The sequence below is a fragment of the Typopeltis vanoorti genome, chromosome 2, assembly GCF_054136105.1.
Source record: "Typopeltis vanoorti isolate ZY-2024b chromosome 2, IOZ_Tvanoo_1.0, whole genome shotgun sequence".
Taxonomy (NCBI): Eukaryota; Metazoa; Arthropoda; class Arachnida; order Uropygi; family Thelyphonidae; genus Typopeltis; species Typopeltis vanoorti.
Window position 1 is genome coordinate 13336522 of NC_143550.1, and position 288358 is coordinate 13624879.

General features: G+C 35.3%; 4 protein-coding genes and 1 pseudogene across 4 annotated transcripts; 3 read left to right on the forward strand and 2 right to left on the reverse strand.

Annotated features, from left to right (window-relative positions):
- Positions 1-211: 211 nt before the first annotated feature.
- On the forward strand, positions 212-27021 carry LOC150108830 (uncharacterized). The gene is made up of 2 exons (XM_090403608.1): positions 212-335; positions 25860-27021. Exons 1-2 carry the CDS (start codon positions 287-289, stop codon positions 26363-26365), a joined length of 555 nt encoding a protein of 184 aa, XP_090259734.1. The 5' UTR covers positions 212-286; the 3' UTR covers positions 26366-27021.
- Positions 27022-41128: 14107 nt separating this feature from the next.
- spag (RNA polymerase II-associated protein spaghetti) lies at positions 41129-159736 on the reverse strand. Its single transcript, XM_090403619.1, has 10 exons — positions 159493-159736; positions 144702-144866; positions 137263-137391; positions 120143-120270; positions 105557-105749; positions 97419-97571; positions 88052-88375; positions 64991-65088; positions 53332-53426; positions 41129-41265 (listed from the first exon to the last, which is right to left on the reverse strand). The coding sequence occupies exons 1-10, from the start codon at positions 159640-159642 to the stop codon at positions 41174-41176; spliced, it is 1527 nt and encodes a 508-aa protein (XP_090259745.1). The 5' UTR covers positions 159643-159736; the 3' UTR covers positions 41129-41173.
- An 8117-nt stretch (positions 159737-167853) lies between these two features.
- Positions 167854-168495, reverse strand: LOC150108832 (general transcription factor II-I repeat domain-containing protein 2 pseudogene; annotated as a pseudogene).
- Positions 168496-189817: 21322 nt separating this feature from the next.
- LOC150108833 (uncharacterized) lies at positions 189818-195053 on the forward strand. Its single transcript, XM_090403632.1, has 4 exons — positions 189818-189875; positions 190429-190546; positions 192559-192656; positions 194864-195053. Exons 1-4 carry the CDS (start codon positions 189825-189827, stop codon positions 194903-194905), a joined length of 309 nt encoding a protein of 102 aa, XP_090259758.1. The 5' UTR covers positions 189818-189824; the 3' UTR covers positions 194906-195053.
- Positions 195054-219270: 24217 nt separating this feature from the next.
- LOC150108834 (ninjurin-2-like) lies at positions 219271-241777 on the forward strand. Its single transcript, XM_090403644.1, has 3 exons — positions 219271-219696; positions 237099-237296; positions 240909-241777. The coding sequence occupies exons 1-3, from the start codon at positions 219583-219585 to the stop codon at positions 241068-241070; spliced, it is 474 nt and encodes a 157-aa protein (XP_090259770.1). The 5' UTR covers positions 219271-219582; the 3' UTR covers positions 241071-241777.
- The last annotated feature ends 46581 nt before the right edge of the window (positions 241778-288358 follow it).

Consider the following 288358-nt stretch of genomic DNA (forward strand, 5'->3'; position numbering starts at 1 on the left):
GATTCTGCAATGTAATAGGTCGGCTGCTGTAAGGAATATCTAAGATCAACGCTGAGACGAATAGATATTTCTTGACCTTGTAGTTTTCGGTTACATAATGCGTGGTAATAGCGAATCGCGTCGCTATATCTGCATTATTGCGTACTACCTATCTAAGAGAGAGAGATTACGATGAACTTTGGAAATGACGTCATCTATTCTCTCTTGCTATAATTCCTGTGAACTAATAACGTTGAGTCCCATTACGTCGATATTGCTGACGGCTGAGAGATTGACGGTAACAATCATGGCGGTTTCTTTTAGTAATCCTCAACCGGAGAGGTTGTTCTATGAAGGTAAGCCACGTTATGCCTCTTCTTGCTATTTGACTCAGCTCAGCACCACCAAATATTTTCGGTGGCTAAAATAGCGCTGGGAATATCCATTCAAATAACTTACTACTGAATTAGAATTTTAAAAAATCGAGTTGTTTAGCAAAAAATGTTTTCTTATAAAAATTATTTTATGGGAAACTGTAAAAGCCATTTTATATTTTAGGAAAATATTTCCTGGAAACCGTAATGAAAACACATACGGGTTTATTAGCTTTTGTGAAAAAGTGAATCAAAAATCTACATAATCTGCTATCTCATAACATACAAAAATATTAAACAATTTGGTAATTCTCTGGCCGATTCATTAGATTCACTGTTAGATTCGTTATAAGTAGTGGTGAGCTATAAGGGGCTCGCGGGGGCTCGCGCGAGCCCTTTGTTAAATTTTTCTCAAATTTGCGAGCCCCTTGTTCCTGTTTACTTTTTTATTTTTTCGAGAAAAAAAATTTTTTTTCAAACATATTAAGCGACAAACTCATACGGTAACCTAAGAAAAATTAATCTATTCGGCAGTGTATAGTTTATTTGGAATTATTGTTTCAACTTCTCTATAACGAATGTGCCCAAGTTTGAAAATAAAATAAGCGCATGCGCTATCTTTACCTTTCTGGTAGCCAATTAAATGTTTTATAAAATATTATAAAGATTTCATTCTTATTATATTTTGATAATTAAAAAATGTTTTTCTTATGTAAGATAAATTAACACAGCTGATTGTGTGCGAATATTTCATGTTTAGATCATGAAATATTTGTTTAATAATGATAGCACACCTTTCACACTTTTTGATTGGAATTTGTACACAAGCTGTATTAATAAAAGTTTTGGTGTGAAATACGGCTTTTTTTTTTTTTTTTGCTCGACGATGCGAGCCCTTTGTTAAAATTTCCATAGCTCATCACTGGTTATAAGGGATGTCACTTTTGCATTCTAAATTCAATGTATTTCCTTAAAATTTCGTTTAAGTAGTGAACCACTTTATTCAATACTACTTGCGACAATGCCAGACCAATTTATTTAAGAGAGTAATTTATTACCGATCATAAAATTATTAAACCACACAAAATTATAAATATACTGTATTTATAAAGTTATCTCATGAATTAATATCCTTATTAAAATTACAAGCATTGAATTTTGTGATGAAATTATCAAAAAATTTAATTTTACTTCCAGTTGATCGCTTTTGTGCTGAAATTGCAGGTATAAGTTAGTTTGTGCAACTTTATTCGCGATAGCGTAATACAGGATGCTTGGAACAAGTGCCGCCCAATTTTTAGTACATGTTTTAATTGTGACATATCAGTTGTGCGCGTTGAGATGAGGGGAATTCCCTATTAAGCGATAATGGTAAGAGATTCAACTCCAAAATACCTACGACAACGCCCGCGTAAGATTTTCCACGACGATATTGCTTACTCACTGTAATTTATGGAGTGGTAATTTAAGTCGATTAACGCAATAGTTCAAGAATCATAATAATACCAGAAACAAATTTTCTTTTCCTAACATTGTCCACAACAGTTAGATAGAATGATGGCCGATGAAAACTACTAGATTTTTTTTTTTTTTTTTGTAAAGTCCACGAAGGTCGTATTGCAAACCTGTCCTACATTAGCACTGTGAATGGGCTAAGTGTTAGATGATCAGGAAATCCTGCCTCTAATGAACAAACGTGGAAAATTTTCAAGCCACCTCAAACCTCGGGTAATCAGGGTGCGGAGTCACACCATGCGATGAGATACATCCTTTACCTAATAACATTCCTAAACAACCACGTCGTAGTGAAATTCGAGCCATATGTTGAAGAATCAGGTGCTATCCACTCGACCAGCTATTCTTGCAAAAAATGATTTAATCTAGACATTAATCCATAAAAATAACCTAATAACTGACTTTAAAAAGAATATACAAACACTATGAAACTCACAAAACCGAAATATGTATGTATAAAGATATACGACTTGCCTCTGATCTCTCTCATTGCTGAGGAAGTCTTCTCCTCTTCTAATGCGGGAGGCGGTCAACTTCTATGGTGGTGATCCAGTCCATTTGAGAAGGCATAAATTGTATGGATGAACAAATGAAGGACACCACAACCATCAAAACTCAAGGCTGGATTCGAACCTACACCCTCATTTTTGGTTCGAGAGAGAGGATACGCTTACCACTCACAATCCGGTCTAGCCTATACACCTCGAATCAAAAAATTAGAATAATCAAAGAAAATATGTTTGAATGATTTACAATTCTAATTTATTGCATAGAAAATAATTATTACCAGTTATGAATTAGCATAATCTAAATCTACGTATTTTGTACATTATATAGGGCAAAATTATTCCTTTGCATAAGGGAGGTTCTAAGACTACAGTAGCAAATTATAGACCAATCAGTATCTCAGGCATGGTGGTAAAAGTGCTAGAAAAATTGGTAAAAAAGAGAATTCAAGAATGGGTAGATAAAAATATGATGCTGTATGAGGATCAACATGGTTTTGTGAAGGGGGTCATGCCTTAGTAATTTACTAACTTTTTATAATAGAATAAAAGCTGAGTTGAATAAAGGAAATGGCTGCACGATGATTTTGATGAATTTTGCAAAGGCATTTGACAGAATATCACACGGAACACTGTTGCACAAATTATAACATATGGGGATGGATATAGCTCTGGTTAAGTGGATAAGAGGATGTCTGCTGGGCAGATTTCAAAAAGTGGTATATGGAGGGGCAGAATCGAAGCGAAAACAGGTGACTAGTGGTGTGCCACAAGGTTCAGTGCTGGGACTGTTGCTGTTTAATTTGTACATAAATGATATAGGAAATAACCTGAAAGGAAATATTCACTTGTTTGCTGATGATGAGAAACTAGGTACAGTAATAGATAATCAAGGGGATGTGAAGAACTTAAGGGATGGTTTAAATAGGTTGTCAATATGGACAAAAGATAATGGATGTCCGTTTAATGTCGAGAAATGTCAAGTTATGCATTTTGGGATAAATAGATTACAAGCTGTATAATCCATTGATGACACTGTACTCCAGGAAATAGATGAAGCTAGAGATTTAGAGTGGTGGTAGACAGAGAGCTAAAGTTCAGAGGACATATTGCTAAGGTTACTAAATTAGCCCACAAGATTACTTGGCTAGTGAAGAACACATTAACAAGTAGAGATAAGGAAGTTATAATTCCTCTTTATTGAATCCTTGCTACGCCAACATCTGGATTACTGTGCTCAAGTCTGGCCCCCTGGGTTTTTGGGGGATGAGGAAACGGTGGAGAGGATTCAGAGGCGAGTTACCAAGATGGTGGCTATGGAATGTTTCCTATGAATAGATTAAAGGTTTGTGGAACGCAGAAGTTGGTTGATAGGAGGAAAAGAGGGGTTATGATAGAAACATTTAAGTTGCTTAAAGAATTTTATAGGACAGATGCAGGAGAAATATTTCAGCACTTGGCTAAAGGGACCAGAACAAAGGGTCATCCATGGAAGTTGAATACAGGTGTGGGCAGTAGGAGTGTAAGGACTAGATTTTTTGCTTGGAGAGTGATGAATGAGTGGAATGGATTGTCAGAGTCAGTTGTAAGTGCTTTGTCTGATAATGGGTTAAGGAGAGGTATGATAGATTGTGTGGGTAGAATGAGTCTCCCGCGATGAGTCTTCGGACTCTATGGAGGTGTCCGTATAATAATACTAATATATAACCACGTAAACACATAAAAATGTAATATAAATTAAAAGAAAACTGTTATTTGAAAACATTCACAAAATTAGAATAACTTTTAAGGTAGTTCAAAATATTAGAATAATGCGAAAATAAATGCACAAACATTACATTTAAAAGAAAACAACGTGATAATTAGTACCTTATTGCTTCCTCCTTAGCCATTCGTAAACGTTTGGGCATATTATTTCCTAGTGGTTCACAGTCGTGTTTCATCAAAACATGCCCATGTGGTCTGCAGACTAGAAACAAGCTCATTTTTGTCTCTTGGGGCAACTTCTTGATGATGTTTCTTCATAATTCCCTACAAATTCTGAATGGAATTTAAATCTTGTAAGTTTGCCAGCCAAGGAATTATACTGATTTGCCTTTCTTTGAGCCATCTAGTAGTGGTCTTGGAAGTGTGACAAGAAATTGAATCTTCCTGAAAAAGGAAATTACCATCACATAAATCATCCAATGCTGGTAACATAAAGTGCTGAAGAATTTCTTAATACACAAATCACAGCCTACCTGGACGGTCTGCGGTCATGCACGCCTATACCATGACAGAAGTTGCAAATTTCACCGAACATTTCATGCATTTTGTATCAAATGCTTCTTGCTTAAGACGCCAAACACGTATCCCTTGATGACCATGGGATACCCATTAAATAATTTCATCGCTAAAAAGTACATTTTTTTTCCAGTCCTCTTGACTTCACAACAGGCTTCTTATACCATTGCACTCTAGCTTCTTTTTGCTTGGAAGTCATAAGCAGCTTCGTCTTAAGCACAAGTAATTTAAATCCAAATTTGCGAAGTCGTCTCAACATCGTAGATTTAGACACACACATTCATACCTAGTTCTTTTTATTTCCTGTGAAAATACCTTACCCTTCGGAAGCGGTTTTTCTTCACGATATTCTTCAATCTCTTCTCATTCTCTTGATGTAGTTATTACCTTTCGACCACTAATGCAGCGATTATTTTGAAAACGTCGGTTATTGGAATGCTGTCAGTTCCTTAGCTATAAACTATTGAGTTTGGCCTTCTTTACGAAACTTCTTAGCTTCCGATATGTCACTCGTTCGACCCATGTTTAGCAAATGATCAATTGAAATCCACGCGCAAACGATTCCTCACACACGAGTCAGTCCCGCAGCTACTGAAACATATGCTATTTCTATGTTCTTCTCAAAACCAATCGGAAAAATTTGGAATATTCTAATATTTTGAACCACGTTAAAAATTATTCTAAATTTGTTACATTTTTATGTGTTTACATGGTTATATAATCTATAAAGTACGTAGATTTAGATGATGCTAATTCGTATTTGGTAATAATTATTTTATATGCAATAAATTTGAATTGCAAATCATACAACATATACTAAAAATTTTAATAACTTCCAGTGGTTCTTATTTCTCTGTCAAGAATACTTGTCTGTAATGATTGCAAGAAATAAGTTTATATCTAACAAAATGCTACATTGAACTTACAGTGACCTTGACCAACTTATAATGGCAGATATAAATGATTTCATAGACTAACCCACGAGCGGTTGAGAAGACGAAATAAGAACCAATGACCGAATATCAGGAATGACGTTTTCAGTAAAGATATACCTTATAATCAATAATTCATTCTAGACCATAAAGAAAATATTTCTAATTTTCGTGCTTGTTGAAATAATCACGAGGTTACCTTTCTAGAGTGTTATCTCATCTCATCCCTCCCTTAACGTAGCGGGCTGAATAGCTTGTCGTAGTCAAGTAACTTGGCATCTTTAAAACTGACATAATTCATGCCATGATATGACGCGTAATCCTATTCTGCAAATATAAAAACTGAGTCAGATGGAGCGACGGATCCCGCTACACCCTCTACTGAGCAGATGAACTGGTGTTGGTGAGGCAGATGCCAGGCGAACTTCTCTTAACAGCGTGCGTAACCCCAAATATTGGGAAGTGGTGGTGGTGTGACTGTATGGTCTTATTTTTTCTCCTTTGGCCTCGGATCTCTGTTTGTGATGCTACAAACACTGAACTCCCCAACATATCTGAACATTCTGGACAATGCAATGCTTCCTACTTTATGACGTTTCTACAGTACTGACGTTCTCTTTCAGCAAGACAATGCACCGAGCCGTGAGGCTGTTGCTGTAAGTGCGTGATTTGTGGACATGAATGTCACCACACTTGACTGGCCTCCAGTCCAGTATGGTGACTTGAGATCAGAACCCTGGTCTCAACCTTATGTGAACATCTGTGGGATGAACTGGTGCTTCGGGTGAGGTCAAGGGACGTCCTTCCCACAACAGTCCAGCACCTCATTATATACCTACAGGAAGAATGGTCCAAAACTCCCAATGATCTCTATAGTGTGCTTCTGGAAAGTATACCCAGTAGGATTGCTGCAGTCATCGCAGCGAAAGGAAGGTCCTACATATTATTTCTCGTAAGGTGGGCGCCTTGGCTGTTTGTTCCTCACATTATAGTGTCTCTTGACTTCTTTCTAAGCAGTGTACTTTAATGCAAGTCTAAGTCTAAGTTGGTTTTGTATTTGGTTTCAGTTTCTTATAAATTTAAATATTCTTTTTTTAACAATTCTGTTAACATGTTTATTCCATTCTAATTTTTTCTTTTTTGATCGTTCGTTTATGGGTTTTAATTGACATTCTTGATGAATGATTTCATATTTTATTCTCCCAAATGTAGTTTTATTAACTATTTTCTGAGTATTTTGATTTCACATGCAGTATTCATCTGTTTTATTTTTGATGTTTCAATTCTTTTTTCATATTAACAGGGATACTGATTTAGAAATTCTTACTTTTTTCTTTAGATCTTTATTTTCCCGTACAGTTAAATTTAAACGCCTCCTTATGATATTTTATTAGCCCTTCGTGGATTGTTCTTTGACTTCATTCTGTATTACATTTTCACTGTTCACAGTTATTTTTGAGAATTTGAATTTCACGACTTCTTCAACCGTGTTTCCCTTTATTTCAATTTGCATCTTATTGGTTCTTTTGCAATTTTCAGTATTTTTGAATTCTCAGTGATATTTTCATGTTAAATCGGCTGCATATAGGAATTGAAATACTTGCTTTCGGGGTGATTTTTCAAATTTAATGCAAACAAATTCAAATTTCTTTATTGATAATATTCATAATATTATAATTTATTATTATGAATATAATAATAGATTATATTGTTAACAAAATTATTGTAATAATTCTGTTATTTTCGCATTATGTTAAATAAAAGTTCCGATGAGAGGGCTGTCAAAGAGTTTGTGGAGAAATTGGATAAAATTATTACGGAGGAAAATAATTTGCAACAGCAAATATTTAATATGGATGAGACCTCCTTGTTTCGAAAAAAAAATATTCGCCTGGTCCGATCTCTTTCCGTATAGAGATTTCCTGTTTATTTGTGTTTTTTTTTTTCTGTATACAATCATCCCTCGACTTACGTCCGTTCGAAAATACGTCCGTGATCCCATAATGGAATAAATAACATTTTCGACTATACTTTCGAACAAGGCGCAAGCGAGCGTAAAGGAAAAAGGTTTCTATTTAGCAACAATGCATCATGCAAAAATGCAGTGGCAACAGCGCATTCAGCGACAAACTCCCTCCGCAGTCGGTACCCGGCTTCAACAGTTCCTCTGTTGATTTTGTGTTTGAAAAACAGGTTATTTATTTATGTATTTATCGTTAAATATTTCGCGATATTTTGTGCAACATGGCCCCTACACGAAGAATCACAGAAAAAGAGGCGAGCAATTATTCTTGAAACGAAGTGGCAAGTTCAACGATATTGAGGAAGCAACGACAAGGTCCTATCGGTGATTGGACTATGACCATAACCGCTAAGGCAATAAGTCTCTTCAACATGTTGAAGGAGACAGCAGGACCCGATTACGACTACGAATTCGATGCTTCTTCCGGTTGGTTCATGAGATTCAAGCAACGTTTTGCACTGCATAATGTGAAAAAGTATAGTGAATCTGTAAGTTTCAATGAGGAGGCTGCCAAGGAGTTTGTGGAGAAATTTGATAAAATTATTACGGAGGAAAATTATTTGCCACAGCAAATATTTAATATGGATGAGACTTCCTTGTTTGGAAAAAAAATACCCGAGCGGACAATTCATCCACAAAAAGCTACAATCTATGCCTGGATTCAAAGCTGTTTACGACCGTGTTACGATTCAGTTAGGGGGTAATGTGGCTGGATATAAACTGAAACCATTTCTGATAAGGTAAAAATGAAAATCCACGAGCCAATTCTAGATAATGCTCCAGGTCTTCCGTCTTATATGGGTGATCTTCACCCCAAGATGATGGTCATGTTTCTCCCTCTAAACACTACTTCATTGATCCAACCGATGGATCAGGGAGTTCTTCTAGTATTTAAAGCTTATTATCTACGAAGAACTTTTTCACAAACCATTTCTGCTACTGAAGAAAATGACCAGACTCTCATGCAATTCTGGTATGCATTCAATATTTATCATGCTATTAAAAATATTGCTGCGGTTTGGGATGAAGTGACCTCTCAATGTATATGAGTGGCATATGGAAAAACACAAACCTTTCATTAAAAAGATTTGTGTACGATTTTGGGAGTTTAAAAAAAATGAAGACCTTTGTAAATTGAGTTAAGAAATAGTGGACCTAGCAAACAATCTGAATCTCGAAGTGAATGATGACGAGATAGTTGATCTCACAGAAAGTGCCCCTGAAGAGTTGACCAACGAACAATTGGTCGAACTGGAGGAACATCGTGTTGTAAAAAAGGAAGAACGAGCAAAGGAAAAGGAAAAAAAGAAACAGAAAAGGTACTTAAACAATTCACAGTGAAGGGCCTTGCAGAAATATTCTCTGCAGTTAGCGATGTTCTCAAAATGGCTGAAGACATGGACTCCAGTGTTGAAAGCTACTTATTAGTGTAAAGGAACGTACATGAAGCGTTTCCTTGCTGTAAACAAATTAGAGGAATAAGCAAAGCACATTGGACATTTTCATCAAAAAAACAACGTTTACACCAGAAGTTATCGCAACTTCTATTATCTTATTATCGCAACTACTCCTCAGCGACGTCCAGTCATGCTCGCAGCACGGTCCTTACACACTCCGACGCATTTGCTCCAGTCTAAGCCCTGCGCTTGAAAATACCCGTTATCTTCGTTATACCTCACTAAGCAAAGTACGATAGCATGGTTACTCACGTCAGTTGATTCATCAAGTTGAATCGCGAAACATCTCGATTTCTTTATCCCCTCTACAACTTGCTTTTCAATATCGGTGGCCATATCAATAATTCTCCTCTGAATGGTGATGTACGAAAGCGATATAGCCTCCAGTTTTTTAGAGGCTTGAAGACCCAAAATTTCTCATACAACATCTAAGATGCAAGGCTTTACTAACTCATCACTAATAGTAAACGGTTTTTTCGTTTTAGCTATTCGAAGAGCAACTAAATAGGACGCTCAAAGCAGCAACTTGTCATCATCATTTTCATTTCACTTTTCTGACTTTTCATCTGGTCACGTAATCTTTGAAAAAAGTCCAGTGGCTTATCAATAAAATCTCTATGCTTCGAATCCAAATGACGAGCAAGTTTGGAAGTTTTCATAGCGTTATTTGACAGATTTCGGAACATACTACACACAAAGGCCGTGGCAATAGTTCACTGCCAGGGGCTACAATGAAACCAAGCTTTAAATAGTCCCTGTCGAAACGCCTAACAAAGTTTCCTTTTGTTTTTTTTCATTTGTATGGCACATTCCGAAGTATCGACATATTTATTTTTCTTTGTTTCTTCTAAACTTGAAGCACTACTTTTCTCCTGATTATTGTCCTTGCCTCTACTAAAGAACGTTAAAAGGTTTTGATGTTTGACTTTTTTATCTCCATTTTGTAGGGTTTCAAATTTTACGAAAGAATTAACTTGTTTTCCGAAATACCACAACACAATATTAGAAAACAATACGGTTGAGCGCGATAAAATAAGAATTTTTGCGACGTGTCGTCGACAGGCGAGCTGACACAATACTGGCATTCGACGGCCGCGCATTTCGCCTATACTTCGGGCGCTACATTGTCGCGTGCAGCGTCCCGCTCGCCCTGCAGCAATGTAGCGCCCGAATCATGTAGTCACTACATGATTGGGGGGGGGGGGGCAGCAAATTTCCTTGGACCGGCACCAGTCCGCGAGATGGCAGGACGTTGAAAGACTTGAAGCCGAGCAGTCGCAGGCGAGGGCAGCACTTTGGCTTAATATGTCACAAAGTGTTATCTCGACACTTCGGATGCAGTTTAGGAAACAGGAACCATTTCATGAAGAGCTGATCAAGGCTGCCCGAAGACTGGGTCAACAGAACAGGCTTTTCTGGCTGTTCTGAAACAAAGATGGAACCCTATGATGCCCTGTCTCCAAGCATTTATTGAGGTTGATGTAGCTACATGTGAAGCATTTCCAATTGGACATTAAGAACGCTCAATGTTATATCCCATTTACCGCTAACCACCGCTGAGCTCGTCAAAATTTGAAAATTTGTACCGCCAACGTGATTCGGAGCCCTGAAATGCCTTTTTTTCCTTTATATTGCTGATCTCTGAAGTCCCATTTTAGTCTATAAAGAGATTCTAGATTGTTTGATCTAAAGAGACTGAGAAATGCGTTACATCCCTTCAACATCAGAAAAACGGACCCTTACGATGGAAGCAGTGTTTCTTATGTGGTGCGGAATTACGATCAATGGCCACGTCCTTCGTCCTTCTTCGACCTTCTTTTGATATGGATGCCATAACTGCTGAGAGGTAATTGGAAGGAGATTATTCAACCTACATCACTACCAAGTCCCTATGTGCGACTTGGTAGTGATGTGGTTAGTCCAGATTTTCTTTTCATACCTGACAATGTCACTGCCCATAAAGCTCAAGTGGTGGAGTATCTTGAAACTGAAGATATCCGACGGCTGCAGTGGCCAGCCCGATCACCCACTCAAATCCGATCGAGAATGTGTGGGATAGCCTTATGCATCGTATTTCATAACGACAGTATGAAATACGATGAAAATTACACTTGGTCACTTGTGTAATTCAAGTCTGCTCTGGTGAAAGAATGGCTTTTGTTGCCAAGGATTCTTATAGACATCTCTCTGACAACTAACTAGGCTTGATATTAGGCTGATTTAGTCGTTAGCGAATCATACGCCATACTGATGTCATGTGACCTTTTTTTTTTTTAAGCATATGTTGTCGACTTCTGTAATGTCATCTTTTGTAGTAATTCTTATTTATATTAAGTAATTCTTATCTTATGTTCTTATGTTCGAGTAATTCTTATCCTGTGTTAAGTCTCTTATACATTTCCGACATTTCTGTCTCCACATTTCATTGCTATTCTGCTGGACACTACTACCAAACATTGTCCTACTTTATCGCAAACTTCACGAGTTATATCACATTTTAAGTAATTTGTTAATTTTGTCAGACAGTGTAGAATCAGCTCTAGAACAGAGTGGGGAAAATGTATAGAAAAAGTTCCTAGTGTTAGTGGCTAGAATCGAACTTATAACAGACTTCTGTAGATCTAGAAGTCTGTTATAAGTTCGATTATAATTATCTATGTTTATAATTATCTAAGTTCGATTATAATTATCTGACTTTTGTAATTATCTATGTAATTACATAGATAATTACAAAAGTCAGATTAAGGAAACACTATGAAATAATGAGCTAGAAAGAAAAAAAAAGAATAGAAAATGCAGTGCCCATCTGTATGCTAATAATTAGTTTGGTAAATTGGAATGAGAAGGATAAATGTTGAAATTAAGCCAGAGCGCTGGAGAAATGTAGTCATAATGTGGAAAGCAATACATCTGTTACAGGAAGAATTATTAAACGATTATTTAATGAAAATTTGATGATATAATGGGGAGGGTGATTGTGTTCTGAACTAGCGGGGTGGTTAGCAAATGGACTAGAAGTAAATAAGGGACATATATGAGTTAGTTAAGCTTGATCTAATAAGGTGGGGGAATGAGAGGAATTTTTAAGAGGGACTGGATGATATCATGGATAATTTTAGAGAATATATAAAGCAGTTCACAGTCACAAGAATTGGGTGCTTAATGAGAATCTTGCTATTCGGAAAAGGTAAAATAACATCACTGCACAAGAGGAGGATGACAAAAGAGAGGCATCAAATAACTTGTTTGAATTCTTAAGTGGTTTTGCATGAATTTTGCAAGAGAATGGCTTGGGACTAGGACATAGAATTAAAATGAGTGGAGTTCTGTAACAGGGCAGCATTAATCTCTTAAGGAAAACCACATCTTAACAATTTACTAATATTTAGCAGGTAACAAATGCATACGACAGGATATAATGCATAATCACTCATATTTTTAACCAATTCGAAAACAATATTCGAAAGTAAACAGATATTAACCTGCATGTGGGATTTAATAGATTGTCACGTGAAAAGCTGATATATAAGTTGAAAAGGATAAGTGATGGATATTGGATTGCTCGGTTGGATTGGATAGTGGCTGTGTGACAGTTTATCAGGAAGTTCTATATTGGGAAACAGTGGAGTGCCTCAGTTTTTTTTTTTTTTTGAGGGGGGGGGGGGACTACAAGTCAACTTTTCATTTCACTTGATGAACTGTGAATGGTTGGAGGAGTATATTCACCTGCTTGCGTAATGCTTTATTATGGTTCGAATGTCTTGAGCCTTCAAAAGAATTTAAATTAATTGATACTGTATGCAGATAGAGATATTGGATTTAAATGGAATTTTACTATTTGATAGGCTTGAAATAGGCTTGAAACTGAATGCTCTGTATTTCAATGATGAAACTCTATTGAAGGAAATGAGATTTGCGAATAACAGTGAGCAAGAAGATGAGCTGAAATTTTGAAGTTATGCGAGAATTGTGAAAAGAACAGAACGGAGTGCAGCACTGCTAAAGAGAATGTAAGGTGAGGAAAAGTAGGACAAAATAATTGCACTATGTAATCGGGCCACATCTGGATTATTGCGTGCAGCGTTGGATATCTAACAAGACAGCACGGATTTCTTGAGAAAATATTTAAACAATTTATTAACATATTAGCAGATAACAAATGTGTAAAGTAACAGGAGAGCATGAATAATCCGTAATATTTTAGCCTATTCGAAAACATTTGATATGGAATAGATACCAACCTGCCTGTGGCATTTAAAATAACTTTAGCTACCTTCTCTGGAAAGTGTTCAGAGAAGATGGCTAAAGCAACATCAAGAATTTGAAATGGTGGCAACGGAAAGAGACATGTGCATGGAATTTGCAAACGTTGTAAAAAAAACCCTTAACGTCCTCCATGAAAGGTAGAATTACTAGTTTTCATTTGAAAACCTTTAAGTGTTGTCCCTCACGTGAATCCAACGTGAGTTCATTCCAGTCATAGGGTATGTTTCCAAAGAAATAAATGGATAGTAGGAAGTTGGGACGGGAATTATAGATCACTACAGATCACTATAGATCACTGTCTCTGGAAAATGATAGAAGAATGGAAAAGAGTAAGAATAGCTTTTTCTGCTTGAAGGGTAGTAGATGGTAAACATTGACACACACACACACACACACACACTAGCGTGTGAACAAAGAGAGAGAGAGAGAGAGAGAGAGAGTAATAAGCGCACGACACAGACAGAAATATGAATAAGTTATATTTTTATACACATAATGAGTGAGATTTAGTGAATTAATGCGATCCCACATCATTACTAAAAAGAAGAGGAGGAGGAGAAAGGTGCCTGTAGTGCTGTACCGCTAGACCTTACGCTTCTGTAGCCAGACCGCTCGAAGAAAGACTATTATCAGTTCGATTCCAACAGCTGACTAGAATAAGGTCTTTTTACTATTAACATATTGAAGCTAAGCATGTTACTTAAAAGTAAGCGCAATGAAAACAGCATCTGAAGAGAATAATATCTATAATTGGAATTTATTCAAAATCATGATGACAAAAATTTTATGGGACAAAAAAAAGTAGGACCGAATTAAGTGCCGAATGCATGTATTTATCACCGTCATTTTGACTTTTTTTTGTGTGTGTTGAGAGCTGATAATATATTCCTAGATCCATTATCAATATATATAATAATCAATAATTTTAATTAAAAAAAAAGTTAAAAAGTAAATCCTAACTAAAAAATTCCTGCTTTATCCATCGCCTCTTGTCTATAAAACAATACATTCCAGCTTTGCTTGGAAATAAGCTGTCCTTCAGAATAAAACGAACACGTGGAACGAAAACAGAATCTCAGCGTTTCGGATAACTCAACATTCGAAAAAAAAAAAAAGATAGAGCATGTGTTACATGGGTGTTGCATGTTTAGCAAAAACTGTAAAGGAGTATGCTCTTCCAGTGAGTGCTTCTTCTAACCTGTATATTTTCTAAATTCAAAAGGGTGCAGATGATCTATCAGTGATCTTATCACGCAGAAGTTCAGTTTCTAATAAATATCCCGCATAGACAGATACTTTCCTGATTATTGTTTATCCAATAATCAGGGAAGTTTTCAAAACTGTAGCTTTCGACATGTTGGGCGATTGTCCGGAACATTGTTTAGTGTACGAGTATATTTTGTATGGTGCTGGTCACAATAACGCTCTTTTCACAAAGTAAAGATAAACGTTCGTTCGAAGAGAAGGGTATCGGAACGTTGCAGTGGCCAGTAAGTCCGATCTGAACCCGACAGAACATACGTGGGGTATGGAATACAGAATTAGGGCACAAAAAATAGCAACAATGCTAAGATTTTAAGTGAATGGAACAGGGTACCATTAACTTTAGAAATTAGAAGAAAATTTTCTTAGAGGAACTGAAGAAGCAATTATTGCTACAAAAGATGGAATAACGCTTTGTTAATATGAATTTTCGATACTTCCGATTATCAACTTTCCATTTCTTTCCAGTCTTTAACTCATAAGTAGAATTGAGATTAAAGAAGGCTATAAAATGTTTAGTTTGTCCTAGATAGCTCAGCTGACAATAATAATAATAATAATTTTTTTATAGCAGAGATATACTTTTAATGTGTATAAATTTCAATACAAAGTATCTTGAGTAACACACTGCATTTACGACTGTTAAGTCATCTAGCACCTTCAAAGAGAATTGGACTGGTTTGCCAGAATCGATAGGGCTTTCTTCATCTTTGCAAAATTTGTATTGTAGTTGTAAACATTCCTTTTTATTGACGGCATAATAATAATAATAATAATAATAATAATAATAATAATAATAATAATAATAATAATAACAATAATAATAATCCATGGAATGGATTATTATTATTATTTACAGGCCCTCAGAGCCCACGATTTGCCGAGATGAGCTTTCTTACCATGCTTTTAGAATGAAATAGTTAGTGGTATGAATAAATGTATATTTTCTGTGTGTAAATTGCGTGTGTGTGTTCTCCTGGCTGGTTTTCATAGTTGGAAGCGAAAAACCAGTTACCGAAAGGAGAAGGGGGAATTCTTCTACCCCGTATAAGACCGACTATCTCACCTTCGGCTTAGAGATCGTTATAACATTGCTCGCGCAATGGAGACTTGCACGATGAATAATTAGTATCTGCAATTTACAAAATTCTGTGATTTTATATATTGTCATAATCTTTTGATACCAGCTCAGAACATTCTTACTTATACGCAATTTTTAGCTGTTTACCACTATATACTATTATGCAACTGAGATGTAATATTTCAGTCATCCAGGAATATAAGTAAGTGCAAAAGGAAAAACAAATGTAATAAACAAAGAATCTTATGCTATAATCGACTTTCAAGATGTTCTAATGTTTTAGGAGTAAATATTTAGATTATTAACAAAAGCAGATATTTTTTCCTTCGGAGAGAATAAAAAAAAATATTAAGAAAGAAAAACAAAAGCAACTTCAGCTCAGGAGACTAAAGTTATTCGTGGATCGTAAAGAACAAGGAACCATTATAAGTACTTTCAGCTGTACTATAATGCATTATAAGTACTCTCATATGACATGAGTACCCATGTCATATGAGAGTGGCACGGTTTCTCCCAGAAATTTGGGTTCTGATTCCGCAATCCGACCGTAGAGAGCACAGTTAAGAGTTAGTTAATTCGTTGATTGTTATTAAATGTTCAGGTTAGATTTTTACAGGTTTTTTAAACAGATAATTAGCATTTTATAACTAATATAAGCAATTTTTACCTTAACTTTTGAATAAAAAAGTTCTCGTTTAAATGTTGAAGTTTCTTACTCCTTAACCAAGTCTTTATGCATAAAATTATGAAATATTGATTACATTATATTGATTATATTACGTACAAATGAATCTCTCGTTTAGACATGCAAATTGTCCACGTGTCATATTTTCGTTGACTCAGTGATGTCCACAATATTGTTTATCGTAGGTATGAACGAATCTTAGACTTTGCACTTAAGGATGATGACATTATTCGTGGAAAAAACTGTTATACAACCTACTTTTCATGCTACGCAATTCACAGTACGTGCAATTTGTCACATCATCTAATTACGAAAGATGATCACATGATTTGGTATATCCGTGTGGGGGCACCCGACTTCAATTGTTCGTTATCGTTATTATTATGAATTGAACTTTTGCAATTTCTCAGTAAAAGGCGCAATATCGATAATACTGTTTGCCTCGGATTACCATTTTTGACAAACACTTAATAAAACCCAGTTTCGAAACCTCTGATAATGCACCGAATCAAAGAACGTAACCTTTATTTCATCCGTTGAATAAATTCTTCAGTTTCAAGGCTATTCGTCAAATCTCCGTAACTTTTCCTACCTTTCCTTTCCACTCTCCCCTCAACGGGTGCTTATTAAATCTCGACTACCTTTTCCTGAAGTGTCACTCACATAAACGGATATCATTACAACACTGAATACGGTTAATGTTAATGGAATGAATTATAATTATAGTCGAGTAATTCTAAATTATTTCGACTACGCCGGTGTCTCTGGATGGCCAAGTATATTTAAACTTTTGAGTAAGAGCAGAATCTACTGTGGCATTTTGACATAAAGGAAATAAGAATGGGAGTAAGACACGTATGTAAACGTAAATAATTTAACATATTAGTATCAACTCTAACAGTATCGAGTTATTACATCACGGCAAAGACCCAAACTGATCTCAATGTTAAAATTTGCTGGGTTAAGTATTCCTATCACGAATAAACGAATTTTTGTCACTTGCTGTTCACGGTTCTCAGTGATCTTTGGTATGCTGGCTTCTTTTGAAATTATGTAATTAGCGTCCAAGAGACTTAGTCACTCGTATAGTTACAGTTCAACTATCTAAGCTGACTGAGAAACTACCCTCGAAGAAGCTAAATTTAGGTTGTTAACCACGTCTTATTTCCAGTACTTAACAAAACTACATTCATTCATTAGACATTTCCTTGCCCTTTACATGTATGTAAAAACATAACACTTCCGTATTATCATAAGTACTATGCAAAAGGTTATCATTATACTAGTTATCAATCAGTTCGTACTATTGCAGCATAATGAGAGTATTCGCGATTCAGGAGCAGCGAACCTTATAAGTAGGAAACATAATGGCAAAAAGAAATTAAAGAAACAGTCGGGACGACCGCGTAAAATAATGGAAAGGAAATCTTTCTGCTGAAAAGTGCAAGAATGTTACGCGGAAACCAACACATTCTCGGTTGTCATGAGAAACTCGGCTTACAGTTCAATCACCACAACGAACTGTGCTTGAGTTCGACTATGATGGTTAATGGCATCGAGTTCGCTGTGCTTAACAACAGAAAGAAGGAAACAGTGTAAGGAGGAAAGAATTACGATTCACTCTCTTCAAAAGGAAGTTGTTCATTAGAACTGAACTGAACGTTATGCAATCATAAAGAGAATGTTATTTACCAGTTGCTTCACCAACCAACAGTTGTAAACTTTTCGTTCGTATGAATGACATAAAAAATAAGAATGCAAAAGTTAGACGAACCAGCACAAAAATCTGAAAGATCTGTTCTCAATCTATAATTTTCAGAAGAATTAGGTGGATTGAAGCTGAGACCACACTTCCAACTTCACCATGAAAAGTAACTACCATTTCGCTAGTCAGCTTAGTCTAGCTAGCAAAATGTAATCTGTAATGCTGGCTCAAGTGAGGTCAATGGTCTGCTGAGAGTTTCACAAACTGAAGAAGAAGAACTATGTAACAGAAGTTCATAGTTCTTACTTCTGTTATGATAAATGTACTTTTTAAACCACCAATGGGTTTAAAATAAGTGGTTTTTTCATAACTAATAAAAATCTCCAGGTTCTATAAAGTACTGATCAATATTACTTTACTTTTATCTGTCAGCTGACACTTTTAAGTGATACTGGAACACGTTCAAAGAATGAAAATAGAAAGATTACCAAAACAAGCTTTAAAGTACGAGCCGTTAGGGAAAAGAAAACCAGGACGTCCTCTTAAACGATTCAACGAGGACTTCTAAGGCCAGAACAGGCCACGCTAGGCCTAAATCTTTCATGTGCATGATGATGATGATGACTATTACTTTACTATCAGTTCCGCCAGGAACTGAATGAAGGGAATGTGCTAGTAGTAAAAATGCAGTTATAAGTTCGATTGTAGTCGCCAACTTGAAGAATTTTTCTTAAGTCTTCAACCAGTTCTATGGAGTTCTTTGATGTTTGATACAATCAAGTATGTTGTTTTTTTTTTTGACATAAATTTGGGTTTTTAATTTCTAACTCAAAAAATCGAACAGTAAAGCTTATATTGTTTCGACTTCTGTTCTGTTTTTAGTTCAGTCCTCTGATTTAGTTTTGGTCTGGGATTCGGTGCTGCTTTATTTTCCCCTCAACAATCTCCAAATCAAAGATTTTGTTTTCCTTACTTCATTCACTTTACTCATAGCAAACTGTACATGTTAACAACATACAATGCAGCAGTGGGATTAAGGCATGATACTAACTGAAATCAGCACGTAGAGGCCTAATAATATCAAGTTCTTGAATGTTTATATTGTATATGAATGAATCACTTGCATTCCTTTAATATCGCAAAAAAAAGCTGGTAAAAAAAGCAAAACTCGAAGCAAAACAAAATGAAAATCAACCAGCATCAAACATGTGCAGGCGAATGGCGAGAATATAACTCAGTTATTATTATTATTATGGCTATTTTTAAAATTATTATATTATTTTAAAAAAAACCCGGGTTTTCTAATTTATCAACCCCCCCCCCCTCCACGTTTTCCGAACCGCCCGCAGAAGTATGGAGAAAGAAGACATCCTAACTTCCTAACAAGGCATGTGCAAAATTTCTTCCTCTATTAATCTGCATATATTTATCTTTAAAATGCACTTATAATACCCTAAGAATTCTTGAGAAAAGAGCCAATGTATTTAAAATAACGGACACTCCTAAACGAAGACAGGCAAAAAAATAGCCGTAATAACAATAGTTTTTAAGAGGAGTAACATGGGAATTTCCCAGAAATAATACCTATAACTCAGTTATTTCCGACAAATTCTTCTTTTTTATTTCGTCACTGCTGAATCCAAAAAAGCATGTAATGCATTCATTTTAAATTTAGATTTTAGTAAATCTCGGTGTTTGCATTTTCGAAAGGTTAAACAGAAAACCGAGTCAGAAGAAAAGTTTATGATAAAGAGTGTTTGCATTTGGGAAATAAAAAGAGGAAAATAATAGCTTTTTTATTCCGTATTATTTTATTCATAACAAGCCCAATGTACTTAGTAAACTAAATGAAAGAGACTGTGGTATGTGATGGACGGGCGACTGAAAAAAGACAAGTTTGGTAAGTGCATATGTGTAGTACTGAGTTAGTATCTATTGAAGGTTTGAATAGATTATATATATTCAAATTTTGCATCAGAACACTTTGTGGGGTTTAAAATTATCGCACGGGAAAACTTGATATTAAGTTCATATGCATTCATTCTTTTTTTTTCCTCCAACATATATTTTAAGAAGAGATTTCAACTGAGTTAACACGTTCATTGCCAATCACGCGATATCGCGCGATGCGAGTTCTCACCAAACGGCCGATCACGCGTTATCGCGTTGACGTCGCTAACTAAATAAAAAAATTAAAAAAAATTGGCCACCACACGAAATTCAAATTTTCAGCTTGGCAATGAAAGTGTTAAGAAACTTTCAAGTTATCAATGCGACAATACCATCCATAACTTGACGGTATTATCCATAAAAAAAAGAGTTTTCATTTGATTTTTGACTTGAGAGAAGGGGAATTTACAGAATTTAAAATCACTCATCTTTTCATGCATCACTCATGCATTTTTTCACTACCTAATTTCGTTCATCCGGTGCTACATGCATGATATTCTAAGCGTAGATAATAAACAGAAAGAGAGAGTAAGCATCCTTGCTTAACTTCCTTCTCTGATGCCTTCTCTGCTGTTTAATCAGTGGGAAAATAACCCACATGCTTGTATGAGAAGGCTTGTATGGACAAACAGAACTTTCTGTTTGGCAATTGACCGAAGCATTTAACGAAGACTGTTCCAGCCCATATCTCACCCAACTATGCGGGGAATTGAAGAGGATCAGAATTGGCAGTAGCGTGAATTTACGTAAAATAAAAGTTTCTAATTCAGTGGCAGCAGAGGTTCTACACATGCTGCCACTGAATTAGAACGAAGAGGTTCTACACATGCTGCCACGTGTAGAACCTCTTCGTTGATCTTAACTAGGGAGTTCCTATTTACACCGTGGTGTAGGTCACAGGAATATGCGTGACTCTTCACCATGACAAAGTAGCTGAAAAGGCATTATCATCTTTTTGACTTGAGAGGAGAATTTACAGAATTTAAAATCACTCATCTTTTCATGCATCACTCATCAAACCACTATGTCTTAGTTTTATTAACTATGAAAAAGCCTTTGATTCATTTAAAACATATGCCATACTTAAAGCATTACGAAACCAATAAGTGGAGGAGCCATACATCAGAACCATCAAATCAGCATACACCAATGCCAATGAATTACAGACTCATATCCATGAGCTCCAAATTGCTAGCATAACAGCAGGCCTAAAGATAAACCTAAAGAAGACCCAAGTTATGTTCAATAGCTATGTCCAACCAGAAATAATAAAAATCAATAATGAGGAAATTAAACAAGTAGATCATTACATATACTTAGGACAACAGATATCAATGGAACAAAATATCATGGACGAAATTAAAAGGCGCACGATGCTTGGGTGGAAAGCGTGTGGAAAATTACATTCAATATTCAAAAGTCAACTACCATTATGCCTGAAGAGAAAAGTTTTTAACCGGTATATTCTAACTATACTGACATATGGCTGTTTAACATGGACACTGAATGCAAAGGAAATTCAGAAATTAAGAACAACACAATTTAGTATGGAAAGAAATATGCTTGGTATCACAAGATTGGATCACAAAAGGAATACATGGATAAGAAAGCACACCAAAGTCTCTGACATCATAGGAAGAGTGAAACATCTGAAGTGGCAATGGGCTGGGCATATTGCTAGAAGACAAGATCAACGATGGACAAACGAAGTACTGGATTGGATTCCATGAGAGGAAACACGACCACGACGCCAACCTAAATCACGATGGATTGATGATATCATCAGATTTGCAGGGGTGACATGGAAAAGGAGAGCCATGGACAGAGAGTTTTGGAGTAATCTTGGAAAGGCATTCATCCAGCAGTGGATTGACAATGGCTGATGATGCTGATGAATGTACGCTTTGGTGGAGTACTCGATAAAGAACGCCACAAAAAATAAAATAAAAGTCTAAACTCTGCAATTTTCGATTACCAGTTTGGTTTCATCTGAAACAGGATGGTTTCAGATGAAAAGAGTATCAACGATACTGCAGTTGTGTGATAAGTTACTGGTTTTGTTGGGATTATTATTGGATATAATACCTAATTTTCTGAAGTCCGAGTACTTTGTCACCTTCTTGTGAGACCGAATAACTCATTCTCATTGCAAAAAAAAAAAAAAAAAAAAATGTCGCATCTCTCTCCAAGTGTGTTCCAAGAAAACATACCAATGACATTACATTACATACGTTTCCATGATATGCTACTTTCATAGACTTGTTTTGCTTTCACCTTATTCTGGGTTGTTCATAAGTATCCTAATATAATAGGGATATAGATTCATCGGAGCCCGAGACCTTTTTTCGCTCTATCTTCAAATGATTAGTTTCCGTGTTTCTAATCTAGGCACTTTCTGCCTTATTCTCAGAGAACTGACCAAAATGAAAGAATTATGTGCAGTACCAGCCAAAACAAATAAGGGCGTGACACATTGCAAGTCGATATGCACATTTGACCAAAGTTATCAGCGATTAGTAAAGTACTGACACGCCATCGTTAACATCCGATAAGAGTAACTGTCAGTGTAACTATTTTAATTCCGGTTTCCTCATTCAAACTCTGTTAAATTGCAGTTTTTAACTTAATGTATCAAAATCGCACCGCAATCAGGTTGTTCTGGCTGGAGCGTGTGTGATGTTTAAATAACTGAATTCAAGAAATCGCAAATTTTTTCCTGAATATGACATTGCTCGGCAACTGCTCACCCACTTTTGAAATCGGCAACTGAAAATCGGTATCAAATCAGTGAACTTGATTATTTAACTTTTTAGTGCACTTTGTCAGGTGGCATTGTGCAACATGCACAAATTTCAGGACAGATTATCAGCCTTTTATCTGAAGGAAATAAGAAACAGGGAGTAACAAGTGAAGATAACGTCTATGCTATTATTGTAAAAGGAATTTGGCTTGCTTCATATTTACTGAATAACATGGGTCTGTAGAAGTAAATTTATATCTCGAATGATAAGTTACACAATGTAATACAACTAGATCTTAATTAGAAGTACTCGTAATCGGTCGCTTAGCAAAATACTGAATTCAAGCATCGTCGAACATCGATAGGGAAATGAGAATTAGTTACTGATCTTTCTTGCTGGTACGATTACGCGCATCTAACAGAATCTTTCTTTCTTAATAGCAAAAACTGGTAGCACCGACTTTGTGAATTCTTGTCCTTTCCGTTTTTGCATATTAACGCTTTAAACGAATTCTTCGTTTCATCTATAAAGATGCTTATATTTAATGAAAGGTTATAAATTGTGCACTTATAGTTCCTAAATATAGTTGTTGTTTTTAAAACGCCATCGTTAAATTTCCGATGGCAGACTATTTTCCTCACCCGGTATGGATTATTCTGTTTATTGGAAGCCGAAAATGGCTCAAAGTTTGGTCTCTAGAACAAGGAAATCGGATTGCGCTAACCTTAGCCTGATCTTCACACTTAATGTGGCAGGCATATAGCTTTTAATGAGTGGGATTCATATTTTAAAAATTACACTTCTGGCATCAGTCTGGTCTTTTATGCTCATCAGATAGGATTTTTTAACAGTTTAGCCTGAACAAACAAATTACAGGTAAAAGACTCCTTCCCTGTCAAAGAAAATAGTCATCACGCTCTGGATGAACATCCAGAAATTGGACGAACATTCAGTATGAATGTTCGTCCAATTGAAACATCCAGAAACACCGAAATTGTCTGGCTTCTTCCTTTGGATGGATTGATGATAAACTTTTCTGGATGATCGTTTTTACAACATTTCAGAAGTCTCTGAAGTAATTTCCAAGTTTACAACAAAGCTTGATATACATTCTTTGCACTTTTATTTATATCGCTCGTTTCGAATACGCAACGCTACATTAAAATATGTGGCGAAAGAATTTGGTAGAATCTTTTCTCTAGGATATACCAAAGCAGGTGATAGAACACCAAGTCAAGTCTGTGAAGAAAATTTTCAAGTATTTCAACATCCCCACTCAAACACACGAATGTCAAAAACTCTTTAGTTTCCTTAATTTCAGTATGCTGTTAATCCATCTTTGGCGACAATTAAGGTACCGCTCTCCTGGTTAAACATTCAATTAAATATTGATAAACGTACAAATTCCTTTTCTTCATCCAAATGACACTTCCTGTGGTGACGTTGGATGCTTTATACATAAAATCAGGACATTCTGCCTTCACACTTCCATATTCTCTAACCCTCTCGATACTTCACAGGATGGTATGGTATGGTGCATTATCATGCCGATACTGGAATTAGTTTTCAGAGAATCAACACAAGATAGGCAATCTTTAAAATGTTGATATATATCGTTTCTATCCATTTCCAGACACTCTGAGAGAGGTCATTGTCCTAACCAGAAGAAGCATTTTCACACCTCAAAGACCATCATTGCCACAGATGAGACAGAGTATCATATTTTCTTGACATCACCATACTCAGACCGCCACATTCAAATGAGCATATTGTGATTCTTGATTCCATACCACAGTTTCCTAACATTATATTTGCAACATGCAGGTCAAATCGGATCACAGTTTGGGAGTGTTGCTTCATCAGTCCAAAAGTGAAAGGACCACTACTCACTCTCAAGTGAGCAGCAGTCCTTTCATAGAAAGCAAAGCTATGGAGTTCGATAAGTAATGTTTTGGCACGCCCCTTCAATTGTGAACGCTCGTGGACTCCTGTTTGAGAGAATCCACTGATGAACTACTGGAGGAGTATACAACCATTTCATCCGTCAGTTTATATTACTTTCCTGTTTCTTGTTTCATCAACATGTTTCTCTTTTGATAACTTCAGCCATACTTCACTTAGATGCCTTACTTATACTGCAATCGCAGGAACAGACAGATAACTAATACAGTAGCCTCTTCTAACACCTCGTTGGAAAATTGGAATTAAGCTATTCCCCGTTTCTGTTTTTCCAAATTACATGTATTTTTTATCTATATCAATTATCTTTATATTTTGCTCTTGTGTGACGCCGCTAGAACACTGATCGATCAAAAAATTGTCGGCATTTCTGCATAATTTTTGCAGCATGTATGCCAAGAAATCATTCAATGACCCCAGACAATGAGATAAAGTCTGAACACTTCGTGAGTATTTCACTTTCTTCAAAATGTTTTCAGTGTCTTTCGATTATAACATGTTCAACCGATTCGCTTTAGATTGTTAGGCTTAGACAAATAAAAATATATTAACAATGGATGAAAATGAGAATGTAAAATTAAGGATAAAACAGAAAATTACTATTATAACCAGGATTCTCTTGTACTGAGGCGGACTGTCTCGGCGAGCTACTGGGAATTTTCCGATTGGCCTAAATATCTGCTATGTTTTTTTATTATTATTATTATTCGTCAGCGCTATTTAAAGAAATAAAATAATAGGTTCGTTGGCCGTTCTCATGTATTTTGCAGGATTATTTTGCTCGCTAGTCCGCTACTACTCTTGTGATTCAACCTCTCCTGAACAAATGCATTATTCAGCTGATATTTTCGCTGTCAGCTGCTGAAAATATCAGTTTATTTTTTTCTAGATGGGATTAGAACCAACCAAATTGCATCATCAATACCGACTGAGCTACGGGGCTACTCTATCAACCGTTGCAAAGTCATTATTAATTCTTCAAAATATATACCGTTAGTAAAAAGTTGTATTTTTTACTGAAAATATTAGCGATCAGATGCAGATATGCAGTGTTTAGTATTGTTATTAAGCTGCAGATTTTACTATAATATAGAGAATTTTTCACAGATATTCAAACCACTAACATATTTTTGCTTTCAGAAACTGCTCGAGTGGACAGTACTAGCAGCAACAGTAACAGTTCTGATGACTTCCCAGACGATGATAGCGGGAAGCAGCAGCTGTCGTCTTATGGTCGCCCTGCCATTAATTATAGTGGTGTTATATGCATGGCAGCTCCATCCAACAGCTCCCATACAATTCGATACTCACCAGGGGTTGCTGTGTGTACAGAACCGTTGATGATGGCATCGTGTGTGCCGCCATTACCATCTTATAACACTGTGGATTCCGTCAAAAAGAAAAAGCCACAAGCAGTTCCTGATCACCATAAAGATCAAGCTTACTGGGAAAAGAGAAAAAGAAACAACGAGTCGGCAAAAAAGTCACGGGAAATGAGAAGACAGAAAGAGCAGCAGACAACTCAACGTGTAGTGTTTCTGGAACATGAGAACTTGAAACTAAAAGCCGAAGTAGAAGTTTTGAAAAACGAATTAGAAAAGCTAAGGCAAATATTGTGCCAACGCCCAGTTAATACGAGTCACTGACATCTATGAGTATTTATTGATGAAAGAAAGAGGGTAACGGAAAGAAAAAGAACTATAAAAACATTTCAAATTCTTCTCTGAAATGGGATGACGAAAGGTACAATAAAATGCCTTTGGTGGAACTTCTCATTAGCATTATGAACTAAAAATGTTTGCAGTTTCTTTTTTTCTTTTTTCAGATGAAACACACTACTTCTCGATAACTTCCTTTGAATTTACGAGAAAGCAATTGAGTGCTAAAAAAAAAAAAAGATGACGTTGTTAATGTATAGTTTCGCCATACCTCCTTCATATGAAGGGAAACGTATCGGGTTCATCTTTACTGAAGAATTAATATAATTTTATCCAGTGCCATTGTGACTGATGAAGTCATATATATATATATATATGCTCTGCTTGCGGCAGAGCATATATGTCCAGTCAATATCGGTCCTTCGATTGTTAATGAAATCAGACCCGTTAACCTTAGGGACTGAATTTATTTTCGAATTGTGTTAATTTATTTTTTCTACAGATTTATTATTAAAGAGAAGTCCTTCTTGACCTTCAAAATATGTTCTCTTCATATTAGTACTGTATTATTTGATATATTTTTCTGTTTTATACAGCACTATTAAACTCAAGAAATTATTTTCTTGCTTGTTCAGAGCAGCGTTTTTCAGTGCTTTACTGTGGATTTCAACCAGCGCTGCGTCGTAAGTCAGTAATACCAACCAAATTACTCGGGTGCCTAGTTTCTCTAGGTATCAGGTTTATTTATTCATTTAAGCTATTTTTTGCATAGAATGTGAGAACAGGAAGTATAATATAAAATACAAAATATAATAAATGTTACTAATAAAATTATATTGCAAATTATATACACTATTTTAGTAGTATTTTATTTACAGTGATATATATCAAACGCTTCAGCCACTCTATTCTGACACTTTCATCGTCCAGAATGTGGGTTTAGTTAACATTCAGTCTCAATATAGTTGACAGTTTGGAGTAAAGAACCACAGAAATACTGGAGGCTCGAAGCCCATATATATAAATAAAATAAACCATTTGCATCTGCTAGCATAATCCAAGGTTCTATTTGGTTTATGCCATATACATAATCTCCTCTGTATATATATGTATATATATATAATTGATGATGGCATCGTGTGTGCCGCCACTACCATCTTATAACACTGTGGATTCCGTCAAAAAGAAAAAGCCACAAGCTTACTGGGAAAAGAGAAAAAGAAACAACGAATCGGCAAAAAAGTCACGGAAAATGAGAAGACAGAAAGAGCAGCAGACAATTCAACGTGTAGTGTTTCTGAAACATGAGAACTTGAAACTAAAAGCCGAAGTAGAAGTTTTGTTATATATTTTGTTATATATATACTGTATATAAATATTACTAATCTTAAAAACCACATTCTTGAGGTGTGTTGTATAAAAATATTCGATCCATGTGTCGTGCAGATTACACTGATTTTTATGACCATTAAAACTGACCCAAATTATCACATTTGTCCCCCTTCAGAATTGAAATAGAAACAATCGACTTCTGTTTTGATATACGCTCTATTTTTTTTTTTTTTTTTTTTTCAAATTGCTACTTTCAACTTTTCAAGATCAGCAATATTTGCTTATTATTATTATTATTATTATTATACACATAGTGGCCACTGAATGCAGATATACGTAAAGGTCACTTAAGAAAATACTTGGTCATGTGTGTCTCCAAGTGCTGTAGGCAACTATTTAAGAATGCTACTGGTCAGTAATCGTTAAGTGTTGATCACAATAGAAAAAAAAAAAAAGGATCCTTTGTAGTTCGATAAAGGATTTATCGTGGGTGCCCGTCTGGCTGGACCAGCGATTTTGTAAACAGCAGAGCTGACTGGTTTCTGAAAAGGTGGGATATCCCGGGTGTTTAATCAGTGAAATAATAACCTACTTTGATTATCTAAGTAAGGCATATCTCCGTGGTCCTAAAACAGTCTGTTAGGAACGAGATCACCCTCGTCTGAGAAGGATCGTAAGGACAAGCGAACTTCCTGTGTGAAGCAATTGACCAAAGCATTTAATGAAGGCTGTTCCCGACCCATATCTCACCGAACTATGCGCAGGGAAATGAAGAGGATCGGTATTGGCTAAAGGAGATCAACAAGGTATTAAATAAAATTTTCTAATTCAGTGGGTGGTATTTGTATTATCCTGTTTCTCTCAGCCATATCATCAGTATAATTACCGTATTTATGGTTTAGAACAGGCTTACGGCAGAGCATATATGTAAAGCTTAAACAGTAAATGTGCCAACAGTGAATAATGCGGGAGTCCATTATTGTTTTATGACTACTATGAATATCATTCATAGATATATCATTTCTTGGAAGGAATTATACTTGAATATATCATCCTTAATTCCTCCATAGGTCCAATGGACTTATGGAGAATAATTCCCTGGCGTATTCTTTTTCAAGAAAAAATATGTGAATTAAATTAGAAACTAAGAGGCATTCCTTAGTTGGATGGGATACAGAACAAGTATTCCATCAGGATGGAAATATTGGCAGTATCCATACAATAGCAACAGCACAGTCCCATTCTCGCGTGATACAGGATGTTCCAAAGTTCAGTATATGTTTTGATAAAATAGGGTAAATTTCAAATAAATTGTCTCAATGGCATTTGCTTGAAATAATGGCGCGCGCGTGTGTGTAAAATCTAAAATAAATGAAACATTTCTTAGAAATAAACAACGTAATAAAATAATGCTTCGTAAAAATTCATAAAACATGGTGACGCTCGGTGACTGATAAAATCTGACTGGGTGTACAGAGCTCAGACAAATTATGAAAGTGGATAAAATAATTTCTCTCAATGACAAAGCTTTTATTCCAATACTGCTAGTAGAATAAAAGTTGTTCTGATGATCTACTGTAATCATGTAGGGTACAGGTAGATAGTGGAAGCTTGAGAAACAAGCTGAACTACCTGCAGCCTCGTTTTCCCTTAATTCCGATGCGGCTTGGACTCCGACAAAAGTATATATCGAAGTGAAGCTTCCATAACTGGGATATGTTGGATTCAAGAGGGAGAACTGGTTGTTTCGGAAATTCTAGTCTTCTTATCGCCTATAAAGAACTCTATGTATTGGTATTCTCGTACATTGTGCACTTTTGGTAGCGATGCAATTTGATGTATTTTAAAGCAAGGGATCTGAGCAGGTAACATAATATCTGAACCGTCTGTATAGCGATACAAAATCGGATTATTCAATTCTTTGCGCTTCAAAGAGCTGCTAATGGACACCAGGAGGGTGGAATATGTCAGTAACCTGGAGAAAGAAAAATAACATGGTGGTATGTATTAATACCACGGTGGAAGTGCATTTAATAGTGTATGGACTATGTTGTTTATCCCAATATTTACAGCATGTAAGAGAGCTTTCATTCGCAAACCAAAGCGTTTTATGGTAGCTTCTCGGGTAGTGTACAGATTCTCCCATTGTGGACGAAAAATAATTGGCAATGTGGAGTGGTCTGATAGGATTTTATTTTCGTTGCATGGGCATCTCTAATACATGCCTCTGCTAAAGTAGATAATCAGCAGTAAATTGATATTGTTGATGTCGAAACAACAAAGAATCTCCCTCTTTTGATTAAAAAAAAAAATGAGAGATTCTTTCTGAAATCAAAACTGTGTAGGTCTTTCAATATTCCATATCCTTTCTTTCTTTCTTTTTTTTTTTTTTTCCATAAGAAAACGGATACCAGAGGCTTGGGTTTTGGAAGTCACCTTGGTGACGTTATAAATGCACTAGCTGCTGTTTTAAGAACTGCAGAACAGCGTCTGCACTTCAAGAAGTGGGGAGCCGACAAATGTTCACTCGCTAATGATGTATGTGAGAGGAAAAACTCAATTTGCTGTCAAATATGAATCCCAAGAACTTGACTGCTGGAGCAACTGCAATTAGTTTATTCTGGCTCAACGATAAAGACCATGCTACAACTCAAAGTGCACACAAAATGTCTTCTGCTGTGAAAATCTGAACCCATTTGCTAGAGCCAATTTTGAGAGATGTTCAATGGCTTGTTGCTAGAAGATAACTTCATCCCCCTTCTGTATTCCTCATATTACATGATGAATGACAGAATATGATAGTCATCCACAGAGAGTATTACTTACGGTTGGATAAAGTTGTTATCGAGTTGACTTTGTTAGAAAAAGAGTGACACATAAAACTAAACCTTGAGGTTCCCTCCTCTTGGTTATACAGTACTGCGAGAGTGCTTTTCACTCGAACTTGGGACATTCGGTTAGATAACTCCTTGATAAAAAGAGATATCCTTCTAAGACCAAAACTGTTTAGGTTTTTCAGTATTACAAATCTCCAAACAGTGTCGCATGCTTTTTTCCATATCAAAGAAACGATACCAGATGATCGCATTTTAACAAGGCATCTCTAATACATGCCTCCTGAAGTATATAATCAGTAGTAAATTGATATTTTCGGAAACCGGACTGTGCTCTGGAAAAAACGTTGCTTATCTCCTGAAACCATAAAAGACGAGAGTTAACGATTTTTACCACTTATTTATGATGATACAACGGCCGTGAGGCCCTTTCTACAGGAAAGTGCGGCACCATCTCAATCCCCCCTAATTTTGTCTTGGCTCGGGATCGGCATAGCTGATGAATCAGGCTTATGGCTGCGTCTTAAGTACTCCTGACTATAATCCGTGTGTGTTCACGGGGCCAGTTTGCCTGTTCTGGGGGACGAAAAACCCGAGTTTCCGGGTGAAACCTCCCCTACATCCGTATGAAAAGTGAGGAACCTTTATCTGGTCTCTGATAAAGGTTCCTCATTTCACTAACGGGAATCCAACCCAAGTCTTTCTGATCAAAGGCTTCGTCTATACCGACTGAGCTACGGTGGTTCATATTCATACCAGAATCTTTCACAAGCATCTGGTCAGCGCAAGCAGACGATTATTTGTAGATTTTGGATCCTTCCTTGGCTTAGGAAATGTAATAATAATTGCCTTTATTTATATCAGGAAATATAACATAACAGAGAAATTCTGCTGTAAAGGAGAAACAGTTAATGCATGGACGATGGCGACATATTTTTTTTGTTCCCAATGAATATTACGAGAAAAAGAGATTAAATCTCGAATAAGAGAAGTGACCCTTCCCATGAAGCTGAGATTGGTAGAAACATCCACATTTACAAGTATGTACTGCCAATGGCTGTGAGAGATTGTAGCAAATGAAAAACTATATATAAAAGGTAACTGCAAGGAGAATCTAATGTAGAAAATTCGAAGGAAACTAAAGCTTTTGGAACATATCTGCTGAATGGATAACAATAGAAAGATCAAAACTTGGATACTTGGTACAATGGACGGTATAAAACAGAAGAGACCAGCCAAAGTGAGAATGAGTAGTTTATGAAGTGGTGTGGAAAGCATGCAGGATTTAGATCCCCTGACAATGGACAAAGAATGGTGAAACAAGCATCAATGGACATTAGACCCATGGGGACTGATGACGAATGAACATTATCTGGCTCATCAGCAGTTGGATAGCACTTAAGCAAAAAGCAGCTTTCATTTCTTCTTTAGTGAACGGTGTTATCTTTGGTGACGTTCAAAGAAAACTGGGTTTGTTTTTCTGCTCGACTTTTTTTTTTTTTTTTTTTTTAATAAGGAACTTTTAATAACATGAAGATGGTACTGATGTTACAGCAAAAATCCCCCCGAATGTCGGCAATCGCTGTTGGATAAGCAACTGTGCATCTATTGTGCTCAAGGATAGAGTGGTATATCTATTCATTTTCCAAATTTTGCCCCCAACTTCTTTTTTGTTAGTTGTTCAAGGACAGAGTTGTGGAGTATTGTATATCTATTAATTTCCCTAATTCTCCCTCTTCCCCGACTTCTTTCTTTTGTGTTAGTTGTACTTGTCATTGAGGTCAATGTGACAACATTGACCTCCAGGAGATCACGTTATTGAAGAGATGGAAAAACTCCTTTTAGTGTGGATAAACGAGAAGCGATTACGTGGTGACGTTATTACTGAGAGAATTATTTGTGAGAAAGCCAAATATCTGCATAGTGAACTTAAGAAACGCACACCTGAGACCAGTACTGAAAATGGGGAGTTTGAAGGAAGTAGAGGCCAGTTCGATAAATTCAAAAAACAAACTGGGATCCATAGTGTTGTCATGCACAGAGAGGCTGCGAGTGCCGATGTAGAAGCGGACAAATTTGTAAAAACCTTTAAGGAGTACGTGGATAGTGAGGGATTTGTATTTCAACAGGTTTTTAATTGCGATGAAAGAGGTCTTTTTAAAAAAATAAAAAAAAAATTCCCAAAAAGGATCTATATCACAAAAGAAGAAAAGACAGCACCAAGATATAAACCTATAAAAGATAGCATTACTTTGCTGTTTTGTGGTAATGCTAGTGGAGTCTGTAAGATAAAGCCTTTGCTCGTTTACCATTCTGAAAATCCACGTGTTTTTAAAAAGAACGTCATAAAGAGAAAATTCGGTGTTATGTGGAGGGCCAACACGAAAGCTTGGGTTACCAGAGAATTTTTCACTGACTGGATTTATCAAAAATTTGCTCCCACTGTAAAAGCTTATCTTACTGAAAAAATCCACCATTAAAAGCTCTTATAGTGATGGACAATGCTCCTGCTCATCCCCCAAATTTAGAGGATTTAGTTGGTGAATTCAGTTTCATCAAGATAAAGTTTTTGCTGCCCAATACCACTTTTATCATACTACCCATGGACCAGCAAGTGATTTCAAACTTCAAAAAACTGCATATTAAGGCTATGTTTCAAAAGTGCTTTGAAATAACCAATGCCACAGAACTGACTCTTAAAGAATTTTGGAAAAAGCATTACAACATTCTTCATTGCTTAAGGATCGTCAATAAGGCATCGAAAGAAGTTTCTATTAAAACAATGATTTCTGCTTGGAAAAAACTCTGGCCAGATTGTATTTCAATCAGTGAAGAAGAGTCTATTGTAAATGAAATGGTGTCTTTGGATAAAGCTATGGGATTAGAGGTGAGTGATGAGGATGTATAGTTAATAGATGATCATAAAACCGAACTCAGCACAGAAGAATTTCAACATCTTCACGATCAACAACAAAAAGAAGTGGAAAAATAAATTTTTATGGAAGAGAAGGATGCCAAAGGATGCATTTCCAATGCTGACCTTCAAGAATTGTTCTCTGTTTGGGTTAGAACACAAGCCATTATGGAAAAGTGGCACCCTAATAAGACAGTAGTGACCAGGAATATCAACTTATTCGATGGCAGTGTAATGGGTTATTTTAAAAATATCAAAGAAAATCGTCAGCGCCAAACAACATTAGATAGATTCTTCTCTGCAGAAAAAAGAGAATGTGAATCAGCATTCTCAACTCCAGCTAAGCAGCAGAAAGAAGACACTTAATAACGGGAGCATTATTTTTGTCTTTGTGATTTTTATATTAAAAAAATATTCTTCACTGTTATTTTTATAATAATTAAAATTATAAAATAAATATAAGATTATTTTGTTTAATTTTTTCTAAGTTATTAACATTAAAAAATCTAAAATAGATTAAAAAAAAAAAATTACTGACATTTTTTGGATATGGGAACGGATTATTTCACTTTCCATTATTTCTTATGTAAAATCTTGATTCGGACTTCGAACGAATCATAGTTCGAACGGGTTTCTGGAACGAATTAAATACGAACTACAAGGCACCACTGTACAGTGAAAAAGGTAAGACTGCTAAGCTAAGTGTAAAAGTAACTAAAGTTCATCATGGGAAGACTTTGATAACTATTATAGAAGATAAATATTATGGAGGTAGTGTTCCGGAAGGTATTGAAAATCTTAGAAATAGAGGTAAAATTATAATAAATGGAATCAGATTAAAGATGACATATCAGGATCAAAAACTATGAAAGATGCAACTAAATGCAACAAGAACTGACAGAAAAATGATAGAAAATATTCAACAATGCAATTAAAGGCACATATCAATAATAGAGGTAGGAAAAGATATCTGACCAGAAATGCTTAAACATGGAGGTATAAAAATTTTACAGTGGCTGCAATGCATAATTTAGACAGCCTGGCCAAGTCAAATTCCAGATGACTGGAGTAAAGTGCTCACAGTTCCCATTTATGAAAAGGGAAATTAGGCACAATAATAAAACTGAATGGGAGAATTACAGAGGAATATCTCTACTAAATGTTCCAGGTAAGATTTATGCAAGCATAAATTGAGAAGAGGATAACAAAAAATTATGGAAGTGAAACAGTTGGGCAAGAACAAGCTGTGTTCAAGACAAATAGAAGTTGTCGAAATCAGATTTTCACTTTACAATGAAAGCTGAGAAACTGAGAATATAACAAGGATCTGCATTTAAGTTTTGTAGATTTAGAAAAAGTATATTAATTTTGCAAATCAAGTCCTCAGCTAATCTTCATCTAAAAATTAGGTATCTGCAGTACAGCATGGTTATAATTAATGCCTATGCTTTATGAAAGATCTGGCCTAAGTGTTTAAAAAAAAAAAAAAAGAGTGCTTCTAGTGCCTTTTTCAGTTAATTCAGTGTTACTGAGATAGATGGAATCAAGCCTGAAAAATGTCAGCTATTTTTCCTTATGACAGGTACCCTCTCACCAAATGCTAACACTGATGAGGAAATTCAGTGTTATTTGAAATGCAAGTATAGCTTTCAATGGGTCCAATGCCTGATCCATCATTATTTACCATTTCTCCCCATCCGTTACAAGATGACTCAAATCTTTCACATCAACCACATTCACCTTGGCCACCCTTCTGTTTATACTGTCCATTGTACCAAGCATCAAGGTTTGGATCTTTCTACTGTTATCCACTCTGCAGATATGTCCAAAAAGCTTTAGTTTCCTTCAAATTATTTTCTATATTAGATTCTCTTTGCAGTTTACTGTGCTACATAGTTCTTCATTTTACTTTTTGCACCCAATTCATAGAATCTTTGTATAACATGTTCTTTTGAAAGCTAATATTGGTCTCACAGTCTTTGACCATGACTATTACCCATGTCTAATAGTCATAGAGAGCACTTCTGAATATGCATGTTTCCAGCAATTTCAGCTTTATACAAAAGCTTAATGATTTACTTTTCCATATCTGGTCCATTGCCTGTAGGTACTTTCACTTTTGTTATCCAAGATCTTATCTCTTTTTTACAGTCTAAATTGTGTTATATTGTTCCCTGAGGTATGTGAAGTTCCTAACCATTTCCAGCTCTTGTCCATTAAAGTTTATTTGCTCTTTCATCCTCTTCTCTCAAAATATATATGTTTTTGTTTTTTTTTATATTTAATATCATTCCATATCTGTTTCCTTTTTCACGTAACTTCAGCAGTTCTTTCTAGGTCCCCTTCATCTTCTTCAGTAATGACTATGTCATCTGTAAACAGTCAATTATTTTTGTATCCTGAGATGAAACTTCCCTTATATTATCCTTTATACATCCATTGTATAAAGGATAATATAAGGAAATACTTGGGAATACTGAGTCTCATTCCCCTTGTTGTCCAGAACTAATTTCCTATTTGTTCACAATTTCTCACAGCACCCTCACAGAGGCTGTTGTGAGAAAATGTAGAAAAATGTGAGAAAATGGTTACAAAATGTAAAGCACATACCAGAGGGCAGCTGTAAAAATACCACCAATGCTACTTTCAAATAATCCTTAAAATTCACTGAAAAGAGATGGTAATATAAGCCTAGCAGCAAGTATTGGTTCAATAATTATCCACAATTCACAAGGGTAATCCACAATTCACAAGGGTAACATCTGGGAACATAAACTCTTGACTTCTGATGATTGTGTAAAATGGAGAAGGCAGTAACATGGTCTTGTTATTTTGAAACTGTGTAACACACAACAGAGACAGAGAATAGAAAAGAAAAGAGTGTAAGATTATGTGGGCAAATGATTCTTGACCATATATTATAATACATGAAAAACACATCATTATGAAGTCACGGGTATCATCTATCAGCCATTGCCAGACTCACTAGTAGATTGATTTTGGAAGATAGCTACATCTTGTTTATGAGTGGTAATGATAATACAAACAGCATCAAGTATCAAAATTTGCTCCCATGAATCAAAACTGAAATATCTATATTAAAATAAGTATATTAAAGCAGACAACAAAAATTCAAACTTCTCACATTCAAATAAAATATTGATCTACAGATAGGTAATGATTCTAGTAACAAATTCAACTATCTTAGGTAATAATTCTAGGCCTACATGTTCTCTGGTCAATAATAAACTGGCTTATGCAGAAATTTGATAATGACTTATTCAGAATATAATTTTTAATCTTGATTTCAGGTCTAGTGTTAAGTGTAACTATCTTATAAACTTGTATACTTTTTTTATATACTTATTATTTTTCATTAAATTTAATACAGCTTAGTAATTCACTACAAATTGAACACTTTTCTAACACAGTAATTATAGCTAATTATTTTGTGCATGAAATAAGTTCTTAAAGTGAAGAACTTTGCCTTGATGCAATATGCTTTCGAGGCAACTCCCTAAAGCCAAAAGTCAGAAGTGCTAAGGTCTGGTGAATGTAATGGCTATTTCATGAAAAATGACCAACTGATTATTCTATCCTCTATTCTATTCCTTCACAATAATTGTTGAACTTTACATCCTATATGGGGAGATGCTCAATCTTGTAGTAACACTGTTGTGTTCAAGAGCCCTCTTTGCTGCAATTGTGGGATGAGGAAACTGATCAACGTGTCCCGATAATGTGCAGCCGTTACCAGACAGGTCACAGGACTACCGTGTTACTCGAATATAACTCACCCTTGCATATACCTTGCACCCCATTTTACTTTACAGAAAAAAAAAAAATTAAAAAGTTTTGCACACAAAAAAAGTTCAAACCTTTAAGAAATAGAGAGAGAATGTTTTTATGATAGTTTCAGATATTTTGGAATTCAGTTGAAGAGAATAAGTATTTCAACTCAACAATCGTTGGCTTGCCTTTGTCGTTGAGTCATGCGATCTTTTGTTAATACTGCACCAATTATATACATACAGATGGAAGCAACCAGTAGAGCAAATGTGGGAGTGAAGGCACTGACTTCTTCTCAATCTTGGATTAAGTGGAGTGGATTAAGATTAAGAGGCCATCATTAGAACTGTTGTGCAACAGGATTTTGAGAGCTTGGGACATGATTTTGCCAAAAATAATTAATTGCAGAAGCACCGTCTCAAAAAGATTCAAATATATCATGTGAAGATTCTCGTAGACAGGATTATACGTTGGTTATGCATTTCTAAATAACTTAGGGAATTGAAACAACGTAGATCCGAATATAAATTAAATTATACTTTAATAGATATTTCCGATATTTCGGCAATGTCACATTGCCATTTTCTAAAGGAACTTACAAAAAGGCAGGTGCACACAGGCACTAACAATACAGTAACTGAGAATGAAGATATGAAGCTATCGTTCTCACTAGAAGTCCTGATGGTGCCCTCTGGCGGGCTAAGTAGGCGTTCTTGGCCGTTGGTCTGAAGGTCTGCTGATGTATGCCTCCCAAATTTGGGGCAGTGTGTCCTTTCCATAGCTTGTGTCCTTTCCATAGCAAAACCACCCAAAACCAATATATCCAACAAGGAATTTAAAGCCCTACAGGAATTGAGAAATAATAAAGAATTAGTTATCACCAAAGTGGATAAAGGAAATGCAACTGTAGTACTTAACCAAAAGGACTACAAAGGTAAGCTGAATGCTCTTCTATTAGATCGGGCTACTTATCTCCCTATCAATTACAATCCCACCAACTCACAAATTAGAAAACTTCACAGGCTCCTTAAGAAAGTCACTTCTTGGCCTGTAGAAGTTACCAACAGATTAAAACCATTTAACTCTATACCCCCCCCCCGTATTTAAGGACTCCCAAAAATACATAAAGAAAATGTGCCATTACGTCCCATAGTGGATGGCATTGATTCCCCCACATACAAATTAGCTAAACATTTGGCCAAAGAGCTCACACACTATACTGGCAACACACCATCACACATAAAAAACTCAGCCCACTTTAAAGCCAGCATAGAAAACCTTACACTCCAACATACTGACATAATGGTCAGCTTCGACGTCTCCTCCTTATTCACAAATGTCCCACTCAAGGAAACTTTAGAGCTAATCCAAGCTAAATTTTCCCCCGATATCTCAACCCTATTTCAGTTCACAATGAACTCAAGCTATTTCGTTTGGCAGGGAAAATTCTACAAACAAATAGAGGGGACAGCCATGGGCTCACCACTCTCCCCACCCTTGGCAAATTTCTTTATGGAGACCTTTGAGGAAAAAGCCTTAGCCTCTGCCCCACAAAAACCAACCATATGGCTTCGCTACGTTGATGATGTGTTCGCTATTTGGCCACATGGCTCTGAAACACTCCTCTCCTTCCTTACACACTTAAACAACCAACATGCCAGAATCAAGTTCACCCTGGAAAAAGAAGAAAACAACTGCCTCCCTTTCCTAGACACACTAGTCACCCGCCAGCCTGATGGAACTTTGGTTTTCTCAGTTTACAGAAAACCCACCCATACAGGCAGATACATCCACCAACAATCCCACCACCCCCCATCACAACAATATGGAGTGGTAAAAACACTATACAACAGGGCTAAACAAATCTGTTCTAACGACATAGCCCTTAACACTGAACTAAATCACATCCTCAACACTTTCTCAGCCAATGGCTACCCCCCCCCCCAAAAAAAAATCCAAAAAATATTAAAACCTACAAACCACAGCCCCCCTCCTCCTCCCCCTCCACAAAAAAGATTACTCTAAATCCATCACCATTCCCTACATCCGAGGCACCTCAGAAAAAATCACCAAAATACTAAAACAACATGACCTCACCGCCTTACAGAAAATTGGCATCCCTTATCCGCTCTACCAAAGAGCGACCACTTCCCCTAGACCTACCTGGTGTATACCAGGTCCCTTGCAGTTGTAAACTGTCGTACTTTGGCCAAACAGGCAGGACAGCGAATATCAGAATTTCTGAACACAAGGACTACATCCGGTTTTACAAGTATAGCCATTCTGGTCTTGCAGATCATGCTCTGGATACTCGCCACAGAATACGGTGGAAGAAAGCAACAATAATACACCGGAGCAAATATAAATTCGAAATATTATTTATGGAATCAGCCTCTGCCCTAAGAAACTCTCCAAACCTCAACAAATTTGGTTGTATGCGACTGCCCCAAATTTGGGAGTCATACATCAGCAGACCTTCAGCCCAACGGCCAAGAACGCCTACTTAGCCCGCCAGAGGGCACCATCAGGACTTCTAGGAGAACGATATCTTCATTCTCAGTTACTGTATTGTTAGTGCCTGTGTGCACCTGCCTTTTTGTAAGTTCCTTTAGAAAATGGCAATGTGACATTGCCGAAATATCGGAAATATCTATCAAAGTATAATTTAATTTATATTCGGATCTACGTTGTTTCAATTCCCTAAGTTATTTAGAAATATCATGTGAAGGTGAGCAGCTGATCATGTAAATAACGAGAATTAAAATTTAAATACATTAATTTTATAATGTGAGCAATTATAAATTATAATGAATACTGAGAATTTAACTATAAACGTCAATTTAGTTTTTACCTGAAAAGCTAGTTTCCAAAAATCCTTGCATATATATCACGGTATGATTTTTTAACTTTAATGTTGAAGAAAAAAGTGCAAGTTATATTTGAGTAAATACGGTAGTTCAAAGAATTTCTTCAAACTAAAAAATGTCCGAATAACGAACTTAGCCATAAATCATATCCATACTGTGATCTTTAGCGAATATAAAGAAATTGTTGAAATACCCAGAGATTTTCTGTAGCACAGATGTGGTACTTTTGAGTATTTACTGTTCCACAAGCATGTAAATATGTTTCATCATGCCATAGGATCCATAGAATATGCCAAGGCCAATCCTCGTGCACCCCATTTGTACCATAAATGTCAATGTAAATGTTTCTCAGATGCTGGCATCTCCCATTTGTAATCAATATCTTCCTGGCTGTGGCTGACTTTATACGCGTAGTTTTGCAACACTTTATGCAAAATTATCCACGTTGCTGTGTACGGCATGAACCAACAGCATTCTCATTTGATTTCTCAACAACTGCAGTTGCAACATCTTCAGTCATTTGCAGAATTTCAGATTTACACCCTCATCCTGGTAGGACTGTTAAACTGTCTGTTTATTCAAATCAATAAGCCATGTGTTGCACTGCATTTGGTGACATTGAGCATTTTCGTAAAGTCTTAAGGCATCAATACTTGCAAAGTGCTTCTGCAGCATTTTTCCCCATTCCTATAAGCACGTCATAAGCAAGGCACATTTAGGCTAGTGAGACCTACTATGCAAGTCAAATGACTGTAGAATCAATCTAGCTTCTTTCTTTATATCACTTTACAGTTCATGTGGTATACAAACTCATTATCTTTTCTTGCTCACAGCACCATATTTCCCCTATTGGTCTTCTTTTTTCTTTTTCTTTTTGTCAAAATTCTCTTCCCATGATATGGTTAGGGTACCCACCAAGTTTGAGGGTATTTCATCCACTGGTTCTCTCTACAGATTGCCCTGAATAAGGGTACTTTCATTAGAATGTTTTTGTGAAGTGAATCCTCTTTGATCACAACAAACTACTAACTTTTATTTACAGAATATACAAGTTGCACAATCAGACAGTTATACCATATTTTTTTGCTAACTGTGAAAGCCCTTCCATGTGGAGTTTAGAATCTTTTATTGCTTTTATAAGAAGCTGTATCTCTGAAATAAAGAGATAAAAAATAAATGAAAATTAATATAAAATAACTATTATAATTATCAATTAAAATTTAAAATTATTTAAAAAAATGGCCAAATTTCATGCTTGAAAAACACTAAACTGAGTTTCAACAGTACTATAGTTAGAAATCATTGTTTTATGTAAATCCATCCATGGAACACTATTAATGTATACTATAATTTAGTATTAATACCACAGGTGAACACACACACAGTTCTAGAGAGCAAATATGGACTATTTTAAGTCACTTCAGGCTTCAACATGCATGATAGTAGTCTCATATTGGACAACAGAATTCACCTTTCACTTACTTAGATTATTTTACACACACACACACACACACACACACACACATATAATCTATTCAAGTACACAATTACCAAATTATTGGTCTTTTACCTCCAATAAGTTATTCTCAGTTCGCAGACAATTCGTCGCGGAGGAAAATCATTGCAGGAACTATTCATTGTGGAAAAAATTCGCTGAAAACGTTATTCACCAGAAAATTGAAATGATATTGCATTGATACCGATATATGAAAAGTAAATGCAGTGCAAGATAAATTTCACAAAATATAGTTTTATTATGTATTATTTGTTTATTAGTATTATTATATGTATTATTTGTTTATTAGTATTATTATATGTATTATTTGTTAATTAGCTTTTCATAATATTTTTATTCTTATACAATGAAAGTAATATTTTTATTGATCAGTGAGTTTCCTAATTTCTGTTTCGTTGTAATTTTTATTCATTTTGACCTGGTTCAGAAATCCTGCTCAACTTCCATGACCAAACATGAAAACCACTTCAGGCCTACAATAAGCAGTGCTGTTGTCTCACATCAGACGATGAAATTCATCTCTTAGCTAAAATCAATTACAAACATCCATTTGTAAGTTCAGATAAAAAAATATATCACACCTGGATGGGTATTGGATAGGTAAATGCGCAGAACAGAAGAATAGTGAATGGTTAGAAGAATATTTCTTAAATATTGTGCCCTTTCTCCTTCACTGTTCTTAAATATTTTATTCTCCCTAATAACTATTAACAGTTAGAATAATTAATAAGAATAATAGGAATATGTAAAAAGTTAATTATAAATATTAGCTGGATATAACTATTATCCCTAAATATTCTTAAATATAATGCTCTTTCTCCCTAACCACCTTATCCCAGTTTTGTAAAAATTAATATTCCATCTACAGAGCCTGTAGTCAGAAAGAATATTAATAACTTTATATGGAATAAAAAATTTCAGAAAGCTAAATATAATCAAAATATTAAATAATATATTTCTTTTTAAATATTTCTTTTTTTTTTTTTCATATGCATCCATGAAGAATTTTTATGCGATTCATTTTCCCCACGATGAATAGTCTCTGAGATGAATCGTCGGCAATCAATTTTCCCAAAATGAATTGTCCAGATTATATTCTCATATGTGTATATATATATCAGGAAATTGATGATGATATATTTCAATAGTAATAAAGTTTCCCTTTCAGCCATAAGCAGTTTATTAAACTAATGTCTCTCTCTCACACACACACACACACAGAGACAACTATACAGCAAATGTGCAAAAATTAATTAATCTAACTGCTCAATATTCTGACAATGCTTGAGAGATACAGTGGATACAATCCTAAGTAGATTTTGGTCCAGGTAATAAATATGCATTGTGTTTTTTTAACTCAACTACAAACTATATAGCCTTGCTGACCATTATATTTCACTTAATTTAAAGTTTATAATATCATATCTACGAAACTAGAGAAAATATCTTCTCTGTATTTTTCTTTTCTTTTTCTAAAAAGTTTTAGAGAACCAAAGTCCCCTTTATAATTTCCAACAGCAAGTTACCACCTGCATAATTTGAATGTATAACATGAAAGTCAAATTGACTGCAACTGAAAAAAAATCAGATTCAGCGGCTAGAAAAAGCTCCTATTATTAGGAACTTTGTTATTGCTTTTTGCTGTTGTTAGAGTGGTAAGTTCAGGAATTGTATGACATGACGATTAATAAAGCTCAGTAAATTATAGGGTTGAAAATAATTAAAATGTCTTGCATAAAAAGGTTACAGAAACAGTGAAGTTTCTTTTTTAAAGCACATGAAATATGTTTTAAGAAATAAAGAAATAAATTGACATAGGCTGTAGGATAGGTATTAATAAATATGGATGTAAAAATTTAAATAAATAAAAATAACTTATATCAAATGAAGGCAAAGATATACCACGTGAACACACACACACAAGCTAACCCATACATGGTGTGGCAAATTGTGAGTTGTGCATTAGTGTAGCCACGTTGTCAATTACTCATTTATTCAATACTGTTTTTTTTTTAAGTACTGACTTAATCATTCATAAGGGTCATCCTAAAGGGGTGCCCAAGGGTCAAAGCTGTACAACTGAGAGGAGACCTCCACATAGCCTTTAAAGGAATGTGGAGAACAGACCACAGCTTCTGCCCTAATGTCCAATCCTCACCTTCTCACGGTGTACCCTGTTAAGTATCTACCTGGACACTGAATGAACGAGGATGGGCTAGCCATTTGGGATATAGCTGACCAAATTGTATTCTTATTGGCTTAAACCACAATATACAATGATGGTACAACATGACAGAATTTTATGTCGACCAGGGCATCGACCAGTTAAACAGGGTCCCTGTTGTTTTTGCCAGGGGAACCAGGGCAAACAGCGAAAAGTCAGCTACTGGAACAAATCCTAAAACACACCACAACTCAATATCACCAGAGTTCGAGATTGGTACTATCAACATAAGAAGCCTGAATGGCAAAGAAATGGAGCTAGCTGAGGAATTGGATAAGTACCAGATCGACATAATAGGGTTGACTGAAACAAAAAAGACAAAAACTGGTGAGATCTTTCTGAGCAATAAATACAAAATGTTATATTCAGGCAATGACAATCAAGGAAAACAAGGAGTAGCCATAGTATTCAACACTGGATACGAGGCTAATCTTGAATGGCAGGCAATTTCAAGTAGAGTGATGTGGGCAAATATCAGAATGGGGAACTGGACAATAGGACTGATTTGTACTTATGGTCCCACAGGAGTCCTACTAAGGTAGAAGCAGAGGAATCTTTTGAGGCTTTGGAGAAAGCAACTAACACAATGAAAAATTGGTCCTAGTTGGGGATCTAAATAGTGGAGTAGGAAACGATTGTCAGATATACAAAATATTTTGGGAAAATTTGGAGAAAAGCTAATAATAATGGCAAATACCTGTTGGATTTCTGCTCAGGACATGGACTGGTTATTACTAACACAATGTTCCAACATAAGAATGTACACAAATTCACATGGAGAGAAGAGGCGAGAAATAAAAAAAGTCTCATTGACTATGGAAGTTTTTTTCACTTGGTTATGCTACTAATTATATAGTGGGTTTTATCCCTTAAGTGTAAGCAAACAGAGTTTGTGCGTGAAGTACTTTCTGAACTGGGGCAATTCGTGGTAAAGGTGGTATAAGTTCTCATCTTGCCTTAGTATCTCCTATAATGCAAAGCACATCTCCTTGTGGACATGTATAATGCTATGAGCTAATGTAAGGACTACCCAGACTGATTTCAACCATTATTGAGGTCTCATCATTGGGAGCCAGGTGGTGATACTAAGGTGGAAGTGATGGAGAAATTATATTTATCTATACAAGTTGCCAAAGGTGTCACACCCTATTATTAAAATACTCTGAATTAGTTTATGGAAGTTTTTGTATCCAAGTTCGGCTGGATACAAACTGTTATACAGTACAGTATACTAATCTGGAGAGGAACATATCACACCACACTGACACCATTAATCTCCTTACAAAATAAATTAATACATAATTTAATCAACATTAAATATAGAAACACTACAGTGAATGCTAAATATACCATATTAAATATCTTTCCACTTAGATAACTACATATTTACAGAATGCTACTTTTCCTAAAGATGGATAACCAGTACATGTATTAGAAAAGATACTTACTTCTGCAGAAAAGCAAGCTTAAAATATTGTATCACTAAAGCGCAAAAAGAAATAATACACAAACACTATATCTATTTAGCTCCAAAAATCTTCAATGGCTTACCCTCTTAATACGAAAGGAAAACAACATGAACACATACAGAAATCTGATTAGACAGTACCTAAATTTTTATAAGAATATTAAAAACTTGTTTAGAATAATTGTATAAAACGTAATTAACCAATTTATACCAAGAGAAATTAACCAATAAAAATATTCAAGTAATTACTGAACTGCATTGTTCTTATTCCATGTGTATATATGTGTAATATAAATATATTATTCTCTGTATATATTGTCAATATCTTTGTGTACTATTTTCATTTTTTGAATTACTGAATTGCACTGTTCTTATTCCACGTGTACATATGAGTAATATATATGTATATATAATATATATAATGTAATATATATATACATAATGTTTATGTATACACACACATATTATCCTCTAAATATTTTGTTCAATATTTTTGTGTACTATTTATGCTGTGCAATTGTTACACTTCTTGTAATCCAGATGAGCTCATGCTCTTCAGTTATGCATTGGATGTCATTGTTTTACAATTTTACCATTTTGAAAAAAAAAAATAATTAATGAATGAGATGTAACTTAATGATATGCAGAGATAATGTAATGTACTGATAAGTAATGATAACTCAAGTGAAGCGGCGCCACTTTTAAGTTTGACCTTTCATCATCATCATCTTTCTAAGACACTTTTTACTATATCAATCCACCTATATCTTGGTCTTCCTCTGGGTCTTTTAACTGCCAACCTGGCAGAGAACACTTGTTTTGCTAACCTTTCCTCTCCCATTCCGCTTAAGTGACCATACCAACTGAGATTAGCTCTGCTGACACATTCCTGGATACTAACAACATCAAGTTCTTTCCTGATATCCTTGTTTTTAATCCTGATATCCTTGATATTGCCATTGATACCATCTGTTCATGCTCCTAATTTTTCTCAGGACTCTCATATGTGTGACCAAAGACTAAAGACAAATATTTTATTTCTAACCCACCTCTCATATTCATAAGTTAAAACTGGCTTGAACACTGTCTTGTATACAGCTAATTTAGTGTTTTGACTAATCTCTCTTTTATTCCATGTCAATTTATTTACTTGACTTATTTTGACTAATTTATTAATTTTATCATATTAATTAATATTTGTTAATTTTTCCATTGCCAAAACACCTTTGTGGGCAGGTGCATTGTCCAGATGAATGATGATTTTTTTTTCTTCTGCAAACCAGGCCTTTTCTCATGAATTTTTTTGTCTAGTCTGGTTAAAAGATCAGAATAATATTCCATGGTTATTGTTTTACCCTTTTCAAGATAATTAATAAACAAAATGCCTTTAGCAGAAAGGTCATGGCATCGGTGTTTTACCAATGCCATGACCTTTCCTGCTGATGGAACTGACTTTGTCTTCTTTGGTGCTAAAACCAGCTTCTGTCCACTCTTTTGACAGCTGTTTGGATTCTGGTGTGAATCCAAACAGCTGTCAATGGTGAATCCAAGTCTCATCCACAGTAAGAAATCAATGCACAAAATCAGTTTTATTCTTGTTAAAATGCTCCAAGCAGTGTTCAGAGATTATCATGTAAGTGTGTTTTTGATCTGATGTGAGCAAGCATGGCACCCATCTTGTGCAAAGCTCTTTCATTTGCAATTGTTCATGCAAAATATATCCTACACGTTCTTTCAAAATGCCTATACTCACAGCAATTTCACACATTTTGACTCACTGGCCATCTAATACCATATCGTGCACTGATCAATGATTTCTGGTGTTGTTATACTTTTTTGGACATCCTTCACATGGATCATCTTCAAGGCTGGTATGGCCACGTTTAAACTCGGCAGCCCATTTCTTAATTGTCGAAAACAAAGGAGAAGAGTGCCCATAAACTTTTATGAACTTCAAATGAATTTCTTTTGGCGTTAAACCTTCTTTTACAAAGAATTTTATAACCACACTATACTCAATTTTATCCATTTCAAGGGATACAGGTGACACTTGCTTCAGACAGCTGTATAAAACAAACTACTTGATAGAATGACTTGCAATTTCACATGGATGCTTATGACAAATGTACCAACTTAAAAAAAAAAAAATCTTGCCAATGGTGTTGCCATCTATGATCGAGGCCAAGAACTTTTCAGACCACCCTCGTATATGGGTACTATGAGAGCTCTACTCCAATCATCTGAAATTCGTCCATCAGTCGAGGCCTTCTGAATTATACATGCAGCCACTATAAGACTTTTATACCTCCATACTTGAGCATTTCTGGTCGAATTTCATCTACTCCTACTGCCTTTTCACATTTCAGATTTTTGATCACTTTTTCTACTTCAAGTATTTCTGACTACATTCCTGTTGGGAGTTTTCTACCAACCTGCTGTAATTGCTTGTTTCATTTAGCAGTTGTTCAAAGTAATTACTTCAGACATCTAGAATATCTTTTTCTCCCATTTTCATGTCACCTTTATCATCTCTAACTCCTTTTACAGCACTCTTTTCTCCATTTTTAAGCGTCTTCAAGAACCTCCAGAATATTTTGCCACCTTCTTGATATTTATATTCCATGTTCTTTCCAAAGTCCTCCCATGACTTTTGTTTAGCTAGTTTTACAGTGTTTAGCTTTCTTACATTTGTCTCTGTATTCTCTAAGAGCACAAGCTGATTTATTTGACAGGAACTTTTGATATGCTTTCTTCTCTTTCTTCACTGCCTCTTTAACTCCCTGTGTCCAACATGGAGTTCTTATTTTTCTATCACTGCAGACAACCTCACCTCATGAGTCACTGGCTGAATCAATCAATGTTTTCTTCAGGATTTCCCAATGAATCTCCAAGGTTTGGTTCCTTCTCAAATTCTTTCATTTTTTTCTTTCATAATATTTGTGCATTTTAGTCTATAGTTCACTTCTGAGAGCTGCTCAACTTTAATTCGCTTTAAAACTTTCTTACATGTTCCTCTTTTCAATATAAAATTCAATTTTTTCCTGCTGAGGGCTAAATGGTGATCACTTCCAATTTCAAATCCTCTGTGCACTCTGGTGTCCTGCACCAGTGAGAAAACATCACTCACTATCGATAATAACATAGTCAATGAGACTATTCTTATTCCTTGCCTCTTCTCTCCATGTGAATTTGTGCACATTTTTATGTTGTAACATGGTGTTAGTAATAATCTTTGACTTTTCATGGGTGAGTCATATAAAAAAAATAATAATAATAAATTTAACATTGTCTCTGGGTCTTGCTCCCACTGAAGAGACTTAAATAAAGGTCAAAACCAGTCTGGGTAGCGACCCTTCTCATAATGCATAGCATTATACATGTCTGCAAGGAGATGTGCTTTGCATTATGGGATACTAAGGAAAGTGATGTGAAGTCAGTACACCTTTGACACGAGTTGCCCCAGTCCTGATGATACTTCAGGTGCAAACTTTGTTTGCTTACTTTTTTTTTTTGGCAATGGGAAGAATTCAATGAATTAGATATTTCGATAACCGACCTAGTTGCATCACGGATGGGAAATGAATGTTGGGAGATGAGCAGTGTGATAGGAGAGAATGACGAGTGAAATATGAATGAGAAAATAAGAGTCGGGAGTATGGAAGGCTTGAATGACTGTGAAGTTTTCAGAGATGGTCTTGATTGGGAGAATGAATGGCAAGTAAGAGGGATAGATAAGCTGAAAGAGGAGGTGGAATGTCTTGTGAATGAGATGAGAAATATGAAAAATGAGAATAGGAGAATGGAAGAGATGAATGCAAGGTGAATCAGAGTAGGAATGAGAGAGAGTTTTGGGAATAATAGAAGAGGAGAGAATAGAAACAGTAGAAGAGAGCGAATGAGAGAAGTATGGGAATGCTAGAAGAGGAGAGAATATAAACAGTAGAAGAGCAGGAGTGAGAGAGAGTTATGGGAATGATAGAAGAGGGGAGAATGGAAACAGTCAGAGAGAGGAAATGTGAAGAATGCAAGGGAATGCTGAAACCAGGGATAGAGTGATGCCAGGACAGCAGGTAAGTAGGAGAACACACAGAGAAAGGGTTAGAGAAGAGAGAATAAGGGATGCAGGTGAGCAATCAAGGAACAGAGTGGTAAGAGGTGTGACGTATGGAGACTTGATGATCCGTGGTGTGCAAGATAGGATGCCAGAAGGAGTGTTTGCCTGGAGGGATGATAGAGAGTGTGGCTATGGCAATTAAGAGGGGTGAAAGGATGGATGAAATGATTGTGATGGTGGGCACGAATGACTTGAGAGGCAATGTAAATCAGGCGGTGAGCGATCTGAGATTCTTTGCAAAAGAAAACGCACACAATATCATACCTGTGTGTTGCACAGGTATGATAGTGATGAGCTGAGTAGAAGAGCAGTAATACTGAATAGCATACTAGCCAGAATGTGTCAGAAGAGGAGGATTGGAATATGTGGATGCTTGGAGGGCATTTGAGGACAGAAGAGAACTGTACGCGAGAGACTGCTTGCATTTGAATGAGGAAGGATGAAGGCATCTGGAGAGATCGCTGTTTTCTGAACGAGTCAGTGTATCAGAATTCCCAGGGTAGATGGTAGCAGGGATGGCCTCTTATAAGAATGGGTGCTTGGGGGAAGGGGGATGACATTAGGTAACACTGAGTCCAGTGGGGTCGAGAGAGGATAATGATAAGTATAGAAGCAGTGACATTGTTATGTCATACTAATGCCAGGAGTATCCGAAATAAAGAAGATGAATTGATGGCGCTGATAGCATCAGCCTGACCAAAGATTATTGGGATCTCTGAGACGTGGTTGACAGAGAATGATATAATAACAGGAATTTAAGTAGCAGAGTACAGCATTTTTCGGCAGGATTGAAAAGGAAAACGTGGTGGTAGAGTACTGCTTATGATAAGTGATGACTTATGTCCTCTAAAAGTAGAGGCTTTGGAAGGCAGTGACACTAATGGTTTTGAAAGCATATGGTGTGAGGTAGAAGTGACAAAGATAGGATATTTAGTGGGATGTTGTTACAAACAACATCCCACAAAGGAGCACAGAGGGTGGGGAGCAGGAGATGTTTAGGCAGTTGATGGGGATGGAATTTTTAGAATTCTTGAGGGGAAAATGTCTTAGGCAATATGTAATATAGAGAACAAGAGGTTCAAGAGTTTTCGATTTGGTCATAGCTTCAGAAGAACTGATAATAAGTGAGATCACATCTCTCTCACCAGTTGGAGAGAGAGTGACCATGTGGTTTTGACTTGAAAGGTGAATAGACATGAAGGTGTATCAAAGAAAAGGGAATGTATGTGGAATTATACGGCAGGTGATTATAATAGTCTTAGGTATCAACTAGGTGCAGTTCCATGGAGGGCAGAATTTGAAGGCCAGGATATTATTAGTGCTTAGGAAATTGTGAAGGAATATTTGTTACCAGCAATAGTAAGCTGTATTCCACAAGTGAAGAAGCAGACACAATTTGGTGTAAAGTGGATGACAATATATCAAACAGGAACTGCAGTTGAAAAAGAGGTTATGGAAGAGATATAAGGAGAGGAGTGGAGGGCAGATACATGAAGAATATAAGACACAGGCCAGGAGAGTGACTAGTATGGTGAGGAAGGCAAAACAGGAATATGAGAAGAGATTGGCACTAAGATCCAAAGAAAATCCTAGGGAATTTTTTAGCTATGTGGCTAGTAGGAGGAGAAACGATTGTGGAAGAATGACACTGCAGGATAAAAATGGGAATAGAGTGACTGATGCAGAGGACATAGTGGAGTTGTTCAATGAGCACTTTATTGGAGTATTTCACCCTGGAGATGAAGGTTTTAATACTAGAGGGATAGGGCAGGTTCAGGGTTTAGAGGTGCAAGAGGAGAATGTGTTTCAAATACTGAGTACTCTGGATATCAGTAAAGCTGTGGGACTGGATGGTATTTCACCATGGGTTTTGAGAGAATGTGGTGCTAAAAAACTGACAGTTCTGTTGACCTGGCTCTTCAATAAAAGTCTGGCTGTGGGAAAGGTACCCAAGGAATGGAAGGAAGGTAAGATAGTGCCACTGCACTGGAAGTTTTAATTATAGGCCAATTTGTGTATCATCAGTAGTTGTTAAGGTCTTGGAGAAATTAGTGAGAGACTATATACAGTGTTGGGCAGATGAGGGTAATGTTATCTGTGAGAATCAACATGGATTTGTTAAGGGATGCTCTTGCTTTAGTAATATGACTGATTTTTATAATAAAGTGACAAGAGCAGTTGATGAAGGAAAGGCATATACTGCCATTTTTTTGGATTTTGCAAGGCGTTTGACAGGGTGCCACATGATAAGCTGGTATTTAAGTTGTAGCACATGGGTTTAGATGTCGGTTAGTCAAATGGATTCAGGATTGGCTGTCTGATAGGTATCAGAGAGTTGTGTATGGTGGGGCAATATCAAGAAGGCAGAAGGTTACAAGTGGGATTCCACAGGTACCTGTGTTGCTCAACCTTTATATCAATGACATTGTCAATGGATTGCAAGGGGAATATTCAGTTGTTTGCAGATGATGTTAAGCTGGGAAGGGCTATTAGTAATACTGCAGATGCAGCAGCCCTGCAAGAGGATTTGAATAAACTAGACAGATGGGCAAATGAATGGGTTGTCGGTTTAATGCAGCAAAATGTAAAGTTTGGGATCCATCGATGGGAGGATGCATACTTGATTTGAGGAGCTATACTGGAGGAAGTAAAGGAAACAAGAGATATGGGGGTGATGATTGAAAGAAAACTGAAATTTAGGGAGCATATTGCAAAGGTGATGAAGTTAACCCAGAGGTTAACAATAATTGCAATACTGAGAAGGATGCTGACCTGCAAAGATAAAAGAGTTATCATTCCGTTGTATAAGACCCTGATCAGACCATACTTAGACTATTGTTTTCAAATTTGGTACCCAGGATTTGAAGGGGATAAATTAACTGTGGAAAGGGTACAGACGCAGATAACAAAGATGGTTTTAGGACTGTACAATGTCAGTTACGACGAAAGATGTGCTATAGGTCTCTGAGGGAATGTGGACTGCAAAGTTTGGTGAATAGGAGAAGGAGAGGTGATATGATCTAGACTTTTAAACTGTTGAGAGGCAGTTACAGGGGAGACATTGGGGAGTTCTTTCGCTTGGTGGAACGGCAGGAAGGAGCGATGACAAGGGACCATCCCTTGAAGTTACGAAAGGAAGCTGTGAGCAAGAGGGTGAAGAGTGGTTTCTTTGAGTAGAGGGTGGTTGAACTGTGGAATGCATTGCCATTGCCTAAGAGGGTGGTTAGAGCAGGAACGATCAATGAGTTCAAAGTGTGGTATGATACTTTGTTTTTCCTAAGAAGGACCTCCCACAATGAGTCTTGACTCCATGGAGGCCTGAATAATCTCATCTTCCTTTTATCCTCTTTTATCTTGTCGTGTTGAGGGTTTATTAATCATCAAACCTCAAACTGTTCACAGGATAAGGTGGTCAGCCCTAGGCCCCGGTGCATCCTATGTCCGTAGTGTTGAGTTCTCAAGGCCAGTTTGCTTGCTTTGCAGGATGAAAAACCCTACTGTCCACACCCAAGACTGGCTAACTTGGACATGGCTGAGGAAGATCCTTCAGCTCCTCAAGTCTCCGACGGGAATCAAACTTAGGACACTCCTTCCCCAGGCATATGGTTGTGAAGTGAACAGCCACTAAGCTAACCGAGCAGTGGAGGCCTATATAATAATAATAATAATTGTAACTCCCAACCTGACTGACTGTATGGAGAACATTTCTACTATCTAACCACAATAAGGTTTTTAATATCTAACTCGCACATGAAAGGCTATAAGACCTATAGCAATGATGTGCTATAGGTCTTGCAACCTTATGTTCCACAGTAGAATAATTTAAGCATTTATGCATTATTCTACTGAACTTTATTAAACAATAAAGACCCTGAAATGTAATACATAAAACTTACCCTTTTCATCATCTGAAGTTAAAAACATGAGCAGTGTACTAAATCTTTCAACTTCGCTCAGATATTTCAGATAAGGGAACAAATCAATGTCAGCACTAGAAAATAAAATAGATTCACTATAGATAACAAGAAAGGAAAGAAAAAAATGAAAACGCATGCAAACAGGAGACTGATAAATAGCAATTACTTAAAGTTATATTTCAGAAATAATATTATCAACTGAAACACAGTGAATTTAGTTTCTCTATCAGTAATGATATGACAGCCAATGCGCCCTATAGTAAACTCATAGAAATCATAGTTTGTTTTACATTATTATTGTATGAGCACCTCCATGGAGTTCAAAAGCCCTTTGTGAAGGATCTGAAGAACTATTCATAACCAAGGTGGCTACATGGCCTCCAACTGGTGAAAGTGACAATGTGGTCTTGATTTGGGAGATTGTACATCATGAAGAACATTCTGTCAAGAAAGGGTATATATGGAACTATAAGGCAGGTGATTATGGCATGGTTAGGAAGAAGCTTAAATCTATGCCATTGCATAAAGATTGCAGGGTAAGGATGTTGGTAGGCATGGGAGATAGTTAAGGGTCATCTAGAGGAAACAATATTAAATTGTATACCTAAGGGAATGAGGGTTAATCAGGTAGAAGTTAGATGGATGAGTAATATCATTAAGCATAAGCTGCAGAAGAAGAAAATGTTGTGGAGGGTATATAAAGAGAAAGGTGACCAGCAAACCTATGAACAGTACAAGACTCAGGCAAGAAAGGTGACCAGCAACGCAAAGAAGGTAAAATCAGATTATGAAAAGAATCTAGCGAAGCAGACCAAAGGAAATCCCAAAGAGTTCTTTCATTATGTGGCAAGTAAGAGGAAGAATGACTATGGAAGATTAACCTTAATGAGTGATGATGGTCAGGAGGTGATAGAAGCAGATGAAATAGTTGAGTTAATGAGTGACCACTTTGCAAGAGTATATCACCCTAGTGAGGTTATTGCTTTAACATATGTGACAGACACTAATGTGGGAACAGACGCAGATGAATTGGAGGTTCTTAGGATATTACAGAATCTCAATATACCATATATTATCGCGTATAATGCGAAAAATTTATGTTAAAAAATACTACTTAAAGTTAGGGGTTCGCATTATATGCGGATCCTAAAAAATATAACATCTTATTAGACTTGCACACACAATAATATATACTACCTAATGCCTATGCAACCAAATCTACCTGACCCACGTGCATTCGGCAACCGAGCGTGCATCATATCTGCGCATAAAGCTACTTACATTACTGGCATTATGCGCAGATACGATGCACTCTCCATCGCCGAATGATAGAGCACAGTGCGATAGATAGAGCACAGTTAGGTATATATCGGTTTAACCACAGTTTGTTTTAAATATTATTCATTAAACGAACCTAGCCTGAAAATGAGCCAACAGAAACATAAATGTTTATCTTTTGAAGCAGGATTTAAATTGCGTGTCGTGCAGTTTGCAGAAGAACATAATAACAGTGTTGCTATGAGAGAATTTGTAGCAGAGAGTAATATTAGACTTTGGCTAATATTACTCCCAGAACTCGAAGAGCTAAATGAATGGATTTTGACGCAACGACAAGATGGCATTATAGTAACAAAAAATGCAATTCGTTTTCGAGCTCTACAACTCATGAATGGTAAATTCAAGGACACACCAGGTATTTCATCTTTTCTTGCTTCGCCTGGGTGGTGCAACAGATTTATGGAACACAAAGCATTAACATTACAACACCAAACAAAAATTGCGCAGAAGTTACCAAAGCAGCTTGAAGAAAAAGTGCAGTCCTTCGATAAATTTATCATAAAATTACGGAAATGTCACGGATATGAACTTTCCCAAATTGGCAATATGGATGAGACACCCATGTACTTTGATATGCCTGGGAATCGAACAGTAAACTCAGTTGGTGAAAAGGGTGTCTTTATAAAAACAATGGGACATGAAAAAACGCATTTTACCGTTGTTCTAGCATGCATGACAGACGGAACCAAATTAAAGCCAACAGTGATATTTAAAAGGAAGAAAATTCCGAAGCATATGAAATTTCCACCAGGTGTAATTGTTCGTGAATCAGAAAGGTTGGATGGATGAAGAAGATGTACAACTGTGGCTGGATCGAGTATGGAACATATGTCCAGGTAGCTTGTTACGTCGACAAAGCATGCTAGTCTGGGATATGTTCCGGGCACATTTACCAGAGGCAAGCAATGAGAAAGCACGTGAGCTACGTACAGACCTAGCAGTCATACCGAGTGGTCTAACTTCCGTTTTGCAGCCGCTTGATGTCAGCTTGAATAAGCCATTTAAAGATCACTTACGTGAAAAATGGAGAGAATGGATGTCATCTGGTTTGGTGAAGATGACAAAGGGTGGGAATTTTCAGAAGCCTAAGATCACCCTAGTCACCAGCTGGGTTAAAGAAGCATGGGATTCGATACCATCTGAAATGATTCAACGCTCATTTCTTAAATGTGGAATAAGTAATTCAATGGATGGTTCCGAAGATCACGTCATATACGAAAGCGAGGATGACACACAACAAATTGGAGAGCATGAAGACGATGACGACAACTGCTACACTGATGACGCAATCCCTACAGATGAATTTATAAATGAAATGTTTGACGACTCAAAAGATGAAGAAGAATTTAAAGGATTTCGACATTTTGTTTTAAAATAAATATTTCTTTTGTTAATTCATATTGTATTTTGACATTTTGTTTTAAAATAAATATTTCTTTCGTTAATTCATCTTGTAATTTGACATTTTGTTTTAAAATAAATATTTCTTTATTTAATTCATATTGTATTATTTATAATGTTATGGAACAAGATTAACAGATCGCATTATACGTGGACATGGCATTTTAGGGCTACTTTTCAAACAAAATTTCTAGTTCGCATTATACGTGGATCGCCTTATATGCGATAATATACGGTAAATACAGATGTAGGATTACATGGGATATCAGCTAGGGTTTTGCAAGAATGTGCAAGGGAACTGGCAATGTTTTTGACTAGGCTCTTTAATTTATGTCTCAGCTCTAGCAGAGTTCCAAGGAAGCAGAAGAGGGCAAAATAATTCCCTTGCATAAGGGAGGTTCTAAGACTGCAGTAGCAAATCATAGACCAATCAGCATCTCAGGTGTGGTGGTAAAAGTACTGGAAAAATTGATCTTCATGTTGTACAACCTCCCAAATCAAGACCACATTGTCACCTTCAGAGGCAAGAGGCAACGTGGTCACCTTGGTTATGGATAGCTCTTCTGATCCTTCACAAAGGGTTGGTCCAATACGACCAGGTCCAATATTCTCACAACCCTAGCCCCCTCCATCACATGCTGTCTCAAGTAATTCTCTCTCACTAGGTGTATAAATTCCATTTCCTTCCTGTCATGCGATCTTTCTTTCTTCCGGTCTTATTTCCATAATTGAAGTTCCCCATAATAATTACTTGACTTGCACTCATTGTACTAATTTGCTAATGCATGTCTTTCAAATCATCCCTGGAATCCCATAGCAGCAACCAACCGTATATTTTGTCTTATTTGCCTTGATCTCATAACAGACTGCTTCAAATGAACAGCCACCCTCCTGCCTATCTCCTATTCTTTTTAGCTGCACTTCATCTGTTATCATCAGCAGTACTCCTCACCCCATCCTATCTTCTCTATCTTCCCTGAAAATACTAAACTCTTCACATTCTATTCCTGTAACTACATCTGCTAGCTAAGTCAAACTAATGCCTATAACTTTTGGTGAGATTCCACTAAATTCCCCATTAAATTTCTGAATACTGTGGTTTTTTCTATATACTAATGCAAGAAGTATTAGGAAATAGAAACCACAGCATCCCTTTAGGCCCCAACCACCTTTACTTTCTGAACAGACTACCCTATTCAAAATTTTTGCTTGAGAGACTAGATTCTGCACTCGTTGGTCATTCTCACACTCACTCACAGACGCCTTCACACACATTCACTTGCGTCCATACTAATTGCTTAAGTTTTCCTGAATTTGCATTTCAGCATGCTCGGTGAACAAAGCTCTCTCCAGACACCTAACACCAAAACCATTTAAGTGCAGTCCATCAGCATTATAAAAATCTTCCTTTCTGTTAAACAAGCCATAGCTCCATAAACTCCATATCATTCCTTCTGCACAACCTGCATACTGATTCATTTACTATCGCCCTCCTCCTCAATTTAGCTCCATAGTATGGCAGGAGACAGGAGAGGGGGTGAACTCAATGTGCTTGAGTTGTGCAATAAATTTGTAACAACACTCACACTCCAGTAACTGTAATACTGTAATTACTGAGCTAAATTAAATTGATATTAAATATTTTACTGCTGTGTTATCATAAGTTCAACACATACAGGTAATCTTTTATTTGAAGTTTTGTCTTATTATTCATTTGTCTATCCTTCATTTTAGAAAGGATCATTTGTCTATCCATTTTAGTGTTCTTATTTTACAATGTACAGTGCCATGTTCCCCTATCAACGACTTTTCAAACTTTTTTTTTTCACGGAATCCTTCCCATGTCACAATTAGTCTCAGCACCAAATTTGGTGACATTCAGATTGTTAGATCGAGCTACATAAGGCTCTGAATAGGGAAAGTTTAATTATGGACACCCTGTACATGATTATAAATTTGTCTTTCTGACACTGAATAAATCGCAGCTTAACAAATAACAGAAATTGAAAAATTCAATATCTCTTCTTCTATCATATGAAGAGTGAACTAAAATGTACTATAATAAATTTAGTTTAATCCTCCATCCAAGTGCAAGCAAACAAAGCATGCGCCTGAAGCATCTTCAGGACTGAGGCAACTCGTCATAAAGGTGGACCAAGCTCTCGGCACTCCTTGTTTCAGTATCTCCCATAATGCAAAGTATATTTCCTTGCAGATATGTATAATGCTATGCACTAAGGGAAGGGCCACTACCCAGACCAGTTTTGACCTTTATTGAGGTCTCATCAGTGGGAGCCAGACCCCAAGGTGGAAGCAATGGAGAAGTCATATTTACCTATACGAGTTGTCAAAAGGTGGCACCTTTGGGCAACTCATATAGATAAATATGACCTCTCCATTGGTTGATATCACCACCTCTGGGTCTGGCACCTTCATTTGGCAACTCGTATAGGTAAATATGACTTCATTGCTTCCACCTTGGTATCACCACCTCTGGGTCTGGCTCCCACTGATGAGACTTCAATAAAGGTCGAAACTGGTCTGGGTAGTGGCCCTTCCCTCAATGCATGGCATTATACATGTCTGCAAGGAGATGTGCTTCGCATTATGGGAGATACTAAGACAAGGAGTGATGAGAGCTTGGTCCACCTTTAACACGAGTTGCTTCAGTTCTGAAGATGCTTCAGGCACAGGCTTTGTGTGCTTGCACTTGGATGGAAGATTAAACTAAATTTATTATAGTCTAACCAAGTGGAAAAAATCTTCTAAAATGTTCTTTATCAAATACTATACATACTAAAAGCAAATCTAACAGAATAATACAAAATATGCTTAAACTCTGTTTTGAATTGAACATTGTTAGGAAAGCATTATTTCAACATTTTGGTCCTTTGGAAGGGCCAAATGGCAACCTTGCCTGCTGTCCAAATGACAGATGAGTCTTCTGGTCACTTGCCAAGACCACTGGGCACAGCTTATGTCTACCCATATTTCCATCAACTCTCATATTCTGATGGTACTATATTCACTTCACACAAGGATGACGACCAGGACAAAGTTCCCCTATTCTGCCAAGAACTTCTCAATCCGTGCCACAGTCTTCTGCTAGAAAGAAATCTAAAGAATCTTTAATAACCTAAACACAAACAAGGCATCTGGTCCTGATAGTATGCTCAAAACAGTGCTCAGAACTTCGCCAACCACCCCTGGCAATGGATAAATCTGGAGAAACTCGCATAGTTGTGCTTGACATTTCAAAGGCAATTGATTGGGTCTGGTAAAGAGCCTACTTAGCAAGCTGCCATTCTATGGTCTGCTTTCCAACTTCTGCAACCAACTGGATTGCCAGTTTTCTCGCTGGTCACACACTATGAGACATGAATTGTTTCCTCTACTCAGATTTCCCCACAATGTAGGGGATATTTCCCCGCAATGTATACCTGGATACTCACTCTCCTCCTACTGTATATAAATGATCTACTCTCACAGACTTTTCAAATCCTATCAAAACTTCACAGATGATAGTATGCTCTATTCCTCCTTTCATTTGATAAATGTTGTAACCCACTGTTAGAACTCTCAAGACCCACTATAACTAATGTCCTAAACTGTGATCTCCTGGGCATATTTCAATGGTATAAGGACAACCTTGTTGTCCTTATACCATTGAAAAGCTTCAAAACCAAAACTCAATCCTGTCTAAATTCTTTCAAGGAAGATCTCACATCCCTTCCCCTAACTTTCAATAATACCTTCTTCAGATTTCCCTTCTTGGACTGGCCTACACATCCAAACTTCAGTGCCACAACAATGCGACATGTAATATTATACTTAACAAGAAATTATATTCTTGTTTATTCCTTGCTCAAGTATAAGGACAAAGTTTGGTTACATGTGACAGAAAAAAAGAGAACATCTATGAAAAAGTGAATGAGAGTGTGACAGATATCATCTACTATTCACAGAATTCTGTTGTATGAATAGCATCAAGCATTTTTAGGGAAGTTTACTATACTGCCATAAATGTGACAAAAATATTCTAAGGTTGGGAAAATTTTTGATGTATATAGTATTAGTGTAGCATCAGAGAAAGGAAATCAATTCCCCCCCCCCCCCCCAGAGGCTGAAGGGATCATGGTTGTAATGTGTTCATTCCAGGAAAGACTAAAGTTGTAAGTTGGCCTAAGAAGAAAAATTAGTTTTGTGAAGATCTGAATATTATCACAAGTAATTAGAAGTGAAGTGAAACTTTCTTATTAGGAATTAGGCAGGACTGTTTTGGTTGCAGTGAAATTCATAAGATTATCTTCGCCCCACTGGAGAATGGCAAGATCAGTATTCACAAGAATGGTTATGTAAGATCTTGAGGCTTGCAGTGGTTATGCATATGGAATGTATAGGAGGAGGAAGGCATGGATGAAGGTACAAAGCCCTGAGATACTGGCAGTAGTGAGGAACACTGGCAGTGGTGAGGAAAGCCAAGGACTGGAAATCATTCACCAATGACATGTAATGAATGAAAAAAGGAAATTAGGAAGCTAATTGCAAAAGGATAGAAGAGCAAATTATAAATGGCTGCTCAGTAAAAAGGTCCTGTGCAAGACAATACAGAATGGGTGTTATTCTGGAACACCAATTTTTCCATAACTAGAATATATGTTTTAAGACCAGAAGCATGTTGGTGCCCAAGCTATTTGGGATTCTTCTGATTTCTTCCTGATGAAAAACTAGACGAAGAATAAAATGAGAGGGTTCAAGTAATGTGGGATGATTTTCAATATTTATTTGTACGAGAGTTGAAAGAGAAGAATGACATGAAAAAGTCCACCTTACCTTTAAATGATGTTACAATTGTACTACATGAATATGTGTGAGGTGTTAGCTTGGAAGGTTCTTGCAAGGGAAGAAGGCTCAACTAGAAAAGTCAATTTGGTATCATTGTGATGCCAAAGGCAAAAGAGAATGGCAGGAATGGCAAAGAACATTTAACATAAAAAGAAACATAGACAAGGTTTGGTTTGAGTTACAAGGAGAGATGACAACTACAATTTACTGGGAGGATTATTGGAATTATCTGTTATTCTACAGGGAAGGGGAAACAATCTGAGTTAGACCATTACTAACAACAATTACTTCAGCATTTTTTTTAAACTCAATCAGTGAAATTAGAGAAGAAAGGCCAGTTTAAGTTGTGAACACTGAGGTCCCAAAGAAAATTACCCTCTATGTTTTGGTATTTAGACAGTATGTAATCAATCTTCTGTCTGTGTTCACTGGGCATCTACAGCGTATGGTCACTCCAATGCTCGATGATGTTCCACACTAGGCCTCGCCATGTAGTCCTTTTGTTTGCCCTTCTGGCAGCCTCAACTCTCTGAAGATCAGTCACTCCACACACGCCATCCATCCATCCATCTCATTGATGGTCTACCCCTGCCTCTTTTTCCTGGAACTTTACCTTCTATTACTGTTCTGAGAAGTCCTCCTTCCATCCTTTCTATGTGTCCAAAATATTTTAACTTTCTTCTGTCAATATCCTTAAGGAGCCTTAAAGTTCTACTAATCTTTTCTAACACCCAATCATTTGTATGCCTTTCAGTGTATGATATCCTCAACAGCCTTCTGTAACACCACATCTCAAAAGCAGATATCCGTTTTTTATCTGACTTCTTTAGGTTCCAAGTCTCGCATTCATAATTCGCTGGAAAAACAACTGCATCCAAAATCCTCAACTTTGTTCCCATGGAAATAGATCCATCCTTCCAGATTTTAGACAGGTCTCTGACTGTTGTTTTAGCCATTCCTAACCTTTTTCTGACATCTTCTGAAGCAATTCTTCACATTAATAATGGATCCCAGGTACTCAAACTTGCTGACTTCCTCAATTCTTTCTCCACTAAGATACATTTGTTTCTCAAGAGCTTCTCTGTTTGTTTTTCCTTTGAGAACCATGATCTTTGTCTTGCTAGAATTGAGTTGAAGTCCTCTGTTATTACTGATCTTGTTAACTTTGTCAAGAATTAGTCCTAGTTCTTCCATGTCATTACAAAGGAGTACTGTATCATCAGCGTACCTCAGATTACTGATCAATCTACCTCCTATCGTAATTCCTGTCCTGAGCTCATCCAATGCTTCACAGATGATGTCCTCTGCATATATACTAAACAAGTGAGGAGAAAGTAAACATCCTTGTCTAACTCCTTTTCCAACTTGAAGCCAGTCAGTCAATCCAACACCTGTTCTTACTGTGGCTTCTTGCTCCTTATACAAGTTGGCTATCAACCTGATAGTGTGTTGAGGAAAACCCATTCTTTTCATTACTTCCCACAGTTTCACATACTCAACACAGTCAAAAGCTTTAGAGTAGTCTAAGAAACACATTACTAGAGGGAGTCTGAATTCTTTATATTTTTCTATGATCTGTCTAAGGCAAAGGATCTGATCTCTGGTGCCCCTACCTTTCCTAAAACCTGCTTGTTCCTCGGGCATCTCTGCCTCAACTTTGGACGCAATCCTATTTAGCATGATCTTTAATAAAATTTTGCTTGCATGAGATATCAAACTAATAGTTCTATAATTCTTGCATGCCTTCATATCACCTTTCTTGTGTAGTGGTATGAAAACTGACTTCTTCCAATCTCTAGGCCATGATCCTGTCTCCCATATCCTTGTAATCAATCTATGAAACACACTCTTATCCCTCCATCTCCTGTGGCCTTAATTAACTCTGCTGGGATTTCATCTGCACCTGGGGCCTTATTGCTGTTGAGCTGCTTAACTGCTCTTTCAACTTCATGCCTAAGTGGAGGAGGTTCCAAATCAAAACTTTCTTGGTGGAAGGACTCCACAATTTCTTTATCCACTCTGCTGTACAGTTCCTCACAGTATTCTTTCCATCTGTTTTTGATTTCCAACTCTTCTGTTAGTAATGATCCATTTCTGTCTTTGATGACATTCAATTTAGGCTTGAACTTGTGCTTTAAGTCATGAACTAAATAAAACATCCTTTTATAATTATGCCTTCTCATCTGGAACTCTATTTCTTCACATTTATTAGTATAGAACTTTTCCTTATCCTGCTTGCTGGCTCTTCTGATTTCTCTATGTAATCTCTTGTATTCTTCGGTCCCTGTGTCTCTTTGTTTTTCCAACCGCCTTCTTTTGAAGTTTCCATGTTGAATCTGATATCCATGGGTCTCTTGGTTTTCTTATTGGGCCGAGATACGTCTTCGCTGTATCCTGTATTATCATCTTGACTCCTTCCCAAAGCATTTCTGGTGAGATTTCCTCATTGGTCTCCAAAAAATCATCCAGCCGAGTTGATGTTTCTTCTGTGAATCCACTAGGAATTACTCTAACATCCAATCTAGTGGAATGTGCCTGACCTGGAAGTTTTCGGAGTCTTAGTCTTACTTTGGCTCTTACCAGCTGATGGTCTGTACCACAATCTGCTCCAGGACAAGTATGCACATCAGAGATGCTTGTCTTCCACCGCTGGAGAGCCAGGATGTAATCAATCTGGTGCCTTGACCTATCAATGTTGGATGTCCAAGTATAGGTCCGTCGTGGATGTTTCTGGAAGCAGGTATTGGTAATAACTAATCTGTTAGCACGGGCAAATTCCAACAATCTTTCACCGTGGGAGTTACGTTCACCCAGATCAAACATGCCACACTCCGGACTGACTCTCATACTCTTTCCCACTTTTGCATTTAAGTCTCCTAAGATGTACAGTATGTCTCTCCTTGGTAGGCAGTCCAAAACAGTTTGTAAGTTTTCATAGAATTCTTCACTCTCTTCTTCAGGCCTATCCGTGTGGGGGTGCATAAACTACCACAATTGATACATTAGTAGGCTGAGCCTTAAGTCTAATGTAGAGTATCCTATTATTAATGGGGTTATAACCAAGAAGGCTTCTTGCCTGAGTTGTCTTCAGTATCACAGCTACCCCATGATGTTTTGAGTCACCACCTGAGTAAATAACTAGCTTACCATCCTGTCTTTTGAAGTGACCTTCTCCATTCCATCTGGTCTCTGTAATTCCCAAGATGTTAATTTTATACCTATCCATCTCTTTACAGACAATCTCAAGAGTACCTATCTGTAAACCCCGGACATTCCATGTACCTATGTAAAATTCCTTTCTAAGATTAATCTTATACATTATGTGTTGCCCATTCATGGTATCACTAACTTTTGATGGAGACTGTAATATACTTCTCGAGCAGGACCCTCTGCCTAAGCCCTGAACGCGGCTCTGATTATTCTGCGCGACAGCCGATGCAGCATGAGATGCGTTATTAGGCACAATCATAGTAGCATTTTGGAGTGAAGTCACTGCAAGAAGAAAGTGGTAGGGTTGCAGAGGCCCTTTCCACATAAGATGAAATAGCAAAATAGGAAAGATTCACCCCTAGCCCTCAAATACTCTAATAGCATTGGGGGGAAGGTAGCAAGAAGAAAAGAAAGAAGGAAAGAAAAAAAAAAGGAGAGGGACCAGTCTACAGATAATATAACAGATGTATATTACATGAAGTAAGGCATGGTCCAGCATCAGGTACCTCGGGTTTGCCATGCCCGTACTCACTAAAGTGAGCCCTTGAGGAAAAATCAATCTTCAGAGATAAATAATCTCTGAGTGGGCAGAGGTTATGAGGATTTGGGGTGTGATAAAGACAGTAAATGAAGACCTGTGGCTAAGGAAATTTCAAGTCAGAGTAGATCATAAAGAATGGATTCCAAGTCTGACATTCTCTCTCTCTCATAAGATGTCAGATTTGACATGTATATTGTGTGTGCAAATTACACAGAAATTGAAACTTTGACAATTTTAGCAATATTTACAAAACCTGTCAAGAAAAGAATGTAAGAAATGTCCAACTTCTATAAACACACCTACCTCACAAAGAATTCAGTAAGGATATGCAATATACCAGAAAATATTTCATATTCCATGGAATGTTTAAATATCTGCGAATAATTTTCAGGAGGAATTTTCTGGAAAGAAAGTCAAATAAAAAAATTTATAAAATATGCATTTATTTCTATAAACACAGTATACTTTAATACAGCAGATGATCACTATAGCAAATCAGCAAGAACCCCCCACCCTCCACAAAAAAAAAAAAAAAAAAAAAAAATTTAATATAGTGCAAAATTTACCACAGTAAATTTAGAATACATAAACATTTTTATCCCTGGACTTGTCCTCATGAATAAATACCCTCATATGGCACTTAATAGCATAACTACAACTTTCTATCTATCATATCAAGTTTACAGTGTATCCTTTGAGATTTTGTTTCTCCCAACCTCCAAAGAACCTATGAGAATTAAATGGTTTACCATTGTAAAAACTACTAGTAAGTAAAATTTCACATAATCATCCACCTTTTAATTTCAAATTTAGTGATATATCAGTTTAAAAAAAAAGAAAAAAGGAAATATTATCTCAGTAATGTTATTGATTATATTTTATACACAGAATTCAAAACATGATCCTATGATAGTTCAACTGGTGACATAGCTTGAATCTTAAATAATAACATGCAGACACACAGTGACAAAAACTGATGAGTGTGAATTTAAAAAAAGTTCAAAAGAATATTGCTTTGTTAGGAAAGCATTATTTCAATTATGGCAGGGTCTGGTAAACTTTTTCTGAGAAGGATTGGATATAAAGTACTTTAGGTTTCACAGACCAAGAGGTAAAATTGAGGATATCATGAACTTACATATAACAAAGAAAACAAAATTTACTCATTTTAATTAACAAAATATCACTGTATAATGCACTATATTGTAACTGCATAATGAGCACAATGGTTTGCGATTTAATAAAATAACAAAGTAATCAATAATCTCTTCTTCCTTTGTTTTGACATGATGGGCACATACTGATAATTACAAGAAAAAATAAATAAAACTTTTGATCAAAATTGATAGGTCCTCTCTCCAAAAAAACTTTCATGCTATTAAAATGTGAATACAAATATGTACCAATATTCACTGGTGTAAACAAATGATACTTGCAACACAAAAAAAAAATGTAGCACTCAAAAAGTGCTGGCAAGTTAGCACTATAAGTGCAAGCAGCAACGAGATTGAAACATACAGCCAACTGTGCATATGATATGAAAGCAGCCACAGACCAATACACAAACAAATGAGCATGGCTGCATCACATTAGCACTATAAGAGCAAGCAGTAACGAGACTAAGATGTCATCTTACAAGATTTTGTATTTTCTTTTGCAAATAAAATCAAATAAAGTATACCATTATTTAATAAAATAGCAATTACTGTGGTGTGTGTTTTTTACACAATGTTTGAATATATTTTCAATGACTGTAGCAGATATAAGAGTGAAAACTGTACCCTTCAGTTTAACATTTATATTCACAATGTATATAAAATTGCAAGTTTAATGAGCTGATAATTAAAAAAAATACATGCAAAATTTCTCAACAAATCTGAATCCTCCTCCCACTTTCTCAAAGCACTTTTTTTATTAACATAGCTCTTACTAAAATAAATTTAATTTAATCCTTTATCCAAGTGTGAGCAAACAAAGTTTGCGCCTGAAAGTATCTTCAGGACTGGGGTAAGGTAGTGCAACACCGGGCAACTTGTTGCAAAGGTGGAGCAAGCTAACATCAATCCTATCTCAGTATCTCCCATAATGCAAAACACATCTCCTTGCGGATATGTATAATGTTATGCATTAAGGGAAGGGCCACTAACCAGACTAGTTTCGACCTTTATTGAGGTCTCTTCAGTGGGAGCCAGGCCCAAGTGGAGATACCAGACAGAAGCATTAGCAAGGTCATCTCTACCTATAGGAGTTGCCAAACGGTGTGCCACCTTTTTATTAAATTACTCTGGATTTAGAGAAAGATGATGAAAGTTTATTTTTCCCTTGGTTAGACTATAATAAATTTAGTTTAATCCTTTATCCAAGTGTGAGCAAACAAAGTTTGCACCCGAAAGTATCTTCAGGACTGGCTTGCTCCACCTTTGCAACGAGTTGCCTGGTGTTGTACTACCTTACCCCAGTCCTGAAGATACTTTCAGGTGCAAACTTTGTTTGCTCACACTTAGATAAAAGATTAAACTAAATTTATTATAGTCTAACCAAGTGAAAAATAAACTTTCAACATCTTTCTCTAAATCCAGAGTAATTTTTAATAAAAAGGTGGCACACCGTTTGGCAACTCCTATAGGTAGAGATGACCTTGCTAATGCTTCTGCCTAGTATCTCCACTTGGGCCTGGCTCCCACTGAAGAGACCTCAATAAAGGTCGAAACTAGTCTGGGTAGTGGCCCTTCCCTTAATGCACAACATTATACATATCTGCAAGGAGATGTGTTTTGCATTATGGGAGATACTGAGATAGGATTGATGTTAGCTTGCTCCACCTTTGCAACAAGTTGCCCGGTGTTGTACTACCTTACCCCAGTCCTGAAGATACTTTCAGGTGCAAACTTTGTTTGCTCGCACTTGGATAAAGGATTAAACTATAAATTTATTATAGTCTAACCAAGTGAAAAATAAACTTTCGATAGCTCTTACTAGAGCAAACCCACAGGGATCACAAGACAGGTTCATTAAGTAGACAGTTGGCTACAGTTACTTTTGCCATAATATTGTACCACTTCACCATATCTGTAAGGCTTGGTCTAGATTTATTCAGTAGTTTGCTATGGTGAGCAACCTCTGTTATAGTCAAATGTATTTAAAAACTTTAGATGCAGAAAATATGTCACAGCAGTTCATAATGGCAGTGTACAGTGGCGCACCAAGGGAGGAGGCCAAGGGGGCCCTGGCCCCCTCCAAAAGAAAAAGAAAAAAACACTGGAAAATTTTCCAAAAATCGTTTCCTAATTAAAATTCCTTTTTTTTTTTTTATTTATGTTGTGTCCTGTCTTCTATTTCTATACTACTTATGAATTAGCGATCACTGCAGATGCTCAGTCATATGTCATGTTGTGCAATGCGTGGTGTGTATTCTCAAATCGTCTACTCAACTCGCCCCCCCCCAAAAAAAAAGATTAAATCCTGAGTGTTCGGCCCCCTCCAAGATTAAATCCTGAGTGCGCCACTGGCAGTGTATGTCATGCAACCTCAATAATGCTAGAGTTAAAAGAGAAAAGGAAGACTGATTTTAATGACTGCCTTTGCTTTTTTTGGTTATTTCTGTAGATAATTTAGAAGATATAAAAGTGAAATCTTGATAGGTATTCAATACATTACTTCACTTGTTGCAGAAACCAACCAATTTATGTAATGCAAATTTACTAAAGCATTTTTTTTTTTATGACTTGAAATAAGACAGCATTACATTAGAAATTTTCTATACCATTAAAAAAACTTTTATAATATCTGCTTGCAGATATTATAAAATTAATACAAATAAAATTCTAATGAAAAAATTGCAACTAGCATGCAATATACATTAAGAAATTTGTAAAACTGTGCCTACTATATGCAAAAGGAACATGGCATATAGTCAAGCTAGTTAGTTCCCACTTGACGGGCAACATGCAAGACACTCCAGCATGAATGTGTTGAATAAAATGGTAAAAAACCTGATATTCAAGAGAAAGGACATAAAAGGATTAAAAAGTCTTGAAGACTAACAAAACTAAATAATTGCACTGGCAAATTGGTAGGAAATTAGCAACAGAATACAATTACAAAAACAGGAATAAGCAGAAAACATTAGCTGCATTCTGTACTATGCCTACAGATCAGACAACACATCTCAGTTATTTAGGTACAATTTTCACTGAAAAGGGCAAATTAAATAATGCATGGAAACAGATAATGGGATAAATCAGAACAATATGGTGAGAAGACAGTCAAATAAATGTACATGGAACAAGAGAAAATTGGCCAAAACAACAAAATAACTGTGATTTTATTTAATTTTATTTATTTATTTATTATTACCTGAGACCTCCGGGAGTCAAGGACTCATCGAGGGAGACTATTCCACTCACTCACTCACTGCTGTCTGGGAGAAAAACCTAGTTCTTACCCCTTTCTTGACTGTGAACAAACTTACTTCCATGGATGCCCCCGAGTTCTTTCCCCACTTTCCATATAAAGAAAAATTTCATCAGATGATATCCTATAGCACTCATTCAAAATTTTATAAAAGTTTATAGACCTCCATCATATCACCCCTCTTTCTCCTGTTAACCAGAGCCTGCAAACCACATATTTGCAATCTGTCCTCATAAACTAAATCCCATAATCTGGATATAATCTTTAACTCTTCTCTGCACCTTTTCCACAGCTTCTTTATCCCCTTGGAACCTGGGAGACCAAATCTGTGCACAATAATCTAGGTGTGGTATCTAAGTCTTATAAAGAGGCAAAACTACTTCTTTATCCTTACATGTCAAGGTTTGCTTCAACATAGCAATTATCCTCTGAGTTGCATTTGCAACTTTTGCTATGTAATCTTTGAACTTCAAATTCCTATCCACCAATAGGCCAAAATCCCTTGCTGCTTCAGTTTCTTGTAGTAGTTCCAGCAGCATATTATAATGCTGCTGGAACTCTAATCATGCCAAAGTGCACATTTTCAAAGATTCTCATGCACTGCTGACATCTTTCCCATTCAGTAACTGATACTATGGGATCAAAAGATAGTATTCTCCCAAGTTCATCGTAATTTCCAGCTTTGTAGTTCAGCATGTAATCTGTTTTAATCAGAGCATCAATACAATCAATACTTTCCAAGAAAGCACAGCATGATCACAGTCACCAATTGGTGGTAAAATAGCCATATTCTTAACAGAGATCCCTTCTGATGCTATGAGCAAATCCAACACTTTTTGACCTCAATTTCCTTCTTTTACATGCTGCTTGAGAAAGTTGTCTCATAACAATTCAATAAATTCCTCTTCTTTCTTATCATGAGATTTCTCTTCTACCCAATCAATATTTAAAAAATTAAAGTCACCCAATAATGATCACTTGTTTGGTACCCATAAGGCTAAATTGGCAATGCATTTCTTCGTCCTCTGCAACTGAGCCACCAGGTCTGTAGCAACACCCACCATATATTTCATTCTGTTAACCTCCACTTCACACCAGATAGACTCAAACTCACCGCTACAAGGGATATTGTTGCCATCATTATTTTCTCGTGTTTCTATCGTTAAGTCATCTGATATCATCAGTAGTACCTCCTCTCCAATCTCTTCTGTCATTCCTAAAAATAGTATACTCATTACACTCAATCCCACTTACCATATCTGATTCTGATAGCTAGGTTTCACTAATGCCAACAATCTTAGAGCACACCATATTCAATAAGCAACGATCTCAACCCCTTTGTTTTTGATGCTCCTGGCATTTGTGTATAGACATAATAAATTACCACCTAGCCTATTCTTATAATTAGATATGCAATCTATTTGATCTTGTTCTAGAATTCACTCTTTTCCTTCCCCAGACATGCTTAAACGGTCCGAACCCAAAGCATTTTTTTCCACCCATTTGCCACATACAGTTTGAAGACATTCATATCTTTATCATATTTGCATACCATAGCTAAACTTTCACACATTTGTCCCATTCCTCCCTTGATCTAGTTTCCCTGACTCTCTGCATCAGGTCTCAAAACAAGAAGTAATTTCTCCCGGCTCCTGATGACAAATGAATTCAAGTGCAGGCCATCCCTCTTATACAAGTATTTTCTGCCATCAAACATACTCCACGCATCTAAGAACTCTCATCCATTTCTTCTACAGAGCCTGTGCATGAAATCATTTGTTATCATCGCCCTCCTCCTTAACTCAGTACTGTCATATCTGGGTAGCAATTCTACAATTCATACTCTCTCACATTTCTTTCTCGCTTCTTCCAACAGACCTTTCATATCTTCTCTCATACTATATTTGTCACTACTTAAATTATTAGTACCTACCAACTACCATCTCTTTAACTTTTCTTTTTTAGTTTTCAGTTACTTTGTCATATTTTTAATTTTCGCCCCTGGGAAACTAGAAGTGTTGACTCCCTCAGCATGCACAAATTTTAAGATTGAGTTCACCATACCATATCACCTCTTTTTTTCTTAGATTTTAATCGACTTACCTTGTTATTAATATTATGATTACCAAGTTCAGTACTTTCCTGCCTGTTCTTGTTATGATCCTTTTTCTTATCCTGTCTAAGCTTAGTCAAACATTTTTCCACTTTTAACAATTATCTGGTCAATTTAATAATAATTTCTTTTAATCAAGATATTTTTAATGTCAACTTATCCTCAGATAAATTATCATCATCACTGCAGCAGTACTTTTGTTCATCAGGACAAACACTCTCCTCAGTAGTAACAATGAGCTTTAGACACTGCCTTGTGACAAGTTTTTGCCCCCATTCTTAAGAGTAGTAAAAACTAAGACTATTTCTGCAATTATGTTATAAAAAGTATTATTTCTGGGAAAATTCCCATGTTACTCCTATAAGTAAATAATAATTACATGAGTTTTTAGCCTGTTTTTATAATTTTTTTTTATTTTATCATTTTATTTTTTTATGGCACAAAGACATCAAGAGTCATACTGCATCAGTACACACGATCATAGCAGTACATATGGTAATTGGTTAGTAGGACAATCACAAACATCCATGCCTATCGGGGTGGGGATTCGAATCCACAGCCTCTTGGTTGGAGAGCAGATACACTAACCACTCAGCCAACGAGGACAGTGCAAAATAACTGTATGAAAAGGTAATATTGAAAACCAAATTTGACAAATGGATCAGAGGTGGGATAGATATAAAACACATGTCCAAAGATAAGAAACTACAGATATAACCCAGAATGTGTACATCTAATCTTTTAAACAGAGATGAAAGATTAGCAAAACAAGTTTCTAAGCCAAAAATGTCAGTGTAAAAATAATTTAATTTTTTTAATGTTCTTTAATTTTTTTTATTTGTATACTCTTGATTCGAAATATCTATGTTATTCCCTAACTTTACTTCTTTAACTTAATCTCTTGTCATTCGTAACTCCGAGTCGTGATATCGTTGCTTGAAATAGTCTTATCATCTTTTAATCCTTTGGTCTACAATTTAATTCCGCCCTCTCAAGGTCGTAACTATGCTACTTTCACGTGTGTGTGTGTGTAGTTTAGATTTAGAAATTGCCTCTGGCTGGAGCCAATTCCTTTGTCTAACTAGCTGGCTTTCTCTAACACTGATTTTTAAAAATTTATTTGTATTTCGATGACTTCGAAATGCAAAAAAATTCCTTGCATGATCTTTGATGACTTCGCCATCAAAGATCATGCAAGGAATTGTTTGTCTTTCCTATACATGTAAGAGAAATGCTCAGCAGAACACAGAAATATCTCAAAAAATTCAGCTCTAATTCAAGCAACGTTTGAAACTTAAATTTAGTCAGTCATGGCTACTTTTACTTCAAGGACACACACGGGTTCTATCTTTTATTATGAGAAGTGCATTGGGAAGTCGAAATCAGATAAGTTATTTACAAACAAAACAATTTATTCATACTAGACATGGTAATTACAATTTAAAAAAAGAAAAGATTTCACACATATCAAATTTTTATCAGGCTCTTATCAATTCTTCCAAGTAACAAAGCAATGCACGTGTCTGGTTCTCAACTTACTTAGATCAGTACTTCTAGCCTTTGGCTTAGAGATAATGACAATTATTTACGTCCACATATACATCGACATGTGGTTAGTTTTATGCACACTTAAAAACAATTTAACTTAGACCAATATCAGAATTATGCGTAATTAAACTTTGCATTCAGCGTCTCCTTCAATCATTAACCCTTAACTCTTAACAATGACCTTTTTACATTAACAAATGCTTAGAATTCTTAAACAATTATTTCACAATATTTAAGAAGCACGGTTTTCTGACTTCACAACTTAGCATTATGCTAGCAACTATAAATCAACGTTCCCTGCTCTAAGGTTCAAAATCCATAACAGTTCTACATAAATCTTACTTGATACATTTCAGCCAGTTCAGCATTCATAATCCTAGAGATCACGAATATACCCTTCTTCTATCCCGTTAGAACTGCAAGCAGACATTATTCCACAGCAATGATGATACAGCATTCCTAGAGATTGCTTAAGGAACTTCACGACAGGCCTTTCTGGAACAGGCTGATGCCGCTGTTACATATCTCCTATCATCGTCGAAACCTTGCTAGTGGGATATATTTTCCCATCCTTGGAATGGCTAGATATTGGAACCTTCTTCGATGCAACACCGGAACAGGTCAGGAACAGTGAGACACCAGAGCAGAGCTAAGCCAAAAAGAACCAAGTCAAAAGGAACCCAGAGCAGAGCGCCTGCCCCCCTTTTATTCTCTCTTGACGGCCTTGGAACTTCTTTAAATTGAGTTCCCCAGATGTTCTACCAGGGGGCACTTTCCCCCCTAAGAAAATCGCTGAGTCATGGTGGGAAAACCCTGTAACTTGCTGACCTTCGCACCTGGCAATAGCCTCAGATCTACATTCTAATTCTGTCTGGGCTATCTCTTTGTTTGTACAATATTGGCAGTCAAATTTAGCAATTCATACTAGCAATTTTACAGATTACATATTGATGGTTAAATAATTTAGCAAAATTCATTCTAATAATTTTCCAGATCACATAAAACACTCATGAAAATTTGTTCATTTAACTATAAGTATTTCTGATTGACTTTCTTTCTCAAGTAAAATCAGTATATAAGAATTTTATACAAAATTCTTTCTATACAAGATTTTACAATCAGGAAACATAAGAGCTGATCAAATCAGAGACCTGACAATAATAGATCAATTGGGAAAAATGTAATATCTGTAACATCTTTAGGGTTTATAACAGTGGTGGCCGGTGAAATTTTAAGTGGGGATGCTGCCTATACAAAATAAAAATAAAATAATTATTTTTTTCCTAATTAGTAACCAATTTATTAATAAATAAATCTGTAGATTTATTTGCCTCAGTCCTGAAGATACTTCAGGCACAAACTTTGTTTGCTCACACTTGGATAAAGAATTAAACTAAATTTATTATAGTCTAACCAAGTGGAAAATAAACTTTTAACATCTTTCTCTAAATCCAAAGTAATTTAATAATAAGGTGGTACACCTTTTGGCAACTCGTATAAGTAAATATGACCTCTCCATTGCTTCTTCCTTAGTATCACCACTACTGGGTCTGACTCCCACTCACAAGACCTCAATAAAGGTTGAAACCAGTCTGGGTAGTGGCCTTTCCCTTAATATATAGCATTATACATGCCTGCAAAGAGATGTGCTTTGCATTATGGGAGATACTGAGACAAAGAGTGATGAGAGCTTGGTCCACCTTTACTACGAGTTACCTCAGTCCTGAAGATACTTCAGGCGCAAACTTTGTTTGCTTATGCTTGGATAAAGGATTAAACAAAATTTATTATAGTCTAACCAAGTGGAAAATAAACTTCCAACATTATTTTTTTAGAGTATTTTCAAGTATTATATGAAATTTTTTATTACATTATGGGAATTTAATTTAGTGTAATATCATACAGAGTGAGCAAAGTTCCTAGAGAAAGCTATAAGAAATGCAGTTTAACTGGATCTCTGTTATATCAGAAGTGGAGAGAGTCAAGAAATAATGCAAAATTATCTGATTTATTCATATTTATGAAAAATTTTATATTGTATGGTATCACTGAAATACATTAAAGCAGTTAAATGTTAAAAGAAATTTAAGATTCTGCTATATTGATTTACCATTTTTGAAATTTTGCACTGTAAATTTTTCAAAATGAACTGCTAAGATCTAAAGAAATCTATCTATGTAATGGAATGGTTCCAGTGTATGTATTATATAGAGTTATATGCTTTGGAACAAGTCTCCAACGAAGGAGAAATATGATAGCATTTTGAAAAACAAAGGAATTATGAAATTATTATTCATATTTTTATATTGTTATTGCATGGGCACCTCCATGGAGTCTTAAGACTCATTGTTGGAGACCCAAACTATAACACAATATCTATTGTACCTCTTCTTGAAACCATTAACAGACAAAGCACTTACAACTGACTCAGACAATTGATTCCATTTATTCACCACTCTCCATGAGAAAAATCTAGTCCTCACACCCTAGCTAACCGCACTCTTACCTAACTTTCAGGGATGACCTCTTGTTCTGATCCCGCTAGCCAAGTATTGAAATATTTCCCATGCATCAATCCTATAAAATCCTTTTAGTAACTTAAATATTTCTATCATATCCTCCTCCTCTTTTTTTTGTTGCCTATCAACCAACTTTTGCATTCCACAAACCCTAAGTCTATCCTCATAAGGAGCACTCTGCAGACCACTCACCTCTAGATCCTCTCCACCAATTCCTCGTCCCCAAGAAACCCAGGCAGCTAAGACCTAAGCACAATAATCTAGATATGGTCATATCAAGGTTTAATAAAGAGAAATTGTAACTCCCTTATCTCTGCTTGTTGGTGTGTTGTTTAATAACAAAGTGAGCTACTCTGGCTACTTTAACAATATGCCCTCTAATCTTCAACTTTCTATCTACTACAACCCCCAAATTCCTGGCTTCATCAATTTTCTGGAGTATACAATTCCCTCAATGTGGTATACAGCTTGTAATCTTTGTATCCTAAAATGCATACTTTTACACTTTTCACATTAAATTAACATCCATTATATTTTGTCCATGCTGTCAGCCTATTCGAATCATCCTGCAAGCTCTCTACATCACCATGATTAACTATTACCCTAACTTAACTTTGCATCATTAGCAAACAACTGAATATCTTCCTTTGAATTATTTCCTATATGATCCAAGCACAGAGTGATCCTGCAGCACACCACTAGTCACCTACCTTCTAGATTCTGCTAGTTCATATACTACTTTTTGGTATCTGTCCATCAGCCACCCTTTTATCCATGTCACCAGTTTCTTATACTTCCCCAGTTTCTTATATTTGTTGCAGTTTGCATATTAATTCCATGTGATATCCTGTCAAATGCCTTTGCAAAATCAAGTAATATCATTGTGTAGCCACTCCCTTAATCCGACTCAGCTGCCACCCTATTATATAAAGTTAATAGATTATTAAGGCATGATCTACCCTTCACAAAGCCATGCCGTCCATCACAGTGTATCATATTCTTATCCACCCATTCCTGAATTCTCTTTTTGATCAACTTTTCCAGTATTTTTACCACCAATCCTGAAATACTGTTGGGTCTATAATTTGCTACCACAGACTTAGATCCTCCTTTATGCAAAGGAATTATTTTGCCCTCCTTCCACTCCCGTGGGACTTTGCAGAGTTGAGACTTAAATTAATGTAGTCAAAGGCATCGTCAGTTCTGCTGAACATTCTCTTAAAATGAGCCGATATCCCATTCAATCCCACAGCTGTATTGGCATTCAGATTTTGCAATATCCTAAGTACTTCCAATTCATCAACCTATGTTCTCGCATCAGTCCCAGTCACATCTGTCATAATAATGTCTTCACTTTGATGATGCTCCCCTTGCAAAAATTATCACTCAGTAGTATAACAATTTAGTCTACCTCTGTTACCTCTCTACCATCTGCACTTATTAAAGTTATCCTTTCATAGTCATTCTTCCTCCTAATTGCCACATAATGAAAAAACTGTTTGGGATTTCCTTTTGCCTGTTACCATGCTGGTCACCTTTCTTGCATGATCCTTACACTGTTCATGGGTTAGCTCAGCATCTTTCTCCTTATATATCCTCTACAACATTTTGTTTTTTTGCAGCTCATGCTTAATGATACTACTCATCCATCTGACTCCTACCAATTTACCCTCCTGATCTTGAGTATATAGTGTGCTGCTTCCTTCAGATATCCCTTGGCTATCCTCCATGCACTCTGAACATCCTTCCCTTGCAGATCTTTATGTCATGGTACTTCTTCAAGCTGCCTCCTAAGCATATCATAATTACCTGCCTTATAGTTCCACATATACCCCCTTCACTTTCCACATTGTGCTACCTGCACAAGTCAAGCGACATGACAACCTTCCCTATCTGGAGGCAATGTAGCCACCTTAGTTATGGACAGGTCTTCTGACACTATAACAAGACTCAACACTCTCATACCCAAAGTCCCATCCATCACATTCTGTTTCAAGTAATTATCTCTCAGTAAGTGTAGAATTTCCATTTCCTTCCTGCCATGTGATCTTTCCTCCTTCCAATCTATGGCTCTGAAGTTGAAGTCTCCCATAATAATTACTTCACATGTATTCATACTAATCTGCTGATGCATATCTTTCCCATCATCCTTGGCCTACAGTAGCAACCAGTTTTATATTTTGTCCTATTGGCCTTGATCTCACACCAAACTGACTCAAAAGATCTTCCATCTGCCTGACTGACTGACTCCTAATCTTATTGGCTGCAATTCATCTGCTATTATCAGCAGTACCCCCATCCCCATCCTGCCTACTCTATCCTCCCTGAAAATACTAAATCCATCACATTCTATCCGTGTAGCTGTCATCTGCTGTTAGCCAACTCTCACTAATACCTATAACTTTTGGCAAAGTAGCATTAACCAATGCCAAAAACTCTTCCCACTTATTCCTGATCCTTTTAGCATTAGTAATCAGAAACTGTAACATCCCCTTAAGCCCCCAACAACCTTTACATTCTGAACTGACTATCCCATTCGATACTTTGTCTAAAAGACTAGATTCTTCATTTTTTGTTCATTCACACACTCATTCACTTCATAGGCACCTTCACATACACTCGTCTGCATCTGCCTATGCTTTCATTTTTCTCACTTTGTGCTTCCATACTCTCAGTGAATAAAGCTCTCTCAAGACACCTAACTCCGATCCATTTAAGTGCAGTCCATCAGCAGTGTACAAATCATTCCATCCAAACTCAGGTCATAAGTCCACAAACTGGCCATCATTTCTTCTGCACAACCTATATTAAACCAAATCACTTCTTTTTAAGATTTGTGATGGTATATTTACTATTTACTAAAATAGTAAATATACCATCAATGTTTTCATTTATTATATTTTATCTGCAAATATTCAAATTATGAGATATTCATACAGTACTGAACTTTATATAGTCAGTAAAGAAAATATTGAATAGATTTTAGGTGATAGATGAAATTCACTAGGTGTGAGGCCACCAACTGCCTTATTGGAGGCCTAAAGTGCCTTCTGGACCAGTTAAAAAGATGATTAAAATATATATATATATATATATATAAATTAATTTTTAAAAAATTAGAACATTTTTGAAATATAGAACGACTTAGAAACATTATTTTAGAATTTAATTATTCAATGAAGGTATATAGAAAAGTATGGAGATAAACGTTTTACAGTGACTACACTGTATAATTCAAAAGGACTGGTCAGAAGGTTGAATTCCAGATGACTGGAGTAGAGCTCTCTCAGAGTTTATAAAAAGGGAAATAAAACAATATGAGAATTAGAGAGAAATTTCCCTGATGAGTGCTCCTGGTGAGAATTATGTAAGTATACTCTAAGAACACTTAGAGAAGAACAAGCTGGACTGAGGTCAAATGGAGGTCATCAGAATAAAATTTTCACTTGAAGTAGTAGTGAAATCACAGAAATATAACAAGGATTTGTATTTCAATTTTGTAGATCTGGAAAAGGCATAAAACAAAGTGTCAAGAGGAAAGCTGTTCAAAACACTATGGTTATATAGTGTAAATGGGATATTATTTCAAGCAATACATAGTCTATATTCGAGTTGTAAGTTAGAAGTTAAAATTGATGGAAGTACAAGAAGATGGTTTGATGTTAAATCAGGGGTGAGAAAAGGGTGTACATTGTCTCCACTGCTATTCATCATCTATATAGACAGCATTATGAAGGAAAATGGTATTAAACCTAATATCAAAACTGGAGATGTTAATCTCTGTTCTTTACTTTATGCATTATACAGGGTGTTTCAAAAAGAATGTCCCGATTTGAAAATTGTATATCTCTGCAACCACGAACCAAATGAATTTCAAATGAGCATTTTGGTAATTTATTTATTTTGGTAATTAATTGTGGTGAGTGAAACTTTAGGTCTTACTTCATACTTGGTAATTTATTTTGTAACTGTCCCACATTTTCATTATTAAATATAATTATTTGAAATCAAATAATTTCTTTTTGAAACATCCTGTACTTCTAAACAAATCTAGTACAAATCTGGAGGATTCCATTACTAAACTACATAACTGCTGTAATAAATTTTGTATGAAAATCATCATCATCAGATTCCTGACATTTACCTTCAAGGGGTGTACAGGATATGATAATACTACATGAAAAACTTACATCATTACTAACTTCCTACCTACAATTTTCTGCCAAATCAATCTATTACCTGTCAAAGCTACAATATTGTCAGATCTTATATTTATATATCTATCTTCTAAAGCACTTTTAAATATATCAATCCACCTATATCTTGGTCTTTTTCCTGCCATCCTGGCAGAGAACACTTGTTTGGCTAATCTTTCCTCACCCATTCTGTTTAAGTAACCATACCACCTGAGATCAGCTCTGCTAATGCATTCCCGGATGCTAACAATGTCAAGTTCTTTCCTAATATCCTTGTTTTTTTTTATAAGATATTGCCATTAATACCATCTATTCATGCCTCTAATCTTTCTCAGGACTCTCATATCTGCGGTCACTAGTCTTTGGTCAAGTGTTTTACTTCTGACCCAGCTCTCAGAACCATAAGTTAAAACTGGTTTGAACACTATCTTGTATACAGCTAATTCATGTTCAGACTAATTTCTCTCTTATTCCATATAAATTTATTAAGTTGACTTCCTACCATACCAGCTTTGTTGATTCTATTGTCTATTTCCATATTTAATTTACCATCTTCACTAAAAATCGTGCCGAAGTAGCTGAAATGTTTTACTTGTTCTATAGGTTCTCCAATGCAGCTGATATTTTCAATGCATCTGCCTATTTTCATTATCTTTGTCTTGTTATTGTTGACCTTCATACCATATCTGTTACAACAGCTATTCAATTTAGTCAGAGAATCTTGCAGACTTGTAGCGGATTTATTTAGAAGTATAACATCATCCGCATAAAGCAAAGAGCTTACATTAACATCTCCAATTTTGATATCAGGTTTAATACCACATTCCTTCATAATGTGATCCATATAGATAATGAATAACAGAGGGGATAATGTACATCCTTGTCTCATACCAGATTTAACATTAAACCATCTTCCTGTACTTCCTTCAATTCTAACTGCTGACTTACAACTCAAATAAAGACTAAGTATTGCTTGATATAATGCCCCATTGACACCATATAACTGCAGCGTTTTGAATAGCTTCTCTCTTGGCACCTTGTCATATGCTTTTTCCAGATCTACAAAACTTAAATATAGATCTTTGTTATATTCCCATGACTTTTCAACTATTTGTCGTAAAGTGAATATCTGATCCCGACAGCCTCCATTTGGCCTGAATCCAGCTTGTTCCTCACCAAGCTTCTCTTCAAAATCCTTCTCAACTGTTTCTCAAGTATACTGGAATAAATCTTACCAGGAATTACTGGAATTACTCAGCAGAGATATACCTCTGTAATTCTCACAATCAGTTTTATTTCCCTTTTTATATATGGGTACTATGAGAGCTCTACTCCAATCATCTGGAATTCGTCCTTCTATCCAGGCCCTCTGAACTATGCAGTGTAGCCACTGTAAAACGTTTTACTTCCATACTCTAGCATTTCTGGTCTAATATCATCTACTTCGGCTGCCTTTCCACATTTCAGACTTTTGATGGCTTTTTCTACTTCAAGCATGGATATGTATTCCTGATTGCATGCCTGGTCAGTGTTTTTTTTTTTTTTTTTTTATCGCTGTGCTCTCATCACTGCTAGTTTCATTTAGCAATTTTTCGAAGTAATTACTCCATACTTCAAGGATATCTTTTTCTTCAGTTTTCATATCACCTTTACATCTCTAATTCCTTTTACAGCACTCATTCCTCCATTTCTGAGTTTCTTCAACAACCTCCAGAATATCTTGCCACCTTCTTGATATTTATTTTCTATGTTCTTACCAAAGTCTTCCCATGACTTTTGTTTAGCTAGTTTTAAACAGTGCTTAGCTTTCTTACATTTGTCTCTGTATTCTCTAAGAGCACAAGCTGATTTATTTGCCAGGAACTTTTGATACGCTTTCTTCTTTTCCTTCACTGCCTCTTTAACTTCCTGTGTCCACCAGGAAGTTATGATTTTTCTGTCCTTGCAGAGAACCTCACCATGTGCCTCTCTGGCAGAATCAATCAATGTTTCCTTCAGAGCTTGCCGCTGAATCTGCAAGGTTTGATTTCTGTTCTCAAACTCATTCATTTTTTCTTGAATAATGTTTGTATATTTTAGTCTACAGTTCACATCTGAGAGCTGCTCAACTTTTATTCATTTTAAAACTTTCTTACATGTTATTCTTTTCAATATGAAATTCAATTTTATCCTGCTTAAGACTAAATGATGATCACTTCCAATTTCAAATCCTCTGTACACTCTAGTGTCCTGCACCAGACAGAAAACATCACTATCAACAATAATATAGTCAATGAGACTTTTCTTATTCCTTGCCTCTTCTCTCCATGTGAATTTGTGCACATTTTTATGTTGAAACATGGTGTTAGTAATAACCAGTCCATGTCCTGAGCAGAAATCCAACAAGTTCTTGTTCTGCAGAAAATAAACTAACAATTACAAAACATTTCTCTGTAGTTATCCTACAAAAACATTTTCTTCTTCAAACACAATATGTTTTTATGACATCATTAACTTCTAAGTGTGAAGTTTTTCAAAATGGGATATACTTAATTACTTTAATGGATAGGATGCCAGCATAGCTTGCCAAGTGGTTAGCTTATCCATTCTCCAGCCAATAGGCTGCAGATTTGAATTTCATCACAAGCACAGATATTTGTGACTATCCTGCTAATTCTATGTCGAAAGGAAGCTGACAACCCTGAAAATCCAATGAGTTACAGGAGTGACCATATAATATTCAAGAGATAACAATGTGACCAAAATGAATAGCATCATCAAATTTTTAATGAAAACAGAACAATATTTTGCCATCTCTCACTGCACTTCAAGAGATAAAACTAGTAGTCTTCTACTCTGTAATTATAAGTACTTGTTGATGTTCCGAAGCACAATAAAATGATATACTGATAGCTTGTTAAGGAACTCCCTACATATTAAAATATCATTGGAAAGTATCTTGTCAGTGTAAATAATTCTGTCCTGAGATAAATCAACAGCAATAAATATTTGTTCTTTTGCAGAGAATACCAGTTGTAAAACCACCAAAGTGGCAATTGAGAGCTTTCTTAAAATTGAGGCTGCAATTTTGTATGTAGCTTCACATTATGATTATCATTTGTTTCTACAAGCTTTTGATGATTTTTTTTTATTTTTTATTTTTTTATTATCCCATGGGGTGCTTAAGGGTCAAAGCTGTATAACTGAGAGGAGACATCCACATAGCCTTTAAAGGAATGCGGAGAACCAACCAAGGCTTCTGACCTAATGCCCAATCCTCACCTTCAAGTGGTGCACCCTGTTGGGTATCTACCTGGATACCAAATGAACGAGGATGGGCTTCCAATTTGGGATCTAGCTGACCAAATTGTATTCTTATTGGCTTAAACCAATATAGAAAATGATGGTACAACATGACAAAATTTCATGCCGGCTGGGGCGTTGCCTGGTTACACAAGGACCCCTTGTTTTTGCAAGGGAACCAGGGCGAACAGCAAAAAGTCAGCTACTGGAACAAATCTGAAAGCACACCCCAACTCAACATCACCGGAGTTAAAGATCCTTACTATCAACATAAGAAGCCTGAATGGCAAAGAAATGGAGCTAGCTGAGGAATTAGATAACTACAAGATCAACATAATAGCAATGACTGAAACAAAAAAAGACAAAAACTGGTGAGATCTTCCTGAGCAATAAATACAAAATGTTATATTCAGGCAATACCAATCAAGGACAAGGAGTAGCAGCCATAGTATTCAACACAAAATACGAGGCTAATCTTCTTGAATGGTAGGCAATCTCAAGTAGAGTGATGTGGGCAAATATCAGAATGGAGAATTGGACAATGAGACTAAATTGTGCCTATGGTCCCACAGAAAGTTCTACTAAGGTAGAAGTGGAGGAATTTTTTGAGGCTTCAGAAAAAGCAACTGAGACAATGGAAAAGGAAAAGTTGGTCCTTGTTGGGGATCTAAATAGTAGAGTAGGAAATGATTGTGAGACATACAAAAATATTTTGGGAAAATTTGGAGAAAAGAGCAAAGCTAATAATAATGGCAAATATCTGTTGGATTTCTGCTCAGGACATGGACTGGTTATTACTAACACCATGTTCCAACATAAAAATGTGCACAAATTCACATAGAGAGAAGAGGCATGGAATAAGAAAAGTCTCATTGACTATGTTATTGTTGATAGTGATGTTTTCTCCCTGGTGCAAGACACCAGAGTGTACAGAGGATTTGAAATTGGAAGTGATCATCATTTAGTCTTCAGCAGGATAAAACTGAATTTCATATTGAAAAGAATAACATGTAAGAAAGTTTTAAAGCGAATAAAAGTTGAGCAACTCTCAGGTGCGAACGGCAGACTAAAATACACAAAGATTATTGAAGAAAAAATGAAAGAGTTTGAGAACAGGAATCAAACCTTGGAGATTCAGTGGCATGCCTTGAAGAAAGCCGTGATTGATTCAGCTGGAGAGGCATGTGGTGAAGTTGTCTGTAAGGATAGAAAAATTAGAACTCCATGGTGGACACAGGAAGTTAAAGCGGCAGTGAAGGAAAAGAAGAAAGCATATCAAAAGTTCCTGGCAAATAAGTCAGCTTGTGCTCTTAGAGAATACAGAGACAAATGCAAGAATGCTAAACACTGTGTAAAACTAGCTAAACAAAAGTCATGGGAGGACTTTGGCAAGAATATAGAAAATAAATATCAAGAAGGTGGCAAAATATTCTGGATATTGTTGAAGAAGTTAGGAATGGAGAAAAGAGTGCTGTAAAAGGAGTTAGAGATGATAAAGGTGACATGAAAATGGAAGAAAAAGATATCCTTGAAGTATGGAGTAACAACTTCGAAAAATTGCTAAATGAAACAAGCAGTGATAGCACAGTGCTAAAAAACACTCAACAGGCACACAGTCAGGAATACATATAGATACTTGAATTAGAAAAAGCCATCAAAGGCTTGAAATGTGGAAAGGCAGCAGGAGTAGATGATATTTGACCAGAAATGCTGAAGTATAGTGGTATAAAAGTTTTACAGTGGCAGCACTGCATAGTTCAAAAGGCCTGGACAGAGGGGCAAATTCCCGATGATTGGATTAGAGCTCTCATAGTACCCATATATAAAAAGGGAAATAAAACTGAATGTGAGAATTACAGAGGTATTTCCCTACTGAGTGTTCCTGGCAAGATCTATGCAAGTATACTTGAGAAACAGTTGAGAAGAATTGTGGAAGAAAAGTTTGGTGAAGAACAAGCTGGATTCAGGCCAAATAGAGGCTGTCAGGATTAGATCTCCACTTTACGACAAATAGTTGAGAAAGCATTGGAATATAACAAAAATCTGTATTTAAGTTTTGTCGATCTGGAAAAGGCATATGATAAGGTGCCAAGAGAGAGACGCTATTGAATACCCTACAGTTATGTGGTGTCAACGGGGCATTATATCAAGCAATACTTAGTCTTTATTTGAGTTGTAAGTCAGCAGTTAGAATTGAAGTACAGGAAGATGATTTATTGTTAAATCTGGTGTGAGACAAGGATGTACATTATCCCTTCTGTTATTCATTATCTATATGGATCACATTATGAAGGAATGTGGTATTAAAAATGATATCAGAATTGGAGATGTTAATGTCAGCTCTTTGCTTTATGTGGACGATATTATACTTCTAAATAAATCTGCTACAAGTTTGCAAGATTCTTTGACTAAATTAAATAACTGTTGTAATGGATATGGTATGAAGGGCAGATATAAAAAGACAAAAACAATGAAAATAGGCAGGCAGAATCATTGAAAATGTCAACTTCGTTGTGAACGGAGAACCTGTGGAACAAGTAAAACATTTCAGCTACTTAGGCACGATTTTTACTGAAGATGGTAAATTAAATATGGAAATAGATAACAGAATCATCAAAGCTGGTATGGTAGGAAGTCAACTGAATAAATTTATATGGAATAAGAGAGAAATTAGTCTGAACATTAATTAGCTGTATACAAGATAGTGTTCAAACCAGTTTTAACTTATGGATCTGAGAACTGGGTCAGAAGTAAAACACTTGACCAAAGACTAGTGACCGCAGATATGAGAGTCCTGAGAAAGATTAGAGGCATGAACAGATGGTATTAAAAGAAATATCTTATAAAAAAAAAAAACAAGGATATTAGGAAAGAACTTGACATTGTCAGCATCCAGGAGTGCATTAGCAGAGCTAATCTCAGGTGATATGGTCACTTAAACGGAATGGGCGAGGAAAGATTAGCAAAACAAGTGCTCTGCCAGGTTGGCAGGGAAACGACCCAGAGGAAGACCAAGATATAGGTGGATTGATATGGTACAAAGTGCCTTAGACGATAGAAATATAAGATTTGATAATGTTGGAGTCTTGACAAGTAACAGACTGATTTGGAGGAAAATTGTTGACAGGAAGTTTGTAATAATGTAAATTTTTCATGTAGTACTATCATATCCTGTACACCCCTTGAGGGTACCTGTCAGGAATTTGATGATGGTATTATTACACCAGATCATAAAGGTCGAGTTCATGTATTTTATACAGCAACTTTTCTGGGTTGTTATAGAGTTCACATTTGGAAATATTCATACAGTTTAGCAAATGCATTGGTGATGCTTCCTCGATGTTACAGATTTTGCTGGTGTGAAAGACTTTTATGCCATTGCTAAACTTGACTGGTCTTGTGTAGCCAGTCTTAGACGAGAGATCATGGTAGTGGCACTGCGATTAAACTTGGAGTTGATGGTAGCTCCTGGATTTTCTGCTGAGTACCAGTGGTGAAGCATGTCCTGAAGAATTGTTCTTTTTATGTTTTCTTTTTGGGTGGTTTTAAAAAGATCGAAATCTGTGGTATCACTTGATGTTGCGGCCGTTTTTGCTACTTCATCTGCAGTTTCGTTTCCCTTTAATCCCACATGGGATGGGATCCATTGGAAGATTATTTCGGATTCCTTATGTAGTTTGTTTATGTTTTTTGCTGTCTCTAAGTATTTCTTGATGGCTAGCGTAGCAGTTCTTAATAGCTTGAAGGGCTGCTAAGGAATCTGTGAAAATGTAAACTCTTTCAGGTTTTGTTTGTCCAAATATTGCAGTGCTGTGTTAATGGCTATTAATTCTGCATGGTATGTGTTGCATCCAATACTGTTAGTTGTTTTTAGTTCTATATTATGAGAGCCATAGATGAATACGCCAATCCCAGAATTGCCATTTGGATTTTTGGAGCCATCTGTGTAGATCTTTATTGAGTGAGATCGATATTCCATTATTTTTGAAAGGGCTAATGATCTCAAGATTTCAGGGTTTTCTAGGCTTCTTTTCTCATCTTTCCCTATTTCAGAGTTGATAACTATATTTTTCCTGTCTTGATTTGGAGGAAATACTGGATAGTCGGCTATTTTATTTGGACAATCCAAGGGAATTTTATTTTCTATGATTTCATGCATTGTTGATTTTTTCTTTATTCTGTTTGTTGATTTCCAGTTTTTAAAAAGTTCACCTGCTCTATGATGTGCAAGGTTGGCTCTTTTTTCTACAAATTTGGTAAGATTTTCTTGCCACCAAATTTTTAAAGGAACAAGGTTGGATTCGAATTCTGCTATTTTTCCAGGAGTTGTATTCCTTAGTCCACATATGATTTTAGCTGCATTTTTCTGAATTTTTATAAGCTTGTCTAAACTGGTGTGATGTTTGCATCCAGATTGGCGAAGCATAGTCCATTATGGGATGGATAATAGAGGTATATGTGACTTTTAAGGTTTTAGCATCGGCTCCCCACTCTTTACCTGAGATACTTTTCATGATATTTAGTCTTCTTTTTGCTCTGACTGCAACATTGTTGATATGTTTATTGAAGCTTAGTGAGATCCAGAGTAACTCCAAGGTATTTGGGGTTTTCATTAAATGTAATTAGTTGACTGTTTAGCTTAATCTTTGGTCTCCACTTTCGGAGGTGGTTATTAATAGTAAAAACACGGATTTCTGATTTAGTAGGGTTAATTTTGAATTTTTGGTTTTCACAGTATGTAGCTAAACTTTCGATGGCTTTGTTTAAGTGACCTTCTGCTGTTTCTAGGTTGTTGTGAGCTGAGAATAGGACCAAATCATCAGAAAACATAGCTATCTTTGTTTCTTTATTTATATTTTTATCTAAGTCAATTAAGTAGATGGAAAATAAGAATGGGCTCAAAATTCTACCTTGAGGGGGGTCCCTGTCTTATTTTCACTTTCTTGGAAAAGGTATTATTTATTCTAACTCGAATTGTTCTATTTCTTAGGAAGTCATAGATCCAGTTAAGAATTTTCCCTTCTACTCCAATATGACAAAGTTTGGAAAAGAGTTTCTGCCTCCACATCTTGCCAAAGGCATTGCTAAAATCTATAAAAGCTGCAATGGTGGATTTGGTAGGTTTGGTCTGGTGAAACAGGGCTGTCAAATCCTTAAATTATCTAGTATTATTCTTTAATCCAAAGCATATGTATGTAAATACTAATATAAACTTCTTTAATACTAATTTAAACTTCTAAGAATTTAAGTAAAGAATTATGCTGAGCAGTTCACAACTAAACTAAATATTTACCTTAAGATACTCTGCTTGCATTTCAGGCCACCATTTTAGTTTTTTCCAATCCCCAATAAACTGATATGCTGTATTTGGTACATCTGGGATAGAAGATGGAGGCTGATATGGAATAACACCATTTGCTTTTGAACCTTTCTTCACTTCACAAGCACTGGTATTTACTGATAAAGAACTTTTTGGAATATCAACAGTACCACTTTTTATGTTAGATGGAGTTGATAATTTTATTAACCTATTTGCTGCTAATTCTGGAAAATTGTCCATTGTCCATTCATCACTGTCTGTATCAACTTCTTCAATTTCAAGCCTCTTCAGAGGTTTCTAATAGAAACATATAAGTAAAAATTCAAAATTAAAATTATCAACCATACTATTTATAAAATTCTTTATAGAGATTACAGCTTCATATTGGTTTCACATGAATATAATTTTTAAATATGCAAAGTGCTACAAACTATAACAGCTTTATTTTTAAAACTTCCAGAAAGAAACTGAATAAAGAAAAATTAAACAAGGAGAGGGAGAGAGAGAGAGAGAGAGATTTGGTGTCTATCTTTCCATTTTGAAAACTTTTAATCATGTTCCATATAGGTAAGTCTATGAAAATATTTTGAAAAAGAGAAATACTTTTAATTTTTCAAAAAAAAAAAATTGCTATATGCATTTAGATGGTTAATAAGACATGGTTAATGATGGTTAATATAACCAATAACACATTCGTGCTCTTCTACAGAAGAATGCTGAAACTTCAGAAATCAGCATTGCTCTTTAGATAGTACTGATCACTATGGCCATTTTAAGTTCATAGTTATAATAGGCATCATGATTAAACTATTTCTGTAAAGATGGAAGCAGTATAACTATTGCCACAGAAGGAGATTAAAAATATTGCAAAAATATTCGCCTTAGGGAGAAAATGAAAGAAGAAGTAGTAAACCAACATTTCAATAAGGAAATCTAAATTGTATCTAGAATTAATCATAAATAGAAATCATCAACATAAGGAGAATATGAAAAGTAAATCGAACTTTTACTGCAATTAATTGGAGTACAGCAGATGAAGATGGAACCCTTATTACAGATAACTAGAAAATAGAAAGTTGGTTGCGTAACATTTCCTTAGATGGAAATGTTACACAACCAAGCTTTTTTCAAAAGAACCCGCAACTGACTGACAATATTTTAGATGGGATTTTGTCAGGAGATTATCCAATATTAAAAGAAGAAGTCATTGCAGCAGTTAACTCCTCAAAAATAGAAAAATCACTGGGGAATCAACAGTGTTACAATGGAACTGATATGCGAAGGAGGTGATATTATCATAGACACCTTGCTAAATTTATTTCAGGATGTATGGAACACAGAGACTTGGCCTTCTGATTGGCGAACTTCTGTACTTGTACCTATTCCTAAAAAGGGATGCAGCTACTATAGAACAATAAGCCTTATTAGCCATCCAAGTAAAATCCGGTTAAAAATATTATTGTCAAGAATCAAAACAAAAATAGAAAGTAGACTATCAGATGAACAAGCAGGCTTCCAGAAGCACAATTGACCATATTTTCACAATACACATAGTAGGCAAAAAATACATAAAACATAACAAAATAATCTACCATAACTTTTTAGACCCTTCACTTCAAAAAGCTTTTCACTCAATATGGCATGAGGAATTATGAAAAATTTTGGAACATTTTGGCATAGACAATGAAATTATTAGGATTATTAAATCTCTTTATTCCTCATCTCATATGAGAATTGAAATTAAAAATTACAGCAGTGAACCATTTCAGACAGAATGGGGGGGGGGGGGGGGGGGGTAAGACAGGGATGCATCTTGTCTCCTCTTTCTTTTAATTATTTTCTGGAATATGTCATAGATGAAGCTCTTTTTGAATGTGGCAATGGAATCACAGTTGGTGGACTAAGAATAAATAATTTACGTTTTGCAGATGATATCAATCTCCTGACAGAAAATGAAGAAGAATTAAAAGAGATAACCAGCCACATTTTCGGAACATTAAAAAAATATGGATTATACATAAACCTGCAAAAAACAAAAACAATGATAACCTCAAAATTCGACATTGAACCCTTAAAGATACAAATTGACAATGAACAAATTGAAAATGTAAACAAGTTCCCTTGGCTAGGAAGCATGCAGAGTCAAGATGGTCGCTCAAAAAATCGACATTAAATATCAAATTGCCAAGGCAACTGTGGCCCTACTGAAGCTAAAACCATTGTGGACAGATAACAAAATAGCAATCACAACCATACTAAGACTAATCGACACCATAGTGAATTCTATCCTTCTGTACCTTCTGTGTTGTAAGGCCTGGAATTTTCTGAGAAAAGATGAGAGGAGACTTCTGTCTTTTGAAATGGAAACTCATAGAAGACTTTTGAGAATTTCCTATACCGCTCATGAAACCAATGAAAATATCTGGAAACTGACTGATTCAACAGATGGAAAAAAAAGAGAAAACATCCTGACCGTTATCAGAAGAAGACAGATGAAATGATTCAGACATGTGGAAAGGGCCAATGGCATCCCAAAGCAAGCACTAGAAGGAATTGTTCCGGGATCAAGAGTTAGGGGCCGACCCCCAATTAAAATGGATTGATAACATCAAAAAATGGACAAGTTCCTCCTTTTCTCAATTGATATCAAGAACAAGAGACCGAGATGACTGAAGGAGGCTAACAAAGAACATCATCTACCAACCATGAGTGACCCAATGATCCATTTAGGACTTTGGGAGAGAAGAAGAAATCTAACTTGCAAAAGAACTTGTAAAAAGGGTCCCTTAGACATAACTGGCATTACTGAGACAAAAAAGACAAAAACAGGTGAGAGCTCACTAAAAAATAAATATATGAAATTATATTCAGGCAATACTGATCAAAGAAAGGAAGTAGCAACAGCAGCATTCAATGCCAAACAGGAAGATAAACTTCTTGATTGGAAAGCACTTTCAAGGAGAGTTATGTGAGCAAACTTCAAAATGGGAAAATGGGCAATGAAACATATTTGTGCCTATGGCCCCACAGAAGGTTCTCCTAAGGAAAAAGTGGAGGAATTTTTCAAATCATTACAACAGGCAACTGACAAAAAGAAAATAGAAAACGTGGTCCTTGTTAGAGATCTAAACAGCAGAGTGGGAAAAGAATCCCACCAGGCATATCAAAACATACTGGGAAAATTTGGAGAAAAAGGGATGTATAGGTTAATTCTTGGGCTCGGCAGCATGCATTCAGGAAACTGTTTTCTTTTATTGTTTCTCAATAGTAGCAAGTAATTTCGCTTAGCTTTCAACCTTGCAGATGTTAGAGCAGAAAGTATTATAAGCTAGTATATCTAACATATAGCTGATTTCAGAAATGGCAACTATTAGCAATTGCAGTAACATTTAGGACTATTTTTTAAGAAAAAAATAAACACTCAAAACTACCTTTTTATTGGGATAAATATAAATGATTTTTATATAGGTAAATATAACAGCAAATCTATTTGTAAAAATTATAATAATATGAGCTGTTTGCTGTCTTCTATAACAATTGATGCTGTGCCAAGAAGGGAAAGAAAGTGGTGACTGCAACAATCAAATTGAAAAGAAATAGCCTACCTTTTGAAGCACCTGTTTCAGCAGACAAATATTTCTTTTCTTAAAAAAAAAAAGTAGACTATTGCATTCATTTTAAAAATTTTTATGGAATTTACAACCGTGTTAAAAAACTTTTTTTTATTATCCCGACATTTCGATCTTCACATCAAGATCATCATCTGGAGCGTACATAAGTATACAGAACAAGCTGAGTTACATCATTATCTGTAAGCTAGAGAAACAATGATTTGATCACATGTTATTCTACTGACGTGACCTCTGGTGGAAAAAAAAAAAAAATATATATATATATATATATATATATATAAAATATAAAAATAAAATAAAATAAAAAATAAATTTTTACATCAAGTTAAATTCTATTTTTACAATGACAGGGATAAACATTCTTTTAGATGGTTTTCTTTCAGAAACAATTGGTGTCCTATTTTTATTATATTACGATTCTTATTTTTGATTTACAATACTGGATTTTCTACAGTCCTGTTTATAGTTGTTCTTGGTGAGGAAGGTCGAATATATACCTTCCAAATGTTTCGAATTTTTAAACCATCATTGTTGTTCAGATTGGGGTGGTTGCTGATAATCTCACAGGCTTCCTTGAATTTCCGTTCATACCATGTTCTAGTGTGATGTAGACAGCTGGTGGTTTTCCAGTCAATTCTGTGTAAGGTATTCAAGGGCATGATCAGAAAGGCCAGCTTCACCATAATTATTATATTTAATGTGTCGTTTCTGTTCTATTTGTCTAATAGGAATAGTGTAATCTAATAGGAACAGTGTCATTGGAATACCTCAAAATAAACAAAACTTGAATTAATAAGCATACAATATGCTTTGGGCATATTCATCACACACACATATTTACAGTGATTAAAAATTAAAAATGGCTGCTTGGGGAGGTGCTTAAGGGTCAAAGCTATATAACTGAGGAGACCTCCACATAGCCTAAAGGAATGCGGAGAACCAACAAGGGCTTCTGACCTAATGTCCAATCCTCACCATCTCGTGGTGCACCCTGTTGGGTAACTACCTGGATACTGAACGAACGAGGATGGGCTGGCAATTTGGAATTTAGCCGACCAAATTGCATTCTTATTGGATTAAACCAAAATAAAAAATAATGGTACAGCATGAGAATTTCATTCCGACTGGAGTGTTGTCCGGCTAAACTAAGCCCCTTTTTTTCGTCAGGCGAACCAGGGCAAACAGCGAAAAGTCAGCTACTGGAACAAATCCTAAAACTCACCCCAACTCAACATCACCAGAGTTCAAGATCGGTACCATCAACATATTAAGCCTGAATGGTAAAGAAATGGAGCTACCTGAGGAATTGGATAAGTACCAGATAGACATAGTAGGGGTGACTGAAAAAAAAAAATCAAAAACTGGTGAGATCTTTCTGAGCAATAAATACAAAATGTTATATTCAGGCAATCACAATCAAGGAAAACAAGAGGTAGATATAGTATTCAACAATAAATATGAAGCTAATCTTCTTGAATAGCAGGCAGCCTCAAGTAGAGGGATGTGGGCAAATATGAGAATGGGGAACTGGACAATGAGACTTATTTGTGCCTGTGGTCCTACAGAAGGTTCTACTAAGGTAGAAGTGGAGGAATTTTTTTGAGGCTTTAGAGAAAGCAACTGACAATGAAAAAGGAAAAGTTGGTCCTTGTTGGGGATCTAAATAGCAGAGAAGGAAATGATATTCAGACATAGAAAAATATATTGAGAAAATTTGGAGAAAAGAGCAAAGTTAATCTTCTTTCACTACGTGTTATTCCAGCTTCCTATACAGGGTCCGCGTGTCACTTAGATGTGACTACTTCTTGTTAGTACCACTCCCAACCGACCTATCACCTAGTCTGCCGCTGGGGGGGGATATATTTTTGGCTGTAGAAGCGTATGTTCACGGGCCGGCTTGCAGGATGAAAACCGCCCGATAAACTGGCAGAAAAAAAACTACTCACCGCGCCCAAAACTGGCTAACTTGGCTATGCCTCAGGAAGATCCTCAAGTTCTTCACGTCTTTGACAGGAATCGAACCTGGTACACTCCTTCCCCAGGCATATAGTTGAGAAGTGCAAAGCCACTAGGCTAACCACTAGGACTATAAAAGAGCAATGCTATTAATAATGGCAAATACCTGTTGGATTTCTGCTCAGGATATGAACTAGTTATTACTAATACAATGTTATAACATAAAACTATGCACGAATTCACAAGGAGAGAAGAGGCAAGGAATAAGAAAAGTCTCATTGACTATGTTATTGTTGATAGTGATGTTTTCTCCCTGGTGCAGGACACCAGTGTGTACAGAGGATTTGAAATTGGAAGTGATCACATTTAGTCTTGAGCAGGATAAAATTGAATTTCATATTCAATAGAAGAACATGTAAGATAGTTTTAAAACGAATAAAAGGCGAGCAGCTCTCAGATGTGAACTGTAGACTAAAATACACAAACATGATTGAAGAAAAAATGAAAGAGTTTGAGAAAAGCAAACAAACCTTGGATATTCAGTGGCAACCCCTGAAGAAAACACTGATTGATTCAGCCAGAGGCATGTGGTGAGGTTGTCTGTAAGGATAGAAAAATCAGAACTCTATGGTGGACACAGGAAGTTAAAGAGGTGGTGAAGGAAAAGAAGAAAGCATATCAAAAGTTTCTGGCAAATAAGTCAGCTTGTGCTCTTAGAGAATACAGAGGCAAATGTAAGAAAGCTAAACACTGTGTAAAACTAGCTAAAAAAAGTCATGGGAAACTTTGGTAAGAACATAGAAAAAAAATATCAAGAAGGTGGCAAGATATTCTGGAGGTTGTTGAAGAAGCTCAGAAATGGAGGAAAGAAGGCTGCAAAAGGAATTAGAGATGATAATGGTGACATGAAAACAGGAGAAAAAGATATCCTTGAAGTGCGATTATTTTGAAAAAGTAATTACTTTGTAATTACTTACTTACTTTTTAATTACTTATTAATTAATAAATTTATATCAATAAATTAATAAATCAATTAATAATTAATTAATTGATTGATTAATTATTAATTACTTTGTAAGTAATAAGTAATTACTTTGAAAAACTGCTAAAAGAAACAAGCAGTGATGATAGCACAGTGGTAAAAAACACAGACCATGCATGCAGTCAGGAATACATATCCATACTTGAAGTAGAAAAAGCCATCAAAGCCTTGAAATGTGGAAAGGCAGCAGGAGTAGATGATATTCGACCAGAAATGCTGAATTATGGTGGCATAAGTGTCTTACAGTGGCTGCGCTGCATAGTTCAGAAACCTGGACAGAGGGACGAATTCCCGGTGATTGGATTAGAGCTCTCATAGTACCCATATATAAAAAGGGAAATAAAACTGAATGTGAGAATTACAGAGGTATTTCCCTACTGAGTGTTCCTGGCAAGATCTATGCAAGTATACTTGAGAAATGGTTGAGAAGAATTGTGGAAGAAAAGCTTGGTGAAGAAAAAGCTGGATTCAGGTCAAACAGAGGCTGTCAGGATCAGATCTTCACTTTACGACAAATAGTTGAGAAAGCATGGGAATATAACAAAGATCTGTATTTAAGTTTTGTTGATTTGGAAAAGGCATATGACAAGGTGTCAGGAGAGAAGCTATTCAATACTCTACAGTTATATGGTGTCAATGGGGCATTATATCAAGCAATACTTAGTCGTTATTTGAGTTGTAAGTCGACAGTGAGAATTGAAGGTAGTATAGGAAGATGGTTTAATGTTAAATCTGGTGTGAGACAAGGATGTACATTATATATATGGATCACATTATGAAGTAAAGTGGTATTAAACATGATATCAGAATTGGCGATGTTAATGTCAGCTGTTTGCTTTATCCGGACGATGTTATACTTCTAAATAAATCCGCTACAAGTTTGCAAGATTACCTGACTAAATCGAATAACTGTTGTAATAGATATGATATGAAGGTCAGCATTAAAAAGACAAAGACAACGAAAATAGGTAGAATTGATGAAAATGTCAATTGTGTTGTGAACAGGGAACCTGTGGAACAAGTAAAACATTTCAGCTACTTAGGCACGATTTTTACTGAAGATGGTAAATTAAATATGGAAATAGACAACAGAATCAACAAAGCTGGTATGGTAGGAAGTCAATTGAATAAATTCATATGGAATAAGAGAGAAATTAGTCAGACTAAATTAGCTGTATACAAGAAAGTGTTCAAACCAGTTTTAACTTATGGATCTGAGAACTGGGTGAGAAGTAAAACACTTGACCAAAGACTAGAGACTGCAGATATGAGAGTCCCGAGAAAGATTAGAGGCATGAACAGATGGCATCAATGGCAATATCATATTAAAAATGAGGATATTAGGAAAGAACTTGACATTGTCAGCATCCAGGAATGCGTTAGCAGAGCTAATCTCAGGTGTCATGGTCACTTAAATAGAATGGGTGAGGAAAGATTAGCGATTGAATTGTTCTCTGGCAAATTGGCAGGAAAAAGACCCAGAGGAAGACCAAGATATAGGTTGATTGATACAGTTCAAAGTGCCTTAGAAGATAGAAATATAAGATTTTATAATGTTGGAGTCTTGACAAGTAACAGACTGATTTGGAGTAAAATTGTAGATAAGTTAGTAATGATGTAAATTTTTCATGTAGTACTATCATATCCTGTACACCCCTTGAGGGTACATGTCAGGAATTTGATGATGATAACTACACATAAAACGTTATATTAAAAAAAAAAAAAAAAAAAAAAAAGTCCAAAAATAGGAAAGCAAGTAATACAATTTAACATTTTGTTCATCAAACTGTAAGTAGGAAGTCATCGATATAGACATTTAAAATTTTGCAAGGAAAAAAAGAAAGAAAAAAAATGACTGTTCATATCACATGTTTATTTCAATAAATGTTACTTGAAAATAATATTTTTTATAAATATTTATCAATTTTTTTTTTTACCATAGAAGCATTTGAAAAAGTATGAAGATGATTTCTGCAATATGTATGCAAAAATGCTATGCTAATAAAAATTAGATAAGTAAATTCCATAGTATGTTTAATTAGTTAATGTATATTATAATTTAGTTCTGTGAATTTCATGTCTTCAATGAAAGCAGATTAAAGTTTGGTTTAAGATGAGGCCTTGGTTATTGTTGCACTGAGTTGGACATATCATCATTGAAGCTTCTTTAAACTTATGAATATAGCTGTTAAAATAAATATATATAACATTTCTAGCTCCCAGATCACCTGATGTTATAGCATGTGGCAGACTTGATTAGCATGATCTCCCTCTCTCTTTCAATGTCTGACATGCTCATGCATATTTCTCATGAAAAGCATATATGTCCAATAAACCGTATGTCATATGATTACATCATTTCATTATCTGTTATCACTTAGGTTTGATATAAAATAAATACATTTAATAAAGGCAGTTACTCTTCATAAAGATTGGTTTCATGGAGGCTGAAAATTAAGAGTTAATGTGGGATATGGATATATAAAATGAAGAAACTGAATCATTTACTGAAACAAATGCACTGATTCCCAACTATCAGTCTACAAAAAAAGTGCAGATTAGGACATCCTTCACTAAAAGACTAAGAAGAGGAAAGAGAAAATTGAATGAAATGAAACAAAGTAACAATGTTCTACTGGCTATTTTCTAGTTAATAAAAAAAAAAAAATTCAAATAATTCAAAATGTAATGAGTGAAACAGCTGAGTTACCTTTGATTGCAGATGAGGTGGTTTAACAACTGGTTTCACCAAGTTTGAACTGATAATTGAACTTTCCTTGGCTTCTACATGCTTGCCATCACCTGTCCCTTTAGTCAAATTTTGCTGATTCTTCCTTTCCAGTTGTTTTTGCTGGGACAGCTCCTAAGTTAAACAGATGAAAGGGAAAACAAAGTGAGAAATCTTACTTCAAATAAAGTTAACTAATATTAAATAATAATAATAAAAAACTGCAAAAAAATTACTGCCTTTGTTTATGAAATGCAGAATAAATGTTGACTGCACAAACTAACACAGCATTAATAGGAATACAGTTAATCTCAACAGGAAGTTTTAAATGATTTCTGATTTATGCATTTCACTATGAAAGTCCAAGCATTTACATTTAATCTTCATAGGAGAAATTAAGTTTTATTATCAATGAGTTTGTCCACCAGTATATTTAGTGAAGATATATTTATGATTGCTAGTCTTCTTCTGTCTTAATGAAATCAAACTGATTTCAGAATATATAATTATCTGGGTTAAAAAAAATCAATCAAAATACAGTTGACTACATGGACCACAGAAAGTATGTTATAGTACAGTTTGCTAGAATGAATTTTTATTAAAATAACATTATGTCTAGATAAATTCAGTTGGGACTTGTGTATAGTGAATAAATTCATTATAATAGTCCTTCCTTTTGCATTGTTGCTTAATGCAACAGATGCAAAAGGAAGTATTAAGTTCCCTATGCTTTAGAAACTTTCCCAAAATTAAGTCTTGGCTTTGAAACATGCATACACACACACACACCAAATTTTTTTTTTTTTTTCAGTATTATTTACCTTACAAATTATTTTTTCCTTAGATACACACACAATTTTATTTACATAATTTATTTTAGAAAATTATAAACATTCATCCTCACAGATTCATGGCTTAAAATTATCAGAATTCAATACTTCAAGTTAAAATTTTCAAAACTCCTCTGTTACAATTTACAAACTCACTTTTCTACTATGCACACAGTAATTAGTTTTAGGTGACAACTCAGTTAACCACTTAACGGCTATTATGGATCAAATCCTCATAAGCTTCATATCCATCATATATTTCAATGTAACATCAATGGTATTACAATTTTAATATGCACTTCGCATCCACGATAACCTTGACATCTATAGACATCTTGGACGGTAGCGTGGTTAAAGCAACTAAAGCATTCTAAGACAAAAAATAAAAATAAAATATTTCAGTTCAAAAAAATAAATAAATAAAACTATCAACATTAATTTGGTTAATTTATTTTTCTTTCAACAATACTCTCCTTAACTTCTTAAATTTATGTCAAGAGAAAAAAAAAAAATCCAAAGTAGAGCAGTTCTTGGTAGTTTCTTTCTAGAAATTTCTTTTGCTTTTCCTCAACTGTTTCAGCTATATCTTTTCTACACATATTTCCATGAACATTGCTCCAGCGAACTGTTAATTATCATTCCTGCACTTCCTGTTGTGCCTTTCAAAACAAGAGTACCAGTTGCGCAACATTCCTTTTCTGTCAAAATGCAAATACATTCAACCTATTCCCCACTTCATCATTTATTCCATCTACTTCTGTCCAATGGAATAACCTTCCTATTAAGTGTTTACCAACAGCTATAACTTGGAAGAAAATGTCAACAAATTTCTTCTTTCCCATCCTTTACCTGTATCCCACACATGCCAGTGATGTGATATAGGTTCTCCTACCTAAAATGCACGGGGTTTATAAAAAGAAATAAATAAACTTGTCCTACTAACATTAGATAAACTTTCTATTTTATGCCAAAATACTAATTCATCATCATCATCATCAAATTCCTGCCATGTACCCTCAAGGGGTGTACAGGATATGACAGTACTACATGAAAAAATTACATCATTACTAACTTCCTATCTACAATTTTCCTCCAAATTAGTCTGTTACTTGTCAAGACTCCAACATTATCATATCTTATATTTCTATAGTCTAAGGCACTTTGTACCGTATCAATCCACCTATATCTTGGTCTTCCTCTGGTTCGTTTTCCTGCCAACCTGGCAGAGAACACTTGTTTTGCTAATCTTTCCTCAGATTCTATTTAAGTGACCATACCACCTGAGATTAGCACTGCTAATGCATTCCTGGATGCTGACAATGTCAAGTTCTTTCCTAATATCCTCATTTTTAATATGATATTGCCATTGATGCCATCTGTTCACGCCTCTAATCTTTCTCAGGACTCTCATATCTGCGGTCTCTAGTCTTTGGTCAAGTGTTTTACTTCTGACCCAGCTCTCAGATCCATAAGTTAAAACTGGTTTGAACACTGTCTTGTATACAGCTAATTTAGTGTTCCGACTAATTACTCTCTTATTCCATATGAATTTATTCAATTGACTTCCCACCATACCAGCTTTGCTGATTCTGTTATCTATTTCTATATTTAATTTACCATCTTCGGTAAAAATTGTGCCTAAGTAGCTGAAATGTTTTACTTGTTCCACAGGTTCTCCATTCACAACACAGTTGACATTTTCAATGATTCTGCCTATTTTCATTGTCTTTGTCTTATTATTGCTGACCTTCATACCATATCTATTACAACAGCTATTCAATTTAGTCAGAGAATCTTGCAGACTTGTAGCGGATTTATTTAGAAGTATAACATCATCTGCATAAAGCAAAGAGCTGACATTAACATCTCCAATTTTGATATCAGGTTTAATACCACTTTCCTTCATAATGTGATCCATATAGATAATGAATAACAGAGGGGATAATGTACATCCTTGTCTCACACCAGATTTAACATCAAACCATCTTCCTGTACTTCCTTCAATTCTAACTGCTGACTTACAACTCAAATAAAGACTAAGTATTGCTTGATATAATGCCCCATTGACACCATATAACTGCAGCGTATTGAATAGCTTCTCTCTTGGCACCTTGTCATATGCCTTTTCCAAATCGACAAAACTTAAATACAGTTCTTTGTTATATTCCCATGCTTTCTCGACTATTTGTCGTAAAGTGTAGATCTGATCCTGACAGCCTCCGTTTGGCCTGAATCCAGCTTGTTCTTCACCAAGCTTTTCTTCCACAATTCTTCTCAACTGTTTCTTAAGTATACTTGCGTAGATCTTGCCAGGAACACTCAGTAGGGAAATACCTCTGTAATTCTCACATTCAGTTTTATTTCCCTTTTTATATATGGGTACTATGAGAGCTCTAATCCAATCATCGGGAATTCGTCCCTCTGTCCAGGCTTTCTGAACTATGCAGTGCAGCCACTGTAAGACTTTTATACCACCATACTTCAGCATTTCTGGTCAAATATCATCTACTCCTGCTGCCTTTCCACATTTCAAGCCTTTGATGGCTTTTTCTACTTCAAGTATGGATATGTATTCCTGACTGCATGCCTGGTCAGTGTTTTTTTATCACTGTGCTGTCATCACTGCTTGTTTCATTTAGCAGTTTTTCAAAGTAATTACTCCATACTTCAAGGATATCTTTTTCTCCTGTTTTCATGTCACCTTTATCATCTCTAACTCCTTTTACAGCACTCTTTCCTCCATTCCTAACTTCTTCAACAATATCCAGAATATTTTGCCATTTTCTTGATATTTATTTTCTATATTCTTGCCAAAGTCCTCCCATGATTTTAGTTTAGCTAGTTTTACACAGTGCTTAGCATTCTTGCATTTGTCTCTGTATTCTCTAAGAGCAAAAGCTGACTTATTTGCCAGTAACTTTTGATATGCTTTCTTCTTTTCCTTCACTGCCTCTTTAAGTTCCTGTGTCCACCATGGAGTTCTAATTTTTCTATCCTTGCAGACAACTTCACCACATGCCTCTCTAGCTGAATCAATCAGGGCTTTCTTCAAGGCTTACCACTGAATCTCCAAGGTTTGATTCCTGTTCTCAAACTCTTTCATTTTTTCTGCAATAATCTTTGTGTACTTTAGTCTACAGTTCACATCTGAGAGCTGCTCAACTTTTATTCGCTTTAAAACTTTCTTACATGTTATTCTTTTCAATATGAAATTCAATTTTATCCTGCTCAAGACTAAATAGTGATCACTTCCAATTTCAAATCCTCTGTACACTCTGGTGTCCTGCACCAGGGAGAAAACATCACTATCAACAATAACATAGTCAATGAGACTTTTCTTATTCCTAGCCTCTTCTCTCCATGTGAATTTGTGCACATTTTTATGTTGGAACATGGTGTTAGTAATAACCAGTCCATGTCCTGAGCAGAAATCCAACAGATATTTGCCATTATTATTAGCTTTGCTCTTTTCTCCAAATTTTCTCAAAATATTTTTGTATGTCTCACAATCATTTCCTACTCTGCTATTTAGATCCCCAACAAGGACCAACTTTTCCTTTTTCATTGTGTCAGCTGCTTTTTCTAGAGCGTCAAAAAATTCCTCCACTTCTACCTTAGTAGAACCTTCTGTGGGACCATAGGCACAAATAAGTCTCATTGTCCAGTTCCCCATTCTCATATTTGCCCACATTACTCTACTTGAGACTGACTGCCATTCAAGAAGATTAGCCTCGTATTTTGTGTTGAATACTATGGCTACTCCTTCTTTTCCTTGATTGTCATTGCCTGAATATAACATTTTGTATTTATTGCTCAGAAAGATCTCACCAGTTTTGGTCTTTTTTGTTTCATTCATCCCTATTATGTCGATCTGGTACTTATTTAATTCCTCAGCTAGCTCCATTTCTTTGCCATTCAGGCTTCTTACGTTGATAGTACCGATCTTTAACTCTGGTGATGTTGAGTTGGGGTTTGTTTTCAGATTTGTTCCAATAGCTGACTTTTCGCTGTTCGCCCTGGTTCCCTGGCGAAAACAACAGGGGCCTTGTTTAACCAGGCGACGCCCCAGCCGGCATGAAATTTTGTCATGTTGTACCATCATTTTTTAAATTGGTTTAACCAATAAGAATACAATTTGGTCGGCTAAATCCCAAATTGCCAGCCCATCCTCGTTCGTTCAGTATCAAAGTAGATACCCAACAGGGAGCACCACGAGAAGGTGAGGATTGGACATTAGGTCAGAAGCCCTGGTCGGTTCTCCGCATTCCTTTAAAGGCTATGTGGAGGTCTCCTCTCAGTTATACAGCTTTGACACTTAAGCACCCCAAATACTAATTCTTGTCTTCAAAACTAGTATATATGCACTTCTATCTTAAACTATGTAAAAGTCACACAAGCATCACTTCCAAGGAAGTATAATTTTTCTCTTATTATTATTACATGAGACTCTCCATAAAGCCCAAAGAATCTTGCAGAATATCAACAGTAACCATTATTCACATAATGCCTCTGATTTCCTCTCTCTAAATGCATTCATTGCCAAAGCATTCACCCACAACCCATTTCATTCTTTTATCACTCTCACATCCTAGTCTTCAATCCTTGTCAATTACACTCTTACACAACTTACAGTGGCCTGGAATGAATGGTAAAATGTTGTTAATGCGCATATTGATTTGAAGTTTAATAAAGAAAACATGACTAGAAAATAATAATTAACTAAATTTATTTAGCTAATTAATTAACTGTGCTCTTACTCCCTGACCACCATATCACAATTTTGTAAAATATTTTGTAAAATCCCATCTACAGAATCAGTGGTATCTATTAAAAAAAAAACATTCATCTTTTAAGAAATAAAAAGAAATTAGGGAATTCCCCAATCAATAAAATACAAAATATTAACTTCACTTTACACATAATAAAAATATGATTAAAAAAGCTAAGTAAAATCTAATTAAATAAACAATACAGAAATAGAGAAAGAAACTATATTTTCTAAAGTATGCCTTGTTTAGCATTAGCTTTTCATATATGTGTATCATTATTTTAATTTTCTTGTGATGAATTTTCCCTGTGAAGAATATTCTCCATATGAATTTATCTTGAGAAGAATATTCTCCACAACGAATTGTATTCCAATGAATTTTCTGTGGATCAGAAAAAACATATCCATCATCTGCATTACAGCTGTTCTGAGGTAGCAGACCACGCCATAGATACAAATTAGAAGTTACTTGGAGGGGGGGGGCTTCTTATACAGAAAGATATACAATCAAAGAGACTGTTCTTGGAATCTGCCTCAGCATTACAAATTCTCGAAGCCGTGGCTGAAATACACTGTCAAAAAAATCTGGGAAACCCTAATTGTGAGACTTCATCAAGATTCCATCCAAGCATACACAGATAATGACAGTTAATACTGTAAGAGCCAGTCTTTTGAAATCAGTTTGTGTTTGCCTTCCTGTTGGTGTGCCTGTGTGCACATGCTTAGTTTTTCTTTGTGCCTATGAAGATGCCTTAGTGACCAAGGCAAAATACTGGTTTATGGGCTAATTACCTAAATAAATTTAGTTAGTTATTACTTTTAGAAGTGCATTTTCTCCATTAAACATCAACAGAATTATTTTGCAGTAATGATCTCTTGCTCTTTCTTTCTCTGTTGTAAGCACTGATTTTCTTCAGTGGAAACTTGTGGAAATTTTCTTCATCATCTGCATACAACTTAAGTTAATAAGTTATGTTTCAATCATATTTTCTAATTCCTGTGCAACAACCAAATTTTAAACCACACCCCTTCAGTCAATCCTCAGGAAGAATTCCACAGAGAGGTGACCATTTTGGTTACTTGTCTTCAAATCTTCTCTAACACTTCTACATCCCCAAGAAATCCACAACCCATTTCATTCTTTTACCACTCTCACATCCTAGTCCTCAAATCCTTGTCAATTACACTCTTACACAACTTACAGTGGTCTGGAATGGGGGACCAAATCTGCACATAGCAGTCCAGAGAAGGCCTAAAAAACAGGAATAATAACCTTACTTATCTCTACTTGTATGTTCACCACCCAAGTGATCCTCTGAGTTCTTTTGTTCACTCATATATCCTCTGAATTTCAATTCCCTGTCAGACAAGGACAGTCCATAACTGGACTGTGTTTGTCTGACAGGGGGGAGTTATCATTTTTGGAAAGGTTTCTGGTCAACCACCAAAAGTTTGAGAGCAGTATTCCAAGGAAAGAAAATTTGGGATTTATATAGAAATTATTGAGGTAAGAAGTAGTGTCTTGAGTGTAAAAGGACACTTAATTCTTTTTTATGCAGTACATGAATATAATGTGCTTATGACAGAAAAGGTTTGATCTAAGTCAGTCCAAGAAGAGAGCAAGAGATATGATCTTGCATGGAGATTAAAGGTAAGGGAAATTTGGTAATGTATAATTTAAAGGAAGGGAAGTCTGGTAATGTATAATTTAAAGATAAGATAGTGTGATCTTTTTGCAATATAAGACAAAATTGGGTTTTGGTAAAAATGAAGTTGAAAAAGTTATCCACTGGAATATGGCAATAAGATCAGTATTTAAACCTATGGCAAATATCTTGCAGCTTGGGTAATCTGAATACTACAAAGTTTATCAAGTGAAAAAGAGGAATAGAATAAATTGTCGTCAGCATATCTATGGACAGAATTTGTGGTTAGTGAGAGAAGATGAATTAGGTATAGAAAGACAAGCCTAAGTAAAAGTGCATCTATGGAAAGTACACCTGCATTGGTGATGAATCCAAAAGTAAAAGAAACATCCATCATTACACAGAAAATAATCAGAGAAAACTGAGAGACAAATGGACAAGATTGGACAGTAAACCATAAGATGGCAATTCAGCAAGTAGGTCTTTGTACTAAATCTGATGAAATGAATAAGAGGTTCTCCAAACCTTTCTCTGGCTTGTGTCAAAAAGTAAGTGACGTTGGCAATGAGATCTGCTATGAACGGAGAGTAGAGACCTGCAGATTAATCAGTGTCCACTAGTATAGACACTATTTAGCTTCAGTTTTGAATCTATACAATGAGCTTCAAAACTGAAATGAGCTTGTTGACCTCCAAAAACGTTTTCAACTTCAAACTGTTATTCTCAATATGTTACTGCTGTGTCTTATTTTTTAAAATAATTATTTCCATTGCACCGAAAACAACAGTATTTCTGTATATCATTTACGATATTCTCTAACTTATCCAAGAACTAATTTTTGCTGGCTAGGCAGGCTGAAAAGAAATAAATAATTACCTTCTCAATTTTTTGTAGTTCTGCTTGTGCTTGTTTATGGCCAGGTTCAAGTTTCAAAACTGTCAAAAAGTCTTCTTTTGCCAGTTCAAATTTCTTTAAACCTATTCTTGCAGTTCCTCTACGATGATAAGTTTTAACAAAAGTAGGATCAATACTCAGAGAAACATCACAGTCTTTTTCAGCAGCTGCTAACCTGCAAATTAAAACCATAAAAATATATTAACACGTGCACACTCCCCACTTTCAATTAAAATCTAAAATTTGAAAAATCAGAAGTTTGTTTCTAAGCTTTGCTAATTTCCAAAGCAAATGTTTGTTTGAGATCTAGAATAATGACAATGATAGTGCCAATGAAGACTCATGACAGCTTTGTACATGTGGATTTTGTAGTCCTTACATAAATTAATGGTAAACAAAGTGAAGTCTAAGCCCAATCTCATAGCAATCACCCACAACAATCATCAGTTTGAACAGTTATAACTATGCACGTAGTAAGAGAAATTAGTAACTTAAATAAAATTTTCTAAAAATTTAGCCAAAATATTACTCAAAATAAAATACTCAATTTCTTACAATCTAATATTATTTCTTGTCCACAAAAATGTGTAATGTTTTAATTTTAAAAAACTATAATACTTTCATAATATTTTCTTCAACTAGAATTTTTGCTCACAATGTCATGTGCACTAATTCACAGTATGACTAAGTTAAAAGATAAAACAATAGCATAAGCATAAATGGTATGGATTATATGGTATCATAGGATATATTAGAACAATACAGTTCATTCAAAACTGAAGTCCTTGCAAGGATAAGTACAAATTATACAGTTAAAAAAAAATATATATATATATATAGTTATTACTACATTATTACATGGCACACTGAACAAAAATTCTATAAATAAAAAAAATTTAAGTAATATGCGTTTTTTAAAATTAAGATATCAACCTACATCTTAATCAAGACACAGATCAACATGCACTTGTCGTAAAGTTCAGTACTGTGTTAACTAAACTCATTTCTCAGAACTAAGTAATGAATATTTAAATTATAATTACTTCTTAATTATTTGGATTGTATGAAGATTGCATAAAAGCATTTAAGTAAGACCAATACATAAAACCAGTGCAATCTTTGGGACAGTATACAACAGTACAGTGTACTGGTATCTTCATTAACAGTGATGTGTGCCATACGGATGTGGTATATTTAGAAATTTGTAATATTCAGTAATTTCTTAGACTCTGTCCTAGTATGTAAATATGCTTAGTTATTTAATGAAGATTTACATTTTTTCACTGTCTATTGTTAAGATATTTGCTATGCAAAAATTTTTTACTTGCTATATATAAAAATTATTAAAAATTATCATATACGTTTTACTTCTTTTTTTATATACTTGCATGATAAATTTATGCTTAATAAATTATGTGTTATATACTTAATTTACTTTCTTCTTCCAAAAAACATCATCACATTATGAAGTAAAAATATCAGTAATTAATTTTTTTTAATTTTCTTTTCATATTGTTTTAATTTTCAATTTTTCCTGCTAGCAAAGAATGAGTACACCGGCATTATTTTTTTAGAAGAAAAAAAAAAAGCACTGCATGAAACTATTAATTTCTGCTTTCTGTACTGCATTATTATTATTATTAGATAATAATAACTAAGAAAATAAACACAGAATGGCATCCCATGGAATCAGATTCATTAAAATGACACATATCATTAATTCGGCTGAAGATGTAATTATTTGGAATGATTCTGATTAAGAAAGTCCTACTGAAAACAAACTGAAATGACTGGATAATTTTAAGTGAGTGAATAAAAATTAAATACATGAATAAACTAAAAAATAGGTTATAATAGGTTAAAATATCTAATTTCAATAAATTTTGTCAAGCAAGAGATGAATTGTTATTTTGAATCAATTTGAAAGTAGTATCAAGGATAAAAGGAAGGAGTAGCTACAGAATTCAACACTGACATGGGCAAAGTTTAAAATTAAAAATTAGACTATGAGAATCTGCATCTATGGTCCCACAGAAGTTCAAGGTCTTGCTAAGGAAGAAAAGGAGTAATTTTTCAAGTAATCAGAGAAGGAAAAGTAGGTCCTTGTTGGAGATCTAAAGAGAAGAGCAGAGAGAGAGGGAAGACATCAGAAATAAAGCCTTACTAGGTTATTGTTGACAGTAATATCTTCACAAAGCTTTAGCAAACAAAACTATACAAAGATCTGAAACAGAAAATGAACACTGTTTAGTTTTGAACATGATAAAAATTATTATATAGATACCTCCAGAGAGGACTGCCTGTCACACATTGTCTAAATACTTATTGTATCTTTCTTTCTTTAGAAGCATTCACTGAAGAGGCACTCCCTTCCATATACCACATGCCATGAAAAGAACCTGGATTCACATATTTCCTAACTACCTCTATCAGTTTTTAGGGATGATCACGAGTTCTACCCATGCATGCTATTATTCCATATGAAGGAAACAGATGGGATTATATCATTTATTGACTACTCTACTAGTTTGTGAAAATGCTTGTTTGACATCATTGGGAGAAAGATGTGAATAAACTAAAAAATAGGTTATAATAGGTAATGTACAAAATTAAATATTTGAAAACAGAAATAAAAATGAATTGCACACATTTGCTATGAAGTTGTTTACTGGTTCATGGTCTGCTACTGATAATGGGATGTGGCATGCCACCATCTGGTGCAAAAAAATACACCTCATCCATTCACTACATGATAGAGCATACAGAATCTCCACTAATATAGATAAAAAAAACCAAGAGTTTGACGACCTCAGCACCAACCTACTAAAGAATGGTTACAATACAACATTAGTCAACAAAATTCTATGTCAACCTTCAAGACAGTCAGATGATCATATATATACAGAGGATACACATAGTCAACCCTGTCTTTATTGAGGTGGGCCCTCAAATTCCAATTACTGAAACTACACCAATGCCACGTTGGAATTTTGCCAAGGCAAACTAGAATAGCTTTTCATCAAATCTAGATAAAAATGTGCGCTAGATTCCACCACAACACCTTATAACTACCGAAGATCTGAAAATAGTAATTTCTACAGCCAAAAAACACATACCTAGAGGTGCTAGGAAAGAATATATCTGGCTGGAGCAAAACCAGCGAATCACTTTATAATGACTTTCTAAATAGTGGACGTGTGGATGTTGCAGATGATCTTATTGACAGCTTAAATGAAGCTAGAAAGAACAAATGGATTGACACCATGGAAAGGCTGAACTTTAAACATTCAAGTAGGAAGGCATGGAACCTCCTTAAAAAGTTGGGTGGTAATTCCCATCGTCCCAGTGCAAAAGCTGCTGTTAGTGCCAACTGTATTGCCAATCGGATAGTGAATCTGTCCAGACCTAAATCAGAAAAAAAAAACACACTAAAATAATTAGGAAGGAATTGACCAGACTTAAAGAAGGTTGTTCTGAAGCGACCAATCTATCAAATCCATTCACCAAAGAAGAAGTTCTAGCTGTACTCCAAGGAGTGAAAACTGGTAAAGCACCTGGATTTGATAATATTCACTCTGAGTTTTTAAAAAAAAACTCTGGACCAAACAGTGGAATGGCTGACAAAATTCTTTTCTAATATTCTACAGAGTGGTAGATTACCAGCAGAATTTAAAAAATCCAAGATAATCTATCCTGAAACCTGGAAAACCTGCTGATAAACCTGAAAGCTGTGGACCTATAGCACTGCTCAGTGTCCTTAAGTTACTAGAAAGACTTATTTACAATAGAATTAGTCCTATTATTATTGACACTCTCCCTCATGAACAGGTCAGATTCAGGCCCGGGTGCAACTGTGAAGATCAAGTTTTGGCGCTAACGACACATATAGAATATAGTTTAGACTTAAAAATGGCGCAGTCTTTATAGACTTGATGGATGCGTGACACCATATGGAGGAAAGGCATGATCTACAAGCTCCTTAAAATACTGAAATGTAAAAAAACGACCCATCTGATCAACACTATTCTATCTAATAGAACAATACAGGTAGTTCTAGATGATGATATGAGCAAGCCAAGAACACTTAACAATGGACTCCCACAAGGGTGTTGTGGCCCCTCTTCTTTTCAATTTGTATATTTCTGATTTCTGACCTTCCAAGGACAACGTCTAGAAAATTCACATATGCTGAAGATTTATGCATCACATTCTACCACTAGAACTTCTGTACTATAGAGCCGTACTAACTAGTGACCTAGAGGTGCTAAACCACTTCTTTGAGAAGTGGCATCTTATTCCAAGCACTACCAAGACTGAAACGTGCTGTTTCCATTTGAACAATAACAAGGCATGACATATCTTAAGAGTGCCACTAAATGGGAACATACTACCACACAATTTTAATCCAAAGTATCTGGGCATAACCCTGGACAGAACCCTCTCCTTTATCCTTTAACAGACATCTCTCCAATATTGCTGCCAAACTCAGAACTAGAAATAACATACTGCATAAACTTGTCAGAACAACCTGAGGGGTGGTTTGTGCTTCCACATTAAGGAATACTAAACTGCTGAATACTGCTCAGCTGTCAGGCTGAACAGTGCACAAGTTAAATTAATTGATACTATGTTGAATCAGACAATGCGTATCATTTCTGGAACAATAAAGACTAATCCATCATATTGGCTACCAGTTCTGAGCCAAATACAACCGCCACAACTACGATGCCAAAACAACCTGATTGACAGCTTTACATCGCAGAGGCTTAAGTCAAGACACCCGCCTATTATAATGGCATAACAACTTGTCATTGAGGGTTATGATGCAACAATAGCATGGCAGACAGAATGGACTGCCAAAGCCCCGGTAATCTGGCAGACTATTTTTAACCCAAACAGCCCTCCATCAGGGTTCAATCTACCTCAAAAACTATGGACCTCCCTAAATAGGGTTTGCACCAACGATGGTAAGTGAGAAGCTTCCTTATTTACTTGGGGAATAAGACAAAACTCATCTTGTGACTGTGGTGAGGATAACCAAATTATACAACATATCACATTTGACTGTCCTCACAGAGCCTTCATGGAACCAGTATCTGACTTTATAACAGTTTCCACTGATGCTGTTGACTGGTTGTCGAACTTAGACATTACATTTTAATTTTATGCTTATTTGTATATTGTTATATGTATATATGACTACAGTGTCACTTCACACTATTGTATTCTTTTATGCATTTTTTTTTGCCTTGTACATACATGCAAATGTGGTAGCATATGCATATATTCTTCTTAGCCAAACGCTAAATAAATAACTTTCTGTTATTACTGAACCCAAATATGTAAACTGCATACTCGTTCAAAGTAAAACTTCAGATGTTTCAAATTTTTGTTCATCTCTGGCAACAATTAAGTATTTTGTTTTAGTTTCATTTGCTTGTAGTCCCAATTTCTTTGCCTCCTCCCTCATCTGTCTATAACCCTCTCTGAGGCTTCCCTCAGTCCTTCCAATTCATTTGCCACATCATTTGCAAAAGCCAAACGCTGTAGATTCCTATTCATAATAGTTCCACCTCTGTTTATGATTCTCATCATCTCATCCAATTGGTAACGGGTTGAGTCCACTAAGAAGAAAGGTTCTCCACTTATCACGATCTTCAGCCATCTCAATCATGACTCTATAGCTTCCTTATTTACTTGGGGAATAAGACAAAACTCATCTTGTGACTGTGGTGAGGATTTTGTATTACCCTTTCAAGGCATAGGTTGAAAAGCATTGTTGATAATTGATCTCCTTGTCAAAACCCTTTGGTAATCCAAAACTCTGGTGTGAGTTCACCCTGTATTTGCACTCTACACCTGGTATTTCTGAGTGTCATTTTAATTAATCTTATCAATTTGGGGGGAATTTGGAATTTCTTCATGACTTTGAATAGCTTATCTCTATTAATGTTATCATATGCTTGTTTAAAGTCCACAAACAAACAGTGCAGATTAATATTAAACTCATAGCATTTCTCCATTATGGTTTGTACTGTAAAAATCTTATCTACTGTTGATCTACCATATCTGAAACCACACTAATAGTCATCCAGCTTTCCTTCTATGAAAGGATGCAATCTAGCTGCCAAGTATCCCTACAAATATTTTGTAAAATCACTGCTAACAGTGATATTCCTCTATAATTTTGGCACAGAGAGTTGTCATTTTTCTTATGAATAGGGAAGATAATAGCAGTATCCAATTCAGTAGGCATAGACTCAGTTTCCCAAACCTCTGACAAGCACTCATGAATTTTGATTAATAGTGATTGCCCACCATATTTTAATAGCTTAACTGGTATTCCTTCTTCACCAGGCACTTTATTATTTTTCATTCTCTTTAGGGCTAACTCCACCTCATGTAGCTCTGGGACTTCCTCTGTCTCAGCTCTTCTTATACTTGTTAAGGATTCATTAAGCTTATCTTTTTCTGGAACATTAGTTTCCAAGCTTTTGTCCTGAAGGAGATTTTCAAAATATTCTGCTGCCTTCTCAAAATGTCCCCCTTTCCACCAAGCAAGTTACTCTCACGGTCTCTGGAGAAAGTTGTTCTGGTTGAAATCCACCTTGAATTTCTTTTATCTTATAATACATTTTCTTGATTTGTCCAGTATTCTTCAAAATCTCAATTTCATTTAGACTTGTCTTTTCCCAATATGTTTCTTTCTTCTGCACATCTTTTTAGCTTGTTTTTGTTTTTCTCTATATAGTTCGCCCACCGATTAGAGGTCCCTCGACACTTCTGCGCATGTCAGAAAAAGGATAATCCATTCCGATAATAGGGTAATCAATCTGTCTTCTGGGATGTGTTTGTTTATTATTACAGGTTGGAAAAGTTTGCTTTTCTTTTACGAACATTGTAGTTTTTAAAGTGTAATTATTTTGCTTGTATAACAGTTGGAAAAATGTACGTAAAGTATTAACAAAATTAAAAAAGGTATAGCATAAAACAACAATTTAACTAAGTTTATTTTTAAGAAAGTTTTCTATAAAATAAAAATAATTATACAGAAAAACAGAAATTTTTTCAAATGAACTTAGATAATCTAAACTTACAGCTGAGAGAACTGAGACACTTTAATGTCCTAAACCGATTAATTATTTTTGACTTGTTGTGACTCTTTTAACAAACCCATGCAAAAAAAGGTTGGAAAAAAATACCATTATCAAATCCTTTTAATCTTCATAGTCATCTGAATCGGTGTCCAAATCGCCATCACTTTCACTTAAACTGATCACCAAAGGTTCGCATAATTCTTCGATAATTCCGTCTCTGTCCCAATACATATTTTCCAATGAGGTGACATGAAAGTAATATTTTCCCCAGTATTGAACTGTAATACTTTCAATCGCATGAAAGTATTACAGTGACATGAAAGTAATATTTTCCCCAGTTTTGAACTGTAATACTTTCAATTGCCTGTTCTGAAAGCTTAAAAAGTTTCGACATGTCAATTTCTCCAGTTACGTTGCAATGGTGAATGAAACTTTTCACTTCTGCCCAAACTACTTAATACCATTAATATTGCAATGATATGGTGGTAGCCTCAAAGCTAGAAATCCATGCTCTTTGAGCATCGTGTCGAATTTAAATAGTTTAGTTGTGGGCGAGTTTCTTTTGACCAAATTAAGCAATTCAATTTTTCGCATATCTGGGGAATGAGAAATGTTATTTGCAGAGAGCCAATTCATAAGAACTTGCTTCTTATTAGATCAATTTGGAACTTTGTTTAATCAAATAGAGTGATATGAAGCATTATCAATTATAACAACAGCATTTTAAGGAAGGTTTGGAATCGTTTTTTCTTCTGCCCACTTTTCGAAGATCATAGAATTCATTTGCCTATGGTAATTGGCTTTGTATAGTAAGTTTGAATCCGGTAAAAAAAACCATTTCTCCACGCGCACACAAAATTATTATGCGCCGCGAGGCATTTCTGGTTTGTAGCACTCCACATTCTTCTTTAGACTGCCAACATTTTCCATAAGTTAAATTACTATCAATCCAAGTTTCATCTAGATACACAATCGGTCTTTTCTCCTCCCTGAAACGTCTTATTGCTCTCAAATATTGCGTTCTAGATAAAACAATGTCACCTCGCTCCATGATAAGTTTCCTTTTATTCTAGGACTTTTTAAAACAAAATCCGATTTCATGAAGTATTTTCCTTAAAGTTTCTCTTTTCCAAGGAAAATTAATTTTTTCTTTAAGCACAGGAATCAATTTCGGAACAGTTGGCACTCTTTTCTCGACCACGTAAAATTCGTGAATAGTTCTTATAATGTCTACATCAAAATCATTCAAAGCTACGGTTTCAATGGTTTTCTTTACTCAGGTGCTTTTTTTTTTTAGGAGATTTAAATTTTGGCTTACCTTTCACCTTTTGATTCCCTACGAATTCTTTTAACAGTCGACCCCGATATGCACGCAACTGCACTTGCACGTTTTATGACTTGAGAAAGGGGAACAAGGAGACGATTCTTTTTTTCGCAGAATGTCAGCACATTATTCAATATTCTTTTGCAAGAGCTACTGAAATGTTTAACAACAGAACTTGTTGACTGTACTGGATCCATCATACAAATTAATAATAAAAAATAATGCAAAAAAGCAACAACAAAAATCAAGCTAGTATTAGCAGCGACAGACAAGAAAGCACGTGATTTCGCATGTTGGCGACCAATTCGTACATCCTTCATTTCTTTCTCCCCTTCAGCATGAATCGACTATTCTTGGCAAAATGCCAAGGAGAAATCTACAAACGGTGGGCGAACTATATTCATTCTCATTTGCTCAAGCATCAAGCATCTTTAGACGAGCTGTATTTCTGTCTTCAACACATTTTCTACATTTCAAATCATACCATTCATTTTGTTTATCATTGTTTCTATATCCCAGAATTTCTTCAGCCACTGTGGTAATTTTATTCTTGATCCTTTCCTGTTTTTTTATCTATAGTTACATCATTGGCATATTCGTCCTCTTTCTTTTCATTTATTTCTTCTCTCAATCTTTCAACATATTTTTGTCTGATTTTTCCATCTTTTAAATTTTGGGGATCATATCTTGGTGTTCCCCTTCCACTACCCACCTTATTATTTTTATTCTTTGTTTATATTTAACTCTTAACAAATAATGATCCATATCACAATCCACTCCTCAAAAACTTCTTACATCAACAATATCTGTTGCATGTCATCTATCAATTATTAGATGATCTATCTGATTTTCTGTTATTCCATCTGTCGATCTCTAGGTAACTTTATGTACTTGTTTTATGTGGAAAATAGGTTGTACATATGGTCGTATTTTTGCCACTTGCAAAATCAATTAGTCTCGTACCATTTTCATTACTTTCTTCATGTGCACTATCTCTTCCAAGTGTTGGTCGGAAGGTCTCTTCCTTTCCTATTTTGGCATTCATGTCTCCTAGAACCATTTTAACATTTATCATAAAATATCATTAAGACCACTGCCCTGCTCACTGGAGCCTGAAGTGGCTTGAAAATGTTTAATGTTTGGTCTCTAGAATGGAGTTTCTGGACCTACATAAAAAAAAAAAAAATTTTTAAAAATTGATAAAAATGGAAAACAAAATCCTTTTGGTGAATGATCATATATCCTCTCCACTGATTCACAGAAGTCACACCTTGTCTTCTTCACAAGAGTCCTTGGCTGGTGCGTGTGCACATAAGTGAAATATTGAACATCTTAAACTTTATTCTCAGTACACAAAGTCATTCGTTAACCAGTCTAAAATCAAGAACCAAGTGTTTCCATTTTTTATCAACCAAGAATGCAGTACCAAAGGCTTTTTGATCTCCTCCACTGTATAAAATAGTATGTGTTCTAGTATCAAATATGCCATTTCCTTTCCATCGCACCTCCTGCAATGCTATTATCCTCACTCTATATCTCTGTAGTTCCTCACACACACTTTCCTCAATTATTATTTTATTATTATTATTATGGGTATCTCCATGGAGTCAGTAGACTCATCGCGGGAGACCCAAACTAGCAAAACAAAATCTGTCATATCTCTTCTTGAATTCATTTACAGACGAAGAGCTCACAACTAAGTCTGGCAATGATTTCCACTCATTCACCACCCTCCAGGCAAAAAACCTTGTTCTGACACCTTTGTTAACCACACTCTTCTTTAATTTCCAGAGATGACCTCTTGTTCTTCCATCACTATCACACAGCTGAAACATTTCCCCTGCATCAATCCTATAAAAACCTTTTAGTAATTTGAATGTTTCTATCATATCCCCTCTTCTTCGCCTATCAACCAATCTCTGCAATCCACAAGCTCTCAATCTATCAATGTAGGGAGCATTTTTTATATCACTCACCAACTTGGTCACTCTTCTCTGAACCCTCTCCACAGCCTCCTCATCTCCAAGAAATCCAGGTGACCAGACCTGAGCACAGTAATCCAAATGTGGAAGTATCAATGCTTTATAAAGGGGAATAATAGCCTCTTTATCTCTGGATGTCAGTGTGTTCCTCAACAACCAAGTAATCCTATGTGCAATCTTGGACACCTTAGCAATGTGTCCTCTGAACTTCATCTCCCTATCTACCAATACCCCTAAATCCCTAGCCTCATCAATCTCTTGGAGTACCTTTCCATCGATGTAGTACACAGCTGGTAATCTTTTAATCCCAAAATGCATGACTTTACACTTTTCCACATTGAACTGACATCCATTTTCTTTTGCCCATTTTACCAGCTTATTTAAATCCTCCTGCAAACTTTCAACATCAGCTTGATTTTTTATTGCACTACACAACTTTGCATCATCAGCAAACAACTGAATATCTCCCTTTAAGCCGTTTCCTATATCATTTATATACAAATTAAACAACATTGGCCCAAGCACAGAGCCCTGAGGCAAACCACTGGTCATCTGCCTCATTCTGGACTCGGCTCCTCCATACACCACCTTATGGTATCTCTCCCTGAGCCATTCTCCTATCCATATCACCAATTTAATATCCATTCCCATCTGCTCCAATTTGCGTAACAGTGTTCTATGGGGTATCCTGTCAAAAGCCTTAGCAAAATCCAGAAGTACCACTGTGTAGCCAGTTCCTTTGTCCAACTCAGATGTTATTCTAATATGAATAGTTAATAGATTGCTAAGGCAGGATCTACCTTTAACAAAACCATGTTGGCCTCTATAGAGTATCATATTCTGATCCACCCATTCTTGAATTTTGTCTTTAACCAACTTTTCCAATACTTTTACCACTACTCCTGAGATGGTGATTGGTCTGTAATTCAATACTGCTGTTTTAGAGCCACCCTTATGCAAAGGAACCACTTTGCCTAACTTCCACTCCCTAGGGACCATACCAGAGTTCAAACTTAAATTAAATATCCAGGTAAGAGGGGTTGACAATTCATTTGCACATTCACGCAACACCCGAGCTGATATTCCATCTAAGCCTACCGCAGTGTTTGCATTTAAGTTTTGCAATAAATTTAATACCTCTGATTTTTTAGCTTCAATTCTCACATTAGCTATTGCTATAGGTATAGAGATATCCTCACTTGGGTGATAGACTTTTGAAAGGTGATCACTCAGTAACTCGACTATTACATCTGATTTTGTCACCTCAATACCATCAGCACCCACTAAGGTTATCCTTCCGAAGTCATTCTTCCTCTTACTTGCCACATAGCAGAAGAACTCTTTGGGATTACCCTTGATCTCTTTGGCTAAGGTCTTCTCATAATCTGATTTAGCTTTTCTTACTATGCTGATAACCTTCCTAGCTTGAGCCTTGTACTGCTCATTGTATCCTGATCGCCTTTCTCCTTGTAAATTCTCCATAACATTTTCTTTTTTTGCAGTTCAAGCTTGATACTACTGCTCATCCATCTAATGCCTGCCTTGTTTGACCTCCTGACCATGGGGACACAATCTGATATTGCTTTCCTCAGATACCCGCTGATTTTGTCCCAAGCACTGCTAACATCTTTCCCTTGCAATATGTTCTGCCATGGGATGGCTGCAAGCTCACTCCGAAGCTTGTTATAATTGCCTAACCTGTAGTTCCGTACATACCCCTTCTTAATAGAAAAATCCACAGATTTTGCAACCTCCCAAGTCAATACCACATGATCGCTTTCACCAACTGGAGGTAACGAGGACACCTTACTTATGCATATAACCTCTGAACCAATAACCAGGTCCAACACTCTCACACCACGTGTCCCTTCAGTTAAGTGCTGTTTCAAGTAATTATCTCGTAGAAGATGTATGAACTCCATTTCCTTTTTGCTACGTGATATTTCCTCCTTCCAATTGATATCACCATAATTAAAATCCCCCATAATAATCACTAAGCCTTCACTCATTGCATTAACTTGCTGATGCATGAATTCAATATCTCCCCCCGTACTCCCTGGCCTATAGCAGCATCCAACTGTATATTTGGTTGCGTTGGTCACTATTTCGCACCAGACTGCCTCAAATGAACTCTCATTCACATGTCTATCATCATGATATACTACTTTCTTTGGCTGCAACACATCAGCTATCATCAACAGTACTCCTCCTCCTGTTCTATCTTCTCTATCCTCCCTGAAAATACTGTACCCATCACATTCAATTCCAGTGACCACATCTTCTGCTGACAGCCAAGTTTCACTAATGCCTACAACTTTTGGTGAGATTTCACTGACTAATGCAAAAAATTCTTCTTTCTTATTTCGAATGCTTCTAGCATTGGTATACAAAAATTGCAGATTCCCTCTAGATCTTGTACCGGCTTTAGAACTGATATATAAGTCACTAACTACCGTAGTCCTATGCCGATTTTTATCCCCTCTCTTTTGCAATTTATTCTGCCTATAAGGATCAATAAATACACAATCAGTGCTAAAGTTTCTCTCTCTTACACTCAACCTTTTCAATATTAGTTTCCCTGCCCAATAACTTCAACCTGTTCAGAAAACAATAACTTCTTCAATCGCTTATGTCCTTCCATGTTAAGATGCAGTCCATCTCTAGCATACAACTGCCTTTTTCCTTCAAACACACTCCAAACATCAACAAACTCCAGACCTCTTTTTCTGCACATTCTTGCAATCATATCATTCATTATCATTGCTCGTCTACTTAACTCGTAATTGTCAAAACGAGGCAGCACACACACTCTTCTCCCATTGACACTTTTCCTCTTCACAATATCTAATAATGTTCTTAAATCTTTTCCTACCCGATTTATACTACCTCTCAGGTCATTCGTACCCACCATAACTATCATCTTGTCTGCTTCATGCCCTCTCTTTATTGCTAAAGCCACTCTTTCTATTGTCCCATCAGCCAAGCACTCCTCATGCATACCACTCTCCATACCCTTAATCATAGAATCACCATATATTTTACCACTCTTAACTTCATTCAAGTCCACACTCATGGACTCATTCTCTACACTATTCAGCATGACTCTCCCAGCTTCATTACTCAACTCTCTATTACTTACCCCCCCACTCTCACTACATCTCATTTCTTCTAGGCCACTTCTGGTTTTATTATGTTGACTCCCAATCACTCCCATACTATTTATTACTGGTCCTAGTCGTTCAGGCTCAAGACATCAGCTTCCAAACAAATATTCATAATCTTTTTTCCATTGTCTAAGTTGTTCTGCAAAGTCTGTCCAGTTAATTTTCCTTTTGACTTTCTTAACAAGTTGAGTTTTTACAGGGTGGGGTTGTTAGCTCTGCACCCAACCTTAAAAGAAGGAACCCGAATATGCCCCCTGGGATTGGGTTTTGAACAGTGCACTGCACTGTATTTCAATGTGGTGTATTTGTTTTTTTGAATGCATTAAATTTACATTTAATACTCTGAAAACAGTGCTTACTTTATTGTTAATGGTGTTTGTATTGGTATACACTAAAATGTTACATGCACTTCATACACCACAGCATAACTATCACCTCCACTCCCAAATTCTGTCCTTAACCAACTTTTAAGACTTCACAAATACTCCAGAAATAACTAATTAAATTAGCTATTTCTACAATTAGCCTATTGTAGAAATAACTAATTAAATTAGCTATTTCTACAATTAGCCTATTGTAGAAATAGCAATTAGCCTACAATTTTCTGCATTGGTATATAAAATGTTGGAGAGTGGTTAGCATATGCCCCATCCATTCTTCAACTAATAGGTTGCAAGTATGGATGTTTGTGAAGCAGGTGTAAGACCACCACCCTGCTCATTGGAGCCTGAAGTGGCTTGAAAAATGTTTCATGTTTGGTCTCTAGAATAGGATTTCTGGACTACATAAAAAAAAGCAAAAAAAAAAAACATTGATAAAAATAGAAAACAAAATCCTTAGCCAACCCACAGTATAAATGTACTATAGGTTTACTGATAACCTTTTCTGGGTGAGAACCACATAAAAAGATAAGAGATTTACACATAGCATCTGCATATTCAATTTCATTCTGAATATTAGATTGAAAACACTACTGAAAAAACATTCACAAGAAAACTTACTGTCCTTTTTTCAAAAAGGCTATTGCTCTATTTGTCAGAAGTAAAGCACTATCTGGATCACTCTGCAGACCTGAGGTATAACAGGCTATAGCCTGGTCATAATTTCCTTCTTTAAAATAAGAATTACCCTGCAATATATCATAAAATATCATTAAATAATTCAACACATACAAAATAAAATACAAACCAAAAAATTTATAAATTTATTTTGAAATGGTATTCAATATGATAAAAGAAAAATGAACACTGAACAATAACTTCTATGCATGCAAAATAAAACTTAGTAATTATGTGCTAAGCATTTGCAAAGAGAATCCACCATAAAATGGGGATGTTATGCAAAAGGAAATTGAAGTATCTGATAGTACAGGTCAAAAAACTAAATTTCTTTCTGTAATCAAAATTAAGGCGATTTTAGTTGGATTTTTTTTTTTCTTGTCAAGATACTAAATCCAAATCTTCCATCTTAGAAGATTCAAACCTGTAAGGAGTTTTTTTTTTTTTTTTAAGTGAGAACAAAAAGTATACTTTTTTAGAGGTTTTTTTGGAATCTTTTATCATGAATTATTAATAATACTAAAATTTTAACTGTAGTTATTTAATTGCTTCTTGTAGCTGTTCTACCCTCAAGGGCAGACAGTAGCAGTTTGAAAATGAATGGAGGATGATTAGGCATATAAACCTGTTACTGTAAACTTAGCCAGTTGAAGGAAACATTCAACCTGTTAGTTTTCACTTCATTCATATAACTCATCATCATCATCAAATTCCTGCCATGTACCCTCAAAGGGTATACAGGATATGATAGTACTACATGAAAAAAATTACATCATTACTAACTTCCTATCTACAATTTTCCTCCAAATCTGTCTGTTACTTGTCAAGACTCCAACATTATCAGATCTTATATTTCTATCGTCTAAGGCACTTTGTACCATACCAATCCACCTATATCTTGGTCTTCCTCTGGGTCGTTTTGCTGCCATCCTGGCAGAGAACACTCGTTTTGCTAATCTTTCTTTGCCCATTCTGTTTAAGTAACCATACCACCTGAGATTAGCTCTGCTAACGCATTCCTGGATGCTGACAATGTCAAGTTCTTTCCTAATATCCTCGTTTTTAATATGATATTGCCATTGATGCCATCTGTTCAGGCATCTAATCTTTCTCAGGACTCTCATATCTGCAGTTTCTAGTCTTTGGTCAAGTGTTTTACTTCTGACCCAATTCTCAGATCCATAAGTTAAAACTGGCTTGAACACTGTCTTGTATATAGCTAATTTAGTGTTCTGACTAATTTCTCTTTTATTCCATATGAATTTATTCAATTGACTTCCTACCATACCAGCTTTGCTGATTCTGTTGTCTATTTCTATATTTAATTTACCATCTTCACTAAAAATCGTGCCTAAGTAGCTGAAATGTTTCACTTGTTCCACAGGTTCTCCATTCATGACACAGTTGACATTTTCAATGATTCCGCCTATTTTCATTGTCTTTGTCTTTTTATTGCTGACCTTCATACCATATCTATAACAACAGTTATTCAATTTAGTCAGAGAATCTTGCAGACTTGTAGCAGATTTTTTAGAAGAATAACATCATCCGCATAAAGCAAAGAGCTGACATTAACATCTACAATTTTGATATCATATTTAATACTACTTTGCTTCATAATGTGATCCATATAGATAATGAATAACAGAGGGGATAATGTACATCCTTGTCTAACACCAGATTTAACATTACACCATCTTCCCGTACTACCTTCAATTCTAACTGCTGACTTACAACTCAAATAAAGACTAAGTATTGCTTGATATAATGCCCCATTGACACCATATAACTGTAGCATATTGAATAGCTTCTCTCCTGGCACCTTGTCATATGCCTTTTCCAAATCAACAAAACTTAAATACAGATCTTTCTTATATTCCCATGCTTTCTCGACAATTTGATGTAAAGTGAAGATCTGATCCTGACAGCCTCTATTTGGCCTGAATCCAGCTTGTCCTTCACCAAGTTTTCTTCAACAATTCTTCTCAACTGTTTCTCAAGTATACTTGCATATATCATGCCAGAAACACTCAGTAGGGAAATACCTCTGTAATTCTCACATTCAGTTTTATTTCCCTTTTTATATATGGGTACTATGAGAGCTCTACTCCAATCATCGGGAATTCGCCCTCTGTCCAGGCTTTCTGAACTATGCAGTGCAGTCACTGTAAGACTCTTATACCACCATACTTCAGCATTTCTGGTCGAATATCATCTACTCCTGCTGCCTTTACACATTTCAAGCCTTTGATGGCTTTTTCTACTTCAAGTATGGATATGTATTCCTGACTGCATGCCTGGTCAGTGTTTTTTACCACTGTGCTGTCACCACCTGCTTGTTTCATTTAGCAGTTTTTCAAAGTAATTACTCCATACTTCAAGGATATCTTTTTCTCCCATTTTCATGTCACCTTTATCATCTCTAACTCCTTTTACAGCACTCTTTTCTCCATTCCTAAGCTTCTTCAACAATATCCAGAATATTTTGCCATTTTCTTGATATTTATTTTCTATATTCTTGCCAAAGTCCTCCCATGATTTTAGTTTAGCTAGTTTTACACAGTACTTAGCATTCTTGCATTTGTCTCTGTATTCTCTAAGAGCAGAAGCTGACTTATTTGCCAGTAACTTTTGATATGCTTTCTTCTTTTCCTTCACTGCCTCTTTAACTTCCTGTGTCCACCATGGAGTTCTAATTTTTCTATCCTTGCAGACAACTTCACCACATGCCTCTCTAGCTGAATCAATCAGGGCTTTCTTCAAGGCTTACCACTGAATCTCCAAGGTTTGATTCCTGTTCTCAAACTCTTTCATTTTTTCTGCAATAATCTTTGTGTACTTTAGTCTACAGTTCACATCTGAGAGCTGCTCAACTTTTATTCGCTTTAAAACTTTCTTACATGTATTCTTTTCAATATGAAATTCAATTTTATCCTGCTCAAGACTAAATAGTGATCACTTCCAATTTCAAATCCTCTGTACACTCTGGTGTCCTGCACCAGGGAGAAAACATCACTGTCAACAATAACGTAGTCAATGAGACTTTTCTTATTCCTTGCCTCGTCTCTCCATTTGAATTTGTGCACATTTTTATGTTGGAACATGGTGTTAGTAATAACCAGTCCATGTCCTGAGCAGAAATCCAACCGATATTTGCCATTATTATTAGCTTTGCTCTTTTCTCCAAATTTTCGCAAAAATTTTTGTATCTCTCACAATCATTTCCTACTCTGCTATTTAGATCCCCAACAAGGACCAACTTTTCCTTTTTCATTGTGTCAGTTGCTTTTTCTAAAGCCTCAAAAAATTCCTCCACTACTACCTTAGTAGAACCTTCTGTGGGACCACAGGCACAATTAAGTCTCATTGTCCAGTTCCTCATTCTCATATTTGCCCACATTACTCTACTTGAGACTGACTGCCATTCAAGATTAGCCTAGTATTTTGTGTTGTATACTATGGCTACTCATTCTTTTCCTTGATTGTCATTGCCTGAATATAACATTTTGCATTTATTGCTCAGGATGATCTCACCAGTTTTTGTCTTTTTTGTTTCAGTCACCCCTATTATGTCGATCTGGTACTCCATTTCTTTGTCATTCAGGCTTCTTATGTGGATAGTACCGATCTTTAACTCTAGTGATGTTGAGTTGGGGTGTGTTTTCAGATTTGTTCATGCATGCAAAATAAAACTTAGTAATTATGTGCTAAGCATTTGCAAAGAGAATCCACCATAAAATGGGGATGTTATGCAAAAGGAAATTGAAGTATCTGATAGTACAGGTCAAAAAACTAAATTTCTTTCTGTAATCAAAATTAAGGCGATTTTAGTTGGATTTTTTTTTTTCTTGTCAAGATACTAAATCCAAATCTTCCATCTTAGAAGATTCAAACCTGTAAGGAGTTTTTTTTTTTTTTTTAAGTGAGAACAAAAAGTATACTTTTTTAGAGGTTTTTTTGGAATCTTTTATCATGAATTATTAATAATACTAAAATTTTAACTGTAGTTATTTAATTGCTTCTTGTAGCTGTTCTACCCTCAAGGGCAGACAGTAGCAGTTTGAAAATGAATGGAGGATGATTAGGCATATAAACCTGTTACTGTAAACTTAGCCAGTTGAAGGAAACATTCAACCTGTTAGTTTTCACTTCATTCATATAACTCATCATCATCATCAAATTCCTGCCATGTACCCTCAAAGGGTATACAGGATATGATAGTACTACATGAAAAAAATTACATCATTACTAACTTCCTATCTACAATTTTCCTCCAAATCTGTCTGTTACTTGTCAAGACTCCAACATTATCAGATCTTATATTTCTATCGTCTAAGGCACTTTGTACCATACCAATCCACCTATATCTTGGTCTTCCTCTGGGTCGTTTTGCTGCCATCCTGGCAGAGAACACTCGTTTTGCTAATCTTTCTTTGCCCATTCTGTTTAAGTAACCATACCACCTGAGATTAGCTCTGCTAACGCATTCCTGGATGCTGACAATGTCAAGTTCTTTCCTAATATCCTCGTTTTTAATATGATATTGCCATTGATGCCATCTGTTCAGGCATCTAATCTTTCTCAGGACTCTCATATCTGCAGTTTCTAGTCTTTGGTCAAGTGTTTTACTTCTGACCCAATTCTCAGATCCATAAGTTAAAACTGGCTTGAACACTGTCTTGTATATAGCTAATTTAGTGTTCTGACTAATTTCTCTTTTATTCCATATGAATTTATTCAATTGACTTCCTACCATACCAGCTTTGCTGATTCTGTTGTCTATTTCTATATTTAATTTACCATCTTCACTAAAAATCGTGCCTAAGTAGCTGAAATGTTTCACTTGTTCCACAGGTTCTCCATTCATGACACAGTTGACATTTTCAATGATTCCGCCTATTTTCATTGTCTTTGTCTTTTTATTGCTGACCTTCATACCATATCTATAACAACAGTTATTCAATTTAGTCAGAGAATCTTGCAGACTTGTAGCAGATTTTTTAGAAGAATAACATCATCCGCATAAAGCAAAGAGCTGACATTAACATCTACAATTTTGATATCATATTTAATACTACTTTGCTTCATAATGTGATCCATATAGATAATGAATAACAGAGGGGATAATGTACATCCTTGTCTAACACCAGATTTAACATTACACCATCTTCCCGTACTACCTTCAATTCTAACTGCTGACTTACAACTCAAATAAAGACTAAGTATTGCTTGATATAATGCCCCATTGACACCATATAACTGTAGCATATTGAATAGCTTCTCTCCTGGCACCTTGTCATATGCCTTTTCCAAATCAACAAAACTTAAATACAGATCTTTCTTATATTCCCATGCTTTCTCGACAATTTGATGTAAAGTGAAGATCTGATCCTGACAGCCTCTATTTGGCCTGAATCCAGCTTGTCCTTCACCAAGTTTTCTTCAACAATTCTTCTCAACTGTTTCTCAAGTATACTTGCATATATCATGCCAGAAACACTCAGTAGGGAAATACCTCTGTAATTCTCACATTCAGTTTTATTTCCCTTTTTATATATGGGTACTATGAGAGCTCTACTCCAATCATCGGGAATTCGCCCTCTGTCCAGGCTTTCTGAACTATGCAGTGCAGTCACTGTAAGACTCTTATACCACCATACTTCAGCATTTCTGGTCGAATATCATCTACTCCTGCTGCCTTTACACATTTCAAGCCTTTGATGGCTTTTTCTACTTCAAGTATGGATATGTATTCCTGACTGCATGCCTGGTCAGTGTTTTTTACCACTGTGCTGTCACCACCTGCTTGTTTCATTTAGCAGTTTTTCAAAGTAATTACTCCATACTTCAAGGATATCTTTTTCTCCCATTTTCATGTCACCTTTATCATCTCTAACTCCTTTTACAGCACTCTTTTCTCCATTCCTAAGCTTCTTCAACAATATCCAGAATATTTTGCCATTTTCTTGATATTTATTTTCTATATTCTTGCCAAAGTCCTCCCATGATTTTAGTTTAGCTAGTTTTACACAGTACTTAGCATTCTTGCATTTGTCTCTGTATTCTCTAAGAGCAGAAGCTGACTTATTTGCCAGTAACTTTTGATATGCTTTCTTCTTTTCCTTCACTGCCTCTTTAACTTCCTGTGTCCACCATGGAGTTCTAATTTTTCTATCCTTGCAGACAACTTCACCACATGCCTCTCTAGCTGAATCAATCAGGGCTTTCTTCAAGGCTTACCACTGAATCTCCAAGGTTTGATTCCTGTTCTCAAACTCTTTCATTTTTTCTGCAATAATCTTTGTGTACTTTAGTCTACAGTTCACATCTGAGAGCTGCTCAACTTTTATTCGCTTTAAAACTTTCTTACATGTATTCTTTTCAATATGAAATTCAATTTTATCCTGCTCAAGACTAAATAGTGATCACTTCCAATTTCAAATCCTCTGTACACTCTGGTGTCCTGCACCAGGGAGAAAACATCACTGTCAACAATAACGTAGTCAATGAGACTTTTCTTATTCCTTGCCTCGTCTCTCCATTTGAATTTGTGCACATTTTTATGTTGGAACATGGTGTTAGTAATAACCAGTCCATGTCCTGAGCAGAAATCCAACCGATATTTGCCATTATTATTAGCTTTGCTCTTTTCTCCAAATTTTCGCAAAAATTTTTGTATCTCTCACAATCATTTCCTACTCTGCTATTTAGATCCCCAACAAGGACCAACTTTTCCTTTTTCATTGTGTCAGTTGCTTTTTCTAAAGCCTCAAAAAATTCCTCCACTACTACCTTAGTAGAACCTTCTGTGGGACCACAGGCACAATTAAGTCTCATTGTCCAGTTCCTCATTCTCATATTTGCCCACATTACTCTACTTGAGACTGACTGCCATTCAAGATTAGCCTAGTATTTTGTGTTGTATACTATGGCTACTCATTCTTTTCCTTGATTGTCATTGCCTGAATATAACATTTTGCATTTATTGCTCAGGATGATCTCACCAGTTTTTGTCTTTTTTGTTTCAGTCACCCCTATTATGTCGATCTGGTACTCCATTTCTTTGTCATTCAGGCTTCTTATGTGGATAGTACCGATCTTTAACTCTAGTGATGTTGAGTTGGGGTGTGTTTTCAGATTTGTTCCAGTAGCCGACTTTTCGTTGTTCGCCCTGGTTCCCTGGCAAAAACAACAGGGGCCTTGTTTAACCGGGCGACGCCCCAGCCAGCATGAAATTTTGTCATTTCTTAAATTTATTATTATTATCAAATTTGAGTGCTACTATTACAGAGGCTCCTCCAGTCAAGAATTAGAGCTTTTTTTAGTTGCACAATGCCTAATACATCCTTCTTTGCAATCATTCATCAAAAATGCACTCAACACCAACTGATAGATCACCCAAAATGGAATATAAAAGAATAAAAAAAAACTTACATTAAATAACTTACGTTAAATCTTTCATGGTAAAATTTTTACCTGTGTGTCAAAGAAGCATCTTCAATACAGAAATGAACAGTACAACCAACATACATACATATACATATATATTAACAAAAAAAAAAAAAAAGAAAAAAAAGGATTCTAAAAAGTGACACAACATGTGTAGGTAACAAAACAGTCTGGCTAACTGTTAACTCAAGAGAAATTTTTAGTATTATCTAAAGGTCATGACTTTGCTACTAGAAACTTACCATTGATGGACTTTTTTCATTCTACAGTCTTATGTTCTGTTCAAGATTGCAAACAGAATTCACTTTGAGAGTGCCAAAATTCTGTTCAAAACTGAACCACCTCCTCCTGAATTTTCATTTTCAGAAATCAAAGCACTTAAATCTTTAAAAAAACAACAATCTGATCATTCCCAGAGTACATAAAAATGTGGTTGAAGAAGATAAATAATATTACAAGATTTTCTTTAATGTTCTATAGCTATTCTACTTTTTAGCCTCTTCTGAATTCGCTGCTAGCCAGATTAATAATCTTACTGACTATGTCTCTGCCTCAGATGATTTAAAGAAAACACTTGAAAGCATTCATTCATGCACATCTCCTACAGTATATAGTCTTCCCAAGATTCATAAACCTGGGTATTACATTAAGGATTATGGTTGATTGTATTGGTTGTCCTACTTAGAAGTTATCAAAGTATTTGTCAAGTTTCCTTTCTACTTTCACAGGAAAATCTTCCACACATATTAAGGCCACATTGGACTTTAAAAATAAAATTCGTGATCTTTGCTCGAGCTCCTCTGACAAAGGATAGGGTGTTGCGCTTCAATATTCCTTTATGTCATACCACTGAATTACTCAAGTAAGATCTTCCATATGATATCGTTAAACTTTTTTTTAATTTTGTTAGTCACTCTGAATAAACTTTACCAGCAAATTGAAGGTTTGTGGTGTAGATTATTCCTAACTACATTATGGAATACTTCTCCTTAACAATATTTCTCCCTTACCTAACATATCTATGGTACAGATATGTTGATGACATCTTTGAAGTTTGGAAATGGTTTTCCTGATTCAGAAAATTTCATATCTAAAATAAATACTATTCTAAGTTCAACTTAGAATACAGTCCACTTTAGAAAAAAAATAAAACAATCACATAGCCTTTTTGTATCTTATAATTTTTCATCAACCAGACAGTACTCTACAACTCTGTGTTTCAAAAGAAAACTCATACAAGTCATTATATTTGTGGAGAGTCTTATAATCACCCAAATGAAAAAATTAGGACTATTAAACTCTTAATATTTTGTGTTCATACTATGTTCTACAAAACACTCGCTACATACAAAATTACAATGCATTAATTATTATTATTATTACGTAACACCTCCAGGGAGTCCAAAGACTCATCAAGGGAGGGCACCTACTCTACAGCTCTACATCTCCATGCATCATCTACACCGACGCCATCTACTGCCCACCACTAGTATTTAAAGTCAACTTTTTTGTTCAATCTTTTCAGTGAAGCCTCTAAAAACTTTCAACAGCTAAAGAATTCCTGTCACTTTTGTCAAGAAGAAATTAGTATATTTCACTACCTTATGTGAACAGAAAATCCCAACTAGGGTTTTGTTCAGAGAATTCCTTCTCAAGAATTCCTGGGAAAAATTTGTAATTTTAAAATTCCCAATTGCCAGGAATAGTAAAAGTACATCCCAAAAAATTCAAATTTATAATTTTTCTAATCTGAAATTCCTCATTATCACCTACATGGTGATAATGAGAAATTTATTTTATGTCTTACATAGACATAAAATAACTGGGGCATGCTGGTGTGAATTCGATGTTGGTAAAATAATTACAAATATTTAATTGTTAATAATTATTCTTGAATAAACATTAATTTCACTTATTTTGTTGTAGTTACCCCTAACAATAAATGGTTGTAGTATTTATTTTATTTAAAAAAAAAAACAGCATAAATCAGCCAGTTCGTTAACAAATGTGTTCCAAAATTTCAGTGTAGAGCTGCTGCTTCTTCTTTTCAGCCATTTTCTGTCCACTGCTGGATGAAGGCCTCTCCAGTTCTTTCCACCTTTCTCTGTTCTAGGCAATGGTTGACCAACTTTCCCCAATAAACTCTGACAGTTCATCACTCCACCTTCTTTTAGGACATCCTCGGCTTTGTTTCCCTTCTTTAGGAATCCAGTTCTTAAGTATGGTGGTTCACCGCTCATCTTCTCTTCTGGATAAATGTCCAGCCGAGAAAAAATCTCCATTTTTCTTTGAGGAGTTGTTAATTTATTTGCCAGCGCTCTTGTTAGCGACCAGGTTTTGCAACCATATGAGATGACCGGAAGTATACACTGGTTAAATGTCTTCCTTTTTAAACAGTGTGGGACATCATCGTTTTGAAAAATGTTTTTCAATTTTCTGAATGCACTCCAGGCAAGTTGAACTCTCCTATTTATTTCCTTTTGGACTCCACAGTTTAGGTCAATGAGATGACCTAAGTATGTATATGAAGAGACTCTTTCCAAAAAATTGTTTCCTATTATTATGTGTTTTGATGTTACTAAACAATTAAACATGATTTTAGTTTTTTCTCTGTTTATCTTTAGACCGACTTTTCTGCTTCCATGATATAGTCTTCTATCATTATATTATGGAATGTTTGCAAAAATTATAAATATCACCTGCATATCTTAGATGTGTTAAGTTTCTGTTATTAATTTTTATACCAAGGTTTGTCCAGTTTATATTATTAAATATTTCTTGAAGGACTGCTGCAAAGATTTTGGGTGATAGAGTGATCAATTGATATTTTATTGATACTCGTGTGAAGTTGGATTGTTGCTGTTGCAGTGAGGTATATTGCCTGGAGGAGGCCCATATTCTCCAGGAACTCTCTAATTCTGGAGTGCATTGATTATTGCGTTACTTTTGATGGAATCAAATACTTTTTCATAATCAATGAAGGCCTAAACAGAGAGGCAATTGGTTTTCTTCTGCTTTTTCTATTGCAGAGCAGCAGCATAAAAAAAAAAAAAAGACATCATCATCATCATCTCAAACATATTGATTGCATGGAAAGAAGGAAAAGCAGCGAAGACAATATACAAATGCTGTGTTAAAAAAACAAAGACCAATGTTTCTAATTGTCACATAGCACATACTAGAAGTAAATGACTCGGTGGCTAAACATGCAACAGTAGATGGAATTTCTATTGAAACTATTGTAAAGTGGATTTCATTAAAGAAAGTTTAGAGAGGATTGCAATTAGCAATAAGGATAGTAAGACTCTACGGTACCTGTTATGCAGCAAAGCCTATCTATTCTTCAGTTAAAGAAAGAGATGCCTAATGGTGCCAACTAACCCATAGCAATGGTTTCCCCCACTACCACCACACACACCTTTTCTATTCTGCCTTTCTGAATATACTATACCAACACATTCTGTACATTTAACTCTTTCATTCCATCAACTTCTATCCTCTAGAACAGCCTTGCTTGTGAAGTATTTCTCTACAAGGAAGACCTATAATATTCATATTCAAAAAAAAATATGAAAAAGATTCTCACTTAACTTGTTACAAAATATGCTGAAATATTCTGAAACTTCTCATGTGCAAGATAAAAAAACTAACATTTATTCACATATTACATGTGGAAATAAACATCTTCATACTTAATATAAATACTATGGCTATCTCCTTTTCCTGCTCTATGCTGTCTGAACAAATCTCTCATAGTTATTTAACACATTCGCTGCCAACTACGAGTATACTCGTAGTTGGTATATGAGCATCACAAGCCAACTACGACTATACTCGTATGATGCTTACCAGAAGCAACGAGATTACCCGCACTGACCTTGAAGAAGTGAAAATGCTTGGCATACAGTAACAAACTATGCCTGAATAGCTTAGCAGCGACTGTTTTAAAAGAATCTCATTTATTCTGGTCCTTTTCTCGGTATATGTTAAAGTAATTTATAATTACTTTGCTAGTTAGCATTATACAGGGTGTTTCAAAAAGAAATTATTTGATTTCAAATAATTATATTTAATAATGAAAATGTGGTACAGTTACAAAATAAATTACCAAGTATGAAGTAAGGCCTAAAGTTTCACTCACCACAATTACTAATGCTCATTTGAAAATCATTTGTGGTTCGTGGTTGCAGAGATATGCAATTTTCAAATAGGGACATTCTTTTTGAAACATCCTGCATTTATTTCTGTTGATGCATTTTAGTGATGATCACTATCTTCAGGTCCATTTTATATACCGTATATTCCGGCATACAAATCGACCTGGCGTATAAGTTGATATTGGAATTTTTTGAGTTTGAGTTTTTATAATATACTCGTCGTATAAGTCAACTCGAAAAATTTCTTTTTCGTATTGACCAGTTGACCAATAGTGAACTAAAGTGCAATGGCCCCTTTTAAAAGAATGAAATATGACAAAAGTTTTAAGTACAAAGTGATTAAATTTGCAAAAGAAAATACTAACTATGTTGCTGCACGTCAGTTCGGAGTAAACGAAAAACTAGTTCGCAATTGGAGAAAAAATTAAACTTTAATAATGAAAATGCCAAAAAATAAGTGCGCATTACGGAAAGGAATTTGTAAGTGGCCTATTTGGAAAATAATGTTGCCGATTCTGTTCGAGAAAATCGCCAAAATGGACTCATTATAATGAGAAATAATATTCGTTTATTTGCTTTGAAGTGGGACAAAGCAAATAAAAAGAACAGCAAAAACTTCAAGGCTACAGTGAGTTGGTGTAGCCGATTTATGGAAAGGAAAAATTTAGCACTAAAAACAAAAATCGCACAGAAGCTGCCAAAGGATTTGGATGATAAGTTAAGTTTTCAAAGATTTATAATTGCTAAAAGAAAGCAAAAAAATTATTTATTGTCTCAAATCGGAAATATGGATGAAACTCCAGTTATGTTTGACATGATCGGGAACAAAACAGTAGAATTGAAAGGAAGTAAAGAAGTAAAACTATTTCTTTAAAAACAACTGGACATGAAAAAAGCCATTTCACAGTTGTACTTGCTTGTATGGCTAATGGTACTAAATTAAAACCTATGATAATTTTTAAAAGAAAAACAATGCCAAAGATGAAAATTCCAAGAAACGTTTTTATCCATGTTCGTGAGAATGGTTGGATGGACGAAGCAGGAGTTAAGCTGTGGATAAAAAATATTTGGAATACACTACAAAGTGCATTAAAAAATCCAAACAGTCGTTTAGTGTGAGACACGTTCAAATCCCATTTAAAGGAGAGCACAAAATCTTTATGACGAGAGAATAATACCAATATGGCAGTGATTCCAAGTGGGTTATCTTCACTGGTGCAATCATTGGATGTTTGTATAAACAAGCCATTTAAAGACAATTTACAAAAACAGTGGAATGCATGGATGCAAGAAGGAGAGAAAAGTTACACAAAAGGAGGACAAATGCGACATGCATCTTTGGTAACTATGTGTGAATGGGTAGCGAAAGCATGGGATGAAATAAAACCAGATACAGTAATAAAATCGTTTAAAAAATGTGCTATATCTAACAAATTAGATGGCTCGGAAGATGATTTTGTTTACAATGATGACGAAATTGATGCTAAATCTGATGGAGAAAATGAATACAATTTATATGACGATATACCAGAAGAAATTGCAGAACCAGAGTACAATGAACTTTTCATACATTCAGACAGTGAAAATTAAATTTTAATTATGTAGTTACCTACCTATTTTCTTTTGTAAATAAATAATTATATAACATGTAAATAAGTTTTTCTGTAAATAAATTTGATATAAGTTGAAATATTTTTACTTATTTACCCTTTTTGTATATTTCTAATAAATTTAACAGAGTATGATATGTAGTAGTTTTTTCTTGGGAAGCAATCAATTTTTGACCCGGCATATAAGTCGACCTAAAAAATTTAGTACTTTTTTCAATGCTGAAAAGTCGACTTATACGACGGAATATACGGTATATACATACATAGTTGACTTTCACTACAGCAAATTCATAGTGATCACAGAAATTGTTACTGGCCAATTTGCTACAGTGAATTTCCTTTAGAATATCATATGCCTATGAGGCTTTGGTTGGAACTTGTTAGGTAGTTTGTTATACCAGACAGAATAAAAGACACTATTTTATGTAAAATGAAATCTTTATTAGTAGAATTTTCACTTATGTGTCACAGACTACTGAAATTACCATACAGATATAAAATAAATGGCTATATAAATAAATAAATCTATACAGATCTAAAATAAATGGAAAAGAAGAATTGGAAGAAAAAGAAAGCAATGGTATGAGACCAGAACAGTCCGTTTGGCCTAAAATCCATGATAACGATAAATAGATTCAAAAAAGGAACAACAAAGCACAACAAGTAAAAAATAAAAATAATTAACAATGTGTACCAAATTCCTTGCTCATGTGGCCTGCCTTTTTTTTTTTTTTTTGGATAAGTGTAGGTGCAGCATACATCATGAACAGCAGAATGGCTTCTGCATATACTGTTTTCAACACCTGATGCATAATCCTGTTTGAAACTATAACCAATTTGAATATTGACTAGTGCTTAATACATTAGTATTTTTCAGCTGCACATCACTGCAGTAAAGATATGCATCTGAAACAAAGAGAAGAAATATGCAAATGATAAACTTTTTTTTTTGGCTCTTTTGTGTGAATTTAGCCAGTGTTCAGATAACCTAGTCAATTTCAATGCTAATAAAACCCAGTACTTTCTTATTTCTCATAAAAGTAACTATTTTTTCCCAGTATTATTTTTGACAACACCCAAATTTTAGACAATCTGAGATTTCTCCTCTTGAATTACCCTGACGTCAAGCCTCTCCTGGCATAAACACATCACAACTATTGCATCCTCAGCTTCTAAGAAACTAGGATTTCTCTTTCACTCAAGATGCTACTTCACTTTCCCTGAACAGCTGTTAACCTTATACAAATCACAAATCTACCCAGCCATTGAATACTGCTCTCACATATGGGGTGGGGCCCCAAAAACTCCCACAAAATGCTTGACTCAATACAGAGGAGAACAATCAGACTTATTAATGACCCATCTCTTACCAACTCACTTCCCTCCACTTTCGCAAAGACGACTGTCTCTGCACTATGTGTATTCTACAAATATTTCCATGGATAATGTACTTCCAAAATAGCATCAATAATTCCCCCACTTAGTACTAAGCACGTTGGAACATGTGCAGCCTGCTCAACATCACCCTTCACAGCATGCCTTGAAACCCACAGAACAAGTTTCTTCTCCTCCTCCTTCATTCCTGCAACTCCTGTACTATGAAGCAGTCTTCCAATGTTGTGTTCCCCAAGGAATACAATATACAGTCATTCAAATCAAATGTGAACAAGTACTTTCTTTTCCAACCCACCTACCCATACACGGTATACTAATGTGCTATAGGTTGATCAACCAACTTCTCGTATATGAGTTCAACATAAAAATAAATAAAACACATGGTAAGTACTGCTTGCAATTTTTTAAGACTGGTGATAACTTATTTAATAGCAGTTTCTCTGAGCAAGTAATTGAAATGAAAATGATACTCTTGCCATGTATTAAAGTCATAAGGATCATCCTCAAATGGCTTTATTTTAGCTCCAAAAACCCTCCATTGCTTAACACATAATTATCATAACACACTGCTTAACACATAAGCACCATAATTTCAGCCATCCCCCCCCCCAATCTCCTAAATATCATAGGTAAACTTTTGCACTTAACTTTCTAAATAAGCTAAGAAAACTTATTTATTTATATTTCTCAAAAAAATAAATAAATAAAATAATAATAATAAATAAAATAAAAAATCAACTAATGCCTTTTATTCCCCAATAGGAAATAGGCGAGGGCATTTTAGCACACATAACTTTTGGAGATTGAGGAGAGAAGCTCAATCTACACTGGTAGCCAATCAGAGATAGATGGCCCAAGACTATTACTAATTATACAGGGCATCCAGTGAAGACAGGCAACTTACCCCATGCCAAAGATTGACTAACTTGGGAAATGGTCTAATAAAGGATTAGTAAGAGTTCCTCTAGTCATCAACTAGAGGAACTTTTACTAAGGAACATTTATTATGCTCTTTCTTTGGATGATCTAGTGGAGTGGACAGCCCACACCATCCATGCTACCCAGGCTTTTTCTATATTTTCTATATTTGTAACTTATAATTATATAATAATACCCACACTTGGTAACTCTAGCCTGTGTACTGTAGATTTAGCTAGAAATATTAAAAAAAATAAAAAAAAAAATTCACTACAGGTGCCTTCATCTCTCACCTAAGTGAACACTATTAATGTATTCTAAAGCATGCTACATTCTGAATATCTTTTTTTTTTTTTCCTGCTATTTAATACACTGACTGCAATAATAATGCTAAATATATCTACAAAGTGGACTGTCTTAAGCATATTTATACTAGAATTCAACCACAGTGGACACATATCACCTCCACTATGTTATGCAGTTAGAACTTAAAAACAGTTTGTTTTCCCATAATATAAGATTTCTTTTTCTAGGAAATTACATTAGTTTTGCATCTTTATTATGCAACTAATTACTAAAGAATATCAACAAGCAAAACAGAAATTCTGGTACCTATCAAAGTTTCTATAAAGGGGTGTTTTCACAGGCAGGAGAGTAATTACTGGCATGACCAAGTGGACAACATATCTATTCTCCAACTAAGATGCTAAAGTTCAAATTCCATCATGGGTATTTATGCTCTGAGTGTCTTTAGCTAATAGACAGATTTCACTGCCAATTTCACTGAGCACCATCACTCTGTTTATTTGAGGTCTGTAATGGTTTGAAAAATTTCTACATTTGGCCTCTATAGTAGGTTTTCCAGATTCCATTAGCTCAATTACAGCATGAATGTACTATTAAAGATGTCAAGAAATTATATTCTTGGTTTCATTCTTTATCTAAGTGTAAGCAAAGTTTGAGCATGAAATATCTTTACAACTGGGCTACTTGTATATATGGGCTAATGACTTCACATGAATTGCCTTAATATCCCATAATGCAAGACACATATCCTTATGGACATGTATAATAATATGCATTATACATGTCCTTAAGGATATGTGTAATTTTAGTATTAAGGTGTGACACCTTTTGACTACTCATATGTGGGAAATATATGACTTCTGCATTACTTCAACCTTGGTATCTCTTCTGGGTATGGCACCCACTGATGAGATCTTAATAAAGGTCGAAACTGGTCTGGGTGGCCCTTCCAACAATGCATAGCATTATACATGTCTGAAAGGTTATGTGCCTTGCATTATGGGATACTAAGACTATATACAACTAGTCCAGTCGTGAAGATGCTTCATAAGCAAATGTGTTTGCTTATACTCGTACAAAGAATGAAACCAGGAATATAATTTCTTGGAATCTTTAATATATAGTGTAACCAACTGAAAACACTTTCAACTATCTTTAATTTATTATAGATTTACTCTTTTATGAGTGGGATTTGTAAAAAAAAATAAACAAAGTAAGTGGAACTGACCTTTTCTTTATCTAAAACTGCCTTCTGTTTCTGTCTCTGAAGCTCTAATTCTTCATCTTCTTCTTCTTCATCATCATCATCTTCACTGCTATCATGAGAAACAGCATCAATGTCCTCTAATGCTTTATCCTGAATGCAAAATATAATGTATGAGTAAATAAAAATTTATACAAAATAATATTTTACATATTAATGTACAGCAATCCCTATTAATGCATCCCCGATTAGTGCATAATTTTTTTTCTATTCCCAAATTCGATTGGTGCGTCTCTAAAATTTCATTAGTGTGCCTATATACATCTTAAAAATAAATGTTACAGTTTTCAAAAATTTTCTATCTATACATTTTAGGACTAACTATTTTAAAAAATTACTCACCATGATGAAATAATTTAGTTACCGATTTAACCATTTTACAATGTTATTTTTTAATGGCATACTACACTATTTCCATGTACACTGTGTTCCAAATTTACGGGCAAAATTTATGTTGTCTGCCAATTACATAGCATTTTGATATCTCGTGCCTCCTTTGCAATTTTTTTCCTTACTTTTTTATATTAAAGTATTTTCCTAACCTTTCATCATGAGTAAAAGAATTAGCAAGCAAAAAAGTGGAAGTGTGAAAAAGATTAGAAAAGTAATCCCACTGAAAGAAAAACTTGAAATAATAAGCTCCTTCAAGTTCTTCATGCATGCAGACCACTCAAAATCAAAGTAATATAATGATTGAATTAGAGAGACTTCTACAGGGATTGAAAATTGTAACTAAAGACTGATCCCACTAAGCACTGACTTTATTAAATCAAAAGCATTAAGTCTCTTTATAATCTTGAAAGAAAGAGCTATCAATGATAGAAAAGAAGAAGAATTCCATGCTAATACTGGGTGGTTCGAGCGTTTCAAAATAAGAAATAGCCTACATGTTTTAATCACAGGCAAAGCTGCAAGTGCAGATAAGGAGGTGGCTGCAAATTATCCAGAGATTTTGAAGAAAATTGTGTAAGAAGGGGGTTATATTGTGACCAACAAATATTTATGTTGATGAAACTGGTCTTTTTTGGGAGCGAATGCCTTCCAAGACTTTTCTGGCCAAATCAGAGATATCTCGGCATAGTTATAAAGTCGCAAAGTTGAATGAAATTATTGCTAGCAATATGCCAGCCATTTGGAAGCACATTCTTCCACATTGTGCAAATGATTTTAGAGGCTTTTCAAATGAATCTAAGTTAATTAAATCTCATTCTCAAAAATTGAGTGTTTCCAATATACTAAATTTAGATGCACAGGGAGAAGATCCTGAAGAATACGAAGAAAATTTAATCACTGACAAGCCCAAAGAGATTTCACAGAAACAAACTGAAAATATTTTTTGTGCAACCGAAGTTTTTCGGTTGCACAAAATGAGCTTGGAGGCTGATTCTGCTGAAGAGAGAAGCAGTAAAATTTGCAGAAGAGTAAAAGAGGCAATAGGGCCATACCGTCAGTTGTATGCAAAAAAAAAGAAACAGAATGCCCCAAACTATTAGCTCAATTCTTTGTTAAGATGCAGAATAATAAATTTATACTCTGAATATGTTTTATTGCCTTTCAGCTTCATGATTTTCCTTTAACTAGGCCCTGAGACATACCCTAATTCTTTTATTAAAAAAATAAATAAGGGTCAAACAAGAAATTTGAGGAAAGAATTATACTTTTACCCATAGGGTATTATATTCGATTAGTGCATTTTCGATTAATGTGCCTGTTTTAAAGAACGCATTAATCGAGGGATTGCTGTATTTATGTGACATAGCATTCTGTATTAATACAAAATAATAGTAAATGATATAAAAGTTTGTATAAAAAAGTTTTATGTGACAAAACCTTATTTTTAAAAATTTTTTTAATTTTCAATTAGCAAACATCAAACACAAAAGTTTTTTAGCAGCTAACTTTCATTCAGTATTTATTTTTAAAAGAATGCAGAAAGAAAATAAAAAAATTATTTATAACTATTACTGTGTACTCATTACTATATGAGCAATTTTAAACAACGCTGCTGAACACAAAGAGAAAGGTAAGGCTCCTTCAAGTTCATCATGCATGCAGACCACTCGAAATCAAAGTATTATAACGACTGAATTAGAGAGATTACAGTTATCTGGACTTTTTTTTCTTTATTAACAAAAAAAGCAAATTAACACTAAAAATTTTAATATTTTAACTTTCTGTAATGATGCATTTCAGCATAAGTCATAAAGCAGAAATGATTTACTTAAATGAATAAATGTAACTTATTCTTCCTCCTTCCACAACTCTAGGTCAGGTGGCCTGTTTTGGTTTCAGTCCATTGTTTCATCAATCTGCCTCTATTTCTTTGACTCTTTACTTTGTAGTTCATCACCTTCCTAGATGTTCTATCATAGATAGATCTATCGTTTGTGCTGGATGATCTTTTCATTTAGTTCTTTTTTTTTTCTTTTTTATTGTTTCCATCATTGGTGCTTGGTTTAGTTCTTTTAGCATATCTTCATTTCTCTTTTTATCTAGTCTTGTATAACCTCCTGTTTTTCTCATATACAGAGAATCCCCAACCTATGCAAATTTGACTTACATAAAAAATTTGGACTTTTACAAATTATCTTGAAAGGTGTAGAAAAATGGTGAAAAGGTGAAAAAATTATAGATCCATAACTTTGCTAAGTCATAGCTACAAAATATACACACACATTATTCAAAATAGAATCCAGACATTAATGAATGAGACAATAGGAGATCAAGCAAGCTTCAGACCTGGAAGGTCTACTATAGACCATATTTTTACAATTGATAGCCTGGCTGAAAAGTACAAGGCATACAACTTTACCTATACAGCAGTTTTATTGACTTCAAACAAGCATTTGATTCCACTGACAGGAACCAAATGATAAACATCTTAAAATCTATGACATTAGATTCAGAACTACAAACCTTTATTATGAATTATAAAGATACCAAACCAATTGTCAAATTTAATAAAATAAAAACAGACAAATTCAAAGTAGAAAAAGCAGTCGTGCAGGGTTGTCCACTCTCATCAAATTTATTTACTATCTCGAAGAAATATGCAAAGCCATAGCTGAAGAACCTGGTCTTACAAATAAATGGCATGAATATCAACCACATTAAATATGCAGACAATATTGTTTTTCTTGCAGAATCTAAAGCATGACTGGAAAAAAAAATTAAAAATTTAAATGAAGAGTGAAAAACTTTTAGAATGAAAATCAATCAAACTAATCCATCCATTCAGTGGACATCAATAGATACCGTGTGGTCACTCAAATGCTCGATGATGTGCCACACCAGTCCTCAAAAACAGGTGGTCCTGTTTTCTGGAGGCTTCAACTCTGAAGTTCAATTACTCCAGACACACCATCTATCCATCCATCTCATTGACGGTCTACCCCTTCTTCTTTTTCAAGGAACTTTATCTTCTATTACTGTTCTGAGAAGTCTCCTCCTCCTATCATTTCAATGTGTCCAAAGTATTTCAACTTTCTTCTGTCAATATCATTAAAGAGCCTTAAAGTTCTACTGATCCTTTCCAGCGCCCAACTATTTGTCCACCTTTCAGTATATGATATCCTCAACAGCCTTCTTAACACATCTCAAAAGCAGCCATCCTCCTATCAGACTTCTTTAGATTCCAAGTCTTGCATCCATAAGTCATTGTTGGAAAAACAGCTCTATCATCAACATGGTTTCCATGGGGATAGATCCATCCTTCCAGATTTTAGACAAGTCTCTGACTGTTGTTTTAGCCAGTTCTAATCTTCTTCTTCTGATGTCTTCTGAACAGCAATTGTTCACATTAAACTAAATTCATTCAATTCTTCACATTAATCTAACTAAAACAATGAAAATAGGAAAAGGAAAAAATTTCAATAAACTTAGAAAATCATATACTTAAACAAGTAAAACAATTTACATATCTTGGCAGTCTTATTACTCCCAACCTCAACAACACAGAAACAGTAAAATACTGACTTAACAAAGGCTGGTCTAATATGAATAAATTAAACAAAATATGGAAATATAACAGCATTTCAAAAAACCTCAAACTAAAACCATCATCATCATCATCATCTTTTCAATGATTTAGGCCTGGAGTGGCCTTAGAAGTCATCGTTGAATCTCTTTAAAGGACGTCCTGGTTTTCTTTTTCCTAATGGTTTGTAATTTAAAACCTGTTTGGTAATCTTTCTGTTTTCATTCTTTCAACGTGTTCCATCCATTTATGTTTATATTTTTTTATTACCAATTCCTGGTTTTCAAAAATTTCTTTCAAAATTTCTTCATTTCTTTTGTGATGGAATAGAGCATACTTTGCAGTTTTTCTCATAAATTTTATTTCAGCTGTTATTAGTCTTTGTTTTCTTTTTGTTTTATTGACCAGATTTCACTTGCATACAATAGGACTGGTAGGGCTAATGTATTGTACACTTTTAATATACTTCGTATACTTTAATTATATCAAGGAGAAAGTTTAATACCTTGATGGAAATTTTTATTCCACTTTATTATAATTTCATTTAAATAAACACTAAAAAGAGTTGCTGAAAGGGGATATCCCTGTCAGAGTCCTTATTTTATCTCTTTCGATATGATATTTCAGAATTTAATCTTATTTGTATTTGATTATTTTCATATATATACTTATGATAGCTTTTAGAATATTATTTAGTATTTGTCTTTCTTTGATTAAAGTTAACACGTTTGCTGCCAACTACGAGTATACTCGTAGTTCGTATATTAGCTTCGCAAGCCAACTACGTGTATGTATGTCGATTTACCGACCTCCTATGCCAAACACGAGTTATCCCTTTTGTATAATTACCTTAATTTGGACCCTTGGATTCTGAATAAAGCGGAGAGCATGTCTGGGGGCTTGGTAGAAGGGAAATAATTTCAACTAAAATATAGTATATTGTGTATGTGCCTCAGATGCCAACTACGAGTATACTCGTAGTTCGTATATGAGCTTCACAAGCCAACTACGAGTATACTCGTATGTCAATTACCAACCTCCTATGCCAAGCGCGAGTTAACCAGTAGTATAACACGTAATTTGTAAATCAATTTAAAACTAGTAAAATCAATAAAAATAAAAACCAATCAATGAAATAAAAAAAGCACTCAGTAAAATTCGGCTTTCCTCAATATTTTGTAAAGCATATAAATTGGTTTGTTCTACTAAAATTGTGAGAAAATCTTCAGAAAAGAAAAGTTCAACTAACCTTTTGATACTGAAATTTCCAGTGTCAATTTTAAAACCTGCAGTTTCAACAAAGTCAAATTGTGGGGACTCTTCTTCTGAATTTTTCCAATAAGTTGATGTTGATGTATTTGGCTGGTTGCTAACTTCATCTTCAAAAGTTTCTTCATCATCGGAGTCACCGCTAGAGTCGTCTGTAGGATCATCTTCGGAATCGGAACCAAATATTTCATAAAATTCATCATCGCTCATATTAGCATAAGCTTCTACTTCTATATCAGTAAGTTTTCTTTTACTGGCCATGGCGAAATTGAAGGTTCTTAGAGACTAGAAACTAAAACCGAATTAGATGCAATAAACACTGGCATCAGCAAATGTAATATATAGATGGGAGTGATACGAGATTACTCGTAGTTGGCGTATGAAACAAAATTCTATCTGATAAGCCGGCTACGAGATTACTCGTAGTGACCTTGAAGACGCGAAAGCACTTGGTGTGCGAGAACAAACTATGACTGAGTAGCGTGGCAGCGAACGTGAACTTGAACATGGCAGTGAACTTCTTTTAACTTTATTGGAGGCTTTTTCAAAGTCAATAAATGTAATATGTGTTTACAAATTGTATTCTCTTCTTTTTTCTATTATTAATTTTAGGCAAAGGTTGGGTCTATACATGATCGTCCTTTTCTAAATCCATTTTGCACTTCCAAAATAAAGCCTTCAGAATATTTTATTAGTTTGTTATTTACTCGTCTCTCTCCTCTCTACTACCTTTTTAAAGATAGGGATCACTATTGCTCTTTTCCATTCTATTGGTGGTTTACTTGTTGAATAGATTTCATTTAAAAATAATAAGTCTTTCTTTAAGCCTTATTCCTGCAATATTTATATAATTCTGAACTTAACTTATCTTCTCCAGGTGAGTTTCTGTTTCTTTCAGGCTGATTTCTAATTCTTCTTTAGTTATTTCCTTTTAATTTTCATTAAATGTTTGCCAGTATCTTTTTTAAAATATTTATCTGCCCACAATTCTGTATAGAAGTTTATAACTTCCTCTATTTTCAATTTAGTGTTTAATTTTATGCTTGCTTTAGTATCAGTGTTTAAATGTTTCAAAATCTTATATAATTGAGTCTTATTTTATATAAATCATGTCTAGGCACACTGAGACATGGGCACTCAATCAGAAAAAAAATACAGAAAATCAGAGCACTTGAAATGAAATGCTTAAGAAAAATAAGACTCACTGGCCAGAACATAAAACAAATGAAGAAGTCAAACATGAATTAAACTATAGAGAAGATATCACAGCTATAATTCTCAAACAGCAATTAAGATGGTTTTGACACCCCATTCTCTGGGGGTGTCGAAAACTTTTTTCCTTTCAAAGATTACTAAATATAGTCTTGAATGGAATCATTGGAGGAAGACGATCAAGAAGCAGACCAAAAAGAACTTGGCTACAGTCTTTGAGTGAAAGGTCACAATTATTGAGCATCACAGAAATGGGCAGAGATAGAACCAGATGGCAAAGATTTGTTCATAAGGGACTCCCATCATCGGACAGATAAGAAAGAATCAGAATATAGTTAAGAGAATTTTATGCGTTAACAATAATTTATATACATTAGTTTCTCTCTTACAATATACTGAAGTGTCTGTGTTACTATTACACTATAGTTTCATCATATTCTCTATATTATTCTTATATTTTATTTCATACCTTGCGATTATAACTATATTTTTATCTAGTATTTCCATATTCCATTTTCATTCCCTATTTATTCACCAATTTTTACTGCACTTTGATCTCGAGATTCCTTTATTTCACTGTTTCAGTATTCTTATTCTACAATTTTTACATAAGTTTAAATTTCATATTTCTAATGACTTACTCCTTGAAACGATTGAAAATTAATGTATTTCCAATGATTCCATTGATAGAGAAGAGTCAATATTATAAAGGTAGGCAAATGTCATTATCTTATTATTCACATTAAATAACACAATGCCTTTTCTTCAATAACTTAATTTTTAAAGTAACCACAGTCAAAAAACAGTTCTTTACAGTAGTAGGGAACTCAAAAAAAAAAAACTTGCTTGTTCATTTCTATGATTAAATCTAAGTAGCAACATGAACCACAGATTCAGAATACCACTAAGCAATTATTAATAATTTGCCAAACTAAATAAAACATACCACATCAAACTCCTCCCACTTTTTAAAATAATCATATGTAAAGATCTTAGTATTCTGAATATTATCTGAAGGAGCTTCTGAAGATGCATTTGTTGAAGTAGATGCTTTTTTTTTTTTCCTTCTTTTGACACTAGTCTTTGATTTATTTCTGACAGGTGGAAGATCCTTAAAAGAGAAAAATGAATATGTAGGTTATTCAAGATATGTTATTAAAAGCTAAATGCTTTTAAACTTTACCATATAAAAATCAGAATAATCAAAATAGTTCACTCTAACCAATAGATATAGTAAATCTGTTACTAACAATTTAATGGTGAGATTTCCGTATCAATTTAAGAAAAAGTAAGAGTATATGGTAGCCGCGGGGGGGGTGGGATAAAAGATAAAGCAAGTCTGGATGATAAAGTCAACAGTGTATCCAACATGCTCTGCATTTGAATCCTAGTGTGGTATCAATGTTTATGAAAGGTGGAATATGATTTATAACACATAGTCAACACACAGCTGGCCTGGTTTAGCATCTCTGCTCTTTTCAAACAGTATTAAAATTCAAAAAATCCACTGTGGTATAAACAGGCATAAAAATTACTTCATGAGAGATAATTTTTATCACCCAGTGAAACCATCACTTGTCCAGGGTACAAACTGAACGTAATGAGTTCATAACCTTCTGTGGGTTAGATTAGTGTTCAAAAAAAAAAAAAAAAAATTGTGGCATGAAATGCAGTCCTCTCTTACTATGAACTTTAAGTGAATTCCCATGTTTATTATTTCCTGCGGATTACCTACTCTAATGATATGTGGACTCAGTGCCCGCGTGCACACATCATAGTTTTATGTTCCCATGAAGATGGCAATGTAACATTGCCGAAATATAGGAAGTATTGATTCAAGTTTTCTTTTAATTAATATTTATGTTGTAATTTCCTGAAATAATTTAATAGTCATGTGTTACCAATGTATAAGCTTATCTACAAGAATTAATATAATTTTACAACTTTATCTGTGAAGTTTTCTTATCTCTCTTTTTGCTATTGTTCTTTTCCTCTTATATCCTATTTTAACTTCCAGTTTTCTTAAAGTACATAACTACACATAATTAATAAGTTTCAAATTTCAAAAACAAAGTAAAAAGATAAAAAAAAATGATAAGTACTCTGAAACATTGCAGTTAGGAACAGGATTAATATATTATTAATAAGTAATAATAAGTATATAATTGCATATTAACCTAATATTTAATGTAGGCAGTTTTTTTATCTTCAATTATATTCATGATTTCATTATTCCATATTCAAGGTCCATTTTTTCTTTTCCATTTTTTTCTTTTTTTCCTGGACTTTTTTCTGCTGCTTTTACGTATAATTAGTATTCATCAATAAAATCCAAATGTGAATTAAAAGTGGGCCTTGGATGATATATTCATCCATTGCTAAGATATAAAAAATCAGCAGTAACATCCATTCCACTTTAATAATGTAATTTAAGATATCAAAAGAACTATTCATAATGGTGAAAATCTGAGGAACAATATCTACTTATATATATTAAAGTAGGTGACAAATGTACTGGACCAGGGAGATGCATGTAAAATAGTATATTTAGACTATCCAAAAATATGATAAATTTCCACATGAAGAGTTGATGTTTAAATTGAGTCAGATGGGGTTAGATAACAAATTAGTGACATGAATAGGAATCTACTACCTGGTAGGTATGGGCATGTTGTGTATGGGAAAACAGTACCCTGAAGAGAATGCTACAAATGTGAGAACAACACAAAGAATTATGACAATGACATATAGAAGAAGTTAAAGTTCCACTCTTTACCTCTGTCCAAGGCACTCTTGGATTACTGCATGCAGAATTAGTCACCTGGTTTTCAAGTGATGAAAATATTCTGGAAAGCATCAAGAGAAGAGTAAGTAGTCAGTAGTGCACTCAGGATTTAATCTTGGGGAAGGGGAGTTGAGTAGATGATTTGAGAATACACACTACACATCGCATACAACCTATGATTGAGCATCTGCAATGATCGTTAATTCATAAATAGTATAGAAATATAAGACACGACACCACATAAATAAAAAAATGAATTTTAATTAGGAAAAACTTTTTGGGGGGGGAGGAGGGAGCAAAACCCTTCCCCTCCCCTCTGGAGCACACCACTGAAAATAGTATTGGGTCTCTGGAATGCTGGGTACAAAGACAACTGAGGGAATGCCATTGGTAGAGAGTGGTGGATAAGGAGAGGTAGCATATTGTGATTGAGACATAAGGGTTTTTACCAGATTTGTACATTTGTCATAGTGCAAAAGAAGACAAGGGTAACACAAAAGGTCATCCCCCCCCCCATCAGTAGTGTAGCTAGCGCTTTTGCTGCCTGGGGCGGCCCCTGAGTTTGCTGCCCCTCTCAATACACACCAAAAATACTACAAAAAGTCAAAACGACGTATAGATTAAAATAAATTAAAACACTTTATTTTTGAAGTAAAACTTTAATTTCAACATTCTAAAATGTTATTTTTCTTGCTTTTCTGCTAGCTTCGACAGTGTCATTTTCAACAATGTCAAACAATGACATTTTCTTCGATAATGTCATTGTTTCAATGACATTGTCGAAGTCTATTTCATAGTAATGTAGGTAATTCTTAATCAATTTTATTTAGAAAAACTCCTCTCACAACTAGCAACACTTACAGCGATTGTGAGGAAAATTAGCTATAGTATTATAATAGTTGGAACCGAGTTCTCGAGACTGTATTTTAGAATTAACTGCAAAAGTTAAAAAATATGTTTAAAGTGCTGCCTGGGGCAGACAGCACCCCCCCCCCTCTAGCTATGCCTCTGCCCCCCCCCCATTGTATAAATAAGGTGTGTTATATCAGAGGTTTCTTGCATGGAGAGTGATTGTTCAGTGGAGTAGATTACCTAAGTGTGCAGCAAGTGCAAAAACTGCATTTTATGTAAAAACAATGAAATATTTCATCTAACCAAGTGTAACTTGGTTAGATGAAATATTTCAGATTCCAGCTCACTAGGAAAGGATATAGAATGATTTTTTTCCCCCTCTGGCACTAAACTCTACAGAACTGGCCATTTTTAAACCTCATAATGGGAGTTATTAGCAGGACTCTAAGAATACCACTCAAATCTACTGGTCACAAAAAATTTTACTCGCCCGTAGTATGAACTGTGACAAAAAAAAAGCGCATGTGTGCACGCATATATACACACACACACACACAAAAAGAAATCCATTTCCAGAACATCGTTAATAAAATTTAAAACAGACAAATTCAAGTTGATTAATTTTGACAGTATATATATTAGAACACAGACTGATAAGTATGTGTTCTTATAAGTCAATAAATTAAATAATTAATTTATTGGCTTATTGCTGATATTTCACTGGTATTCTAGCCAGTAACTTCAGAGAACAAAAAACAGTTTGTTGCAATGCGTAAGACAACAACAATCTGGTGTAACAATGGGACTAATCAGAACAATTGTAGCTACAACACAAAGATTAAATTCCCCCCCACACACACATGCTACGTGCTATTTCTCTTTCAATGCCTGCTAACTAATAACTAGTCTGTTGACAAGAAAACTTTGTTCATTTAATCTCTAATCTATCAAAGTACACTGCAACTGAATTATGGAGAAAAATATGCATCTCAAAAACAGATGATTTTCTCTTCATCTGAAATATCTGTAGAAGGATCAACAAGAAGACTCACTGATTTCCTTAACTAATTTTTGATTATTAACATTCATCGACAGTAAATAACAGAATTTTTTTTACATTTCATGTGATTCTGATATTCTACTATACTAGGCCTTTGAATTCAGTAAATGGCTTATTGAATTCAGCTTTTTAAAAGGATATATTAAAAAGTCACTTCAGGTGTTCAAGTATTTTAGAATCTATCTTTCTGTGTAAAGCAGCTAGAGATGTTACTTTGGTTAATTTCTGAAAAAAGTGTCCAAGCTTTTGTGTGTGTGTGTGTGTGTGTGTGTGTGTGTGTGTGTGTGTGTGTGTGTGTGTGTGTGTGTGTGTGTGTGTGTGTGTGTGTGTGTGTGAGAGAGAGAGAGAGAGAGAGAGTGAGAGAGAGAGAGAATTGAATGTCTCATGAAACCTAAATGCCTCCGTTTTAAAGAGGACTTGAAAATCTTGTATTAATCTAGTTTCTGTTAAACCCAGCAGCCCAGGCTTTTGGCAGAGACAAACAATCCAAGAAGGAATCAACTTTTTAATTACAAAAGATACTATCTCCTCAGTGAAAATAACTTTTATATTCACTGGAGGTTGCTGTGATCAAATAACTTAATACTGAATGAAAAAAAAAAAAAAAATTTTAATTATGCAAAAAGTAAGGTAATTTATTTTGAATGCATGTAGAATGAGGCCGAAAATTCACTTGTCTCTGATAACTCACCCTTGGGAATTGGATTTCTGGAGCCCCGGTTATCAGTGCTACTATCCTATTCATCAAAACATGACATTTTTATTGCAATCTCATACCCAAGATTATTTTCAAAATATAGTACAGTGATACTTTGAATAAGCAGAAAATTAAGGAAAAGAAGCAAATTGTAAACAGATTTCTGAAAAATGCACAAGACTTCTAAGAAATGCACAAGAGGAAAGGTCATTCCAGTGGGGTAACAGTAAAAATGAAAGAAATAAAAAGGAAGAACAAACTCTGTGAATTTGAAGTGGAAATTTCATTTCATTTTGAAAGGAATTCAAAAGTAGAAATGTACTACAGTGAAATGCTGTTGAGAAGCCTTCATGTATTGTAACAGATCTACATGTATTTTAACAGTGGCTTGAGAAATTAGATGGGTATAGACTATATGGCAGAACCAAGTGGAGTATGAAGGGAGTAATAACTATATGAACAGCAATGTACTAGTTCTTCAGCATACAAATCCCATAGACATTCAGAATAAAGAGAAGTCTGTAGCATTCACTGACTCGGTCTCTCCAGATTGTTGGTAACAGTAAAACTTTTGCTGAGAAAGATGTTTCAACAGGGATAGAAATCGAAGGATACATAATATATTTCGACAGAACAGAGAAAGTAAATGTGATATCATTATAAGAGATGATTGCATCCTGGTTAGAGAATGAGAGTGAAAATGACATCAATGGGTTTGAGCACATATGGTGTGAGAAAAAAATTTATAAGACAAGATATTTAGTGAGATGTTGCTACAGACTAGAAAATACAGATGATGATGAGCATGCTTAGGTAAATTAATCTGGCAAGTGCAGAGGGAGTGATCAGCACAAGGGACTTCAACTATACCCAAAATTATTTTCAATATATAGTACAATGATATAAACTGGACAGAGAAAGCAGTGCACAGTACTGAAGGAACAGAATTGTTGGACTTCTTGAAGGACAACTGTCTTAGGCAGCATGTAATGGAGCAAACACAAAGATCAAGAGTTTTGGACTTGATCATAACATTAGAGGATCTGATTCTGCCTGGGATGTCATGCCTCCCCTGCCCTCCCCAAGTTGGTGAGAGTGACTATGCAGTCCTGACTTAGAGAATGAATAAACATGTAGAAGTATCAAGGCAGAAGAAAGTAATATGGAATTATAAGGCAGGCAACTATCACAGACTTAGAAACTAGCTTGGAGCAGTACAATGGATGAAAGAATTTGAAGGAAGAGATGTCAGTTGTGCAAGGAAAATACTTAAGAAAAAATTGTTGACAGCAATGGCTGACAAAGATTTGGAGTCAAAATGGACTGAAAAATTGGTCATCGCAGATGAAAGAGAAATTATGGAAGGCATAAGAGAGGGGTAGAGCACAGTTGCATGAAGAAGGAATATAAGACTCGGGCTAGGAAGCTAACTTTTCTCTCCTTACAAGGCTAGTAAAGAGAGAAAATTTAGAATATAAGAAGAGACTACTTCTGCATTTCCAGTAGAATTAGAAGGTGTTGTTTCATTATGTCGTCAGTAGGAGAAGAAATGATTGTGAACCTTGCTGAATTGTGGACATAGTTGAGCTATTTCATGATCACTTTATTAGACTGTTCCATCTTATTAGTAAAGCAGGCTTTATTCATAGAAGGATAAGTAAGGATTAGAAGTGAATGAAGAGGAACAGGATACAATTTTGTCACATGTTTTAAGGGAATGCACTATGGAACTGACCGTGCCATGTGACTTGGCTGTTTAATGAAAGCCTTGGAATAAGGCACATTCCTAGAGTGGAAGACAGGTAAGATAACAACACAGTATGCAGGTGGTAGTACACAGGAGGTATCAAATTATTGGCTAGATTGTATTTCTTCTAATTTTGGAGAAACTGGTAAGAAATCATATTCAGAATCAGGCAGATGACAGCAACATTATTTATGCAGGCCAGTGTGGATTTGTTAAGGGGCAATCTTGTTGCCTTTTACAATACAGTAACAAGAGCAGTGGATGAGGATAAGGCATACACTTTTTTTTTAAAGGCATTTGACAGATAATAAGTTGAATTTTTAAGTTGAAACATATGGAATATCAGGTTAGTTGACTGGATTGGATTGCTAACTGGATTTTCTGAGGGTTATCACAAAGTTGTATATAAGAAAGCGGCATCAGGGAGTAGAAAGATTACAAGTAGACTTCCACAGAATTCAGTAACAGGACCATTACTATTCGGTCTTTGTGTCAATAATATATATCACTGGACTACAGGAAGATGTATAGTTGTTTACAGGTTATGTGAAGCTTTGAAACGTTATCAGTAACAGTGATGATGGTGTTTTGGCTCTTCAAGAGGATTTTAATAAGCTGGAAAGGTGGGCAATGAATACGGATGTCAGTTTAATGCAACTAAATGTAAGATATTGAAATCCATTTGGGATCCACAGGGATGCTTCATACTCACTTGGTGGAGATAACCTGGAAGAAATGAAGGAAGCAAGAGATCTTGGGTGATTGCAAATAGAAATCTGAGGTTCAAAGGGCATAATGCAAAGGTTGTGAAGACAACTCAGAGAACTGCTGTAATACTGAAGAGGGTAGTGATCAGATATAAAGGTGGTGATCCAATTGTATGAAGCTTTGATCAGATCTCATCTGAATTTCTGTGATCAGATACAGTCACCGATATAGACTGGAAGGGGATAAAAAAAGCCTTGGAGAGGATGCAGAGACATATAATGAAAATATCACAACTGTAAGGAATAGACTGAAGGCATGAAACTAAAGAGTTTATTACTCTTTATTATTATTATTACGTAAGTCAGCTAAGCTGACTTACCTATGATCTTAGAGGATATAAAAATAAAAAAAAATGTAAAAAAGCTAAGTTACACATAAAAATAGCTTAAACAGAAGTCATAGAAAAATTTTAGAAGAATATAGAAAACAAAATATATAACAGAGATGAAATAATGTTTTTGAAATTACTACAAAATGCAGAAAAGAGTACTTCAAAATGAATCAAAGATGATAAAGGTGATTTAAAACTGATATTTTAGATGTCTAGAGTAATTACCTAAAGAAATTTAAATGAAGTTGTCAGTAACATAACTGTGAGAGAAAATATAGAGGAAGAATTAAATCATGAGTATTATTCAGAATATACAGCAGGAGAAAACTCATTAGAAACCTGAGCTGTCAAAAAAAGTATGTCGTTATGTGCCATCCAGTCGTTTTCGACTACTGGTGATCTTGTGCACAAAGGCTGTCCATCCCACTCGACCTCTTGTACTTTCTTTCAGCAATTGTAGGTTCAAGTTGTGTAAGTTCTTTTATGTTGTCCATCCAATTCTTTTGTGGTCTTCCTCTCCTTATTCCCTCAACCTTCCCCGACATGTCTTTTCCAATGATTCATCAGCTCACATAATATGTCCAAAGTACATCAATTTCTGCTTAGTTCATCACCTCCAAGGAGCATTATGTCTTTATACTCTAGAATCTTCTTATTGGTCATTCTTGCAGTCCATGGGACTCTTAATAGTTTCCTCCACACCCATAATTCAAATGAATCAATTCCCTTTCTACTAGAAATACCACTGCTTTGGCAATTCCAATTTTCATAGTCTTACTCACACACCTCTAACTTTCATAAATTTTGTCAGGATTAACATAGCTATTTTTCCCTTGACTATTATTATTATTAAGTGACACCTCCAGGGAGTCCAAAGACTCATCGAGGGAGAATGTGCTATCAGCATCAAACGACTGATCTCCTTCCAACTACTAACCGCGCTCAAACTTGCTTAACTTTTTGCGTGAGCCATTAGTAGCAGAGGCTCTACCAATCTTTGTCTCGATCCTTCTGACCATCCTTTTTTTAATTTCATCTTCACATTTTCTATTTTATCACCCTCTATTATAAATTCATTTAAATTGCCAGAAGCCATCACTTAACGCCAGCTTTGTTACTTTCATTCTTAACCAATAGAATCAACCAATCCAGATCTTCCTTAGTTTCTGCTATGAGGATTATTTTCCTGCCACTAATCTTAATTCCAGTGAATCTTTGTCTAAGTTAGCCATTCTCATAATATATTCACTATAAATATTAAAAAGATAGGGCAACAGTATATAACCCTGCTGTACCCTTTTTTCCACTCGAACACTGTTTCTCCAAAGCCTGCTATTATTATTATTATTATAAAAACTCTCCAAAGACTCATCGTGGGAGGTCCACTGTTATACAGTTTATCATACCATGCCTTAAATATATTCACTGTCTCTGCGCTCACCATTCTCCATGCAGAAAAAAACCTGCTCCTTACTCCCTTGCTCACACTCTCCTTATACAGCTTCCAGGGATGACCTCTTGTTCTCTTCCTATCTTCACCCATTCTGTGCAAAACCTCCCCGACATTAATCTTGTGATAACCTCTTAACAGCTTATAGGTCTCGATCATATCCCCCTCCCTCCTTCTATCCACCAATTTCTACAAATTGCATTTGGTCAATATGTCTTCATACTCAACAGTCCAGAGACCAGAAACTACCTTAGTCATTCGTCTCTGAATCTTTTCCAATATATCTTCATATTTTTTGAAAATCAGGTGACCAAATCTGTGTACAATAATCCATATGTGGCCTGATCAAAGTCTTATACAAGGGAACCATAACATCCTTACTTCTACAAGGTCAATATGTCAGTGACCTCCATCATTCCCATTATCCACTGTGTTGTCCTCACAATTTTAGTAACATCCCCGAAATTTTAGGTCCTTGTCTACAATCACTCCCAGATCTCTCATCTCATCTACCACTTTCAAGATATTTCCACCAATTGTGTACTCTAAATCTAGTCTCTGCTTCCCAAATTTCAAAACCTTACAGTTTGCAACATTTAATTGACATCCCCACTCATTATTCCATTCAGCCAGTGTATTCAAGTCCTCTTGCAAAGCTATAGCATCCGCTCTACTCCTGATAGCTCTCGCCAACTTTGCATCATCTGCGAACAACTGCATATCACCATTCGGACCTCTCCAAATATCATTTATATACAAATTAAACATCAATGGACCCAAAACAGACCCTTAGGGTACACCACTAGCAACTTATTTCTTCTGGGATATTGCTCCTCCATAGACAGCTCGCTGATACCTATCAGACAGCCAATCTCCAATCCAGCAAACTATTCCACTGTTCAGCCCCATCTGTTCCAATTTAATTACCAGCTTGTCATGTGGCAATTTATCAAATGCCTTTGCAAAATCTAAATATACCACTGTATATGCAACACTCTAATCCAACATTTTATTATAAAAAGTAAGTAGATTGCTAAAGCACGATCTTCCGTTAGTAAATCCATGATGGCTGTCAAAGAGTATTTTCCGTTGTCAACCTAATTCTGAATCTTAGTCCTAACTAACTTCTCTAATACCTTAACCACAACTCCAGACACACAGACTGGTCTATAATTCAAAGCCCTACTTTTATCACCTCCCATATGAATTGGAACAATTTGATCCTCTTTCCACTCCTTTTGGAACTTGACTTGGTGAAAGACGCATGTTGAAAAGATATGTAAAAACTGTTGTTAACTCTCTGGAACATTCCCTCAAAACATGTGGTGAAATAGCATCAATTCCCACAGCCTTATTTACACCAAGTCTATTCAATTCCTCATATACGTCCTGTTCATTAACTAACAGTTCTTCATCCTCCTTTTCCACTACTTTCAAGTTTGGCATGATGTCGCATTCGTAAGAATGAAATACCTTTATAAATTGCTCATTAAATATCTTAACTATATCCTCTGCAGCGGTTATTGTTCCTCCATTTTCACCAATCAATCCCATCCTAACATAATCATTCTTCTACTGGTCACATATCGAAAAAAAATCCTCAGGATTCTTTTTGGCTGCTTTAGCTAACTGCTGCTCATACTGCACTTTTGCTAACCTATCACGTGAGTCACCTTCCTCGCCTATTCTTTGTACTTCTCATGCAACTGAGTAGTTGTTTGTTGAGTAGTTATAACTACTCAACAAACACAGATGAGTAGTTGTTATAACTACTCATCTTGTGTTTCTTCCATAATACCTTCTACTTCCAGATTGCAAAACTTATCTCTTGATTCATCCATTTCACACCTGCTCAATTTGCCTACTTAACCTTCGGAATAGATTCTGATATTGCTTCCACCAAATAGTTCTTGAGTAGGACCCAAACAGCATTTATATCCTTTCCATCTAATTCCTCTTTCCAATTTATTATTGCAAGCTATTTCCTGAGCTTTTCATAATTACCAGTCTTATAATTCCACATACATCCCTTTCTAACAGACGTCCTCAAATGACTGGCCACCCTGCAAGTGATCACCTCATGGTCACTCTCACCAATTGGTGGAAGATTTGACACCTCATTTATAATAACATCATCTGATAAAACCTAGATGCAGTCTCTTGATTCCAGTCTATATTATCATAATTAAAGTCGCCCATAATGATCACTTATTTCTTGCAAGCTAGGCCAATTTGCCTATACATTTTCTTCTCATTACTCTTCATATTACCAGGTCTATGGCAACACCCAACTAAATCTTTCATCCTGTTTACCTCTACCTCACACCATATTGCCTCAAAACCGTGGCCGCCACTTGTACCTTGCAAATCCACCTTAGATGGGCACAATTCATCTGCTATCATCAACAGCACTCCTCTTCCTCTTTCCTGTCTGATTTCATGAAAAATATCACATCCATTCATCTCTATTCCTGTCAGGATGTCATTGTCATCTAACCACGTCTCGCTTATACCAACAATTTTGGGGTGAATAACCTCAAGCAAAGAAACAATTTTATTCCCCTTATTTTGAATACTTCTAGCATTAGTAAATAAACATAAGAAATCATTACTGGTTCCACAAGTCCAATTTCATTCCCCTTATTTTGAATACTTCTAGCATTAGTAAATAAACATAAGAAATCATTACTGGTTCTACAAGTCCTACAAACATCACTTCTCCAATGTGACTCTTCAATACCTTCCCCAGTCACTTCCTCTATATTATCACCAATTCTACGGCTTTTCTTACACTCAAACTCTCCCTTCCCATCCCAGGCCATCTCAATCTGTGTTTGCCCACTCAAACATTCACCTCTGAATCCAGCATCTGCATGTTTCCTAAAGTGTCTCCCCCATCCACTCTGACTCCCCCCCCCCCGTTTCCCTGTTTGTGTTGTACTTCCACTCTCTTTACTGAAGCTTCTTGGTTATCATATAGCTGTCATATCAAGATTAGATGCTCAGGTACTCCTATTAATCTCATTACAATCAGTCTGTTATATCCATGTGCAATCAAAAGCATCCTTATATTCAATAAAACATATGAATACTTGATTCTGAAATTCTCTTGTTCTTTCCATAATCCATCTCATGTTTGCTATTTGGTCTCTAGTTTCTCTGCCTCTCCAAAAGCCTGCCTGTTCTTGTGGCATTTCCCTATTCACACATGGCTCCAGCCTTTGTTGGAGCTATATGTGAAGTTACATTTTTTTAATTAATTACTCTAGACATCTAAAATATCAGTTTTAAATCACCTTTATTATCTTTGATTCCTTTGCTTCATGATCTGTCCCACAGTCTGAACCAGATAATGTTTTTGCTGCTTGGATAGCACTTCTCCCCAATCAAAGAAGTATATTTGACCTTAAATATAGAAGTATAAATGTATACATGTTTTACAATGGCTACTCCATAATTCAGAATCTTGGACAGAGATGGTTAAATTTCAGATGACTGGAGCAGAGATCTTGTTGTTGCAATTTATAATAAAGGGAAAGAAACTGAATATGAAAATTATATTGGAATTTCCCTACAGAGTATCCAAGAAAAAATTTAATTAAGTCTGAATATATGAATATTCAGAATAACCAAGATTCATCCCAAAGGCTATATTCTCATCAGCTATCAATCACATTTAAATCTGTTGCAATTTAAAAAGGCAAATGATGTTTAAAAAATATAAGACTTATTGATAAACTGACCATAGATATTTAATTCGTACAATATTGCCTACCGGTTTCGCTAGTCAGTTTCTAGTGAAACTGGTAGGCAATTACTAACTTATTAATTAATTGACTAACTCAAGGCTTGCACAGTACAAAAAAAATGGTAAATGCAAAAAAGGTTTAAGAATACGAAAGGTTCAAAAAGCAAATGATGTCTGTTAAATTTGATTATAAAATCACAATATTTATTAAATCCTTTTTAACAGTGAACAGAATATTACTAACAAACAAACAAGATTATGAAGACAGTTTGGGAGAATATAAATTACAGATGCTAGTCAATAGGCAGAAGAGGAGTGATATGATTAAAACATAAATTGTTAAGGGGTGTTTATCTAATAGATGCCCAGGATATTTTTCAAAAGGAAGGTTGAAGGAGGAAAGGGGACAGAGACAAGAGGTCATTCTTGGAAGTTGTATAAAGGTGTGGCATGACTTTTTTTTTTTTTTTTGCATGGAGAGTAGTTGGTGAGTGGAATTTATTGCCAAATGAGGTGATTGGTATGCAAACATTTAACCAATTTAAGATGAGGTATAATCAGGGGCTAGCCAGCCATGTGTGCGATGCATACAGGTGCCAAAGAGGAGAAAATACTTGGAAAAAAAAAAAAACTTTTTTTAAAGTGATTTTTTTATTGGAGGGGGGGGGGGGATAGGGGCACCAACTAAAGTTTTGCACACAGGTGCCAGACACTACTGGTGCGCCCCTGGGTATAATAAACATTATCTTTGTTAGAATGCTTTTTACTACTGCCTCCCTCGATGAGTCTTGACTCCAGGTTTTTATAATAATAATAATCAAAAATTCTACATATGCATGGCAGTTTTTAGTTATTTATTCATATGGAGTTTCCTCCCTTTTCTCCCCTGTCCATATTAGGGTGAGTTGAGCCCCCTCATGGGGGGGGGGTTAAGTATTTATGGCTGTAGATCCGTGTGTTCACGGGGTCGGTTTGCCTGCTTGGATGAAAAATCCCAAATAAACTAGGGGAAAAAACCTTGCTGTCCATGCCCAAGACCGGCTAACTTGGCTATGGCTGAGGAAGATCCTTAAGCTCCTCACGTCAGCGATGGGAATCGAACCCAGAACACTCCTCCCCAGGCATATGGTTGCGAAGCACATAGCCACTAGGCTAACCGTGCAGACTGCATGGCAGTGATCTGTTGTAAGTTTTGCAAACTCTTGTGAGCAGTGACATATATAAATAAGAAATCAAGCATAAAAAAAAAAAAAAATATATATATATATATATATATATATATCACTTATACATGATAGCAGTAATTCAGTATTAGCAACTACATACAGGGTGAACTTTTCAATATATTTTAATAAGTGTAAAGACTAGAAGAAAAACATCAATGGTGTAAAACTGGAGAAGACTAGAGGCATATGTGGAATATAATACATCATGCTGGTATGAGATATATATTATCAAGCAAGGGGAGAAATAGTCAAGCATTTACTTGAATAATGAAATGCTTCATATTATATTGGATGTAAACTGTCTACCATACAGTGGTAGTGAACGTTTATTATTTTAATTACTGAAACGTCTTCTCCCATGATGAAAAAAGAATATTAAATCATTTAGGCATTAAGTAAAATTTACAGCTCTTCTTCTTGAAAGAATGCTGATCTTACAGGGAAGGAAATACCAGGGTGAGAGTGACAAGATTAACAGGTAGTTATTCCTGCATGGAATGATGTCAATAAGATTAAATTATAACAAAAATAGATTACATTTTTCTAGAAGTGCATAAATATCTTTTTTTAGTGAATCGGTATTAATTACTGAAATAAGCATTCGTGAAAATACTGTAGAGCTAAAAAAATTTTAATGAATAAGTATTTGAAGAGTCTTTGTAGTTGATAATTCGAAATTTTAACTGGGGACAGTAGTTGTATGATAATCAAGAATATCTGCCCTCGAGGATATTGATTTCGTTCTACTGCTGTTTTCTTCTTCTCATTGGATTAATATTAGCAGAAATACCGTCGCATCCCATCTTAAATCGAAAATAGCATCTTCTTACATCCAAGACCACAATCTGCTGACATAAGTAAAATAAATGTTGAAATCAGCACCTGAATAAAAATAATTAGTATTCTTACAAATTACTGCTTCATGGAATATTTTGCACTTTAAGAGTAATTTGTGTTTACAAATAACAGTATAGTCATATAGATCTTTCCTTCAGCATAAATTAAAACTATATCGACAAATATTCAAGTTTAATGTAAAAATAAATATTTTAAAATACGCCTTCAGCACTTACAGGTTCCAATGCTAACCGTTTTTTACGTAATTCTTCATCTTTTTGTTTCATTTCTTTTTCCCAATTATTTAAGTCGCGGAGGTAATCCTGCAATTCTTCTACATTTTCTCGTGCTTGAAGCTGGAGTGATATCGCTTTATGCTGATCCATATATCGTCTTCTTTAACCCTTTAAGGTATTCTAAATTATACTTTTTTTCATAGCATTCAACTGTTTATAGTACGTTTAATAAGCATCGCCTAACATCAAAGAACTTCGACAGATACACACGAATTCTGACAACAGTGCCATCTTTCGGCTTTCACTTAAAGTTTTTTTTCATGAAGTCAAAGCAATTTTCTTTTCCCTGAAGTGCATAACCGATATGATTAGAAATTCTGATACGTCCGCAGAGGGGGAAAAACGGAGCATTTTCCCAACCTGGGATCGAGTAAAAAATTCCGCAAATTATAATCGTAAAAGTGATTGAGATATGTACACCCTCGACTATGAGAAGTTTTGTCCGTCTTCAAATTTTATTACGGGTTGGCCAGTTTCGGCCCTCTTTCGTCACATGTGTGGCTGTTTTTGGCTCATCTTTTTCTGAATTGTGAAAAAAATGTTCATTATCGTTGTGAACAGCGACCAGTTCGTTTGCCCTCTGTGTCTAGAGAGTTACTGAGTGAAGTGTAAATTGTAAATTTATAGTGAAACAAATTTATAAAGAAAAATACATTTTTAAAAGGTAAGTACATGTAGTTCTACAATCTACTTGTGAAAAAATAATAATAATTAAATAAAAATTCATCGATGTCTCTCCAAGCTTTTCCCTGTACCCCTGGAAAATTTTCTCTGAATGCCAATGGCCTTCGGATACACAAGTTGATCTGATTCCTGGAACATCGATTCAAAATGACTCTGTTGAGTCAATTTCATTAAATAATTTATTAGAATAGAATATGGTTCTTACGTTCGAGTTTCAGCTATAACACCAACTTTAAAATTTGAAATCCTTTCTAATACTTATGTTTCTAACAAGGACCATGATTTCAAAAAAGATTCTTCTGGAAAGAGACAGTTTAGATTTGTTTAGTTAGAGGAATACTCACCATAGTTGTGTTATTCAAAACTATAAAAAGGTGCGTTTTGCAAATATTGCGTTTTGTTTGTACCAAAAGTACAAACACAAACTACGAGTCTGTCAAGGCACATTTATAAAAACTCCATTTATAAAATATAAAGATTTTAACCAAGCCGCCAGAAATCACATGTCATCTCAATGGTACAACAAAGCTGCTATTGATGCACAGGATTTTATAACAATCCACAAACATCCAGAAAAGGCTATAATTTGTCAAATTGAAAAAATCAATGCAAAAAAACTATAGAATCCAATAGAATTAAATTAGGTTATATTTTATCAGCCATTGTTTTTCGTGCCACACATGATTTGTCATTACGAGGAAAATGAATGATTCTGGAAATTTACATGATTTATTTCGATTTCGAATCGAAACGGGAGACTTAATTTTAAAAGATCATTTGATGAAAGCTCCTGAAAATGCCCGGTACACTTCTGTAAGAACTGAACATCAACTAATAGAACTTTGTGAAATGGAAATACGAGAAAGCATTGTATCTGGCGCAAATAATTCTATTGGATTTTCAATTTTAACTTTTAGACGAATATTGTTGAGGTAGAGCAGCTTTCACTTGGCATTAGGTTTGTTGACAAAAATAAAAATATAAGAGAAGAATTAGGATTTATAAAACTCTATGATATGGAGTTATTATATTTATTTTTAATTATTGATTTTAATTATTAATTACTTATTTATTTTATTTTAATTAAATAATTAAATAAAAATTTAGTGATGTAATTATTTGTCTCCAAGCTTGTGTCCCATCTGGAAATTTTTCTGCAAACAGCCATGAGAGTTATAAACTTTTTTTTTTTTTTTGTAGTATTTCGCAGTTCTTAGAAGCATTATACATTATACATAATTGCGGTTGCTACTGTTATTAAGTGTAGTTGAATAAAATGAAAGTGGATGTGCAAAATCAGGAAAAGCTGTTGAGTGGAAACTGATATCAGAGAGGCAGTTAAATGAATGTGCATAAAATTCCGAGGTTAGTACCACTGGCAACAAACCACAATGGGACAGCTAGCATAAAGTGTTAGGATAGCGGTGGGTCTAAGGGGTTTTTTGCACTTTATGTACACTAATGCCAGGAGCATTCAGAACAAGGGGAGGAGTTTGGGTTAGTTGGTTCATCCTGGCCAAAGATTATTGGCATTAATGAGACATAGCTGATAGAAAATGATATATATTTAGTTTAATAGAATGTGAAAGGTATAGTGCGTTCAGAAAGGATAGAGAGAAAGAATGGAGGATGGTGTTATTGATCACAGCCGATGAACTGCAACCAAAGAGAGTAGAAGTTCAATGCTGGCCAGGGAAAATGAACATTTGTAGCTATCTGGTATGAAATAGAGGCAAGCAGAGCAAAATATACAGTTAGATGCACATTGGCAAAACAAAGCTCAATGAGTGGAGAGCGGGTAATTATAATGGGAAATTTTAACTATGGAAACAGATCGGAAGGAGGAGAGGACACATGGGAGGAAGGAAATGGAATTTATGCAGTTACTAAGTAATAATTACCCGAACAGCATGTGATGGAACATAGTTTTGGTTTCAGAAGTTATATCTAGTAATTGCATTAAATAATTTGTCTATAACCAATATGACCGCGTTGCCACCAATTGGTGAGAGTAATCATATTGTCGTGACCTGGGAAGTGACTAAATATGTACAATTTTCAGTTAAGAGGGACAGTGTATATGTGGAACTACAGGGCTGCTGAATATGACAAGCTTAGAATATTGCTTGGAATACTGCTGCGACATGTGAAACTGAAAGGGTTTGATGCTGATTGTGCATGGGAAGCGGTAAACAAGTGTTTGGGGGTAGTAATGGCAGACTGCATATGTAAAGTCAGGAGAGTAAATCAAGTGGCAGTTAAATGGATGAATATCATCAGTAAGCTGAAGCTGAAAAAAAAAAGTGGAGGGAATTCAAGGAGAATGGTGACCAGTAGGTAGCTGTACAAAGCACAGGCCAGAAGGAGAACCAGTGTGGTAAGAAAGACAAAAGCAAATTTTGAAAGGAAATTAGCAGTGTCAGGCCAAAGATAATCCCAAACACTTCTTTCGATATGTTGCAAGTAAAAGGAAGAATGTTTATAGCAGAATTATTTTAATGAATGCCAATGGTAGGGAGGTAACTGGGTCAGTCGAAATAGAAGAATTACTAAGTGAATTTTTTGTAAGGATATATCATCCAGGTGGAGATATCTAATCCCATAAGAATAACGAGTGGCAAAGACATATGGGAACTGAGGTTAATGAAATGGAGAAGCATGCATATAACAGAACTTGATGTGGATACAGCTATGGGATTAGACCAGATCTCAGCTCTGGGTTAGTCCCAAATGGGTGGAAAGTGGGAGAAATAACCCCATTGCATAAAGAAGGCTACAAGACTAATGCAGCAAATTACGAGCCAATCACCATATCAGGAATTGTCAAAATACTGGAGAAGTTGGTCAAGAGCAACATACAAGAATAGAGGATAATGGGTTACTGTTTGGGGAAAACATGGTTTTGTGAAGGATATGTCATGCCTCAGTAACTCGCTCACGTATTTAGTGACAACTGAGTCGGATAAAGATAATGTGTTTACAGTGATAATGCTGGACTTTGCAAAAACCTTTAACTGGATACCACATGGAATTCTAATCAGTGCACTGCAGCACATGAGGATGGATAGGAGGGTGATTCATGGAGAGATATCAGAGAGTAGGTTATTCAGGAATAGAGTATAAGAGTAGACCTGTGAACAGTGGGGTTCTGCAGAACTGGTCACTTAAGTTTCTTGTGATGAGGAAAAGATGAAGAAGATGCAGAGGCGAGTGACCAAGATGGTCTATGAAACGAAACTTACGAGAACATGTTAAAGATTTGTGGGTTACAGAAACTGGTTGACAGGCGGAAAAAGCGTTTGAACTAGATGTTTTTGTTTAGAGAGAGGTAAATGAGTGGAATAGGTTTCCAGAGACAGTTGTGGGTGCCATGACTGTGATTGAGTTCAAAGCAATGGCGTAGCTAGGGGGCATGAGGAGGGAATCCGCCCCGGGAAGTACTTTGAACATTATCCTATATGTTGTTTTGACTTTTTGTAGTATTTTTGGTGTGTATTGAGAGGGGTAGCAAAAGCTGTAGCAATGCCACTGAAGCAAAGTATGATACACAAATGTTGGATAGTGTTTGGCATAATGTTTAGAGTCTCCCTCGATAAGTCTAAGGACTTCATGGAGTATCCCATAAGAATAATAATAACAAACCAGGGTAAGTGGGTTTTTTCTCCCGGAAACTCGGGTTTTTCGTCCCGTAAACTCAAGAAAATCGATCGTCGAACCACACTATTTTCAGACATTAAAAAAACTGTGTTATGGCTATGGATGACTAATAATAATAAATAGTAATAATTAGTTTATAAGACAATCGCAAACATCCATGCCCAAGGAGGGATTTGAACCAGTAGCCTGTTGGTTGGAGTGCGTGTACACTAACCACGTGGCCAGCCTTCTAGTTGTTGTTGTTGTTATTATTTATTCACATAATTGATGCACAGTAAAAACATGATTTAAAGAACAAATATTATTTAAGCAACAATTTGACTGGTGATACAGAACAATTCAGATTCTTGTAGTATTTTTGGTGTGTATTGAGAGGGGTAGCAAAAGCTGTAGCAATGCCACTGAAGCAAAGTATGATACACAAATGTTGGATAGTGTTTGGCATAATGTTTAGAGTCTCCCTCGATAAGTCTAAGGACTTCATGGAGTATCCCATAAGAATAATAATAACAAACCAGGGTAAGTGGGTTTTTTCTCCCGGAAACTCGGGTTTTTCGTCCCGTAAACTCAAGAAAATCGATCGTCGAACCACACTATTTTCAGACATTAAAAAAACTGTGTTATGGCTATGGATGACTAATAATAATAAATAGTAATAATTAGTTTATAAGACAATCGCAAACATCCATGCCCAAGGAGGGATTTGAACCAGTAGCCTGTTGGTTGGAGTGCGTGTACACTAACCACGTGGCCAGCCTTCTAGTTGTTGTTGTTGTTATTATTTATTCAAATAATTGATGCACAGTAAAAACGTGATTTAAAGAACAAATATTATTTATATTCTTGTAGTATTTTTGGTGTGTATTGAGAGGGGTAGCAAAAGCTGTAGCAATGCCACTGAAGCAAAGTATGATACACAAATGTTGGATAGTGTTTGGCATAATGTTAAGAGTCTCCCTCGATAAGTCTAAGGACTTCATGGAGTATCCCATAAGAATAATAATAACAAACCAGGGTAAGTGGGTTTTTTCTCCCGGAAACTCGGGTTTTTCGTCCCGTAAACTCAAGAAAATCGATCGTCGAACCACACTATTTTCAGACATTAAAAAAACTGTGTTATGGCTATGGATGACTAATAATAATAAATAGTAATAATTAGTTTATAAGACAATCGCAAACATCCATGCCCAAGGAGGGATTTGAACCAGTAGCCTGTTGGTTGGAGTGCGTGTACACTAACCACGTGGCCAGCCTTCTAGTTGTTGTTGTTGTTATTATTTATTCACATAATTGATGCACAGTAAAAACATGATTTAAAGAACAAATATTATTTAAGCAACAATTTGACTGGTGATACAGAACAATTCAGATTCTACCCAAGAATCTAAGAATAGTCTGTCAAGTAGCGTCGTAAAATATGACTGTTCCAAGTAATGCTGTTTTTTGTAGGTCATATGGGGTCACTTCGTTTATGTTTAATTGCTGTAAATAGTTGGATAGCTTCTTTGAAATTGCACCAATAACTACAGGGATAAGTTTAGTGTTTAAAAGCCACAGCCAGCAAACTTCGATTGCCAGATCTCGATATTTAGTAATTTTTTCCAGTTCTTTGATGTTAATGTTGTTATTAGTGCGCACTGCGATATCGATAATCCAAACCTATCGATGTTCGATAATTGTGATGTCAGTTCTATTGTGTTCCAAATGCCGATGAGTTTGTATTTGAAAGTCCCAGAAAATTTTTGCTGTTTCGTTTTCTAATTCTGTCTCTATTTTATGCTGCCACTAATTATCAGATGTAAGAAAGCAATATTTTTTGCAACATGCCAATGAATTATTTTGACCACTTGATCATCGCGGTATTTATAGTCAGTTTGAGCTATCTTACTTCAGGCACTGATTAGATGTTCTACAGTCTCATCTTTCTGATCGCATAATCTGCATTTGCTGTTATTATTGTTGTTTAAAATTTTTGCTTTCATTGCATTAGTTTGAAATGCCTATTCTTCAGCTGCTAGAATAAATCCTTCTCTTTCTTTTTTAATACAGTATATATCCATATTCTAGCTATTGCCACGTCTTGTTCAAAGTAATTTTGTCCTCAATATTTCTAAGAAATTGGCCATGCAAAGGTTTATTTTTCCAGCGCACATATCAGTTGTTTTGCTGTTCCTTTTTGTAATCGCATTTGTTTCCTGTTGCTTTCAGAAGACCCTCTTGTGTAACTGTTTGAAGCATTTGCACAGAGCTATTGTCGATGTAACTTTTTAAGCTAATTTCTTCTTCCACAGTCTGTCTCACTTGCAGCAGATCCCGTCCACCTATTCTCCTTGGTAGGTACAACCGGTCAACATCACTATTATTATTATTATTATTATTATTATTATTATTATTATTATTATTATTATTATTATTATTATTATTTTATTTACATAATTGATGCACAGTCAAAACAAGATATCATATAAATAAAAATATGACTGATGATTAGAATAATTCAGATTCTACCCAAGAATCTAAGAATAGTCCGTCAGGTAGCGTCGTAAAATATGGACTGTTCTAAGTAATGCTGTTTTTTGTAGGTCATATGGGGTCACTTCATTGATTTTTAATTGCTGTAAATATTTGGACAGCTTCTTTGAAATTGCACCAAGTGCACCGATAATTGTTGGAATGACTGGTGTGTTTAAGTCACAGTCGGCCAACTTCGATTGCCAGATCTCGATATTTAGTAATTTTTTCCAGTTCTTTGTTGTTGATGTTGTTATCACTGGGTACTGCAATATCGATAATCCAAACCTGTCGATGTTCAATAATTGTGATGTAAGGTCTATTGTGTTCCAAATGACGATCAGTTTGTATTCTAAAGTCGCAGAGAATTTTTGCTGTTTCGTTTTCCAATACAGTCTCTATTTTATGCTGCCACTAATTATCAGAAGTAGGAAAGCCATTTTTCTGCATACATGCCAATGAACTATTTTGGCCACTTGATCATGGAGTTATTTATAGTTCAGTTTGAGCTATTTTGCTGCAGGCACTGATTAGATGTTCTACAGTCTCATCTTTCTGATCGCATAATCTCCATTTGCTGTTATTATTGATGTTGAAAATTTTTGCTTTGATTGCATTAGTTTGTAATGCCTTTTCTTCAGCTGCTAGAATAAATGCTGCTGTTTCTTTTTTAATGTATCCTTGTTATAGCCATTGCCATGTCTTGTTCACGTCAATTTTGTCCTCAGTATCTCGAAGAAATTGGCCATGCAAGGGTTCATTTTTCCAGCGCCATATCGAATATTTTGTTGTTCCTTTTTGTAATCGGATTTGTTTCCTGTTGCTTTCAGAAGGCCCTCTTGTGTAATTGCTTGAAGCATTCATTAAAGAATCTTTCATTAAATGCCTCAATTAGTTTCGTACATTCATCAGCATATTCAAGTGTCGTAGAAGGATTTTGTCCTTCCACCAGTGGCGCACCCAAGGAGGGGTCCAAGGGGCCCTGCCCCCTCCAAAAAAAAGAAAAAAGGAAAGAAAACACTAGAAAAGTTTTCAAAAATCTTTTCCTAACTAAAGTTCATTTTTTTATTTATGTTGTGTCGTGTCTTCTGTTTCTATACTACTTATGAATTAGCGGTCACATAAGTGGGATTACCCTATAGCTCTCAGGAATCACTGCCGCTGTAAACGCAAGGCGAATGAAGCAGTGCTAGGGCGGACCGAGCGCTACTTCGTTTGTCTGAGATGGACCAGAGGAGATCACTGGTATCATGTATTGGCGATCATTGCATACGACCTATGCTCAGTCATAGGTCGTATGCAATGCGTAGTGTGTATTCTCAAATCGTCTACTCAACTCCCCCCCCCCCCCCCCAAGATTAAATCCTGAGTGCGCCACTGCCTTCCACAGTGGGGAAATGCATCGTGTTATTACTTTCGAATTACACTTTCCACAGCTTTAATTTAGCTTCAAATGATTTCACGTTTGAAAGCAGGGAACTGAGAAGCTGGTTGGGGGCCCTGCAGCTTGAAGTTCAGCTCTGAGAGGTACTTGGTAGTGTCCACCATGAATGCTAGATCACACAGCCACTTGCTATCATTGTGTTCCCTGACAGATTTTCCCTTCATGTCCATGAATTGCTTGACTTCATTCCGCAGTTCGTAAAACCTCATGAGCATGTTCCCGCGACTCAGCCACCGCACTTCACAGTGATAAACAAGATCACCATACTCAGACTCAAGATCATTCAGTATCTCCTTAAACTGGCGGCTGTTAAACCCTTTGCTTTTGACAAAATTTATGCATGACACTACTGTTGACGTCACATTGTTGAGCTGCAACGACTGTGCACAGAGACTTTCTTGGTGTATGATGCAGTGGTATATAATTAAATCACTTGTATCAAGACAGAGACGATTCAATTCTTTCTTGACAAATGCAATTAACCCTTTTTGTGAGTCAACCATGGCTGGAGCTCTATCTGTAGTAAGGCCACTTAACTTTTCAAATGTTAGCTCAAGTTTTTTCATTGATAAAATAAGTCTCTCAAACAAGTCCTCACCTCCTGTAGTGCCATGCATGGCTTCCCGTGATAGCAGTTCTTCTCGCATGTCAAACTCTGCAGTTATCCCACGAACGAAAACGGCCAGTTGAGCAGTATTTGTTGTCTGTTGTCGTCACGAGCCAGTGAGAAAAATTGGAAATCTCCTGCAGAATCCTACAATGTTTTTCAATATTTTGTGCTAAGTCAGTAATTCGATCTGAGATGGTTCTCTGAGACAAACTAACACTAAAACAATTTTACTTTGTCTGGTGATAACAACTCCGCAGTAGCCATCATGCACCCTTTCACAAATTCTCCCTCTACATGAGGCCTCAGCCTCTTTGCAATTAGCTCACTCACTACATAACTCGTCTGCATAACGTTGTCTCTGTCACAAGACCAAGTGAAAGAGCTTGTTGTGATTCCAAACTCCGCTGAAAAGCATTGATTTTATGCAGACGCATTTGGTCTCCCAATTCATTCAGATTAGTATGTTTTGAGCTGTAATGACGCTCCAGATTGGCTTTTTTCATTACTATTAACGCATTGCCACAAACTAGGCACACAGGTTTGCCTTTGACTTCAACAAAAAATAATAATAATTTGTTCATTTCTCTTGGAAAGATCGACACTATGCATCAACTTTTCTTTTCTTTATAGTTGTTATTTGTAGGATGTCACACCTCTTAAGATTTAATAACTATCCAGTGTGTGTGTGTGTGTGTGTGTGTGTGTGTGTGTGTGTGTGTGTGTGTGTGTGTGTGTGTGTGTGTGTGTGTGTGTGTGTGTGTGTGTGTGTGTGTGTGTGTGTGTGTGTGTGTGTGTGTGTGTATCGCCAGCGACACGATTAATTTGCTTTTATCGCTGTTCTAATCCTGTATCTTAGATTTGGAATATATCCAACGTTCGTACCATCGACTCTCGAGAAGCATAAGTGTCTATCCCGTCATGTATTCATATGTGATCTGTCTGTCTCGTAATGGACGTTCCTTGCTTGTCCCTCAAAATTTACGTCATTATTATGATTCCTTAATATAAATTTATATTGCTATGAAAAAACCTCTTAGATTTATTGAATTTCGAGTCCCGCCTGCGGGTGCCTTGGCAGAGCCAGACCACATGATTTCACTGGCCTGATACGGCCCGAGGGCCGGATGTTCCCCACCCCTGTGCTATAAGATCATACGAAATACAATTAGAATTTTTGATTAGTGGAGAATGATGGCGCGATTTTAACTTATAATGGAACTGCTAGCATCGAAATTAATCGCCTCTGCTTTTGCATAAAAAAACAACTAAAATATTGAATGCTTAAGAATCCTTTAAAAGAAAAAAAAAGTAATGCAGACTATCCGTTTTTTTTTTTTTTAATCGTACTGTCAACTACATCTCAAATACATCAACCATCTCTTTTTTAGGTGTTTAGTTTGTAATTATTAATCTCATTCAAAATATTTGGTATCCAAAATTTTGATACTTTTTATTTAACACACAATGATGTGTTTAATATACAGCTGAGTGCACTCGTTTGGGGATAAAACTGCAGTTAGTATGAATGCTCTGGTCGTCCATGGAGTAGGGAAGCTCATCTCTACATCACAAGAGGCCAAACTCTCACAGATGATAAGGAATATCATATTTATCCTTGAAAACATTCAGCGCTGGATCATTAACTGGTGGATGCTCAACAAAGTAAGAGTTACAGGAGGTGTTAGGAGTTTCTGAAGAAAAAGAAGAAAAATGTAATTGGCAAAGCTGTTCTGTATCTCAAATCAGCTAGCTCAGTGGACTAAAAAAAAACTGGTGTTTGGAATGAGGAAGGCAGGAGGTGTACTGAGCAGGTCGAGTCTTTGTATAAGTGTGTATGTGTGTGTGTGTGTGTTAATCCAACCTTAGCATAAGCGAAAAGGCACCAGTTTAGCCAAAAGGTCATAAGTCGAAAGAAAAAACAGTCCAGATGAAATGGGGGAAAAAAGGAAAAAAACAAGAATAGAAAAAAAAATCCCATTGCAAGACGGAAATATCAATAAAAATACTAATTATGTACGGCAGCAGTGACGGATTAAGCTAGTTGGGGGTTCTTGAGGGGGGGGGGTAAATTTATCCCCCCTCGAAAAGTAAGTATAACTTCCACTACAGTTATTTATTTTTTTTTTTTCGAATTTAAAGCGTAGAGATCGGATAAGGCCTCTTGTATATGGTTATGACCAATTTTAATTTTAGTACGGCATCTGGTCCAATCTTTTTTTTTTTTTTTCGAGCTCAGAGCCCCTGGCACCCGCTAAGGTTAGACACCTGCTTAACGCTTCTGCATTCCCATTCCAGCAAAGAAATAAAAGAGTTCATTATAATAGACATTTCCATTGCTAATTACATGAAAAATTTATAAATCACTAATGCAAGGGGGAAGTATTTGGTAAACGCTAATCGAAGAAAAAGAAAATCGGATGTATTTCTGGAGGCCTGTGTAGCTCAGTGGAAGTTTGGTTGGAAGACCAAAAAATGAAAAAAACAGAACTAATAATCATAATAATAACAATGTATGCAATATGGTCCCACAGGTGTGACAAAATACACGGAAGAGACACCAGACCAGATATACTAGCAAAAATTAACAATTATTTAAAGGAAATTATCATAAACACTACACAAACCAAAAGCATAACAACACAGCAATGGAGGAAACTCGGCCTAATTGAAGAAGGAAAAGAAGAAGGAAAAATAAAACTTATACCGATAATGGAACCCCCTTAGTTAGTGGTAAACAATAATGATAACCCATTATCTGAACAAAAAGCATAATCCCAGACAAAGGTGTTGTTAACGTAGGCCCATTCGCCACAATGAGAGGAATAATGACAACAAGATATCAAATCTAATAAAAAATAAATAAAATTAAAAAAAAAGTATATATGTATATAAAATAATAATTAAAATAAATAAATAAGTACAAGTTTAAAAAAATAATAAAAATATTAATAATAATATATAGGTACGCCTATATATAAGGGATAAGAATGGTATATATATGTATATCTAATTGTGTAAGAAAAAAAAAAAAAAGAAAAGTAAATAGCAAATAGCAAATTACTCCTTAAGATAAGTCAATACTACTCTAGTAATAAATATGTAGATTAAGATATATTACCACAAATATGTATATGTTCTTGTATATACAGACACAAGGACGGTAGAAATGTCAATTGTAAGAAATGCAGATAACATAAGTTCATAACATGATAATAACCCAAAATGTTAATAGGATATATTATCCATTTATAGACCTGTAACTAATTCTGCAATTCAGAAAACTTTGTATGTAAGAAATTACAGATTTACCTCTTAAGTTAAGCAAACAATATAATGTTAAAGCAAGATGGAATTCTTTTTTGTAAAAATAAGAGTGCCTACAAAAAAATAAAATCTGCATGAGATATAGAGATACTACCAAAATATATGCATATATAAATGTAAATAAAAACATAAGCAATGTATGTATTTTAAGAATAAGATGTGTATTTAAATTAAGTTAATAAAATACTCATCCAAAATATGGGAACAAAGATATAAAATGAAGATATATGTAATACGAATTGTACATATGGAAAATGTCAATGCTAACATATATATGTATGTATATGAATGTATATATATATGTATATATGTATGTGGATGTATATATATATATATATATATATATATATATATATATATATATATATATATATATATATATATATGTATATGTATACATATATATATATACATATATATGTATACATATATATATACATATATATATACATATATATATACATATATATATATATATATATATATATATATATATATATATATATATATATATATATATATATATATAAACGAGAATAGACTGATCTGATAATGGAACTTATAAATAGACTGAAATCACTATGTAACATATACCAACAAAAATAACAGCTCAAACAATTCAATAGGACAATTAGGAAAATAGAAATTGAGCATGTGATGTTGTATCTTATTTAAACAGTGATTGTAAAACAGGTGTCATAAGTATATTGTAACGAGTAAATGAAAATGCCTAATAGAATTAGCAGCCTATGTACAAATTGTAAATAGCTGTATATATATTTATTTTTAAATGTACACAGCTGCTGTTGTTGATACAAATAAACTCAGTGGAAGTGGCGCTTGGTCGCTCGAAGTTAGACTTAAGTTCAAGTCTAGTTGACCAATGGAGGAACTTTTTCTAAGCCTTTCTTCTTTCTTCGGCCGATTCCCGAGTTAGTCGATCTCTGACACGGGCAAGCGGGTTTTTCCTTCCGGAAACTCTGGTTTTTTTTATCCCATAAAGTCAATCGACCGTAGTACCTACATTATTTCACACAGTAACATATCATGTTAGGTACTAAGAGATGGCAGCACTTGTTTGCCAACCTCTTCATCGCTGGCTGCTATAATTAGTGATAGACATGGGCCAGCTTTCTCTGATTGACTACCGGTGGAGATAATGGCCACGCCTACTTCCAATAAGGGAATAAAAGGCGTTAGCTGATATATATATATATATATATATATATATATATATATATATATATATATATATATATATATTATATGTTCTTCTGTTGCAGATATATATATATATATATATATATATATATATTATATGTTCTTCTGTTGCAGAAAAACGCCCTCAACCTCAAATACAAGGTACCTCTAATAATAATAATAACCTACACCGAATACAAGCAAAATATGCTCCTGGGGAAACCATCAAGCAATCGTTTATCGAAAATCCTGTGGATTCGTAAACAACAACTAATCTTCCGATCAGCGCTGTGACTGGCGACCTGATTCTAGTACTAATTTAATTTTATTATTATCTTTTAAAGATGCTAGGAATGCTGTAGCATACCCAAAATTGTCATCAGGTTGTCAGCATTCCTGACGCCTGTTAAAATGCTACCGAAGGCCACAACAGGTCACGCTACTGTCGGAAGTCAGTCGTACGATCGGATATTGTCAACTTTTAAATGTTTGTTATGATTATATTTCCGTCAAGTTTTTCTTTTAAACTTATTTCGTGAATCGTATTTGAAAAACTAAAACTAGAAAATATGGCACTCAACTTATTTCTTTACCCCCCCCCCCCCCCTCAATGATGCGCCACGAGTTCTACAGCGAAACCTGAACGAATAGTAAAAGGTAGTGATAATACTGGGCGTGGCTCACTGAAGTAGTGCACAGTAAGAAAAACATACTCGCAACTACTTGAAAATGGCGCCTTATTCCTTATAAACAGACTTTCAGAAGAAAAGTGTCGAAAGAACGGCACACGTCTTCATTTAATTAGGGAATAATCAACGTGTCGTATTGGAAATATAGCGTCATTATACGAGAAACAGCGAGATCAGAATTTCATCGTGATTCTCGTATAATGTGCCTCAGTTCTCAGAAGTATTTTCGAAAATAATTGCACTTTCACTGAAACCTTTTCACTATTTCTTTGCATGGAAAACGTTTCGTGGAAACGTTTCACTATAAAATGAAACCGTTCTCATTAAATATTACTTTATGCAGTATTTGTAATGATCTCTATGTGTCATTAAGACTTAAGTATCAGCCGCTAGAGTTCTTTTCACAGCCTTCTAAGTTATCTTCCGGTTCGATATTTAATGACACGGTATGTTTTGCACTCTAACAAAATCAATAGTATGGTTTATGTCCACTGGTGTCCAAAACCCAAGGAAGAACACTATTTTGAAGATTACAACCTGTTGGGCACACTCTCCCTCGATAAGTCTTTGGACTACCTGGTGGGTGTCACATAATAATAATAATAATAATAATAATAATAATAATAATAATAATAATAATAATATTCAGCCGAATCAACTTGTTGCAATTTGTGTAACTGATGATTTCGGATAAAAAGCTGCTACACATTAAAATTTTTGAATCGCGCTCAAAGCGGTCACGTGGTAGCTCTCAACAGGATAAAAGGCAAACGGCTGCGCTGAGCGAATTATGTTTGAAGAAAGCTCTTTTCGTGAAGAAATAAACTTCGAAACTTGCGAGATATTATCTAAATCAAGGGTCGGCAACCGGCGGCCCAAACGTGCATTTTTGGCGACCCATAAAAGGTTGACCATACTTACATGGCATGTAGCCTGTATGTTGAATTATTTAAATAATACATTTTATAATATGAATAATAAATTAAAAATAATTTTATACGTATACTTCGTGATATCACCTGTGCAACTTGTAAATACAAACAAAAGGAAACTTTTGTTGGTATTATTGAAGATTTACAAACGAAAGTTTCAACAAGATTTGTTGATTTTCATAAAAATAGCATCAAAATGCGATTTTTTAAACACTTTTAATGTCGACATTGATGACGTACGAAACCAACTACAGGTGGAAGTTTTGGAATTACAGCACAAGAAAACATTAAAGAACGCATTTTGGTTAGAAAATATCCAAAAATTTGTTTGGATATTTCACACATGCTTACCATGTGTGCTATCGATGCTTACCAAAAAAATTTGAAGTATTAATCAGTTTCGCAGAGAAGATGATAGTCGTATTTGGAAGCACATACATTTGTGAATAAGCATTTTCTGCCATGAGTTTTAGAAAAAATAAATTTCTTCTCGACCTGACTGATGAACTTGGCATGCTTCGATTCGAATTTGCACCTCAGGTTGTAAAGTAGATATAGATAATTTGGTTAAGGGAAAACAATCATAAAAGTCACATTAAGCAAGGAGACACACATATTGTGATGCATAAACTATGTATATTACTTTGTTTTCATGTGATAATAATTTTTCATTGAGTTTCATTTTCATGCTTGTTTCATATCTAATACTTGGAGTATTTCTGTGTTTTTTTTAAATCGATATAGTAAAATTTGCTGTTTTAAGGTGTGACATAAGATTGAATGATATATGCACGTAACCACATGCATATATCAAATATTCGGTTAAATAAATATCTTTCTTGTGGTTACGTGCATATATCATTCTGATATAATAAAAATTGATAATTTAAGTATTTTTTTCAATCACTATTTTCTCTTAATTAAACTCTTGCGGCCCGATTATTAAAAATAAAAGTTGAATGTGGCCCGCGGGGCTGAAAAGGTTGCCGATCCCTGATCTAAATGATTTCACACGGGAAGAATTACTGGAAAGCGCAGAGCTTCGATCTCACATAGCGTTATATCCAAGCTCTTGGCAGCGTTTCAAACCAATGGGATATGTTCTGTGAAGATAGATTTTTGGTTATAACAGCAAAACGAAATCGACGTACCACGACAGTTCAGCTTGCAAGTCGGCTCCATTCAATCCAGGTACGCGGATATGTCGACAAACTGCATATGTCATATGCAAATAGCAAGATGTTCGAGACAAATATGCCTATACGCCTGAATGCCTGTAGTCTGCGTTCTTTTATCCACAGCTCATCATAGAGTATGTTTACCGTGGTGCTGTTTCCAAAAAAATTGGACACAACACCAATGTACTCTTAACATGTGGGAGTAGTTTTAATCTTTCCTCCGATTCTAGACGACACCTGATCTGGCTCGAAAGCATCTCGAGAATGTTCTTGAAAGTGATGGATACGGCGATAATGGGGACCCTGGTGTGTGGGGAGGCATTATACTTAAGGAACGCACCGAGCTAAACACTGCTGGAAAAAGGGACTATGACTGGTGAACGATATTGCATCGCAGTTCTTCAACGTTATATTCGATTGTTCCTTGGTGCTGTAGGCGAAGAATTCGTTTTGACGAATGACAATGAGACACCACATCGTAAAGAACAGTGGAGATACTTATGGAGACCAATGATATTAATCGAATCGAATGGCCAGCACGTTCCCCAGATCTCAACCGCATAGAACACATTTGGGCCACAATAAGGAGACGCATTGCTGAACTTCCCCTCTGGAAAACAAACAAGGTCTGTGCAGTAGGAGTGGGCCAGTTTGCCTCAAGAACTCCTGAATCACTCGGGGGCTAAGCACTACGACGTTGTGAGAGCTGCATGACAGTTTGGGGTGAACCATGGGAAAATGAGGCCGGCTGGGGGCCCCCCTGGCAGTAAAATTTACGGGCTCGCTCACAAAGTGTTTATATATGTATATGTTACAAAGAGAACTAGGACTTCACCTACAACAAATTTTATTTTATTTTTTAATTTTTTTATTTATTTTTAAAAAATAATATTTGGTTGAGTATATGGAATATTCGATTGTATGCGCTTGTTTATGAATTCGATTTATTTTATTTTATTTATATTTTTATAACTATTGATAAATTCTCCCTCCGTCTGAAATATGTTTTAAAAACATATTCGAACATAAAAATTGATAGATGTAAAATACCTTTCGCGAACAGATACATCTGTAAAGAATAATATATTTTTTCCCTTCCGCAAGCAAACATACAGTAAACTAAATTGCAGAACCTTTAAATATGGAGTGCTCGAAAGAATTTTCAAGTAAAAAATAGCTTCCTGTAATTGGTAATTTTTGTAAATTGTAATTAAATTGAAATTTTATCTCATTCGCAAATAGTATTTAAGTATTATTACGAATCTTTTATATTTACCAATAAAAATTTGGTGGACGTCAAACACAAACATTAAATTCTAAGAACAGAAAAAGGAAAGGACAAAGGAATTAAATTTTATTATATTCTTTTAACCACCTTACCGGCCATTAAAGATCAAATGCGCATCCTCAAAAGCTTCATATCCATCATAAATTTCAATGTAATATCAATGGTATTACAATTTTAATATGCACTTCGCATCCATGGAAATGAGGACGTATATATACGTCCTGGCCGGCAGCGTGGTAGAATGACAAAATTTAGTAGTGTGATCATTTTCTCTCTTCATTTGTTATTTCAAAGCAAAGTAGAATGAAAGATAACATTGTTTTTAATAAACAATTTGATTATCTTTCTTTAATTAGGGAAAATTTTGCAACCTCACACGATTGTGGGCCCCAATATTTTTCCCCTCCCTTGGCGGCAGCCAGGTCCGACACCCGCTTGATCCTCCTGTGGGGTGGACATATTCCATATAACAAAATGTCTCTCCACATAGTTTTCTGTAAACACTGTACATTAATTTCTTAACTACATCTTTAAGAAATTTGTAACTTTTGCCAAAAAGCATACTGCAATTTAATTTGTAAGAAAATTATAAAATTTTTGTGTAATACAATATAAATAAATTTCATCATCATCAAATTCCTGATATGTACCCTCAGGGATATGTACAGGATAATTATGATAGTACTACATGAAAAAGTTACACCATTACTAACTTATTAATTTCCACGAATGGACAATAGCAGACTGACTAAAATGCTATACGGATATAAAATAAATGGAAAAGGAAAAATTGGAAGACCAAGAAAGCGATGGCATGAGACAGGAACCAGCCACTTTACCTAAGTAAATCCATGATAAGAAGAAGATGAAGTATTTTTCAGTGTTCTGTGTGCTTGTTCTGAGGTATACACTGTTATAATTCTGGTTTGTGTTTTTAACCGCTTTTAAGTTGCATGTTAAAACCAGTTTTATCAAACTGTAATACAGTATGGAGAAGGGAAATACTAAATAACTACAACGATATACGTTATGGAATAAACGGGTTTATTTACCAAGAAATACATGTTTACACCGATGATATGAACATCCACAACCAGAGCATTAACAACAGTAGATTACTTACTAGAAAAGGTGCACCTTGTCTTTCAAAAGAGATTTCGTAGCACATGCGAAGGAAAACAAGGGTTGGGACATCTGCGGGACATATCGTGTAATTTTATCTTTTAGTTCATCAAGGTTTGAAGACGGGTCATGGTTGAATAACCATTCCTTCAAGATACCCAAACGAAGGCATCAAGTGATGTGAGATTAGGAGAACGTGAAAGGTACAGGAATTCTGTGAACCTCGAAATGAGCCTCCGGTGAATGTGTTCTGATAAGTAGGCTCTAGAATTACGTGTTTTGTGGTAGGTTGTTCCGTCCTGTTGGGACACTTGTGCACGAAATGGAATGTTTTTTTTTTGAGCGACACATTTTATGCAAATCCTGGGTGAAGAGAACCAACATTCTCGATGCAGTGTTCGCTATTCAAGGTCACGGTTACACCACCCTCATCAATGAAGTAGGACTGAATTATGCCATGGCCGGAAACCGATCTCACTGTAAAGAGGTTTCTCTTCGACAAAGAGAAACATCTTCACAGTGAGAAGAGTTTTCACATTTCTCTTCACATTATAGAGGAAGGACTGATCTTCATAGCCATTGGCCAGTACTCCTGCATAGTACTCCCGCCTTGCAGCGTAATCCGTTGCTGTTAAACACTGACCCGCCTGAATGTGACATAAGAAAAGGTACTCAGCTCCTTAAGGATCCTCTGTAGTGACCGCCTCGTTATCGCAAGTTGTACCACTGTTCGGCGTTGACTGCGTTTCAAGAGACTAACACCTACCCCAGCACACACCAGTAATTCTCATTTGTATTAACCATTCGTAGTCTCCCCGAATGCCTTTTGGATTGCGGCAGGACACTTTCGGTAAGTCGGAACCTCTCGATTAAGGTAATGATGACACTATTGCTTGCGGCACGCTTTCAAAAACTGAAGAACCAAACCGCTCACAAACATATCGTAGGCTTGGACCAATTCGCTCTACCTCTCTATGAACGAAAATAATGCTCAACAATAAACACCTTTACTTCCACCATCAACACCATGGCTACAGCTAAATATAACCTCCAAATGTGATGAGACGTTTTTGCCAGTTGAAGGGTTTGATTGGTGACATCTCTGCAAATTAATGACTACCGAACTAATAAACGAAATGTTCTTGAGAAAAAAAAAAAAAAGCAACCACATTTGGAACAACGTATCTGAATGAAATTCCCGTCTTGTGTAGTATCGTCGTTCCAAATGTGGTATAGCACAAGAACAGAATTAATAGTTCCAGACAGAAAAGCAGTTTCCTAGTTTACGAGTTGTTTCTTCAAAGTATCAAGTATCAACAAAAAATCGAAAATGAAATGCAATAAATAAATGCAAACAATTCATAAATACGGCATGTTGAACCACATGCGTGCATGGGTTTATGCAGACGAGAGAGAGTCTGTTTCAGTGACATCCAAGTTACCACGCTGATGTTCAAAGAGCGTGGGGGGGGGTATTAGCAACAGAATTGTGTTTCTCTTCATTTTCGCTGTCTTTTCTCATTTCACAAACAGCGAAGACGATTAAGCGTGCATTTCATGATGATGTTGATGAATAATATTTACATTCCAAATAATTTCTTTATTATTATATTTTTCCGGAATTTAAAAGGTATATTTTCATTTCTTTAGGTAAATAAATTATTATTTAAGCATAAACTACCGTTTTGTTGAACGTTTATGCTGTGTTAAAAACGTTTTTAACATTAAGCTTATGAGAAATAATTCTACGTTAGGAGCTTGCACTAGGATTTCTAAGTCAAAAAATTATTGTATTTGAAAAAATACAATAATAGTTGGTTTATCGCCTAAAACCAGTGCAGCCGTAATATTGTTAAGTTTTGTAATTCATTCTATGCTGTTGTAGTAGTGGTATATTAATTTATTGTATCTCAGAGTCTCTCTCTCTTTCCATGGGTTTATGCAGACGAGAGAATATATATATATATAATTAAATAACTAGAATCCGAGAAAAATGAAAACAGTTTATTAACACAACTAGTTTCAGCTTGTATCAGCCTTCTTCAGGAGCACTATAGCTCAAGTTCATAATAACTGTAATTTACAGTCGAATATTATAGCTTTATAATTGTATAGCTTTAGAGTGCCTCAATGTTTTTTTCAGTGTCTTTTAATAGCTTTCTATGCTCTTAACGCCTGATGAAGTCAATCCCGACGAAACATGTTGCGTTTTCAAATAAATCTCAATTTGTTATAATTCTTGGATTTTTAGTCAGTTTATATTAAAATGAACATATCCAACCTCCGAGTTAACAGTAATAGTTATATATATATATATATATATATATATATATACCTTGGACCCTCTTCATATGAACAATAATCTCAGCTATAATTTGCCTACCTCTTTCAGCTCTACTATCAGATACTGAAGATCGCGCGGTTCCGCACACGCACAAGTGTACAACAATAGAACTTTAGCACGGACTCAAGTATAGCTCAAGTTCATAATAACTGTAGTTTACAGTCGAATATTATAGCTTTATAATTGTATAGCTTTAGAGTGTATCAATGTTTTTTTCAGTGTCTTTTAATAGCTTTCTATGCTCTTAACGCCTGATGAAATCAATCCGACGAAACAAGTTGCGTTTTCAAATAAATCTTAATTTGTTATAATTCTCGGATTTTTACATAAATTGAAAGCCAAACGAACAACAAGGGATTTGTATCCCCTTAATTATTATTATTATTATTATTATTATTATTATTATTATTATTATTATTATTATTATTATTATTATTATTATTATTATTATATATAAACTATTTTTATATTTTAATATATTTTTATAATTATAACTTAATTCTAAAAATAGTTTATAATTAATTATAAATGGTTCATCTTCTTCCTCTTCGTAACATGGATTTTAGGCCAGGTGGCCTGTTCCGATCTCATGCCATCTCTTTCTTGGTCTTCCGATTCCGATTTTTTCACTTATTTTATATTTGTAAAATATTTTTGGTAGTCTGATGTTCTCCATTAGATTTAAATATTCTATCCATTTTTGTTTATACTGTCTTGTAGTCATATGTAGTAATTAATTGGTTTTATATTCAGGGATTGTAACATTTCTTCATTTCTGTTATGGTCCCACTTGGTGTATCCAACTGTTTTTCTGAGAAATTTCATTTCTACTGTTTATATTCGTTTTTAATCTTGCTAAATGAATTTGGACATAAATTTATTGCCAGCATACTATTCAGTTATATTACACAAAAATGTGTTATACATTTTGTACAAATTAAACTGCAATGGGTTTTTGGCAAAAATTACAAATTTCCTAAGGAATTAATGTACAGTGCTTACAGAAAACTTTACGGGGAGACATTTCAGTATGGAATATGTCCACCCCGAACTGCGATGCAGCTCTCATAACGTCGTTCCATGTTTAGCACCAAGTGATTCAGAAGTTCTGGAGGCAAACAGGACCACTCTACCTTCAGAGCAGGCATAAGGCCTTGTTTGTTTTCTAGAGGGGAATTTCGAGCAGCAATGTGCCTCCTTGTTGCATCCCAAACGTATTCTCTAGGGAATGTGCTGACCACTCGATTCCATTAATATCGTTGATATTGATATTGCCTTCCCTGCGTGAAATCATCTAGAATCTAAATGATGTTTTTGAGACATTACATGACATCCAAGTTCGCAATTTTATTCCTTCAAGCACATTTTGCCTAGCGCAGCGTTTTGCCATTTACCTTGTTGGATTTGTCTTTTATCCTTTTAATCTTTTTATCTCCCCCATCCCCCCCAAAAATAAAACACATTAGCTGGCTCTCAAACTACAATACATATCAAATCCAGACTTCAAAACATCAAATTTGGAGCATTCACCAACTTCCCAAGAAGGAGTTTCATGAGGTTTTAGACGGATAAGAAAATACGTCTTCTTCTTATGCGATGAAGACTAGTTAGTATATTCTGGATCCCTGATAATGCTAGAATTAAATATTTCAACTTAATCAGAGTCAAATAATAATTGCGAACATAATCCCAATAAAGAAAAATATTCTCTCTCTCTCTCACATTTCACATAACAGCTTATAACATACTCAGAAAACGAATTTTAGTTTTGGAAAGCACCAAAGCCTTTTCGCATTATCTGTTTAATCCATTACTTCCTTTAGTCCTTTGGATATACTGAACTGAGACAGAAAACATTAAAGGAATGTTAAGGAACGACAATTATTCTGGGAAGAAAACAAACTAGCAGTAAGGAAATGAAAAAAAAAAAAAAATAAGATAACAGTTAATAATGGGGGGGGATCCAATTGGAAAGTAGAAATCAATGAAAGAACTACACCCTTCTAGCGAAGAAAGAAGAGTTCATTATAAATGCACGCTCTCATGAAATCACTGCTAATGCAAGGAGGAATGTATAACTCACTAGTGCAGAGCTAAATATTTAGTTAATGCTAATAAAAAAAAAAAAAAAATCAGATGTACGAGATGTGCTGAGAAATTGTGATAATGACCATGAAGGAACTGAGGTAGATTCAATAATCGGGAATACGTAGAATAATGTAACTTACACATTATTCTACCTATTCCCGACGAAGTATTATACAATTGTTACAACACTGCTGCATTATTTGCAATCCTCTGAGAAAAAAATCTTTCCCTTGTTGCACAAACCAGTCCTCAGCTGCAGATATGACTTCATCATCTATAGTAAGTTTTGTTCCTTTCAAGTGTTTCTTTAAATTTGGGAATAGGAAATAGTCAGATGGGGACAGATCTGGCGAATTGGGTGGGTGAGGCAGACATTGAAAGCCCAAGTTGTGTATTGTCTGTTGGGTTTCATGAGCAGTGTGAGCAGGTGCTTGGCCTGCAAAAGCAACACGCTTCTGCTCAGTTTCCCGCGGCATTTTTCCTTCATTACCTCCTTCAATTCCTTCAGAGCCGTTGAATAAACTGGTGAATAGTTTCACCATTTTTAAGATACTTGGCAAGGATTACACCATCCATACCCCCAAAAGACAATGGCAAGAACCTTCTCTGCTGACTTTTGGGTTTGGAACTTATTTGGCGGTGGAGAACCTTTCTGTCTCCACTCCATTGACTGCTGTTTGGTCTCTAGGTCATAGTGATGAAGCCATGTTTTATCAAAAGTCACAATATGAGCCAAAAAATGTTTAACTGATTTCTCAAAATTATCCAAAATCCCTTCAGATAACAGCACACGTTCTCTCTTTTGGGTGGACCCACTTCGCTAAGAGCTTCTGCATGTCAAGATGTTGGTGGAAAATGAGCCCAACTCGTTCCTTCGATATACTCAGAGTCTTAGTAATGTTTTTGGCTGGTATTCGTCTATCATCAAGGATCATGGCATGCACTGCATCAGGGCCGATCCGAAAGTATCTGATCCCCTAGGCAAAGAAAATTTCGGTGCCCCTATACATTGTCTCTCTATATATATTTTGTCATACTCACACAAGCACACGTACACCTACGCATGTGGATATTTATAAAAATAAATAATCGCCCCTAGGCGATTGCCTATGTTCGCCTAATGATAAAACCGGCTATGCACTGCATCGATGTTTTCAGGTGTGATCGCTGTGAAAGATCTTCCTGATCTGGGAAATCTGTTGTCTCAGGATTCCCAGTTTTTAACTTCGCCACCCATCTAGCAATTGTTGGTTATGCTGGGGCACAGTCGCCTCACACAGACTGTGGGGAATCTCAGTTGAGGACTTTTCCTGCAGCACGAAAAACTTGATGACAGACCGCGCTTCTGTGTCTTCACATTTCTTGAAAACCTCTGACATGTCTTCCTATATATCCTAAAAAAAAAAAAAGAACAAATTATTATAGTTTGATGAAACATGGGACCAAATGGTTTTAAGATATGTTCATTTTTTGTGATTATATCAGTTGCTTTAATATCATTTTTGTTCTAAGTGTTTATCAGAACTTATACCACCTTTACCACGAGTTTCCCCAGTCCTAAAAATACTTCAGGCGCAAACTTTGTTTGCTTACACTCGGATAATCGGATAAAGGATTAAACCAATATAATTGGTAGCATAGCCAAGTGGAAAAAAAAAAAAAAAAAAAAAAAAAAACTTCCATCGTACTTTCTGCTGCAGAAAGATGTCTCAGTTGCAGCGCAAATCTTATAATAACATTAATAATAAAAATAAACTGCATCCAAAAACAAATGCAAGTAAAATTGGCTGCTGGGAAAACAATCGATTATCGAAATCATTGTGGAATCGTAAACAAGAGAGATATTTCGAATCAGCGGTGTTGCCGATGCTCTAGTAATAATATAATTTTATTTGTATTTATTATTATTACTATCAGCTTTTAAAGATAGTAGGAATGCTATAGTATAGCACAGAGTTGTCAAAAATTACGATCAGCAGGTTTGTCAGCATTCTTCATGCCTGTTAAAATTCGACGGAAGGCCACAACAGGTCACGCTATTCACAGAAGTCAGTCGTGTGAACCAGACATTGCTTCTAAATTTTGATAACATTACATTTCCGTTATGAAATTATTTCGTATGCTGTATTTGAAAAATGAAACCTAGAAAATGCGGCTTACTCAACTACCGTTTATATCGGCGTATAAGACGACTCTCAAATAATACAGAAAACCCCTCGAAATCACGGGTCGTCTTATACGGCGAGTATAAAAAGGGAAACTTAATTTATTGGGTGAACATTTAGGTAGTTACAATACATCGTTATATAAGAAAATAGGCAGTGTTTATAAACAAATCAAATTAATTTTTTGTTACATAAATTTATTTAAAATATTGCAATAGATGTAAGTCTTAAAAAATAAATAATTATTAACTTCAATTTTCATGTTAATTTTCTTCATCGTCTGTTGAAAATAGTTCTTCAGATTCATTGTTTATATGATCGTCATATGGATCCAGTTCGAATCCTGTGAATTGATTTCGTTTTCATCGTCATCATTGTCCCACAACAGATCATCTTCCGTACCATCCATAAGATTAGAGATACCACACTTTTTAAATGATTTTATTACAGTCTCTACTTTTACTTTATTCCATGCTTTGATCACAAAATCGCACAACATATCAAGTGATGCAGCGCGCATAGATTCACCGTTTGTAAATGAATTTTCACCAGTAAACATCCAATTATTCCACTCTTCTCGCATGTGATCTTTAAATGGTTTGTTCAAGCAGACGTCTCGTGGTTGCAATATAGAAGTTAAACTGCCTGGTATAACAGCAATTTCTGTGTTATTTTTTTCTAGAAGGCTTTTAGTATTCTCAGTTAAACAACTACGAAATAAATTGCAGTTGGTGGATTGAGTGGTGGAGACAGAGTTGTAGAGAAAGTGTCCTCCCTCGGTGAGTCTTTGGACTCCCTGGAGATGTCATATAATAGTAATAATAATAATTATAATTATAATTATACATACCCATAAGGATATGGGATACTAAGGCAAGTTATCAGAACTTACACCACCTTTACCACGAGTTTCCCCAGTCCTAAAAATACTTCCATACTAATAAACTGCATTTCTTCATTATACCGCTTGGTCGCGTGTTCCACACATTATTTATCCATAATTTCACACCATTTTCGTCCATCATCTTTTTTCGTGAAAATGTACAAAAACACCTGAAGGAAATTTTTTCTTAGGTTTAGTTTTACGTTTGAAGATGATCAATGGTTTTAACTTGGATCCATCAGCCAAACATGACAACACAACCGTAAACCTTGTTTTTTTCATGACCTGTACATGGAACTAGCACACTCTTACTACCTTTAGACTCCACCGTTTTATTGCTTATCATATCAAAGCTCATAGGAGTTTCATCCATATTTCGAATATTTGACAATAGAAATTTATGTTCTTGTCACTAATCTAATCACTTTTAATTAGGGTAATTCGCGTAAATACTAAATCTATGCCATGCAAAAAAATAACGGATATAATAACTATACCTAACGTTGCATTAATACGAGAAAGAAGAAATTGGGGGTCGTCTTATACAATCGACATAAGTTTAAAACTTAAAAATAGCCTAAAATTTAGGCCTCGTCTTATACGCCGACAATCTTATCTAGGCTTCCGATAACGTGCCATAATTTCTACAGCGAAACCTGAACGAAAGTAAAAGTTAGCAATAATACTGGGCGTGGCTCACAGAAGTAGCTCACAGTAAGGAATTATTGTTGTTGTTGTTGTTGTTATTACGGACTACTTCACTACTACCCTTAAACTCATCGAGGGAGGCCCTAAACATTATGTCAAACACTATTCAACATTTGCACAAAGTATACATCATACTTTGTTTTGAACTCGTTCGCGTTCATGGCCAGAGGCGGATCAAGAGGGTGTTGGACCTAGCTGCCGCCAGGGTGGCCGAGCTATGTGAAAATAGTATTAAATGTGAATAGTATTAAAAGATATATGTAAGAAAGATATAGATATTACGCATTTTGATTATATGAATTGGAACAGTTTCTATTATTTTCAAAAGATGATAAACACAAATTCAATACTGCTACACAAATATACCAGGCTGCAAGAGAAATGTCATCTTTTCCAAATCTAGAAATTTTAGGGACACCGTTAATTTTACCCCCCAAGGATCAACAGCCAGCTTAATTCACCCCTGGTCATGCCACCCACAACAGACTCTGGTAGCCTATTCCACTCATCCACCACACTCCAAGCAAAATGCTCGCAACTGCTTGAAAATGACACGTTTAGTGTACCATAACATTCCTTTTAAACAGGCTTTCAGAAAAAGAGTTTCAAAGAACCGCAGACTGTCTTATTTTAATTATGGAATAATCAGCTTATCGTATTGGAAAGTTGGCACATCATTACAAGAAACAGCGAGATCAGAATTTCATCGTAACTCTCGTAATGTGCCTCAATTCTCAGAGGAATTTTTGAAAATTATTGCACTTTCACCGAAACCCATTTTCACTATTTCTTTGCATAGAAAACATTTCGTGGAAACGTTTCACTATAAAATGGAAAGCATTCTCGTTATATACTCGTATTACTTGAGGTAGCGTTTGTAATGGCCTCTATGTATCATTAAGACATTCTTTTGCTGGCTGTTGTTGTTTTGCCTTCTAAGTTAGCTTCCAGTTTGATATTTACTGATACAGTATGAAGTGCAGTGGAACAAAAATCAATAGTATGTTCTCTCTCTCTCTCTCTCTCTCTCTCGGAGGGTATATATATATATATATATATATATATACACACACACACACACACACACACATATATATAGTATTGTGGCTGCCTGTATTTACATATCACACCGTATTGTCATTTGTAAAATAATTACTGTTCCACATTTGTACATACAGATACCAAATGAACAACTTATGAGTATCCAAGGTAACACAAGTTGATTGATTTTTAGCGAAAGAATTTTATCTAGTTAAACAGTGAAACCGAGTAGGTCATTCAACTCGAAGGCTAGTTCATGTTTTGCTTGCTGAAAACACATTTACGCCATCTTGCATATCGCATATGTATGCAATGGCGGAACAGGAACGTATTTTAAAAGGAGAAGAGACTGAAAATGCTACGACACCTCTTTTAAATTCTTAGCAGATAGTATTTATATTGTCATGTTTTTTTTTGTTTGTTTGTTTGTTTGTTTTTAGGAAGAACTATTATAGGGACTTTTAAATTGAAGGTGAGTTAGCCGTCTCATACAGGGGTGCAGGATTTTTCCTTCGTTAAACTCAAGTTTTTAATTGGTAAATGAATCCTACAAAACAGGAAATCCGTGACTGTGATTGGTTATTGTGTCAACCAATCCAATTGAACGCTGTCATAAGTTGCTGTTTTTGTTTTCTGAGTTTCATCTGTTTTGAGTGCTTGAAGGGTGAACCGACATATTTAGGACACCGAGATAGTACTGAATACTGTTTTCACATTGGAACGAAGAAATCTATACTGGAATTTTTCCCTCTTTCTTTAAGGGATACCTAGTTTTGAAATCATAAAGTATAGCAGAATCTCCTGTTCTTTCGGATTTCTTTTAAAAACTATTATTGGGTCTATTTGCGTGTTTCTCTGAGAATAGCGAGGTGTTTCTGTTAATCTCATTTGGTCCTCTTTGTGAAGTGAAATAAGGAGCCATACTTATCACTCTGATATCATTTATTGTTCCAGAAACATGTGAATACCTTACGCAGTATGAAGAGAACGGCAATTCGTTCTCTGCTGCACAGTCTTTCTGTTTTTAATTACCATTCTGTTATCCAAGGATTGATGCCATTCCGGAATATCTGGAAAGTTGAATAACGGCAGCCCGATTATTTGCCAGTACAAACGCGTTACCAGATCGCTGGGATTCAGTAAATGTTGATTCTCCCCTCCCCTCTGTTCATGTCGTTTCTGGCGTTCTCTAAGTAATTTAATTCTGGTGGCGAAAGTTATTTTCAACGGAAGAAACTATAAAAAATCTTATAAGTTGTATCGTGTTCGGTTATGCCAATTAAGGTTTGAAGTTACGCATGAATTAATAAAATCTTTTTGAGACAGAGATAGTTCTTTGCTTTGGACAGATTCTAAAATCTTCACAAAATAAAAATAAACAAACAAAAAGCATGTTTAGGATTAGTGAATACACAATCCATGATCACAAGCAATTTTTAATATGATCAAAATACAATATACACCTTACAATAATGACAATTTGTTACTGGACAATCTATGATTTTCCAATAATTAAATGCAATTCCAAAGCACCTTATTTATAGGATGTTTTGGGATTACATGAGGTTCATAAGTGTTTCTAAGTGGTAGATAAAATCCATCGCCTGTAGTGAATCCATCCTGATTATGAAAGGCCTGAATCAGCTTTAAAAGTTTCTAGGTCTCCGAAATTCCCAAATTATTTAACGAGGGATGGTAATAAAGAATTATAGGTTTTCAAATTTTCATGAATGTGACTGACATTAAAGAAATCTGTATGCTAGTGAACAAAGCGCGAGGAATAAAGAAAATAAAGGGTGAATAAAACATTGATGGAATGGAAAACATTATTTTTTTTTTATTATTTTATTTTATTTTTATTTTTTGCTTGCTATCTTAAAGAGCAATCAACAGCATTAAGGAGTGAAATTTTGAAAATTAGATTTAAATTTGAGGGTTGGGGGAATTTATCCTTTAACATGAATACATACTCTAACACACCATCAGGGACGTTTGATTTCTATTCACAAAGAAAACAGATTCTGTAGGGAGGGTATAAGGCGCATTATTTCCTTGAGTATAGATCTATTCATGCCAGATTTGAATTATTGTCTTCAATGGAAATATCGGCATCCTCTGAAATACAAAGAGCGAATTGCATGTACTCACGCACGCACGCACACAGACGCATAAATATATCCGTGTGTGCATTTTTATGTATCATGTCGCTTAAGCAGCGTTTGGTTTCAGATTGGTTGCGAAGATGAAAGGAGTGAACACAAAAGGAAAACTGTTGTCAACAGCACGTGATGACCAGTTCACTTAATGATTGGTTCTCTGACATCGATTTATATTTTCATCCATTTACATGAAGAACACAACACTGCACACCCTGACTGAAGACGAAACCAGGCGGCATCAAACAATGAACTCGGTCTACTTTGTGATTTTGGTGATATGTTTTCAGTTAGCGATGGTAAGTAGAGAAAAGCGCGCACAGAGAGAAAGAGAGATATACTTAAAATATGCTTTCACTAATAGAACTTTACTTTGTTATAGATAAATAATTATCAAATGCTTGTAAACTGCAGTTTGATTTTGCAAATAAAAAGAAAATTGTTGAGACATATTGCAATAACATACGTATTATAATGATTGTACGTTTGTGGGTGTGTAGTTTTTTTCTTTTTCAATTAATTCTATATATATTTTAATATCAGTGAATATTAACATATACGTATAGTTTAAGTAAAATTTTAACGTTTCCCAAAATGTCCCAAAGCACTTCTGCCTTCTCGGTATATCTCCGCTCAATACCACAGATGCCCGCCTTTGTTCTCAGGAGTGCGCACTTCATACCTCTATATACTAATTTTTAAGGATAATGAATTGTTTCTCATATTTTCGATAGAATTACGCCGAATAAGTATACTCCCCCCCCTCAACTATTACTATAAAGATTATTCCTTGTGAAAACATGGATGAAATTTGGACTGAAGCTTATTTATAACAAAATATCTTATTTCTAGACTCAAAGTAATTATTACGGATACACCCGACGATGTGGTGGGAATTGCAAAGAAGATGAATGCTGCGTGAGAACACCTACCACTGAATCTGGCCGATGTCGTGCACTAGCAAAAGTGGGTAAGAAAAATTTTCTCAAATTTATATATATAAGGAGCTAACTCTTAAATAAACAAAGCTACAAGAATAGAAAAAAAAAAACTCTAGTATGAATGTTCATTTACTGTAGAGTTGCAAGACAAAGATTTCTCACTATTTTAAAGCTATTTTAATGTTTAGATTTGATGTTTAATTCACCTGAACTTAAATGATTGACAACTTAAAATAGTGCAGTTGTTAAAAAAAGTCTTTTTTTTATTTCAATAATTCAACGAATCCAACGAATCAATAATTCATCGAAGTTAGCAATAAGCCATGCTAACTTCGATGCATCTTCTATTCTGCACAATCCACAGTCTACAATTTTTTTAAGAAATCTCAGCAGTTTTTGAATAGTAAATCTAAATTATTCAATTATGGTGAGCCATGAGCATAATCGATTAATCGTTTCGGGAAAACTAAAAGTATTTCACTTGAATTTAATTGAGTTGCAAAAGCTTAGTTCGGCAACATTCACAGAAGCAATGCTGTTCAGATTATGAGAATGGAGATAGGCAGAGGTATTTGTTCAAATCGCCAGATTAAAACGCAGGATTTGTAAATAAATAAATAAAATAAGAATAATACTACTAATAATAAATACTTCTCTATTAAATCCAGCATTATTTCAAAGCCGAATGTTTGTAGAAACTATGTAAGTTTCTAAGTTGACCTGAGAGCTTACGAGAATGCAATCCTCGTCATCCTCGAGTTGCCTTAGCTTAAAATTTCCTTTTATAAGATATATTCTAATATATATACTTTTAATACATCTACTAATATACTTTTATTAGATATATAATAAAAGGCGAATATATAGACGCTTGCGCAGCGCCCATATCTTTTAAGTAGTCCAAGCTAAGGCAATTCGGGGATGCCGAGGATCGTATTCTCGTAAGCTCTCAGGTGAACTTACGAAACTTTCGTAATTTCTACAAACATTCGGCTTTAAATAAAATGTTGAATTGAATATCCACTCTGCCTATCTAATTTTAAATCGCCAAAAGGAAACCTTTTGACTCTTTCTTTAGTAAATATTTCTCTATAATAAATTCAAATAACTTCGTTGCTTAACGGTTTGGGAACTTATGTTTCGTCAGAGGCGTGAAACAAAAAAAAAAAAAAAAAAAAAAAATAGCATATTTCCTTATTGATTTAATGTAATATTTATTTACGTCGATTTTTGATGAGCCTTTATAGGTTGAAAAGTCACTTTTGACTCATCAAAACACGTTGCAGTAGACATGCTCTGCAACGTTGTCAAACTCATTCAGCACCGATCTTGATATTTCGGGATAGGCTACCAGTGTTGAATTACTTCCAGTTAAATTCGGTTCTAATGAAACCCAAGCTAACACACACACACACACACACACACACACACACACACACACACACACACACACACACACACACACACACACACACACACACACACACACACACACACACACACACACACACACACACACACACACACACTATTTTTCTAGAACACAGCGGATGTTCTCCTTGATTAAAACTTGCACAATCGCCCTGCTATACTAGTCAGTCTTTGGAAACAAGCGAAATTACTTATGTTTGAATGTTCCAACTGCTGAAGTTTCAACGTCATTGCGATACAGCTAATTAGAAACGTTTTCTAAATTAGTTGATCAGCATACGCTCAGTCATCTTCGGCATTGCTAGCGCGTATTCATAATGCCTGAAATTAGAATGAAACATTCCTAGTTAGATGCTGCTCATTGTTAGACGATGTTAGATGATAAGCTGGTTAATATTCTTGGCAACTAATGACAAAAAACAAGCGAGAAAAAAAAAATTAGTGACACCGACTATTGAAAATGACTCTAAAGATAATTTGTGTTGTTTTGCTTCCAGTTCCTCAAAGATTGAAAACACATGTCTGTGTATATTGTGATGCATAACGAATGTATTATTCATACTGTTCTTTGATAGGTACATCATTAATTAATTATAGTTCGTTTTTCCAGGTAATGCTTGTCAGTATTATAAGGAGAGTAATGATTACTTCAATCACTGCCCATGCAGCATGAACATGACTTGTAAATTCTTTCACACATTTGATGGTGTAAGTAGATAATTTTTTCGCATATCACTAAAATTCTTATCGGCGTTGAAAATTTATTACTAGTTTGTTTGTCGTTTGATGTAATTATTTCTTTTATTATGCTCAATTTATCTTACATCTCAGTTCATGAAATTCTATATCAGTATAGGCCAGTAAATATTAGTTTTTCAAGAGCAGTAAACAGAATTTTAAGTTTTATAGGTTAGACCTTTACATACAGGTAAAACTCCTGACCGGATTTAGATCTCGTTAATGGCACGAAGGCTATACATGGGGTGTTGTGAATTCTTTCTCTTGGATATGTACAAACATTAAAAACTCTGACATCTGAAATGATATATGATATCACTGAGGTTTTTGACACGGTTGTTTGCTAACGAGGCACAAGATATTACTATGGAAAACTTAAATCCTTCATAAGGCCTTGACAATACATGTGTAGAACCTCCTCCCTCTCCCATCTGCTAAAAAATTCTTCGCGACAGACGTGTGCCTAAATGAAAGATTCTCATGCATTAAATTAAACTCAACCGGAATAAGGCTAACAGTCTACAGGGAGCTTTCTTCATACTTACTTGTCCACACACACACACATGATTGTGCAAACATATGTGTGTGTGGACCTCAGTCCCCAGCTCTCTTTCGAATTTTTCAATACATTTTCAGTTGTTATAAATATGAAACAGTTAAACAGATTTTATACATATAAAAGATCCCTAAGGCCAAATAATATCACTACCAGCAGCAGCAGTAATATGAAACTGGGCCTATGACTTGCTTGCACTCGTAACCAAAAAGTCATCCTCATCCATGGTATAATCTGCTTTTACGAGTTATGACAACCAAGTCTCATTCAGAAAAGATGAAAAAAACATTTGGAAACAAACATTCAGAAGATATGCTGAATACATGCCTGCCTGGCCTGAGGATTATAGTAGACTTACTCTGATATGGCTGAATCTAATATTTGTACGTCTTACGCACGTAAAAACCAGACGGTCGAGTTAAAAACGAATCCCAGAAAAAAATCAATTGAGATCCGGAGCAGCATGTCCTTGATCTGTCGCTGAACTCAGTGCTGCTTTAATGGAGGAAGGGCGACAGAATCCACCTGATGTCTGCCGCACATTGCTGGAAAGCCTCCCTCGAAAGGTGCAGGAGGCGATCAAAAGCAAATGTGGACGTACCTGATATTAGGATTCGCCTGCTGGTATCAATTGTAAATTGCAATTGTAAATCCGGGCAATTATTGGTAGATTGTGCATACTGCATATCAAAAACTTGAAACCGCCATTTCAAGGAGAAAAGGAAGTATAAGCATTTATTGAATATGCTTCGAACTGATAACAGAATCAATCTTGTATTATTTGAAATTAAAAAAAAAAAATTATTGCTGTTCTCTCCGAGAAAGATAAAACTTCTGTGATTATATCTTCTTCAAATTATCGTACATGGATATGACGTAATACGAGGCGCGTTCATAAATTACATAACATCTAAAAAAAGGAAAATTACAGTGCCTTTACGACAGTGAGGTGATCTAAAAATGTAAATTATCTGATATTTGTTTTTCAATTTCAAAAGTTCTGATTTTTTTTCCTAATATACGGTATCTGAACAAACCAGTATAATCTACAAAGTGGATTTAATTTGTAAATAAATGCGCGTCATTTGTTAAATATGGATAGATTTAAACGTATTAATCTCAACGTTTAAAGTTACTAATTAATATCGGTCGGGAAAACTAACGTTCTTGGCATCTAAAGTAATATAATTTGAAGGTAAAAAAATAATAAAAAATTGGCAACTTTGTCTTAATAATAATAATAATAAAATAGATAATTGCAGTAAAGAATAAAGGCAAATACTTGCGTAATTAATAGTACAAAATTCAGGAACTAAGATAAGGAAATGAAGCAATTTTTTCATTCCCTACAGCGCTGAAAAATCGCGAAATTTCTCTTAAAATCAATTCCAAATACTTCCTGGAAGAAAAATCAAAACTTTTTCATTATTACACGTGAGTAATACGTGGGTCATTATTACACGTGAAGATGGAGAACGTGGCAATTCATCTACAGATGGTCAAAATTCAAAAAATCATTAATTAATTTATGGACGAGCCCTAGTTGTTAACTTTAAAAAGTATAGTGATGCTAAGCAACTGTTTGATTGTAATTAATTCTTTCTTTTCTTTGTTCTTACAGAGCTGGCCTTTGAAATGCGTGAATGAAACCAACCAGGAATGAGGATAAAAAGACTAAGATTTCTTAGAATAAAATAATGCGTTTAAATATTCTGATCTGAGAGTATTAAAAGCACTTTCAGTCTTTTTGTGAAAATTAAAATGCTTTGAAGACTGCAGTAAATAAATAAATAAATATATTAGCCTTTTCATTGGTCGCTTCACTTTTAGGACTAATTTAAATATTCACTTAAATAATTTAATAAATGCATGCACGGCTGAAGGGGAACCTGACATTTGGTCCTTATACACTTATTATTGATCTACAGAAGATTATCACATGATAAATAGTTATGTTTATGATGTATAGCATATTATTTCTTATCGCACATTTAGTTCTTTGTTTCATTTATATATATATATATATATAAATTATAAGAATGGGTAGATCATTTACAAGTGCATGATCTACCTATTCTTATAATTTAATAACCGATTTTTATGAAGGTTTAATATTTTAAGCTGACAAATATATAAATAAAATAATTTCAAATTCTTTTTTTTTTCTTAAATTAAATTAGAGTTTGACCAAATGGTTAATTTGTACCTGTTCTTCAACCAACAGACTGCGGGTTTGAATACAGCCGTAGGTATGGATGCTTATGATTGTCTTTAGGTGGGAAATGAATTTCATCGCTCGCTTACTGGAGGCATGAAATGGCTTGAAAACGTCCCATTTTTAGTCTCTACAGCAGCTTTTCGATTGCGTTAAAATAAATTACTCAAAATAAATAAATAAATAAAATCTTTAGGTTATAATAATATAGGTTTACAACCTATGAATCTAAGAAAAGTATAACAATACCAATATTTAAAAAAGGAGATTAAAATAAAACCAGAAAATTATAGAGTGATAAATTTATTAAATACCTCATTAAAAGTACTAACAAGAATCCTAAATAAAAAAAAATAAAAATAATTAATTAATCTATTAATCTAAACTATCTTCTCTGAAACCTTGTTTCAGAGAAGATAGATCATGTACAGATTCAATATTCATAATCAGACAATTGATAGAGAAAACAATAGAATACAATAAGAAACTATTTATATGCTTTATATACCTGGAAAAAGCATTTGACAGGATATTAATTCAAGATGTAATAGAAATATTGCGGAGAAGAAAAGTAGCAGAAAACATAACACAAATAATAATTAAAGAAATACATGATAATAATAGTTGTATAATAAAAACACAAGGAAAAATAAGTAAAGAAATACAAATTAGTAATGGCATTAGACAAGGAGACTCTTTAAGTCCAACAATATTCAATATAATAATGGATGAAATAATACAAAAAGATAATAAAATACAAAATACAGGAGGGAAAATAAACAATAGAATAATAAGAAGTATATGTTATGCAGATGGTGTAATATTAATTGCAGAAAATGAAACTCAGCTGCAAATATTACTACAAACATTTAATAAAGCAGAAAATTGTATAATATGAAGCTATTAAAAACGAAAACAAAATGTATGACAATATCACAAGAACCACAAAGATGCATTTGAAGGTACTATTAATGAACAAATAACGAATTACAACTATTTAGGTATACAACTGAACTGGGAAGGAAGGCCACATCTAGAAGTCAGAGAACAAACTTGAAAAATATCAAGATGTTTGAACGAAACAATGCGGAAGAATAAATATCTTAGAGTAGAGACGAAAACCAGAATTTATAAAGCAGAAATCATGCCTATCATGACATATAATGCAGAAACAAGACCAGACACTAGGAAAACAAGACAAATGTTAAACACAGCTGAAATGAATATATTAAGAAAAATAGTAAATAAAACTAGATTAGATAAAATAAAAAAATACAGATATAAGAAAACCGTGTGAAATACAAGCAAACAATTGGGTAGCAACCCAAAGAATAAAATGGATTGAACACGTGGAAAGAAGTGAAGATAGAATAATAAAATAAGTCTATAGTTGGACCGAAGAATAAGAGAAGAACAGGAAGACCTAGAAAAAGATTAAAAGATACTATTAAAGAAGATGAAGTCTTGGTTGCAACATCAAATGCGTGAAGAAGAAGGTTTACAACCTTTCGTGGTTGGAGTGACAAAAAAAAAACGGTTTTCTTTTAGAAGCAGCTTATAGCAATTTTTTATGTTGTTGTTTTAGTTATTGTATTCTTCTTTAGAAAACAAGCAATGGAATAACACACTTCGCACCCAAAAATCTAGCTATGTTGGAATGCCGAGAATTAGAAGAGCAGAAGGAAGGTTCAAAAGCGCCTAATGAAAGTGCTCAAGTGGTCTTGAAAATTTGGGAATGTACGGAGCTTATACGAGTAGATTTTATAAATTTCAATGTTGATGAGGATTATTCAGTTCGGATGTGTTACATAATAGCACGTATTATGAAATCGGCATGGAGTTCATTAACTTCAAATAGCATGAAATGCAAAAAGTGCAAAGATAAGACACAAGGGATTTGCGTGTGTGTGTGTGTGTGTGTGTGTGTGTGTGTGTGTGTGTGTGTGTGTGTGTGTGTGTGTGTGTGTGTGTGTGTGTGTGTGTGTGTGTGTGTGTGTGTGTGTGTGTGTGTGTGTGTGTGTGTGTGTGTGATTGGTACTTTACTGCGCCTCTCCAAATAAAACTAAGAGTAGTTATTGTAAGATTGTACCATTCAAATGGCTAAGCTATTGAATAAAACTGGAGCGTTGTTTCTTCAAAGATAATGTTTGTTTAAAATCGAAAGTTAATTTCGTTTTTCCCCCTTTTTTTTGTAGCTGATTAAATTCTTTTAGTTCACTTTATTGAATTCGTTGTCTATTGCCCCATTACTTACTATGTACGCAGCAGTCAATCCATGAGAACATCACCTCTTATATACTTACATGCACAAATCTGTATGAGACATATCAGTGTATGAGCGCATCACTGAGTTATCATTGCAGTTTTAGATTTCATTATTAATTGAATTTTTGTTACTAATTAAAAGAAAACTGTGACTTTATTAATATCTTTGAAGTATTTTAAGGCGTTCTAAGCTACTACTAAGTTATCACCTCCATTCAGACTTCCTGAAATGATGCTGCTCTGTAAAATTTTCATGCTTAGACACAGGGGCAAATATTTCGCATTTTTCTTCTCCTGTCGGGAGCCGATGATTATTTAGATTTTTTACTATGGCTGCTATATCTTCGCGATCAAAGTTGAGGGCTATCTTTAACTGGAATAAGCAATTCATTCCATGACAAATTGCAGAGGAACTAGAAAACACGAAGAAATACCCCCCCCCTCATTCTTAGAAAAATTGTGTTTTCTCGTATGGATTTTTCCAAAACGTGTCTCTCGTTATTCGAAGCTTCAAATTCTTAAAATCCAGCTTGCATACGGTCCTGTCATATGCAGGTTTTATTTATCCCATTATTTTAGCCATCTGTATTTTACATATGAACCGCAAAAAAATTCTGTTTATTTCTACTCGGAAAATATCTCTCAGTGAATAACTCGTTCTTCCCAATGACATAAAAACTAAAATAGCTACTCTAACAACAAGAACATATACAACAATATTGACTTTATATTTCGACTGAAACTGTTGAAGGCAATGCTGATGCGAGAGAGAGATAATGAAATACACCCTCTTAACGTTTAAGTATCGAAAGAATACATATTTTTTTATTTATTTTAATGCTTTATTTTTATCCTGTACATTCCAGTACTTATACCAACGTATGCTACAGAGAAACTGACCTGCAATATTTACGAGCAAATTGTAGCCAGATAATTTTTAATCAAAAATATTATTTCGTATTATACTTCATGATTATATTGATCTGACTTCCTTTTCCATTCCATAATAGTGAGCTATTTCCTTGACTATCCACAGAGGCCAAAGTTAACTCTCTGCGAAATACTGGTGTAACACACATACACACACAAAGATAACTCGAGATTTTTTTTTTCTTCTCACAGCATCTATCATGACGGTGGACAAGCAGTTACTAAACCTAACACACTAGCCACATAGGCATAAATGTAAAACCAAAAAAATAAAAAATAAAAAATAAAAAAAATTCATTAAAAAAAAACACTTGTATCCTTTTTTTGCATAATAATTTTACGTATTGTGGAGGGGGAAAACTGAGGAGAGCAACCATTATTTAATTAATCGGGAATTTCAAATTACGTACTTCGTCTGATCCTTTTCAAATGTGCAGGAAAAATTAGCATTTTATAATCAAATCCACATTTCTCAATCTCAGCGCGAAATCTAATTAACTCAATTCTAATTGAATGCTAATACCGCCACTGACAGTGGATGCTTCAATACCTAATTCGTAAAAATATGCTGACCCACTGTTAATTCAGACTGCAGTGTGATTTTAAATTTTCTCTTTCAACTGTAGTTTCGGAGCGACCTTGTCTTGACCACTGCACGCATTTTTTTCAATTTGGCATGCAAACAGAAGGGTAGTAGAAAGAGCCACGAAACACGCAAATGCAGTATTTTGCGAATCTGGTACTTGCATTATTGGTAAACAACAGTGGCACCTCGACCTATTTATTTCCCGTCCCCTCCCCCACTAGCTCCAGTTATTTTGTCTTTAGAAAACAAGTGCAAAATTCAATAGCACGTGATTAGAGGTGTGATTAACTCCGCTGCTATATCTTATCTTCGTGATCAAAATTGACGGCGCTCTTTAACTGGAATAATTGATTTATTGAAGTTAAGGAATAAATAATTTCCCAATTCATAATGATGGGATAAGTCCGACACTTCTTTTTCTAAAAATAAATAAATAAGAAATAATAATAAATAATTAAAATAAATGAAATGAAATCAGTTATTTGAATAGATCGGCTTTGAAAGAAAGATTGCCAATAATTCAGTTTATCCGCATGAATATTTAAATTCTCTCCTTGTCCACTTTTTCTCACTTTGCATTTAAATCCACAAAGAGGGAAAATGTAGCACTGCTTGGTACGCTGGAATTTTTTTAAAAGTTACGAATCAAACGTCAGTGCACTGTACTTTGGCAGACATTGAATGGAGAAAAACCAGGACAAGCAACAACGACGAGACGCATACTACAGTCCGGGATGAACAGAAGAAATCTCATTAAAGAAATCGTTCTTGTGGAGAGGAAGCTCGGGACGCCAAACCACAAGGATGTGGTTATTTTACGCGACATTCAGCTATCATTAAACCTGACAATGAATATATACGGTTCAAGTGACAGCTAGATTACGATTCATTTGGAATATACACCGTAAGAACAGAACCTCGAGATATTAACATGTTGTCTAACACGTTACTTATAATACTTAATAACAGCAAAAAAATATGGTACATTTATCACCCAACCGGTATCAAATAGTTTGTATTTGTATAAGATATACCACTGTTTGGTTACCGCTGAAAAGATTCTTCGCTATAACGTAATTGGCCAAAATTCATTTTAGTGATATATTCTCGTTGAGTTCTGAGAACCTAACAGGAACTTTACATCCCTACATTAAGATGACTATTCCTCTCAGAAAGAAGACTCATTTCGACGTATTTTTTTCCCTTAATTTTACCTTCCGGATTATATTCGCCATAACGAGCTATTACAGAAGTTAAAACAAATATTTGCTTGTTAGTCATTCACTGGGAAACTGGAAGCAAATCCTGGTATATTGAAGAAGATGCATTCTTGCTACTGGATATCAGTAGTTTCCCCCACAAACACATAATTTTTTTTTCATTCCCTGAATTAAATTCACAGTAGTGTGAACAGATGGCAGTACAAACCCCGTTTGCGTCACTAACTGATATTCCGTTTGCTGATATCAGTTAATGACATCACTTATCTCAAACTGATAACCGATTGTGGTCATAAGTTTGAGTGAAGTCACTAACTGATATCCACAAACGGGATGTCACTCGTGACACCACTCATCTCCCCTTTACTGAGCGGACATCTTCTGGAGGCGGGGTTGGGGGGGGCTCATTGCAGGCCCTCTCGACTACCCCTTCACCTTCCTCCACCTAATCCTGTTTGCTTCCTCCGCTCATTACAAGCTGGTGATAACTGTATAAATGCAACAGAAGGGGTGAGTAATCATATGAAGTTGTTCATTAATTAAAAATCTATGAAAATTTATCACATAATTATACCATAGCAGACACTATGACTTTTAATCAAACGAAACAGTCCAAAATGTAAAAAACACTTAGAAATAGATTAACTAATTCTCATTTCCTATGAACTTTTTCTTTTTTTTTTCTCATCCCAACAATTTTTGACATATGAGTGACAGAACTAGACATTCAAACCATCAAAAGACTGTAGGAGCAAGTAATGTTAGGAATCCTCGATGCTGTTTTCAAAAATAAAGAGAAGGTACGTTTTCTTTTCTTTTTACACAGTTGTACATGATAAAAGTTTAAAATCATGTGGCTGCCGGTCGAAACTTATTTCAAAACTTTACGACCCCTACTATTCCAGAGGCAGAACAAAAAAGACAGAGGTGATAGCTAATAACATAATAATTGTGGCTTTTTTAATGGATAAATACAAAATGAATTAAATAGTGACAATTTTGTTACTATATCTGTACATGTCTCCAACAGACTAGAATATTTGTTCATCAGTTTGGAATTAAAGTACGAGTGTAAGAATTTGGTGATTTAACAGAGAGAAACAGCAGATATTTTAACCCAACACGTGAATAAAATTCTTAAAAAGTTTGGTATAGAAAATAAAGAAAATGTATCGTTCTGTGCAGATAACACAAATACTAATTTTTGGTGAATAAGAAGAGAGGGAAACTAATGTTCATACAAAGTTACAACAAGAAATGGGCAGAAAACGCTTAGGAAATGGCTCTTACTTTTCACATTTTTACAGTAAGAATAGAAAAACCATTGAGTACAAAAAAGTTTTGTCACACAGTACTATGAGATGTTTAAGTCTTATTTGATTTGGGTCGAATTGAAATCTTACTTCCTTTTAAAGCGTGAAATTTCTTGCTACAAACTAATCAGACTTTTATGAAAATCCACTCAGTAAACTATTACTCTTATTTGTTCATCCAACCTTCAAATATATCAAGGAACTGTCAACTTTTTTTGAAAAAAAAAATTAAAATTTCAGCTACAGAAGTAGCTCTGAAGCACAAGGAATTTAAGGTAAGATTAATAGTCAGAAGAGACAAGTTCATCCCCACAGTTTTGCAAGCAAAAGCAGTTTCTGTATGTCAACGAAGGAGACATAAAAAAGTGGAGTTTGAAAAGCATAATTTGAATTTTTGGTCTGTTAATACATAATAAAGGATTATTGGAAACATAAAGATTTCTGTTTAATTGTGCATGTGAAAAATTTTTACGATTGGAAATTACCAAGTCATAGTGCCATCTGTTTACACTAAGGTGTGAAATTAACAGAACCACGCAAACAAGTTTAACTATGGTTTTACAAGAGCGACTGCAGTTTACCAAAAAGAAAACGCAAACACAAAGAAGGAAAGGAGTGCAATTCCGTGTTTGACTCATTTCCTTTAGACACAATTGACTGTTACTCCTCAGATAAAATAGTCTGGAGTATCTTGTTTGGAACTTGTAGCAGAAGATTTAACGTGAAAGAATAGTATCAGACCTAATGTTCAGTTGAAACGATAATAATAATAAATAATTACTTTATTTGTGTTGGAAAAATTACAGAACATAATAAGGATGAAGAATATAGAAAAGCATTCGAATACAGATGAAAAAATATATATATACGAAATTTCAGAAAAAATACGAAAATACGAAACCTTAGCATCATAGATGATCAATTTCATTATTGTGAAGACACAACTTTATTTCTTAAAGAAATTTGTATTTCAGGTGGAATTATTGTCAAATATACCATGACAAAAACATCTTGTAGATGGAAAGAATTACCTGAAAAGTTAAAAATCAGAATTCTTGGTTACTTAAATATAACCATCAACTAAAATGAGACATTAGTTCTCTTTCTCTGGACAGACTAAGAAAACGGAAGAAACGGAAGAAAGTCGAAATGCAAATATCAAATATTACTCGCCAAAGGCAGAGAAAAGTCGGTAATGTTTTCAAAATTTTTATGCAGACCTGTTCTTGATTTAAACGATATTATTTGTCCAAACATGTGCACTTACTCTTGTTACTGGAAACATAATGAAAGATTTAGTGCTAATATCAATGCTCAAAAATAGATGTATTGATATGTGTACTGGCTATTAATTTTACCTCAAATTCCTTGTGCTTCAGAGCTACTTCTGTAGCTGAAATTTTATTATTTTTTTTCAAAAAAAGTTGACAGTTCCTTGATATATTTGAAGGGTGGATGAACAAATAAGAGTAATAGTTCACTGAGTGGATTTTCAAAAAAGTCTGATTAGTTTGTAGCAAGAAATTTCACGCTTTAAAAGGAAGTAAGATTTCAATTCGACCCAAACCAAATAAGACTTAAACAGTGTGACATATAGTACTGTGTGACAAAACTTTTTTTGTACTCAGTGTCTGCAAACTCACAAATTTCTTTTGGTTTTTCTACTCTTACTGTAAAAATGTAAGAGCCATTTTCTAAGCGTTTTCTGCCCATTTTTTGTTGTAACTTTGTATGAACATTAATTTCCCTCTCTTCTTATTCACCAAAAATTTGTATTCGTGTTATTTGCACAGAACGATACATTTTCTTTATTTTCTATACCAAACTTTTGAAGAATTTTAGTCACGTGTTGGATTAAAATATCTGCTGTCTCTGTCTGTTAAATCACCAAATTCTTACAGTCGTACTTTAATTCCAAACTGCTGAACAAATATTCTAGTCTGTGGAAGACATCTACAGATATAGTAACAAAATTATAACAAGATGTCCGCTCAGTAAAGGGGAGATGAGTGACGTCCCCATTTGCGGATATCAGTTAGTGACGTCACTCAAACTGATAACCACAATTGTTTATCAGTTTGAGATAAGTGAGGTCACTAACTGATATCCGCATAATAACGTCACTTATCTAATCTCTAACCATCACCCAGAATTCCATACTCGAACCAAAACACACAATGTGACCGTCACAGAGAGATGTATCCCCTAGACAAATTCCAAGGATTCCATACTCACGACGTCACTTATCTAATCACCCAATGACGTCATTGATCTTATCGACCAATGACGTCACGTTTTCTTATCTTTGCTACTTCTTGATCTTGTTCATAGTGACCCCTTAACTGCTTACGATTTCTCGTTGATGATTCGACAAATAAAATCATTCAAAAATTCACAGATTTCGTACAACAGATGAGGCAGCTAACATAGTCAGCCACAGATGTTCCTGGCATTTAAAACCATAACCGAGTGTGACCCCCCCCCCCGACTTTGATAAGCAATTCGGTGTAAACATGGCCATTTTGGAAATGTTTGTTGTCTGAAACTTTCATTTTTTAAGAAGAAAGAAAAGTATTTGGTTTCAAGGCGTCTAACGTAGCTCTTGTGTCAAAATATACCTGGAAATTTGGTTTCCAGGTATATTGTTCATCGCTCTGATACGCCTCAGCCCATAAACGGTTCCTAAAAATATAATTTATCACCGATTTGGAAATCGAACAGAAAGTTCTGTGTAGCAATGGACCCATTCAATGACGGATTTAGTAATAGTTTTTGATCAACTGTACAGTGTCATTGTCGACAAAACAACTTAGAATATGAGGCTTTATCACTGTTAAATAATCGCCAGTCAGCAGCAAAACCTTGGTACACTTAAACCACACATCATAGTAGAAATTACGTTTGTGCCGATAAACACATCAATCATACAGCTAACAATTCAAAGCGAGTTAAGACTTTGTTGTTCACGATTTTTCCACCTTGAAATGCAGAAAAGGACTCGTTTTTATGTGAATTCTACACATCTTAAACTTATCGAACAACAGTACCAGAGGTCAGCGAAAGATTAGAAAATCCCGAAAGTATGATTCAAAAGAAATCAACCATTTTTGGCCCACTCACAACATTCATTTGTTATCGACCCTGCTTCCTCTCGTGTGGGGGAGTGATAAAAAATGGTAGTTTTTTCTAAGCCGCTTCAGGCCTTCATAAACATGATCGTGATCTACAGAAGAGTAGGAAACTGTATAATTATATAAACTAATAAGTTAATATAGTATATAAGTGATTATTATTTTGTTAAAAATTGTACTTCATTATTATTATATTATCTGCCGCTTTTTATTTTAAAGATATTTCGAGTACAATGCTAGAAAACAGATGTGGGAATCACATTTAAATCCCAGGACAAAGCGATCTTATAACGACTTTGACTAGAATACCTTCTGCCATTTCATATTTCTTCATTATTTTCTTAATTTTCTGCTTTACTTTAACGATTGTATTTCTAATAAACCATTTGTTTTTCGAGATAGTAATTTCTCATATTTTTCCCATTTTCCATAATATTATGATGTTTAGTATTTTGTAACCTGTCATCTCTTTATATAAAGAAGTTCTAATAACGAATGAGGATGAATCACTAATTCATAACCCTCCTTTCTTCAACAAACATTAATTCCTTATTTCTGATAGACTAATCATATCTTTAATAGTTCCACAAGATGGCGCCACAATACTGTTTTACAGTCAGAGTAAACCTAAATATCACATAGGTACATTAACTGCCCACTGTCTCCAAAAGTTAGATAGGGCTGAAAGAGCCTCTACTACTCACTATTAGGGAATAAGAGGCGTTAGATGATTTGTTTTACATTTAATATTATAAATCGGAAATACACAATTTCTTAAATTATTTAATGAACGTGACTGATTTATCCTTAAGTGAATTTATCCCGTTCAGATGGAAGGTAATCTTCACCTTTCTTTGTGAGATCGCTGTTCTGCTGAACCTGAGACAGCTTTAAAAATTGGCATCGTTCATCACTAGAGTACGGTTCCCAAATTATCTAACTCTTAGCACATCCTTAGTACTAATACAAGATTGATTTAGCACTTTTCATAGCTAGAATTCACATAAAAAATCTATTAGCACTGTACCAATTTAGAGCAAAATTTTGATACAATAAAAAAAAATCCACCAAAATTCCCATTAAATAATGGTATAAACTCTTCTTTGAGGGTGAAGAACTCGACTTCTTTCTATACCCCCCCCCACACACACACACACCTTGGTATACATATTACTAATACCACTTTCCTGAGTAGATTCACTGATAATAAAAAAAAAAAATCTAATTAATTTTGATTAGTGAAGTTCACGCTTTGGTCTTGCCCTCGCCAGATCTTCTCTAATGTGTAGAGCTCAGATTGAGACTCTGTGTTGATCAATTATTAAACTGCCAGCGATTAAACTACCGTTCCTGCAAGTAATAGACAGAAAATATGCAAACTTTTGTCAGAAGTGATTTCTCTTGTGGAAAAATGCGTTGATTAATTATCCTAACCCGATAAAGCAATGCTAAATTTAATATCTGGAGAGGGAAGGGGGAAGAGGATATTGGCCGAAACGTAATTGCTAAAATAATTAATGATTTATTTTATCTTGATTGGGTTGATACTGAGCTTAAACAGATCAGTTGTTCTCAATATTGATGAAAGTGAGTTGTTTTTAAATGAAAACTGAGCGTTGTCTTGGTAACCGCCTGACGGTCGCCGCGTTCTCCATTTCATCGCCATTGACGATAAAGAAGCCAAAAGTAAAACGAACTGAAGCACATCTGTGAGATAATGGACCATAGCACATTTGATACGGTAAAAAACACTAGATTTTTGAAAGAAAGAAAAAATGAAAATACATTGCCACGAATGTTTTGTCAACATGCTTTACTCAAATATATATCTTACCTTATCGGCAATTTTTTTAACACTAATATCTTCATAGCCAGTTACAGTAATAAAGTGCCATAGTCCTGTAGTCTTTCAGGGCATTCTAAAACCGTGACAAATTTATTCATATAGATTATTTTAATACTTTTTTATGGAAATTAAAATGGCATTTGGAACCAACAGCACGTCCATATCGTGAGTGGGTTAAGGATCTGATAAGCAGTAAATTTGCTCTTGAATTCTGTTTTTAACTCAACTCTTTGACAAGAAGGTCATCAACAAGAAGGAAAGGAAGTGATCACACCGGTCAATGACAGATACCAGAATAAGTAATTGGTTCGGTTTTTTTTTTTTTTTTTTTTTTCCTTTTTAAGGAGTCCCGAAGTAGTTCCTCATGTTTTCCTCCACACGGCAGTCGATCCTATCAAATGGATCCTTAGGGCTCACGATCCAGACGAGACTACAGCATTTGACGTCATTGAAGTTATCTCCCAGAGTTCATCATATTGCAGTCATTTTATCCCGAGGTTGAGCTTGACAAAGTTAGCCAAGCACATTTCATGCAGCCTGCTTTATTAGACTGATGCAGCCAAGTTGGAATAAGTTAGAGTCTGTTGTTTCTGTCGGTTCCCACGGCCATCTTGCTAAATAGCCTTTAGATTATTTATTGTTTGTTAGCTTGGTATCTGAAGAATTAATTATTATTTCGTAAAAGTAAACGTATAACACCATCCTTATTTCCAGTTTAAGCAAACCAATTGTTACTACTATGATATATTCACGGAGCTTCCGTAATAAATGAATATGAGATAAAGCCTCGGCTTTCATTCCTGTCTGAATCCGCCATGATCGAAAGAGTTTAGTATTTTGGAAACTCTGATTTATTGACATATTTCTGGCTAAGAGTACGGAGGAAGCTATTGTGTTGTCATAGGCTGAAAGATATTCGGGATATTCCACCTTATCTTACAGAAATATTGATTTCACAACGAGCATAGACTCCAATGCATGTTTTACATTGGGAACTTCTCTAGAGACACTAAATAAACAAACAGAATGAGGAAGTACGGCAGTGAACATTTTCTTTGCAGACGTAGGGTCACGTGAACGGATTAATAAGTGAACGATTAAAACTATGTTTAAGTGAATCTTCGTGGTTTAGTTCACTTTCTGGAAATTTCTAGTTCGAACAGATTTCATTTGAGTGCTAAGTCGGTAAAGCGACCTTCTAGCAGCCTCATATCATCCTCCTCCACAAATTGTTAGAGTAAGGACACTAACAGAAGAAAACATAGATTATGTGCCTATGCAAGTGTGATACTCCAGGCTAAAGAACTGGAATACCGGTTTGATGCAATTTATGAAATTTCGCACTTAAGAATATTTATTATAATTCTTAGCTTCCTGTCAGTTTCAAATGCAAAATTAGACAAAATAAAAATAAAATAAAAAAGCATAACATAAAAAAATCTTTATGTTGAGTTGTAATAACGGATAATGGCAAAATTCAAAAATGCTATTAAGAAACGCACGTTTTTATGATTATCTACAGACGCTTCACTACTTGTTTGAAATAGTAAGGTTAAACTAGCAAAGCAGGAAGCGTGTGGTAAAATAAAGTGAGTCAAAATAAAAGCTATAGATTAAACTACACTCCGTTTTACTTGAATTGCGGTAATGTCTCTGTTGACAGACCATTTCTGGATTTAGTTTTCCTTCTATTAATAGTGGCGAAAACTGTTAATTGCAGGGCTGAAGAAGTAAACACAATATTTCCATGGATTTGGAAATTTTCGGAAAGAACTCAAAAAATATCCATTTGCTTACATCGTTTACCAATTTCACACTTCTTATTTAAATTTAGAGAAACTTGGCAGACAGAGTAGAGAATTATTCCGTAAAGAAAAATTGATGCTTCACAATTATTTTGACTATAAAATCTGTTCAGTAACTCATTGCGATAGCAGAATGATACACCACTTAACATACTGTTTATCTCGAATCAACTAAAACTGTTATTTTTAATCAAAATATAAGCAACAAATTAAACATTGACAAGTGATAAGGTACTGTTATTTACTAAAATTAGACGGCAGATGACTTTTGTTACTCGATGTGATACCACCACCCACCATCCTTATTGGACAGCAGTGCGGGTTCTCTGATTGACAAACCTTAGCCCAGCACTAATGCGCTGAAGATGTCCAGCCTTCCGTTGGTGAAATTATCGCACGCATCTACCCAGACAAAACCTAGTAATAAAAATTCATCGCAATAATGGAATGCCAGAATGAAGGTGCGTTGTACACGTTTCCAAATAACACATAACACAGAATAATCTGAAATCATCTGCAGATCATTCAAATCCATCTATAATAATAAATTCCATTACACGCACCTATTCATAAAAAGAAAAAATATTTCGAGTAAGCATTCTGCAGAGTGTATTCATTATTTGATGCATCCTCTCAATGACGTATAAAATTAAAACAGCGCAATAAAATTAATTTAATGGCAGTCGTCGGTAATGCGAAGGAAGTTATCTGTTGTGCGAATATCAAAGAATCGTTTCGCAAACAATGAGATATTTCGGTGTTTTGCAGAAGTGCTAAGAGCGACAGACATTTTGTGCATAAAACGCCATAATAAATCGTCAAACGATTCCTGGTTGAGTTTCTAAGAACGTTTATTCGTCGCAGTGTCAGCTGGAGGAAATTGCGGGCGCACTTTGAATATCCCTTCTGCAAATACATGCGCAGTTGCATCCACACTTGCCGTTTCCTACGAGTGTTATTGCGATGTAAAAGAAGGAAAATTCGTGGAAAAAGCAACACGGAAGAAACGCGTACAGTACGGTATTGCTTATAAATCTTTTTAGCAACTCATAATTAGCGAGAAGAATACCCGTCAATCAGCTTTGAGCAATTTCTTTCACTGAAATCTCTTCCATTGGACAGAAACATTGATCGCGACTTTCTTTATTATGGAAGATTTTTTTTCTTTTTTTCATCTGATCCGGGCACTAACGGTCGCGAGATCTGTAGCGTATTAGCGTCGAGTGTGGAAAAAACTAAACGAGTCAACAGGATGGACAATGTAAGAAAGACTAATCCACTCTTTTTTTGTTGTTGTTGTTATTGTTGTTATTTTGTTAAAAAAACGGCTGATGATTTCAACATGGCTGTGAAACATTTCACATCCCGCTGAAACAGCGGAACATTGCATCCTTCGATTGGAAAGGCCTCCTTTCAATTCTCATCGTGACGAGTTTCTCCCGGAAACTCGGGTTTTTCATCCCAGGCAACTCGGCCATGTGAATTCACACGCAATTTGCAAAGAATACTGTCGTTGATGGTGATGGTCGTTGATGGAGATGGTGCCGCGTACATTTGGAGTGAGAGGGTGGGGATATGTGACATGGTAATAAATGTTAGAAGAACACGCTCCACTTATTAAAATATCAGTTTATGCACCATGTTTACCATCTGAGCTGATTTAATTGCCGCTAAAACTAAAGCTATGAACTCAGAGTTAACTGCGTTGTGTTCTCCTGCTGGTTTGTACTGTTCTGCGAAAAAAGAACTAAGGTGGTTCAGCTAAAAAAAAAAAACCTATATATTTCTTATCGTACACGTTATTCGAATCTGTTATTATTATTATTTTCATCTAGCAGAAGAAGTCTATTGTAGCCAGAAAATGCTCATCTCCTGGGAGTGTTCTCTTTCCGAATCTTTCTTGGCCTTCCTGCTCATATCTTTTAAATTATGTTAGAGTTCATTCTTGAGATATGTTTATTCCATCCTGTTCTACATATATATTGCATTTCTTTCGGTCTATGTTATTTATTTTGTTTAATCTGCCTCTGTGAACTATTTTCAATAATATGAGATATTTTCAGAATTTTATAATTAGTCAAATAACAGAGTTACATATTTAGAATTTCGTTTCTATAAATAAGCTTCTGGGTTTTTACAAAGAAGATCATCCAAACAGTTCTATGTTGTTTTTGATACTTTTTTCTCTATAAATTACTTTTTTTTTAATTTTTAATAATAATAATTTTAATTTTTAATAATAATAATAATAATAATAATTATTATTATTATTATTATTATTATTATACTACAATAGCCTGAAAAGAGCTCTAAGGACATACTACAAACAAGAAACACGCACCCAAAATACCATACAAACTTAATGAAACACAATATATTCGCTCAGACTTCCAGTTCAGCGACGCATCAGTACATTCCAATTTATTGTGTGTGTGGGGGGGGGGGGGGGGGTGAGCGCGCGTGTGTGTGTGCGTGCGTGCGTGTGCGTGTGCGTGTGCGTGTGAGTGCGCGCGCGCGAATTTCTCAATCATAGATTCCGTAGCATCCTAACACAGCAAAAAAAAAAAAAAAAAAAAAAAAAATACATAATAACCAACTGGTGTCATCCTCAGATAAGCTTACATTTAAGCTTCGGGAATGAAAAAAAAAAAAATTAGTTCTCATCCAAGATGTATCATATGTAACCAAACACATGTAATGTACGTATCACAAGAAAACCAATGTATGTATTATATGTAAACCAATGTACGTAATGTAAATATCACATGTAAACAAAATGTAAAGTAATGTATCATATGTAAACAAATGAATGTAATGTATATAATAACTGTAACAAATGTATGCAATGTAAAAAAAAAAATTATCTTAAAAGTAAATCATGAGTTTACACCGTATGTTTGTGAAAATAAGGACACATAATATTTATATTGCATATGTGTAAATACTGTTGTATAATCACACCTTTTCAAACTTGAAAAAAAAATAGTAAACCACAACATGTAATATTATACAACTTATGTAACTCTGAACAATATAATTGTAAATTATTATTATGATTGTTATATATATATAAAAAAATGTTATCATCATTACTATTTAAATCTCATTATATCTAGCACAAAGTGCTGAACCGTGTAAAATAATATACTGAATAGATGATCATTGTACATATGTAAAAATTTGAAAGAACAATAAAAAAAAATATTATTATTATTATTATTATTATTATTATTATTACAAAATTAGAAACATTACACAGGAAAATCGTGTCAACAGTGATCTGGACACCTTACACGCAACAATCAATATCCGACAAGCACATGGCGATACACAGAATTCTGAGCATTAAAAACCTGAAACACTACATGACATTACTAAGGAATTACTTCAACATCACCTATCGAAACAACACAGACACATATCGTATAACACGACCTACAACAACTTTCTACACCCCCCCACACCCTTCAACAACTCATACGGTTCTTTGGTGAGATCACATCAGATACCCACGCAACTCAACAACCTACCAAGAAAGTTAAAACACGTAGATAACTACAGAACATTAAAAAACGAACTCTGGAAAATATACCAACAAAGTTAAGATACCATTAACACTAATATACACATCACAAATCACCAGCATCCAATGCCTACATCCCATCCATAAACAGTAACAACAACATAAATAGTGAGGGCTCATCCCACTCTCTTCATAAAAGCTAACCCAAGCTTCGAAGTAGGTGGGATTAACTTGTCTCACACTCATGTACAAGTAATCCTTATAAGCAAATGCAGAAATTTGTTTGCATAATCACTCTTTCTCAAACTTTGAAAAAAAAAAAAAAATTATTATTATTATTATTTTCTTACTGGGCCGATTTTAACGCCCAATACTTTGGTTCTGTTTATGTGTAAATATAAATAAAATCTAAACATTAGGCGTACATTATTATGCTTTTGCTAGGTGTATATTTCTTTCTTTCTTGCTTATTTAATTGTTATTGGCACCCTAATGGTTGCGGGAACCTTGTCCTTCAATTTAGTATTAATAAGTTCGTGAGGTGCTTTTCGGTTTCCAACGACGTCAAAGGGCATTTCGTCTTCTATTTGTAATTCAGATTCATGTTCTGCTAATGAAACAGATTTTTTTTTCAGTCATGTTCCTAATTGTTTACACTTGTTGATATTTCTCATTATATCATGCATAATGATAGCGTCCTATTATTAAATATTATAAGGCTAAGTGGAGCACCGTGAGCTCCTAAATAGGCTAATCGACAGGAGACAACATAACATATGCCCTTAGGCTAGAAAAACCAAAGGGAGCATCATTCGACAGATAAAGACTAGAGTTTGATTCTCCTCAAGAAGAGAGAAAAATATTTTTATGTGGGCTTTTCGAGTGAAGGTGAGTGAGCCGATGCCATTCGGAGGTAGCAGGATTTTTCTTTACCCGGAGACTTGAGTTTTTCATCCCGCTTGTTGATCAACTGGCCAGAGAACACAGGCAATTAAAAACAAAAATTCTGTTACTCTCTAAATGGGGAATAATAATAATAATAATTTTTTTTTATAGTTTATTATCTCTCAAATAATTACATGAATATACTAATATCCGACATATTTAGGCAACAATGCATCTTTTTCTTGCAAAATGGTTCAGTGAGAATTATAATTACTCTTAATATCATTATCATTTGCAGAATTTCTCATTGACACTAGAGTAAAAAATGTGTATTATTACCATTAATAATAATCATAGTAATCGTGTTTATCAATAATATTAATATTTCTCGGTGCACTACAAACAGATGTCCGAAGTCAAACCAGGAAAAACAGGGACCATACGGTCACACCGCTACTTCCGAATTTCATAGTTGTAGTTATGCATTCTGGTAAGAGTTGTTCACCGGACAGCCGCCACACCCACAGCCGCCATCTGCTCGGTATAAGGTGTACCGTGATTCATCTTCATAACGCAGCTTTCCAAGTTTCCACGTTTTCAGTTTACACTACTGAAGACGGCGATGCATGTGGAGCTTGCATATTGCGGTCATTCCATGGAAACTCATGTTATGAGCCAGTCGATTCTCTGAACAACCCATTCAATGTTTCGCCCGACGAATGGTGGTTTTTGACATATTATCTTTCGTAGTATCCTCCGGTCACATTCGGTGAGTGTGGTGGGTCGTCCACTGCGGATATCACTTGAGTTGACTCCCTGACCTTTCTATAGATCTTTAGATCTTTCTCTATAGATCTTTCTCTCTTCGCCTATGTTTCGTGCTAAGTTTTCGTGTGAAGATCTCTCTCTCTCTCTCTCTCTCACTCAAGCAGTGTATTTGTCTTCATCTAATGTATGAGACCATTTGTATAATATCAATAATAATAATAACACGAGTACCAATTAACTTACATATAAATTACAAAAGGGATCAGTTTACACACACACACACACACACACACACACACACACACACACACACACACACACACACACACACACACACACACACACACACACACACACACACACACACACACACACACACACCACACACACACACACACACACACACACACACACACACACACACACACACACACACACACACACACACACACACACACAGAGAGAGAGAGAGAGAGAGAGAGAGAGAGAGAGAAAGAATGAAAGCGTCACCGTTGACAGCTTCACACGCTCGAAAGTTCCTGACTAGTGTGTGATGACAGCGCATGCATGATCAACATTCCTGCTGTTAATGAATGTTCCCTATTAGGGTGGTGTATATCAATGATTCCAAAAGTTCCCGCCAATAAAAATCTATAAGATTTAAGTCAGTTGACCGAGGAGTTCATATAACTGGTCCAATTAGACCCATTCTTTCAGGAAACTTTTGATCAAAATACACCCGGATCGTACGAGTGAAGGTAGTGTAAGCTTGTTAGAAAATGTTATCAAAGATGTCTGTCCGTCCATACGTTGATGGAGAATTCCTGCTGATGACTTGATTGTTGTGATAACCGAAAAAGCCATCTCGAGTGAACGTATCCTTCTTCTGAAAAGCATCTAAGAAAGAATCGTTAGTACCGCGGGCTGTTGTAGAAACTCTGACGCAATACCAACTGACGCATCGTACGGGGAAAACCGATTTTCTATAGAATCCTCCACGCAATTTCTTTCTGAGACATCCCTCTTCCTCTGCAATCCTCCGTGTGTTAGCGCGTGAATGGATTCCGTTCCACTAGACGCAGTTTCTTGACCATCACGAGTCTCCATTCTGCCGTCTTTCATTTCAAGTTAAAGAAACCGTGCTCTGCTGAACTGCTGAACTAAGCTGATTGGACTGATTTGGCAACTTTCATCCCGAAGCTAGGAATTTATAATTTGGTAATATTTTAGAAGATTCGCTGAAGAAAAAGCAAGAAAATTTCTCCTAATCAGTTTCTTTGTGAAAGTGTAGCGAATAAATATATCATTTGATTCTGATGCCAGCAAAGGTTGGCCGATTGGCAGAGCCTTTGCTACTAATGCCTTACGCAAAAAAAAAAAAGTTAAGGTAGTAGTTGGAAGGGGTTCAATCGTTCGTTGCTGTTGGCACACTCTCCCTCGATGAGTCTTTGGACTCCCTGGAGGTGTCACATATAATAATAATAATAATAATAATAATAATAATAATAATAATAATAATAATAATAATAATAATATTATTATTATTATAATTATATTATTATTATTATTATTATTATTATTATTATTATTATTATTATTATTATTATTATTGTTTAAGAGCAAAATGATCCCAATTGAGCTCCACGTTTGCTACGGCTCGGACTGGTGCCACTTTACAAAGGCAGTGATATTAAACAGGAGTGAACGATCGACAGTAAGGAAATCAACGACCAGGGAATGCCTTTACATAACGGCCACGTGTGTCGTGTTCATGTTCATAATAAAAGCCAATTTCAGTAAACGTGAACTGACCTTCCATTACAAAACATTGACATGTAGGAACATTGAAAGGAATTGTACCTGCTGTTTATACAGTGCGAACCTAATCATACTGAAGGCAACTCACGTCTTGCACGTGACTCGGATTGTTTCCAGTCGGGTGATTCATCGAGTTGAATTTATGTGCTTTGCATTCTGTCGGCGTTCGGTTGTAGAAATGGCGAGGTTTTCGAACCAATGGCGTAGCTATGGATGGACGGAGGGGGCGGTCCGATCCGGGCGGCACTTTTCACGTGAGACACAGTATAATTTTTCGACAATTCTTTTATTTATGTTAACTTAGTAATTTTTATTACTTAATTAATAATTAGTTTTTAACAACTATACTTACAACTAAAATAAACATAAATATAGTGTTTGTGTATTGAGAGCGGCAGCAAACAACTCAGGAACCGCCCCGAGCAGCAAAAGCTCCAGCTACGCCACTGTTTCGAACCAATGTTTTATCGGGGCTTTTCGATAATTTTCAGATGTAGAATATGTTTTTTTTTTTTTTTTTTTTTTTTTTTTTTTTTTTTTTTTTTTTGTGAGCAGTGTAGAAGGGTGATTCTACACATGTGTATGCGTTATACAGGATATAGATAGATAGATATGATGCATAAAATATGCACATTAATTGTTGTATGGCTACTCACGCTATTGAATTCTGTCGGGCATTACTCCCTCTGTTTCACTATGTAATTCAATTTGTGTGTGTGCGTGTGTGCGTGCGCGCGCGCGCGCTAAGTTATTCCAGACATTAACGGAAAGCAACCGCTAATACCTGCGCATCGAGTATGAGATACATCATCCAGTTAAAATTTCAACGAATTTTAGAAAAAAAAAGTCACGAATTCTCTGAATAACGCACTTAACTAGACAAATTATATGAAGTTTAAATTTTGCACTGAGCCCCCCCCCCCCATTCACACTTAGACATTTAATATATAAATATCCACCTGTGCTCCTGGCTAACGAGGAAGAAAAAAAATTACCAGTTACCCGTCGGAGATTCGAGCCGAAGGTCATAGTATTTAAATAAACATTGTGTCACTTAAAAACACCGAGGCCTGCAGTGCAATTCCTAATGATTACTGCTCAAGGAATTAGAATGATCTCTCTCTCTCTCTCTCTCTCTCAAGTAGTGTATTTGTCTTCGTATAATGTATTATTATTGATATTATGCACCTTTTGTATAACATCAATAATAATAAAACGAGTACCGATAAACTTACATATCGATTATATATAAAAGAGATCAGTTTTAAATCTAATGAGCAAAACCATTAAAATTCACCAAGAATACAGAGATCAACAACAACAAATTGTATATATAATGTATATGTAATATAACGCATGCATTAAAAGTTAGAAAACGTTATTTCTAAAAAGTTAGAAATAATGAAGAGAAATTTAAATAAAACAAATATGGGAACGATTCGATGGAGCGATTGAAAAAAAAAAAAAAAAAGTGCGATGGATGGCAGACTTTAGCAGTCGCTATAAATAGAGAGGCAGGTCCAAGAACTAAATTAAGATATTAAACAAGTGTAAAAAGAGCAGGTGATATCTTATCTTGGATTGAGCGATTCGTGACGAATCACTCATAAGGAAAAAATGGAAATAAAGTTCGGAAAGAGATTTAGAGGTACAATAATACATTGAGAGAGAAAAACAAGCGCACTTGCGTGCGTGCGTGTGCGTGCGTGCGTGCGTGCGTGTGTGTGTGTGTGTGTGTGTGTGTGTGTGTGTGTGTGTGTGTGTGTGTGTGTGTGTGTGTGTGTGTGGAGAGAGGGGGGGAAATACAGAGAGAGACCTAGGATAGCCTGACTGCTCACTACCATCATGGATGACCCTTTCCAGAGTGAGATAGGTTTTTCTTTCCGTCATCTGTTCTTCTAATAATGGTTTAATTTAGTACCTGGGCTTGTCGTCTCCCTCAGTTTAATAGCCATTTCTAACTTTCAAATGAAAATAGTGCGTTTCGGGACTGACTAACTCGGTACAGTTAACACCGACATGCCCCTTTGCCTTGGTTTACTCTACCTTAGATTTTCTCAAAGTTCTAAGGCAAGATAACTTATTCCCAGCACATCACAATTGTTATAACATGTAGTAGCATTCTGAGCAAGTTATTTCACGCAGTTCATTTCCTTTTAATTATCCAAGTTCAACAAGATAGCATTTTCTTCTCTAGTGACGTCATTCGTTCTCACTGCAATTGAACATCAACATATAAGGTCTATAAACCATAGGCTTAGCTTATATATACTGTATATAGTCATATATGGCGTACAAATTCGTGCCTGATTGGCCGAGTGGTTGGAGGCCGGGTCCTCCCTCCAGCCAACAGGTTGAATGTTCGAGTCCAGCCGTGGGCATAAATGTTTTCGATTGTCTTCAGCGGACGTTGATCTCATAGGTCTCCGCACTGTCTGCTTGCTGGATAAATAAATAAAAACCCCACTCTACTCGTGCTACAAATGTACTACGGGTTTACAACCTTTTGCCAGGGGAGTCACCTCACAGAAAAGGAGTCAAGTAGGCTTCAACTTGTCATTAAGAGGTAGAAGAATAAACTCCCATTGTTATTTGATACTAAGTAAGCAAATGATTTTGCGCATGAAACTGAAAGTTTTGAAAGTGATCAAGAGATAAGAATGAAAACCTTTGGAATCAGCGGTGTTTTTACACTACCTATGAGATACTTTCTGCCACGAGCCTTAAACAACTTTTGGTATTCATCAGACCGGACAGAAACCTGTCTGAGCAGCTAACCTTGTACGGTATGGACTCTTTATCGTAAGTGAACTTTCCACCTGCTACGGAATTAGGTTTCTGTGTGGTATTCGCACGCTGAAATATTTTGAAATTAAAGCACAGCCTGTGAATTTTTCAAAAGGAACGAAAAGAAAGTTGTCGATAAAAACATTTTCTTAAACACACTACAGAAGTTTCTCGTAACATCATATAAAGTATTCTATATCAATTTTAATTAAGTTTGAAATAGAGCTTTAAGTAAACTGTTCCTCATTAATTAAAATTTATCTCAATTATAATTTTATTTTTATATCAATTCTTCAAGCCAAACGTTGTAGAATCTCACGTATAGGGGAGATTCTGCAAAATGTGTCTCACTGCAAGCAATGAACGGACAGTGATTTTTTATTTTGTATTTATTTTTTTAAAAAATTATTATTTAAATAGATTGGTCTCTACCATTTGAACACGTTTGAAAACTGGTTTAGAGCAGAAAATAATAATAATAATTTCGCCCATATCTTGTTTTTTTTTTTTTTTTGCTTTTGTTATTACTGCGCTGTTTTTGGAGATCTTACTGTAAAAGTAAAAATCATTTTAAAATTAAACTATAAACATTTATTCGACTTGAGTGTGTTCTATCATAAACATGCCCTTAGTTATCAGCAGATAATAATTATGCCATCATGCGTGCAAAGCGATACTGATGGCACTTCGCCAGTTTATAAGACGTTTAATGGAGTAGAGGAATCTGACCCCCCCCCACACACACACTCATTAATTAATTTTTAAAAAAATATTGCAAAAGACGGCGCTCCTTTTCCAGCATGTGCTGTTAGTTTTCGTCACACCAGGTAACATTTCTAAACTTGCGTAAGTTGGAGTCAGATACCGGAAAGGAAGAAACAAAAAAGGGGGAAAAATCCGCCAAAGTAGGCCATTACCAACACTTGCAGCTTTGTTCGTAACATAGAATCATCGGGCGTCGGTCGGCCTTTCCTGTCGCGTCATAGTACATCTACCCTGCGAAGAAGCCGTAGCAAATGTCTATTTGCAAGAGCAGTCGCTCAAACTAGAAGACCGTTGGTTAGGCTTAGCGACCGGTTGAACACGCTGCAGAATGCTTGCTTTGTGCTACCAACAGAGGAACTGGTGAAAATGAAAATAGTAATTACCTGAACATCGTGATAGTGCGCATTAGTTGGCAGTGTGGCGTGTATGCTAAGCCAAACCTAAACCTTTTGTGTACTCATTGTAAGCCGCTCGGGACGAAACATGGCAAGCGAAAAACCCATCGCAGATGGGGCAGAAATGACAAATGGAAACGGTCTCAACGAGGAAAGTAGGAGCCCGCCAAGGCCCGAACATATTCCTCTTCGTGAAAAAGAGGTAAGGAATAGTTTAATCAGTTCAAAGAAATATTTAACAAGTTATGTTCGGGTTTATTTCATTACTCGTGTTGCTGCAGTGCGGTGTACGCTAAAATATTCGCGTCCTAATCAGTTTATCAGTATTTTTAAATCACTGATAAGCTGCAACTGATTGAACCTGATTTTTTTTTTTTTTTTAACCTCCTTTACAGTAGACAGAAAATGAGAAAGAAATGAGGGCGGGGGGATACCTGGTAAATAAGAAATATAAGAAATTCGCATATAAGAAATTCATACAGTCGAAGATGTCTTGTAATCTCTATTTCTTGTGTAACTTTTTGGCCAGTTATACTCTTGAAATCTGTCCCGATGTCAGGTGTATCCAAACAGCCCGGCACAGTTGCACAGATAAATATAGCCTATTTTAAACACAGTAGTAGTCAGGTGAAATGCTATCCTGTCGGCTTAAAAACATGGTTGAAAGCCAAAAATAGTAGAATCTCCCTTTGCCTTGAAATCTCATAAATCAGAAGGGACAAACTATTCTTGTGATGGAAGAGACGTCATCCATTAAGGGGTTTTGTTTTTAAATGAGAAAATTTACCTGGAAATTTTTTACCGAAATATATTATAGCAGTCGGTATATTGCTGAACTAAAAATAACTATAATGTATGAATAAAAATATATCCATGTATCCGTTATTCTTGGTCTATTATAGAATGAATCCAACATCTTTTAAGTCATATTAAAATTTTATATATCCGGTACATACTACAGACTGTATAGTTTTGTATTGAACTGTAGACAGTTTTTAATTTATAAAGTGTGATGTATATTTCTTTCTTGGACTCCTGAAAATATTTTTAAGCAACAACATTTACTTGTTTTAAAATGTTAATAAATACGCACACAAGTCTGCAGGAAGCTTATTTCAGAAAACAATACTATAATAATTAAATCCCAGCATTTTAGTTGAAAATCAAAAGCTAAAATTATTGTCAAGTATCACTATTTATTTCAAATGTAAGCCTTCTACTGTAATGCTTACATTTTTGATTTCACTTGCGAATTCGAAACCATACTTAATTCTCTAGTTATGGTTTAAATCGCTAAGAAACACATTTGCAATCTGTTGTGTCTCACACAGTTAGTTCATGCTCTGAACTAAACTAATAATTATAGCTTTTTGTAACCTTTTTTATTTTAATATTTGATGTGAGAATTTTTATTTAATTATTGCGATTCCATCTACAATAAATTAGAAACTTATGCCCATGAATACTGCAGATAAGCAGTCGTTTAGATAAACGGAGACCAAGCATGGACTTTTTTCAGTTTACTTTAGGCCTCTAACAAACAGTAATGTTTGTTAGAGGTGCGAAAACATTACTGTTTTCGCACCTCTAACACTTTTATATAGGGGTTAAAATCATCCGAGTGATTTTAACACACTTTTGCCACGTGTGTTTAAATCACTCGGCATCCGTCTCAATTATTGGACTATTTAAATATTTGTATCACTGTCTGTCAACTCGGCTTTATTAATATTTATGGCCAGGACATTATAAAACGTTTCATAAGGTGGCGCTTTTTACTTCAATGGGAAGGAATTTTTGAAATGGCAGCAGTTATTTTGATTTTACGTGGCAGTTTCCCACACACGAAAGGCTGGAAAACTCCAGCATATTTGTACAATGGATGAGCAAACTGGGAACCTTCTTCGATAAAGCAAACTTTTTCCCAAGCAACTGGAGACCTTTATATAGCAAAATTACGTCATTTAATAGTTATAATTTCCTATGAAATAAAAAAAGGTTTAATTAAATGTCATGTTATGCAACAGAATGAGTAAGGTTTTGGACTACCCATTGATGATGCTGAAATCGGAATGCAACTGCTTGTGATACAACTTGATTCCCTTACGAGATCATTTATGACTCTTCCGCCGTGATGTTTTTTTTTTTTTTTTTTTCAAGGGATAAATAACATATATTTGATGTTATTAGTTACTTCAATAGAGAATATTTGATTTGTATTTGGAAAAAAATGACTGCATTATACTTATAAAAGGTTATCCATTTCATGTACATTTATATTGTTCAGTTACGTGTACATTTTTATGGCCATCCCACGCACTAAAATTCGGTTAGCATATAGTATTTGTGGACGGGAAGAAAGTTGAAGAGAAAGAAAAACCTTATTAAATAAATGAATAATCTGTGAATAAATAATGTTCGGTATAGTCACACAATGAAGTATATCAAATTTAAAACACACCCATACACACAGTATTCCTTTGTTAAACTACATTTCTTTACGAAAATATATCTAAGGGTTTTTAATGTAATCTCCATTCTGCTTTATTACTGCAGCCCACTGTTTAAGTCTGGCCTTCTTCTGATCAGCAGATCTTTTTGTTGGCGTGCTTGATAAGTAAGGTCACTTCAACAGACACCTCATCAATAACAGCGAACGGTTTCCCTACAGAACAGTTCATTCAACATAGAAAAGAGATCGAAGCCTATAAGGATCATACTGGAACCGTATGGAGGAAGCACTTGCCATCCATACTTTTCAACGAAATCGGGAATTTTACGAAACGACTGTGCCATTGATTGAATATCAGTGGCAATTTCCACAACGAAGTATCTCAACTCCAGATGCTTTCAGTAATGTTCACCACTGATGTGATGAAGAATTAGCTTATTCACAAGTGTGTTGTAGACAGCTCAATGGAAATCCTCATGTTCGTACTCTAAAAATTTCCGTCAGCTTCAATAATCCGTGTATGTGAGTCTATGAAACATTATAGAATGTAAAGGAATACCATCGATTTCGGCATCATTTCAGAGATGAGAAACTTGGTAGAATTTTACCACTAGCTTAAGCATTACTTTGCTTTCGTCATTACAATTTGTTCGCCGACGAAGAACAATTTATTCGCGATGGAAATAGTAAAAAGTACTTTTTAATATCGTTTTACTGAAGGGGAAAAAAACAACAACTGAAATCGATGTTGACTAGCTAATCAAACCACATATTCCCAGATGGGATCGTATGTGGTTGGATTTCTACAAAGTGAACTGTTGGTTCTCTTATCAATCCTGCGAACACAAATCATGACTGCAACACACTTATTAATGAATTTTATTAATGCAGTTCCACCTATGAAAGGTTCTGGATCTACTTTATAATGCATCGGTATATCTGAAGCTAGTTGAGGTTGGGAAGACAGGAGTAGATGATTTATGATTTTCTTGGATGATTTTTTGTTCCTATGACATTTCTGAATACGAATGGCCTCCAAAATAAGCTTTAGCTTTAGGAAACACTGACATCAAGCCGCAGCATGAATGAAATGTCATCATCACCAACTACCATTCACAAAATAACTTGTCTGATTATGAAATAAATTAATTCAAACAACTTCGTGTGTAAAACTTTTCTTCAGTAGAAACTCAGTATTTATCACAGATTTTGTTGTTAAGAATATGGGCGTTACAGAGAAACATCTGTAATATGTTAATAATATTCCAGTGTATTATATGCCATTTTATGTTGTATAAGAGGTGTGCAAGGAGAAAATTTTTAATAGAACTTTACTTAAATTAAAAATTTTGAAATTAAGTAATTCAAAAGTTAGTGAAATGTGGACGTGAGCTCTTAGCGGTAGTCATCGTATTCACTTCCAAGTTCGTGTGTGTGTCATTGGAGAATTTTTTTTTATTTCTTTAACGCACTTGCATATCTGTTTAATGGAAATTTCGCGTGTTGTTACTGTCAGATATAGAAATATTCGTAGCATGCACTCTATGAAGCTGATCTTTATGTTTTTGGGTCGCTTTGTGTGTGTAACTGAAAGAAGAACAGAAAAACCACAACCTCCGTTTTTCTGTTCTGCTTTCAGTAAATACCCCATTCAGAAATAACTATAACTGCTGGAAAACCCTATTTTACAGTATTTTCGTCTGCTTACTAGCGTAAACAGGCGAAAGTAGAACCACAGATCTGTTAAATGTATGTGATGATGACGAATAGATGTCTCCTCTCTGATTTTCAGCGTGCCTTAAAAATTATCACTGTACTAATTGTTCACCTACCAAAAAAAAAAAAAAAAAAAAAAAAATTGAACAGTATTTAATTATTAGAAATAGTTTCTTTATTATTGATTTGTATATTGTATTGGATGTGTGAAGTTCCTGGGGCTTGTGCTGCTCAGTTCGTGCTCTACTAAAAATAAACTTGTTTATCTTCACCATAGTTTTGTATCACCATCTCCAAATATGACATGGATCATCATCGTATTTAGAGGTGTTATGGCTCAGTTAAGAATGAAGGATATCTCAAAAGGTTTTATGCTTTCTGTACAAGGACTCCTGATGAACCTTTCCAAGCTGGAATTGTTTATATCAAGTCCATCATTAAAGGCTAACACTACCTTGATTAAAATAAAACAGTTTCTTTTGAAGGAGACATTTTCAACAGAAATTGAACGTATCTTATGCTCTACACACGAGTTCATTGTGGTTATTCAGAGACGCCGCTTTGCAGAGAGAATTTTTCCCATCAATAATCTATTCTCACACCGCGTATGTGCGAAAACGTTGTCGATAGCTAGAAATTATACAGAGAAAGTACTGGCATGCTGGCTAGTTTTACTAGTGAACTGCGTACCTGTGAATGTCATTAAGTGGTAGATGAATTTCATGACGCCGCTTGTTGGAGGCCTGAAGTGACTTGAAAATGTTCATGTTCGATGTCTAGAGCAGAGTGTCCTGATTATCCTTAGCCTTATGTACTATAGGTTTACAACCTTTCCTGGGTAGAACTCGTCCTAGACGAGTTTCAAACCTAAGTTTTTCTAACTCAAGGGCATCACTGAAACAGATTTAACTACAAAGACTCCACGAGATTAAATACAAAGCCGAACTCTATTTTTTTTTTTTTCGAATTCCCGCATAACCATAAATTATTCTGGCAATAGATGAACAACACATTACGATGACAAATTACAAGACAGGGCGTGTGTAGGTAAAGTTTTACCCTTTTCAGTATTCAGCACGTCTGCTTTTAGAGCCGGTCATTAATGACCAGTAATTAACTTCGCAGTATTTGTCGGCCAATAATAACGACGCATCTTGCTTTAAACATGATTAAAATGAGCTCATCGCAATAGGCACTGATGTTTTAATTTTGTCTCGGTGGTGTGCTTGCGCAAATGTTACTTTGTGTGCTATAATTATCCACAACATTAACCTTTGTGCTTATCCTTCAATGTCTCTAGAGATCGAAACGAGTATCAAAATAATCAGCAAACTGATCAGATTTTAAGCTACAGTTAGAAAGAACTGGCTTGAATAAAACAGCAAGAGTTTCAATACTGATTGATATTTGTTGAGATTTAGATACGATTGATCTCTGTATGAGACCGACTAACTGACATTAGTTAAAAGTGATAAATGTTTGAATTCTAGACCAACAGAGAACATTTTCCTTCTTTCCATGACATTGCGGAAGTACCACAGATCTAATTAACAATTCGGATGAGAAAAATCTAAGTTAGTTATGATAATTATAATAAATGTTTGAGACAGGACTTATGCAGATTTTCAGAAATTTTTGGCTAGGAGTGTCAACGAAAAACAAAAAAAAATAGCCATAATAATAATTCCATAATCTATGTGTATAATACATACATACATCTAATAATACATCCATAATAATGGATGTTTGTGATTGACTTTAGATGGGAGATGAATTTTATCACTGGGTATGAGACCACCGTCCTGCTTCTTAGAGACCTGAAGTGGTTTGAATCTTTTAATCATTAAAGTGGGAAAGATAGTTAATGAAGAAAGCAAGAGCTGTTGCTTCCCACACATTTGAATAGGATATTTCACTAATGCCGACTGTTCAGGGTTAGTCTGTTTGTTTGGGTAAGGATAAGCTCAAAATTGCTGAAGACGCGTGATCTCTAAAAACATTATTCGCTGAAAGAATATTTTTAAGTCTAATCCATGACTATCCATTAGTTTAAAAGTATGTTCATTAGTACACGATTAGTACACATGGGAAAATCTCAAAATATTCCTATTCAATTTACTCTCAACCCTATAACAGCTTTAGAATCTTCCGTCAACATTCCACTCGTACTGGTCTAGTTTCTAAAGTTCATCATCTGCCAGTCCAACGAACTTTTCTCACGAGCAGTTGCATATTGCATGTTTTCATTGGCCATTTTGTCTGACTTGCAAGTAAAATCCTGCCACTTCCATCTGAAATCCAATACTTCAAGTTGAAGGGTCTTGTAAAGTATTCCATGCGGTCCTGAATGACATTTGACCTCACATCTTCCCATCTTCAGGGGAAAAGTTCTCAAAGAGAACTTTTCCCCTGACATTCTAAACTACGAAATATTATAATACTCTATAGCAGTGAAATCGATAAAACGATGTGTCCTTTCGACTTCAAGAAAGAGGCCAACCCGATTATTTTAAACAGAGTAACAATGCTGAAGACAGCTTATGAAACTGAAATCCATTATGAAACGATTAAACCAAACCTTGAACAAGTAGTCATTTATGTCTATCGTTGGGTTTATCAATAATGAGTTGCTTCTGTCTTGAACTACTCGTTTTTATAAACTTGACGAAAGGTCCCCAACCATTTCAGAAAATGACCTACTTTCCACCTGAGTTAGTGTTTTCATGGGATCTACCACAAAAATATCTAGGTCACCGTGACTAATAGTAATTATGATTTTTTTCAGGTTATCTTTATATACATGTGCGTGTGTGTAAAACATAAAACGCTGCTTTAAATAGTGGAGACAGCCTTAAATTTCTCTAAATAGCAAGCTAATGCGATCTTTTGCTATTTTTCTTTCTTTGTTTCAAAATGGTACTGAATTTCAAACACCGCATGAATTGTAAAGCGCTTTGCACATTTTTTCAGTGAAATTTAAACCGACTGCATAAATATTTACTTATAAATTACTGATAAATATTTACTAATTATCAGTAATAAATTCAACAGTTCTGCAGATTTCCAGTCGTGTGTGTGTGTGTGTGTGTGTGTGTGTCTTTCTTTCTATAATAATTTAAATGACAGATGGCATTTAATTTAAATGGCAGTGAGAAAACTTTCTCTTAAATTACAAGGTGTGTCGAACGTCTTAAAATGAATAATGTACTTCACGAAAATTGCAATTCTTGACCTTAACGCGCGCGAAGACTTTCGCATTACTTAATTATAATGGTTAGAGTGCCCAGTGATATTGGAATTCATCGCTCTACACTGAAGCATATCGACAAGTAAGAGGACTCACAGACGAGCTCTTGGGCTAAAACTGTAGTGGCTCCGTTGATGTCAACGCACGTTCATTATAAATATTTTTTACGAACAGTTTACATGGAGATCCATTTTTATATTAATTTGCATTAATTCATGTTATGCTTTGAATTATACAGTTAGATATGAATGTTGAATCGTAAATTATTTTGCAAGCTGTTAGAATATCAATCAAAAATTAACGAAGTAATCGGAGTTCCCACATGTTTTTATTTCTGCACCTTCCTATTAATGCCTGCAGGACGTAAGGATTCTCCCCCCCCCCTTTAACTTCACTGTTTGTATGAGAGGGAAATCGACACATTCACGATAAGGAACGCTTTCACAAATGCTGAACTTGGGGCGTTTCTTTTTTAATGTTTACGTCTCTCTCTGCTAAGCTCGGTCATTTTAATTCTGCTGTGACTTGCTACATTAATTGTAATTCATGCGAGAATACAAAACTTTGATGGCTGACTGTGAATTTTCATTTTAGTAAAATCAAGTTGAAAATAAAATGTATTTTACTAAAATTCCACTCCATTGTGATTTCGGTGAACGCGATTAACCCTGCGGGGGTCGCGGTCGAAAAAATTGCAGCGTAGGTCGCGTGTATCTGAAAGATACATTCATTACCAGTATGTGCTAAAATGCGATAAAAGTTAAAAAAAAAAACACTGCAAAATATAATACATGATGGTTTATTTATTTTCAGTTACAATTTGGAAATTATTGAACAAAGAAAAAAAAAAACTAAACCAATACTATACTGACATCGGGGTTCGGTATCTCTCATACAATTTACTATCGAATATCACTTTCGCATTCGACTCCATCATTCTCATCATCGGACTCGAGTAACAAAATCGCTGAATCTCTTTAACATCTGATGGATCATCCAATCGATATATTTTCACAGCCATTTCCAATGGTAAATAAATAAATAAACTAAACCAATACTATACTTACATCGGAGGTCGCGGTATCTCTTCGATACAATTTACTATGACCTATCGCACACCTTACATAACACTTGTTAAACCAAAATTACCCTTTAAACAGTGTGGAATATCACTCGTAATATATGCATGCGCAGCTACTGATGACCTCCAAGCTATACACTGGATAATATTTATATTAACCAGTGTTACATATAAATATTATTTATATAATATTTATATGTAAGAATATTTATATTAAACAAATTGTTTGTATCTGTCAGATCAGCCGCGATCTCCGCAGGGTTAATGTGCTACTCTCTCTGGCCTGTCACGGCATAACTGTCCCCCCCCCCCCCATTAACCATGACAGTGAGTCGACGCCATGATCCGCACCTTCGATACCCTTCAGACCTGGCTTTCTATGAATCCTCCCTCCCCTCAGGATCAAAATACAGTTCAAAGGACTGAGACTTAACGTTTCAGAGATCCGAAACTGAATGACTGTCCATGAAGAGAGAGAGGTATACATTTTCCTAATTGCTCTTCTTTGAGAATGTAGCATTTTTTATTATTAGTGCTTCACTTTGAGTATATTCTAAACTAAGCTAGATATGAAGAGGAGCAAATCACAGAGTTTATGTATTCTAAGTGAGAAATTTTCGTTCTCATCTGGTCTCAGCAAATCCTGGTCTTGCCCCAATACTCTCAGTTAGTGTGGGATTTACAACTTGCGTGTGCGCACATAAAAATAATATCTAAAGCGGAAAAGAAAGACAGAAATTTTTTCGCAGTTACGCGTGATTTTTTTGCTAGGACGTTCAGAGACGAGACATCTGATTATTTTGGAGGATATCAAGAAAATGTAACACCCTCTGACGAGGAATCAAGGCAAAGTAATCTAAACAGGTCGAAGCATTTTTCTTAGAAAAAGATATTTGACATGGTTTTAAATAATTTTAAAAGTTTCTAAAAATCGTTCGATTCTCAGACAACAATTGCTCATACAACAACCCTTCAACGTGAACATATTCCGGTTATTCATTTTATTTTATGGTTGCCGAATTTGGTGCGGATGCCATTTCATATAATTGTTGAACTTGCTAACAGCAGAAATAAATCTAAATTCATATTTTAAAGGGAAAAAACGGACAAAACTGTGTATTTAAGTAATTTGTTTCGGTGTGACGTGCGCGTTGAGATAGTCTATAACTGTTGTGACGAGATTCCAACTTCCTTAAAAAAGGAAAAAAAAAAAAAAATGTGATGATATCATTTAAAGATGACTTCATACATGTTTGCTGTAGCTGCTCTTTCCTGCTTCGAAACCGAAATGATTGTCAGGTGTGTTATAAGAAATGGAAATATCCCACCCGTATGACTCATAATACGCTTCACTCATTGTTAGCTGCCTCACTAATTTGAACGAACGGTTTGCTCTGTGAATAGATGTGAAAATAGTCGATAGCAAGCTGGTACATCAATTCAAAAAAGAACCGATAGAAAATTCAAATAAATTTCACGATAACAAGTATGAAGCTCCAAAATACTACAGTTAACAAGCAAGTAACTCTCGTTATACGCGGGGGTTGCGTTCTCGAGAATAGCCACGTATATCGAAACGCATAAAACGGGAGGCTTTCGAGATTAATTTACTCGAAAATGCACCGATTTTTCATACATATTAAGGCATAGGATTAGTAAATAAAATGTTCAGCGTGTAAAAAGCAAATAACTATCAAAGGTTCTTTATTTTCATGATGCAACTCTCCTGGAAAATATTCGATGAAAATCTGTGATCTTATTCCGCCCTCTTATTCGCTCTCCAAACGCAGGCCCTCTTGCCTTTACGTATTCCTTCAACGGACGCTGTTTTCTGAGTGATAATCACACAAGAGATCTTATTTTTTCGTCCTCGAAAGCATTGCCTCCAAAGCAACATGCAGCGGTCTTTGGCGGCTTTAAATCCAGACCCTGTATTCTCCTCGGTGGATTTGTAGGTACCACTGGACATACGCTTCCGAAACATGCCAGTTCCATCAAGGTTAAACACCTTCTTCGGCGTGTGTCTTCCTTGTGTTATCTTTGCTTTGAAGAGATCCTGAAATTCTTCAGCGGCAAAACCTTCCACTCATGTGGAGATAGAAGACATAGCGTCTCTCTCTCTCTCTCTCTCTCTCTTGCGCGCGCACACACATACACAGTTATTTATGCACTCTGATATATGCAGCCATTGACGTCAAACACCTCTTAGTATGTGATTTAAATTAAAATTTCCGAAAGAATGAATCCCTACAATTTCATTCACAGGAAAAAAGAAAGGAAAAAAAGATTCAGTAGTTTTCTTTTGTCATTGGCGGACGCAAACTTTCTTACAGAACAGTGTGGCTTTTCCTACTTTCAATAGAGAATATGATAAACTCAACTATCGTGTTTCGCATAGGAAACTTTAATTTTGTTTAATTTAAACAAAATTAAAGAACTTGGACACATCTCTGCTGCCCAAAGGGTTGTTTCCATTTTTTTTAAATTATTTATTTTATTTTTGTACCGTTGCTACATGGCAAAGCAAAGATATCTAATTGGCTGCAGATGGGCGTTTCAGATAGGACCGATGCGGAAGACTCGGTTCCTGGAAGAACGACAAGGTTTCTCGTATGTTTTGTTCTCGGTATAAAACCGACGTGCTATCGTCAGGATGCTGGCTGCTATAATTACCAAAGGAGGGCATGTACAGGAGCTCCTTAAAGAACATGTGCGAAAAGAAACATAAAAATAGCAAGTAAACATCATTAGAAAACAAAATTCGATTTTCTCTTTCTCTCCGTTGGATACCGTTGTAGCGAGCTTAATAGTGTTCGTTTAATAGCTTCTAATAGTCAATAATTCAGAAGTTATATTCTATTAGTTCATATATTCGCATCATATAAGTAACGTCGAAAAGAAATGTGAATCATTTAAGATTAATTCAATAAAGTGCGACGAATGTGGATTAAATAGAGTAGTCATTCATTTAACTTTCAGGACATTTTTAGCCGTGTTCAGTAAATTCACACAGACGCGTAGATGCCTTAAATATTACGTTAGCTTCTTATTTGACGTGCCCTATAATATGATTAATTATATAAGATAAGCTAGTTTATTACTGAAGTACAAAGAACAGTTCGAAGTCTTTCCTTAAGAATTTTGCTTCTGTTTTTAATAACGTTTTTATTTAGTACTTTTGAGAAAAGTCAGAAAATTTATTTGAATGAAATATTTAAATAATTGAAAATGTTTTTGAGAAATTATCGTAATGGCTGTAGGCGAAATTTTCAAAGCATGCTTTTGGTGGGAAAAATCTCCGCTGTATAAACAGGATTTACTCCACCCTTCCTCTCGGTTAAAAATAGACGTTGAAGAGTGTGTGTGCGCGCGCACTGTTATGGAATAGTCGACAGCTCTGAGTACAGTGATTATTCGTTTTATTATTATATTTATCGACCATAAAGTATGCATTATTCTCAGCCCAAAAAACAAGTGGAAAGTTAAAATGATATTCGTTTCCAAATGAGAAAACAGTTGGGGATTGATTTTTTTTATTTTCTTTTTACGGAATGACCATTATTTACATTCGCTTTTCCCTATTTTATTCCCAGTCAGTTATTTTATTTTATTTTTCTTTTCCATTCATCAAATACGCTAATTGGGAATGCTGCTTTCGTTCTTTATATACCATTCTTGAATTACAGCTGAAATGGATATGTAAAACAGGCGCAATGCTTCGCGAAGAATCCCCCCCCCGTAGCGTATTTATGAAAACAAGGTGTGTCTTTTGGTTCTAGAAGGATCGAATATTTTGTCTCGAACGCACCGAAACTTTACAAAACCTTTTCCGTAGAAAGTGAGTTAGTGGTAGTCTCGTATAGCAGTGGTGGTGAGGTATTCTAACAAAAAAATAACCGCATGGAAAACAAAATCACTCAAATTACGCGTTAGTGTCAAAAACTAAAGTAAGAGTTCACTGCTCATGAAAAACCCCATTCAGAGAGTGGGAGTCTGGATAAATAAAGAGAGCGTCTGTATTGTGTTTCCTCTTATGACCACGAGATGGCATCATATGGGCATTGAATAACCGTATCATTCGTTCACATCAGGACAACCGAAAACATTCTAGACTACCTGTCTTAATGTTTGATCTTGTCATTTCCAGAGGGAAAACTGACTGGCAAGCGATTTGCAACCGACAGCGAAATTTTATTTTTATTCTATTTTATTATGATTTTTTGGGAAAGATCTTGTTATATTAAGTAACCTAAACAAGTATTGTTTTCAGACTATTATTATGAACTGAGGTGCTGCAGTTCTAAAAATGAATGAAATCGTTTTTATTGAAGATCAAAACAAGTATTAATACTGAGTGCATTTAAATTTTGTTCCAACGCAAGGGGTCGTTATTTACTTCAAATATTTACGTACTTGATAAATAATGAAATGCTCCTTCAGGATCGCAAATCTGCGGATACTCTTGATAGCAATTGTTCTCATATGCTTTGTCCATCTTTAGCTAAAAAACACTTCTTTTTCTGTGGATATCTGTTGTGATCTTTAATTAACCTAAGTGACGTAGAATCGCAGTAAAAAGACTGGTTTGGGGCTCTACTAACCGTCCAGTGGAGGAACGTTTTTTAAAATCCGGATTCAGAGAGAGTCAATTTTCGGAATAGACAACAAAGTAGGCTGTTTTATCCTCGAAACTTATGTTTTTAATCCGTAATTCAGAAAATCCGAACTAGAAACAAGACTATTTTACACAGTATTACCAGTTAGAATTAGGATCATGAGATGGCGGAAAGATTTTACCAACATTTTCTAATGAAAAAAGGACGTCATTAAATTTTATTAATGACTTCAAGGACAGTTGATATCACAGGACACGAGAATGACATGAAAGTATCTTCATTTCTAGAAATATTTATAATTCCTAGACTTCTGGGGAAGCTCGTGCATAGGCACTGCGGAACTGCAGCATCCCCAATTTTTCTCGATATATAAATATATTTATTGATATTTGTTTGTAATATTTAATTTTATCATCAACAACCCTATACAATTTTCTTATTTTGTATAAAAAATAATAAAAATCCATCTTGTAGCACTTAGGAGGGCGAAGGACGCTAGCAGCACTGTGTTTATCACAGTGTCATATTGCTACGCGGGCAAGCATATGCACGTCATAGTGAGATGCAAGCTATTAGAGTAATGCAGCACTGTCCGTCGCGCAGTTCCACTGTTGTTTATATGCAGTTTGAGCCAGTAGTAGAGTGTTCGTAGTGCTTATCGTGTTTACTCCGTCTTTTAAATATTTGGACATTATAATTAAAGACATAACATTTGTTATAGTTTTTATTTTAAAACATTATTGGGATGATTATGATAATGGATTTTATTTTTAAGTAATTTTGAATTATACTAAACTGTATAATTTTATCGATAATAAACAATATTTTTTCATGTTTAATTTTTTTCTTTAATTTTTACCATAATTTTGATATTTTATCCAAACACGTATACACTGTACTTATAGCGTGTATGTATGTTTCGAAAGTTGCAGCAACCCCCCCCCCCCCCAAGATTTCAAGCCACGAGCCGCCACTGTTTCTAGTAAACAAAGAAAACATGTTTAATATATATATATATATATATATATAACTACATAGTAGAGGTTACATGAATATTATCTACATCATCTACACTTTTATAATGGAGGAATTTTTTCCTGTATTAATTGATGTAACAATCTTCGTGTCGTGTTTCAAGTATTACGAAAAGTATTACCAGATAGACTACCATTACTTGTCTCATTTTATGATTGCGATTCAATGAGACTTGTAGAAATGTGACGTCATGAGACAAGCGTGTCAACAAACTCTTCATTCTTGTTTTGCAACATTTAATTTGCAATACGGTTTTGGAGTGGGCTTTTCTCTTAGGCTAGGAGTGGGTTTCGCATTAAATAGAGGTCATATCCTATGGAGCATAAATATTGCTCAACTACAAACACTGTTTCTTTGACATAACTAGTGAGTTCTGTAGAGTTATGCGCGCAATTAAAATACGATACGTTTAATGCCTATTTCTTTCTAGCATTACAAACATGATCCCTTTTCCACCTCTACTCGGAGCAAATGTATTTTTTTCTTTCTTTTTTTCAGATACTGTCTGTTTACGTGGGATTTTGATAAGAGCGTTGTGGCAGTTCTATGTAGGTGTAGCTGCATGGCATTCTTCCTCTCATTTCGAGAAATCGTCCTACGTGCAGATATCTTGAATGTTATTATACTTGCCAGTTACAACCACATTGCACAATCAAATCTATTTATTTTTATTGCGAATCTAAATATTATTTCTATCTGTGATGTCGGCTCCTATTATACGTCGTTACTTAAACAAAGGCGATTTAGAAATACAACTCAATCGTTAGAGTATTTGTTTTATGACACAATGCATTATCACGGTCATTTTATGAACGCCATTAATCGCAGTGACTCTATTCTGATACATAAAAATGGTAATGCACAAGGTCATATTTAGGATGGTCCAGACGCCCCTAATGTTCTATAGATTGTGCCAAAGACATTGGCCTTTTCTGCTATCTCGATTTTAACATATGTCCCGCAAATATGAATTTTAAATGTTAAATCAATAATAGAAAATTAATAATATTAAATCTGTCTCTCTGCGTTCATCAGAGAGCTTAGATGTTGTCACCTCGCTCTGGCAGTTGAATTTTGACACTCGCCTCATTGGCCCACTCTTTCAAACATTCATTTCGATTACCTTTTAAAAGAAAAATGTGGATTTAAGTAGATTTTAAGAATGTGTGTATTATTTGTATTATTTGATTATGTGTATTATTCATATGAATAGTACAAATAAAAATACATATGAAGGAAAATGGCCCTTTTTTTTAACTAAATGTGTTTTTATATAAATATGTTCATGCGATAGTAGAATTCTAACTTACATCCTTGTGAATTTCTTGTGAAAGGTTTTTAATTAAACTTTGATATGTAATTATAGTAAAACATATATTAATATACCGAAATAAAATGCACAAACATGTTCGTATTTCCTTTTGTCAAGAAAGTTGATAATCAGAACGACAGAAGACATTTACACATTGCAGCTGTTTCATCAGCACTGAACAGTGAAACATTTCCGTTTTTTTTTTTTTTTAGAAGCTCCGTGTTTCCAACAACATGAAAACAAGTCCATATGTAGCCCATATTTAAAAAAGAAGGCAAATGATAGCCTGTGAACTATTGTCCCATTGTTTTCACCTGAATCCCCTCAAAAATGGACAAAGTAACCAACAGTCGACTTCTTCACTATTAATTGATGAGTCTTCACTATTTGAAGGCTCATCAGTTAATTAACAATCACCAATGTTGATTCTGCCACTCAGGATCTCACAGCAGATTTCCTAAATTGATTTTAATCGCCCTTTTGGTACATAAGCCATGAAAAGGTCTGGAGAAATCATGTGGTTGCTCTTGATATTTACAGATGTTCGACCTGTTTTGGCATAGAAACTCTTTAACACGTTGTTTTCTTATGGTTTGACTTCTACCTTTTACGACTGTGTGGGTAGTTTCTTCTCTGGTCATTCACTGGTAGATGGTTTCTTCCCATCAGATTTATTCATCAGAGCAGAGCAAAAGAACAGAGAGCTGTGTGCTTCTCCTGCACTATTCATCCTATACCAAACACACAAAATTTACACGAAAAATTATATATTTAGACATAAGACTAATCGATTTATCATAAAATTATGGTTACAAAACTCAATCTTGGCAAGTTGTGAGTCTTAAAGGCCTATATGTACTTCGGATTTTTTTTCTTTTGGATATCCATTAATGGCTTTTTCTGCTAACCTCAAATCCCATCCACAGCTCTACAGATGAGCGTGCACTCCATTAACTTCTTCAAAAGACGAGTATCGAATCATTGGGGAAGTGCTGAAATGCTTCGTGATATTCCATGCACCTGTGTCTTAAATACCGCCCTCCTTAACAATGTCATGCGAAGTGGGGATAATCAAGTGAATTTCGATTCTGCCAAAACGCAATCCTTTCTTATTTTTCGTAAGAAATATCTCATGTCGCCCCACCGTTACATTTCATACTGAGATCTCCAGCTAAGATCAGATTTCTCCTTTTGATCTTACTTACACCTCTAGTCTTTCAAGCACAAACTTATCATATCAATTGCGTACTCAGCCTACAAAAAAAATTTTCATCCCGTTTACCTTCTTTCGAACAGACTTCCCCATTAGAATTTCCCCAAAAGTGTGTGTGTGACGGGCTGCTGTTTACGAATACCACATTAACATTGTAAACAAACCACGTGATTCTTTCTTCCTCGTCACCTGTCCAACAGAGCACTGTTGTGTTATATAGGCCAGGTCTTGGAAGGGGATTAAAGTGTCCACAACCAAGACCTTAGCAGCTATGAAAACATAATAGAAGAGTAGATTCTAATCCACTCTTCTATTGTAATCTAACCTAATTACGACTGTGTGCAGTTTGAAAGCAGCAATAAGTCAGCATGTTATTATGTTTGCAAATTGCATGTTTTCTCAGGCTGGTGAGCAACTGTATTTCAGCCAGTATCAACGATGCTCTTTGAATTTAAAGACTTGGGCTCACGTTTCCTGTGGAACGTGAACCCTTTATATGGTCTTTTCAAATGAAGGCAAGTTAGCCGATCCCTTCCTGTGAAAATCCTATCACAGGAAGGTGATAGGATTTTCCTATTTTAAACTCAGATCCCACAAAACAGATCAACTGGCCAGAAGAACACGCAGATATTTTGTGTTTTGCAGGAGCAATGTCCTGGACAGAGTACCAACCTAGGTCTTTCCACCAAGGAATGAATGAAGTTGTCTCCTGACTATTATATGGAGGGGTGGGGCACTGTTGTTCGAAAAGCGCACGGCCCCGAATCAGTAGGCCTGATCAAATATACCAATATAAACGATTTGTTAAATCCACTTCTACTGGGATTTTGAAATGCTAAAATTAAAGTTGGATAAAAATTCTCTCTACTTAAAAAAAAAAAAAAGTACATTTGGTAGGATACAAAAATGAATACAATTTTAATTTCTTTTAGGACTCCGTGCCACGCACCAGAATACGTTCTCCGATGGATGTAAATCTGTACGCAACCAAAAAAAGTGTGGCTCAAGGAATGATGGACATCGCCTTACTCACATCGAATGCAGCACAACTAAAGTTGGTCTTACAAGCCCAAGGAGATGGAATGGGTTTAGTAACAGTAGTCTGTATTAGTATATCTATATGCTTACAGGTAGGTGAATCGGCACAGATAATATCCATATCTACTCTGCGCTGCAAAATTGTGTGCGTGAAGTTTTTTGCAGAGAATGGTTTATGAATCACACATAGACACATACATATCAGTTGGGGGGGGGTCGACAAATATATGCTCGCAAAATTGTCCGTGGCTAGTAGCTGTTTTTAATTATTTTGATTGATTGTTTAATGACAATCACTTTATAAAAATCTTTTCTGTAAGGTTTTATGTAAACTATAGAAGAATATGCATAATATAGAGGGCTGTTCCAGGAACAAAAACTAACGTAACAAATTATATTTTCCAGTAAATCAGAAAATTTATGATTTTTTTTTTTACTGTTCGTTCGTGCTATTATTATTATTATTATTTATTGACTTCTCCTTCTTGGAATGGTTCTCACATAAAGGAAATGTTCACGATGCACCACCACTATTCACTTTATGGAATTTCTACTGATTTATTGGAACATATTAAAAAATCGGAGCTGTCCTGGACGACTACTTTTTATTTTATTTTATTATTTTTATTATTATTTTCGTCGCGAGCAGAATTTTGCATAATTTGTCAATCCCTGTATATATTAGATATGAATTTCTTTAGATTTGTTAACTTTTTCTTCTATTATCTACCCAAGCTTTTCAAAAAGTTGGCATAAATAGCGAATCGGTACAAATTGTAGTGTGACAAATTGTTCAGTCATTCTGGCATGGGGATCCTTAGCCCGAGCACAAGCATTATCAATCAAACACACAATGAAGATTATTGTTTTAAAAATGACAGTTTTAATGTATCTGAATTCATCCAATCACAGACTTTTTGCATTCAATTTCAAACTTTAATTTATGCATTCCGTCTGCTTCATAAACATAATTATGATCTTAAAAACCATTCCTTACTTGGTCTCCTTGAAGTGTTTAACGCTAATATTATAGTTAACAATATTCTTGAAGGCTAATCCACGACACGTAGGTCGGATAAATTGGCAGGACCACAGGAATTAGTTCTGCCAATTTGCATGAGCAAAGTTACAAAGATTAAAACAAATTAAGCTAGAAAAGTCGGTATTTTTACCTGACTATTAAAATGTTTTTGTGTTTTCTCGGAAGACGTTCTAATATTTAAAGAGTTTACTTCGTGTTTTTAATATGTTCGACAATACAAATTATTAGGGCTGACTTCAAATTAGAGCATGAGTCAAATATAAATCTTTTTCTGTTTTTCATCTAAAGATTAATAAATCGACGCTTCTTTATATAAACTTTTAGTAAAATTTACAAGAAAGGGTTTTCATAATTGGATATGCAAAAATATTGAAATATCAACCGAATGGAGATGAATTTCTTGAGTTCTTCAGATCCGATAAATTGTGATGGAAGGAATAAGCGGATTTTGAGTGACAGATGTGGATAAGAGCATCATATAATATGATTGTGGACAAGATGTCATATTTGCGACCCATTGGTGAGAGTAATCCGGCAGTTCTATTTACATAGTTTATAGTTACATGCATCTTATAAAGTGAAAGGAGTAGCAAGCATTAAGGGAGGAGAAATTTGAGTGTGAAAGAAGGCCAGCGAAACAAAATAAGGAAATTTTCAGGGAGGTTTTCCCACTACGTCACTAAAAAGAGAAGGAATCGCTCTATTGGATGGAATTTATGCAGACTGGCCAAGGCAGAAGTTATTGCAGAACTCTTCATTCTGTTAAGGCATTTCATATTGATGGAAATGACTTTGTGCCAAGAGAGCGCGGAGGTGAGGATGACGAATGGGTCGAAGGTTTAAGTTATTAAGTAATTTTGATGCGAATAATGCGATTGGATTTGATAAGGAAAAAGTGTAAAGAACTGACAGTTTCCTTGACTTAGTTGTTTAAAATGCGTGTCTGTCTTCTGGAACTATCTCGAACGAGTGAAAGAGAACAAGTGGCATTGTAAAGATTTTGAAAGGACTGGTTAGGATTACGATGGTATATTGGATAAATGAAGAAACATTCTATGCAGAAGTCAACGTGATTTTTAACGAAAGGTCTTGTTTCTGTAATCTGATTACATTTTATAATAATGTGTCTAAGGTCGATAAGGTGATTCTTATTCTGCTTGTAATAAGTATGAATTTTGCAAAGACATTTAACAGATTGTGAGTTGCCAAAAATGGATTTGGATAATCGATTAGTTTAGTGAATAGGAGACTAGCTGTCTGAGAGATATCAAATTATTCTGTGCAGAGGAAAATTGGTAAAGCGAAGAGAAGGGTTACGAATGAAATCCTATAGAATTTTCTCCGCGGCCCACTGCCGTGTGCCTTATATTTTAATGGTATTGTGAGTGGTTTGTAGAGGCACATTTAGTTGTTTATAGATGATGCAAACTAAGACGATGCTGATGTAGTGGTCCAGAAGGATTAGAATAGATTGATTGTGCTAGCTGAAAATGGGAGCTATCACTTTAAAATCAATAAATGTAGTTTGGCACTTTGGACAAGAAATATTATATACAGCATTGTAGTTACATTCCTAATATCATGGTAATTACATATCTAGTGCGGAACCGTGTTATTTGAGACGAAGAACCAGTACGGAAAGGGGAACACAGCATTTCATTTTTATAACTATCTGAAACTTAATTTTTCTTAAATAAAAAAATATTAAAAATAGTAATAACTGAACAAACATTCTGTTATGACTGTTTATTATTTATCACTATGTTATTACTAGTATTGTTTATTAATGTTTATAGTCCAGATCGTTGCTCTCTCTCTCTCTCTCTCTCTCTCTCTCTCTCTCACTCACACACACACACACACACCGTTTGGTTTCCGAAGTTAAGCGTCAACGTCTCTTGGCAAACGTACCTCTATCTACTGCTTAAGAAAAACATACGATTTCGGGTGAGGGACGCATAAAATTTTTTTTTCACTCATTCATAAAATTTGAAACGACGGCTATTGAGCAGCTCATGTTAATGAATACTGTTAATAACTAAAATTATGGACAGCACAGAAATTATTACTAATTAATTATTAAGTTTTTTTTTTTATTCATGATTAAGTATTTCTCATATATTTCCATGTCCTTACTTTCCATCTTTGATATAAAGTTCTATCATGCTGGAGAGAATTAAAATACGATTACATGTTTCCTGTTTGCTGTTAGCATATAAAGTACACACAGAACATATAAAGTTTATCCTTATATTTAAATATAATTCTTCATTCATGTCACCCTCACTCTGACACTTTTAAAATTACGTATTTATTATTATTTATTACCAGATCCTGAAGCCACCGAAATAAAGCGAGGACCGGTCATAGTTCTTGGAAGTTTGACATCCTTGTTGCTCATTATCCCATAACCTATTTGTGATGGAATTATGAGCAACAAGTCCAACGTCGAAGAGGTACGAAATGTCATTCTTCTTGGAATGCCGAAATTTCGCAACCTATTTGTTACAATATCTGTCCAAAATGATCCCTGTGTTCACTTCTATGTTTCGTTCTTGACATAAAAGTTCTTTACACCAATTTTATTGATTTCGAATGCAAAAACTTCATTTTAGTGTGTCAATACCATGAAAGCATTTAATTCTGTTTGTTTTCTCTGCAGATCGTAGTCGGAATTCTTCTTATTGTAAACGTCCGTTACAACATCAACAAGACTCATCAGCAGTACAGAGCAGAAGTGATGAATAACATGACAGTCATTGGAATTTTTCTAATCACCGTCGTTAATGTACTGGCGTCGGCTTTCTCAGATAGTCGTCAATGAAAGATGAGTCCGTCCATATACAACGTGTGGGGTTGCAATGTGTAGTATTTCTTAATACAGGAAAGTTCTTGGAATATCACTTCGATGCATGTCGAATAAATTACGTTTCTGATGCAGCAAAAATGTATTTTGTATCTTGACATGCGAAGGTATTTTAAAAAGGTGAAGTTCTTGTAATAAAATGGGAAAGAATTAGCATGTAAAACAATCTCAAGTGTCCTATCTTTTGTTACTAGACTTTTTCAAATGTGACTCTTATCTGCCATTTGTCATCATAACTATGCAAAGTATGTTGTGTTATTAATGTAATAAATTATGTGTGATATTTGCCTAAAGAACGCTGTATTCTGGTCTACGAACTGTGTGCATTGTATACGTATCAGTGTTTTCTGTGCGGTAAATAATGTGACTTAGATTTACAATTAAAGCTTGTTAATATTTTTAATAATGTTTCTGTCGAGTACGTAAACGAACTTTTCGGTTAAGCGTAGCCACACCTTTGTTGCCTTATAATGGAGTCTCCACCAAGAGCTTCGACTGTCAAGTAATCATGGAAACTGCAGGCTTCCACGTGTTTCCCGTGATGCTTCCGTCATTTTTGTAAATATTTCATACGCTACTTTAGATCTCTGTGCAAGGTCTCTGGTGTGCAGTGTTTTATGTAATCGTGCAATCAATTGTGATAATAAAACTTCATATTCAAAGAAGTGTTTCATTATTTCATAATATCAACAACCATTGCTGGCTTTGCTGTTTAAGCTGAAAACAAAAATATTCGTAAATGGAAGTAGAGAATTCAGATTCTTTTTCTAGTATTAATTTCTTGTACATTTAATCAATTGCAATTCCTTTTAAAAATGTTAATTTCAATGTCATATTAAAAGTTTTATTTTTGATAAAATAAAGCTTACTTTGACACACATACGAAAATATTCTACACTACCGTACCGGCATCTTTATGAACATCGGCATTTGACATTCAGACGGATGCGGTACATGCATTTAAAAATTTATGATATTTATATGCAACAAGTTATTTAATGAGTTTTGTGTTTTTCGTTGCTTCTATTATTAAGATATTTGCTGTATAAAACTATTCTTATATTTGTTAAAATGTTTATTAAAATTATCGTAGGCATTTTATTTATATTTTTCTATACATGTGCAAGGTCTCTGCATATCTATATAAAATACATGTATATTATCCTCAACGTGTATATTATCCTTAATTTGTTTGTTCTTATTCCAAAAACATTATCACACCATGTAAATAAAACTCAGTAAATTATTATAATTTTATTATTATTATACTTAATATTTTTAGAGTTCATATCCTGCCTTTAGTTTATTATTTTCATTAATATTGAAATAATCTTTGCTTTCAAATCATCTGCTAGTCTATTTACGTATTGGTGTTCGATGAGAATTTAAAACAAGAATTGTATTCAAAAACTGACGTGTTTATATTATTGTTACTATAAATAAACTGTACTGGAATATTCTTCACGTAAACTAACCAATTAGATCATTTGTTTGTACAATTCAGTACGCAGCGCCACATTCGTTATTGTCGAACAGGTTGGCATGGGTTTATGTTGCCAGTTAAGATTTTGGGAGTTTGTATCAGTACTTCTTTCAAACATAGTTTGAAAGAAGCGTGTTCATTCTACAAAAATATGTTCATTTGTGTTGTTAGCGTCGTGGAGAAAGACGAGAACACCAGGGATACCTGCTTGTAAAAGTAAGTGTAACATAGACAAACCAATGGTGATTATTTTAGGTCGACACACTCGTTCGTCGGTTCGACCAGTTTTCGGAATAAGTCCTATGATTTTCGATTACCTAATTATACTGTATAGTGCTTAACTGTTTGTTTTTAATGCCGATGTTGGTTAGCGATTTACACATCAATTTCCTCTGATAAAGAACTATTCACTCTTCTGTGGATCTCGTTTTCCCCGCTGCCTTCAAATGCGGTCTCTTTCTCTAAAAATAACGTTATACTTACATGGAGGGGGCAGAGTCTGTACAAAAACGTTTAAAATGGCCAAGTGCATTTTCTTCATTGGAAATGGTTTCTCGGATATGAAAATGCTTTTACTGCAGAATTACACGGACCTGCGTGAGTGTTCATTCGCCATTTTCTTTTCGTGATTTTTCGCAACCAATTTTTAAATAATTCCTTCATACAAAGTTAATACATTTTTATCATAAAATATGTATCCTTAGGCGATATACGAAAAGGTTACATCATTACTAACTTTTTATCGTCAACTTTCCTGCAAATTAATCTGTTATCTGCCAATCCACCTTGATATGATTTGATTCCTTGAATCAAACGCCTGTTTTGCTAACCTCGCCTCTCTCTCTCTCTCTCTCTCTATTTCCGTTCTGTTTAAATGCCCACCTTGGATTAGTTCTAACACATCCCTGAATGCTAACAATGGCAAATTCTTTCCTAATATCCTCATTTTTAATGTGATTGCCATTGATGCCATCTATTCACTCCCCTAATCTCTCTCATATTTGAGGTCTCCAGTCTTTGATCAAATGTTTATTTTTAACCCAGCTCTCAGATCCATAAGTTAAAATTGGTTTGAACTGTCTTGTATACAGCTAGTTTAGTGTCTTGACCAATTTCTCTCTTATTCCATGTAAATTTATTCAGCTGACTTCCTGCATACCAGCTTGGCTAATTCTGTTAGCAAAGTTGGTAAGCCATACTTAACTTGCCATCTTAAAGACACCAGCGGACTATAAATATTCTAAATGGTTATTCAATCTAAAATCAGAAAGGGTAGAGAGAAGAGTGTTCGTTTCTCGACTTTACCGAAAAGTCACTTTTGAAATAAGGACGGAATTATTCAACCCGTTAAAAATGTACATGAGTTATTCTTCTTTCTGAAGAATCTGCACGCCCCCCACCCAACTAATTCAAAAGGCTCTCTCTCGGCTTCGAGTCTTCATACCATGTAGAACACCATTTATGGTCACACCGTCATTGAAAACTCAAAATAACCCATCCCTTCGCTTGTCGAACTTTGTGTATCATTGGTAATGATTTTGCTTTTTTTTTTTTCAAAGAATAAAAAGAGTGAACCATCGATATTTATTCGATACTTCAGGCAAACTTCATTCGTTGCTTGCTGATGTTATTTCTGTTTTAGGTACCACCTAATTAAATTTAGGAATTAACTTTTGGCGCTTTGTGATGGAAGTATTGATCCTTCTTTTTATAATATTCAATTTTGAGCTAAAGTGTAAAGGTTCTATATGTAAAATTAACGATCTTTATACATTACTATATTGCAATTTTATTTTTCAAACATTTCCAGCACAGTAATATGATTGGATAACATGAGCTTTGTTCTGATACACTTCAGTGTTTCACTGAGACCGTCATAATCTTCCAGGACTTAGAAAATGGATCCGTTTTTTTTTTTTTCCCGCACTAAGTAATTATTGTGTATAACATTGCATTTACTTTCTTAAATAAATGATTATTAAAAAAAAAAAAAAAGCAGAAAGAATTATTTTGCGATCGGCCTTTTCTAGTTAATCCAATTGTTGGGTACTCAGCTCAAGCAATAAGATCAAATACAAGTTTTATATCCCGTTAGGCTTCACACATATCTTCCATTAAGTCTATATTGGAAATATTCCCGTTAAGCTCGCATTTTATATCAAAATCCACTTGACCAAGTATTCATGAAGAAATACGTTTTGCGTGAATATATATAAAATTATTATTTGAGGAATTGGATGACATTTGTTACTTCGAAAATAACCAAAGAGTCGATTTTACTTCTGCAGTCATAAAATTTCGAATCTGTTTAGCAGTATACTTGTGAAACATCGTGAATCGAGAAATTCCAGAAGAATTGTGATAACGAGATTTAACAGTTGGAAGAAAATGTAATTATAATCTAGAATGTTTATATATATATATATATATATATATATATATATATATATATAAACAAACGGATTATTGGGAAGAAAAGGATTCCTCACATAAAACGAAATGCAATAATTTTCGGTACGACTTCAGCCGAACTAGTGGATTGTCTTTTCAAGAAGATCAGCGCAATGAATGCAGTGAAGGGGAAGCCCTATATTGCTTTCTTCTACCATTGACGTACCATTAACTTGTGTGTCATTAAATTTAAATAAGAACAACCTGTATGTATAGTTACATATACGCACTCCAACTCTCCCGATGTCGTTTGCATTCTTATCTAATAAGCGCATGAAGAAAGAATAAAAATGGCGTCTGATTTGTGACGCATCGCCAACTCTCAAGAGATAAATGTATAATAAGGAAAAGCTTGTTAATCATACAGTCACGTGTCCGCTTCAACATTAATTGTCTGTGGATATTATGTTTCACTATGCGTATTACGTTATACCATTTGTTTATGTGAGTGTAGAGAAAATATCAGCGATGTGTGGCGTTTCAGATCTTTGTTTCGGTCGCTCATCCCTCCCCTCCGTTTACAATAGCAGGTCTCTGAAACTTAGTCGGCAACCACTTGCGGCTGCTTATGTGTGTGTAGAGCGACCATTTTTAACTTGCGAAAATCAGGGACATGAAAATATTTCACAATATTTTTAATTTATCAAAGAAAGTCGCAAAATAACTATAGAAGGTATGAAATAATTAGTATTATTTAAGATACTTGTACATATATTAAAATAATATTTTGAGGTTTTTTTTTTTTTTAATTCTTCACTTGATTCAAAGTTATGAAAATTTTGTAATCTTCATAGCTTTTCAAGTGTGAGGGTTCAACTGTGATTTTTTTCATTAGTCCACAAGTTCTTGATTTTAGGCTTAATTTAATATCGTTTTTTCTTCCTATCTTGTATTGGGCCACGGGGATTGTTACGCCCCCCCCCAAAAAAAAAGTTTCCAAAAACCTTTTGTAACCTATAACGTGTGTTGCGTCTATTATTGGGGAGAATAGGGGGGGGGGGGGGAAGAAAGACAACGGATTGCTTTTTTTTTTTTGAGACATCAGTGCGATTTCGAATGACATTAATAAACAAGTTTGGGTGCACTATTTACTTACTGAATTATCAAGTGCTCTGTTAACACTATTCACGTTTTGAAATAATGTTGCCTCCAACAGGTGATGACTTAAATCAAAGGGCGAATTATTTTTTATAAAAAACAATCATAAACACTACTTTCGGCGCATGCCAGCGAACTGACAAGTGTACGGACAGCTTTGCAATTTTCTCGCAAAATTTCTTGCAAAATTTCGCAAAATATATATATATATATATATATATATATAAGAAATCTCACATAAACAAATGGTATAACGTAATACGCATAGTGAAACATAATATCCACAGACAATTAATGTTGAAGCGGACACGTGACTGTATGATTAACAAGCTTTTCCTTATTATATATATATATATATATATATATATATATATATAATTATTATTATTATTTTTTATTTATTCATATTTTTAAGCTTCTTAAAAACATGGCTATTTTTAAATTCTGGGACTCTTTCCCGGAGATTTACTGATAGGAGAACAATGAAGTAATTTTCGTGTCAGAAAGTGCACCTAAAATATGGAATCACTTGATGCATCAGGGGATGAGTTGAATTTTGTAGTCATCTAACATTCCCGCAACCATTATTACAGAGAACTGTTTAAAATCTGCGCATTATTTGTAATCAGTAACTAAAGAGAGGTGGTAATTAAATTCTCACTGTCATAACATAATTGTATTGTAGCGATGACATCCTGACAGGAAGAGAGATGAACGGATATGATATTTTTCGTGAAGACAGACAGGGAAGAAAGGGAGGAGTACTGTTGATGGTAGCAGATGAGTTGTGCCCATCTAAGGTGGATTTGCAAGGTGCAAATGGTGGCCACAGTTTTGAGACAATATGGTATGAGGTAGAGGTAAACAGGATGAAATATTTAGTTGGGTGTTGCTATAGACCTGGTAATATGGAAGGTGATGAGAAGGAAATGTATAAGCAAATTTGCCAGCAAGAAACGAGTGATCATTATGGGTAACTTTAATTATGGTAATATAGACTGGCAAAGAAAATCAAAGTAAACGGAGGGTACACAAGGATTAAGAGTATTGGATTTGATTCTCATCTGATGATAATAAATTGACTTTAATCCTTTATCCAAGTATGAGCAAACAAAGTTTGCACCTGAAAATATCTTCAGAACTGGGGTAAGGTAGTACAACCGGGCAACTCGCAGGAAAGGTGGATCCAGCTCTCATTACTCCTTGTCTCAATATCTCTCATAATGCAAAGCACATCTCCTTGCGGACTGTATACTGCTATGCATTAAGAGAAGGGACACTACCCATACCGGTTTCAACATTTGAGGTCTCATCAGTGGGAGCCAGGCCCAGAAGTGGAGATAGTAAGGCAGAAGCAATGAAGGTCATCTTTACCTATAGGAGTATCCAAGAGGTGTGCCACCTTATTATTAAATTACTCTAGATTTAGAGAAATCCTGGACTGGGCTACCCCAGTCCTGAAGATATTTTCAGGCACAATCTTTGTTTGCTCACACTTGGATAAAGGATTAAACTAAATTTATTATAGTCTGACTGAAAAATAATCTTTCATCATCAGATAATGTTATGTGATGAGGTGTCAAATCTTCCACCAGTTGGTGAGAGTGACACTTGGTTATTACTTGCTGGGTGACCAGTCGAGGACGTCTGTTACAAAGGGATATATGTGGAATTATAAGACTGGTAATTACGAAAGGCTCAGGAAACAGCTTGCAATAATAAATTTGAAAGAGGAACTGGATGGAAATTATATCAATGCTGCTTGGACCTACTCGAGAATTATTTGATGGAGGCAATATTAGATGTATTCTAAAGGTTAAGAGGGTAAATAGAGCAGGTGTGAAATGGATGAATCAAAAGATAAGGTATGCAATCTGGAAGAAGACGGTATCATGGAAGAAACCCAAGATGAGTAGTTATAACAACTAGTTGCATGAGAAGTACAAAGAGCAGGTGAAGAAGGTGACTCGCTTGATAAGGGTAGCAACAGTGCAGTATGAGCAGCAGTTAGCTAAAGCAGCCAAAAAATCCTAAGGAGTTTGTTCGATATGTGGCCATTAGAAGAAAGAATGGTTATGGTAGGATGGGATTGATTGGTGAAAACGGAGGAATGATAACCGCTGTGGAGGATATAATTGAGATATTTAATGAGCAATTTATGAAGTTATTTCATTCTTATGAATATGACATCATGCAAAACTTGAAAGCAGTGGGAAATGAGGAGCAGGAACTATTAGTAAGTGAACAGAGGGTATATGAGGAATTGAATAGACGATGTAAATAAGGCTGTGGGACTTGATGCTATTTCACCACAGGTTTTGAGGGAATGTTCCAGAGAGTTAAGATCTTTTACATATCTTTTCAACATGAGTATTTCACTGGGTCAAGTTCCAAAGCATTGGAAAGGTGGTAAAATTGTACCAATTCATAAGGAGGTGAAGAGTTGGGCTTTGAATTATAGATCAGTATGTGTCTGGAGTTGTGGTCAAGGTATTACAGAAGTTAGTTAGGACTAAGATTTAGAATTGGGTTGACACCAGAAAAATACTGTTTGGCGGCCAGCATGGATTTACTAAAGGAAGACCTTGCTTTAGCAATCTGCTTACTTATTATAATAAAGTGACAAATGCGTTGGATAAGGGTGTTGCATATACAGTAGTAGTAGTACAGTTGTCACTTTAAACAAGATCATGATGTAGATATGATAGGTGATGTCATTGAGTTGATGTAGATAAGTGATGTCGCTGAGCTGAAGTAAATAAGTGACGTACGTCATTTTTAAGATGTAGTTTTGTGACGTTCTTGTCATCTGTGACGTCATCTATATCCTGGCTGCAAGAGCTGTGCGAGTGCTCTCTTTTTCTAGGAATTTCCCTTGGGGGTGGGACCCATCCATCCCTGACGTCATGTTGTGTCTTTGGTTCGAGTGTGGAATTCTGGGTGATGGTCTGAGCCCAGTTGCTGATGACATTTCATTGTTTCTTTTGGTTCGAGCATGGAATTCTGGGATGTGCCACTATCTGTCAGTGATGCGAGGTGAGCCTTTGGTTCAAGTGTGGTATTATGGATAATGATTAGAGATTGGAATTCTGGGTTTATTATTAGGTAACAGTTAGACATTTTCTAAAATAATTAATTGCTGGATATCAGTGGTGTCACTCCACAAACACACATTTTTTTTTTCATTTCCTGCATTAATTTCAATATAGTGTGAACAGATGGCAGTAGAAATTTAATATTTATAGTGTGTGTTGTATTTCATCCCTAATTTAGACTATAGGAATTTTTAGTTTAGTGTCAAGAGATGTCATCACATTTTTTTTTTACATTCATGATTTCTTGTCAATAGGTAGCAGTAGACATTTTTCTAAATACTTAATTACTGGATACCAGTGGCTCCCCCCCCACTGTTTTTTTTCGTTCCCTGTATTAATTTCACAGTAGTGTGCACAGATGGCAGTACAAATCCCTGTTTGCATCACTAATTGTTATCTCCGTTTGTGGATATCAGTGACGTCACTTATCTCAAACTAATAACCGATTGTGGTTATCAATTTGAGTGACGTCACTAACTGATATCCGCAAATGGGGATGTCGCTTGTAACACCACTCATATCTCCCCTTTACTGAGCAGACATCTTCTGCAGGTTGGGTTGGGTAGGTCATTGCAGACCCTCTTGACTACCCCTTCACCCTCCACCTAATCCTGTTTGTAATATAATAAACTTAGTTTAATCCTTTTATCCATGTGCAAGCAAACAAAGTTTGTGCCTGAAGTATCTTCAGGACTGAGGCAACTTGTGGTGAAGGTGGACCAAGCTCTCATTGCTCCTTGTCTCAATATCTCCCATAATGCAAAGCACATCTCCTTGTGGACATGTGTAATGCTGTGCATTAAGGAAAGGGCCATTACCCAGACTGGTTTTGACCTTTATTGAGGTCTCGTCAGTGGGAGTCAGACCCAGAAGTGGTGATACTAAGGCAGAAGCAATGGAGTATTTACCTATATGAGTACCACCAAAAGGTATACCACCTTATTATTAAATTACTCTGAATTTAGAGAAAGATGTTGGAAGTTTTTTTTATTATAGTCTAACCATCTTTCTCTAAATCCAGAGTAATTTAATAATAAGGTGGTATACCTTTTGGTGGTACTCATATAGGTAAATACTCCATTGCTTCTGCCTTAGTATCACCACTTCTGGGTCTGACTCCCACTGATGAGACCTTAATAAAGGTCGAAATTGGTCTCGGTAATGGCCCTTCCCTTAATGCATAGCATTGTACGTCTGCAAGGACGTGCTTTGCATTATGGGAGATACTGAGACAAGGAGCGATGAGAGCTTGGGCCGCTGTTGCCTCAGTCCTGAAGATACTTCATGTGCAAACTTTGTTTGCTTGCACTTGGATAAAGGATTAAACTAAATTTATTATAGTCTAACCAAGTGGGGAAAAAAACTTCTCTAATCCTGTTTGGTTCCTCCGCTCATTACAAGCTGGTGATAACTGTAAAAATGTTCCATTTTTACAGTTGTTCATTAATTATATATCTACAACAATTTATCACATAATTATACCATACGGCAGACACTATGACCTTTAATCAAACCAAACAGTTGCAAAATGTAAAAAACACTTAGAAATAGATTAACTAATTCTCATTTCCTATGAACTTTTTCTTTTTTTTTTCCCCATCCCAACAATTTTTGACATATGAGTGACAGAACTAGACATTCAAACCATCAAAAGACTGTAGGAGCAAGTAATGTTAGGAATCCTCGATGCTGTTTTCAAAAATAAAGAGAAGGTACATTTTCTTTTCTTTTCACACAGTTGTACATGATAAAAGTTTAAAATCATGTGGCTGCCTTTCTAAACTTATTTCAAAATTTTACGACCCTACTATTCCAGAAGCAGAACAAAACAGACAGAGGTGATAGCTAATAATTATAATTGCGACTTTTTTAATGGATAAAGTATGAAATGAATTAAATAGTGACAATTTTGTTACTATATCTATAGATGTCTCCAACAGACTAGAATATTTGTTCAGCAGTTTGGAATTAAAGTATGACTGTAAGAATTTGGTGATTTAACAGAGAGAGACAGCAGATATTTTAATACAACACGTGACTAAAACTTTTTTAAAAAAAAAAAAAGTTTGGTATAGGAAATAAATTAAAAAAAAAAAATCGTACTCTGCAGATAACACAAATACTAATTTTGGGGAATGAGAAGAAGAGAGGGAAACTAATGTTTGTACAAAGTTACAACAAGAAATGGGCAGAAAACCTTTAGGAAATGGCTCTTACATTTTTACAGTAAGAGTAGAAAAACCAAAAGAAATTTGTGAGTTTGCAGACATTGAGTACAAAAAAGTTTTGTCACACAGTACTGTGAATGTTTAAGTCTTATTTGATTTCGGTATAATTGAAATCTTATGTTTGGTCTTCTGATCGAACTGACTTTTAACTGAAAACACTAAACATCTCCTTCAAATAAACGTGAATGTGAATTGCTTGGATTTCTACAAACTGATAAAAATGACACAATTTTTTTTAAAGAAGGTTTATTCCTTTGAAAAATATGGATGGTGCAATTAAAGTGAAAAAATATTTATTTGAAGGTAAGCATTTAATTTTTCTTTACAATTGTTTTTTTTTTTTTTTTGGTCGACATTGTCGTATTTTTCTTTCAAGAAATATGATAACCCTACTTTCAGACACAAATTGCAAAAATAAGTCACTCTGTGATGAATCCTACTCCTTAAACTGTTGCAAAAATTTCGACTTGTTATCCCTCATGTCACAATATTAATTCTGACAAAATATCCCATTATTAGAATTACACTTCGTCGTTGTCATCCGGTAGCATCCTCTAGCAAGAGGGTTGCAGCAGATGAGCAGCTCTTCTTCATTTCTCTCTGTTTGTCGCTAGACATTATTACTAGAATTACTTACAATATCATATTGGTAATGGTCTGCTAATACATAATAAAAGATTATTGGAAACATAAAGATTTGTGTTTAATTGTGCATGTGAAAAATTTTTTTTTACTATTGCGAATTACCAAGTCTTAGTGCCATCTGTTCACACTACAGCGTGAAATTAACCTTGCAAGCAAGTTTCACTATGATTTTACAGGAGAGACAGCAGTTTACCAATAAGAATATGCAAATCCAATCCTGTATTTGACTAATTTCCTTTAGTCATGATTGATTCCCCCCCCCCCTCAGATAAGATAGTTTTGGAGTATTTTGTTTGTAACTTGTAGCAGAGGATTTAACACGTACAAACGAGTACAAAAGAGAGCATTAAAAATGATATCGGGATTGTGGAATACTGATTATGAAGACAGTTTGAGAATTTGTGGACTGCAGACACTAACAAACAGGAGATAGAGGGGTTATATGATTGAGACTTACAAACTTCTGAAATGGTCATACAGGATTTCAATTGAGGAATTTTTTTCAATTTATGGAGGGTGGGGAAAGGACAAGAGGGCATCCTTGGAAGCTGAGAATGAAGGCTGCCAAGGTGTGAGGGCTAGATTTTTCTCTCAGTGGGAGGTGATTGGAATGGATTGCCATTGGATGTTGTGAGTGCAAGCAGTGTGAATGAATTCAAGAATAAGTATGATAACTGGTGTGTGTGTGTGTGTGTGTGTGTTTGTGTTTGTGTGTGTAGCTTGTGACCTCCCTTGATGAGGCAGTCTGTCTGTGACTGCCCGGAAGTTTCTCTTAATGATAATAATAATACAATCAACATGCAAATATTACTCGCCAAAAGTATAGAAAAGTTGGTAATGTTTTCGAAATTTTTATGCAATCCTGTTCTTGATTTAAACAATATTGTGCAGTTATTCATGTTACTGGAAACATAACGAAAGATTTTATGCTAATATCAATTCAAAAACATATTCATTGGTTTAAAAAACAAAAATGTATGCATCCATTTTACTACAGAAAAAATTTCCTGGACAGGACCAGAGATGAATAAACTTTGCCCCTGGTGACGTCATGAAGTAGGATAACATCAGTTTAATGTCTCAACCACAAGCATGCAAAAACATGCCCATGAGTCATCTGCGCAAATGTTACATTTGGAAGGAAACAGACAGATAAATAATCCTATAAGGAACAAGACTTGAGTACATTTTTTCAGTTACTGCAATTTGTTCAATCAGCACAGAAATGTGTTGTGCATCCAATAAAGTAAAATAATGGGTGAGCCCTCAAAGCCTTTGAAATTTTTCTTTCTTCAGAAAAATAGCATGAGACAATACACTCCACATAACTCATAAGGATTGAAACCAATTATTATTTTGGAAGATACATACATTGTGATGTGGTTATCCAGGAGCACTTGAAAAGTTACACCGGAGGTGGTGTGATATCCTCATTTACTTGCAAATATAAGTAGAGTACGAATTGGACATCGCAGACTGTAATATTCTCAAATGCCAGGATGGTGAACTAATCATCAATGAAACAGGAAATGGTGCAAGTAAAGTTTTCTCTATTAGCTGTGAAGAAGCTGAGCAATTTTCAGCAAAAATGTACAACATTGATAATAGTTTACTATTTTTGGAAACTGAATTACCAGCTATCAGAATCACAGAAAAAATAATCGGCACTCATCTGAACTCTTCGATAGTTAAATTAGACTTTCAAGACTTTATATAATTCAATAATCATTCTTTATTTTGGAACATTTATGAACACTATAGATAGATTGCTTGTGACAATATATCTGGTGACAAAAGAATATGAGGAATCGATAAACAGGCATGGTGTTGTTTCGAGACTAACTCTATCAAACGTATGGAGCTGTGCTTCCTATGATATCTGATCTTAAGATTCTTTTGTATGACCAGCTATTTGATGTACTGTAACCAAAAAAAAAAAAAAAAAAAAGTGACTAATGAACATTTTTTTTATTAAACTCATTGGAAAACTTTAAGAGTTTAAGCTAAAACTTGTGAAATATTTGTAGGTAATTAAATGTTTTAAATTATTCTCTGTGAATATAGTTGCAAATAGTTCAGCAAAATAAAATTATGCAATTGTAAACCTAAATTAACAAAGTTTGGTGTCGTTGGAATGTTTTCCATATTTCCGTTACACCACAGTGAAATTTTGACTCAGTTATTCTGTTTAGAAGTTGGTATATAAATCCATAATTTTATCCCTTAAGGCAATTGTTTAATTATGGTAATTTAATTTTCGTCATTTAATGAGGAAAAAAATAACAAAGTTTTAAGATCTAGAAAATGACAATTATACGAAGACCGCTTATGTATGTTTGGTGACAAAGGAATTTTAACATAGATAAAAATATTTGTTGAGTTATAAATGTAAAAAGATTATTAGAAACATAGATTTCTGCTTAATTATGCATGGAAAAATATTTTAAGATTTTTTTCTCACTTATTCTTTTTAAAAGTTGATATATAAATCCATAATTTTATCTGTTAATGCAATTCTGTAATAACAAAATTGGAGTAGGGTAAATGGTGGGGATAGAACTTCACTGTCATCCATGTCTGTTCTTATCATATGTAGATATGAAATATCACACACACACTAAAAATTATCAAATCGTACTGACATGTATTATCCCTACTGTGAAATTAATGCAATTTCCAGTAATTAATATCACAGTAATATCCAGTAATTAATTATTTTAGAAAATGTCTAACTGCCACCTAATGACACGAAACGCAAATGTAAAGAAAAAATACTGCTAGAAATCTCTTGATTCTAAACTAAAAATTCCCATATTCAATATTAGGAACAAAATACCACATACTTATATTGGAAAATCATGCTGCTATCTATAGACAAATATTCTTCCACAATTGAGCCAAAGATCCCAACACTTGACCCAAAATATCCTCCCAGAATTCAGATCTCTAATCATTACCCATAATGCCACACTCGATCTAAAGGCTTACCTCATGTCACTGACAGAGGCACATCCCAGAATTCCATGCTCAAACCAAAACAAACAAAGGACGTCATCGGCAACTGGGCGCAACAGACCATCACCCAGAATTCCATACTCGAACAATTACCCATAATCCACCTTTGCAAACAAACAAAAAAAAAGAGCATGCTCACATAACTCATGCAGCCAGGATACAGATGACAAGGACGTCACAAAACTACATCTCAAAAATGACGTCGCTTATTTACTTCAGCTCAATGACGTCACTTCTCCTTATCTTATCTACATCTTGATCTTGTTCAAAGTGACAGCTATACTATTTACAGTGGTGTATTTAGATTTTGCAAAGGTATTTGATAAATTGCCACATGACAAGCTGGTAATTAAATTGAACCAGATGGGGCTGAACAGTAGAATAGTTCGCTGAATTGGAGATTGGCTATCTGATAGGTATCATTGAGTTGTCTATGGAGAAGCGATATCCCAAATATTAGAGGAAAGTTACTAGTGGTGTACCCCCAAGGGTCTGTTTTGGATCCATCGCCATTTAATTCGTATGTGGATGATATTTGGATTGGTCTGAATGGTGATATGCAGATGATGCAAAGTTGGGGAGGGCTATCAGGAGTAGAGAGGATACTGCAGCTTTGCAAGAGGAGTTGAATACATTGGCTGAATGGGTAAATGAATGGGGATGTCAAGTTAATGTTGCAAACTGTAAGGTTTTGAAATTTGGGAAGCAGAGATGGGATGTAAAGTACACAATCGGTGGAAATATTTTTGAAATAGAGGTGATGAGAGATCTGGGAATGATTGTAGACAAACCTAAAATTTTTGGACCATGTTACTAAAATTGTGAGGACAACACAGCGGATAATGGGAATGATGCAGAGGGCACTGACTTGTAGAAGTAAGGATGTTATGGTTCCTTTGTATAAGGCTTTGATCAGACCACATATGGATTGCTGGACACAGATTTGGTCACCTGGTTTTCAAAAAGATGAAGATATATTGGAAAAGATTTAGAGGCGATTGACTAAGATGGTTTCTGGTCTTTGGAATGTTGAGTACGAAGACAGATTGACAAAGTGCAATTTGCAGAAATTGGTGAATAGGAGGAGAGGGGATATGATAGAGATATATAAGCTGTTAAGAGGTTATTACCAGATTAATGTCGGGATGGTTTTGCACAGAATGGCTGAAGATAAGAAAAGAACAAGAGCTCATCCCTGGAAGCTGTATAAGGAGAGTGTGAGCAAGGAAGTGAGGAGAAGGTTTTTTGCATAGAGTGTGTTGAGTGATTGGAATGCATTGGCCGAGCGCAGAGACACTGAATGTATTTAAGGCGTGGTATGATAAACTCTGGCCCTCCCATGGATTTGACTCCATGGAAGGTTTTTATAACAATAATGTAAACAGTGATACAAGATAGTGTTCAAACCAGTTTTAACTTATAGATCTGAGAGCTTGATCTGTTAGACCAACTATATGAGCTAACTATTAACAAATCCGGACTTTTTTTTTTTTAGACGGGATTTGCAAGCATGTTTTACACTGTTGTCCTGACTGAGTTGTATTATGAAGTTTACCACCAAATTCAGTGACGGAGAGCCTTTTTCCAGCGTCAGCGTACCAAATTGCAGACGTTAGCAATTTCCCTCCGCTCGTATTGGGATAGCAAAAGCGATAACTACTTCAGTGTCAATTTTTTTTTAAAAAAAGTGAAGTTTACATACGCTGTTCGGTTAATGTAGTTATAAAAAAAAAAACTGCAGTTCAATTCACTTCTCTTCGTCATTCGATACAAAAGCAGAATTATCCGATCTCGTTATTTCTAATGAATCTTTAAGCAGAGACGGATCAAGCGTGTGTCGAACCTGGCGGCCGCCGTGGGCCCCGAGCTATGTGGAAAAAATTAAGAGATTTATAAGAATGATATTCATAGATATTACGCATTTCGGTGAAGAATAGGAACAGTTTCTGCTGTTTTTAAAAGATAAACACAAATTCAGCACTGCCACACAAGTATAGTGGGTTTCAGAGAATGTTATCGTGGCCGAACATGTTTCCAGCAGTCCCCGAGCTGCTTGGTGGCCTTTGATGACTTTATTTGTAGAGTAAAAGTGTTTATTGCACATAAGTTTAGTTGGTTGATTGTTTTAGATTTACTGCCGAAGCAAACTCTCAGGCTATTGTACTGTGGCTGCAAATTTCCCGTGGTCTTGTGACCGGTTTGCCTGTTTTGAGGTTGTACATAAGTAGTTTGTGCTACTAATACTCCTAAATATTTAGTTTGTGAAGATTCGCGTTTTAATGCGAATGTGCACAAACCTGCTTTAAGAGAAAATAAAAACGAAAATATTCACTTGTTTTCCAGAACAACCTGTATGTTAATGTCAGTTCTTTTATCGGCTAACTCATATTTGATAAAATGGAGACTGAATGATCTTTCGCAAACAATCGTTCTTGGTAAACGCGCTTTTTTTTTCTCTAATTAAGGATGAAGTATCATTTACGTTATTGTTAAAATGTAGCTATTGCTTTTTTTTTTTTTTTAAAGTTAAATAGAAAATAGTTTGTCTCTTTCGGAATAAAGGAAAAGGGTGTTCATAAGACTACTTCCTGGAGATCGTTTCATTAGTGCAATGAACTTACCCCGAAGGTCATATTAGTTTGCCCGCATTCCATTAATTTTCGAAAATTCAGATGACGTTTCTTGGAGCCAACCTTAGTTTGCTTCTTTAAGTAAGGAAAGGAATCTTTCCGTTTGTGTTAATGACAAGCAAATCCTTTTTTAAAAGTTCTTTCTTATTCAAAGTGGGTATCGCAACACAATTCATGCCTGTATAATATAATCTAAATCATATAATCTGTAACTGAGTTTCGCAATTCCCGCTCTGGTTGGTTGCTGCACTGGAAACTAGGAAAGTCTGTTCTTCATTACTTTTATGAGTTTTCTCAAGTTCTTGGAATGGAGAGTAACGCAACACTGCCCTCCTAGTAAAGAATTTTTTTCTGAAATCAGTTGTGATCATTTCACGTTTTTTTTTTTTTTTTTCGTCTTAATATTTTCAGATTGTCCAAGCATACACTTTAACTTAAGTACAAATTGATATTTTTCTTCTATTTTTGGTTGTTTCTTATTTTTTTACGGTATTCTTCAGATTTTAATAATAATTTTAAATCGTCAAGACTTGTATATTATAATATAAATATAATATAATACTATATAAGACTTATACTTTGGGATAAAAGCTTTTGATTGTCATAAAGTTCACACAATCAAAACGCTTGTCGAAATCCTTGTTTCCGACACTTTAATTAGTAAATATCACTGTACATGAGTTGTTTTTTTTTTTTTCCTTTTTAAGACAAAAATATGAATTCAGTAAGTGATGAAAACTTTCCTGACATTAACCCAATAGAAATTTTGTGGGCCATAATGAAAGAGACTTGGAAAATTAAATTGTGATACAAAAGATATGCAGAAAGAAAAATGTGTTCTACGTTGGTAGATTTCATGCCTGAGCGAATTAATGAACTTATTAGGAACAGAGGAGCACATCTAAATTATCAAGTAAAGTTGGAGTTTAATTTTTTGTACTTATTTTCTTGCGAATTAAAATTAAAATTGTTCTTTAAAATGTATGTTCGGGTTAATTTTTCACTACTGTAAGAAATGTGAGGTACCAGGAATAGCAAAGATGCTTACCTCTTTCTCTTTGACTCGAATCTCATACGGCATGTTCATATCGGGCCTTAGGTTAATATGCTTCAAGTATGATCAAAAACTCGTCTACATTTTGTCAGGATGATATAAAAACAGTTCTAAGAACAAACATCGAATTTTTCAAGCCAGTAGTGGTTTTAAGTCATGGTGGTGTCGTACCAGACGATGAAACTCATCTATCTAAAGACTTCCATACACCACCATGCCTATGGCGAGATTCGGATCCACAGCCTGTTGATCAGACAACGGATGGATTGTTTAATCAGTAGACCAGGCCGGCAGCATGATATTGGGATAAACAATACAGTATTGTATGATATTAAACATCCGGTAAATTACTAAATTATTGAGAGCCAAGATCTCATTCCACTCCCCCCCCAAAAAAAAGGGTAAAAGGGTCCAATAGGGAATGATCAGGTAATGTACAATTCAGCAATCCATTCTGAATATTCGCGGATTTATTCTTAATGAAATAATTGCTATAATTAGCGTATTCATATGATTAGATTCACATGAATTAGCTTTAGTATCCTAAGTATTTCATTAATTTAGTAACACAAGTTTTCTGGTTGTCTCTTTCGTAATTTTCGTGGCAGTCCATCTGTAGCTCTTTTGCAAAACAGTTTTGATTTTCTGGCGATAGATGGCAGTACCGATCCATTTTTTATTTGCTTTATTAATTATGAAGACGTCAGTAGACCACTAAAATGAATAAGAAATGTGTAATGTCCTTACTCCTCTACACGGAGTCAGCTGTATGAAAAATGAAAGAGCGGAATTTGAAAGTTTGTTTCGTATCATGGACGAGTGCACTAACATTTCGTTTTCTATTGTGAAGGAGAAATCGAGTTTTTTTTTTTTTTTTTCGGTACGTACACCGTGAGTTTTCGAGGAACGGCGAGTGGTAAACTTTCTCGTTTTATTTTGCTTTGCTTTGCTTATACGAGAACTTCTAGTGTAGTACCCGAAATTCGTTAGAAGATCGTACAACACGTTTAGAAACTGCATCTTTGATAACTTGCAAAAAAAAAAAAAAAAAAAAAAAAAATCGTAAAAGAACGTGGAGCAAGCAGCCAGAATTAATTGACCCTATCTTCAGCTCCAGAGAAATTTCCTAATTTTGATGAAAAGCGAAAATAACTCAATAAAGAATTTTCCACGAGCCTTCAAGTAAGCGCGTTAATTATTTGTGAATCCGACAACGAAATCGATGTAAATCCAAGCACTGTCTGTATTAATATCGTGACTGGGCTTAAAAAAAAATAAAATAAATAATACCGAAACCGTAATCTAGGAATTAAATGGATTAAACTTTTTTCTAGGTTTCCAATGAGCAGGGTGACGGTGGCAAGAAACCCCCAGCAGGAAAGAAAATTCATCTCTTACCTCTCACATTTATTCGGATTCGAAACCCACAACTTTGTGGACGTACGATAGAAAGCGATTAACTTACAGTATTTTACTTTACTCATCTATATTGAAGAATTCCGCAGTTAATGTTAAACTTGTCCGTACTGACTGAGTCTGTTTTTGTATTTCAAAAAATATATTAAAGAACTCCGCAGTTAATGTTAAACGGAAATTTCGCAGAAATTTCAAGATTTAAGAATTTAACGGAAAACAAAGTTTACGAAAACTTCAAAATTTTTGAGGTGTTCATGATCTTATATATATCGCGTCTGTTTTCATTTTATTTTTTATTTTCTATCCCCCCCCCGCAATATGCTTGCAGAACTTAACTTTACTTCTCGGAAAAGTCTGTCTACGCAGCGTTTAGTTAAAATATACGAGCATCGCTTTAATAGTTTTCAGAGTCCATTGCTGCTACTAGGCAATGTGACGAACCCTAAGACCTTCGAACGTAATGTTCGATGGTACATCGCACACCTCTTAAAGGATTAGTGCTGTGTGAGCTGTTGTTTAGTGTGCCCGCCCGCCCGCGGAAAAGGAGTGATTCCCACGGTAATGCCCGCAAATTCCAGGAAAGCTGTGTCCGGTCAACCCTCAGTAACCAGTATGGCCAAAATCAACGTTAATTTTAGCAAAGAAGACTTTGCTAATTATTCGTCAGAAACCGATACAAGTCTCTCAATGGAAAATGATATACTTTCATCTATCAACCTACCTGAAAAATTAGACTGGAGCAAAGCCTGTATCCTCCAATGTGATCCTCTCGGCGCTCCTTATACCGAAGAGGATATTATAGATAGTTTAAAAACCAGGGTAAGAGGCTCAGATGTTTGGCACCTTGGTATTCTTAAATATAATTATGTATTCCTTATTTCTTTTAAACATCTTTCTGTGAAAGAGCAATTTTTGCAATTAAGAGAAATTGATGTACATAAATGACCTTGTAAAATTGTTTCAATTTCGAAAAACCGTAAAATAGATATTATTTTACGGTTTTTGAGGTTACCCCCTCAAATACCAAACTGTCTTGTCACCCTACACTTTGAAATTGGTAAAATTGAAGGTATTGAGAATGTCGCTGGAAACAATAAGGAATGGGCACATGCCCTAACCAACAACAACAAAAAAAAATTATCTATTACCCTCCACGAAGAAACAAAAATCGAAGAGATTCCTTACATTATCAAGGTGCAGAAGATGACAGGAATCGTTATAATTCCAGGACGTCCCCCTGCTTGCTTCCGCTACAAGAAGATTGGACACCTTAGGAAGCAGTGCACTGCTCCGAAATACGGGTAGTGCAAAAGAGTAGGACACGAGGATAAAGAGTGTCCTGGTATGACCTATGCCTCAATGCTGGCGAAACGCACAGCCGCAAACCAACCAAATACATGCGACGAGCTTGAAACAGCCGTCGATGTACAAGAAGAGACCACAGATCATCATGAAGAGGAAGAAAAACTCAGTGGTATAAATGGAAAAAAAAAACAAAAAAAAAACGAAGAAGACAAACCACAAAACCCCATCACGAACTCTCCACCAAAACCGGAGATGCCCCAAGAAGCCTCTCAAGAAGATAATGGTGAAAAGGAGAACAATAAAGTGATGTTAGAAAAAAATGATATACAAAAAAAAAAAATACGGAACAACGGGGGAAAACCAATGAAAGCCCATATTTTATCCCAACCAGAAAAGCGAAAATTAAGTTTACCCCCAACATCAAACCGAAAAAAGAAAAGGCTAAAACTGACAAGAAAAAGGATGGGCTTGATTCCAAATCATGCACAAAAACATAATTATACTTGGCCTAAATTACAATGGGCTTAATCATCCCGTATCTCAAAAACTACTAAGAAACGCAGTACATCAGAACCACGCAGACATAGTAATGATACAAGACACAAGAATACACACGGACACAGAAACGGAAGAAAAACTCCGCAGAAACTTGCAGTGCCACTATTACATCATTGCTGAACCAGCACAAAGTAATGGCATTGCAGGTTTAATAACCCTAGTAAGCAAAAAGAGCAACCTGAAAATCATATCACACTGCACACGCATAGAACACAGAGCGCTAGAGGTTGAAATGGTCTGGGAAGATCAAATAGTGTCTGATTAATATATATACGGCCCAGCTTACCACAATAACAAAAAACACTTTTGGGAAACAATAGAAACCAAATTCGCAAACATAAAAAAAACACCATAATGTTGGGAGACATGAATTTCACTAAAAACAACGCTATAGACAGGAAAACTAGCAATACTTGAACAAAACACAATTATACACACTTAATACAACGCTGTCAAATCAGAGACACTTTTCGTATTATTTACCCTACACTAAAAGAATACACACTATTCTCCCACCAACGCTTCACGGTTAGACCGGATTTACGTTAACGAACATCTAAAATCCACTGTAAGGGAAGTTTCCCACATAGCACTAAGCTTTAGTGACCATCATCTGGTCAAGGCTAAACTCTCCCTTGAGACTCACGACAGCCACACATACACGAACCGAAATTACCCGATGTGGAAATTAAACAATAGCATCCTCCACACAGACAAATTTACTACAGACATAAAACAAATATTAGATAGCATAACTGACATTAAACATCCAGTGGATGCCTGGAACAAGTTTAAAACACAAGTTAAAAAAGCGGCTATAAACATAGGGAAACACAGAAAATACAACACAAACAAAGAAAAATTAAACATAATAAAAGAACTCACAAAAAAATCCAACACAGATAGATCCCTTCTACAAAACAAAACTGATATTAACGCCCTGAAAGCCAAATTGAGACAAATCGAAATTAAAGAGGCTGAAGGGGCATGGATTCTGGCGAAGACCAAAACTATGGAACAAGATGAAGGTAAAACTAAACCTGGGTTTCTATTTGAAGACTTAAGAAAGCAAAAAACCACCTTTCGTAAAAATCAAACACGAGGGGACGGAGGTCGAGGGAGACGCAAATCTCCTCCGCCACTTCCACTCGGAATATACAAAGATCTTCGCCCGAAAAGACAGTTACACAACAGAGAGACAAAAACTATTAAAAAACTTTCCCACACTCAAGGAGACAGAAGCGGAACAAATAGACTCGCCAATCACACCAACAGAATGCAAAAACACCATTAAGGCCTTTCCACTACACAAATCACCAATTTATAGAATTCCGAAGTGAGGACCCGATGGCCTCACTTCGGAATTCTATAAAGCGTACTACCCACTTTTTGAGACACTATTTGTGAACATGCTTTACGAAATACAAAAATCGGAAAGCATCCCAGACAATTTCAACCTTGGATACGTAACACTTGTACCCAAAAAGAAAGACACAAACAATGGAGAGTCATAACACTTCTCAATACAGACTTTAAAATCATGTCAAAAATATTGTCACACAGAATACACACACACATTCATAAATTAATATCGCTATCCCAAGCCTGCAGTATAACAAGCAGGAAAATATCAGACAACATCCTACTGGCTCGTTGCATATATGAGCATTATCAGACTACACAGCAGCCCTGTCTGATAAGTCTTGATATTGAAAAGGCCTTCGATTCAGTTAGCCACCACTATCTGAACGATGTCGTCATAGCTGCAGGCTTTAGGAAGACATTCCAAAACATAATATCTAACATACACAGCACAGTCACGCCTCATAATTAACAATAAACTGTCAGCACCTGTTAAAATTGACTGTTTGGTCAGACAGGGAGACAGTTTATCTATGATTCTTTTCGCTCTTGCCTTAGAACCGGTGATACGCGCAATCTCAGAACATCCCGGCATAGTGGGTACTCACATAGGAGGTGAAGGACAAACAAAAGTGCTCGCCGATGACGTAACATTAACTTTAACAACAGCCGAGTCCTTCGAGTTGGCTCTCGATATATTCCACACATTTCACAAAGCTTCAGGTCTAAAGTTAAACCTAAACAAATGTCATGCGTTGTTTGTCGGCAGGTGGGCAAATAAGCCAACCTTGCCGAACGAAATAAAAATCGACGAATATCTCCCACTCCTGGGAATCACAGTAGGAAACCAACAACAACACGCACTATGGGAACTAGCCCTTAAAAAATAATAGAGAAAATATCACAAATGAAAACCAGACAACTTTCGGTTAGGTCGAGGGCAAAAATATGCAACCAATACCTACTATCAAAATTATGGTATCTGGTGGAAAACATCAATTATAACAGGAGACAAGTAGAAAAAATACACCAAGAGTGTGCAAAATTTATTTGGGGTTCAAAATACGAACCCCTAAGAAGGACCACAATTTTCCATGACTTTGAAGCCGGAGGACTTGGCCTGATCAACGTACACCTGAAAACTCTAAGTGCAAGAGCAAAGCTCATAGAGAGAGCGTACTCCGAAAGAAAAGCATGTAGCACATACATTGTACACAAAGAATAATGCCAGACGAAATAATCTTACCCTTCCCCAGTCGCATGGCAAAATACCCAAAATGTTCAATGAGATTGCGGAAGGATATAGGTTCATTAACAATTACATAACAATAAATGAATTCCTAAACATGAAACCCAAAACAGCGCAAATCAATCTCACGCGAGCTGTAATACCACCCCTCAGCACCGTGAGATTGAAAGAGGACAAATAAAACAATCCCATGTACTAAAAAAAAGTATTCACATTACCCATTAACCCTAAACTTAAAACATTCTTTTACAAAGTACACCACGCCTGTTGACCCACAAAACTATGGTGCATAGGGAAAGGCATTCCACTGCGCCATCCAGCCAAATGTCATTTTTGTCCCCAACCAGAAACACTATACTACATAATGCTCTACTGCCCTCATACGTCTAAAATATGGAACACCGTACAGCCTCATACACAACACAAACTACCCATCACAGAACACACACACACTCTTCTAGCTAAACGAAGGACACGTTAACACCACTACAGCAATAATCATCATTTCAGCGATGTATGCTATCTGGACCTGCAGATGCGATAAAGTTTATGGCAGAGAAGCAGGCCCAGATATAATTACAAAGCTGAACAACTACTTAAAACAAATCATTACAGACACTATACACAGAAAAAAAGATTACAAGAAACCAATGGCGCAGAACAGGTCTCATAACAGAAGATGTGGATGAACAAGTACTTATTCAAGAAATAAAAGACCCACCGTAAAACAACAAATCAAGCCCATCCCCTATATACGCATACATACAAGAGATAATGATGTAGCAATAACCCAATTAATGATAAAATATATGAAAGAAACTATGTATAGAATATGTATAATAGGTAAAATAATTATATCTATAGAATATGAATGATCATATGTAGAGAATATGTATTATATGTAAAGTAGTAATAGGTGTATGTGTATGTAAATGTGTTTATATGTATATACATATATAAATATGGTATATGGAAATAGAATTCAGTTGTCAGATTAATTCACAATGTAAAATCCGAACCTGTATATGTTAAAACAAACCTTACATAGGCTTGTTTTTTTAAGTGTCTCCTAACAAGAGATACTAACGTAGATTGAATCCCATGTGTAAGTGGAAATATACAACAAAAATATATGAATATCATATAATAGAAGGAAATATGATTTATGAAAATAGATATGTGACTGTTAACTTAAATTTCTAATATAGAATTGAATGGATACAAAAGATATGTTATATTAAAAGAAAAAAATACTGCTCAGCTCATGTTAAAAGGACTTTAGGAAGAAGCAGACACTGAACAGATTATGATGTTAAAAAAATACGGAAGAATAAATTGTAAAAATATACATATTGCTAGATATGAAAAAATGTAAATCAAAATGCCCAATAGAATAAGCATTCTATGTACATGTGTGTATATATATTGTAAATAGTTGTACATATATTTATTTTGAATGTACTTAGATGCTTTGGTGTAAATAAAATATAACTCTAGTATCGTGTCTGACTCATTGCGATGCGAATATCAACTCTGGTATGTGTGTGTGTGTGTGTGTTCTCTGAATATTGCGAATTCACCGAAGTATCCCCTGTAGTTTTACGCATCAGTTGAACTTTCCTTCGTCTGCCTTTTATGACAATTTACAATTATAGTTGGCTAAAGACAACCACACATCATTACATTAGTATTATAAACGCATTAACCTTTTTTATATTTATAATTACCATAAAAATCGTGTTTATTCAGTAGCAAATTATTTCGCTTATTCTGTGCTCCCCCCCTTCTTTAAAGTGCTTAATCCTCATTTTTGCGATTTTTTTTTCTCTGATTTCTACTGTTTTCCTCTGATCTGTTTTTGTAATTCAGTTTCTGCAAGTACTATAAATTTGTGGTTACGAATCCATGTCCGTAACACAACCGAAAATGAGAACAGTCGCCATCTATCGTCAAACATTTGAACTCCGGTACACGTACTGAAAATAATTATCTGAACTCGATTGATCGGGACGAATTATAATTACGTTTCATACCGTAGCATATAGTGTGGTTGTTGTGTTGCACATTAATGAGTGAGCTTAGGGTTAGATAGGCTAAGCATATACGAAATAGCATTTAAAAAGTATTATGTGCAAAACGACAATAAAATATCGCAGTCCTATAATATAACAGATCTTTTCATTATGCTGTCTACCCATATTTGGGTATTTTTTTTTTTAGAGGGTAAGGAAGAAATACTTCTATTTAATAGAACATCCATGAAAAACAAAAGTGGAGAGGAATGTACAACACGCGGCTTTTATTTTCTTCGGTTTGTTTTGTAAATATTTTCTATCAAACCGCAGTGTTGCACTGATTAATGTGAAATCATCCGCAGAACATGCCCCAATATTACGGGTGAGGATGCTTTTGAAGATATTTATGACTTGGGGGGGGGGGGTGAACAAAGCATATCTAGAACGATATAAGTCAAAGCGTTTTCTTCGAATAGTCTTGAATCTGAATTTTTCAGGGTCTAGAAATTCAGATTAAAAAAAAAAAACAGCTTGGAATGATTTTAAAAAAAATGCTTTAATAATAACTTCCAGCATAATGCAATGACTGATTTACCTTTTCAAGTTTAAAAATTATGTAGAAAGCTTAAAAGCACCATTTCATGTATTGACGGAATGTTCTTTTTTAAATAACTTTTAAAGAATGAACAAAAAGAATGCGAGGTTATGATAATTTGAAACGTAAAGGTGTCAAAAATGCGGGGTTATATAAAGGGGATTCCTCCATTTTCCACAAATATAATCAGTGTTTTTAAAACTGCAGGTCGCGATCCATAAGGAGGCTGTGAAATGAATTTAGTGTGTCGCAGTCGGCATTTTTAATAAAGAGAATGACAATATGAGGATCTCACAGATTTCGTAGCTTCAAAACATTGATTTGATTTTGTCCAAGTGTTCAAATCAAACTATAAAACAAAAATGGACGACACGCTTGCGAAAATGTTTTTACACTCACTAACGCTCAAATGTGTGAGGGGAGGAGTTTGTGAGATTCGCTTTCACTGAAGACTTCTTGCTTCACCTCTCTTCATACGTATTACACACACAGACAGACAGATTTATTTAACTTTCACACCAGTTGTTTTATTTATTTTTCTTATGTTATGTTTAAAATATTAATATAATTTATCCAGATATGATTTTATTAACTTTCTTAGGTGTTTTTAACTTTTATACAGTATGTGCAGCAGGGGCGAATTCTCAGTGATTGCTGCCCAAGCGCATTAATTGAGAAAGAAGTAATATTTATTTGTTAATAAATGCATGCATTTATAAGCATTTCATTTAGGCTTTTATTTGCAGACAGAAGACGCCTTAAGCTTGCGCGGCAATAATTGAGCTTTGCGTTGTGTATCGAAGGCCGATGCTTGCTAGTCTAGTGAAAGCTACCTTTGCTTGCTCGGTTGCCGGAGCTTCCGGGATGTCGCTTCGGCAGCATTGTGATTTCATGCGCATGCATAGCCATTTCCGCTCCCTTCACATCGTCTTAAACACAGGCCATACGCAGTCAAAGTAGCTTCAGCCAGCCTTTACAAGTGTGCGTGTTGCTTGGGAAAATTAAGTTACAACCAACTTTTTATGACTATGTTATTGACCACTTCATAAAGAAGAACCGTAGGGTAGAATTTGTATTCAAGTAGCTAAATCGAAAGAGATAGAATATCATTTGTAAAATAAATGTGGTATTTGTATGATTAAATGTATATAAATGTCTAAATATATAGTTTTAAATGGTCAGTAATTCATTATTCCGCTAACTAGACTTCAATCACACCTCTCACTCCATGAATGATAACAAGAGCAAGCGTGAATTTCAAGACCAGCATTCGCCCCTGATGTGCAGTAATAAGGATATTTAATGTTTCGTGAAACTTTGTTTTCAGTTTACATAAATAAACTAAAACAAGTTTCGTGTGTGTGTGTGCGTGTACTGAGTCCAGATGTAAAATGCATTTCTCACTCTCGGCTCCTTTGAAAAACACTGACCCAAACGGGGGTCAACCTATCCCCACTTACATTTAATTGCGATTGTTAAGATGGCAATGATATTTGGTAGTGGAATTATTTTTTGTAAGAGGCAGAGCATGAGGAAGAGGCGAGTATCAAGGCAACTAGAATGCTTGTTGGGTTTTCAATATTTTAATGAATCATCCGCCTTTAGGCAAGATGAGGCTGCAGATAGCACTAAACATCTTTCCACTCCGGCCTGTCTTCAGCGGAGTCATTTTAGATTTCTGAAGGAATTCAGCCCGGCTGTGCTCCCGATGTTTTCTGTTCAGTTCCTTCTTGGTAGCCCAGGAGCATCATTTCCTCTTAGTAATCCGTTTTAGAATTTGTTGAAGCCTTTCAGCAGGCGGCATTATATACTCGTGTTCATATCGTTATCGCTGTTTTTCTTTGTTTCTTACTATTATTGGAATGTGGTAATTTGATTTCTACTCTCCTGATTGGTTTCGTTTCAGTCAATATTTCTCAAATTATTGTTTTCAAAACTTGTTAACTTTGTTTTTCGGTTTGAGAACCTGAATTCTCTGAGAGAGAGAGAGAGAGAGAGAGAGCTGCCATAGAACTACACAATTTACCAATAATTGCCCGGACATCCCTGTTATTTGAAGTTATGGAACCTTCCAAGTTTGTTAATAACATAAAAACCGATGTAATGGTAGTAGTAAGCAGTATTCATCGCAGCAGTTAAATACAGGTGGCATGGCAACACGTGAAACTCAGTGACTTCGAGAGAGTGACATCGTGGGCTGTCACATTGGTTGCATGTCCATACGTGCCATTGCCGATCAACTGAAGCATCCAAAATCAACGGCTGGCGATGTGATCAACAAATGGAGATGTTCTGACATCACTAGTGCAGGAAAACACCCAGGGCGACCGCTGAAAATGACTGACAAGGACCAAGAGGGGGTTAAAATTGGTGGCACGCAAAAACCGGCTACAATCCACACCGACCATCTGTGATGAGTTCCAGAACGCCAGTAACACCATGGTAAGCACTAATACTACATGAAAACAACTCCATTTACTGGGTTTCCACGGAAGAGCGGCACACAAGCCGAACATCACAACGAACACGGCGGCACGTCTCTGGCCTGGTGCAAAGAGCGTGTGAACTGGACAATTGACCAGTGGAAAACAGTACTTGGGAGCGATGAATCAAGTTTCACTTGTTTCCAGTCTGATGGCAGGGTGTGGAGGCATCCTGGTGAACGCTTGTTATCACGGTGTGTGTTGTAGCCACAATAAAGTTTGGAGGAGTGGGGTGAGTGCAATTCAGCTGGTTTGGAGTGGAACCACTAGTCGTTGTCCATGGTGCCATGAAGGCAGCTGAGTGTCTTGATATACTGGATGATCAGGTGCTGCCTACACCGGAGTTTTTATGGAACGGGTCTGTGTTACTATCAAGACGACAATGCCTCATACCACAAAGTTGCAGCTATTATGGAATGATATGAAGAGATGGGTGTTAAACGACTGCCCTGGCTTGCGCAGTCTCGATCCCATCGAACACCCGTGGGACGAATTGGAGCGGCGATTGAGGTCCAGAGCAGCATGTCCTCGATCTGTCACTGAACTCAGTGCTGCTTTGATGGAAGAATAGAGACAAATTCCACCTTTCCACTAATGTGTCTGCCGCACATTGGTGGAAAGCCTCCCTCAAAGGGTGCAGGAGGTGATCAAAGCCAAAGGTGGTCATTCCCGATATTAGGATTCGTCTGCTGCTATCAATTGTAAATTGCTAGTGCTCAGATTATTGGTAAATAGTGTATATACTCAGATCTTGAGAGAAACTTTTTTTTTAATATTGGTCAATTAGTCACCGCTAATATTGGTGGAAAGTAATTAAATGCTACAATGGGTTCTAATTTCTTTGTTCCATTTCTGACCTCAGGTTTTCTCTTGTCTCTGTGTTGCCAGATATTCACATTTATCTGCATCGTATAATCACCGCTGTTCTTATGTATTTTTAATCATATACCTCAAGTTTTATTCATATTTGGAAGTAAGTACTATAACATGTGAGTACTTCATACAATGGAAATTTTATCAATTTACAGATATTTGTACTTTTTCGGCTCTTTTACAGTTTCTGCAGTCATAGCTTACACAGATATTCTGAGGGGATGTTCCTGCGTTGTTGATATAAATTTCAACCCCTTCCAAATTTTATTGTTGAGCGAAGTTGCAGTTTTTATACAAATATTGAAAGAGGAAAGTTCTTTCTGCTTGATGAATCAGATTTAAGGTACAAACAATAGATTTCTATTCATTTTCTCGCACATCAGTTATGGTACATGAAATGGTGTGTAGACCTCCTTCATTGCCCTTGACAATAAATTCAGTTTCCTCTTCTACGTATTGTTTGTAATTTGCCTTTATTGTAGAGACGTACAAACGCTTTCGCATTGGGGCAGATGCTAATGTCACCGGTATCACATGGGCGCAGATAGCGAGATATTTTATTTAATTATCGAAATTATCATACTATAGAGCTACGAATTTGCCATGGGAGCTAAAAACCTAGCTAAACTAGTATTTTATTGGATTTGGGTAATTCTTAGAAACATTCATGCGTATAGCTTATTATGGTTACTGGTCTATAGTAGTTGTGTGTGGGCGGGGGGAGAGTTCTTTCTAACTTCCAGTCGTTAGGGATTTCGTCAGAAGTTAAAACTTCGTTGAATAACTGCAGTAAGTGAAAGTATGTCGTTTTTTCCTTATACTCGCAAAGCTATCAATATTTTATGTTTACCTCCGGCTTTGTCTGTCTTTATTTGTCTGATCACAACGTTTGTTTACATCCTCGATATTTTTGTGGTCTCCTCAAAACAAGTTTTGAGGAGACCACAAAAATGTTATTTTCTGTTCTTTCCCCCGACATGTTCCTCTCATCTTGCATTTTTAATGTTATACGTTTATTATGGTTTCAAAGCTTGTGTTCCAATTTAATTTTCCGTGATAACGATACTTATTTATCCAGTCTGATTTATCTTTTCCAACCAATTAATTTTAATTTCACCTGCTAGTTTTCTGGCGATTCGAATGTGTTCTGAGTAATAACTTATCTCTCTTGCTTTTTGATTCCGCGAGTCTATTTCAGAAATAGGTCGGTTATTATTAGGTCTGTTTGTAGCCATGGCTTTATCATATCTAATGGCCTAGCGTGTTTAAATGGGACAGGAAAGACGGCGTGAGTTTTCGCCCCATTTCTTGCCAGTATGGCTGGTCCAGTGGTTAACTTACCCTCTCACCTGCTAATAGACTACGGATTGGAATCACCCGGTTTCTGGAAGCTGAACTTCATTGCCGGTGAGAGGCCACCACCAATGCGCTTATGGGAGGCGTTAAGCGGCTTGAGAAAAATTCATGTTTGGTTTCTAGAGTGGAGTTTCCAGATTATCTAATAAATAAATTAATTAAAAATAATAAAATTCCTTCCCCCCCACTTCCACAATAGGCCCTGAACCTTTCGTGGCTGTGAGACATTTGTATACTGCTTTGTTGTTATTGCATGGTATTCTAATAAAGAGCTTTGTTTAAAAATGCTTTCATGACGTTTCTCTCAAGAAACGTCATGAAAGCGATTCTCAAGAAAAAAAAATTAAAAATTACACTTGCATTAAATATTCAACTTGGATCAGCATTTTTTTTTTTTTTCACATCAGAAACCATAGGTATCGCTTTCTCACAAATCATTTCAGCTGTTTCTTGAAGCAACAAGCTGAAGTTGTTTACTTCCTTTGCTTTAACCACTTTTTTATTGAGCCTCGTGCACGTTTTCCCATTCTCACGGTCCTTGCTGTGATCGCAGTTCACCGTGTGAAATCGCTGTGCGATGTCAGCCACTCGTTAATCTCTTTCAGCTTGTTTCGTGTATTCCATTTCATTTTCGTAAACTTTTTTTTAAGTTCGTTATTTTGTTTTTGATTGAAACACATTCACTGGGTTTTCGAAGGCATCAGAACTTTATAATGCCCTGCGAAAAATCTGACAAATCACAATTCAAAAAATTATGCTGAATCGCTGAAGCTCATTTTAAGATTAAAAATTATTCAAATGTTTCAAAATCCCAAAACAAACACGCGAGTCCGTTTGTTTTCTCGGTGTAATCTCTTTAATTAAGAGATTAATTGAAGTTAAATCTCATAACTGAAGTTAATGATTAACTGAAGGAAATGTTTTTATTCCCTTCTCCTGCGCCAATTCTGCCGAAACATCTGTTTCTTTTTCACGCCTATCTGCAAACTATTTCAGCAGTTTCTTTCTTTCTTTTTTTTATTTATAAGAATAGAAATAATCTCCCACCTAGCTTAACCACTTTTCCGGAGCTTTTACATCGAACAGTCTTTATGATAATGTCTTTCACAGTTCTCTGTGATGCACGCCTACTTTACTTTGACTGCAACCTCCTCTTGGAATGCCACGTGCAACACCTGACCATAAAGTGTTTCGTCGCTTCTCTTTTTCGCTTTGGTGCTATCCGCGTGACGTACTTATAAAACAAATATCTCGCATCTAAACAGGCAAAAAGTTGCTCGAAATTTGATAGGCCAGAAAAAAATACGTTGAGCGCACGTTTTTTAGTTAATATTTATTTTAAGGCGCGACTTCATTGCTTTACTCCCAATTGCATGCTTTGCAGGAATAGACCGTACGAAACTGTACTCGTTTACACTGGATCAGAGGGGGGGGGGATATGTCCCCGGAAATCATCGTCTAGCGGATTTAATGTTTTAATGTTTTCCGAAAGAAAACTTACGTTAATCGGACACCCAATTATACTGCATTTTCTCATATTTTCCCAAATTCTTCCATTTTGAAAGGTCAAGGTTGCTCTTTTATAGTTGATTTTTAGCGGATAAAATCATCACTGAATGTTGAGTGAACAAGTCAGAGCTCCGTTCCTCACTACAATTATAAAACCAATCTTCTGGGATAGGATTTAGAACTTCATGGAATGAATATGGAAACATATCCTTGCCTCTAGGCAAGGATATGCTTCCACTGCCCATCAGAACTACTATATCACGATAATAGTGTATTGCAGTTAAGTACGTAATCAGGCTACAAGTATGACTTGTACTATTATATGCCTGTTGTTGAGCAAAAATAGTCGATACCGCAGTTAGTCTGGTTAATTATTTTTTATTTCTATGGGGCAAAGACATCAAAAGTCATACTGCACCTGGACGCAGCAATACATATGGTAAACGGTTAGCAGGACAATCGCAAACATCCATGCCCCTAGCGTCATTCGGACCCGCAGTCGTTTGGTTGGAGAGCGGATACGTTAAACACTCGGCCAACCTTTGGTCTGCTCGCTTAAGGGATGATGGTCGTCAACCATTTGGAATATATTTCCCGAACACGCAGCCTGGAACGAATGTTGAGATACATAAACGAAGCCCTTTGGTCGGAAAGATCTGGGTTCGATTCCCGTCAGTGACGTGAGGAACCTTTATCTGGTCTCTTTCGACGAAAGGCAAGTTAGCCGGTCTCATACCATTTTTTTTTTCTCACCCTTAAACTCGGGTTTTTCGTCCCCCAGAACAGGCAAACCGGCACCGTGAACACACGCATCTCCAGACATAGGACACACCGGGCGACACAGAGCTTTAACTACCTTACCCTCGAGTTGCGGTTGCAAGTTCAAGAATAACCTCGCCACCATAAAGTTAGAAGAGGAGGATTAAGAAAGAAGGAAAATAATATGCTAAAAATGGTTATAAGATTTATAATAACGCTTCATTCTTAAAATTTTCGCATTTAAAAAACATGTATTCGGATATTAACATAATCATAGAAGATTTTTTGAATTATGTATATCGTAGGAATTCCTTAAAAAACTTAAGATTATGGAAGCTGCGAAGATGAGTTTCTTGCGAAATTGGAACGAGGTTGTTATATGAGTATTTAAACGTAACTTGCAGTTATGCTTTGATCGAGTTGGCATCCATTCTGTTATTGTTCCCTGAAATATCAGCCCATATTTTGTCATCCGTCTGCACTTGAAGGTGGCGAACAGAAGTCGAAGTAGCGAATTTTCATTGTGTAAAGTGTTAACATATGGTATTTCTTTGAATATGGCAAAATTGTTTCCATGTCAAGCCTGATTCTTGTTTATATTTTGTTTCAAATACAAACATGTAATTTCTTTTCCTTTTTATTTCTTCGTTGGTCAGCTGCTTTGTCTCGAAGTTCAGGATTTCATCCGTGATCCTGATTGAAGATCAGTTCCGGGACTGTCCCTTTCAGTCCTAAACGGATGGCACGCCTAATCTGGATGCAGAATTTCTCGCCCATGCGCTATACCGGCGTTTCCCAAACTATGTTTCTGCGGAAAGTGAATAAGTGTTCTGTGAAAACTTATAAAAATTAATGAGCCTGGAATGGATTTAAATGCTGCGACAAGTTCAAACATGTTTGAAAATCAGGCGCTCCTCACTTTGCCGTGTGGATTGTGCTGTTAAGGCCAGCGCGCGCTGGCCTTGACTCAACCGCCCGCGATTGTCGATACCTCCGAGGGCGAGTGGAGTACGGAGGTATTTATTCTAGGAAGCGTGCGGTCACAAGCAAGGTCAGTGCGATACGCTGCTGCCCGACGTGCTTGTAGTGTGTGCTGTAGCATTTTTGCGATGCGATACAGTCTGCTGCGGTGATAGTATGCGCTCAGCTTTACATTGAATACGAGACCGATGATACTCGACCCTAACCAAGGTGGTCTGTTAAAATTTCAGGTTTTGTGAAGTGTTCCGTCGTAGGAAAAGTTTGAGAAACCTAGCGCTATACTGTCAGCTGCATCAGGTTTTCAGCTCCCTTAGAGAATTCAGAGGCTAAAGCTCTTATAGTGTGACAGTTTCGATGATTGGTAGAATATCCTGCCACTGCGCCCTTCTATGACGAGTGCCATTGCCAGCTCTCCCAGTGCTAAAGCGTTCCTACCACTGCCTATCAGAAGTACTACCAGGATAAGAGGGTATTGCAGTAAACTACCTAATTGGGCTGCAAGTGTGGCAGAGAAAATCACCCAGTGTGGAATCTTTTTATAATCCAAGAGTGTACTAAAGAGGAATATATCAAACTAAGAATGTACCAAAGTATTTTGCGACTGGCTTTTTCATGTCTTATTTATTCTCAGACTGCAAAAATTAGATGTTTCTGACCTGCTGCTGTAATTTTTGTAAAACAAAGAATTAGGGATGCTTAAAGGAAAAAAAGCGGTTTAACCAACTATTTTGCGCCCTGCATTAAGCCCCCTTGTGGCAGCGAAATGTTTTCTAAGACGTCAAAATGAGTCCTATCTTTTGATAAATCGCAGAAATCGGTGAAAATGTAACTGCCAATTATTTTCAACCGAATTAATTTTCAAGCTCAAGTGATTTTAACAGGTGGTCAAATGAAATCTGACTTCTCGAAAACCGTTTGGCTGTTGACATTAATGAAAGAGATGGAAATTACTTAACTGTAAAATAACGACACGAAAGATGTTTTCAGTGTCGTTATTTTGTTCTGGCCTGCAGGAAACTATGAAGCCATCGCCAAAAATAAATTGGCAGTATTACGTAACATTTGATCTGCGAGGGTGCGTTCTCGATAATGAATTTTCAAAAAATTCAAATATTGTTTCCTGGTGACAGATGAACACTTACCATGCTTTAAAACGGGATGCCCTATGTTGACACCAGTTTAAAAGCTAATATACGTAGATTAGTTAGGGCCATCCAACCTCAAAATCTCTGTAAAACTTTAATGAATTTTTTAATATAAATTATGAAAACTATAGTTTGGTTTTTAATATCTGATATTCGCTATATTTTTCTTGAAATTTGTTAAATGTCTTATACTATCTTAAAATCAATTTTAAATATTATCCATTTCACTTCTAAAATTTTAGAAGCTTAAAGAATACTTAATAATTAATGTACTTTCAGTTGCAGTTGTATCTATTCTCTCTTTGATTAGTAAATTAATCAAAATAACACGATAGAAAGTCGTTCTTCTCCATTTTGAATAGAGTAATTTCGTAAGTATGAAAAGGTTGCGACATTTAGCTAATGCATAAGCATCGTTTCCTGTTGTGGTTCTTTTGCAATTACAGCCGAAGCGACTAAGGCAGGAATTACTAAATTTGTTAATTTGCGCGTGTTGTTCTCGTTAATTTGCTTGTTTTTCGCGATAACAAATTCTGCCACACTCTTCATAAGACTGGCTAGCCTTCAAAATGAATGAACCTTAATAAAGGTTTTTCGAGTCCTGTGCGGTCCTACGGAGGCACATACAAACAAGAATTATGCTTATTTCCACTGAAATATCTCTAACGAAATAAAAACCTCTTAGAAAATGAAAGGTATGTTTAAACACAGAAATGTTATATAGTGTTATATAGAAATGAGAATATTGAATTCAATATTTTTCATTGAATTACGCTATATTCAAAACAGAGTAGAATTATTTCGTACAATACATTGCAGGGTGTTTTTGTAGCTCTTTTAGCATTTCCATATCTGATAGATGATCAGAAGAAAGTATTGTAGGTTCGATCCTAATTGCCAACTAGACGAACTTTTCCCCAAGTTTTTTTTTTTTTTTTTTCGTTCTTTTGACTTAGTCCATCGTTGGCTCAACCATGTAGGATTTTCCCTCGCTGAAAATTGTTTTTAATCGCTCAGAAAAATCGACCGTAGAACCTGCGCTGTTTTAAAAAACTGCATGAATTTGAGTCACAAATGGTGTCAGTTGTCTACCGTAATATCGACTGCAAACCATTTGTTATCAACGATTTGCGACACTCAGCTACCGATAATGACTGATGTTGGAGACCTACCATTAGTTTTCATATGAGAAATCGGTAGGCAGTTATCTTGTTTTCGATGCCGAAAACTTACGTAACGATTAAGAAATGGACTATCTCTAAGGCGAATATAAACTAGACAAAAAAACAGTAATGTAACATATCTAGTAAATGCACGTAATTAAAAAAAACAACTCAATTCTGTAAGCTGACCGTTTCTTATAAGAATAAATGACTTGTAACATCTTAAACAGGATTCCCAGATTGTGTGATGTATTTGCCCACTTAAAGTGCCATTTACGATCTTTCCTGTTGGGATTCAGAAATGCTACAAATGATTCAATTCTCTCTTAAAACTAAATAGCATGAACAGAAGAAGGTAGATGACGTCATAAACTTGGAGCATTTAGTGACGCAACAGATGTTCGGTTCCAGACTTCTTCCAGAGGATGATTTTTTGTTATTAACTAACTCAACAGAGAATTGTTTGTTGTTTATATACGTGTAGAAACTCATTTCCAAAGGCACTACTTTGGATTAGTTTTAGAAATTTTAAAATTAAAGCGTGTAAACTTAAAGATACAATATCTTTTGATGTAGCCAAGTACAGGGAAGCCTGTGGAGTTCCTACTTTTGCTTTCTGCAACTCAGATTCTCTTTTCTTCCTACCTGCATTCCCGGCCTTCTACATCGCTACTGATCGGCACTGCTACAGATTTGGAAAGCCAATTTCATGAGGTGTCTGAGAAAATGATGTTTCAATTTACTTTTATCCACTTTGACATCGATAAACTCTACTCAGGTTATTTCTTTAGTCAATCGTACTGTGTAGTGTTGCGCACTGCTTGAGGGGGTAGGAGTTAGTGTTGCCAAATGAAAATTATTAAAAACAGCTAAATCTTAAAAAAAAAGAGCTAAAAAAGAGTTAAAAATAAAAATTTGAACCTAAAATTTTAAAAGTAGTAGCTGATACTTTTAAGTTACTTACTTTATTCAAGTTGAAGTGATACTTGCATATAAGTGACTAAATACATCTTCCATGGTCTTCCTGCGCTAATTCATCCATGTCTTCACTTAGATTTTCAGCTTTATTATATGTGGCCATCGTTCCAATATCACTTAGTGTACATGCTGGTAAATGAGTCTGTACAGCACTTGTTACGCCTGAGGCCATACTTGACTGACAAATTAGCTGTCAGCATTGGCAATTCCATCTTGTTTCTTCATTTACTTTTAACCATATTCATGGAACTAAAATTTCGTTCAATTTTCGCATTAGAATTTGGAAGTATTAATAAATTTATTGCACATTGAGCAATTTCTTTAAATGGATTCATTCCAGATGCATCTTTATATTCTCGTACTTCAGTCCAGAATAGCTTAGTGTTTTCTATATTTGTCCATTTATTTAAGTGGATATTATTGTACTGATATTCAGCAGCAATATCTTTTTCTGTTTTCAGCATTATTTCTTAGATGGGAGTAACAGGTTCTTTTATATGTTTTAAGGTATTGTCAAACAGAAAAAGAAGATATCATTCTTAAAATATTCAAGTTTTCAGGCAACCTTTGCTTAAGCTGTTTGAAGAGACCAAGAATAAACTGTCTTGCTCTAATTCTAAGATTTCGCTCATCATTTTGCGTTATTTTCTTTTGTATCATCAACTCTGAAATTTTTCTTTCAAATCTATAACCAAGATTTGGATTGGGATCCAAATAGTCATCAATCTCTGACTCTAGAGGGTCGAGTGTGGATGATGGTAGCACTAACATATTAGCAATAGAGCGAATCAAACGAGAAAGGTCTTCAAATAATCTCATCTTATCCGCTTTGTTAGATTCGAAAATTTTGTTAACTTGCTAAACTTGAACTAGAACAGGATGAAAAAATAAAATTTACAACAGCTTCCTTTCATCTTTGTACATTTCCCACAAACTTTAAGCTTTGTAACATTTCTCGGTCACACTCATTGAATTCTGCCTAATGCAGGTTCAGTGGAGAGCCACCTTGTTGCCCAATTGCTTAAAATTTCAGAGGAGCATCATTTTAGCTCTTTGTATGCTGTTTGTCTTGAAGAAGAATGTAACTTATACGTTTCAGCAACTAAAAATTCTAATTTTCTTGGAAGAGATTCTGCACAAGTGTGAGACACTGCCAGTTGTAATGAATGACATACACATCTAATTAAAATTAAAGAGGGAATATATGTCTTCACAAACGCCATTATTGACACCAGCCATAACATTGTCTGTACCAATTGCAATGAGATTTTTAATGACCAGTTTCTTGGTCAAGAGCTCTTTTTTCAGTGAAGCCACAATACCACTAGCGTCACACTTTTCTAGAACCATCATGCTCAGAAATGTATGCATAATTTTGTTGAATTTCTTGCTATGATAAATGATGGCCATTCCTAAAATCTTATTCACTGTGATATCATTCGATTCGTCTATTAGCAAGCTGAAATTTTCATCTCCAATGTCCGCAATTAGATCTTTTTCAAAATGCTTACTTAGAATATTCTTTACAATTGCAGAGCACTTAGTTCGGTGCATTTTTACCTTTGGCATAATTTGACTGTCTGGGATGATATTTTTGCAAAGATTACTAGATGATCGCAACTGTTGAATGATGAGTGACAATAAAGAAATAATGCTAACCTGCCTTCAAAGTTCGCGGTCTCATCAGACTTTTCACAAGCATATTTGTAATAGGAACAGCCTTATATGGAACTGCAGCAAGATGTTTCTTAGTTTCGCTATGCTTTACCAGCTGACAATATTTAGCAGCTATATCACATCTGCAAAACTTACAGTGGCCTTTTGTAGTATCACCAGGAACTTCACACAACCATTTACTAAACATTCCCATTTGCAATCACTCCCTCCTAAATTTTTGCTTGTAAGCTTTATTTTTCTCTTTGCTGATTTTTGAAGAATAGTATACAACTCTTTACTGCAACAAATTAAGATCAGTCTTTGAAAACTTCCCACTCACTATCATAACTACCAACCAGAACACTATGCAAAGACTGACTTGTAGTGGTGCTATCAACTTTAAAGCGACAAAATGGCAGACTTGAAAGTTTATTTTTCACTAGGTTAGACTATAATAAATTTAGTTTAATCCTTTATCCCAGTGAGAGCAAACAAAGTTTGCGCCTGAAAATATCTTCAGGACTAAATATAGTGTTGTACTATCTTACCTGGGTAAGTAGTGCAACACCAGGGCAACTCGTAGCAAAGGTGGAGCAGGCCAATCCCTTAATGCATAACAGTATACATATCCACAAGGAGATGTGTTTTGCATTATGGGAGATACTGGGATAGGAGTGTGGGTAGCTTGCTCCACCTTTGCTGCGAGTTGCCCTAGTGTTGCACTACTTACCCAGGTAAGATAGTACAACACTATATTCAGTCCTGAAGATATTTTCAGGCGCAAACTTTGCTCTCACTGGGATAAAGGATTAAACTAAATTTATTAAATGGCAGACTGTTGGCCAGGTAACTGACTGACGTCATCATGCGTATGAAACGTGTACGATGCTCGCACCAAACATGCAATACAATTCCTTATCAAATGCGAACATCTGGAAAACTTTTAAAACAATCCTTAACAGTAAGTTATAAAGACAACTAAAAAGAGCTGAAACTAGTTCTGAAGGAGACTAGATTTGGAGCTAGGTGCTAGATTAAAATTTTTGGAGCTAGGGAGGAAAAAAAAAAGAGCTAGATCTAGCTCCAAAAGAGCTAAATTGGCAACACTGGTAGGAGTGTGGGTTGAACGAGATAAATTTTAAATAAGTGAATAAACTCACGATTTCATATCATGCTTTTATTAAAACTTCATCGCACGAAACTAAGTAGACTGTTTTTAAGTACACTGGAGAAAAGCAGTTCAAAATTTAATAATAGAAGTAATTTTAGAAGCAAGTATTGTCTAAATTAAAAACGAATTTGAAGGATGGCATAATAATCTACATTTTTTCCACTCGTTTTTATTGAAGCACATTCCTCGTTAGTTATTCCTCCCACCCACACACACCTTAGTGATATACTTTGGAAATTCAATTCTTTTAAATTTTCCATGGGTCGAAGTAATACGAAGAGAATAATCTCAGGTTCCGTTCTTTTTTTTCTTCTTAATATTTGTATTTAATATAATACACCTTCGTGATATTTTCGAAGAGCAGATGTTAGTTGGGTTGATTTGAATCACCTTGGTTGGTTGCTTGTGCATCTCTGAAGAGGAAATTCCGTGTTAAATACTACGGAGTATTATAGGTAGGAAATTCCTGCTATAGGAGAACGGCTATTTTCATCTTCAGCTTTAAAATATGTATAATAGTTGTTGTAAGATCTGGTTTCAGATATTTCCACGGACCTGCTAAAATGTTTTATACATTTACCAGTGAAGGTTGAGTTAGCAGAGTACAAAGAAATTTTAATTCCTTAGTAAAAAAACACAATATTAATTGCCCCTGGTTCTACGGAGGGTTTGATTTATGTGCATTCATACCTAGGCTCAGGCTAGTCTTTCAGTCTACTTTTCATAATTGATCCGGAATTCAAGAAAATTATGAATCAGTTATGTTCATGAGGTTTCTCTTTAATTTCACGAAAACTTCTGAAAAATAAAAATACTTAGAGCTACTCTGGGAATTGCAGACAGAAATTTTCTGTTTATCAAATTATCATTCCTTTTTCTCTCCTTTACTAATTTATAGGCGAAAATGCTATTGATATATTAATGCAGTGTTTCTCAAAGTGTCGTACGCGAACCCCCGGGGATCCGCAAAAGGGTGGGTCCGTGGCAATTTTCGGCTATGCATCATTAATGCGTGGAATAAAATTTAAGTTTGAGATCGTAAAACGTTCCTATTGTATCACTGAATAAGGTACAGAGACATCTGCAGGCTGTGTAATATGTTTCTCAACAAACAGTGCAATTAGAGACAACCGGAATAAAAACGGAACTAATGAATTGCATGACCCCCCCCCCCCCCACATAAAATGCTGTATAGTAGACAATCAAAACCATATGGTGCGCCGGCAACTTATGGTTTTGTTTGAGTGAACGTGTTAAAACTAAGAAATATATAGTGAATGTGTTTCATATATTATATAAGGAATTCGGTTGAAGAGGATTAGCATTTCAACTGAACTGTCGGCTTGCCTTTGTCAATTAGTAGCGCGATCTTTTGTTAATACCGCACCAATCATATGAACCTCTTCATAGCTGCTTTATCTCTACTGGCCTACCATAGCTGTCTGTTTCGAGTTCTGCTTTCACTAGCCATTTGTTGAAGGACTGTTCGTTAAATACGGTAATTTTTTTTAGCTTCCAAATTCTTAAGTATGGATCACTGGTTAACACTTTCATTGCCAAGCTGAAAATTGGAATTTCGCGTGGTGGCCAAATTTTTTTTATTTAGTTAGCGACGTCCACGCGATAACGCGTGATCGGCGGTTTGGTGAGAACTCGCATCGCGTGATCTCGTTCATTGCCAAGCTGAAAATTGAAATTTCGTGTGGTGGCCAAATTTTTATTATTATTATTATTAATTTTTTTAGTCAGCGACGTCCACGCGATAGCGCGTGATCGGCCGTTTGGTGAGAACTCGTATCGCGTGATTGGCAATGAACGTGTTAAAGACTGGATTTTTAAAATGCGCAAAAAAGAGGAACATAGTAGATACAAATAGCTGTCAGCAACAAGAAAATGTTGATATTGTATCTGGATCAAGTGAAATTGATAAGTGTGTGTCGTCTGACATCTCTAAAGAACCAACTAGGAAGAAGATGAGAAAACTTCGCAAGTATGATATAAATGACTTGAAATGTGGATTTTCATGGACGGGAATGAAGAGGAACCTATTCCATTATGTGTAATTTGCGGTGAAACTTTAAAAAATGAAAGCATGAAACCATGTAATTTAAATCGCCATTTTAAATCGAAACATAATGAATGCAAGGACAAACCTGTCGAATTTTTTCAAAATAAATTAAAAAATTTAAAAGAATCTCAAAAAGTGATGTCGATCGTGTCAGGAGGTGAAAACATGAAGGCTTTAGAAGCTTCATATCGTATGTCGCTATTAATAGCAAAAAGTGGTGCAGCGGAAACAATTGGTGAAACTTTGGTCAAGCTTGCAGCAAACATAATAGCGGAAATTATGATCGGAGATAATACAATAAGATCTTTTGATCAGATTTGCCTTTCAAATACTACCGTTCATCGAAGAATCACTGAAATGGTTGAAAATATAAAACAAACATTGTTATCCGATATACGTAAGAGTCGTTATTATGCGTTGCAGGTAGATGAATCCACCGACATTACAAATTTTGCAAATCTTCTAGTGTTCGTTAGGTACGAAAAAAATCAAAAAAGTCAAGACGACCTTTTATATTGCCAACCCTTGCCAGAACATACAACAGGAGAAGAAATATTCAACAGTATAAATACCTTTATGCATCAAAAACAAGCTTGATTGGAAAAGTTGTGTTGGAATAAGCACGGACGGAGCGAAATCCATGGTCGGATCTAAAAAAGGGCTTGTTTCAAGGATTCAAGCTGTTGCACCAGATGCAAAGTCGACACACTACTGCATACACAGGGAGGCTTTGGCTACACATATGTCTACAGACCTAAGAAAAGTTCTTGATGAAGCAGGAAAAATCATAAAAATGCCAGACTTTTCTCTCAACTCTGCAAAGAAATGGGAAGCAACTATACACAACTTCTTTTCCATACCGATGTTCGTTGGCTTTCTCGTGGAAAAGTTCTTACTCGTTCATTTGAACTTCAGAATGAACTACAAGTTTTTCTTGATGAAAAGTTTGAATTGAAAAAGTATTTACATAATTGGAAATGGTCGGTCAATTAGCCTACCTGTCAGATATATTTATTGTATTAAATAGTCTTAATTTTCTTTACAAGGCAAGGAAATTTCTATATTTCATGTCCAAGATAAAGTGAACGCCACATTGGCAAAAATGAAGCTATGACAAAAGCGGGTTGGTAATGGAGAATTTGACGCGTTTCCATCGCTTCATGAATTGCTCGCAAGTTCAAATGAACAAATTGATGATGATGATGTGAAAATTACTATCATGCAGCATTTATAAAGTTTACAAATGAATCTAGAAAAGTATTTCCCTGAATTGGGCATTAATATTGAGTGGATAAGATACCCTTTCAATAAAAACAAATTTATGCCAAAGGGTATAAATATCGTCAATAGAAGAACAACTTTTAGAACTAGCTTCTGATGGATTCCTAAAAAATAAATACAGCAAGAATACGTTATCATCAGAGAGCCTGTGTAGCTCAGTAGAAGTGGCGTTTGCACTCTACAGCGCTTGACCGCACGAAGAAAGGGTTTGGTGGTTCAAATCTAGTCGCCGACTAGAGGAAATTTTTCTAAGCCTTTTTTCGACCAGTTCCCGAGTTAGTCGATCTCTGGCACGGGCAAGCGGGTTTTTCCTCCCGGAAACTCGGGTTTTTTGTCCCGTAAACTCAAGAAAATCGACCGTAGAACCCACATTATTTTCAGACATTAAATATATTGTGTTAGGGTTAGGGACCACGAGATGGCGGCACATTTGAGCCGTCTCTCTTCACTGTGTACCGCTTAATTAGTGATAGCCTTGGGCCATCTATCTCCGATTGGTACCAGTGGAGATTGAACTGCCCACTCAGTCTCCAAAAGTTAGATAGGGCTAAATGGCCTCGCCTACTCCCGTATACGGGAATAAAAAGGCGTTAGCTGATTTTTTTTTTTTTTTTTTTTTTTTTTACGTTATCATCATTTTGGCTACAAATACAGAATGAATTTCCTAGATTAACAGATAAAGCTCTAAGGTTCATTTTTCTATTTCCAATTTCATATCTGTGCGAAGTTGGATTTTCGGCCCTTGTAGATATTAAGACGAAGAAGAGGAATCGCATTATAGATGTCGAACTGCATCTGAGATTGAAATTAACAACTATAGAGCCAAATTTTGCCGAAATTTTATCTCACCATAAGCAATTTCACTCCTCTCATTGATGATAAATTACTATTAAGCTTTACTTACTTGAAATATCTTTATAAAGTTTGTTCTATTAAAAATAAATCATATTTTTTGTTTACATGAACATATAAATTCAAATAAAATAGATATTTAATTTTTGAATATTTTAAATTAATTTATTCGTTTTAATTAATTAGGGGGTACTTGGTAATAATGAAAATTTAAGAAGGGGTCCGCGGATATCTGAAGTTTTAGAAACATTGTATTAATGCATGAAAGAAATTCTTAACTTTTTAGTCTACTTGTCTCATTAGTGTTGTTCATCCGTAAGTGACCTAAATATTTTAGGAAGAGAAAAGGTTATAATTCTGTGACAATTTGGGGGTGAGAAAAAGTGAGAAAAAGTTCGCATTTTTAATACATTTTGTACATGAAAATAGTCTAAAAATGAATCGTGTTTTTTTTATCCCCTTTGTTTTTTGAATTCGTTTTTTTTTCTTTATGTTGAATTCTTGGATAAACGTTAGTGTATTAAAAATGTCCTCAAAAATCCTTGGCTAAAATTTAATTTATCACGAATGAGTACAAAGAGAAACGAGTACTCACATGGAAATAGATCCTTACACCTTCAGTAAAGAATACAAAATATGGGAAATGTTTAACTTAGCATGTACTGCTTTCAAGCCAAGTGGATTTAATCCAAATTAATCCACAACAAGTGAAAAATAAATCTTTCACCCACCGCTGCTAAAAGATAAATTATGGTAATTTGTTTTCACGAACAAAAACTGTGATGACGAACAATCGTGTGACGCCAACATGAACTTAATAGTTGGAGCTTGATAACTGTTCAGTATACTCATTGTACGGCTATTTAAATGTTCTTTGGATAATAAGGTAGAATGAAGAGATATTAAAATAAACTGCTATATTAACTGTAATAATATTAAAATGGTAAAATTCCCAACCATTCCAATTAAGTACGTTATTATACTAAATTTTCACTAACAAATAGGTACGAAGGTGGTCTGAAAAGTTCTCGGCCTCGACCATAGATGGCAACACTATCAGCAAGGTTTTTTTTTTTTTTTTTTCCCGAAGTTGGTACTTTTCTAAGCTGGTAAGTTGATCAAACTAGGCGAAAAAATCCGTGAGAAAAGACACGATTTGTAGAAGAAAAAAAATCATATTTCATGAAGACAATGCACCTGCCCAAAAAGGTGTTTTGGCAATGGAAAACTTAAGGGATCTGCACTATGAATTGTTGGAACATCCACCCTATTCCCCAGATTTGGCTCCATCTGACTTTTATCTCTTCCCAAAACTAAAACTCTTCCTCGCTGCTGAGCGTTTTTCTTCGAATCAAGAGGCAATTGCAGCTGTAGAGGGGTATTTGGCAGATCTACTGAAAACTAGACAGGGACGGGATAATGGCGCTGGAGCATCGCTGGAATAAATGTATTAGTCTTAAGGGGAATTATGTTGAAAAATAAAAATTTTTCAACATAAATTCGTTTTTTCATTGTTAAGCCGTGAACTTTTCAGACCACCCTCGTATATTAGCCCTGGAGGAAACAAATAAATCATGCCCTTTCAATAACTCTTATGAAATTAAAAAAAAAAAAAAAAAAAAAAAAAAAAACAGTCGCGTGTTAAACACGGTCATTCAAATAATCTCAAAGTAAACATTGGAGACCGTAATTTAGACTTCATCAAATGCGCAACAATTTGGATCACGCGGTCTTCCTGTCCAGAAACTAACAAGTAGCAGAGAGCTTATTGCATATAATTTAATTATAAACTTTATTAATTTCATGAAATAATTTCATGAAATGTTGTAATATAGATTATCCAAAGGTCACATTCAGGAGTTAAATGTCTGATGGTCAAACATTTTATATTTGATTCTTTGTACGTGGATTAAACACTGCAGTTGTGTTAAGTGTAATCATTTCAAATAAATAAATTAAAACGCAAGCATTGTGCTATTTAAGTTCATTTCAATCAAACATGAAATTATCTGCCAAGTCCTGTAAGAAGCCAACCAGGATCGTACACGGGCTTAGACTGACTTTGCCAAAATCTGATCGGCTTCCTTGATCGAACAAAAATCTTCGATACGCCGTCGTCCCAATCGCCAGCTTCCCTGTTTCCATTGAACATGTCATTTTCAAGATCATCACGCGTTCCTGAATTCACCCTGTCGGTCAAGTCTGGCGACTTAATTTCGTTTTTCAGTTCATCAAAGAATTTACTGAGATTACTCAGTGATAATATGCTGATGTAAGGATTGTAGTCGTCCATCGTGCGGACTTTAACATCTCTCCGTTCCATCTCGGTGAGACGTATCCCACGTTGGACGGGCGATATCTCTCTTTTGCCCAACCCGATGAATTTCCATCCTGGATTATATTTGGGACGTTGTCTGTCTCGTTTATAAACTTCACTTGCTTGCTGTTGAGAACGACTTCCTTTAGTTCCGATCAGTGACTCCAACTCCAAAGAAGGATCATATTCATACATTGCAGGTGCTTGGTCATCACGCTGTTCGGCATCCATCAAACTAAGAAGAGGGTATGTTTCATAACTGGAACTCCTCTTATCTCGTTTACCCAGTTTATCCATTTCTAACTTTGAATCATGATTTGCACGTCTTCGAGGATCTTGTTCTCTTTCCATCACAGCTGCAGAAGACTCATTTAAATTGGAATCAGATCTGTCTTCCAGTTCTGCTATCTGATGTTCATAAAGAACGTTTCTTTTATTTCTTTTCCCTAAGCCAA

Coding starts and splice junctions, on each gene's coding strand:
- LOC150108830 (XM_090403608.1), top strand. CDS start 287: ATGGCGGTTTCTTTTAGTAATCCTCAACCGGAGAGGTTGTTCTATGAA. Junction 336..25,859: donor GGAGAGGTTGTTCTATGAAG/GTAAGCCACGTT, acceptor TTTTGCTTTCAG/AAACTGCTCGAGTGGACAGT.
- spag (XM_090403619.1), bottom strand. CDS start 159,642: ATGGATCAGCATAAAGCGATATCACTCCAGCTTCAAGCACGAGAAAAT. Junction 105,750..120,142: donor GCCTTTTTGAAAAAAGGACA/GTAAGTTTTCTT, acceptor TTTAATTTGCAG/GTTAGCAGCTGCTGAAAAAG. Junction 41,266..53,331: donor AACTTCAGATGATGAAAAGG/GTAAGTTTTATG, acceptor TCTTTATTTCAG/AGATACAGCTTCTTATAAAA.
- LOC150108833 (XM_090403632.1), top strand. CDS start 189,825: ATGAACTCGGTCTACTTTGTGATTTTGGTGATATGTTTTCAGTTAGCG. Junction 189,876..190,428: donor TATGTTTTCAGTTAGCGATG/GTAAGTAGAGAA, acceptor TCTTATTTCTAG/ACTCAAAGTAATTATTACGG. Junction 192,657..194,863: donor TCTTTCACACATTTGATGGT/GTAAGTAGATAA, acceptor TTGTTCTTACAG/AGCTGGCCTTTGAAATGCGT.
- LOC150108834 (XM_090403644.1), top strand. CDS start 219,583: ATGGCAAGCGAAAAACCCATCGCAGATGGGGCAGAAATGACAAATGGA. Junction 219,697..237,098: donor TTCCTCTTCGTGAAAAAGAG/GTAAGGAATAGT, acceptor AATTTCTTTTAG/GACTCCGTGCCACGCACCAG. Junction 237,297..240,908: donor GTATATCTATATGCTTACAG/GTAGGTGAATCG, acceptor TTTTCTCTGCAG/ATCGTAGTCGGAATTCTTCT.